Raw genomic sequence first — 216355 nt, 5'->3', positions numbered from 1 at the left:
GATATGAAAATCATAAGTAGCTGTTTATTCTTATTATTATGATATTGTCTGTAATATCTGCTGTGGCGTCACACAAGGTCAAATCTCCATGCTTTCTGGTTTCTGGATTGCACACTAAGTGGAATGGCAACTCTAAATTGGCCATAGTTGTCAATCTGTGAGTGAATGGTCTGAAACATGTATGTGTATGCATTAATGAGTAATTTAGAAAAGCAGTAAAAAAAATAACAAAAAAAACACAAAAAAAAAGTACAACAATCTTTCTGACCAAGAATACCCCTTGATAGAAGGAGTATGTGCTAATGGCAGAAGCCTCTTTCAGCAATAAAATGTTTCTTGTCTCAAAAATGGTTTGAGTTGCCAGTGAAATAACTTTTTTTGAGATAACCATGACGTGGACGACTGTGAACCTTCACAGATATAATGTGTCCAGCTGCACTCCAGATAGGGTGTCAAACATCTTACCAGAAATATCTTGCTTTGTAATACAATGGCTGAAGTAGTATTGGCTGTACTTCTGACAGTGAGCGGTTAATACGAAATTCAGCAAAGAAAATGGTGTTTGCAAACGAGGACAACTGACGCTGAGCACTGCACTAGACAACATCACCAGTAGGTGCCAGGCTCTCTTAACAAATACACCTCTTGATATGGGCACGCAGACGCTCATTCAAAGTGAGCTGAGTGAGACAGCAGCCACAAATAATGGCACAAGATAACAGCTGAATCTTTATTAGATCTGCATAGACTTACCAAATATTTGGTTAATATAACAAGTCCAAAAAAGCATATAAAACCATGAAAACACACCTTATTGCTGTTGGACTGCATAAACACTTGAAACATTCACACATAAAGTCCCAGCCTACCTTTTTAAAACTTGCCCAATTCAAATGAATACTACAGTCTTTTCAAATGTCTTTCAATGTGTTTCATTGCCTACTTCCATCAGACGGATTTGGCCAAAAAGTGGATTGATGGCTTGTGCGGAAAAAAAAAAAAAAAAAATTTCAATAATAAGTAACACTATTACAGACAGGGGCATGGCTTCGGTGATTGTGAGCACTGCTGTGAAGTATGGCATCAAGGGGTTAATACAAAAATATTTGGCACGTGTGTTTTTTTTTACTTGGTGGAATAAGAACAGTCATTGCATTTTTTAAATGCATTCTGGCAGCGGAGGTGGTGTTGTCCATAGAAGTGTGCTTAGCTTCGTAGGCCATTAGGGATGAGGGTTAGTGGGAGATCTTAAGGGACGGTGACATGGAAGGGGCTCCCTGGCACAGTGTCGTCTCCCCACTTCACGATGACCACATAGTTGCCCTTCTCTCGCACCGTGTAGGTTACGTTATAGAGGCGATTGCCCACATGCTTCACATACACCTCTTCACAAGGAGTCTTGGGGCCATGGACACCCACCATCAGCATGTTTGTGCCTAGAGAAGAAATGTTTAATACATTTTTCTTGAAATAGTAAGAGATCTAGAGTTCACATAAAAAAATTGGTACATTCTGGTTCAAGTTATGTCTTTTCATATTGGATAAGTATGAATGGAATCCTAGATGCAACTGGTTACTGGTTAGAAGGTCATCTTACCTGCTTTGCTACAGTCCACACTGAAGCTGTTTTTCTGTCCCACCATGGCTTTGGAGAGTCCTGGACCCCTGCACACCACCCTGCTGGCGTCCGACTCCAGCTTAATGGTGCTGGAAATGGAGCTGTAGGCTCCGGCCATCTTGGAAGTCTTGGTGACAGTCTCCACAAGCACTGAGGAGGTTTCATGAAGGCTGTGGCCCCCAGACAGACGTACACCTAACAGGCCAGAAACAGACATCCGTTACATAAGGACGGCACTCACAATTCATCTCTGTGTTGCATAACCCGAACATTGCCAAGGAAACCCCAACACGGAAGCACAAAGTGTGCAAGAGAGAAAGTCTTTTCTTAGCCAGAGTTGAGAGGTTACATAAGTAAAAAGAAGCACTTTTCCTGTTCTATTCTTATTCCCTAACCTGAGGGAAGCTTCATGGACTACATCTGGGAGAAGTTTTCTTCAGATGTGAAACTTTATATATTCTTATTAATTACTCATAGTCTCCGTGGTTAAAGATGTCATGCATTAGATAATTTCCCAAGCAGGAATTATGCAATAGATTATATTTTGCAGGGGACTGTGGGAATATGCTAAAACATAAGAAGTATTCACCTGTCACTTTTGCTTTGAAGGGGCTGCCCACAATGTGCTGCGGGCCTCCATATTTGACGGAGATTAGATAATTTCCAGGGGCCATGGGCGTGTATATGACTTTGTATCCTTCGGCGCACTCAATGCAGTCCATTTTCACCTTGGAAGGACCGTCAATGGTGACAGACAGGGCACCCGATCCGGCATTACAGGTGTTCACCACAAACTCAGAAGGTACGCCTGCAGGGAAGCCATCCAATCAATAATTACCCATTATACACCAGGGGGCAGTATGCCCAGCATCCCAGCTTTTGGAAGCCCTTCCCTATTCCTTCAGTAACAGAAGCAAATGCTAATTTAATATATTACATCAAAATCAAATCAATTCTTCTTTGGTTCAAGAAGCACAGAAGTTGACTTTTGAAGCACAATAATACACATACTCAGATGTAGCAGAAGCATCCGTGCCCTCCTTTGTGTCCCTCCTCCATTTCCCTTCTTATTTTCTTTGCTCAGCAGTGTACATCACAAATGTGGCAAAATGTATGTTCTGTTATAGTCTAATGAGGTCAATTTCCTACCTGTGCAGCCTCCCTCCAGCCCAGGTCCGTAGGCAGACACCATCCCTGGGTCTCCAGCCTGGTCCGGCTCCCCAACTCGCACATTGAAAGGGCTTCCAGGAATATGGCTGCCATTAAACTTCACATCAATGGAGTGGACACCATTCTCCCGTGGAATGAAACGGATTGCATTCTTGTCTGCAAAGACAAATTTCTTGCATGATTGCTGAACTCCTGCTTATGTGCACTGCACTTTAATGAATGAGTCACTTCTGACTTACCACTGTCCAGCTCAGTAATGTAGCATTCCTCGACACTGCCGGAGGGTGTGTGGACCTTAGCATCGATTATGCCTCTCGCACCGTTCTTCTGAACTGCGAATGAAGCCTCTTGGCTCACCTTCAGGTCCTTCTCCTACAAAATATGACACAAATCAAAGCTATTCACAAGCGTTTTCATGTGAACAAATGTCGGTTGCATTTGTGCTTAAGAATGTGGCAGCCAGCATGTGTGTGGGTGTGGGTGATGGGCTGTCAGGCTGCAAATTTTTTTAAATGGAGTGCAAGGCTGGAATTACAGTGCACGGAAATCCTTCAAGATTCCTGTGTTTTGTAGTAATTTGACTGAAAGTAATTTGGTATAAATGTATGAGGAGATGTGGTCTCTACATTCTAGCGGTCATGCTTCACGCCTAATGGAGGGAGAGTAGGAACAGGATGGGTTGGAGGTGTGGAATACAGATAGAAGGTTAAGGTTGTGGAGAGAGGAAGACAGAGAGCGAAACTTGTAATTTCTGTCCCACTGTGGAGCATGAGTAGACCCATCAGTCATGGGGATGGATGAGGACTAATGAGCTGGGCTCTGTGGAAGAGGGTCAGGCTAGTGGATCTCCACTGGCCAGAGAACCCTGGACACCTAATCCACCAACATCAACACCACCATATTTTGGCCTTTGGATGTCAGGTCTAGTTACAGGCCAAGGACAAATGGCATTAGGGCTGTTTGGCTGGCACTGGTATTACACACATGTCTAACGCTGAGAGAAAATAGTGATCAGTTAGTCGAGGAATTAAGTGTCAGCAGACCAACCTGGAGGCTTGTGACAGTCAGTCGACGTGCATCGTCAGACAGCGTGGCAATGGGGACAATGAAGGGGCTGTCTGGGATGTGCTCATTGTTAAACTTGATTGACACTTCGTAGTCGCCTGAGAGATTGGATATCAAAAAGCTGAGTTTAAAAAATGTAAATATAAAAATAAGGCACAGATATAAGCTTTGAACAAAATGAAGTGATGTACGTCGTGTAGTGCCAGTCTTTGCTCACCTGGTTCCTGGACCATGTAGGACACACCACAGGATCCATCTTTCCGGTCTTCAAAGGAGATCTCGGCCTTGCTGGGACCCTCCACTGCGATGGACAGACCCCCTGCACCTGCCTCTCGTGTCCAGATACTGAACTCGGCTGAAGTAAAGACAGGGAAACTGGTCAACAACTTGAGTTCAGGTTAATCCATGTACTTTTATATCAGACTCATGGCTGTCCTCTCACACTCTACACTACCATTCAAAAGTGTAGTCATTATTACTTCACAAATATCATGTCTTCTAACCCACTGTACAACAGTAGTGCATAATGCTATGGCAACATGAATGATTCTGATAACACATTCATCATCATTATTTAATCTGATGGTGATGTTGATATTAGCTGATCTTACTTGGCACTCCAGCCACTCCCCTCTGCAGTCCAGTGCCACCAGCTCGCACCTTATGAGCACCTCCCTCTCCCAGTGGCCCCACTGTAAACTGGAACGGGCTCCCAGGGACATGCTGACCCCGGTACTTGACATTGACAGTGTGAGGGCCCATCTCCTGTGGCACAAAGCGCACACTGTAGGTGCTGTCCCCTCCATCCACAATCTCAGCATCCACGGTCTTCCCACCCGGACTGGTGACCTGAGCAGTCATTGGCTGAGCACCCACATCTGCTGCAACTGTGGAAAAATCAGTTTCAGGGGAGATACGTTTCTGAATAATCTTTGTGATTTAGCTACAATAACATCTTCTCTCTGTTTCTCTCCTTCCACCATTGCTATTCTCAGTGCCATAGCTTGGCTGATGCAGCTTCATATTTTCCATCCACATTTGGCTGTAATAATCAGCTGTAAATTCCATCCGGGGCATGTAGCATGGGCAGAGATTAAAAATGTCAGGGGCTGGGCACAGGCTCAAATGTGCTATCCTGCCCTTCTCATGAGGAAAAACAAGCTGGCTATTTAAACTTCTACACAAGACCCACTGAACTTCATTTTCATAACTGGGAAAGACTCTTCTCTTTCCAATATATACTAATAATCTTTTTTGTCTTTAAATATAATAGCCAACAATTAACACTTGTCCCCCAATTCACAGTTGTCCTTTTCTTTAATCAGGTACACTTACTGCATAGTGAAAAAAAGGGATTTTGGAGGCAACAAGGTGGTGATAAAAACTTGTATGACACTGATTTGACTTTGTACCACTGCAAAATGTAGTTTTAAATGATTAATAAAATTTATCAGTGTTTTCACACTGCCAGCATCTTACCTTCCTGCCTGGTGGTCATGCTACCAAATCCCAGCCTCTCTCTGCCCAAGAAATCGCCAAATACGTCCCTGAATGGGTCTCCTCCCACCTGCGTGCTTTCCTCTACGCGGACCTCGCGCTTGGTCTCACCGCCACGCGTCTTGCTGAACTCCGTGCGCTCTGTTCGTGTGTAGGTGTGGCTGCTGCGGGTAAAAGTGCGTGTTAGGCGCTCCTGGGCTGATACCATTTGGAACCAGTTTCCTGAAAGGCAGGTGAAAAAAACATGAGGATAACAATGACTCTCATCACATTGCCAGGGCGAAACCTCTGATGAAGGCATTGATTATCAGTGTGTCCATCTTCTCACCGGGGATTTTCAGGTTGAGGTCGCAGGTGCTGCCAACACTGGCGATTGAGGGAGCCTGCCTCTTCCTGGTGATGCTCTCCTTCATCCTGCCCTCTCCTGTTACCTTCACTGTGAATGGGCTTCCTGCAGCAAATGGGACATTCTGATTTCATATACCAAATATGCTATACATATTAAACATATTACAGGATAACAGACCTGGGATGTGCTTGTCTGCAAACTTGATGTTGATTATATAGTTGCCTGGCTCAGTTGGACAGTATGTCACCTTGCATGTCCCATCCTCCACATCCTCACAGTTAATGTCAACCTTACTTGGACCCTCAATAGATAACCCCAGACCTCCATAGCCTTGGAACAGAAAGGTCAAATGTACCACACAGACATTTATTTAATCCCTTTTTTTTTAAGTGTTCCCTCGTCCCACCTGCATTCCTGGTGTCCACGAAGAACTCGGCAACCTCAAAGGTGTGAGCCTCCACCAGGCCCTTGCCGAAGGCCTTCACCCTGCTGGCTTCTCCAATCTCGGATGGACCCACCATGATCTTGAAGGGGCTGTTTGCCACATGTTTTCCACTCTTCATCACACTAACAACATGCTCACCCACCTCCTTAGGAGTAAAGGAGATACCTGTAAAGAGAGAGGCATGAAGAATCATTTCGCTCAATACTGCTCAATATTCTTCATCACTGTTGGATACTATCTCATATTGCTTTTCAAAGAATGGAAATGTCCCCATTAATGAATGTCCAGTGAGCTGCTTACCAATGTGGCGGTTGGGCAGCCTCTTCAGCAGGCAGGGCTCCTCTTTACCAGATGGTGCTCTGATGCTGGCTGTCAGGGAGCTCAGGTCCGTCTCTGTGATCTTCAGCGACACATCTGTCGCAGCACCAACATTCAGCTGTGATGTCCTGAGGGAGTCGTCACCTGCAGCACCATGGTCAAATATGAATCGCTTTTTCATTCACAAAGACATTTAGTTGGACATTTAGTAGGACATTTGCATGTGGTTCATGTTTTGAATGGTCCATGATGTTAACATATTAGTAGATATATTAGATAAATTTAAGGAAGGCAAGAGACTTGTTTCATGTTTAGCTTGAAATTCTGAAGCAAACGGCATATTTCTACAATATATAAAGTAAATCCAGTAGGATAGAATTGTCTCCAGTTGTGTGACAAGACAACTGTAGATAATATCCAGACCTTATTTTTTAATGTTAGACTCTATTTGTTATTTATGTATTTCCGCGCTCTTTGTCCCATATCCTCCATACCTGTGATCTTAGCAGTGAAGGGGCTGCCAGGAATGTGTTTGTTGTCAAACTTGACAATGACGTTGTAGTCCCCAGGAGCTGTGGGTAAGTAGGACACTGTACAGGTACCATCTTTGTTATCCTTGCAAGTGATTTCAGCCTTTGAAGGTCCTTCCACTGCCAAGGAAAGGCCACCTGAGGAAGAGAGTGGGTGAGGGGAGAGGTTTTTTTTTCATTTTGACTGAAAGCAATGACCGCTTAGTTAAAGCTACTGTACCTTCTCCAGCATTCTTGGTCACCACAGTGAAGGTGGCTGGTTTGTTCACCATGCCGTGGCACAGGCCAGGGCCGTAAGCCGTCACCTGACTGGTGTGCATAGCATCCACATAGAACTGCAGTGGACTTCCTGTGTGTGAAGGAAAAGCCATGTCAGAACGCAGGTGACACCTAAAATATTTCAATTGATGTTGAAGACATACCTGGTATATGATTGCCCTCGTATTTGATGTCCATCTCGTGAAGGCCCTTCTCAGTTGGAGCATACCTTACAGTCACTGTGCCATCTTTGTTGTCTCTGATTTGAGGCCGTGCCACCTTTCCAGAAGGCATACGAACTTCACCTATATAAAAAAGCCTCTGTTAGCCCGTCTAACCTGCGTTTTCAGATTTTTGGGTGTTCTGCTGTAAGAGACTGGCTCACCTGTGACCTCCCCCTGCTGCACAGTGAAGGGAATGACCAGGTTGAGAGGCCGGAACATGCCCTCTAATCCTTCAGGGGGCACAACAGGTTCTTTTGTAGCCTAACAGGGAAAAAATGTAGATATTTAATATTGTTTTCTGAATTCCTATTCTCATATTCGTACACACGCCTGGTACTCACAGTCACATGGAAAGGGCTGTTGGGGATGTGTTGTCCTCCAAAGCGAATGGTAATGACGTATTTGCCCGGCTCGGGCGCTGTGTAGTAGATGTCGAAGGTCCCATCTGGGTTCTCCACTACATCCATGTCCAGCTCTATGCCGGTGGGGGTCAGCACTGTGCATGTTACCTTGCCCTTCCCAGCAGCCTTAGCATCAACTGTTATGTTAGTTTCCTCAGCCGTTTGGATTTTGGGTCCCAGGCCTGCTGCTGCAAAACATGACAAATCTTAAACACGATATAGGGGACATTGTTCGGGGACATTACAAGAAGAGTAGCTACTTACCAACCCTGTGTCCTCCAATAGACACTAGGAAAATATACAATAAATGATTATCTGTCCAATAGGGTCCAAAGTAAAATCCCTTACTGGTTTTTAGACAAGAATAACTGGACAGACCTGTAAGCAGACACTGGCTGGCATCGCCTGTTGGCAGTGCGTGGATGCGGTAAGGGGAGTATGGGATCTCATCACCACCATATTTAATGGTAATTGTGTAGCGGCCAGTCATGTCAGGCAGGTAGGACACAGTGTAAGTCCCATCTCCATTGTCCTGGATGCTGGCCTTCTTGGGTTTGCCTTCGGGATCCTGCATGTGGTATAAAGGACTTATGGTCAAAAAGTCATAAAAAAGATCATGACCATGGTAGTGAGGTGAGAGGGACCAACCAGAATCTGAACAGTGAGAAGCCCCTCCCCAGCATCACAGGCATCAATTGTGAACTCCACAGGAAGACTGGCAGCCACACCAGCAGTGTCAAGACCAGGACCACTGGCACGAACTTTACTGGCATCATGTGCTGGGCCTGCATTAACCTTGAATGGGCTAAAACCAATGTAGAGAGAAGATCCAGTTGGACAATTGAAAATTCTTTAAAATTCATTTTAAAATGAATGGATTCCGAAATTCCAGTGTTCCAGCCAATTATCTAATTAATTACAGGCTAGAACCATATAAAAGAAAGTGAAGTGATTGCCATTGTGAAACACAGCACAGCACATGGTGAACACAACAAAATGTGTCCTCTTAATTTAATCCATCACCCTTGGCAAGCAGTGGCCAGCCATGAAAGGCGCCCGGGGAGCAGAGTGTCGGGACTTGAACCGGCAACATTTTTTATCATTACCATTAATATTTGATAAGTTGTAAATACAACTTATCAAATATAAAAAATATTACTGAAAGCAGTACAGCAGCGGAGCGAATCGGCACCTGCGTGGAACATCCTGGCCTCCATATCTGACAGACACTGAATAGGGTCCATCCTGAGCAGGTGTGTAGTTGACTGTGTGTGTTCCGTCACCATGGTTACTGACTTTTACTGGCTCAGCAGCGCCTGTTGGAGAATAAAAGATCAACAAAAAACAAAAGAAATGTGAATGGATAAAACCTTCCAGTTATATTGCAGTGCTCCAGTATATGATGGAATAATGTGCTTGTACCTGTTGGTCCGTAGACCTGCACCTCCAGGGCAGCCTGTCCTGCCTGCTTGCTGTCCACCGTGAATGTCTGTGGGACACGGGCTCTCACGCCAGGCCCCAGTCCAGGCCCAGAACATTTCACTTTGCTGGGGTCCACCACATCCCTCACAGACACACGAAATGGGCTGCCTGAAACGGAGAGAGATAAATCCTCAAAAAAATATAGTTTTTTTAGGGCCCTTTGACACCTCTGACCTTGACTCTGATTACTAGAGTTGTACCTGGAATCGGTAGACCACCATATGTTATGTTGACATCATAATCCCCAGGTGTGAAAGGGACATACTCCACGCTGCAGCTTCCGTCCTTGTTGTCTTTACAGGACATCTTCGACTCAGATGGACCCTCAATGGCCAAACCCAAGCCTCCAGTACCAGCACCTCTGAGAGTTAGATATGAACATAAAAACCAATAACCATAAAAACATGTAGGTAGATCCAAGATGTACAAAATGTAAAAGAGATTAAATAAATGCTTCTTTATTGTTCTGATGAATATTGGCAAACCTGGTCTCCACAGTAAAGCAGTTGGGCTTGTTGGTGATTCCGCTCTCCAGGCCCGGTCCATAGGCCCGTACACGTGTAGGGTCACAGCCTTCCACCACAGAGACCCGGAATGGGCTCAGGGGGACAGCAACATTGTCAAAAAGTACTTCAATTAGATGCACCCCTGGAATTAAAAAAATGTCATATCAATCTGAGAAGTAGGAGATACGTGTGTGTGTGTGTGTGTGTGTGTGTGTAGGTGTGTGTGTGTGTGTGTTTACAACGTTTGTGTACAGCAACTGTAATACTGTATATTAGCATCAAAGACAATTTCATTTATCCAGCAAGCTTAAGTAGATGTTTCACCATTCATCTAAAGATCTATGCAGTATTGAATAGGGTCCTGATTATCCACATCACTGTTGTTAGTACAGTCTTTGGTGTATTTAACTTTATTTCAAATTTTATCCCAAATTTTATCCCAGTCTATCAGAGATGAATAAAAGCCATATTCTCTTCAGCCTGCCACCATCATTGCTTAAACACCATATTTTCATTTCCAGTGGATCTGCTGGGCTCTGGCAAGACACTCACTCTCACACACACAAATCTGGGTTCAAGAGTCTATGTTCCCAACACACCTCCTATTTATAACCCCTAGCACACTCTATTTTACTCTCTCTCTCTCTCTCCCTAAAGCCCTGAAACCACTTCACCCAGTATTTATACCCACAACAGCACCTGTTCGTATTCCCTCCCTCATCTGGCTTAATATTTTTCAAAACTCACATTCAAATGTCCTCCAGATTTAATCTGTTCTTTTGTTTAAACAAAATATTAATTTTCACACAATTCACCTTCTTCAAATGCTGTGTACTCCACTCTGTAGGTCCCGTCGCCTTTATCTGTGATGTAGGCGTCCGTGCTGGTGCCTGAAGGGTTGATGATACAGACTTTGACATGGTTTCCTCCAGTCTTGTTCTGGACTCGGGCATCCACAATGAAGTGTGTGGTCACATCACGGAGGATGCCTGCATGAACAGGCAACAATGAGAAACATGGAAGTGACAGACTGAGATGACACCCTGACCACCCTGCAGTGACCCCTTACCTCTGGGTTCCACTCCAGGCCCATAAACTTTGACCCCACTAGTGTCCACAGCAGGCTCCACATGCACACGTATGGGGCATCTGGGCATGACATGGCCTCCATATTTAATGGTGATGGTGTGCACTCCTTGGAAGGGTGGCGTGTAGGTGACAGAAAAGGTGCCATCGTTGTTGTTCTGGATGCGCACCTCTGCCTTGGCACCTGTCTCAGAGACAATCTCCACAGTCAACTCGGCTTCTCCAGCTCGTGTGCAGTCCACTGTGAAGCTGGCCGCCTCTCCCGCCCTGGCTCTTTCCAGACCTGGCCCACTGGCCACCACCTTGCTTGGGTCCAGGGCAGGACGGACTTTGGCTTTGAAGGGGGACCCTGGGATGTGAGCATCACCAAAGAGGATGTTTATATTGTAGTCCCCAGGTTCAGTGGGTAGGTAAGAGACCGAGCAGGTGCCATCTCCATTGTCTTGGCATTCAATCTTGGCCTCGCATGGCCCTTCTACAGTCAGGCCCAGACCTCCTGCTCCAGCACCCTTGGTGTCGATTCCAAATGGGGCAGGTTTCCCCACAGTGCCACCCTGCAGACCTGGGCCATAAGCACGTACCTAAAGCAGCCAAATAGTTTATTTTCATACATTTATTTACAATACTTACTTACTTATTTACATACATTTATTAGAATCAAATACCTTTGTGGGGTCCGCAGGCATGATACCCTCCACAGAAAACGGACTCCCAGTAATTGGGTTACCATCGTATGTGATGTCCACCTTGTATGGACCTTCTTCAGGTGGAATATACTTCACAGAGTGTATGTCCTTGGCCTTGTCTGACTCTATCTTGCATGGAATTGGTCGTCCAGAAGGTGATGTCATTTTCACACCCACCTCTCCTTGTCCTCCAGCTCCTTTTGTGTTGACAATGAACTCCTGATCTTTGCCAACTTCCACCCCTGCAACACACACGCATAGGCAGCTCAATACCACAGTATGAGATCCTAATGAAGTGCCCAGGCATCAATATTTTCTTTCCCACCCCACGATATTGGGTCAGTTCAACTTTTCTGGGTTTCTATCATACTGCAATTGAATTATTTTGGGATAGGTTTAAGTGAACACAGAGTTCCAGTGATTGGACAGATAGAATCATCACAAAGTTACTAGATAAAGAGACTTTGACTGGTTCATTACTGCAGTGATTAATATGTATCAGTGGGTAACATGTACAGTGAAAACCTTGTCAGAAGACAAATTCCATTGAAAATACACCACAGACATCTCAAATGGTCACTCTGAATAACACAATAATACAGTAACTAACAAGGTGAAATGACTAAAAATGTTATTACTTAGTTAGGGTTGGGACTAATCTGCTTTGTGGAGAATGCTTCAATAGATCGGGCATGGACTACTGAGGCTGTTTCAAGATGATAATGCTGATAATAATTAAAGAATGAGATTCTCTAGGATGTGCTTGAGAAGACTATGGATGTGCTTGAGAAGACTACTTTCAACTGACAGAATAGCATATGTTTAGTGAGGTTGGTAGCTTACTACTCACGTTCATTAAGTCCCTGAACTTTAACCTTGCTGATGTCCAGTGGAGGAGCCACAGTGATACTGAATGGGCTTTTGGGAACAGGGTCTCCTCCATGTGTGACTGAGATGCTCAAGGCTCCCTTTACATGCAATTGAAGAAAGAAGAAAGTCACACCCTACTATGAAAAAAGAGGAGGAGCTAATATAACAGCACATGCTAAATCTCTTTACCTGATGAAGGGCTGTGTACTTCACAGTGTATGAGTAGTCATGGTTGTCAATAATCTCAAAGTCCTTTACGGCTTCCCCTTTGACTGTGGCAGTGAAGTGGACTTCAGGTTTGGCCTTGCCTGCTCCTTTGGTGTAGATGGTGAAGTGGGTTGGTGTGCCAGCCTCCACCCCTGAAAAAATATCAAATTAATATCATAGACTCTCTGTACACTGAGCTCCTGTACTTGTTTTGTGCTGCTGCTGGTGCTTTAAATGTGGTTCTTTTTCCAACTTAGTGCTTAGGCTTTGGTTAACCCTTCTCAGAGCTCAGGGGACACTCTGGTGCAGTGTGTAGTCAAGCACTCAGCACAAGTAGGGATAGCTGACATTGTACTGCAAGAATGGGGGAACAAGGTTTGGCCAAACCCCCCAAAACTGCAGCTCCATCTCGGCTTCTAGTACAGAGTAAAATTGAACATTTCACCACACCCTTTATTCAGACATTTGGCATACATGACAAGTACGTGACAGAGACAGTGTCTGTGCTTCATTATCCCTCCCACCTATGTCTGGATGTCCTTCTGAACACTTTTTGACCTCTGTTGCCTTATTTCAATTTCTCACCTGTCTTATTGAGTCCAGGACCTTCTGCTCGTACTTTGCCTGCATCATGGGATGGGTCAACTTTAACCTTGTATGGGCTGCTGGGTATTTCCTGAGCGGGTAAAAAAGATATAATGTGAACAAGAGGAGATTTAAAAAAGCAAGAAGGCAGTTTTTAATCACACACCAACAAAATAATATATTCTGGCATTTCACCTGATCAGCAAACAGTACAATGACAGTGTAGCGCCCCGGGCTGGGGGGGTTGTATTTGACAGTAAATGTGTCATTGTCATTCTTAATGATATCAAAGTCAATGTCTGCCTCTGTGGGTCCCACCACACCTGGTGCACACTTGATGCCAATGCTGATATCACCTGTAATAGGTACAAATACCTTATAAATTAAATGAAAATGACAAGGGTTAAAGATCTTCTACAGACGAAGCCATACCTTGACCTGCCTCACTGCAATCCACAGTGAAGTAGGTGGGCTCATTTGCTTTCAGACCATTTTTTTCTACTCCAGGCCCGTACACCTTTACCTTCTCTGGATGGCAGCCTTCACTCACCATCACCTATACAAACATAAAGTAATAATTGTGATTAATTACTTAAATGGATGGATGGATGGATGGAAGGATGGAGCCTTACCCTGAAGGGGCTGTTGGAAACGTTGACCTCACCCCATGTAACAATGATTGTGTGTTTGATTGGCTTGGTTGGGATATAAACACAGAAAAAGGTTCCATCACCCTTATCTGTAATCTGAATGTCAATAACGCACCCTTCTGCATCCTATAAATACACAAGACAGTGGTGTAAGATGAAGAAATCACCACAATAAGACAGTGTCAGGAGGCAGAATAGATAGGTCACCTGAGCATAAATCTTGAGTTTGCCATTTCCAGCTAGCTGGGCATCAATGGTGAATTCTGCAGGCTTGTTGATGATGCATCCAGTCGGTGCCAGACCTGGTCCATAGGCCTTAACCTGAAAAAAATTTCCATGAGATTAAATTTAGCAAGACAAGGCTGTGATGAAAAAGCCGAGAGGTTCACTGACCTTCTCAGGAAAGACATCATTGGCTGCAGGGAGAATGTGGGCAATAAAGGGGCTGTCCTTGATGTCCTCATCATCACAGATGACATGAACCGCATAGTGACCTGGCTCAGTGGGCCAGTAATGCACATCACAGGACCCGTCGCCTTTGTCCTCACACTCGATCTTAGCTTGCGATGGACCCTCGATGGAGAACCCTGGGTTAAATGGTCCTAAGTTATCCTTTGGTTCAGGATTTATTTACAGTGTCTACAGTCGTCATCCATGGGTTGTTGAGACTCACCTAGAGTCCCCACCTCGGTGCCGATGGCTTCCACCACAAAGTCAGCTGACTTGCCCACCATTCCTGTCTCCAGACCAGGACCCCATGCACGAACTTTCTGTGGTCCAGCTTCCAGACTAACCTCAACCTCAAACGGACTAAAACATGCCCAGTGTTGAGTTTTAGGTTATACAAAAATAATCTACTAAATAAGAGTAAAGAAACCTCTCTCACCTGCGTGGAATCGGTTGTCCTCCCCAAGAAATCGTGACAATATATTTTCCTGGCTGGAGAGGGTGATAGTCACATTCATACACACCATCTCCAATGTCCTTCACCTTGACGGACACATCTACCCCATCTGTCAACATACAAAGCTTGGATTCCGAGCCCTGCTCCAATGACAATTCCAATGACAGTGGCAGTTTATAAAAAAGTGAAATGACTTTTCTTACTTGGACCCTTGACAGAGACCGTTAGTTCACCAGTTCCGGCCCCCTTGGTGAAAACCTTGAAGTCGGCTACCTCCTTCACTCTCAACCCTTTTGGTTGCAGGCCCCGGCCAGTGGCTCTGCAGGCATTGACATTGCTGGCTAATCAACAAATGATAAGAAATATGCATGTGAGTCTGCTATGTTAAACAGCAATGGTGATGAAAATGTAAAAATGTCAAACAGAAAGGACAAAGCTTCAGAAACACCAAATAGCAACAATTTAACATCACAGCGCATTTATTACTGGCAACACATTGAATGCAGATGTCACATTCAATTCAGACCAAATGGAAATGGTTTTAATGGCAATGCAAATATAGGCAAAATCAAAAAAAATATATTCTCAATTTCGCTGTTGATATTGATGCAGCAAGCAAAAATGTACAACAGGAACTGAAACTCAGGCCTGAACTATCTGTTCTTTTCTCTCTCTCTTTTACACGCCCTCGCATGCTCTTTATCATGCTCTCCATCACACATTCTCACTCTCTACTTCTCACACCGTCCCTGTTCACCCTTTCCCAGACCAGCATGTCTCATCAAGCAGACAGAAGCAGGCCTAAGTGGGCACCCCCGAGATCTCTGGATGCCTGCAGCAGAACACACGAAGCGTATGGCAACAGAAAAGGGCGGCATGAGGCCTGGCTGGCATTGGCAGCGGCGGGATGAGAGCGGCAGGCCTCGCCCAGCAGCCTATACTAACTTGGTCGACTGGGTTTGGGTGGCACTTTGGGAGCACCCCTCTTTGCTTTGTCCACAGGGGGCGTGCGCACAGACTGTGGGATTATCTGCACCGGAGGCCCAGTGGGGTGAATACTACGTGGAGCTAAAAATGACAAACATGTGACAAGTGCACTTTGCAGAATAATACCCACAATGGCCTTTGGCATTGATTGGCAAAAGACCAAATGAAGCTCATAAGTTGAAACAGTGACATTTTAAAGTGTTTCACCTTCAGAGATCTGCACAGGAAATGGGCTCTTGGGAATGGGCTGTCCAGCAAATGTTACGTGTATGGTGTGGGATCCCTCCATTATGGGCTTGTAGGTGCAGCGGAACACACTGTCCCCTTTGTTCTCCAGCATCACCTCCACTGTGTCTTTTCTGCCCTGAGGGTCCACAATCACTATGCCAACATCTCCTTCGCCAGCACCTTTAAAATAATTAAGAAAAAGCAACATTGTTATGATATATTGGCAATAAATACAACAATATCATGATACTGCGGGTTCAAAAAAACTCTGTCCTTACCTGCAGTGTAAATGTCAAAGTAGGTGAGCTTTCCAGCCACGTTGCCTACTGGCTCCAGGCCAGGCCCACTGGCTTGCACCTTGTTGGGATTGCCCATTGCTTTAGCTACATTGACCATGAAGGGGCTTTTGTCGATGTCCTGTCCTGCAAAAAGCACTTTGACCTGGTGGAGACAGAAACTATGCTGTTGGCATTGTCCATTGTTAAAAATGAATACTGAACTGTACTGTAATACTAAGTACCTTATGAAGACCTGCAACGTTGGGTACATAACTAACAGAGTAGGTCCTGTTCTTATCATTGTTGGAAACAACCTTAGCCTGGAATAAACGAAGACAAAATTGTTTGTTACAGATATGCCGGAGATGTCACATCTGATAGAATAACAGGCACCACCCACCTCCTCGGTATGACCCTCTGGGTCCTCCACATACACAATGACTTCACCAAGTCCTGCTTCTAGTGTCTCCACAGTGAAAAATGTCGGCTTCAGCACCATATTGCCATGAGGCTCAATACCTGTGTTTACAAGAGTTAACATTGAGTTTTCTTTTCTTTTCTTATTTGCACAGGTTGTTTTAAAAGATCCATAACCTGGTCCATAAGCCTTGGCCTTCTTTGGGAAGAGCTGTCTTGTTTTCACGGGAGCCCCAGGCTTGAGCTTAGCTTTGGGAAACTGGGACAAGTAGGTCATGACAGAATGCTCATCAACGTTGGGGTCCACAATTTCTTCTGGGGCGATCACCTGAATGAAAGTCAATGCTGATGCATCAGTTGTATGCAACCCCAATTGTGTCAAATACAAATAAAAACAGAAATCTCATAAATGTTTTTCATTAAACATGGTTTAATGAAGAGCAAATCATTGTGTTATTGCAATTAGTGACAGAACGCTGCCTCAAATATGTCATTCCATTAGTATTTTTACAACTGCAATATGGATTTTATATTATTGTTGGATTTCCTGGAGTATGGCTCTATTGGATTCAAATGTATGAAGAGTGTTTTATTTTATTTTGGTTCTATATGTGACTTTAATCAGAATGAATTTGCACAAAGTACAGTCTTCTGTCACAACTGTCACATGTGTGTTGCGATGTAGCACAGATCCCTCCCACAGCTATATATAAGCTGAGGAGAGGACTGTGGCCTCATTAAGCCAAGGACAGGATTTACCATGATCCCTCACTCGCCCGCACGGGCAGTCAGCCGCATGCACACTCCCACTGTTCACAGCATACTGATGTTTATTTCATACAATTGCAAAGGTCTCAGAGAGGCATTTCACAGGCACCAATGAGCTGACTCCAGCACACTAAACCGACTCAGCTATAAACAGTCTGACAACTTCAGATGGGTGCAAATATTTAAGCTAGCATGATGTTGGGTTGAAAAGAACACATCTAACACCCAGACAGACGAGTGTGTAAGTGTAGCATACATATGTGATTCAAGCTGTACATCATCTTTCTAAAGTAAAGCTGACAAACGTCAGTGCCATTCTGTTTGTTTTACTTATAAATGTGAATTTTTACTCAGTCATTGTTTCTGTTGTGGCCTACCTGTGGGACACCTAGCCAGTCATCCGCCTGTTGCATAGCCTCTCTGGCGTTGTCCACTGGCTTGTTGGGGTCCCAGGTCGCCCAGTCAGGGCACAGACCTGCAGAGGAAGTTCAGACAGTAACCTCTTAGACGAAGAGGATTGATCCCGTTCCAAAAGCACTTTCAGACTCTCTTAAGCTTTCACCCTCGCCTCACCAAAACAAAAAAATCGGTTCATTAATCCATCTAATTCCACACTGGCACTTAGTCCCAAACAACATTACATATGGCAGACTACCAAGTAACACCAGAGGAATGAGCTCCGCTGTCTGACAAAGCACTCTGCTCCTTGGCTAAACAGCTTTGAGCAGCGAAGGTGATCTCATCTCCTAGGTGATTATGTGTTAATTGGATAGGCATGAATGACGCGCCTCGTCTCCCATGTTCATGGAGCTCAGAAGCCATCATCCTATAATTATATTATAATATTATACGTTTTGCCAATTTGTTTTAACTCAGTTAGAGTGAGGACTGGTCATCCACCCTTTTGACATGGGTTTTCCAACTCACCAAGACACCAAACCAAAGCTGAATTCGAGTTCTTGCACAGTGATGCACTGGTCTGGAGAAAGGGGTAGAGTGCTTTTAAAATACTCTCAGTGAGGATACTGGCCACTTCATCTGTTAGCAACGTTTCCACTGCTGTACAGGGACACCCCATACCCTGTATGGTCATGACTATGGAGGTCTGTCTGCAGCTGCTTAGCATCAGACGGTTTTAGGTAAACACAGGTCCATGCAACCCCCCATCTCGCACTTTACGGCTTGTCTTCTGATGAAATACTAGTGGTACTTTATCAATTTGGATTACATGTTCAGAAAAGATTCTCCCTCTAGACTCTATCTTGTACCATCCAGTAGAGTCTTTAACTGTTTTAGGCACTGATCTGACAGCATCTCCCCTGTTTAATCACGAGGAATCCACTCCAAATTTGGGGGAAGTGGCCATGAGGGAGAGCCTTTATTAGATAGCTGGACCTGAGAACTTTAGTCCCTACTGAATGGGTCACTCAGGCAGGAGCAGCTGTGTGAACTGCCTTGGGACTGACTGCTGAATATGTGCTCTGCACAGGTTAAGGGAACATTAAAGATTCAAGACTTGCTGAGAAGAAACCACTAGGACCCACCAGGGGCACAGTTGTCCACCAGAGCACCCAAGGCCTTGCCGTCCCTCCAGTCTTTGTTGAAATTGTTGATAGGCAGCTGAGGCACTTTATTCTGGATCCATCCCAGTAACCTCTGCTTGGGGGTCAGTTTCTTGGCATCTTCATCATCTTCATCATCCCACATAGGCATGGAGATGGAGTAGTGCAGAATGAGGGTCCAGATGAGACCCAGGATCAGTTTCAGGTTCCCGTCTACAATGGCCTTACTGTCTGTGGAATGAACAGAAAGCCAACATGATGTGGGTTATAGTTAAGTCAATGCACAGATATTGTCATATAAACTTATTACAGTCATTTAATTATGATTTTAAAAAAAAATGTTATTACTATGTTTATGATTTACATTTTAGGAACATAAAGATTTTTTTTTAAGTGAAGCGATTGTCATTGTGAGACAATGCAGCATGGCAATGCACACAACATCCTCTGCATCCTCAACCTATCACCTTAGTGAGCAGTGGGCAGTTGAAACAACTTTCAATTCAATATGAAATTCATTCAGTTCTGACACAGAGTTTTGATGTTTTTGACAGGCTGGTTGTTGGTTTTCTTAGATTGTATGTATGCAACTAAGAATTTATAATGTTAAGACTTTATCAATATTTAGTATTTTTGCCTTTGGAAGGCAGGGTAAATTTAAATCTGGGTGGTCCTCTTTACTCCTCCTCACACTGCCCACACTCTGCAGTGTCCTGGGACATTCCTCAGCCATGAATTCTTCCTTACAGCCGCCATGGAGTATTCCTACAAAACGGGAGCAGCCTTGGGCCTTCAGTCTCTTCCTCATAGCAACGGTGAGACATGAAATTTCTCCATCTGCTGCCACCAGCCATCACTGTCAGGAGTTTAATGAGCAGCCTCAGTATGAACACCACTGATTCTACACTCGTTTTAATGGTCTACATGAGAAAGAGTTCCTAATTCCATGAATATGCATTACCAGCCTCCCCTTCCTGATGAAGGAGCTACAGCGTACCACTAAATTATTTACAGCCCCTGAGTGACAATAGCGCCGACTGTACCGACACCTGCTTGTTCTTTATGAAGTATGCCATCTCTGTGTGGATTAGAAACGAGCCACATGATTTCTCTGAAACTTTTTCACTCTTTGGCACACATACACACTGCTCCAAACAGTAACAGATATTAATGCTGTTAAAGAGCAACACTAATTTTAGTGTTGGCTAAAGGCATAGCCTTAAATGTTGTGTCTTATTCATTTGCTGCGTTAATTATTGGAATTTGAATCTGAATTTAGTTTTAAAATTGTTTCTGGTTTCCCTGAGAGATCAGAGATCTGTGTCACTGAACAAACTGAGACTAAATTCTGTCTTATATCCCAAATAAACATTTCAAATCTTGTGTAGTGCATTCACACCTATGCTGAAGACTTAAAAACAAAAAGGGCCTTCTAGAAAGATCTGATCTGTCACCCGAGTTTTGTGTAGCTTAAAATGCCAACTGCCCTCCCCTGCTCTGATACATGTGGACATGGCTGCTGGCCAGAATGCTCTTGCCACTGGCTGGATATTTCTGACCTCTAGAGGGAAAAGATAAGGAGGTGTGGACTAAAGGAGAGGGAGAGATCATCACAGGGACACTGAATCTGGGCAGCCGTCATTTTGATCAAATATCACAGATCCCTATGAGCTCAGCTTGAGGCAATGATCTCATCTGGTTGACCTGCCACCCTGGCTTCTTCAACACTGTGTGAGAGTCCATGTGGGGAAGCGCGTGTTTGCTCTGTTTACCAGATCTGCTGTCTCCAGGGTTCTCCAAAATGTCACACCATCAGATAACAACAATTCAGTTTCAGCGAATGATCCAAAGATCCTGTCAAAAGTGATACACTGCCTGAACTCGAGTTCAGTTTCTGAAAATAAAGACATATTTTCCACCTGACCACCCATGATGTGTAATGACAGTACGATGACACCATGGGCTGGAACAAATGGCAGGACTGGCACTTTCCTTGGTTGAGAATGTAAAAATAAAAGTATCCCCTTTAACTCTCTCAAATTCACATACAGTGGTGGCCTAGCAGGTATGGAAGTGGACTTGTAACTGAAGGGGTTGTGGGATCAGATCCTGAATCGTCAAGGTGCCACTGAGGTCCCCTTGATCAAGGTACCGTCCCCACACCCTGGGCCCCTTTCATGGCTGCCCACTGCTCACTGAAGTCCTTAAACACAACCAATGGCTAAAATTAACCTGACTATTTCAAAATAAATCTTTATCTTTTGTAGATAAGCGCTTTGGACCAGTAAGTTATCACCACTCAGCTATTTTCAGCCTTGTTGGTACATTTGAGTTCATCAGACTCAGTATATCATGGTCTCACAAATCTATAGGCTTGAAAGTCGGTCTGGATAAGGGCGTCTGCCAAATGCCGTAAATGTAAATGTAAATGTATAGGCAACAAAGCATATTACATATCATGTATTGACTCGCAGAAGCCAGTTGGCTTGTTCGTTAGGTTTCCTGGAGAACATCACTCACCGATGGACACCAGCTTGATGCGCTCCCGGTCCAGGAACTCCAGCGCCACCGACACGTTCTCCAGCTTCATCTGTCTGAAGTTGGGCCTGGCGTGATGCTTTCTGTACATCTTCTTCTGGCTCAGCACCTCCAGGAGCCCGATGAGCTTGAGCCCGTCGCCCAGCTCTCTCTGTAGGTCACTGATGCTCTTGTTGATGCACTTCAGGTGCTCGTTGCACCACCTGGTGAAGGTGTTCTGCTGGATCTTCTTCCACGGCGCGTCCTCGGCCAGGTCCTTCTCCGTGGCGGGCATCTCGTCCTCCTCCTCGTCCCCGAAGTCCGTGCCCTGGTAGTACTGCGGCGGCGGCGGCGGCTGCGGCTGCGGCTCGTCCAGGTAGGCGCTGTTGCTCATTTTTATACCGCAACTCTTTTTTTCGGACGTACTTGCTAAAGAGGACACGTCTGTCACCGCCGGTGATGGATGGAATAATCCGCTTTTCGGTGTACAAGGCGGCCGGCACCCCCAACTTTTAATTGTCAGCGTCCCGTCGAATGTGGTCGCGGCTTCTTAATGGACAGCCTCGCGCTGAATGGAGCGACGGGCGCACGCGGAGTTTAAAAAGACCCCCGGTCCCCCGGGTCCACGTCAGAGCCAAGGATTCCCTGGAATTCCGGAGTGATGGGACACTTTCGGACCCCGGGGGATAACCGGGAAGCGCGCGATTGGCCGGTGACGTCCAGGAGCGTTCTGATTGGTCGGAGCAACAGTTGTGACACCGACTTTTATTTTTAGGCGCCCCTAATCGGGGTTCGGGATTGCGAGGAGACTGAACAATCGAGCCGAGAAAAGAAAGTGAGACACGCGTCATAATGTCATATAAAATCATTTATGACATGATAAAACCCTTCCATAACACAACATGTATTAAATGTACTGTTATCTGGGTAATAACGTGGGGCAACGGTCCTGTACAATATTATCCAGGTGGTTTTAATGTTGTGGGTAATATTTAAACCCTGTTTTATGCCTAAGAGTGAGGCATTACGTTTTTGGGGATGGCCATCTGTTATTCTCAAATGTTCACTTGGACTCAAGGGTGAACTGGTCAAAGGTCAAGGTCACTGATGGCTGCGAGGTGTGAGGCATGGTTTCCTGTTGAGAGAGACGGCCAAATCCTCTCAAAGGCTGCTTTAAAATGATCCATAACCGAAGAAAGGGGGTTCCTCACTGGAAAGTGTGCTCTGTCAGAATAATGATCTTTTACTTTCATGATGCTTATTTCATTTGTATAAACTGTGGCCACTAATGGGCTGGTTCATTTCTAGCTGTTTCTATTTGTAAAGGCACCTGTCACTGAGCATTAGACAACTGAGCCCCAATCAGCTGTTCTACTTTGTGTCAGTGTGCAGGCTGTCCCACTAAAGTTCCCAAATTTACATAAAAGCCATCCCTCTCATGCACGTGGGTATATATTTTGGGGTAGTTACACTCCCTCAGACTGACTCAGCAGGAGACATCTGATGTCATGACCATTACCTGATCTGAGCCTGGTCTGTAGCGAGCAGTTCATGACTTCATACATATGAGACAGACCATATTAATAATCTTTTCTGGTTCTGTGGCATCAGTTCAAACACACATTAATCCACTGAGTAGTTTCCTGGGGCAGTGAAATCTGTTTACAAAGATATATGCTTTACCATTATTCTTGATTCCTAAATCCATTTTTATCCAGTCTTCAGTTTGTCAGCCCAACAGCATTATCCACTGTACCATCATCACTTCAGATGCCTTAATGATGATTAATGTCCTCGGCCGGGAAATGTTCATGTAAAATGAATATGAGTGAGGCACTTTTACAACACACACCGCAAACAAGTTGTATGTTACGGCACATCCATGCAACACGATCTGAGGAATGTTCCATTCATCCACCTGACACCAAAACACATCTCTGGCCAGGAAAGACTTTATTCTTCAAAACAATGACAAAATATACTTTCCGCTTAACAAAAAAGCCACAAGGGTTCTCCTAAACAGCAAGGCTCCTAGGAAATGTGGAAAGCAGCAAGCTCTGAACTTAAAGTACTACAGCAGGAACACTCTGTAGTCTTAAAGGACATGCACCTCCAAGTAAGAGTTACTGTCAAACACAAATATTGCAGTCAGGAAACTAACTTTCAATAGTTTTATGGTGAAAAATCTAGTACAACACTCACTCAACCAACAGATGTAATGGAAAAATAACACTGTTCATATCATATTATTGTAAACATACATCGAATAAATATTTTGTATAATTCTATGTGCCTCCATTCTCATTGGTAGGAGCCTGAGCTAACTGGTCCTGTAGCCTGTCATCAATACAAGGTGCTGAAATTCACTGACCATCCCTGGCCACCCCAGGGTATCTCTGGTTTTGGTAGAAATACCAAGAAAGGATCAGACTTAAATGTAAACTGAGCATCTTAACAGATCAATCCAGCAGCCCGTATTTCTCATCAATCCAAGCTTGTCATTGTGACCTACAATAGATCCAGATGACCAAAGCCAACCTCTGATTCCATAGACCTCACGTGGAATATTGCTTTTCTCTTAGAGCTGCTGGCTCTATGCAAACGGCGCCGGTCTGAACAACACAAACAGCCCCACCAACTCTCACCTAACATGGGATATTAAAAAGCCATCAGGGTTACTTCTATTAAAACACTGAATCAACAAATATACACTCCTTTGTCAAAATATATCATATATCTAAAAGGTCCTCTCTGCTCAGTATGAATATGCTCCATTATATCAAATATATTTTAAGCAAGAATTAGATTTTTTTCCTCTCAGAATCTCATCACAGCACTAATATTTACAAGAGAACTCGGGAAAAACAGAAATCTTGGTACACCTAGTGTCTATTAAAGAAAGATGCTACTACGGGTTTAATTACAAGATGATCTGTGTGGTTGGTACATGGAACACATGCCATAATAAGCCTCAAGTTAGTTAGTGTTACAAAGCTGTTTCACAAACTGTTTTATGAATCCATACATTGCAGTTTAACAAGTTAGAGAATATACTGGCTAAAATCTTGGCTATTTCATAGTACTAGTGAGAGTGGAAGAAAAATAAAAAAAACACACAATACACCTGCCCATAGAGTAAATAGGCCACACAGGGGCAGAATTTAAACCATCCACATTCCTTGTACCTGGAATCCCGCGTAGCCCGGCACGTGAGCTATTGTGAGGAAAAAAACAAGCTGAGCCAGCCTGGGTGTGTGTGCATGTGTGTGTGAAATGCATTCAGGAGGAAAGAGCTCTCATACAAACACATTTTTATAATATGCAAAAGGCCTGGCCTTTTTCGTATAGGGGGTTGTCCCCCAGATTTTCGGAGTGCTTGTGAGGACACCCGAGGACGCTTGTTGAACAGTTGTCGTTTGTTTAAAGAGATGGCAACAGCTTTAATCCTGGTGGGGGTCTGGGCTGTGGCTGCTTCTAAATTTACAGAGCAGACGGGCTCTTTCACTCAGAGTCTGTAACTTGACCTATCAAAACCAATTCCTGACATTATCAATCACCATTTCAAAAAATGCTAGCAAATCCTCACATAAAAAGAACAATCTTCTAGAAAAAGTTTGGGACTATTGGAATCCCACTGGTCCTGTGACCTTGCAGCTGTCAGTGTGTTGGTCAAATTCCCTGCATTTCTTTTCAGATTACAAGGGGTCCATCTTCTGTGTCTGGCTCAGTGTGTGGCTAGAGGCTGAATGTGTCATAAGGCTCCACAGGGCCTCATGAGCCTTATGAGAATCGATCTGAATAACTATATTTACAAGGCTTTTAAGACTAAATTATTTAAAATGTTATTTTGTGACAACAAATCCAAAATCCCCTAAATCCAACCTCTATGACAGATTGGAAGTGAGCAGAATTTCAGCTGTTCCGGTTTTTGCCAGGACATTTGGCCCCAAAATACATCTAAATTCAGACACACACACACTCAGTAAAAACCATAACTCAAGTTGTCAGAGACAACTTAGGAATGGTTATCATGTTTTATGAAGAACAGGTTTTAAAATGCCGCATGATCTTGCATCATATGCTTTAAAAGTCGACAACGACTACTGGAGCACTGGGATGAAAAAGGCTGGCTCAGCCTGTTAGAATGTTTTCAGATGTCTGGTACCATCCTTATTAATAACAGATACATTATTTGTTAATCTTGTATTCATACTGTATGAATAATGATGCCTCATTTTAAAAGGCTCTCTTCCAATGTTTCATGGAAATTTGTCTTATTGCATTTGATACATTGACCCCCCCAACCCTCTAACTCTTCACCTGACACAATACTGACACAAAAAACTGACTTAAAATATACATTTGAAATTAAATAGTTCAATAAGTTAATATATAATAATTTATAAAACAGTAAATATAATTATAGATTGTAATACCTGAAAAAAGATAAAAAGAAACATCATACTTAAAGAAGAGTGGTGTTGAAGAAAGCAAGATTATTGAGGAGGAAGTGCTGTACAGAGGAGCATGAAATCCTAACTCCAGTTGATTGTAAGTGGGAGTGGCGAGAACATATTGATGTTCCCTTTTTCCATCAGTCCATCTTGGTGAAGAAAACTCACAGTTCTTATGTTTCCTGTTCCTACGATAATCCTATTGAGAGCATCCAGATGGATCCAGAACTATTCAAATGAAGCAATATTCTAGAAGAGAAGTGTCCATCCACTGTTACCACTGTCCTCCAGATGTTACTTTTGTCTAACTGCAAAAGACATGAGTACCATAGTTGTTGTCATGGCAATGGCCTAGGGCAGCTCCCCCTTACTCACATCCCTGGAAAAGGAGGAAATAATGGTCATGTTAGAAGGCTCATGGGGACACATTCATGAACCATTTGTAGCCAAATTATGTTAAATTCCTGGTAGTGACATGATCACTGAAAAATTTGATTACATATTTCATATTTTACATTACATTTATTAGGCTCAAGGTCACCTAAGCATCTGCTGCTGAATGACAGCTGGACCAGGGCTGGATTAAATATTTCAAGTAGACTGTTTGAGCATGAATGATTTTAAAGTCTTTATATTTTGCAATAGCCATAAATAAACACTAAATTCAAATCTGTGGATAATTACAACAATGCATGTGAGGTTGTGATACACCATGAGATCAGAACTGATCTGATCACAAGATCAATGCTCAAAAGTGCCAATATCTCATAGTACAACTCTCTTTTTATGTAGTATTGCTTATATATGATTAGTAAGTGAAGTCACACTGTACCTCCTGTCCTAAGATGACAGCTCAGACCACCAACACCAAAAAACAGCCACCATTATAATCATTCCTACAAAAGGGACAGAGAGAAGGGGGGTCTCAGATGACAGGGTAGAGATCTGGATGGGAAACATTGGGGATGGAAGGAGAAAATGGGAGATGGCAAAGGTCAAAAGTATAATAGATGCTGAACTTAAAAGATAAAACACACATACACACATACACATACTCATATATCAGATATGCTGAGGCATGAAATGAATATATGAAATGACTGTACAGAGGGGCTAGGGGAAAGTTCTATAACATTGACCAACAACTCCTGAACAGCGCCTGCTGCTCCACATCTGTAACCCCAAGACCTCCGGGTCTCCAGTCAAGCCCCCCTTCACCTGCAAGCCCTTCTCAGCCAACCGGTCCAACTCCTCCCTGCAGCGAAGCAGCTCCAGCTCCAGCTCCGCCCGCTCCTTCTGGCTAGTGTCATAGAGGATCTGCAGCTCCCGGAGTTCGTCCTTCAGTCCATCACACTGACACGGCAAGAGGAGGAGGGTAAGAAGCAAGAAGCAACGCTGCTGATGCATTTCTATTTATTATCTCTGAGCTGAAGAGTTGTTTTTATGGACTAGGCACAGGCCTTTGTGTGCTGCGGTGTTGATTGAAGTCTAGATTGAAGAAAACAACATGCACAGTGAAATGACTAGAAATATTAAAATAAAAAAACAATCATACAGCCAGAGTGTAGTTGTTCATGTTTCAATACCAGTTTCTTTGACATTTCCTTGCCACCATGGGTTATTTTCTGTCCTCCAGTACAACTAAATGTCTGAAAACAGTAATAATAACTGCAATATACATATAGTTAAATCCTGTGTTTATTAGATTTTTCATGTCATGGAAAAGCAGCATGGAGCACTTTTGACGCCATCCTAATGTACATTCAACCAAAATGCATGGGGAAATGTAATTTGTTGCTCTAATGAGTGCAAATTTGATGCCACAATAACGTTCGACATTAACATCAGTTCTTGGTTTCATGTGCAGCTGCCGACAGCCTCCTACTTCTCTCTGTACTTGTGAAGCCTTCTCCTCCGCCTGCTTCAGTTGGTCCCTCAGGGAAAAGATCTCTGCAAAGCCTCCAGTCCAGCTGGTAGGTGTAATTGGCTTCCCCTCGAAGGAGATGTTCTTCTGAATAGACACGTCCACCAGCCTGCAGTTGGAACCTGATTTCTGGTCCATGCTCATGTAACCACTGCCACTTTCCAACTCTGTGGATTCAGCAATGACCTGGTCCACCTCATCCTCCTGCTCCTCCTTTAGGGACAGATATATGCTCCCTGAGCTGCCTCTGCCACAGGAAAACATGAAGGTGGGTTATAATCCCATCACAGTCTAAGATCTAGCCACCCTCATGCACATTTCACATTTACAGTCAGTGTCAGCATTGTATCTGTTTTTTCCCTCACTGAAATCTGACTGTCCCACTTCTCACCTAATTCTCTCCGTCAAATTACCAGTGTGTGGACAGGAGTAACAAAGCTCCCATAACTCATCCACAATGAATATCTACATTTCACACTGTAGCCGCTGCAGGCAATTCAAAGAATAAAACCATCCACCTGCTTTACTTTATTATTAATAATTCAGTGTTGTTGGTACAGTGTGTGCTGTTCAGTGTGATGTCACATCAAACAGCAGAAGTGTCATTTAACAGGAAATCAAGGGCCCTGTTCCGGCAGGAGGAGAGGGACCAGGGACCTCACCCCATCCTGTGGAGCAGCTGCAGTCGTTCAGTAAGTCGCCTGTTGTCACCCTTCAGCATCTCACATTCCTCCCGCAGCATCTGGCATTCTTCTCTCAGATGGTCCAAGCCACCTGACCAAACGCAAGTGATGTTAAGTGTGCCATGTGCCCCACCCAAACAAGCTTATCCTAGTTATTAGTACCATATATGCTACTCTTATAAATCTTTTAGAACCATGGGTAATATAACATAATACAGTATGTGACATATTTCTTAGAAATGTATAAAACTAGTCTCAAATAATTTGCGTGTCATTGTCCTATTATATTGCATAATTTACAGTCTTATTGGATGGGGCTTAAAGATGCATATAAACACACACATAAAATAATATGATGCAGAGGAGATGTGGTTAGATCTAGAAGCATCACCATGTATAATGGGAGATGGCAAATAGAACATATTTTATTCATTTACTATCCTTTTCCTCTGCATGTTCTTGAAGGCTGCATTCATTATACAGGGTGGACCATTTATATGGATACACCTTAATAAAATGGGAATGGTTGGTGATATTAACGTCTGTTTGTGGCACATTAGTATATGTGAGGGGGCAAACTTTTCAAGATGGGTGGTGACCATAGTGGCCATTTTGAAGTCGGCCATTGGATCCAACTTTTGTTTTTTTCAATAGGAAGAGGGTCATGTGACACATCAAATTTATTGGTAATTTCACAAGAAAAACAATGGTGTGCTTATAACTTTATTCTTTCATGAGTTATTTACAAGTTTCTGACCACTTATAAAATGTGTTCAATGTCACTAACCATTCCTATTTTATTAAGGTCCATATCCATATAAATGGCCCACCCTGTATTTGCATTTATACTTGTATTAGCTTACTTTAGTGAAGAAGAGTGACACGTTTCAAAATTTTGACATTTAAACATGCACCCATCATGACAGACCTGTGCCCTGTTTCTTCCCCAAACATTTTCAGATAATTTTTTATTCTCCTCTCATTCTCAGAAACATTTTCTAGCACACACAGACACACACATATGCATTGCAGCTGGGTGTGCCTTCTTTATTAAAGCAAACCGTGATGAATGTGTTTGGCTGCAGGGCGCTAACTACTGTCAGCTACAGCCATCAGGCAAGATGACATGGATGTCAGGACCTGTAACAACAGTCTGGTAAAAACGACCCACGTTTGTATTAAGGAACCGGTCGAATGATATATTTAGGTTATACTAAGTGTGTTGTGTTCATCCAGCCCCCAGCAAAGTGACATAACATATATTTTTCTACACATGCTGGTGTCTAATTCAAACACACCTCTGAGAACTTCTGTCCTCATCTCATGTGACCTCCAGAGAGTAAGCATCATTATGATATATATATCAGAAATATATGCATTGATCCAAAATTGAAATTGAAATAAAATGTCTCGCATAAAGGACACATATGAAGCCATTTGCTTGATTTGAACAATGGAGGTCTCAGTTGTAAGTTACTGATATGGTTAGATGATTGGTTGGTACAGTGGTTCTGCTCACCCTCCCTGCGCTCCTCATCACGTCGCTGGCTCTTCATGGCAATCTCGGCGCGCAGGGTGGTGATCTCCAGCTCATACTCCTGCGCCGTGATGCTGAGGCGCTGAAGCTCCGCCCGCAAGCGGCACAGTTCCTCCTGCAGGCTGGCAATGTCATTCTCACGCTCGGCTGCTGCATCCTCTGCTGCCTGCTGTAGAAGCACTACTTCCTCCTGTGCCACCCGCAGCTCCTCCTGAGCCTCCAGCAGCTCGCCCTCCTTCTCCTCGTCCAGGTTGTCCAGTTCCTCCTGCACAGAGTGCAGCTGGGCTACAGAGGAAAATGAAGTGAACTTCATACATTTAAATGAAACAGAACAGAGTTCACCAGCGTTCTCCCTACAGTACATTTTTCGAAGACCCTTCATACCATGTTCTCGGAAGACCCACCTCTGTACATAAGAAAAGCTGCTGCCAGGTCCTGGAACAAAGGTCCTGGATCCTAATATGAATTGAAAGAATGTTTTGCATAAAGGCATCTGTTACCTTGCAGCTGCTGTATCTGTCGTGTGAATGCCTCTGCCTGGTGGGCACTGGCCAGGCGCTCATCCTCCAGCAGACCTGTTCAGTGGGGAAAATTAGAAGAACGGGAAGAGGATTGCATGAATAGACTCGATTTTACTATTTAAGTGGAGCAGTTATCACAACTTTACCAAGAGTGGGAATGACATGGACCAAACATTGACAGGGGCCAAATATACAGTAGTATTAATATAATATTGGTTCACAAGGCCCACGTTTTGTCCCTGATTATGTATTAATGTAGTTATTACAAGGTTATATGAAAAGTGAATATGGAATATATTATTCGTTTGTGTTATACAGTTATACATATTGTTATGGAGCATTGTATTTCATACAGCTCTATGTGGATTACAAAATTAATGTTTCAAAAAAATGAAACCAAACTTGTGACTCCTCCCTATGACATGGATTCTCTCTTGAACAGAATGGATTGCTTCCCTTCCCCAGGTTACACCTGTACAACAAGTTCAGTAGAAATTGGGCTGGCAGTTTTTGTTTTATTTTGTCCGAGACCGCACCTAAGACATAACTTCCTAGGTGGAGGTAGAAACGGTTGTGTTTGTAGGTAGGAGGTGGTGGCAGAGAGAGGGAGAACTGTCATTAGCACTTGTGTCAAATTACTCACTTTAATGACATGGCAATAGCCAAAATCCTGACAGAGTCTATCTAGTCGTGGTATATTGGCTTGGTCATTAGAGGTGCCATAATAAGAAATTAACCATCATGGGGTGACAAATCTTGACATATATCACCTAACTATGTCACCTTCACCTCTACCAAAAGGAGGAATTGTGGCTGTTTTATAAAAATGTATTTTCTCAGGGTGCCTATAAAAACTTTGATGGATATTTTGGATGGTCAAACCAGGCTATTGATGTAGGAATAAAGGGAGCATGATTTTCTTGATGGCCATCACTGTGGAGACCGGTTGAAAAGGGTGGGGTACCACAGGACAGCTGCAGTGGAGGGAGACCCGAGGAATCAGCTGAGCATGCTCGGTTTGGAACTGACACCTGTAAGTGACGTCTTTGTTAACCCCCCGCCTCAAATGAGTCTGGAAGCTTCCTTAGGAGTGCAGCTGTCCTGTGGCATGCCTCGCCACAGTGCTTAAATGCAAAGACACAGTGAGTCTTCCATTATCAGCAGAATTTAGTATCTGTGTTCATAGAAAAGTCTTCATTAACCAACAGTTACAAACAAATGGCCATAACATTGCAGAGTGACACAACAATAATTTGATTTCTATGGTTATATAATAGAATATTATGTAAACAAATATACCATTCCCCTGACTGCAGTAGTTAATTCTTGTTCTTGGTCTTGGCTTGGGTCCTCTTGGGTAATGTAAAATCTTTCAGTGAGTTGCCATGTTGGTTGTGATTTATTGCCCTGTCTCTGCCTGCTTGTCCACTGGCCATTGTTTGGTATCACCTCTGATCAGAGAGTGGTGATGTCCAAACGTGACGTGAACGTGAGTCCTCATTGATCAGAGAGAATTGTCACTGTCACCCATTATGCAGATATCCAGTTTTAACTCTGTAACTATTGCAAAATTCAAATACTATAATACCACATCATGTCAGCTGAAAAATCCCACTGCCACCAGAGGGCACCACCACCGGGGTCTTGTTTCCTGCTAACCACTTTATATTTCATTTCCTAACATTTGTTCCTTGCCTCTCGTTTTGCTTTTAACCCTTGTGCTTGCATTCTGTCTCAATCCTTGCAGCGTGACTGCAGCTTCTGGTTTCATTTTCTGACTATTTTCAGTTGTACTCTGTTTTACAACTTTTACAAATGGTTTTACAGATTTAAATGTTAAAATATGGCCTGTATTGTCCCTATGTGAGTGGCATTACTTTATTGGGGGGGGGGTCAAGATGGAACCAAGAAAAAATTATATATGACATTTGGAATAAGTACGTGGAATAAGTACGAGAAATCTGAGGAAAAGATGTGATTAAATTAGAGTTACTTACTGAAATACTCATGAATACTATTGCCGTTATGTTTAAGAATAGTATTGTAGTGGGAATCTTGGGAGTGGTATTTGTGTCAGCCAATCAGCACTCACTGTCTATTAAACTGTCTGTGAAGTTGGAGCTGGACTTTCTGTATCCTGCCACGGAAAGGGTCAAAGTCTGCTGTTATAAAGTAAAGGGACAGGTGACAGTATTTTCTAAAATATAAAGAAATTCACTCCAAATAAATAAAAATCTAAAATAATTTGCATATAGAGTTTCTGCACACACCACATTCAAAGTAAAAAAAACACAAGATGGAGGAAAGGTTTACTACATCAGTGATTATAAGATGAATATAGCATTTTAATGTTGAATGCTTCAGACCTGTAAGGTGTGTGAAGGGTGAATGGGTGCTGGTTTACTGGGACAGAGGTAAAAAGGATGGCAGAACCATAAAGTTCCTCACGTTATTCAGTACTCTTGAATGTTAAATATTTGATGTAGGTTTATAACTGTATGATCTTACAGTAAAATGCAGTCTGGTTTACAGAAATAATAAAAAATAATCAAATGTCATGCTAATTTCATACAGTAATTGAAATAGTTAAAATACTAATACATTTTAAATAGGGTAACAAAAACTTCCCAAAACTTACATTATCTGCATCAGATAATGTATATGCATTATCTGAAAATGCATTATCTTTTGTTTTTGTGGGGGAATTTCATATTTAGTACAGTTTAACACATTATTAGAACTTTGTGCTGGACACTCACCCTGCAGCTCCTGGAAGCACTCTTGGTGTTTCTGGGAGGCGTTGCGTGTCTCCTCCAGCTCCAGGAGCAGCTGCAGTACCTGGGCCCTCAGCTCCTCCAGCTCCTGCACCTCAGAAAGAGGCTCGTCCTCAACAGCCAGTTTCTCCTCCTTCACCTCCTTCTCCATGTGCTCCTCCTCTACTGCTCGCTCCTTGACTGTGATATCACTGCTCATGATGGGCTCGTCAGGCTTTGGATCACTGCTTTCATCTGAAAGAGAGCAAGAGCAAAGGAGATGGAAAAAAAACACCCACACACTTCTACAGCTCTTGCTCAGATGATGGTCAGACCATCCACTGTAAAAAAAAAAAAAGGTCAACTTCTTTCTCTTTTTGCACAAAAACCTCTGTCACTTCTGTGTCACTGGCAACAAACGGGCATCCCTCATGCTCATCTACTGCCACATCGAGCCAATCACTGCACCTCACCATCCTCACCAGCGCGTCCCACCGCCCCAACATGGCGCTTCAACGTGTGTTCAACAGTGCCATCTACTGACATCCGTATGTCCATTCTCTAAAATCTTCTCACCCATTTCAGTCACAGAATATAAATATTGCAAATCTTAGAAATGAAAAAACAAACATGAATTCATAAATTATATACACACTCAAGTACTCAACATTTCATGCATAAACATTAATGCTCAAATTATGTGAGGGTAGCAGAAGGGTGGAGTCGATTACATCACTGTGAACAGACTCAACAGTGAGCACGAGCCACAACACACACACACAGTCCACATGGATTCCAGAGTCCATTAAAGTCCAGAACAAGCAGCCATAGACGTGCATAAATGAAGACGCCCATTCATCTGAGGCCATAAGCTCAGATGTTTCACATTCTTTTACAACCCAAGACTGGGCCGATTCACTGCATTTCCAAGAAAGTGAGAGATGAAGAAAAGAGAGAGGGGAAAAGAGAAAATAAGGGAGAGAAAGTGACTGTTCCAGTGCAAGCATGCACACACACACACACTCACACAAACAGCATTACCCTGACAGGCAGAGAAAATGGCACAGGACAGACGGACTTAAATACAATACTTAGAGATGACAGGCTGACACGCAGAACCTTGCAGCCATTTGCAGCCATTTGCACCATGGCAACAGCAGCACTCAAACACTCCTGAAGTGCTCGCTCACATCATTACAAATTCCCTCCAGACTCATCAGCGCGGTTCTGAGCACACACGTCAGAGTGCTACTTACAGAAATATACCACCAACAAGACCTGCAACAGGTGTGGAGGTGGTGGAGCAGTGGGCTGTTCGGACAGACGAGTAAACAGCTGGTCATGCAGCCAAAATGGCTCCCTGATTGAGAGTAATGCTACAGAGACATGTGGGAGTGGGAGTGTTAAGATTATTATATCTCCTTCCTTCACCCATTATCTCTGTTCAGACTAATTGAATCCATGGATACATAATGTCACAGGTCATTATGGAAAGATCTCCTTTTCTCTTTTTTTTCAGATAGAGGAGCTGGCTCCACATTCACAGCAAACTAGGCTCACCAGTCTGGCATGATTGGACTGAATTGGTTAAATTTCATGAAAAGTTATGAAATTTATCATGATTGGTTGTCCATTTTTTTAAGGGTGAATGATTTCCAGATTTCTGTGAGTTTGGTAAAATCCTGCCACTTAATCTTTTGAATGTTCTCACATTTTCCAGCTGTCTTCCTTTTTTAAAAATTGCATGCATTGCTTTAGTTTGGAGTCAGGCCCAGACATTTACTCTTATAAAAATGGATTTCTCAGTTAAAACATCATCAAGTGTCACGCTGGAGACACCTGCTCACACAACAGAGTGATCTTCACATACGCTGAATACATGCATTAGTGGTAGCACAGCGTGCAGCAGCTCAGGAGGAGAAATATATGCAGCAAAAAGAGAAAGGAGCCAAAGTAGAGGTGGACCAAAGAAGAGGTGGAGCAGGCAGAAGAAAGAAACGTTGTTTTAACTTCAGATGTATTTGGGACTGTGTGACATGTACATGACTGACTTTTTGTGACTAGTGTTGGACACATGGCTTGTGACTCATAACATTAGTTGCTCTTACCTTTCCCATACCTGTATGAACGTTTTAGTCAGTAGTGAGACTAATTAAAGGTTTTTCATCTTCCCAAGAGTAGCTGTGAAATACATTTACATTAAATACATTACATTTACAGTATTTATCAGATGCCCTTATCCAGAGATCTTCTGATTCATTGGCAGTCTGTTACCCACTAGGAATTACCCCTCAAATTGTTCAGAAAGGGACGTTGTAAAAGTGTAAAACACACAAATAATATTGGTTAAAGTGTCAAAAATGTTCATAGTGTTCATTAATGTTCTCGGGTCTTGTTGTGGTGAAAAGGTTCAAGAACAGTTCATAGTGGAATTACAGACACAGTAACATGTGTGTGTTTACATATGGAAGAGTGTGTGTATGTGTCTGTGTAATGTGTTTGCACACATTTGTATGTGAGAATAATAATTTGTGTTCATGAGAATAGGTTTTTGTGAGTGCATTGTGGATGTGTGTAGCAGTGTGGGATGCATTATTCACGTTGCCCCCTCCTCAACGGCTTTGAAGCAGCCCTTCAGAAAGCAGCTACCTCCCCGTCTCCCCAAAAAGGAGCCGGAAGTCCTTCCTCCTGTCCCCTTTTATCCCTCTGGAAAGGAGAAAGGTGAAGTGCTCCTCTCTTTTCATTGCCATGGAGACCTCTGAGTGCAGGGTGACATGCTAATGAGGGTCTTGTGGTTTTGTCTCAGTACTCTGCCAAAGTTTGTGTCCTCGGTCCTGTCACACAGGTGGATGTGGCTGGTTGCCTCGGAGACAGGCCATGTTGTTGCGCTCCGATGTCTCTGTTCTCAGCAGCACTCATGTCAGTCAGAAACAAAGAGACACAAGCGAGCGATGGAGGAAAGGGACTCAGAGGGTCACAGAAGGTGGCGTCCCAATGGGATTTGAAAGGATTAGATACATTTTATCTGATAATTGACTTCATCAGTGGACCTCTAATGTTTAATGATGTAATAAAGATTTAATCATTTCAAAATACATTTTAAGAGGGTGTATATGTGTGATAAATTGAACAAGCTGTTCTCAAAGGAAAACACAGAAACTGGGCCAACAGAAACACAAGCTGCTGAAATCAATCCCATCAGACACATATTCAAGGGACTGTGTGTGTGTGTGTGTGTGTGTGTGCGTGTGTGTGTTTGTTTGTTTGAGACAACAGGCATCAAACAAGAACACACACTAAGGACCGTGGTCCAGGGATAATGTACATCTTCGACCTTCAAAGGGATGAAATTAAAAGAAACTCTGAAGAAGATGAGAGGGAGAGGGGGAAGAATAAAGAGGGAAAGGATTCAGAGAAAGCAAATGAAACTGTGTAAGTGTGCGTGTGGGTGTGTGTTAGTGTGTGTGTAACCAGTGCAGGTAACCCACACTGACGTGCCCTCAGGCTCCGGCAGGCCTTCCCATGGAGTGCAGTACGTGGGTGTTGAGTGTGTGTGGGTGCCAACATATTGGCAGGTACAATACCATGTACAACATGAGTGGGCGAGAGAGAGATGGGGAGAGAGAGAGATAGAGAGAGAGACAGAGATGGATGCTGGATGCATGGGGGCGTCTTGGTGAGGAGGTGGAGGAGAGGATCAGGAGAACAGGAGAAAATGATCCACCTGAAGAAATCTGCTCAACTGATCGAGCAAGAAAGTTGTTTTTATTTCACAAAAATATATTCCAGATTATGGGTCCAAGCAGCAGAACGCTGTTGATGGGGTTCTGATGTTTTTTTAGATTGTAAAACCCAATGGAGGGATGTCAGAAACGACACGTCCACCAACAGGTGGCTCTATAATAAGCACATGTAGGTATCTCAGGAAGTGTATGAATTAAAAAATGTTGCCTGGGAATGATGAATGCTGAATACTGTATTTGGCCACACCCATTTCCATCAGCCAGATTTTCAATGCCCTGGTCCACTGTCTTAGACCATATGTGGTTAGACGGGTAAAGATGGTCCCTGCATGGCTTCCACAACAACAACTGGGTGTGTACAGTTCCCAGGCTTGGTTTTAACAATTATGATTCTTTTAAAAAAAATTAAATGATCAACAACTCTGATAGCACAACAACACATGTGACCAAACATCTGATCTACAGCGTGCTCCTCAGCTCCATGGTGACCCTTCCCTTTCCACATGCAGATAAGATTGTCCTGTTCTGTCCCTCGTTGCTATAGAAGCTCTGTGACTGTCAGAGAAGGACGATGGAAGGAGGTGACGCTGTTTCTCCAGTTGTACACATCCAGCGCTTGTCCCCTTCCTCACAAGAATATTCATTCACGTCATAATCATAACTCCATTCCTGTCCAGGCACTTTTATTCCTGACGTTAGGTAAGAAATCAGCCCACTGCACACCCTCGGTATAATGACCGACTTCCTGTCACACATTTCTGTTCCATGACATTCCCTGTTAATGACATTACAGTCCAGAACACACTGTCTGTGGCTCCAGGATAATAAGATGAATAATTCCATACCAACAAAATACCAACCTCACACTCTTTACTGACGTAAATCAGCCAAACCACATGAAAAACCACAAAAAAACATGGTCAGCGGTGTTACCTGCTAACTGCTGCTCAGGGCTTTGGGAGCTCCATGGCAACAAGACGAAGTGGAGAGAGAGTTCCAGAGTCCGGAGGAGAAAGGGGGAGTCGAGGAGTGAGACGTTCACAGCACAGAAGGAAGGAAGCAAACAAATCTCACTGTTTCTCGTCCTCACACTCTTCTTTCTTTCCCTCCTCCCTCTCTCTCTCACTTGCTCGCTCACTCCGGCCACCTGCCCACCCCCTACTTCCTCCAGCCATGACCCTTCAAACTCATTTAGCTGTCAATCAACTCTCAAACTTTTATTTTTGCCTTCAATGGCTGGTAACAACAAGCACGAGTTCAACAACTACACACAGACACACACACAAACACTCACACACAGAGCAAAAAGCACTGACCTGTGGAGTCTGGCGTCTCTTCGATGAGTGGGGGGAGACGCAGCCCATCCATGGCCCCCCTCTATCTGCTGCCGAGAAGAGGGAGTAGGCGGAGGTTTGTGTGTGTGTGTGTAAGAGAGAAGGAATGGTGGTGGGGAGGTCAGGAGGTCCGCACGCCCACCTGAATAATGTAGACTAGAGAGGGTGCAGGAGAAAGACAGAGAGAGAAAAACACACTCACACACACACATACACCCCTGCAGTGGAGATCTGGCAATTACACACACACAGCACTGTGAGATCGGAGGGGTCCAAGGAGCCGGAGCCTCTGATCCTTCATTGAAAAGAGGAGGAGGAGAGAGAGAGAGAGAGAGAGAGATAAAGAAAAGGAGGGAGGGAGGGCGAGTGAGGGAGAGAGAGACAGAGAGAGAGACAGGAAGCTGAGCTGCTCCACTATGAACTAAATCTGAGTACCTACTGACGTGTTTGTGTTTTATTCGCTGTTTTTGTTCTCTCTTTAACACACACACACACACACACACACAGACACTTACACACAGATCCATACAGAGTGAGAATTTACCTCTAACGAGATCCAGAACAGCACAGCTCTGGCTCACATGTGGAGTAGCAGCAGCCATAATCATTTCCTCCCCATTGTTTCTGCACTCTGCCTCCTCCCCTCCAGCAGATGAACTCTTCCTCCCACTCGTCCTCTCATGCCGTTTCTACCTTCTCTCTGTTCCTGTCACACACAAAAGTGGAAAGGACACCAGGATACCATTAGAGAGAGATGTTGTGTGTGTGTAAGATGGGTGATGGGTTTGTTTGTGGAGCTCTGCTTTCCCATACTGGGCCAGGTGCAGCTCAGAGCTCCAGATGGGACCGTATGGAGCTTCCGCTTCAGGCCTTAAGCTTGCAGTACTGCAAGGCAGAGCCTGTGAGAGATGGCAAGAGATCAAATTAAATAAAAATGTGTGTGTGTGTGTTGTGTGTTGTAAAATGATGAAGAACGCAGCTGTGCTGGTCACATTTGCCAGAATAGACTACAAAACTGCAGGACTGCATCAGTTCTGCACACAGAGAGGAACTGAAAGAAAGTTACTGACCACAAAACCTTCAACCCAGACACATGCGCACATGCACACATGCACACATGCACACACACACACACACACACACACACACACATGATTATGAAGGAATGGGTGGCGATCAAAATGGGTGGATTTGGCCCAGAAGTTGATTGACAGCATGCCAGGGCGAATTGCAGAGGTCTTGACAAAAAAGCACCAACACTGCAAAAATGGACTCTGTGCATAAACTTGATTAAATTGTCAATAAAAGCATTTGAAACTTAAAGAATGTTTGTCATTATACTTTAATACACCACAGAAACAACTGACAAAAAGATATAAAAACACTGAAGCAGCAAACTTTGTGAAAACCATTATTAGTGTTTTGGCCATGACTGTACTTTTATTCAAGATTTCTAATTCATGAGTTAAGTCACCAAGGTATCTTATAAAACATGAGGAAAATATCCCCTTTACCAAAGATCAACTTTGTAATTCATTCTAATTATGATATAGAAAAGAAACATGAAGCAAGAAACATGAATAACCATAAAAATTGGGAACAGATGATTGTCAAGAATATGTCTAGAAAGATCCACACTAGGCCATACACACACACAGACACACACAAACATACACACTCAAGGCCCACAAACGATCACACAAACCCAACAACATAGCAGGAACTAAAATAGCTCATATTCACCCACATACTCACACTAAACACAGCCGATACTAAACCAGGCTACACTCGCAGGCACATGACTTAAACACACACATACAGCGCTACACAAAGGATTTAGTCTAAGGGATTTTTAAAGGTTTAATGCCTTGAAATAGTTCAGGAAGGAAATGTCTAAAAGTATAAGACCCACAAATAATCCAGCTACATCAGCAAATGCACTGATACAGTTTTCAAGACCGAACAAGAAGCTGTGGATGACTGCAGATGTATGTGAACTGGTCAAAGCTCAAGACTCAAGGTGACAAGGTGACCCAAAGATCAGCTGCAAATTGTGCACACAGGCAGAAAATACACAGCCAATTCCAGGACAGTGGTGATACACGGCACATGTGGCAGGGCATCCAGGCCGTCACAAACTACAGGACTAAAACCTATGCTGTGACGGTGACCCCTCCCTACCAGATGCACTGAAGAACTTCAGCGCACAATTCGACACACACAGAACAGCATGACTGTGAGGAAATACAACCTTCCTTCCAGTGATAAGGTGCTGTGTCTAACCACAGCACCACGTGCAGAGTTAACTCACAAAATGCTGCTGGACCAGACAACATGCTCAGAGATGCTCAGAGAATGTGCAGACCAGCTGGCAGATGTTCTTTTAACATCTCACTGAGCACCGCCGTTGTTCCAAAATGTTCCTTTAGTGTCTTCTCTCAATGACTGCCATCTCGTTGCATGTACACCCATCATGATAAAGTGCTTCGAGAGGTTGGTCATGAAACATATCAAGACCCTGCTGCCCTCCACCCTGGACCCACTGCAGTTCGCCTATTGTTCGAATGGGTTAAAAGCAGAAGACACATTTCATTGTGTGCACCATGTGCTATGCTGTGTATCACAATGATGATTACTTCACTCTAACCACATCATCAAGTTTGCCGATGACACAACTGTGGTTGGTCTCATCAGCAAGAATGATGAGTTAGCAGATAAGAAGATCCTTTATTAGTCCGACTTAGTGGGAAATTTACATTGTCACGGCAGGAAGTGGACAGTACAAAATATGGTTAGCAAAAAAAAAGCACAGACAATGTTGACTGTATAATATAAAAGTTCACTGTACAAATAATCAAATAAATAGCCCTAGAATATAAACAATAAAACAGTGAATGTGAGTTGTAAAAATAAAAAAGTTGGTTTATACATATGAGATGTACAGATTAGGTAGATATATACATATTGCACTGGAGATGGTGGCCCTCTGGATTAGCCTGTTTAGTCTCTTCCTGTCCCCAGCAGACATGCTCTTTTCCTGACAAGTTAGGCCTTATCAGGGCTCATAGTTTTGTAACTCAAAATCTATATAAACCAAATGAAAATTGCTGGTGTCTTCCTCTTGTAAGTCGCTTTGGATAAAAGCGTCTGCTAAGTAAAGTAAAGTAAAGATGCTTTCTCCCCAGCAGACCACACCATAAAGAGTCAAAAAAGGTCTTCAAGAGTGGGCCTTTCACACCAAAAGCCTCCTGAGCCTCACAGAAGCTACAGCCTGCTCCTGTAGAGGGCAACAGAGTTGTTTAGTCCAGTCCAGTTTATTGTTCAGATGGACACCAAGGTACCTGTGCCTCAATGTCCATACCCTGGATGTTAAGTGGTTCTAGTGGAGGTTATTTGTGCCTGCAGAAGTCTACCACCAGCTCCTTGGCTTTCCAGTGTTGATCTGGAGGTAGTTCTGCTGACACCAGTCCACAAAGTCCCTGGTCAGTTCTTTATATTCCTTATTATTTGTGATGAGGCCACCTATTGCAGAGTCATCAGAGAACCTCTGTAGGAAGCAGTTGGTGGAGTTGTAGGTGAAGTCTGCAGTGTAGATGGTGAAGAGGAACAGTGCCAGAACCGTTCCTTGTGGGGCCCCCGTACTGCAGACCACCCTGTCCGACACACATCCCTGAGTTCTTACATACTGTGGTCAGTTGGTAAGGTAATCCAGGAACCAAGTTGTGAGGTAATGATTCGCTCATGTGTGCTCCAGCATGTCCCTCAGGATTGTGGGTAGGATGGTGTTGAGGGCACTGGAGAAAACAAAGAACATGATTCTCACAGTGCTCCCAGCAGTCTCCAGGTGAGAGAGATAGCGATGTAGGAGGTGGACGATGGCATCATCCACTCCAGTGTCAGGCTGGTAGGCAAACTGAAGTGGGTCCAGTGATGAGCTCACCAAGGGCCGAAGCCCGAAGCCCGAAGCTGCTCCAAGGTCTTCATCAGGTGGGATGTAGCTGTTAAGGTCCTTGGGTCGTAGAGTCTTTGGCACAGGTACCACACCAGTTTACCAAATGTTTTCCAGAGCTCTGGAACTCTCCCCAGCCTCAGGCTCAGGTTGAAAATGTGCTCCATCACTGCACACAGTTGATCTGCGCAGGACCTGATGACCCTTGAGCTGATGTCATCTGGACCTGCTGCCTTTCTGACTTTTATCCTGCTTAGTTCCCTCCTGACCTGGATGGTTGAGACAGACAGACTGTGTGCTGTATATGTACTGGAGAGGAGAGGTGCGACAGTGCAACAAGAAGAGGTGCAACGACTGACAAACTGATGTAAGGTCAACAATCTATTTCTGAACATGGGCAAAATGAAGGAGATGATTGTTGACTTCAGGAGACAATGGAGGGACCAGTCACCACTGAACGTCACATTTACCACACACGCTGCATCAGGAAAGTCATGGAAAGCATGGAAAGCCCTCAAATGCACTTTTCACTGTCCTGCCATCTGGAAAAAGGTACCAGGCCCTCGGTACCTTTTTCGGGGCCTCACTGCCAGACTCTGCAACAGCTTCATCCCACAGGCCATCAGACACACTAAGGGACTTTCCACTCTGGACTGACACACATACTACCACTCGTTTATTGAGTAATATTATATCATAATTCACAATTCCATTTTGCACAGCAGTATTTGCAATATTTTACTTTCCACATATATTATTTTTCATTTCACTAGTTTATCTCTATCTGTCTAGCTGTTGTCTACAATTTATTCTTGCACTGCCTGTGTCCCCTGTTTGCACTTTATGTAGCCCAGTTTGACTGTATATAGCTGAAATGACAATAAAGTCAACTTCAAAAGTCTACAGATGAAGAAGAAAGTTGGTTTGCAGCTCTCATTCCCTACACACGTCATGTCACTGCTTCATGTCAGAAATTGACAAATGAGGTTTTGTTTGATTGCAGCTTAGATAAAGTGGTTTTGTTTTCACTGGTGATATTGGTGCATAAGTACTGAATATAAACTCACAAAGCAAATCTGAAAGTGTCCTGAGGTGGTGCCAACACGGATCTTGTTTTTTCAACATATGGGTTGTCATGACCTTTCACCACTGGACCTTTTGATCCTAGCCATTGCAGGGCACATCCTGTTTTGAAGCTGATCAGGCCCATTCATACAGTATGAGGATTTTCCCTGCATCCATCAAATCAATTTCATGAAATGACAGTTCACCCAATGACAGGAACCATGGCAACCAGATAAGATTTACTTCACCTGTTATTAATTTTACTACTAGTGCAAGGGGTGAAGCTCAGTTGTGGTGTGCTGCTTACACTACTCTGTCAGAGATGGTGGAGACAGATATGGGTTGTGAGGGAGGTTTTGGATGACAAGGCTCACGGTCCAGAATTTCACTGCAGCTGAGTGACAGAAATAATAAAACGGCGAGCGTTATGGTTATAAAGATAACAAGCCCTGTTTACTGTTTCTCTCAGATCATAATGAGGTGAAAATGAAACCTCCAAATACAGAGCAGCGCTTAACTTGAGGCGTTCCTGTGGCAATGAGCAGTTGCTAGGCAACCAAAGAGTAAAAATTGGGGCAGTTTGACACGAATTACTCCTCGTCACTAAACAAGAGGAAGCTTTTTTTACAATACTAGCAGAGCGCAAGCTGCTTAGAGCCCTGCTGCAGAGACCTATCAACAGGAAGTGGGTGCGCCTTGGGATGAAGTTCCAGAAATCCAGGGGCCGAGGGCAAGAGGTCAGCCCATTCCCAGCCCTCCTTTCAGCTGCTATACCTCCTGCCAATCCCCGTCATCCATGGTCACATGCCAATGGAGAGAGGGTAATAGAACTGGGAGAACGTTCTGAAGTTCTTATTTCTCTCCTCTTGGTCTTCTTTCTATGATTTGTGATGGACAAAACAAACTCCTCTCCACCCAGCAGGTTAAACTTAACACTCCATCATCCTCTCATTTCTGTGTGAAGATCTGCGCATCACAGGAGGCTTCAGCATGTCTCTGTGGGTTCATGAGAAGTCTGACAACAGCAACACACCGAATAATCAATTCCTGTGTCCCTCGGCCTGTCCTCTGCAGAGCTGGCAATGCCAGCCAGCAGACCCAGTCTATGCTGGCAGAGTGGGGGACCCAACGGCTCTGTTCCGTTGACAGCATTCCTGGGAACACGTCCCAGTCCTGCTATATAAAAAAAAAAAACAGCTGGCTCACATACGACTCACATAAGATGCAGCTTTAGCTTGCTGTTTTTATCAATATAGAATTCATCATCCGACACCCCCACCCCAACATTTCCAACATGTATGATTGTAAAATGTGTCCAAAGAAGATGTAACTTTGTAAAGATGTAAATTATTTTTGTTTACAATCTGCTGGCTGCTACTTACAAAATCACACTCTGAAGCACCATTCTGGCATATTACACTGATCATGGTTTTCAATTGCGGCTGAATGAAGTGCTTAGGAACAGGACATCTCACGTCTAAATATGCTTCTTTCAAGGCTTTATTGTCTCAACAGACATAAACAAGTATTAAAGTGTAAACTGATGTATAATTTCAATGCTGAAACTCGAGTTGTACTGTATTATATGACCACAGCACATCAGCACCAATAACTCATTCTCAATCAATATTACATTGATATAAATTGGCACACACTTCCTATACAATAGATCTTAAATGTAAAATGATTGCATGGGCATGTAGTTTAAAATGCTGCACCAGCGCCCTCTAGTGGTAAGAAGAGAGGTTGTACTGTACATAATGTACACACTTAGAATTAAGTACCCACACAGGCCTTTTTCTTGAAAAAGGAAGTTTTATTCTGCATTTTACCATCTGAGAAAATATGTACAAAAATACAACACAGATTTAATAAAAACCTGACAAAGACTCAATACTTTTCTAAGGCAAATGAATGACATGCATTTCCTCTCCGGGTTGGAAGGCTTTGGCAGGATTAGTGGAGTTAGGTTAGTGGAGCTGTATTTGATAGCAGTGTTTCGGTTGCTCTTACATTACAGAATCTCTAAAATGCATGGTTTAACATACAATGAAAATTCATTATCACGAGAGTAGGGATATGTTATCATATTTAAAAGCCACTCCCCAAGATAATATTCAATTGCAACGAAGTATTCAGAAATAACTTTTTTTCAGGGACAAACACACAGAACATATTTGGAATGAATCCCCCACAGCCCAAAGAAACTTTTTTAAAAGAAAAAAGCAGGAACATGGGTGGAGTCAGGCTCTATAATCTGTCAGATTTTTGTCCCCATGATCAGAATTAGGAAGTGTTAAAACACATGCACACAATACTCTCCATGTCAAAATTAAACCACATATTGCACTTTTGCTCGACTAATCTTCAAGAATGATGGACAAGGGACAGAGAGAAATGAGGGACAGTGGTGACAGAATCGTCAATCTAAAATGAAGACTTTCTTGTCCACCCTCATCATGGCACGGTCCACACGAGTGTCCAACCACCTGAAAGAAGGGTCTCAGCCAGGCAGAAGAAGGCGCACCAATAGAGACTGCAGCTGGTCCCAGTGCCTCCAACAGAATGCCAGCAGCAGCAGAGCCAGGGTGCTGAGCAGCACGTGCATCCGGCTGCGCAGCAGGGGCGCAGCGAACTTGGCTGCCGTGGAGACACATACCAGGATGACAGTGGCCAGGGCAAGCAGGATGTTGATGCAACGGCCAAGCAGCACTCGCGCATCGGTGCCGCCTTCCCTCTGCACCACCTGCTGCTGCTGCTGCTGCAGCTCCAGCTTGGCCAACCGAGTCTGACAGGTCTCCAGCGCCTCCTGGTTGACAGAAGGGAAAACAGCATCACATTTCCAATCCCAGACACTCGGCCCACAGCTCACATGCCCGGATGTGGATGTACCTGAAGGTCTCTTGTCCTCTCGTTAGCCTGGTAGGCCACTTTCTCCTCTATACTGGTCAGTTCCTGCTTCAGATTGACCAGCTCGTTTTGATGGAGTTCTGTGAGGTCATGCAACTGGTCCTCAAGCCTCTCATACCTTTGAGCCAGAGAGAGTGAGAATGTTGTCACGTTATAAACCCGAAAGGGACCAGGAGCCAGTTAGTTATAGACATACTCAAGGTTAGAGATCTGCTTATTGCCATCCTTTTAAAGATAGAACTTAAGATAGAACTTTTGGCTGGTGATTGAAAGAAAAAAATATTTAAGTGATGCCTGACAGGTACCCAAAAAGTCTCTAGGGTAATAAAAGCCCACAGCTATAACTATAAAAGTGGAACTAAATAACTAAAAAACACCCAGGAAATCTTTCTAAATGTGTTTCTATATGTATAGGAAGTAAGTAATCCAATTTAATTCATGTTTAACCAGAAAACCTCTGTCCCCATGTTGAGTCTTTTAGAAATGCCCTCTAAATAACATGATAAAAAATCTAGCAATTATGATGGCTGTAAATGACTGTTAATGATGAAATATCTGCATACATGTAGAGAGGAACTTTTTCAGCAACACTTAGTCTTGGGTTCTAAATGAATGCTGTGTTCATTGACCCAAGTCAGTCACTTTAAAAGCTTCATTCATTGTTAGAAAAGCATTAGTAGAGAAGTAGATCTTAGTAGAGCTGAAAGCAGTTACACTGATTAAAGAAGCAATACTGACAGTTTAACCCTAACACAGTACATCTTTGTTTAAATCTTTGATTATTTATTATTCTTTTTACAACATATTCTACACTCATTTCAAATGAGCGTAAAGTTTAGGACAAAGGTGTGTGACTATAAGATGCAGATCCTTTTTCATATCCATAATGGTAACATCTTGAGTCATTCCTGAGCGCTGCCGATGTTCCAAAAGTGCACAACACATGCCAGATAACTAGTGTCTATCAGACAACCTGAACAGATGAATCATGCCTTCAAACCATCAGTCACATGAAAGAGAAGAGAATCTCTGCTTACTTGTATTTCTCCTCTTGTAGTGTATGTGAGAGGATTTCATAGTCACCCTGGAAGTGGTTCTTGAGGGTCTCCATGACCTCAACAAGTTGAGTCTGTGAAGCCCTGATCTCCACGAGCTCATCCAGAAGCATCTCCAGTCGGTCAGGTGACTCGCCTGTGGCTGCCAGCAGGTTCCCATTGCTGTCAGCAGATGCTGAAGTCCCCGAGGAACACTCATCATCGCTGGGGACCTTGGACTTGTCCATCATTGTTGCACTGCCACTGAGGCCACGCCTCCCATTGCCATCTTGTTGAAAGTTTGGGGGCTCTTCCAGAGAGTTCTTGAGCTGGGTGATGTTGTCGGCGCTTCCAAACTTGTTGCGGATTAGATTGGCAAACTCGCGAGGCTTGAAGAAGGATGGCGGCGAAAGCGAGACACCCGGGCCGATGGTCTTGATCTTGTCCAGGGCAGCATGGCGCCCCGTCCCACTCATATCCTTCTGTAAGCCCTTTGCGCTTGCCCCAGGGCTGGTAGCAGCAGCCTCTTCTTTCAAAGTGCCAGACGGGGAGGCATTTATGGATGTGTTGGATGTGTTGTGTTTGGAAGAGCCATTATTGCTGCTGCTTTCGCCCTCTTTCAGTCGGCGGTGGTACTGCTCCAGTTTGCGCTGGAGCTGGGCGATGCTGTGCGCCGACTTCTGGTTCTTCTTCTCAAACACCTGACGGATGCGGGCAGCCTGCTGCTTGTCCGCGCTGTTGATGAGTTTGAGGAACTCGGCCACATTGTCATCGCTGGCCGTCTGCTCGATCTTCAGCTGTTCGGTCACCTTAAGGATCTTCTGTTGCAGCACGTCCAGGTTCAGACGGCTCTTCTGGCTGCTGGACTCGACGGAGGAGGTAGAGTGGAGGTCCAGGTTGGTATCTGAGCCACAGCAATGGTTTGGCACAGGAATGCTGAGGACATACCCCCTGTCGCTCGGGTCCATCTGCAAGAGAGAAATGGCAGATAAATGGCCTAGCTCACAAGTGACCAGACATTCTGACTGGACGAGAAGAATTCAAGGAGTGCCAATATGCAATATCAATATCAAACACATTTTCAGCATTTATCAGATTCCCTTATCCAGAGCGCCTTACAATCAGTAGTTACAGGGACAGTCCCCCCTGGAGCAACTTAAGGTTAAGTGTCTTTCTCAGGGACACAATGGTAGTAAGTGGGATTTGAACCTGGGTCCTCTGGTTTGTAGGCGAGTGTGTTACCCACTAGGCTACTACCACCCCACTGGCGCCATGGAAAAACACGGAAATCAACTCTGCAGTTGATTGTCATTAATTAGTTGTAATCACACAATTGCAACTGCTCATGACTAAGTGTGATTTATTCATTGCAAAATTTGTGATTAATTAGAGTGGTTATTGATGAAGCTTATCAGAAAATAAGTTGCTAGCACAGGACTTTTAGTGAAATCATAAGGAGAAATTAAGAAATACTCAGTCTATAATTTTAGTGGTAGATTTAGTTGAAAGGTGATGTACAGAACAATAACAGAAAAAGGCAGAAAAATATAAAAGACACCATCCATAGAAGCAATCAATCTTAAACTCTGCACCATGGCCAAGACCAAAGAGTTTTCCAGGGATGTCAGGGACAAGATTGTGGACCTACACAAGGCTGGAATGGGCTACAAAACCATAATCAAGCAGCTGGATGAGAAGATGACAATAAAAACAAAATAACAGCCAATCTCATTGGTCTGGAGCACCACACAAGATCTCACCTCGTAGAGTTTCAATAATGATGAGAACAGTGTGGAACCAGCGCAGAACTACTCAGGAGGAACTTATCAATGATCTCAAGGCAGCTCAGATCATATTCAACATGAAAACAGTTGGTAACACACTACTCCATGAAGGACTGACATCCTGTGGGTGTTTTGGGGGTGTTTTTCAGCCAAGGGAACAGGACAACAGCACCACATCAAAGGGAGGATGGATGGGGACATGTATTGTTTAATCTTGGGTGAGATCCTCTTTCCCTCAGCTGCAAAGAGGTTTGGGACAAAGTCCCTCCTGAGATACATGCAAACCTTGTGGCAACTACAAGAAACAACTGAACTCTGTGATAACTTATTTAATTCATAAAAATGTAAATGAATTTATAACAATTTTAAAATGCCTTTTTCTTTGTAAATTCCTTTTTGGTTATTGTTCTATAACTCACTATTTATACAACTCTGCCATATTGTAGACTGATCATCTCTTTGTAAGTGATCAAATAATTATTTCCCCCACTCTGCAAAAGGTACAGTAATTTCAGCAGTAATACAGTAATACAGACAGACTAAGGCCTAAAAGAGTGCAGTGCAGGACCTCTTGGGCAAGTTAGTGTTTTATAAAGGCTTCTCAAGGAAGCTCCGTCCAGGGAAGAAAAACATCCTGTTTTCGCTGTCGGCCATACTCCCTTCCTCTGCTGGTGCAGCACAATGATTGTCACATCCAGTTTGACACACCCAATGAAGCGCCGAAACCCTGCTGAAATATAACAGGTGCCACTAGAGCTCAGCCTTGCCATGTTGGTTGAAATAGCAGTGCAGAAAATGTTCTCTTGGTGAGATTCTTGTCTCGCGTAGAGGCGTTAATGTGGCCTGAGGTCATTGTGCGTTCATACCGCTGATATATTAGCAGATAAACATACACCATTTAATTCAGTGGGATTTCTCACACAAATTCATTGCACTGCCTCCACACTGACACGAAGGCAGAAAAATCCTGCATGAAGAAATGACTGAAGGAGAGTGTGTTACTGTGGCGTGGCTTCATTATGTTGAGAGCTGAGTGGAGTGCCTGCTGACAGCATTAGTGCTGCGGTTCATTTTCTGTCTATTATGAAAGGAAATGTATTTGGTACAAGAAGGTAGGGGCCTAGTGGGTAACACGCCCGCCTATGAAACAAGAAGACCACAAAGTCCAAGCTTCAAACCCCAGATTAATTGTGTCCCCGAGCAAGACACTTAACTCTGAGTGTCTCCAGGTGGACTGTTACTACTGACTGTAAATCACTCTGTATGAGGGTGTCTGATGAATGCTGTAAATATATAATGAGAATTTCACACTGAGAAAAATCTAAGGCAAAATGCAAACTGTGTGTGTTGTGTGTATGATAACAGACTGACATGAACCTGTCTGACTAAATGAAAAGAGACGTACATTGTAGGCAGTGTTCACTACACACTGTGGCTGTGCAATTTCATGTCACTCCTGTTTACAGGGCACATACCAAGATAGCTGACAGGCAAAAACTGCCGTGACTTTTTGTGACAGCATGCAGGATTGGCAACACTCCATTCAGGTCAGCTTTGGGGACTGAAAATCATCGAGACAAACCCATTTGACACTATATTATATTATTCCAACAGAAGCTCTGGACATTTTCTTTCCACTGCCTATCTGCAATGCATGAGTGAATCCATGAGTGAATGTGGCTGGGAACCTTAGAGGCATTACTAAACACCCCTGCTTGCCAATGTTTTGCTGGGTGAACACACCTTTGTGACAGACCGCGCAGCAGTTAGGAAAAGCTCTGTGCTCAGAGACTGGCTTGTGTGAGTCATAGTAAACAGCAGGATTTACGCAGGAACAGAGCAAACACAGCGCTTACAACCCAGTACTGCACAGTCATTAGAGGTCATCCAAATCTACTCAAGGTCATGGAACCAAAGTAACACCCTACTACACATTCAGTTCATCTCTTATCTTAAATAGCACAACAAGGAGCTTAAAGGTCCCATGACATGCGATTATTTAACATTAATATGAGTTAATACCCTGGCCTGTCTATGGTGCTGCAGTGGTTAGAAATTACAATAGGTCATTCTGCTTTGCCGTTCAGAGAGCAGCAGGTCAGACAGTCTGATCTGGAATTTGTCCCCTTATGTCGTCATAAAAGGAAAGGTTACCTCCCGTTTCTCATGCTTTGTCCGCCGACAGAATTTCCCACCCCTCCCTTAAAACATTATCTCCACCGATCGTCATGGCTTACAAATGTGCAAAGCATTGCAGTTGCTCGGTGATTGGATGTAAAAATGAATACAAATGTATTTTTTAGTTCCATCACAGGAGACCCTGAATAACCACCGGGATAATTTTATTTCCGAATAAACACAGACGCAATTTCTGTGAATGCAATTTCACTTCTTTAGGTCGCTCTCCTCCCACCTCTCTCCTCCTCATTAGCATTTACACACACCAAAATGGCGCCTCCCGGGAAATCTCAAAGTGGCTGTAATTTTTGTTAGTAAGTGGGGTTTGAACCTGGGTTTTCTGGTTCATAGACGAGTGTGTTACCACTAGGCTACTACCACCCTATTACTACCCTATTACACCACCCCCACACAATTACTACCCTATGTTATTACTAAAAATAATATTTTCATGTAAGAACTGCACAGTTTATTTGGGTGACAGTGGTGACGTTTCTGTGTGTGTTTTTGTTTTTTGCTTGCGCTTCTTACAATGCTCAGTTTCTGTTCAGTGTGTTATGAAAATGTACCTTAGAGTTTGGGATCTTGCCGTATGAGACGGGGTTCATAAAACGTCTCAGCATATTTTAGCTCTTGGCGGATGTTGAAAGTGCTTTTGAGAGGAAAGCCAAATCCAGAAAAAGCATCCAAAGACAAGGAATGTCAAAAGCCAGAATAACTGACTCCTCCAGGGGAAAAGAGGTGGGCCAACACACACACATACACACACACACACACACACACACACACACACACACACACACACACACAAACACACATATCTGTGCAGGATGTGACTTCAAAGAAGTACAGTACCTCAGATGATTAAAGGAATAAATGGTGACATGGAGAAACGAGTTAATTCCACCAGCACAGTTTCAGCTGCATGTCCATGTAGGCATTTTCAACACATGCACCACTCGACCCATCAGGAGGAGACCAAATGTGACTCATGGCCAGATTGCCACACAGTAGATACTGACTTCCTCCTGATGCAAGGTCTGACACACACACAGGAGTCCCTGTATCTACTGATTGTAAGTCACTCTGGATAAGGGTGTCTGGTAAATGCTGTAAATGTAAAATGTAGAGAAACAACAGGGCCATCATGCACCAGAGTTGACTTATTGAAACAAACTTCAGCTGGTCGGGGGGGGTGTTGCATGTGGCTGAGACTAAAAGTTCTCATGTTCCTATGTGGTGGCTGCAGCAGTCTACTTCCATCAGTTCAAGCTAACCAGAGCCCACATGAAGGATGAGGGAGAGAACAGATCTGTCTCCAAGACATAATCTCTATCCGTGTCCTCAATCCTAATTTAGCCTCTCATTTTAAAACACAAGCCACCCCGTACCCTCTAGAGAAAACCCAGCAGTGTTCTCCTTCCTAACTAGATGTAAGGCCTTTTCTGATCATCCTGTTCAAAGATCTGATAGAAGCTGGCTTGCTGTATCCCAGCTCAGAGCAAGGCCAAGGCGTCCACTCAGATTCTGACATCTGTGTTGTTTAAGGTCAGACACACAGATATGTCCACCATCTGTACATAGCCAGAGGTCGAGTGCAGACATGTTTACACACAAGCAGGACCTTAATCCACACCTCTCCACTCAACAACACAGAGCTGGAGTACTGATGAGTAGCTCTGTACACCCACGCTTCTCTTACCTCTGAGGGATGTGTCTAGGCAAGAACAGGCATTTGCTGGACAGAATTTGTCACGTTTTTACATTGTAAAAGTCTCCAGGGCAGACTGTGTCATATGTTTTCAATGGAAAAAGCAAACAGATTATCATCGGTCCCTTTTATTGGCAAAACTTTTTTTAAACAACTATTACTCTGTGTGGATTAAATGTACTTGGACTAAAGTCCTGAAGGTCCATTAGGTCCAATCAAAGTCACAGCAAAAGTCACATTTCACTTCTACCACAGACCGAAACAATACAAAGGGAACATCTGGCCGAAATGCAGGTTAATGAAGTCACTACGGTTACGGTTACATTAGCTTGCATAGTGATCAACACCAACCTGTGAATTTCACAGTTTTAGCACAGCTAAGGACACGACTTTTGTTTTTAGGTTTTCTGTACCTCAGGTCTTTGGTTTCCAATTCAGTGTTGCTCCTCAATAATCCCACTTCATGAAAAAAGCACGCACAGTACTGAGACCTGCTCTGATGGCAGAGTGCTGAAAGTGACCATCCGTGTTTGTCTGCTGAGACTGGGCCAGAACATGGCCCAGAAAAGAAAAATCCAAGCAGTAGATCTGGCTGAAGCAGCTGAACATACTTTGCTGATGAGTTTGAAATGACTGAAAGATTATTTCTGCATACAAAGATTGGGTCGAGCCAAAGTAAACTTTTATACTTTAGCCCCATACAGTATAAAAAGCTCGCTCCAATAGGAACAGGACATCATCTATAAGAAGCCCAAATGACCTTTAACAATAAGTCACACTGGCAGAGACACTGGTGAGAACCACAGGGAGATGTAGATATAAAAATGAAAGATCTTGCTACTGTTTCAAGATCAATACATGTGTCATTTCAAACCAGTTTTTTTTGTTTGTTCCGTACATTTAAGGCATTTGGCAGACGGCCTTATCCAGAGCGACTTACAACATGCTTTCAAGACAAGACAGAAACAGAGAAGAGTCTAGATGAACATCTGTCACGTCCATGCGGGCATGACGCGGCGGGTGAACGGAGAGGAGGACGAAGAGTGACGAGGAATGACAAGGAATGGAGGACGCTTTCACCTGACATCACGGAACAGGGGTTTAATTGTGAATCACAGGACAGGGGAGACATCCGAGACGTAGACACTGGTGAACACGGAACATAACTTCAAAGACCTGACAGCGGACGGAAACGAACAGGGCAGCTTTATACAATTAACACAGGTGAAAACGATTAGGGAACATTACACAGGACAACAATTAAACTCCGGCCCGGATCCTGATCCGGACCGGAGTAACCCCATTTCGGACCGGATTCTGACAACATCTTCCTTTTACCTTCAGAGATGGAGGGACTAGGCGAGCAGTACTGGAGGCTTGGAGTATACGAGGTGCAGTGCGAGGTGTAATAAGGGCTGTGAGGTAGGATGGGGCTACTCCATGTTTGGCTTTGTAGGCCAGCATCAGTATTTTGAATCTGATGCATGCAGCTACTGGGAGACAGTGGAGGGAACATAGCAGAGGGGTGGTGTCACTTCTCACCTGTAAATGTGTAATCACCAGTCACTTGCTCAGTAACATAGGGGTCAAATGATGTGTTTAATTATTAGATTATTTGCAACATTATCTTAAACTAAATAAAGTTTCAGACAGCCATATGTCTACAAATTAATGCATACAAATGAATACAACATGTACACAGAGTCAGGATTAAATAAATCATTTTAAAAACAGAGTTTGGGAATGCTTGCACAAATCTAGGCTGGTGTTCATAAATCTACTGCACAGCCAGTGTTAGCCACAAACACATTTTCTCAGATCTCTGTTGTGAACACCCACAGTAACAGGACAGCTTCATATGTAATCAGTCTCATCCTTGCCTTTACTTGCAAAGTGCTTCTTTTAATGGCTAAATGAAACATAACTATTCTCTGGGAAGTGACTGCTTCCTTTTTATTACTTTGACAATAATATTATAATGAACTGATAAGACTGAAACTAGAAAAGGGAAGTTCGTGAACAAACTCCGATTTTGGCTTGGAAAGCAGATTTTTTTTTTAAAATAAAAGGACAAAGAGATCAAAGAGATTTTTGGGGGACCGTGGTTTGTTAGGGGGGTGTGGCATCTCACAGAGGGTGTTGCTTGTTGACTGGCAAAGTCTGTTTGGCTATGCGCGATTTACTGAAGGCGTGTTGAAAGGGGCATGGTTTTCTTCAGGGCCGTGGTCTACATGTAGGTGGGACTCAGATGAAGGTGTGTACCAAGTCTTATGGAAATAGGATGAAATGTGAGGGACTGGGAATGGGTTAAAATTCTCATTATAAGTGAATGCGGAATAATTGGAGTGTGGGCGTGGCCTAGATAAACAAGATATTTAAGAATAAAGGGGAAGAATAAAAAAAGGGGGATATGGAGATGCGGGATATATTAAAGGTGGGGTTTCTTCCTTTAGAGGGGCGTGGCCTATTCATAGGAGGGACTTGCAATAGGGGCCTTGGGGCATACCCTGTTCGAATGGCAGAGACGGCAAGTGATAGTTGAAATTTCACATTATAAGAGAATGGGAACAAAGAGGGGATGAAAATGAGGAGTGTGGGCATGGCCTCGTCGTAGGAGGTACTAGAAAATGAAGTTGGCCTCAGATGAAGGTGTTTACCAAGTTTCATGTAAATGTGTTGAAATGAGAATGGGTTAAAGTTCCCATTATAAGTAAATGGGGAAAAAAGCGGATTAAAAGGAGGAGCGTGGGCCTGGCCATTAAGGAAAAAAAGGGGTTGAACGCAAAGAGGGGGTCATGAAGGTGATGGATATTGAGTTTCGGGTGTCTACCCTAAAAATTGTGGTTGTTAGAGCCCGTCAAAATGTGGTCCCATGTTAAGTCAATAGGAAAAAAGGCTGGGTGTGGCACGTGGGCAGAGTCACGTATTGCTTAGAAAAGCAAAAGCACACCCCAGAGCATGTACACATGTACACATACATGTGTAAAGTTTGGAGGTTGTACGATGAAAACTGCAGGAGGAGATATGTGGCAAAAAAGAAAAAAAGAGGAAGATTTTGGCCAAGTCAAAATAATAATAAATAAATAAATATGTCTGTGTCTGACTATTACCAAATAGCTTGAGAGTACAACAAATATTATAAACTTATGATGATTTTATAAACAAACGATGAGAAAGTGAGGTGATTGTCATTGTGATACACAGCACAGCACACGGTGCACACAAGGAAATGTGTCCTTTGCTTTTAACCCATCACCCTTGGTGAGTAGTGGGCAGCCATGACAGGTGCCCGGGGAGCAGTGTGTGGGGACGGTGCTTTGTCAGTGGCACCTCAGTGGCACTTTGAAAGATCGGCATTCGAACTGGCAACCTTCTGATTACGGGGCCGCTTTCTTAACTGCTAGGCCACCACTGCCGCACTTCACAATATATATTAATTAAATAATTCGTTTTGGGTAAAACAGTCATGAAAATTGGTAGAAACATCACATATAATACACAAGTGTTTTAAGATATGCATCAATACAAAACAACAACGCATGTCACAAAACATTCATATATTGATTACGGAACCACCTTGATCCGGGAATTCTGGATTGACAGACAGCCAGAGCCAACATTGGCACAAAAAAGAATTAGAGCCCCAATTTGTTCTTTATTCCATGTTTTCCATTAGAAATGTATTCATTCACCTAAAAACATTGTGATTATGGAGTGGATGGGGATAAAAAAACAAATTCAATATGAAAAAAAATCAAATTTTATCACTGTTTAACAAAGTGCTTGAGCATTTACTGTTTGCCTTTGTAAACCATTTACATTTAAATAATATATCCAATTCATGCAAAGAACTCTTTCACAATATTACAAATTCTGCCATTTGTAAAATAAAAGTGGTTCACATTTGAAAGGACCCTACAATTAGTTCACCCAATTCATGCAGTCTGGAGCAGTAGCTGTTATTTTTTTCTGAAATGCTGATGAGCAGTAAAATAATGATCAGACTTGATGAAACAACACATGGTTTCTATCCAGCTCTCCCATCAGCATGACTGAGCTTGATTAGCATCTGCACTTTGATTAGTCACTTAATTATGTGTACTAAGAATCAAAGGTCACCATATGATACAGATCATCAAGTATATGATTCAGATATTTGCCCATATTTCTATGTTGAGCACAGCCCTACTCTGCAACCTATGGAATTCAGTCCTGCCATCTTAACCTTCACATGAAGGACGCAACAATGTTAGTGAAGCCTCTTGACAGGAATTGCAGATAAACTTCTGGCAAGTCTGGTAAATCGGATAAATCAGGCGCATTTCAGACAGGCTGGCAGTATTGACTGCAACATGCGTAAACCTCTCCGCCTCGCTGCTTTACGACTCAGACACAGCAGCACAACAACTGCAGCCAAAACAAGCAGAAGAGTCAGAATTTAACCCAGCATGAGCCCACAGGGACCAACACATTCACAAGGGTGAACTGGCAACCTGGTTGAAACATACAAACATACCAGACTCAGAACTGACTAGAACTGGAACACATTTCCAAAACAGACTTATGACTTCATCAGCCACTCCGTCACTTCCTGAAGTGCGATGAAAAATGAGCAGTTAAATTCGATCCACCTGCTGCCACCAGGTCGAGTCACCAGTTTGAGTCACTGTGCTGCTATCAGAGCTCATTTATCAGTTCAGCACAGGTTAAAAAAGCAATCAGTGTATGCTAATGGAGTTGTTTCGTCTGGAAGATGCAGGTCATATATCAATCCCAACAGTCTGTTCTCATTTTCAGACCCTTCTCCAGCAACACATCTTCAATCTCTCGCATCTACTGCAGAACATATCGCTTTACTGCCACCTCCTTTTTCAGCCAAATCATGAAACCTTCTCAGGAAACACGAAAAACATTGGCAGCTCACAGATTGTGGCTCAGAAAACCACGATGAACAGGAATAAATTGCAATAATTCACAAAAAGTTTATGGCCACAATCAATAATTATTTTAATCTATGGCCATATATTATTTTATATTATTTGTTGTAAACAACTCCCCCTGTAGACAACCATGTCCTTGACCACCATCCCTGAGTCAATTAAGGAATTCTATTGAAATAAGGCAATAATTGAAAAAATGGATTGTCAGACTAACCCAAATGTACAGAATCCTGTTAGAATGCCAACCCATCTACTTATTCATTTCAAGAGAGCCAAAGAGTGTGATGATTCAGCCTAAATAACCTGTCAACAGTGTCATGTGTGCCACACAGGAGTCCTGTGTTCAGTAAGAACTCATATTGGGATTTCCAATATGACATCTGATGGCATCACTTGACTGGATTATGGCCTGATTGTCACAGAAAATGTATCTGATAAATGATACTGGATTAGACTCAGTCGTGTCACCATTACAGATTCTATCCGAATATCTGTGGACTAATTAAAAATAAATCGAGCTTTAAACAAGGCTGTGCTGCCAGAGCCTCGCCATTGACGTCACCCCGTTAGTATTTAATAACACTGTTGTTGGTACCTTGAATAGCGCGGTAATGCGGTGGTGCGCTGGCAGAATGATATTTCCTGTGATGAATTATGATGAAGACGCTTCCACAGTAACTCTGATCCGATATCGCAGCTTCTGCAAATGCAGACGACCTTTGCCCAGTCAAACATGGGTCACAGGCATCTGAGGAGCAGAACAGGTTTCCCTGGAAAAAGGTTCTTAATGATGGCGCATGCGCTTTCAGCACGCCTTGGAAGGACTTCTCTGGAAACCACCTGAAACCTGTCTGATGAGCCGAGGTTCCTCTCTGAGTCAGCTGCCAACATTGCAGCCCTCCAGTTATAACCGATGCATCGAAAGAAACAGAGACAAGCCTAACTCAGCCCTCAGGGCACGCCCTTGGTCTCCTCATGGAATCCGTGTCCCCCTGAAACCCATGTGTCCTCCTTACAGCCCTCACAAGAATGGAGGCTATTAGCATGCTGAGGGCGCTTGGTAGAGTGAAACCGGTTAGACTGGGTGCTGTAATTGCTGAGATAAATGTGAGATATGACGGGGGGGTCATCACTCAGCCTTGCAGTCCTGACATGCTGCTGTGTGACAAGATCAGTCATCATTTCAGCACAATGGCCTGAGAGAAGAGAACTTAAGTGAAGAACGTGTTTTGGTCCCTAATTATTTCCTGTGCACTTGGTTATATATGCACTTGTTTAATAATAAACTGCTTGCATAGGAAAAAAATGAAGTCACACAATTTCATATTTTATTAGACCGCTATTAGCCTCAATTATGGTAAGCATTCGCTGTGGCATTGTTTCGACAACCATCTGCAATGTTCCATGAGTTGCATTCATTTCTTGTAGAGATGATGGGACACTGTGCAAATTCTTTTCCAGCACATCATTCAGTAGATTCATGTAGTCATCTGACCTCATAGTGATGCTGAATCTCGACCTGACCAACTGCAGTAACCCCAGATTATAGCACCGCTCACACCAGCTTCTCCACAGTAAGGAACTGGCCATGATGGAAGTGAAGTGAAGTGATTGTCACATGTGATACACAGCAGCACAGCACACGGTGCACACAGTGAAATTTGTCCTGTGCATTTAACCAATCACCCTGAGTGAGCAGTGGGCAGCCATGACAGGTGCCCGGGGAGCAGTGTGTGGGGACGGCAGATCGGGATTCGAACCGGCAACCTTCTGATAACTGGGCCGCTTCCTTAACCGCTAGGCCACCACTGCCCCTGGCTGCATCACTTCATGCACTTCTCTTCTTACCCATCACTCGATCAGGTTAAATCTGGACCACATTAAACCACATAACCTTCTTCCACTGATCCAGAGTCCAATCTTCACATGGCACATGAGGTGGAAATGCTTGTACTCTCACTGGTGATCATAGCAGTGAGTTAATAAGACAGTTTGCACAGTTCTTTAACAATTTTAAGGGTAACAATCAACAATCAGTATAAGAAAATGTGGGATAAGAAAAGAAGCTCCTTACTGCATCAGTTCAGTTCATGTTACCTTCCGATATCGAAGTGGCTTAGATAGAAACAGATTATTTTTAAAGGGATTAAGTATAAACAGTAACAGTATTTTAATAGTATATTAAAATGTAGGCCCTAAAATGTTTATAGACAAAGGGCACATTATTGCATGCATAAAGACAACAATATTTTGCAGCAAAATAATTTTTAAGATGGATTTTGTCTTTTAGCTGTTGCAGCAGAACAGAAGTACAGGAAGGCACCCAGACCTGACAGAGCTGAGGAATGCAAGATATTAATAAAAACGGAAGCATATAAATCCAGTGAGGTGAGTTATCACCAAAGCTCTGGACAGCAAGGAACCTTCAGTCTGAAAGCCTTGATGAAATGCTCCTCTCCTCCTAAATCACTCCGCACATCGGCGCCTAAAAGATGGAAGTCTCCACGATGTGGATGCATCCCGTTTTAGAGTGTAAGCTAATTTGGGCACTTGGCATGGAACGGCCAGTAAAGAGGTGGACATTTTTATTAGGCCTGAAACCTGCAAGCTTGGCAGTTTTGGGAGACTTTCTACAAAGTTAATGAAAGTCAGAGGATGCTGCTCAAAATGTCTCCATATAGCTGCACACAGCAGGAATCGATACTTTGAAGCTACCAGCAAAGAATAATTTATCCCATCGGCCACTACGGACTGTACATTAAACAGAAACCATCCACGGTAAACATCATTTAGACCATTGTCGTTATCTTTTGTACAACTTTGCAGACATGCAACTTGTAAATTAAACTCTAAAAGGTTGTCATAAAAGGGAGTCAACAAGCAAGCAATAAGGGGGTTGAAGTTTATCCTGAAAACAGAAACTTGAACTTGTGCTGACAACAGCGCGTTGTATGAGCTACTCGAGTTCACATTACTGGAAGCGGGTCATTAACCAAATGCAGGCCATAAGTGTGAAGTCATGTGTTTCTGATTATAACACTAACACACACGCACACACACGCACAGAGACACAATGGGCAGTGTGAGCATTGACGATCATGGAGCCTGACACATCCCTGCCTCCTCTGCTCAGGGTCCAGACAAAGACAGAGAGCAGAGAGCTGAGAAAAAATGGAGAGCTTATAAAGAACAGCACCTTGCAGTCCTTCTGAACACATCTGCATAGATATATTGTAGTACTGATATTCCAATCAGACATTTACCTTCCATTTAACCCCTGGAATAATGGCTCTCGGAGACAAAAGGGAGCAAAATAAAATCATTGTCGCTCTCTTTGTCATAAATGGCATTGACCAAACACGGTCTTATTTGTTGAGAATGATGCACTGAACAAATGATGAGTGTGAACGTGAGTGGTGTGAACAAGTGCCCCACGCTGGACCACTGGCCTGCTCCAGGCGACACATGCACACACTCAAGAAATATCTGGAAAAGATCTACAGGGGCAAGATTCGGATGGTTTCCGTGCATGGAAAGATAAAAAGTCTATTTATTCAATCATGAATTTCCATTTGAACTAAACTAAAATTTGATACCTTGATCTATTTATTAGGATTAGAAATGCAATAGCATAACTGCCAGTATAAATGAGCACTTGAGCACAAAGGAGAACTCAGGGAGAAGTTACTTTTCATTCACAGATTCTGCTCATGAATAGCTTGACAATAAAAGTCCATAGCTTTCTGTACAGTGTCTGTCACTACAGCAGACACACATTGTCCAACACAGAGATCATGTCCATCACATGCCGAGACGGCTCACCTGGCCAGGACAGGCGGACGTGGCTCTGAAGTCCAGCACAGGCCGACAAGGCTCTCCTGTCCATCACAGGCCGACAAGGCTCTCCCGTCCAACACAGGCCGACACGGCTCTCCCGTCCAACACAGGCAGACAAGGCTCTCCTGTCCATCACAGGCTGACACGGCTCTCCCGTCCAACACAAGCAGACAAGGCTCTCCTGTCCATCACAGGCCGACAAGGCTCTCCTGTCCATCACAGGCCGACAAGGCTCTCCTGTCCATCACAGGCCGACAAGGCTCTCCTGTCCATCACAGGCCGACATGGCTCTCCCGTCCAACACAGGCCGACACGGCTCTCCCGTCCAACACAGGCCGACACGGCTCTCCCGTACAACACAGGCAGACAAGGCTCTCCCGTCCAACACAGGCAGACAAGGCTCTCCTGTCCATCACAGGCAGACAAGGCTCTCCTGTCCATCACAGGCAGACAAGGCTCTCCGTCCAACACAGGCCGACACGGCTCTCCTGTCCATCACAGGCCTACACGGCTCTCCTGTCCATCACAGGCCGACACGGCTCTCCTGTCCATCACAGGCAGACAAGGCTCTCCTGTCCATCACAGGCAGACACGGCTCACCTCCCCAGAACAGGCGGACGTGGCTCAGAAGTCCAGCACAGGCCAACAAGGGTTCTCTTGTCCAACATAGGCAGACACAGCTCTCCTGTCCATCACAGGCAGACAAGGCTCTCCCGTCCAACACAGGCAGACACAGCTCTCCTGTCCATCACAGGCCGACAAGGCTCTCCCGTCCAACACAGGCCGACACGGCTCTCCCGTCCATCACAGGCAGACATGGCTCTCCTGACCATCACAGGCAGACACAGCTCTCCTGTCCATCAGAGGCAGACGTGGTTCTGAAGTCCAGCACAGGCCGACACGGCTCTCCTCTCCAGCACAGGCCAACATGGCTCATGTCTCCGGCACAGGCCGACAAGGCTCTCCGTCCAACACAGGCCTACACGGCTCTCCTGTCCATCACAGGCAGACAAGGCTCTCCTGTCCATCACAGGCAGACAAGGCTCTCCTGTCCATCACAGGCAGACACGGCTCACCTCCCCAGAACAGGCGGACGTGGCTCAGAAGTCCAGCACAGGCCAACAAGGGTTCTCTTGTCCAACATAGGCAGACACAGCTCTCCTGTCCATCACAGGCAGACAAGGCTCTCCCGTCCAACACAGGCAGACACAGCTCTCCTGTCCAACACAGGCAGACACAGCTCTCCCGTCCAACACAGGCAGACACAGCTCTCCCGTCCAACACAGGCCGACACGGCTCTCCCGTCCATCACAGGCAGACATGGCTCTCCTGACCATCACAGGCAGACACAGCTCTCCTGTCCATCAGAGGCAGACGTGGTTCTGAAGTCCAGCACAGGCCGACACGGCTCTCCTCTCCAGCACAGGCCAACATGGCTCATGTCTCCGGCACAGGCTGACAAGGCTCTCCTGTCCATCACAGGCTGACATGGCTGTCTTCCCGAGATGCTCGTTCACACCCACACAGCTTGTCTAGGCAGCACTGAAAGTGCATTTGGTGCGTCACTTCCTCGGCTAAGTTTGACCTCATCGATCAAACACAAATGCAGTCAAGTTGGCAGGTAGATGTTCTGCACGTCTGTCAACCACTGTCCCTGTTGTCTGGAAAATAACATCTGGGAAGCAGAAGGTTGTCAGGAAAAAGAGAGGAGGAGAATAGATTTTTCCCAAAGAGACCACAGCAATACCTTACCTACCAGATGCTCAAATCCCAAATAACATATTCCTTAGCACAAGGAGACCTTGCAGCAATTCCCATAAGCTCCACTGCCAGGAATTGTGAGATACTTCCATTAGTTGGTTATTAAACATAGCTGATCATAAGCAACAGTCACGGTGACCTCCCAGATGTTTTAGAGTGGAATGATGCTTTCACAGCATGTTGCCTCTGGCCTGTTAGCAGGTTGTCCACCTCCATTTCAACACAGAAGCAGAACTACCACGAAGGAGAGACGTGATCGAGCAGCTGAACAGGTCAGAGCTACAGACGCTGTCACTAGAAAAACCAGAGCTTCTATGAGGTGCGAGCATCTCGTATGCCCATGTCCTTCACGTGACGTCAATAATACATTATGTGCATTATTACGAATTTCATTACCGAATGTCTGGTCTTCTAGGTGCAACCATAAAAGCAAAACTGCTAGTACAGATACATTCACAGAATTAAAAAATATGTTGACTTTGAATCGCATGGAACGCTGAAATTCCACGGTCCTTCATGTGGCGGAACCATGCAGTGTTACACAAAGACACTTGGTGGACTGAGCTTGCTTTGTCCCGGCATAGTTTTGTGGCTGTTGCCCGGTGTTATAAAAGCAACATGGTTTAGTGCCTGTAAAAATATGGCCTACATGTTATAGATAAGATTTTTGAGCTGGTTGGGAGGGCCTTACTGTCTGACAGGGATTTCCCGCTGCTTCCTGCCTGGACGCATTCCGTCCATGTGCTGCTAGATCTTTATTTTATTAATTACTCCATGCCTGAAGACTGCTGCTTTACAAGACGTCGGTTAGTAATGCAGCAAAAATGCGAGGAATGCGTAAAATGAACATAATGAAGAGACGCGTGGAAGAGTGACAGATCCATGTGACAACAGCAGCAACGGGCCAGGTGTCGCTGTGGTCCGGCACGTCCCCGCGACATTTACAGGAGAACAACGGAAACTGGGCGAATGGTAAGACGTTATATAATATAATCGCGCCTCACGTCGGGTCCGCAATAGACTGTCGCTCTACTGTCGAAATTCCGCGCGACGGTTTGAATGAACCGGTGACAACGGCGGCGACAGCGGCGACCGCCTCCCGGTACTCACCGTTCCGCTCGCGCCGCGCTGGTATGTCTCCACTTCGTACGAACTTCTCCCGTCGGCGCAGTCGGCGCCGGGCATAGTCCCCAGCCGCTACGGGGACTTCAGGACAACTTGTCTGCTACGTTGTATCACAGTCCATCTCGCGCGACTGTCCCCGCCGCCAACTCCGAGTCGCCAGACACAATGTGCGCGTTGGCCCCGCCCACCAAAGCCACAGCATGTGGGCGGGGTTAACTCTTCCAGATTTTCGGCAAGAAAACTGCTATTTTAAAATAACTTGTAGTTGAGGAAAACAGGTAGTTTCACTGCTTGAGGGCACTGTCAGCCTTACCTGAGAGCCAAAAAAATTCTGTAAGACCACACCCAAAGATCTTTACATGCCAAAACAGGTCAGACCAGAAGGTCAGAGGGGTCAACGACTGCCCTGAACCCGGGACTCAGTTTGTTTTCTCTGAAAACAACGGATATCTTTTTCAGGCCCTGAGAGGAGGATCACATGACCACCACAGCCCACACTGAAACAGCAAGACAGACACTGGGGGAAAGAGTGTTCCCCCAGGATTTCCGCATCTGTGTAGAATCAGATCACGAGTCTCTCAACCCAGCCAGACGTAAGTAGCCTGGTACAAGCTGTGCTGTGTGTCATCGTCATGCCCTTTTCTGCTAACTGTGAGAGAAGCTTGGGCTTTATTTCTCACATTTTGTGCTTCACTTACAGTGCGCAGAACCAGATGCAGCCACAACATAGAGCTCTTTGGCTGCAGTGTGTGTCAGGAGCTGACAAGTGAAGCTCCCATGTCCAAAGAATGCTTCCTTCAGGATAGAAAATATTTGATCTGTTGGATAGCACATACTGCGAGGGCTTGACTGCGAGAGGAGTCCACCTGAACTGCAAAACATGACAGGCTGAAACATGTCCAGGTGTAATATTGCATGAGTACAGAACACTTCTAGGTGAAAGGGTGCCTGTTACTATCTGCAGCTCACATATTTCTGGTCATGCTTGCTTCACATATGGGGAAACTCATTTTAGAAATCAGAAACATGTGCAAAACTTCACAATGGCGTATGCAAAGCTGTTCTGAAAATATCTGTCACGAAACTGACAATAAGATGCAAAGTGGACACCCGACTGTTACTGGCAATAATGTAAAAAGAGATGATTCCTCTATTATCAAAGACAAGTGTAAAATAGAGGTGGTGAAAGAAATGAAACTGTTTCACAAGAACCGATGTTGAAACAAGAGCCATAAAAACCCGTTTCTGCTTCCCGCTCAGTGCAAAGTATTGAGCAATTGAACCACTTAGCACTTGTGTCAGCATAATACAACTGACAATGGGCGACCTTGCTCTTGGTGGCGACTGTCAGATCATTAAGGACTGCTTTCTTCATGTGGCTGAATGGTCACTGAAAGCCCATAGTGCCCCATGGGACCTTACCCTAATGTTCAACATTGATTTATCCATTGACATGGCACAAATGACACCCTGATTAAAAGCTCATTACAGAACCTTTCAGATTTTTTATTGTAATTTGTTCTCTTCGTAGGACTGGCCTTGGTGTGAATGACATGTGTTAATAATTTATAGAGCCAGAGGCTTAATTCAATTCAATTCAAGTGGGGAATACGTTTTCTCCGAGGCATGATCCTGTCATTCCAGACACCCCTGAAATGGTGTTAAATCTGTGAAATAGCTCACATTTGGTAGCATTTGTCAGCTGTGAAGTGGCCAATCTCCAATCAAAGTTGTTTTCATTAGCTGCATCTACTTATCTGTGCTGTAATGAATCTGTAGATTCTGTACAGAAAAACTGTATTTACTGAGGAATTATCAGTTTTATTCTTTATATACCAAAAGTATTTGAATTTAGGTGTTCCAGTCAATTCCATGGTCGCGGGTGTATTAACAATGCCACCTGTGCAGCAAGTCAATTTGTGACTTTTCCTCAATACCAACTATTCCTCTTCAACTGTGGCATTATAACAAAGTGGAATCAATTGGGAAGCCAATTCAGCCAACTCTGCCACAAAGTTGTAGTAGGCCATGTAAAATTATAGATTGGGGTCAGCACATAGCAGAGTAGCACAGGGCCAACTTTGTGCCAAGGCAACAGCTACCTCAGACCTCAAAACTTTACGTGGCCAACAGATTAGCTCAAGACCATTGTGTATAGAGCTTAGTGGAAGCTCTACATCACCAATTGCAATGGAAAACGGCATGAAATACATCACTGGACTCTATAACAGTGGAGACATGTTAGGAGTAGTACTAGCCTAGTGGCTAAGACACTTACCATGAACCATAAGATCACAATGTCCTGGTTCAACCTCTTTAAAGTAAAAAAAAGCAAGCAACTTAATACTCAGTGTCTCGAGGGGGACTGTCTCTGTAACTATTGAATGTAAGGCGCTTTGGCTAATGGGCATCTGATAAATGCTATACATGTTCCCTGGAGTGACACATCTGCCAGTCCAATAGACAAATCTCGGTTTGGCAGAGTATTATGCCGTGGGACTGTTTTTTGGGGGTTGAGATTGGTGTTCCAGTGAAAGGCATTTTGGACTTTGTGGGAACGATTTAGGGATGGCCTCTTCCTGTTCCAAAGCAAGGTATGGACCTTGCTTTGGAACAGGAAGAGGCCATCCCTAAATCGATGAGCCTAAATGGATGAGCGAGTTGGGTGTGAAGAAATTTGGTTACCTGCCCAGAGCCCTGACCTTAACCCGGATTAATATGTTTGGGATGAATAAGAGCAGAGAGTACAACAAGACTTTCAAGAGGAATGGTCAAATATTCCCATAAAATCCCTATACCTCATCCGAAGCATTCCCAGAATGGCATGGTATGTCATTCAAATATACATATATAAAGTTAAAATATAAAATTAAAAATAATGCACCTTTTGGCAATATGGTGCATTATTGCATTCGGGATCACTCTACCTTTGATTGCGTACTCTAGGGCAAACTGGTGATTGATTTTACTTGGTTGAAGTTAGTTTGAATGGTTTGAAGTTCATTAATTTACTGCTGCTTGCTGTTTCATTGTATTGACCCCTACATGCTGATCTGTTCCCCTGACATATTTGTGGACTAGCTGAGCAAATGATCTGACCTTCTTGGGATCATGACTAAAACCCTCACTCCACAGAACACATTATGGATAAACAAGAGATTTTTTTTCCTTCTCGATCATCTGTGTCCTTTGAACGTTGTTGATGAATGATGTTCCTAAAATCATGGCTGATTATTAGGTCTACAATAATGAGTAATTGGCAGGTGAAGTCTACAAAAAAGAATCACAAAATGCTTTATAGTTAATCTGTGCATAATCCAATCCACTACTCTGTTCCCCAAAACATTTAAATTTGTCAAAAGACAAGTAAAAAGAGTACTGTCTCTCAGGATCCTCATTCCACACCCAGTGTACTGGGATAAACTCCAGCAGCTGGGACGGACTAAGTGGGAAAGGAGTATCAGGAATAGGTTCTCTGTGTTTGTTGTAGGGCTGGACGATATGGCTGAAAACTATCAATGTTTTAGTCAATAATTATGACCCATTTATATATACAGGGTGGGCCATAAATATGGATACACTTTAATAAAATGGGAATAGTTGGTGATATTAACGTCCTGTTTGTGGCACATTAGCATAAGTGAGGGGGCAATCTTTTCAAGACGGGTGGTGATCATAGTGGCCATTTTGAAGTTGGCCATCTTGGATCCAACTTATGTTTTTTCAATAGGAAGAGGGTCATGTGACAGCAAATTTATTGGTAATTTCACAAGAAAAAACAATGGTGTGCTTGGTTTTAACCTAACTTGTTATTTACAAGTTTCTGACCACTTACAAAACATATTCAATGTCACCAACCATTCCCATTTTAAGGTATATCAAATATAAATATAAATGGCCCACACTATATATATGTTTTTTTTTTTACACTTAACCTTCCTCTAATCATAATCCCCTAAGTTAAGACAAAATGTAAACCATGGCTACTTAATTGAATGTAAACATAAATCTAACAATGAACACTTAATTATCAAACATTTATTTAAAAAAAAAATAATAAAAAAGCCGCAGTAGAAAACCGGCACTCGAAACACATCACTCCCGTGTGGGGAGATGGAAAAGACAATCACCGAGGCTTCGGTAGCCCGAGTGGCTCATCTACAAGAGTTCAGTCCCTAGCAGCTCCTGCTACTTTGAGAAACCCCAAAAAATCCGCTACCACTTGGAGAAGCTACGGTGGGTTATTTCCCCCTTGGCTCGTTCTCTCGCTCAGCACTGTCCATCAGAGCACACAATGAGGTTAGGCAAGTGTTTAGGCACACATACAACCCTGTAAACGAGCATAGCAGAGTGCTACTACTCTGTTCTGCGTCGCACAGAACTGCGTGGTCCACGTCCCTTTTCTACCCGCACACATAGAGATAACCAATCGTACGACATATCCTATCTTACAGCAAGCAAGCAATCACTTAATTTGAATCAGACACACATGGCCTTGCTATCAGTAGCCTAGCAACCCATCGAATTAGCTAAATGCCGGGCTGCTCTGCAACCGATAGCCACGCTCACAACAATTACGTCATCACTGCGTGTCCAGGGCTGCACCTTTTAAAACTCAGGCGACAGACGCGGGAGGGGACGTTACCGAGGCGGATCAGAAGTGACACCGACCAAGAATAAAAAATAGAACGTTTTATCGAACAAATTTCGTTTTGACAGAAGGAAAATGTCCATTTCTACAACTCAAGAACCATTGGTTAATTTATTTTACTTTAATGAAGTTTTAAACAGAATTTATTCTCTCCCCATCGCACAGAAAAATGGAAAACCCATTTTATTATATTGTCTTTGTGTGGTGGATCATCTTGAAACCATATTGTGAGAGGAAAGGATATCAAGTCAGCCGTGCTTGCCAAATGGGTTGAAAATTCAAGCGCAAAACCAGTCTGGAAAAATGGGGGCACATCATTTCCTCTCTAGTCTTTATCTTGCTGATACGCACCAATCACAATTTGGAGTCCATCTGTGAATACTCCTTCAACTAAGGGGTGGTAGGGGTTTACAACAGCATTTAGGCACATGTCAATTTAACATCCACATGAATGTAGGAACCAAGGTTTCCAAACAGTACACTGTTGTCCTCCCATCTTGTCATTTTCCAGAGTCTATTCTGCTGATATCCCAGGTAAATTTAACAAGATAATCAATCTCATTCACTTTATAATATAAGAGCTAATTGGCATATGTTCAATATGAAAATAAAACAAGAACCTATTTTAAAGTATTGAACAAATATGTAATAAGTTGAATAAATTCAACTTTGTGATATATAATTTATACCAATCTAACCTAAATAGAAGAATTTTTGTGGGTTTCAAAAACTTCACTTCCCAGAATTCCCCAACTTAAGTCACATGACTGTCACAGCAGTCAAGATGGCTGCATTGACTGAGGAGCACTTTTCGTCTTTGCAGCTTTTGCTAAAGGTGTGTATTTCGTGTATAAAAGCCCGTCAGTCTATTTTTCGGTTGATTCCGGATTTCACATTTTTTGATCGACATTTGCAGCCTTTACTGTTCATATTTTAAATTTGTGGCCATGTTTTGTCGCCTCCAGGCTCCATCGAAAGACGCCGTGCGGCAGATGTGCGCGGACTCTTTCCCGTCCGGAGCGGCCGAATCGCAGCGGCTGGCCGACAGAACCTCGGGGACGTTAGATGTGTCCCATGCCGAGGCCAGACAGGTAAGGCTGGACTGGAAACGGACTGGATAGGCGTGTCCTTCGTCCCGCTCTGTGTGTGAAGCTCGTGTTTTCCAGCTGATCGCGGCCCTGCACGTCCTGTCGCGCTATGTGCTTTTTCACAACCTGACATCGCCCGAGCAGATCCTGGCCATCTTCCCCGAGAATTTTCATTCCAGCCTGAAGAACCTGATCACGAAGGTCCTGCTGGAGCACAGGTCTCACTTGCATTCCTGTCGATATTACACCTCGTGAGGGTGCATCTGCATCTAAATGACTTCATCTCTTCCCTTAGCCCGACTTGGAGAAGTTACGCTATTGCCAATCAGAGTAAGTATATCACAGAGAACACTGGCCACTGCCAGATCAGGGGGGTCAAACTTGTGGCCCGCCTTACTTTGGATAGATCTGTTGTTCGGGCCTGGCGATGTGACTCGGTTGAGAGGCACGGGCTGCAGATCCCATAATGCAGTGCGCACTTGCAGTTCTGACAAATTAAGTCCCAACCCACTGACTTCACAGAGCGAAGCCATTTGCTCCTACGTCGATGTGGGAAATGCTCCTGTACAGACTCAACAGCGGTTTCAAAATTGGCAAGGCAAATTAAGCGTTACATTATGGGATATGTAGATTGTGTGTTGGCCACAATTGTGGATCTGTATGCAGTGATCTCGCGGGATGTAAACCGAGGGCCGCGAGTTGACACACCTGCTTTATATAGATCTATTATTATGGTCCGGCCATATGAAATGCCTATAACACTCAATCTACAGATCCCATAATGCAGTACACAATTTGCTGCCAAACTGGGCACCCTACGCACTGAGTTCGTAGAAGTCCCTTAACCCAAGTTTTGGGACTTCCACATTCTAGTAGAGGTTACATGTTCCCTAAATGTTACAAATAGCTTCACCTTTTGTTTTTCATCTTGCAAAGCAATTTCAATTAAGTTTACAGGTAGTGTGATGCATCAGAATTAATTATTTTTTTTCTGCATTTGTGGACTGCAGTCTCTCTGCCTCGGCTGGTGGAAATTGACTGGAGGGTGGACATGAAGACTGCCTCAGATTCCGTTAATCGCATGGCCGTGCCAACCTGTTTGGTCCATATGAAGGTAGAGAGGTCTTCTTTATCGCTCTGCTATTCATATCCAGGGAAATCACACTGTTACTGAAAACATTAGCATCTAGGAATAGAACATGAATCAGAATCAGAAAACTTTATTAATGAATAATAATGAACATGACCACATTTGATGTTTCAACACTATGTACCAGGGTAGCAGAGTTTTGGGAAAGTCAAACTGAACATGGATTCCCCTGTAAATTTATGTTGTCCTGTCCACCAGTTTGTGGGAACTGGAAAGGTACTTCAGTTTTACATTGTCAGACAATTTTTGTGCATATTGCCTTCTGCAGAAATTGAAATGTCAGTTTGTTAAAGGGGATGAATGAGGAGTTGTTTTGCCTGTTGCACTGTGTATTATTTAACATAATGCTAGTGCTTCAGTATCCTGCAATATATTTGTGAACAAACTGGTCGGGGTAGACCTTGTAAATTTATCCTCATAGCTGATTCAAAAATATTTTGGTGGCTGTTAACCAGAATGGACTGGTGGCTCTAAGAAGCTGGGTAACTTTCTGTTTGTGATGTTCTGCTGTGCAGTTTATTATTTTGTCTACTTTGTTAAACGTGTGTTTTGGGCAGGTTCAGGACTCGCCGTGTGTGGGAGGCAGCGACCCACCATCCTCAGTCACTGTGGAGCTGAGCAGGGAGACCCTGGACACCATGCTGGACGGCCTGGGCCGCATCCGAGACCAGCTGTCTGCTGTCGCTGGCAAATAGACATTTTCTGAAGAACAGATTGCGCAGAAGAGACATATGCCTGGACATTTGGAAATCTGCCTCAGTCTTCCACATTAAAACCCTGTGCTACACACAGATTAATGGACCAATATATTTTTCTAATAATGTATTAAAAAAAGTTTGTCTTGGAGAGTCGAAAGGCGTTATGAAATGTTATGATTCATTAAGAAATGGTCTTATTTAAAAGAGCAGATACTATAATAATCAGGCTAATACTTTTGGTATGTTCAAGCATGGGTGTGAAATCTCAAGTCCCTTTAAGTACAGGTTAATGAACGAGATCTCATTTGATCTATACTCAGACCTTGCTTAATTACAATTATCAAGGTTGATTTGGTTGAGTACGTTAATGTCCATAGGGCATGATTTGCTTCATGATGGCCGGATTAGAGAAATCCCGTCCATGTCCAGTTCCACAGTGTGAACGCTGAAGTTCCCCACGCCCTGTAAAACAGACAAGACACTGCGTCAGAGCTGCTGAAATATTCTTCATCCACAACAGGAAGCTGTCATGCAGGCAAAGGTTATTATAGATTCATGTTCTAGTTTAGATTGGACTTCATTATGGACTATTTTGTCAAAAATATATTTATTATTAATCATGTCTAATACATTTCTAAAACTGTGGGTGTGTAAACATGCTTTACATATTGTCATTTGAAATTAATACAACTCCCGCATGGCGCCTTTACACACATCTGGATTTCATGTGACCAAAGTTGTTTAGTGGTGGGAAACTGAACTGGCCAACAAAAGTTCCTTTCATTGGTTTTCCCAGAAATCTTGTGTTCCCTATATGAACAATCTGGCTAATAAAAATATGTAGATAATGGATCTGTAGCCCCTTTTCATTAATGAAATGTTTGTTTGATTTGCAATTCTCAGCTGTCATCAGGTTATTTGTTTAAATTATTATGAGAGAGCTGCTGAGGAGGTGAAACGAAAGCAAGCAGTTGGCAATGATATTTTAAACTCAAATTTGTTTTCCCTCTTAGTCTAGCGCTTATGGCTGGGCTTTTAAAAAGCTAAACGAGAGCTCACAGGGTCATGGTTGGGTGGGATCCACTAGCCTACTGGGTAAGAAAGTGACTCATAACTGGAAGGTTGCAGGTTCAAATCCCGCACATCTGCTCACTACTCAGTAAGGGTGTAAGGGTTAAAGTTCATGGAAACTGCAGAGCATCTTTCAGCTGTCACCAGCTGTCTCCTTTATGTGAGACCCAGATGCATGAAAAAGATCCATTGACAATGTTTGTATGGGTTCATATTTTCCATTTGGTAACACAGTGTAAGTACATTATTGTATGTTGTCATAAGTTTAGTTTAGTTCCATATGGGATAGTAAATTATTATATCAAATGATTGCTATGAAAGCGTCAAGGATCTCTATAAGTAGAGATTTTGGGACCGTAATCCCCCACCTGGGTGCTGCGCAGGACATCTGTGACGATCTCCTGTTGGAGGGCGTCTCTGGTCAGGAGGAAGAGGAAGCCACCCCCGCCAGCTCCAGCCAGACTCTGGCCCAACACCAGAGGCTGCAGTGCGGCCATCATGCTCCTCACAGCCACCGGTTCACAACCTGGTGCCATCACCTTCTTCTGCTGCCAGTAGCAGTCCAGACAGGCACCCAGTTTGGAAAGATTGCCTGAGAGAAAGAATTTCACTTGCATCTTCATTCCCTGCAACATTCCCTCATCACCCAGTCTTTGCTGAGGTGAAGACAGCAATCATGCTGCTCAAAGAAGAATATTTTAGTTAATATTCTCTTCACAGTATTTTTGGGGTGGAGGATACAAATATTCAGGGTATAATGAGGACATTTACGGCATTTATCAGATAACCATATCCAGAGCAACTTACAATCAGTAGTAACAGGGACAACCCCCCTGGAGCAATTAGGGGTAATGCAATGTTAGTAAGTGGGATTTGAATCTGGCTCTTCTGTTTCATAAACGAGTATGTTATCCACTAGAGAGCTACCACCTCACATTATAACACAGATCCTAAACAGAAATTTTCAGTTAGTTAATGTAGTAGTACAAATATGTAAATAAAAATGTATGGTACGTTTCTGTGGATTGTAGAATTCTAATCAGTTGCATATATAAATATAAAATTGGATCTTATTCTGGTGTAAACTGTATTGACATAGGAATAACAGCTTAATCATCACCTTCCACACAAGCCTGTGCACACTCCTCGGTGTTTCTCACCAGTTGCTCTGTGTTCTGTACGATGGAGGGCAGACGACAGTACCAGCTCCGCACCACGTCCTGCATTTCAACACACAGCACAGAGAAAAACATGAACGCAAGCAGGTAGACATGGAAGCAGAAGGTGGTGAAGAAGTGAAGGAAGGTGGTACCTGCAGCAGGTTGCGGGCTAGTCGTGTTTTCCCAGTATAAACCAGGAGGAGGCGCTGCTGCAGGGAGGTGAGGAACTCCTCAGAGAGAGACAGTTGCTCCACCTCCACCCTCAGAGGCAGGCCGGCCCTGGACCGTGCCAGCTTCACACCTCCAACCAGACCTCCAACCTGGTCCTGCCAGCCTCCACCTAATGAGATGCATGAAGACACTGATACAAGGCTACACTATACACCAATAGGCACAACACTAATGCCAGTGGACTTAATACTGTGGAGGTCCACCTCATATTGACAAGTCAGCTTCTGAGGTATGGAATCCATTAGATCTCTGAAGATGTCCTGTGGCAATAACACATACAGCAGCTGATCCCCTAACTCGCAAAACACAGAAGGTCCATCAGACGTCTTCATCCACATGAAGCAGGGTCCACTGAGCAGAACATCACACTGCCCCTGCCAGCTCGTCTTCATCCTAATACTGCAACCTGCTGCATGTTTTCCACTCTTTGACCCCTGTTGGTAGCTATGAAGTTGAACCAGTGTTACCTGCTGTTTCAGAAAAAGTGTATCACAATGGGCCAGTGGTGGCGGCTCGGTATTTTAACCCACAACCTTACAGTTACGAGTCCGCTTCCTTACCCATTATACCAACATTACACTGAGGTCCCCTTTTTCAAGGTCACTTTCAAAACTATTAAGACAACTTGAATAAGTGTATCTCAAATGCCAAAGCTTCACTTCTGCTGTCTGTATGTCTGTCACCTTTTATGCCCAAACTGCTTTAACAGTACACTTTGTCTTTAACTGTGTGTCATGGTAAAAAAAGAACTTATATTTATAGATTCTTCTTGTTCATGTGGTTACCTGAGGGAAATAGAAATATTCTTGTGCAAAATATATTCAAGCACTCTAAATGATGCCTTTCAAGTCATGTATATTTGAAAAAAATATACTGATATTTCTCAGAACAGGAAACCATGCTATAATGAAACCTCTTTAGAGAGACATCTATTTTAATTGGTACATTTATATTTACAGCATTTGGGAGACACTTTTATCCAGAGTGACTTACATGCTTTAATATGTCCATCAAAGAAATTGCTCGTTTGGTTCACTAGGCCCGAGCTGTAAATACCATTAGATTAATAACACAAAAAAGAAAGTTGTTTTTTTTTATATAAAAGTATTTCCAAAAATGATTTTTTTACTAATTGGTACATTGGTAGTAATCTGTTCTGTTTATGATGATCAAGTTCAGAAAAGCAGCACAGATATTAATATTTTCTGTAGAGTAAAGCACAGGTTATGTGGCACAGTTAAATGAATTTTAATCAAAGTGAACAGAACGGTACTAAATATTCAAACTAATAATTAATTCATCCACTCATGTTGTGAGGCGCTCATAATATGCCCCTAATTATGAGGAGGGTTTTGTCCATCAAAGTTCCTCTTAGCCTTTATCGGAAAACTACAAGAAACAGTCATTAGCATTTCTATTTAGTGGACCAGCATGAAAATTTTTAAAAGATAAGTCCCACTCACCCTGCTTAAATAAAAAATGAATATAATGCTGGGAGCAAGTTTAAGATGGTCCAGCAAATATGGCCAGTTAAACTGTGAAAACACAGCTGGTCATATTGCTCAGGATATATGGAAATAGATTTTGATACTTCCTTTGGTGATACGTTATCAGTATACTGGTATACAGGAACAACATTCTCTTTCAAACACACGGAAATGCCCTCGGCATGACCAACCACAGAAGCCCCAATGACAGCTGGACACTACAACTGGTATATATATCAGTCACTGCAGCCCACCGTAAGCGGCTTACTGATGGCTGTGCACACTGCAAGGCCAGACTTCAGGTCACCATGGCCAGGCGTGACTACCCTTAGATATACATATTGGGCAGATATAATGGACAGAGACTCCTATTCTACCCCTTCTGTTTGCAGACAGGGAAATCACCTGATGACGATCACCTACTCCCACGGCCAGACTGGGCACTGACTGACCCACTCAGAAGTGAATAAACCTTCTAACCATGAAGCCATTAAGGGCTACTCCCTTTTGGCGGCATGAAGGAACTGCCTTGGTCATGTGGTCAATCTGTCATTGGTGCTTCTGCGGTTGGTCAAGGCCTTGGTGGCTCATCATCTCCACCAATCCAGGAAAGATTTCATCACAATAAGGGTTATTATTTATTCCACTGCTAACTTTAAATTGTCCACTGCTTCAGGGTGGAAAAGGTTTGGAATATGAAAAAAAAATCATAAAGTTCTGGAAAATTCATTGAAAACCATGTCACGTGCTACTGTGTGCATTGCTTCTCAATTCCAGCACCTCCGCAGCCACGTGTTTCCTTCTCAAAGTCATGCAAATTGAAGCCTGCGAGATATGCTTGAACCTGATTGGGGTCCATTTTACTCGGGCTCAGGCTTACGTGAACTTGTAGGAAGACACCGGAGGACAAGGTCGAATCCGGAGAGCCTGCCCTTATGTCATCATGAGGGAAAAGGTTACATCCCGTTTCTCATGCTTTGTCTGCCCAGAGAATTTCCCACCCCTCCCCTAAAAACAGAACTCCACCAACCGTCACGGCTTGAAAATGTGTGAAGTATTACAGTTGCTCAGTGATTGGATGTAAAAATGAGCACAAATATATTTTTTTTTCCGTCACACAAGACTCTATAAGCCCAGTGTTAAGTGTGTAAAATGGACACTATACAGGTGTTAAACACTGTGCAATTTTAATTTAACATTGAGGTCTGAAAAAAGATGGGTATACTGAAAAAAGACATTAATATACTTTTACTGTATTAAATCAATTGTGTATTACATATACCTGAAGATGGTTCAAAAAGTCTGTATAAAAGTATGTTATATATATATTTATATATAGTGCTCAGCATAAATGAGTACACGCCACTACATTTAGCGTGTGACCACCTCACGAAGGTGGTCACACGCTCGATCTTGTGTTGACCTTTGGTTTAAATATAGAAGATATAGTCACTCTTCCGCAATCTGAAATGGTCTCAGATCATTTCCTCATCGCTTTTAAAATATGTATCAAACACAACAAACTCAATCCCCCTCGTTATAGAGACAAACGGACAATTACATCAAGTACGGCACAGAGGTTTATTAATACCTTACCAGATTTATCAACGCTGATAAACTCACCGTCAGACCCCGCTGAACTTGACCAAGCGACCAAATGTCTAGAATTAACACTGCGTAGTACGTTATATATAGTCGCTCCCCTCAAAAGGAAGATAGTAAGAGATAAAAACTTAATTCCTTGGTATAATGATCACACGCGCTCGCTTAAGAAGACCGCCCGGAAATTAGAACGCAAATGGCGTCAAAGTAAATTAAACATATTCCGAATAGCTTGGAAGGAGAGCCTACTTAACTATAAGAAGGCTCTTAGCACGGCTCGATCAACGTATCTGTCCTCGTTAATAGACAAAAACAAAAATAATCCCGGCTTCCTGTTTAAAACTATAGCCAAACTAACCAGGAATAAGACAGAAATGGATGCGACCACTCAATATAATCATAGTAGCGATGATTTTATGAATTTCTTTAATACGAAAATTGTCGCAAATAGAGAGAAGATTAAAAGCACAACAAATAGCTCCGCCGATATTTCCATGGAAAATAATCTTCTAATAGACCACCGATTAGAACGATTCAACCCTATTAAAGAGCATGAATTAATCAAATTAATCTCATCATCAAATCAATGTACCTGCGCTTTGGATCCGATTCCAACAAGTTATAAATTCTATCCTCAAAATTGTTAATTCGTCGCTTAGCACCGGCCACGTACCAAGTTCGTTCAAGGTAGCAGTCATTAGACCCCTGATTAAAAAGCCGGATCTTGATCGCAGTCAGCTTTCAAATTATAGACCGATATCCAACCTTCCGTTCATATCAAAAATCTTAGAAAAAGTTGTAGCCCAGCAGCTGAGCACATATCTAGACTGTAACAATATCCACGAAGTATATCAATCAGGTTTTAGACCTCATCATAGCACTGAGACAGCGCTGGTTAAAGTGGTTAATGACCTGCTGTTGGCCTCTGATCAGGGACGCATCTCGCTGCTTGTCCTGCTTGATCTGAGTGCAGCGTTTGACACTATTGATCACGCTATTCTCCTTGCCAGGTTAGAGAATGTTATCGGGATTAAGGGAACAGCCCTTGAATGGTTCAGATCATATTTGACCAACCGATATCAGTTTGTGGACATCAATGGTGTTTCGTCTTCACATAGTAAAGTAGAGTTTGGTGTTCCACAAGGCTCTGTCCTAGGTCCGTTACTTTTTTCTCTATACATGTTACCTTTAGGCAACGTCATCCGCAAATACGGTATTAGCTTTCATTGCTACGCTGACGACACACAGCTGTATCTGTCAGCAATGCCAGATCAGAGGCAGCAGCTGAACAAAATAGAGAATTGTCTGAAGGACATTAGACAGTGGATGCTCACCAACTTTCTCCTGCTAAACCCTGACAAGACAGAAGCGCTCGTAATCGGGCCTCAAGCAGCCAGGCATAAACTGGCTGACTACACAATAACCCTGGATAGCCTTTGTATCTCACCGAGTATTGAAGTGAAGGATCTAGGTGTCATCATTGATGCAGGTCTCTCATTCAGTTCGCACGTAGATAATGTCACTAGAATAGCATTCTTTCACCTTAGAAATATTGCGAAAATAAGAAATATCATTTCAATGCATGATGCAGAAAAGTTGGTCCATGCATTTATTACATCAAGGTTAGATTACTGCAATGCATTATTGTCTGGATGCTCTAGTAGGTGCATGAGTAAACTCCAGCTAGTACAGAATGCTGCAGCCAGAGTTCTAACCAGAACCAGGAAATTTGACCACATCACCCCAGTCTTAAAATCACTGCACTGGTTACCCATCAAATTTAGGATTGACTACAAAATCCTACTTTTAACCTATAAAGCCCATCACTCATGTATTGCCCCGCAATACATGAGTGAACTTTTGGTTCCTTACGAACCGCCACGCCCCCTTCGATCAATGGGTGCGGGGTCACTACTGGTACCAAAAGTACAGAAGGTCACAGCTGGGAGCAGATCCTTCTCCTATAGAGCTCCGCAGTTGTGGAACGGCTTGCCTGTCAGTGTCCGGGATTCAGACACAGTCTCAGTGTTTAAATCCAATCTCAAAACCTATCTGTTTTCTCTGGCTTTTTGCTAAAGTCCTAGACCCTCATTTCACTTGATTTTGACGCAGTGTCAATTATAAAGTCCAGTTTATCACAGAGTCCCCCTGTTAGACACAGACAAAGTTAAATTCACCTGTTAGGCTGTCCTAGTTAGGGTACCGGGCCACTGTAGCACCAATATACCATTATAACCACAGATTTCAGTATCAGTCGTACAGTGCAACCGTCTGCCGCTGCTTCTGTTTGTTTTTCTCCGAGACACGGAATCAAGCACCCAGACTACTGGCAGACCCCAGTGAAGAGACAAGCAGATACATCCTGGTTCCTGACAACTGCTTTACAAGGACAAAACATAAAACAAACCAGAGGGTCACCACAGCCACCACCACCACTACAACTACAGCTTCAGGGATCTTCAAATGAACCAGTAACATCATTACGGACACGTAATCTAGACCATGACACTGAATACATCCTGGACTTCTCCAACCCTACAGCTGTAGGACTCATTATATCCAACCCTGCACTGACACCATTTGCAGGCTCACTCTACCCTGGAAGGGGGTCCCTCTCTGTATCACTCCTTCCCAAGGTTTCTTCCTTTCCTTTTTTCTCTCTCCTAGAGTTTTTTTGTGTGGAGTTTTTCCTTGTGTGCAGAAGGGTCAAGTGTGGGGGGTGTCAACTGTAGGGCCTGTCAAAGCCCATTGAGACATACTGTATGTGATTTTGGGCTATATAAGAAATAAATGTTGTTGTTGTTATTTAACCGAAAACCTTTTGTTTCTTTTCAGAATCAACATTTTCTATGAGATACCATACTACAAAATACTCCCACAAATGTGGGCCATTGATTGCAAACAGGCATTCAACCAAAGGCGAGTCTAATGAGAGGTGTCCAGCAGACAGATGACTATAAAAGGGCACATAAAATCCCTTCCCATTTCATGCTGTCAGCAATCGCTCCACATGGAAGAGAAATGTCACAAAATCTGAGAAAGGAAATCATTTCTTTACACAAAAATGTGAGGTCTACAAGAAGATCAGCAAAGCTCTACATATAAGTCAAAATAATGTAGCAAATGTGATCCCAAAATTTAAAGGCCATCCATGGAAGTTAACATCTCGACAAGAGCATCTTCTGGTGAGAAGGGTTGAAGGAAATCGCCATGCAAGCTCACTGCAGTTAGCTAAAGCAGTAGAAAGCCAAACTGGAGTGACCGTTTCCCGTGACATCATATGGCGCATACTGCAGGAGAATGGCATGCGTGGGTATCGTCCAAGAAGGAAGCCTCTCCTAAAGCCCATGCACAAAAAAGCATGCATAAGATTTGCTAGGGCCCATGCTGATAGAGATGAAGACTACTGGGACTCACAAAGACTACTGGGACAGACAAAGATAACTGTTTTTGGAACAAATGGTTTCAAAACTGTGTGGCGTCGTAAAGGTGAAGATTTCAAGAGAAATGTATGGTGTCTACAGTGAAACATGGTGGTGGCGGTGTCCTTATGTGGGGCTGCATGAGTGCTGCTGGTGTTGGGGAGCTGCATTTCGTTGATGGTATCATGAACTCCACAATGTACTGCTCTATACTGAAGGGGAAGATGGTGCAATCACTCCGTGAACTTGGTCGTTGTGCACTTTTCCAACACGATAATGAACCCAAACACACATCTAAAGCTACTGTTGCATTTCTAAAGAAGAACAGGGTGAATAGAACACCCAATAGAACACTTGTGGGGAATTCTGAAGCGGCAAGTTGAGCGTCACTGTCCATCCAGCATCCAGGCTCTAAAAGATGTTATTCTTGAAGAATGGAAAAAGATATGTAGCACCCTCTCAGGTGCACTGATATTATTTGTATTATTTTTGTTATTATCTGTACAGCAAGTGTATTTTCGTTTCATTATATGTTCATATAATATGTTATATCTTGTTTAAAGTGTATAATGGTATGCAGAGTTTATTTTGTGCTGTCCTATCATAGAGGGGGATAGAGAGCATGTGACAGGAAGAGCTGGGAGAGAGGAGACAGGAGACAACGTGGTGGCGGCGTTTTTTCTTAGTGTTATTTAATTAGTGAAGTTACACGCTTTTGGTTAAAAGAGCAAATGCATGCACATGCGTTTATGTTGTACTAGTTTGGGAGTTAAATATTTTTCATGCATAAAGGTGCATAGTGCATGGCGGAGGTTCGCTGACTTCTAGAAAAATAGCAATTGCTATAAAGGACAGAAGTGCACGTACTTCGGTGGGAACTCCAGCGCGACGCGGGACGGCCCGGTGCTGTGGAGGCGTTGGAACACGCGAGGAACGTTAATTCTACATTAGGAGCTGCAACGAAGAAAGGTTAATTTTGCAGACGGATCGTTGGTACAATACTGGAGGAAGTAGTGAGTAGACTCAACACACCAGTTTGAGCTCCACCAAGCGCGCCAACGATATTAAAAGGTACCTAGACGGTGAACATTTAAAACCCGGGTATTTTATTTTATTTGTGTTATTGTTTTAATGTTTATGTGGTGTGGGTTTTCCCCTGTATAATTGTTGGGAATGGAAATAAATGTTCAGTTGTAATATATAGTTCTATTGTACCCGTGATTTCATGTGTTGTGGTTTTATGGGAATTGAATTATAAATTAGTGCAAGGGAGGTGAATCGCATACAGCTATAGCCATTCCAACAGGCTAGCCTGAGCTCTTTGACACACTGCGAGATCATAACCCTAGACAGAAATTAAATGTGCTTTGTGACTTCCATTTAAACTCCTCCCTTGCATCATATATAGGTGAATCTGGTGGTGGGTTCTCTAAATTTTTGTCATTGTAAAAACAAGTTTAGTGGGAGTGTTACAGATAGATGTTACATTATTTCACCAAATTGTTTATACATACCTAGAAGACTCGTCATGAAAATCTCGTTGGTCATACAAAATACTAGATGCTTGCTTCAACCAATTTTAGTAAAACTGTAAGTTTGATATTATTAACCTCAATTTCATGTTATGGAGTTAAACAAGTGTTCAATAAAACCCAGCCTTGTGAAATTTCTGGAAATTGATCTTTTGTTCATTGAGTTACTGATTAAATGTGTACTTTTTAAAGGGGGTGTATTCATTTATGCTGAGCATTGTATATGTGTTCAGTATTGATCACAAGGGTTGACAACGTGGTCCTCTCATCCTCACCAGAGTCCAGTGTGATTGGATGTAAAAAAAAAAGAGCACAAATAATTTTTTTTTGTTCTATCACACAAGACTCTAAAGAACCAGTGGGTAAATTACTTTTTTTTTTTTTTTCTGGAAAAACACCAACACAACTTCCTGTCTTCACTAAACATTGTGGTTGGTGAAAGGTGTTGATCCACTCTCCTCCTTGTCCGCCTCTCTCCTCCTTGTTAACATTTAAAGCTACACACACTGAAACGTGTGTCTTGGGGAAATGTCACTGTGAACTGGCTAAAAGGGGCTGTAATTCTGCACCATGGCTGAATTTGGGAAAGAGACTTCAGATATATTATTAGGGGACTACTAACACCGATATAAAAAAAAGACTTTTTCCTCCAAATTTGTTCAGAAATTCCAGCGAACATATGATCTTCTTGTGTAAGAATCCTGCTGCTTACTTATGAATTGACTGGAAACCCTGTACACAATAAATGTACATCAACCACATCTAAAAGCAAATGGTACAGAAAAAGCATCACAGTGGAGTCATCAATTATCAATCACTTAATATCAGTGAACGCTAAAATAACGGCCCCCAATTATCGGTCAATCCCTAATAAAGTGAGAACTAAAATCCTACTCTAATGTAGTAGAAGTTGATACTGGGGTGTTACCTGTGGTGAGGACCTGCTCCAGATACAACACTGCGTGGATGAGGGAATCAGAGTCGTAGGTGCGACCGGTGCACTGATACACTGCAGCCAGAACGGCCCCAGCTAGTATACTGCTGGTGCCTACACACACACAAAATAGGAATTTTCATGTCTACATTGATCTCATTCTTAATTACATTTCTGCAGTCTCACTGATAACAGGATCAGGAAATTACGGACCCCACTGACAGGCAGAATATTTTCCTCACCCAGCCCAGAGCCGTGCGGCAGCAGTGACCAGCTGTGCAGCTCCATTCCTCCAGCCCAGCGCTGCAGCAGCTGCTCAGCCAGGGGCTGCTGGGAAGGGAAGGAGACCAGACCACTGCACACACACACAGCTTTCAGCAGGGCTCCTGCACACACACACACACACACACACACACACACACACACACACACGTCATCTTACCACATATACACAAATCTTAGAGGCCTTGAGACTAGATACAGCTGAACATAGTTACTGGTACCTGACATAAGAGTGGATCATATCCAAAATCATAAACAATTCGTTTTTGGATTAATAGCGGCACAGCTCCAGAAGGTAGTGAAACTAATTAAATATGATTAATCAGTATTCAGGATGGGACAAAAGTGTAAAACACCCCAATAATCCTGATTAAAAAGGAGAGAGTGTTAATAATGTAGATGTTGATATGTAGAGATGGTGGTAGAGGAACGGGGGGGTAATGTTGATACATTAATAAAAATGCTTGCAGCTCAGATAAATGGTGGATTTGTTTTCATTGTTTTGTATTGGTGATAACGAAGTGTTAGCCAGTCATGTTAGAGGTTACAATCATTAAATAAATAAATAAAAAGATGATCAAACCAGGTTTCTGGCATAATTTTGCTGGTCATCTGTGGCCATATTTCATACTTAATTCTGCAGTTAAGGTAAATTAAATAACCAGGTCATAGTTGCAGAGCTAAATGCAGGTTCATGCACCTAAACTACCTACCAGGAATGTTGTTAAGACTCTCAAATCCTCACACACCACATAGTCGATAACACATATCCTCACCGGGTGCATGGGGCTGACAGTGATCCTCCAGATCCTGCAGCGTTTCACAGACGGTCTCTGTAGAAACCCTGCAGTCTGGCCCTCTGCTGGAGCTGACCAACAGGAGGCGGGGCTCCCTGATGCGGCGTGCTCTAGCACCAATAGGGCGGCTTCCGTCCACCTTCACAGCAACGTTGACCACAGCACCACCACGCTCAAATGTGATGGGCGGCGTGTCACTCCAGCCCCCTGTGTGCGGGTGAATAATGCAGGTCACGGTTATTAAAGTGAAACTGAAGTGATTGTCACATGTGATACACAGCAGCACAGCACATGGTGCACACAGTGAAATTTGTCCTCTGCATTTAACCCATTACCCTGAGTGAACAGTGGGCAGCCATGACAGGCGCCCGGGGAGCAGTGTGTGGAGATGGTGCTTTGCTCAGTGCCACCTCAGTGGCACCATGGCGGATCGGGATTCAAACCGGCAACCTTCTGATTACGGGGCCGTTTCCTCAATCGCTAGGCAACCACTGCCCCCGCTAGGCCACCACTGCCCCTTAATGAGCACTAAACAGTTCAAACACAACTAGTAATGTGACACTTTGGCCTCACCTGACAGGTCTAACCTGGCTGGACACTCTACCTCTTGCCACGCCCCCATGGGGGGCATATCTCCTTGGCCAACAGAGGCAAACCTCTGTGCTGACATCACCGCCTGTCTTAGAAGCACCTGCCCCGCGCCCTCATAGTGTCTGGCAGCACGGACAAGCAGATCAGGCCTGAAGATACACACACACACCAGAAACATATTGTGACTGTACACAGTCTGGCTTGGTAATGCTGCTCATGGCTCAGGGCTTTCTGAAAACAGTAAAGTGAATCAGAGCATTTACTAACATTAACATTTATGACAATCAATTATTTTGCCATTAAAACCACATAATAGAAAAGTTGGAAAAGATGGAACATTTAGTAACAATTAAAGAACAATAAAAAAAGGTCTGTCACTAGCCATCTGAGCCTCTTTCCACATTGGGGCAGTGGTGGTTAAGGAAGCGGACCCATAATAAGAAGGTTCAAATCCTTGAATTGCCAAGGTGCTACTGAATTGGCACTGAGCAAAGCACCGTCACCACACACTGCTCCCTGGGTGCCTTTCATGGCTGCCCACTGCTCACCAAGGGTGAATGTTAAAAGCAGAGGACACAATTCATTGTGTGCACCATCTGCTGTGCTATGTTGTGTTTCACAATGACAATCACTTTCACATTGGGCCATGTCATAATGATAATGCTGATAAATGTACATATTTTTTGTAGTGTGATGGCTGGTTCCTGGAAAATGGCCTTAAATGTATGTTATTGTTTTAACAAAGTCTGTGACCTCCTGACCCCTCACCTGCTGAGCCAGCATTGTCTCTGATGAGCCAGGGCCTGGACAGCAGCGGGCAGGTCCCTCTGCTCCAGCAGGCTGAAGGCAGTGGCCCAGACAGGATTGGCAGCTGGGCCACTCCTCAGACCGCCACGCCCCTCTCCAGCCATGCAGCCCAGCACGTCTGCAATACAGGCCAAAGTACGTGCCGCAACGCCCAGGTTCTCACCACTGCCTGCTGCAACTGTGAGGACAGAAAACTGGGATTTAGATTTATAAAGTGATAATGAGAAATGATTGGTGCTACAAGCAAATAAATAAAGTAAAAATAAATAAAATTAATATATAAAATATACCATCAATGTGTCAAAATGAACTAGTAAAACACATAAATATATATACATATATATGGGGTTCAGTATTGATCACAAGGGCTGACAATGTGGTCCTCTCATCCTCACCAGAGTCCAGTGTGTTCAGGAGCGCCTCCTGCTGGCCACCCAGGACAGCAGCTCTGATGCTGGGTAAGAGGCTCTGGTCACTTTGGTCTCTCAAGGCGTCAGCTGCCTTTCTTCGTGCTGATCTGAAGAACAACTCCTCTCTCCAGCGGAGCTCCTCCTCCTGGTCGGTGAGTGACAGCACCTCCTTTAAGGAGAGTCGCCAGGACCCCCTCCAGCTCTCCAGTTCACCAGCGCCACCTAAGAGCCACCTAACCCCCTCCAGCCCCACCGCTCCACTGTAAGGCTGGAAGACTGGGAACAATCGGGCATCCAGGAGGGACAGAGCATCTCCACCATCAGAAACCGCCCCCCACAAGTCTTCAGGTCTACGGAGACAAAAAAAAAAGATATTGTAAATCTGTGCATCTTTAATAAATCTCAATTTCTCTGACATTATCTCTGACATATGTCAGAGCTGTTCACCTTTGCCTACCCCATTGTTTCCATTACTACTTCACAGCATTCAGCAAAGTCAGTAGACACAGGGTTTTTGCAGGTTGAAGGAAGCCAAATGTAAGACATTTTTAAACGGATACCTGGAAACCCTGTAGACAAAGCTGATGCACTGCTGTCTTTTTTCTTCAACAATTCACCTCAATCTGGGAGTCCCCTAAATTCTTCCAGACAACAACAGTCAATCAAAAACTAACTATGACAGATTACAGTGGCCAAAACCCCACCCATTTTTACTTTATTGCTCTTCGCTCAAACAGCTCCCTCCAGCTGTGGTTCAGGAACGTAGCCGATTTGTCATCAAGACGAGCCTGTACAGGACAGAGGTTTGACTGAGAAATGACCTAATTACATATTATCGATCCTGAGGATATTTTATCCTGTATCAGTCCATGTGGAGGAGAAGCCGTTTGTGATACATCACCTCTAGTCTGTCATGAGTCCCCAGCACTGTGAATACAGACAGCTTCAGTTTGCCCAACTGCACCCGGTGTCCCTGGATGATGATGTCACTGGTTGGTGGCAGCTGTGTGACAGGGGTGGACGAGGTGACATCCAAGCCCGACAACAAACAACTTGAATTCACATGGATTGGGCCCTGTGTTCAACGGGAAATGTTAATAACACGAAAATATTTGCAAAAGCAAAAGAAAACTGTTTGGATTTTGCAATAATTGGGGATATTCTGGAGGGGCAATATGAATAAATTCAGAATGACCGAATTAAAGCCCTGAGAATTACAGAGGACATCCCAACATGAGTATGACATGAAAATTACTGCACTTAACAATATAATTGTATTTTTTCCAAGTTTACTTACAATTAGCAGTTGTACTTAGGACCATGTGATATTTCAGTTTTTCTTTGTTAATAAATCTGCAAAATGTTTAACAACTCTGTGTTTTTCTGTCAATATGGAGTGCTGTGTGTACGTTAATGAGGGAAAAATTTTACTTAAATTATTTCAAAAAATGGCTGCAATATAACAGAGAGCGAGACATTTAAGGGGGTCTGAATACTTTCTGTAACCACTATATGAACAAAACTGCAAATAAAACAGAAGAGACTGTTTCCATTACAACCTTTGTTTATAAAATTATAAATTAAAGACTGACTTCTGGTTTTATTTTTTTAAAATGTTAATGTAACTTTAGTGATCAGAGCCTATATCTTCTGAAAATGTGGACTAACAAATAATCAACATTTGTATTGATATTTAATATTTTCCTGTTTTTTCCAAATAAAATTAAACACAAACACAGAGCTTCTCCTGACCTGAAGGTGGCAGTGTTGAACTACAGCTCCAGATGCTACATGAACGTCTCCCTCCAGAATGCAGTTTATCACTCTGCCTCCCGTGCTCACAGAGTCCCTTTTCTAGAACCAGAGAGGCACAAATTTCATCTATATGTTACCTGACGTGGTCAAATTTAATCCATTTGTTGAGTTGATTAAAGGTCTCCTTACATGAAAATTTCACTTTGTAAGATTATTTAACATTAATACGAGTTCCCCAATGGCCTATGGTCATGCAGTGGATAGAAATGGAGATAGGTGTAAAAAGTGCTTTGGTTCAGACTGTCGGATCTGGAATTTGGCATCTTATGGCACCTCATAAGGGGAAAGGTTACACAACTTCCTGTCTGCACCAAACATTGTGGTTGGTGAATGGTGTTGATGACATAATTTCCATGAATGCCGCTCACTTCTATAGTCCACTTTCCTTCTCGTCCCACCTCTCTCCCCCTCATTATCATTTAAAGCTACACACACCGAAAAGGGATGTCCTGGGGAAATCTCATTGTGGGACAGATTCAAAGTGGCTGTAATTCTGCACCAAGGCTGAATTAAAAAAAAGACTTCAGGTACAATATTAGGGGACCACTAAGACTGATATAAAATAATAATAATAAAAAAATAAAAATAATAATGTCAGGGAACCTTTAATACACCATAGTACCAAAAGTATTGGAACACCTGCCTTACAAACACATTCATTTTAATGACCAGGTTGAATTCTCAGCCCATACTCTTTAGTATGGACTTCCCGCACCCTATATAACTTCAACACTTCTGTGTTGAACAACTTTCCACAAGGTTTAAGTGTGTGTTTATTGGAATTTCTGACCATTCTTCAAGAAGAGCATCTGTGAGGTCAGGCACTGATGCTGGCCAAGAAGTTGTTGGAATTTTGAAAGGGTGTCACAATCCTTTTGGCAATATAGCAGGCTTTCTGTTGAAAACAGTCTTAAATAATGTGAATAATTCAATATAAATCTATTAGTCTTGCGATCTAAGTTAACCTGATTGCTTGACAATTCACTCGCACATTCACAATAAGATAGCACCATCTAATTGCGCTTCCTTCTATGACGTTGAATATGGATATAAAATAATACAAATGTAATACATTTACACCTACCTGAATGTGTGACAAAGTTTCTCTCTCAGACCCCATTTCAATCAGGCGACAAATGTGTTCCTTTCCAGAAAGCGTCATGTAGTCGTAGGAGCCGTCTGCAATGTAGACTACAGAAACAGACACAGGACTGGGTTAATAAACACATACACTTACAGGAGGCACTAAATGAGAGCTGCTGGGTTGCAGGCAGAACTTGGCACCCATGGTGAGCAGGGTTCCTCTCAAGGTCTTCCACAGCACAGCCCTGGCACTCCTCACTGCTGCCCCCTGAGGGCCAACTGGAGAACTGCAGCCTGGCCTCTCATCGCTCACAAACCGCGTCTCACTCAGATCCACGCACAAGCACATTAGGATGTCCAGGAAAAGTGAAATCTGCCAGGCAACAGATTTTCAGTAAATAAGACTGTAAAAGCCAGTAAAAGTGTGGTGCTCATCACTTTTTGCCAGAAAAACTGGAAAACTGAATGGAAACATAAACATCGAGCAGGGAGGTTTTGAGTGGAGTATCAGGTGACCCACCTGCAGGGCAGGGGCTCCTGAGTCCATGCCCAGGTAGGTGCAGCCATCCAGGGGAGGCATGACATGGGTCTGTAGCAGTCGCTCCGCCACACCCCGGCAGAAGAACACTGGTCCTGACACCTGCATCAACAACACATCAACATACAACCTGAAAACAGAAAGAGTAGCTTCAACAAGGAAAGTCATGTTTGCAGTGATACTGCACTTTTCAAATATGTTTTTAATATTTGTTTTGTATAAATCATATTCTGTATTTTAACCGAGATCTCATCATTATGCCAAGCTGTACCAGAGGAACTTTCCCATCGGGAAGGATAGCTTGCTGTATCCTGTCCTCTGACCCTCTGTAGATGATGTCACGCACTCTTCCCTGAGGACAGAAGTCAAGAGAGCAATTTCAGTCCGCTGTAAATCATCTCATCTAAATCTACCTCCCGAATAACCACTGCATCTCCCAGCATGCACCTGTCCATCTGCCAGGTAGACGCCATGGTTGGAGGCATACGAAACGTCACCAGGAAGTGCCAGCACTTGCACCCCAGAGAAGTTTTCCCATGACATCACTGAAAGACATGATGACATAAAGAGTGATGTGGGGTCTTCATACCAAAACCATGCCAGATTTATAGCTGGGAAATAAAACAATATAATATAGTTATTACAATAAGAACATTCACAACTACTGCATATGCATTGTGTAATTTTGCTTAAAATGCATCTTTAAAATAGTATTCTTCAAATCACTATATATATATATATATATGTGTGTGTGTGTGTGTGTGTGTGTGTGTGTGTGTGTGTGTGTATGTGTGTGTGTGTCACTATATAACTATAATACAATTCTTGCTCATCATTTTAAGAAATAATAATTGGGAAAATGAAAAGATTAAATGGGAACGCATGGGAGCAAATACGTTAAAAACAATGTCAGGGAACAGGATGTCCCTTTTACTTCTTTTCTTTGGGACAGTTCTTTTGTGTCATTCTCTAGAACTGATACATACTGGCTCCCTTACCAACTTTGGAGGGCAAAGTTAGAATCATGTCTGTGCTGCACACCCAGACTCCTGGCGGGGATCCTGGGCAGACCTACAGGGAAGTGGGAAGGCTGATTGGTCTTTGGTTGCTCATGAAGCACGAGTTAGATTCTCACCTCATGCCATTGTATGTATCTGGGACAAAAAAAGCTATTGCGCTACTAAAATCTATTGTTAAATGGAACTGGTCAAATCTACAAAAATTGTAGAAATGGGTTGACTGACGTCTGTGAAGCAGGAGCCATGAACTCACTAACCTGAGTAGACAAACAGTCCAGCAGGACGTCAAGGCAGCAAACGGGACCCTCAACCGCACTCTGCGTTCGAATGCGGGGCAGCGTGCAGAAAGCCCTGCCACAGCCGTCCCATGGAAAGTCCCTTCCCTAAATACACAAAAATCACATTAATTCCTCATTTGTCTCATCACTTTACTACTGTGTACCTGATCTGGACCTTCTTATTATTACTGTTGTTATTACTGTCTGTTTTACGAAGATCTGATGCATTCATTAAGAAACAATTGTTTGGTGCATTTAAATTATTAAACCTAAAGTACACAAAATATCCACACCAACACAAAATAAGTTTTATACTGTACTTACTGCACAATAGAATTGGTGTTTATGCATCATCATTTGATCAGTTTTACAGGACAACAAAAACAGAACAGTAACATGACAATCTGGCTTTTACTGATTCTAAATTCTAAACTCCAAATTCACCGCATTTAGAGCTTTTTGGGCTCATCAAGTTATACCATTTTAATGTCTCACATTCTGCTCTGGGTCTCAACCCTCATGTTAAGACTGTCATTAAGATCAAATAATTGGACCCTTATTACATTTCATATTAACAACACATACACTTCTTAATGTTTTTGGTGGTCTAGCAGGTAAGGAAGCGGACCCGTAATCGGAAGGTTGCCGGTTCAAATAATGAGCCACCAAGAGGTCACTGAGCACACACTGCTCCCCGGGCTAAGAGTGATGGTTAAAAGTAAAGGACACATTCCGTTGTGCTGCGGTGTTTTACAATGACAATCCAGCACCACAATGTTGCCATGTCTGCCCAAAACAATCAGATTTGGATTACGGGGGGGAAAACAATCAGATTTTACTAGTAGTAGTCGAGGTTTGCGATTTTTCTAAACACATAATTTCTAACACATCATACTAGTAGTCGAGGTTTAAGATTTTTCTAAACACATCATTTCTAAATTCTAGTGACGTCATCGGTATTTACAAGTAAACCCAAACCCTAATAAATGCCAGTTGATTGTTTCTCTCGAGATCTGGCAACCCCAAATGAATTCGTTCATGAGCATCTAGCGGTTCTCCCTCCAGTAAAAACACGTAAGATGAGTAGTTGTGTCCCGAGTTGTCGAGTCACGTACCGTATGAAGGATGAGAACCCGCGCATCGTCCAGCACGTCTGCGGTCACCACCTGCAAGAAGAGCGGGTTTCTTTACCGTGTACCCTGTATCGTGAGTCGGTCAGCACCTCGGACCGGCGACACCCACCGTGTGTCCACTCCGGGCGCTGAGGTGCTCCGCCGCGACCAGCAGCGCGTTCAGAGTGGCGCCGCCGCTACCGAGGCGCTCCTGCGGGTCACAAACCGTTAGCAGCAACGTGTCGGCGGCCAAACAGCCGCGCTGCCGCCTCGCCTCCAACTCTGCAAACGTCATTAATGCACAACTTATATGACATTTTCACGCATGCAATGAAACCTTTTACTGAGCGGCGTGCACCCCATAACAGAGTGAAGCACGAAAACGCGTCCTTCAACGGCAGGACAGAGTTTTAAACTCAGCAGTCACCTCTCTGGAATGCGTACACGCTGTCTTTGTGCTGACAGGTCAACACGATCGCGGTCCAGTTCAGCGGCCCGAGGCGACTCATGTTGAGATGCAAGAAGGACTGACGGAGACGAGCAGATCCTTCTTCGCGGAAGGGATGGAGGAGGTGGAACTTGACCCCTAAATAAGGCGACGGTTTAAGTCACAAAGCAAACCACTACGACATTTGCAGCTCAACGTGATCTCTTAATTTATGCTTTCTCACAGTTGACTGAGAACTTGACAAAACTACTTTCAGACTCAAATTATTAATTTAATCTTTAGATAAAAAATGCAATTGTTTCGCTTCGGACCGAAATCCCAGATGCACCACAAAAGCCCGAGGAACTGTGGGAAATGAAGTCTTTCAACGTGGTTTTTGCATGAGCTGTCATTTAGCATCCAAGTTCTTCTACTATTCATCCAAAATGACAACACTATTTCAGGTTTCTGATCAGTTATTCACGTGTCTTCGTGATTTATTCATAATTTATTGATTTACTCTTATTTATTGATTTGGTTATTTATTTAATTATGTCAACACATTTCTAATTTAAAACCTTAAGTCGCTGATTCAGGCTCGATGGCTACTTTATTAAGCAAAAATCCTGAACGGCATAAATGGAAAAATCTTACAACTATTCCATGATCAAGAATCGAACCACTAGACCACCAAGGACGTCTAACACATTGTTGATTTAAAAGCTTAGATTGTGTAAGATTACAAATTCAAGAACCTTTTCAAAATATGATGATCTTATGTACTGACATAGCAGCATATGAAAGGTGCATTACATTGTATTTTGCATTTAAGGTAAATGTGATGGCATTAGATAAATGATTGATTGGGTTGATGATTTGATTAGGACTGGTGTGAGTGGTTCATTTGCAGGTTTTTTTTTTTGGGTCATCACCCAGGTTCTTGATCTCTCGATCTAAGCACCACCCCCTAAATGTATATAAAGCACAATGTATCCCTGTCTTAGTTAGATCACTTTTTGATGACTGCAGTGCCAAGCAGCTAGTATCTGAATGAAGAGAAATTTCTGCTTCAAGATATCAAAAAATGTCTCCTGGTCTCTAAGGAGAAATTCACAACAGTTTCCAGGCTGCAGCGGTGAGAGCACCGAAGCCTAACCACTAGTCCACCAGGATGCTCATCATAGTCCTGATTTTAAACCTTAGGTCACTGGTTCAATTCTGGCTTGAAGGCATCTTTCCTAAGCAAAAGTCCTGAACAGAAAACATGGAAAAAACCCTGGCCGCACTGGTCAGAGACCCGAATCCTAGCCACTTGATCACCAGGGATGCTCAACATATTGCTGATTTAAAACCTTAAGTCGCTGGTTCAATTGTTGCTCAAAGGCCAATTGCATGAGAAAAAAAATCAACTAAATTCATTAAAAATCCCTCTCTAACCATGAATCGAACTCAGGCCGTGGTGGTGAGAGTGCCAAATCCTAACCAGTAGAACACCAGGGACATTCAATACATTGCTGATTTAAAAGCTTAGTTCACTAGTTCAATTCTGTCTTGAAGGCCTCCTTCCGAAGCAAAAATTCAGAAAAACCTCACATTCCTTCCCTGACCGGGAATCAACACCAGGCCGCAACCCTTAGACCACCAGGGATGCTTAACATGTTTCTGATTAAAAACTTAGATCACTGGTTCAGTTCTTCCTAAGCAAAAGTAAGCAAACACAGACCGATTTTAAAGCTTAGGTTAATAGTTCAATACTGTCTTGAAGGCCTTCTTGCTAAGCAACAGTCCTCAATAGCATAAAGGGAAAACATTTAAAACCTTTGCCTGACTGGGAATCGAACCTGGGCGTGGCGGTAAGAGCACAGAATCCTAACCACTAAAGCACAAAGGTGCTTGTGGGCCAGCAGCCTTTTGTGAGTTAACTCTGCAAAGAGTTTTCCTCACGTCCGCTGTGGTTAGACACAGCACCTGATACTGAAAGGAGGTTTGGATTTCCTTGCTGTCAATCATGTATAGAAATCATTCAGAGCATTTGGGGTCACTGTCACAGGCAGGGGTTTTAGTTAAGCTATGGCAGAATGTAGCGGCCAGAGCACCTAATCATAACCACTAGACCACCAGGGATGATCAACATGTTTCTGATTTAAAAGCTTAGGTCTCTGGTTCGATTCAGGCTCGAGGGCTATATTCCTAAGAAAGAAAATCCTGAAGGGCATAAAGGGAAAAATCTTACAACCCTCCCTGACTGGGAATCAAATCTGGGCTAAAGTAAAGTAAAGTGTAGTGATTGTCACATGTGATACACAGCAGCACAGCACATAGTGCACACAGTGAAATTTGTCCTCTGCATTTAACCCATCACCCTGAGTGAGCAGTGGGCAGCAATGACAGGTGCCCGGGGAGCAGTGTGTGGTGACGGTGCTTTGCTCAGTGGCACCTCAGAGGCACCTTGCCAGATCAGGATTTGAACCGGCAACCTTCTGATTACGGGGCCGCTTCCTTAACCGCTAGGCCGCTAGGCCAACACTAGGCAGTGAAAGCACAGAATCCTAACCACTAGACCAGCAGGGATGTTCAACACAATCCCTATTTAAAATCTTAGGTCAGTGGTTAAATATTGGCTCAAGGTCTCTTTCCTGAGCAAAAATCATAAATAGCATAAAGGGAATAATCTTACAAGCTTTCCCTGTCCAGAAATCAAACACGGGCCATGGCACCGAATCCTAAACATGACTCCAGCACGCATGTTAAACACATTGCTGTCCTAAGCAAAAGTCCTGAACAGCATACAATCTTATAAACCTCCCCTGACTAGGAGTCGAACCCAGGTCGTGGTGGTCAGAGTGCCTCATCCTAACCACTAGACCACCAGATATGCTCAACTTGTTACTGACTTGAAACCTTAGGTCACTGGTTCGAATAGGTTCAAAGTCTATTTCCTGAGCCAAAATAATTAAAATCACTCCTTAACCGGGAATTGAACCTAGACCGCGGTGGTGAGAGTGCTAAATCCTAATCACTAGACCTCCAAGGTTGCCCAATTCATTACTGATTTAAAACCTTAAGTCGCTGGTTCAAATCTTGCTCAAAGTTTAATTTTCTATGCAAAAATCCTGAATAGCATAAAGGGAAAAATCGTACAACCCTTGCCTGACTTGGATACGAACCCGGGTTGTGGCGGCGAGAGTACCAAATGCTAACCACTAGAACACCAGGGACGCTCAACTCATTCCTGAGTTAGAACCTTAGGTCGCTGGTTCAGTTCTTGCTCGAAGGTTTATTCCCTGAGCAAAAAATATCATTAAAATACCTCTCTAATACCTCATCATAACAAATACTGTAACATCTAGCTCCATAGTGTTCTCCGACACCTCACCCCAATCACCCCTTTGTATGCTTTTTCCACTTCTCCTTTTTCCTATTGCACCAATCACCTGCTTTTCTACTCACTTTATCTCAACACATTTGAACAGCACAACCATGAACGCTCATGTGTCACTACATCAAGTACACCTTTTTTGAGTTTCTCATGTGTTCTCAGCCTGCAATAACTCTGTAGGCAAAGGGGAGTAGCAATGGTGAGATGGTGGCAAAAGAGTTAATGGAAAAAACACACTTTTATGAGGAACCTGTGTGCATGATTAATACCACATTTGGAAATGTTAGGAAACACTTCAGCTGATCTCTTCCTTGACTGAGGGAAAACAAAAAGAGATATCGGGCTTAAGGAGAGAGCAGAGTTGGTGGGGGCAGGTGTGAGGCTAAGTGTTAGCTTATCATATACTGTATGCAAAAAGGATGCTAGGGACAAGGTTGATTCATGACGAGCTGAGTTGGCACGATACGTGTTGCACTAAGGACACAGATTTCCTTACTGATCTTGCTCGGGTGCGCTGTTTACTCGGGTTGGAGAGCCTTCTGGTGGACTTGGTACCCTCTTACAGTGAGACGCGTGGATCCATGTGACACTCTCTACGACCTTGACTGCAAGAGTTGTCAGCAGGATCTGGAAGGGTCCCATCCAGTGTTGATATTTTCACTTTGGTTTCACATGGCGCAGAACATCAGCAAGACGAACCAAAGCATCAGCCCACATAATACAGGAAGTCTTTGTGGCCTCACCGAGGTGGGGAAGAAGGCCATCAATAAAGGTGATCTTCAGATGGGCTTGCGGTTGTTGCTAGGCTAATCGTTGGGGCGAGTAAGGCCGCTGTTGTCATCAAAAACAACTTGTAGGCGAACCAGAAAATCTTCTGCTGGTTCCGTGGACAGCTGTATACATGTGCTGATTGGGGTGTGGGGCTGGTGATGGCCGGTGAAATGTTCACGTTGCTGGCCATACTGGGCAGGAGTCATATAAAGCAACAGGACCCAAGCCATCTCCTCCAGCCACCTGGACCATGGGGAGGGTGGTCACTGCGGGGTCATGGGGGTTGTAAACGGTGTCCGAATGTGTCTTGGAGGAGGAAAATGGATTCATCACATTTTTACCAGTCCAGAGAGTCCACTACCTGAACTGGGGCTGACAGTTGTTCTGATGATGGATGGCTCCTGTGGAGTTGGAACAGGGACTTCTTCTGACGGTAGTAGTACTGCAGCAGGCAATGGTTGTAAAGGAATTGGCTGTGGAAGCAACTGCTGTAGATCTGCATCTTCTTGTTCTGGTGGGGGCTGCAGGGTGGAGGGGCAGAGTCTAGACTCAGACAGGCCGAAGATCCCCTAGAATTCAAAGAAAACAAAGACACAGCAGCAGTAGCAGAAACAGTATCTGGTTTCGCAGCTTCAGTTTTTTCCCTCTTTTTTTCTTTCCCAACTTGTCTGTTCTTTCTTTCACCTTCCGCTTCCCATATTTTAAAACACTTCTCCATTTTGTCCATTCCTTGTACCACTTTACTCTTCACCTTCTTAACTCAATATTTCCCACTTTCTACCTTCTAAACCTTCCTTCAGCTTTTTTAGCTGAGCTTGACACCCACCTGCAGCAAAACCAAAATGTTCATACCAGTCAACCAAATACTACACACATCATCACGCCCAAAGTCTCAATTTTCAAATAAAATAAATAGGATATTGACTTTTCCCATTTCACTAGTCTTGTCACTCAGGCTCACAGGATATTTAAAACGTAGGTCTTTCTGTGTTTTTTTGTTTGTTTTGCAGAGCTTAACTTGGTCTTGCCTGGGACTCACAATTTTAATAACTGGTTTTGCTAAGTTGATCACAACATTGATCTTGCACTTGGCTCACAATTTTCCAGTTTTCCGTTTTCCCTTATTTTAATTTCCACGATCTCGACTCACAGCTTTAACAAACGCTGTTCTTGTCTCATGTGTCAGAGTAGTCTATTACACAAATGGGAAAATTACACTCCTTTCACATGACTGAATTCAGTTAACCACAGAATCAAGTAAATATGCAATTTTCATTTAGTAACCTTCTAAATTCTCCAGATTTAGAATTTAGCTCACCATGTCCTCAGATGAAGAAGTAGTTCCCGGTGTAGCCAGCCAAGAACACTGACCACAGTCTCCGTCACTCTGAACCCAAAGCGAGGTTTGGAGATGGATCTTTTTTTTTTTTAATCCAGGTGATCAGTCCCTCTGATCAGGTCTTGGCAGGCTTGACCGATCCCACTTTTGACACCAAATTATCATGGAAATTACTTCCATCACAGAGCGTCTGAGGAGCCACAATGAGAAACAGTCAAATGAATTTAGTCAGGCTTTATTTACATGCGCACATGGGAAGACTCGCTATAAGAATCTCCAGTGATGTGTATATATAGTCAGTGAAGCACTGATGTTTATCTTTGTGTCTGTGTGTCTCACACATTCCTTCAGAGATATAGCTGTCACACACAAAGATTTACGAATCATGTTTCACTGGCTCTGGATGAGAAACATTTAACGTTCACATTAAAACACTTTTCTTTCAAATTTCCCTCACAGAATGGCATTCTTTTCACCCTAAAAGCCACAAATATACTTTCTTCTCAAATGTCTATCACTGCTATTCTCATCTGGCTTATTTCCGAGTCAGCAGCTCACTGAAAGTGAAGTGATTGTTATTGTGATACCAGCACAGCAGACCAAAATGTGTTTTGCATTTAACTCTAACCTTTAGTGAGCAGTGGGCAGCCATGAAATGCTCCCGGGTTCGAACCAGCAATCTTCTGATTACGGGTCCGTTTCTTTACCTGCTGGGCCATCACACTTCAGACACTGAGATACAACCCATAACTGTCAGCAATCATGCATCTGTGTCATTAACTCTAATAAATAAGAATATCATTCCATCTAGTAAAAACTGGAAATTGAACACATCATTGCTGAAAGATGAAGATTTTATCATACATTAACACAAAAAGTGGACCTTTAATTTAGATTGTAAATACCTGCCTGGAACATCAGCATTTGTCCTCTGGGAAGCAGGCAAAGCTGTAATGAGAGGTAAAATAATTTCTTTCTCATTACATAAAAAGAAAACATATTTACTCAAGAATTAGAAGAAACCATTAAATCCTTAGAAGAAAATTACGTAATATTCCAGGATAAGAAAATACTGAATAACATCCATAAAGCAAAACTAGATCTAAATGATATTATCAATAGAAAAACTCAAATTATTTTGAACATGGTAGCAAATTGGGTCATTTTCTAGCCAACCAGTTAAAAATAAATAAAGAAAAAACAACTATATGCACGCTTATAGATTTAAATGGGGTCAGCTGACAATTTCCATCTGAATTCTAGACAATTCTGGATAATTCTGGCACCAACATTTTATAGATTGTTACAGGAAAGCAAATTTTTATGTACTTAACATGTACTTATGTACTTAACAAAAAGTGGAGACCTGGCCTCCACAGTCACCGGACCTGAACCCAATCCAGATGGTTTGGGGTGAGCTGGACCGCAGAGTAAAGGCAAAGGGGCCAACAAGTGCTAAACACCTCTGGGAACTCCTTCAAGACTGTTGGAAAACCATTTCAGGTGACGACCCCTTGAAGCTCATCGAGAAAATGCCAAGAGTGTGCAAAGCAGTAATCAGAGCAAAGAAACTAGAATATAAAACATGTTTTCACTTATTTCACCTTTTTTTGTTAAGTACAGAACTCCACATGTGTTCATTCATAGTTTTGATGCCTTCAGTGAGAATCTACCAATGTAAATGGTCGTGAAAATAAAGAAAACACATTAAATTAGAAGGTGTACAGGCCAAACTTTTAGCCTGTACTGTACCTCTGTGCATCTCTTCATCTTATAGAAAGACCTTGTGCTTCTGAAACTTAGGATTTGTCATAGGAACATAGCAAAGTTATCAGGACTGAACCATCCCTCATCCATCTAATTATAGTGTTATAGTGCTGACTTCGCAAAAAGATGACATTGACTCACCACCCTCACAGAAAGAGACCTCAGGTATCATGCACGTTATGCCTCTCCACATCCAACGATATCGCTTTTCTTTCCTTTCCTGCTGATAGCTGCTTTCTGATTCATTGCCTCTCCTCTCTTAACCTTAAGCCAGAGTTTGCATCAGGGTTCACAAAGTTTCTTGTTACACCATCCTGCTCATATAAATTTAAATGAGATATTTAGTTAAAGGTAAAGACCATCACACCATTGTACTACTTATCATAATTAGCTGTGAATGTGAGTGCGAATTAAACTGCATTACATGTATTTCTGTTTCCCCTGTTTATGGTTTTGTTTATGGTTTTCTGTTCAATAAAACTCCAAAAAGGCATTTCTTACGAGTTTCTCTGCATTTAAATAAGGCCACTGCACCACAGAAAATCTCATCAGCGAATTCTCATCGTGTGCTGTGCTGCTGTGTATCACATGTGACAATCACTTCACTTCACTTTATTGTGGTAAAGGCTGTTGTACAGTGCAGCGAAATCAAGCATGATCTCTGCAGCATTTCTTCTCTTCTCTCCTGACAGTTTCATCAATCCAACCTACAGAGAAGTCAGAATGACAGCGAGGGAATGAGTGCAAATGAAGTAGGTGCATTCAAACTCGATTCAAACTGTGCAAGGAACAATGTTTCCAGATTGCCAGCATGAATCAGCTGTAGATAGGTGAAATGTGTCAAAAGTACACTGAGCAAGGACGAGTTTACATAAACATACACAGACAAGAAATGAATAATACATTTATCCAAGTGCTCTTTATGATTTTCTCAAATATTCAAAATAATAATTTTTATTTGTCATGCTGCAGGAAGATTTCTTTACTTTTCAGGGCTGTGTTGACGAACTTGACCAAGCAGAACAGGGGTGTAAGTGACATGGAGGGGAACTGGGCTTACAATGAGCGGAGCAATATGAGAAGGAGAGCACTGAAGAACGTACAAAAACTTGTGGAATCATTAGAAAATGACCAGGATAACATAAATTATGACAGAAACGTGGAGGTAGGCTTAAATAATGAGGAATCAGGTTGGTGTGAAGAAATGCACACTGATAGTGAAGAAGAAAGTGAGCTTAGTCTAACTGTGGACGCAGAGCATAGGCTTGATGATTCTGATGAGATGGACATGAATTGCACAGATACATGCAGTGAGAGCACTTCTGATTTAAGGGCTTCTCTTGCAGACTGGGCCATTGAGTTTGGCATTTCCCTGATGGCTTTATCAGCCCTGCTCTCCATCCTGAAACTTCACCATCCCTTTCTGCCCAAAGATGGAAGAACATTGCTCAGAACAAAAACAACATACAAAATTGAGACTTTAGCAGGGGGAATATTTCACTATTTTGGAATATTGAATGCATTTCATAGGATTCTGGATAATGTGTGGTCTGCCAGATAGACACACCTTTAGACTACAGCTGAATTTTGACTGTCTTCCACTTTTTAAGAGCACAGGTACTCAGTTTTGGCCAATACTTGGCATGTTGCAGGGGTACAGTAAGAAACCAGTGGTGATTGACTCTAAACCTAATTCTTTGTCAGAATATTTGCAGTATCTGGTGAATGAATTAAACAAGCTGAGGAGTGGATTTGTTTTTAAAGGAAAGACATTCCTTTTGAATATCAGCTCTGTTGTGTGTGACACTCCAGCCCGAGCCTTTATCAGAGCTGTTAAATCACATACTGGACACCACGGTGCCATCAAACTGGTGTTCGAATAGGTAGCCAGATGACATTCCTTGAGGTCCATGCAAGGCGAAAAACTGACAAATGTTTTAGACAAGCCACTGATGAGGACCACCACCATGAACGCTCACCTTTTTCCAACCTTGATATTGACATGGTTGCCACCTTCCCTCATGATTACATGCACTTGTTGTGCTTAGGGGTAATGAGGCGTCTACTTGATTTGTGGTTTGGTCCTCCTGGCCCATTGTGTTGTCGAATATCATCTAACCAGGCATCTTTGGTTTCAGACAGACTACTTGCTTTGAAGGATTATATTCCATCAGAGTTTGCTAGAAGGCCACGTACACTGGCTGAAAGAAACAGATGGAAGGCAACTGAACTGCGCCCGTTTTTGTTGTATACTGGTCCTGTTGTACTGAAGGATGTGTTAAAGCCTCAAATTTATGACAATTTCATGCTTTTGTCTGTTGGTGTGTACACCAATTTAAAGTGTTGTCCATGGATGGTATATCTGTCAAAACTTCAAGAAGAGATTCATGCATCAAAATTAGGAATGAAGTGATTTTGGTAGAAAACTTTTTTATTGATGGAGGAATGGAATACATTGCAGGCAAAGAATACAGATGCAAGGAACCATTCTTTGTATATCCAGTTGATTCCAGAGAGTTCGGAATATACAAAGTCTCTAACCTGTCCAAGGATGTGAAGTATTTTCAGATGGAGGAAAGTGTACAAAAGTACATCAGATTGCCATACTATGATGACTTTGTTGGTGTGCCCCTGATACATTCAGACGAATGTCTGTACAGGAATAAGTGAGTCGATTTCTGAATTGATTAACTCACCTCAATTTGAATAGCATTGTGTTTAAATTCATGCTTTTGTTGAGAGTGTAGTAGCACCTTTTGGCACCAAATACAGTGTTAGGTCTCATATTGCTCCTGCTTCCTCCAGTTCTTTTTAAATAATAAATTACAGTAAGAAGAAAATGACCAAAAGTCTTTACATTTTATATAGGCAATGTATCACATTGTTATTTTTGAGAAAACAAATTAAGTCAAAGTGGTGCCATCGAAGTGGGTCAATGGAGAACAGTGTATGTGGCCACCAAACAAAGTGGATGTTGTTAAAGCAACAAAAAGCCAGGAAGAACCTGGAGCATGCTGGAAAACATATAAGGTCCGAGTTATATTCATATCAAGTAAGTACAATTGTGTGTGTTTTCTGGTAAGCGTTGAGACTAGTCTTTGGTAACTGTGTATATAGGCATAAGTAAACACAAACAAATGTAAATACAGTATTCCTGTGTAAAGAAGTATTAGTCACATTATTTAAATATAACCAGTTGTGAATTGTGCATGTGAATAACCCTAAATTAAGTACTTGTTATTTTGTAGATGATTATAATGATGCGAGGCTAAAGCTTCCAGAAGCTGTTGAACACACTGACCTTGGGACAGATGGGGAGGATTCTCCAATTAAACCCAAAATGAGAAGAATGTAAGTTATGTTGTATTTTTACATGCCTGAAATTATGTGCATTTTCAATTGTAATAACATCAAGTATGTAATTAGACCTAAGAACATCCTCTTCCCTGGTGAAGATGAAGATGAGATGACACATGTATTCAAACATGTAACCCCCTACTGTTAATTTGAATTTGATAAGAACTTATTCTACTTGGAAAAACACCAACAAAGGAATCCAATACAAATACGAAATACAAAAATACAAAACAAATAATATCTAATGCTAATCATGCTACTTGCAGAGTTCACTATAATCCTGAGCTGAACCAGACAGACCATACATCCCCCAACCCCAGCCAGCTGGACCGTGCATCCCCCAGCGTCAGCCAGCTGGACCGTGCGTCCCCCAGCCTCAGCCAGAGAGACCGTGCGTCCCCCAGCTTCCGCCAGAGAGACCGTGCGTCCCCCAGCCTCCGCCAGAAAGACCGTGCGTCCCCCAGCCTCCGCCAGAGAGACCGTGCGTCCCCCAGCCTCAGCCAGAGAGACCGTGCGTCCCCCAGCCTCCGCCAGAGAGACCGTGCGTCCCCCAGCCTCCGCCAGAGAGACCGTGCGTCCCCCAGCCTCAGCCAGAGAGACCGTGCGTCCCCCAGCCTCAGCCAGAGAGACCGTGCGTCCCCCAGCCTCAGCCAGAGAGACCGTGCGTCCCCCAGCCTCAGCCAGAGAGACCGTGCGTCCCCCAGCCTCAACCAGAGAGACCGAGCGTCCCCCAGCTTCCGCCAGAGAGACCATGCGTCCCCCAGCCTCAGCCAGAGACCACAAACCAGTCTTCATACATGTGAGTATTTTGTTGTATTCATAGGCTGTGCAGTTGAATGAATACTGAATAATTTTTGTAAGATCAGATGTTTAACTACTTTTCCATTACTTTTTCTTCCTAGCACTCCTGAGAAATATTCTCACAAATCAACTGATGATGATGGACCAAATGAAAATTATTTTCACTGAAGAAGACATAGGTCTTGAACCAAAACTGCTGCCATTAGCTGATCGCCAGTCTGTTGAAAACCTGGAGGGGCGGCTCAGAAATAGTCCCGACCTCAAAAACCAACTGGTAAGAACTGTTTCAACTTCAGGAGTCCGGATATTCTAGTGCTAGTCCTATTCTTTTAATAAGATCATTTGAACATACAGCAAAAATATAAAGTATAAAAAATAGTATTTTAACACAATGAAATGAAAAAAAACAATGAGAATGCTGTACATTAATTTACAACACTTTAGACAATGCAAACAGGACAGAGCTATTCTATGTCCACTGCTGGAGAGTTGGCTCTCAGTCCCCATCTGCCTCTCCTCCTTCTTCTCCTGGTCCTCGTGAATGATATCTTCCACATATTTTCTGTGATCAAGACATAAAACACACTGTGTGTGCGCGTGTGTGTGATAAATGCTGTAAATGTGTGCGTGTGTATGAATGTTCAGGAGTCTGATAGTTGTCTGGCAGTGAGTGCATGTGAGGGGTGTGTAGAGTCCTTCACAATGCTGCTTGCTTTTCGGACGTCCATTATGGACTCTGATGGGTGGTGGGAGACGTAATTTCACCCAGAAGTGAATGAGTGATGTCGGACAAATGGTAGCAAAATAATTATAGCTATATAAAATACCACAGTTTAGAAATGTAGAACCTAGCCTTTATTTTAATGAAGTTAGATTTGTCAGAAATATGTGTATGCTACTATCAACATCGGCTGAATTATAGTATTACGTCATTGCCTTCACTTCAGAGGCATGTCAGTCAGCTACAGAGATGAGCGAGGTTAAAATCTTTAAAATTAAAAGTATTTTCATTTGAAAAACTCTCGCGGGAAGAATTGTGCTGTGCTGTGATTGGCTGCTGGTTCATATAGTTCAAGCGTAAACAGAAATTAACACTCATATGTCGAATCCTTGCTGGTGAGACGTGTTGTTCGTGCGAGCTACTGCGGAGCATCTCAGCATCTTCAAACCTTCATCTCTTCTGGAAGATTTTCATCTACAGCATCTCAGCATCGACAAGCCTTCATCAATTCAGGAAGATATTCATCTACAGCGACTGGACGACCCATCTCAGCTACATTCAGGCCCATCCGGATTTACCCACGTCGCGGGGAATAATCAGGTGAGGAGAGAACATGTCCCGGCGTGTCTGCTAACTCTACATAAGGGCTTTTAAAAAGACAGAAATGTACTCAGAAAAGGTGAAAATGCTGCGTCATCAGTGCTAGTCAGTGTTGCTAGTTGTGGAGGTCTGGTGAGGGGGGGGGGCGAAGCTCCGGTGTAAAAGAAAAGAGGTCGGCAGATGCAGAAACCTGTCGGGTTCCACACTGATGCTTTATTTTGGCTTCAGGCACCAGCAGGTGCGTTACGAGCTGTATTCTCCACGAACACAGAAAACACTTTATCGCCACCTTGTGGCAGCGCCGCTTGCTGCAGTGACGGAATTATCGTGTTAAATACGATGTCGTGCAGCAGCGAAACACAAATCGGTCACGTTCGTGTCAAACTGTGCAGGCAGTATTTACTGTAGCCATTTTGAATTTTTACAAGTGATTGTTATTTTCCAAAAATGCGCGGGAAAAAACTCTAAGGGCGGGAAAGTGACGCAGTCACGCACCACGTGATCAGGTGCTAGGCTCTGATTGGCCCGTGATGGTTACACCCGCCTCCAACCTGTAAGACTAGAAGCAATTTATGTTGCTGTTGGTGATTTTATACTCACTGGTCTTCTAATAGTATCGTTGTGTTTAATTATATTATTTTATACATTTATATTATAAAGAGATAAACTCTTTATAGGGGAAAGGGGGTTTCAGGAAGGGGGAAAATATCTAGACAAAAAATACATCAAAATGATCATACTGGCAAGTAGAGATAGAGGTAGAGATTTACAGACAGTTACAAATTTTGTTCACTTTTGATAGACAGCAGACACATTTGAGCATTTTGAGCATAGTATTTTTTTTTCAATGACATGCATGTATGCATTTATAATCTCATAGTCAGATATTATGAGTGTTAAGGCTTTAACAATCAAACTTTTTTTCCCCCTGGATCAACATGTCATATCTTGGTGAAAGTCAGAAGTAGCAGAGGAATATGAAATTGGTCCAATCAGAAAGGGCTCTAATGAGATATTTTGGCATTTCAGAGAAGCAGCCGACCAAGATCAAGCCCACGGTGGAACAGACGCGGTCCACGATGGACGTGGTTCCAGAGACTCCACTTCCAGCTGCTTTTGGAGGATTCAGTTTCCTGAAGCACATTGGAAGAGGCTCATATGGAGATGTTTTTGAGGTAAATAAGAGCAGAACCTTGGCCATCATCTGCTAAATTGTGTGTCCTTGTGGCTGACTGGTTTTAAGGTCAGATGAGGATTTCTTGTGGAAGCTGGCAAAGATGCTGCAGTGTTTGTGGAGAGTGGACACTGGTGACAGGTGATGTGGAATTTCTTTGGACTTTTTTTTATTTTTTCTTTATTTCAGGCCAGAAACATCACTACTGGTGCATATTCTGCAGTGAAGGTGCAGAATATCGAGTCGCAGGATGACTTCACCCTTGTTCAGCAGGAAGTGGATATCTTGAAAGAGTGTGACCACAAGAACATTGTGGCAGTTCACACCAGCACCCTGAGGTAAGAAGGACCATTAACAGTGACATGAGAACTGCTGTCCCAGAGAATGGTGACTAAAGGCTTTTCTTTTCTTGTGTAGAGAGGAAAAGCTGTACATAGCAATGGAGTTCTGTGCAGGAGGTTCACTTCAGGATATCTATGAAGGTACCGAACTGGGTCACATGACATCTTTGTTAAGATGTGTGTAGATGGTGTGTTCACTGTGTTTGTTTTTAACAGAGACTGGACCCCTGTCAGAGCAGGAGATTGCTTTTGTGTGCAGAGAGACCCTCCAGGTAACCGCCCGCGCTCTCAGACACGTACACTCACACACACACACTGCTCATTTTCTAAGGACTTTGTTCTAACATGGTGTTTCTGTTTGCAGGCACTGCAGTATCTCCACAGGTCCAACATCATCCACAGGGACATCAAAGGTGGAAATATTCTGCTGACAGATAAGGGCGACGTGAAAATCAGTGAGGAACTCTCCAGAACGCCGTTCGCTCAGACTTATGTGTCTGACCTGTGATCTATGTCTCATCATAAATGTGTCTCTTCTCTTGTTGCAGCTGACTTTGGACTCGCTGCTAAAGTCTCCAACTCCACTGAGAGACAGAAGTCAGTGGTTGGGACGACACATTGGTAAGATCACTTTGTGTTTGTGTGTGTGTGTGTGTGTGTGTGTGTGTAGGAAGACTCTCCGTATTAGGTGTACTGTGTGGACATTTGATCATTTCTTCATATTTGAGGTCATGCAGAAGACTAACAGGAATATCTTTAGATTTACTCTGTGTGTGTTTGTGTGTACAGGATTGCTCCAGAGGTCTATGCTGCAGAACACAATGGTGGTTATGACCATTTGTGTGACATCTGGTCTCTGGGCATCACCGCTGTGGAGCTGGGAGAACCGGAGCACCCACTTTTTTATTTGGGTTCTATGAAGTAAATGAAAACCCTTTCTCACACACACACACACACACACACACACACACACACACACACACACACACACACACACACACACACACACACACACAGACACACACAGGGAGATATATGTAGAGGATGACTGTGTACTAATATATATGTATTTCTCTGTGTGTGTTTTCAGTTTCCCAGCATGTCTGTCCGACAGCAGCTTCCTGCCTCTGGAGCTGAAGGAGACGGGGAAATGGTGAGTCTGTCCTCTGTCCTTCATGAGAACTGATGAGCCTCATTGCAAACAAACACTGACAGTTTCTTTCTTCAGGTCTGACGATTACCAATGTTTCGTCAAGCTCTCCCTGACCGAGAACCCAGTGGAAAGGCCAGATTCAGAGACTCTGCTGTTGGTATGTAACACACACACACACACACACACACAGACATTTGGGGATATTTGTTTCCTTTTGTGAAACTGAAAGGGTTAATTTCTCAGAAAATCCATGCTGTCCTAATCAAATCCAGCCCTCCAGTAGCTGTGATCTTCACTACAAGGGATTTATATGATTCCTAATTTTTATGAATCCCCCACACACTTCTGACACTCCTCTGTTGTGTGTGTTCTTGTGTGTGCAGCATGCCTTTGTAACTCAGGACGGCTTGACACAGAGTCTCATGATGGAGCTGCTGCAGAACAAGAAGAAGCTGAAAGAACAGGCGGTCTTCTCAGACTCCATCCAGCTGTCATCTGCACAGCTCCATGAGGAGGATGATCTGGGATGGGAGGAGCCACCCAGATCTCCACAGCCCAACCTCTGGACCTTTCCAGCCGCTCCTGAGCCTCATGACCCTGCGGTCATTGAAGATCTAGGATGGGAAGAATCTACAGAGTTTTCCTGTTCTCCTCAAGACAGTCTGGATTGTGCAGATACTTATGAGCTGCAGGACTTGAATGAGGATGATCACCTGCAGTGGCTTGAGGATCCTCAGCTTCACCTACCATCAATGGAGCCATCTGGTGGTCCGGAGGAACCATCTCCAGATTATCCAGCAGCTTCTGTTTATACAGAGCGCCCCCGACCTCCAAAACGTCTTCTGCAGCGTCTGCGCCGGGGAGTGACCCGCTTCTTCAAATGCCTGCGAAGAAACCTGTGCTGCACTTGCTCTGCATCTCCATAGACGTGCCCAATGAACTCAGAATAGAGACCAACCTACTAGGTGAGCCTTAAAATATCTTCAGCAGTACAAATAACCATAAACAGACTCAAAACACACAGGGACTGTGCTTCAGTCTGTCAGTGGAAAAAAAATTCAGAGCTCTTAATTGTGACTGAAGGAGAAACACACTTATTTCCCTGTCCAGTTATATACACATAAGAGAGAGACATTTTTTATCTTTACGTCCTAGCATGCATCATAATTAATGTGAATATTTCAGAATCAGCAGAGATTTTAAAATAAATTACCGTTTTATCAAGATCTGTCACAGGTCCACACCCTGGCCAAGCTGCCCTTGACACCCAGGCCGCCTCTCCCCTACACCACAGCCAAGTTGTGCAAACAGAAGACCCCAGCCTGGAACATCACCGTTGTGACCAGCTTAGCGAGGGCAGGCATGAAGGCCACCAGGACTCAGCCGGACCAGACAACTGAGAGGTATGTGCATGCACTTCCCATGTACACGTGGGTTTTTCTCCGGGTACTCCGGTTTCCCACACTCAAAACACATTTGAAATATTTTTTCTAATATCAATTATTTGAAATCTGTCACATGTAATTATGTTAATTTGGCAGCTAAATTTAGTCAAACTACTGGTTGTTCTGTGAGCCAGTATGAATTGGCAAACCAAAACCAAAACCCTGGTGGTGTATTTTGGTAACACACTCACCTTCTCGGTGATTAAACCAGGTTCGAATCCTGGCCAGGGTGGAACCAAATGGTTTGCCCTCGACAAAAGGTTTTAAATTCCTTATTTGGGCCTGTCAATATGACAGACCATTTACTATTGTGCTAGGAAAACGTTTTTGACTCCTGAGGGTAACCGTTTAAGCTAGCGACCCGGGAGTCGAGGCGAGGCCTTTCCGAGTCTCACAATCTGACATGTGCATGTGTTGCTACCCCCAATAGGGGTCAGGAAAACCTGGAAAATTAGGAAAAAAGGCCATGTCTTGCATTTGTGATTGCCACACTAAGACCTTGAAACACACAAAAAACGGCCGAAGGCTTGACCTCTCCGCACAAAATGACATATTGGTTGCTTAGTTGGGACTACAGGTCACCAACAATTCGTGACCAAACATATAAAAGTTTTAGGTTGTGTGGCTTTTCATTCCACATGGTTTGACATATGGCTTAGCTCTGTGGAATTTGCAGTTCACGTGCAATTCCCCAAAAAGCGTTTTCAGAACGCGTTTATTATTCTAGTCCAAATTTTGACATTTTAAAAACTTTTTTTGTCCACATAATTAGACAAACAAACACATGTTTTATGTCATCTCGTAGATCTTGCCAAAACCGATGTGTTGACATATGACTTGTCTCTGTTTGATTTACAGACACGCAAAATTTTGAAGCACGCACACCGGCAAGCTATATATAAAAATTAGTAGGTTACTGTGTGAGCTGTGCTATTATTTTTATAAGCGATCGGAGTTGGCGTGGCCGAGCTATTAACACGACTTTATTAGGAAATCCGGCCACTTTATTAGGAACGCCTGGTCCTTCGGCCACTTTATTAGGAAAACTCGTTGAGCTAACATTCTAATTTTTTAACATGCTCCAAACGTCACCAAATTTAATGTGACGCATCTTGGCCAGGACCTGTTAGCATTTTCGATGTTAACATACTACTTTACTTTATTTAGCAGACGCTTTTATCCAAAGCGACTTACAAGAGGAAGACACCAGCAATTCTCGTTCGATTTCTTTAGAATATTGAGTTTACAAACTAGAGCCCTGATAAGGCTCTACTTGTTAGTGAAGAGCATGCTCAGAGATTGTTAGGTGCTAGATGAAGAAAAATTATAATGTGTATATATACATTTTTGTATTGTTTTGTGCAATGTGTAAGTGTTAGATTTGTTTGTAATAATTTTTGAACAAGAGGGTTTTCACCTGCTTCTTAAAAGTGGTGATAATCTCGGCTAGTCGTGTGGAGGAGGGGAGGTTGTTCCACCAGCCAGGGACAACAACGGAGAACAGAGATGATTGGAATCGGAGACCCCGTGAAGAAGGAGTTTTTAGTCTCCTTTCATTTGCTGATCTGAGAGAGCGTGCAGGAGTGTAGCTAGGTAGTAGTGTATTGATATAGGAGGGTGCAGTTCCATTTACAGCCCTGTAGGCAAGCATCAAGGATTTGAACTCAATGCGAGCAGCTACTGGGAGCCAGTGGAGGGAGGTAAGAAAATGTGTAACATGGGTGTATTTTGGCTGATTGAAGATGAGACGGGCTGCCATATTTTGGATCATCTGGAGTGGTTTTATGGTGACTGCAGAGGCTCCAGCCAGGAGAGAGTTACAATAGTCGAGTTTGGAGATGACCATTGCCTGGACGAGGAGCTGCGTAGCCTGTTAGCATACTAACATTAGCATGCTAACATGCTAATTTTTAAATCTTTTCCAAACATCACCAAATTTACTGTGACACATCTTGGCCACGCTCTGTTAACGTTTTCGATGTAAGCATGCTAACATGCTCATTTTTCAACATGCTCCAAACGTCACCAAATTTAACAGGACGCATCTTGACTACGCCCTGTTAGCATTTTTGACATTATCATGTTTACATTTACATTTAAGGCATTTGGCCTTATCCAGAGCAACTTACAACGTGCTTTCAAGTTACCATCGATGAAGTGATCAGTTCTAGTTCATTAGGACCCTCAACTATGAAAACAATCTTTTTATTCACTCTTGTTGTAGATTCTGTACATAAGTTAGACAATAAGAATGTTACAAGTTAATCTAAATATTCTCTAAAGAGGAAAGTCTTGAAAGTGCTCAGTGACTGAGCTGTTCTGACCTCAAGATGTAGTTCATTCCACCACCGAGGGGCCAAGACTGAGAAGAGTCTAGATGAATGTCTTCCTTTTACCTTTAGTGATGGGGGGACCAGGCGAGCAGTACTGGAGGCTCGAAGTATACGAGGTGCAGTGCGAGGTGTAATAAGGGCAAAAATGTTAGCATTAGCATGTTAACATGCTAATTTAGAAACATGTTCCAAACATCACCTAAAGTCATGTGACTGCCTGTTCCATTGGTTACTGACACCAGCTGTGGATGCCACACCCGCTGCTGCGACCAATGCCTGGACAGGCTCATCAAAATTTCTCTTGGAATTTTGGTTTCTGGTTTATTATTTATTATTATTTCAGACTTTTTTTTTCCGGCACGTATTGTTGTCATAAAGCGGGTCATACCGAAGCCAGCAAGCTATATATAAAAAATTTGTACTTTATTGTGTGAGGTGTGCTATTTGTTTTATAAGCGATCGTAGTGGGCGTGGCTGAGCTATTAACGCTCAAACAAGGTAATTTCCCCATTGAAATGCATTGAATGCTAATTTTAGCCCTGGTAGCATTTTTAAAATGGGGCCCCTTTTAAGTGGTACTGCTACAGTGACATTGCCAACAAAGGTGGCCCTACAAGGGGTACTGATACAGCAGCATCGCCAACAATGTAATTCAATGTAATCCAGCAGCTTCATTAGGATGCCTGCTCAATCATACACATTATTAAGACCACTTGGTCCTTTGGCCACATTATTAGGAACGCCCAGTCTTTCGACCACTTTATTAGGAACACCCGGTTCTTCAGCCACTTTATTAGGAACGCCTTGAGCTAACATGTTAATTTTTCAACATGCTCCAAACATCACCAAATTTAACGTGACGCATCTTGGCCATGCCCAGGTAGCATTTTTGACATTATCATGTTAGTATTAGCATGCTAACATGCTAGATTAGAATCATGTTCCAAAGTCATGTGACCACCTGTTCCATTGGCTACTGTAGTTGTACCGTCTTTTCTTACAGCTGACATCGGTTGTGCATGCCACACCCGCTGCTGCGACCAACACCCGGACAAGCCAAATCAAAATTTCTCTTGGATTTTTGGTTTCTAGTTATAAATATATTTTCTTTGCAGAATGAAAACTATTGTAGCTTTGTCAGCCAATAGGGCTGGCCTAATTAGCATAAGGGCCTGGGGTTAGTGAGGCAAGGTTTTACCCACCATTAGGGTGAGTGTTGGGGGATTTAGTGGGGTGTTGTCTGGTGGTTGAGAGTAACTGGAGCAGGCAGGGGGCGTGTGATGATCTTGGGTGAATGCCTCCTTTGTTTCCCTGCTGTTAACCTCTTGTGCTTGTGCTGGGGTGGTTGTAGCCTAGTGGGTAACACACTCGCCTATGAACCAGAAGACCCAGGTTCAAATCCCACTTGCTACAATTGTGTCCCTGAGCAAGACACTTAACCCTAAGTTGCTCTGGGGGGGGGACTGTACCCGTAACTACTGATTGTAAGTCGCTCTGGATAAGGGCGTCTGATAAATGGCGTAATTGTAAATTGCCTGGTCCAAAAGGTGGCAGCTGAATAAAGGCTTCTCTGAGCTACTCCGCTGTGTCCAGTGTCTCTTTTCCCCCATCATGGAGTCCGTCGCTACATTATGTTGATACCTTACCATTTCTAGGCTTGTAACAAAAAAAAAACCCAAATGTTTAATGGTGTTAAACATTGAAGTACTCCGATTGCAGGCATGCACGATCAGCACTCTTCCTACCCAGATGGGGATGTGGGAGACAATATGACTCAAATCAACCTAGTCTGTCCCTACATGAGTTCAATAAAATGAACATTTTGATTTTATTGTAAAAAAGGAAATGTCTAGTGCCGGTGGGTCTCTGGTTTGCAAGACGTGCAGACTGGGCAGGCAGCCATGTAGGTCCTGATGTTAGCCCTGATGGATGGCCACCTTAAGATCCGCCGAATGATTTCCAGCATGTGTTTCTGGCTCGGACAGGGTGGCTGCATTTGACATAAGCAGGAATAGTGGGTAGGGCTGCACGGTATAATGCAATATAAATTTGGCCAACGGGAGAGATTGTGATTATACTGGCCTACCACAGAAATATCCGCCCCTTGCGAAAATTACAAAGTCATGTCACTTGTGCAAAACCACGCCCCCTTGCAGCACAAGCCATTAGTTAGTGCACAGAGCGCACAGCAGGGTTTCTGCGGATCCTAAAAAAGTCCTAAGTGGGACTTTTAAAGGTTTTAAAAATGACGCAGTGGACTTAAAACCTTAAATCTAGAGTTTAAATGTCTTAAAAATACCGCAGATCCAATAAATAAAATAAAACAAGCATTCAATCTGTCAGTAATCCGCCAGTGATTGTGTGTGTTAGTGTCCAATCTGTACCTCTTGCCCGATTGGGTCCTAGCCTGTTTGGAGCCAGCCCCAAAAAAATAATTGTGATTTTAAAAAATCTCAAAACTGCATGATAAAATATAAAAAGCATAGTGTTTTTTAAATATTTTCTGACTATATATTTAATGTAAACTACAGCTGAATACAGAAAATCACTTGCATCATACAAAAATGTGGTATTTCGCTGACCTCATGGGTGTGACAGAACATCTACTTTCAGTAGAATTGCTCAGATATTGTTTTATCTGGTATATGGTTATGCTATATACTGGTGTATCTGTGATAAGTTTATTATACAACTTCCTGCTGCAGCGCCTTTGCTATGGACAAATAGAGTCCACATGGAAGAATGTGATAGTGTCTGTGTGGCCAAGGCCTGCTTTCAGCTGCACTGGAGCCAACGCTGACGCAAAAGCTGGTGCTCAAAGTGAATGTCCATGCTCTGAAACCATGCAATTTGGGCCAGCTAGAACAATTTGGAATGAAATGATGCGTCAAAATCTCTCGGGAGACCTGTGTCAAAATTCTAAAGAACTACTGTAAGGCCCATCATTGTCTTTTTAAAAAAAAGTTGTGCACAGAGCTCATATGTCCAAAGTCAAGCTATCGCGTCCTTTTCCAAATGTGGATCCCTGCTGTGATAAATGTGGAAGTGAGGATGCCTCGCTTATCTATATGTATTGGTCATGTCCTGGCCTTGAAAAATATTGGAGGGAGATATTTCAAACCCTTTCTTCAGTCCTCAAACAGCTTATACAACCAAATCCTTTGACTGTGCTTTTTGGCATCAGTGATGACTTAAAATTCCCTGACTTTTCCTGACCAAAAAGCAGAATTTCCATGTCTTCCTGTATAAGGAAATGTCCAATATAACGCTTGGGTGCTAAGCAGAGAAGGGCATTTAAAGAGGTTATAGAATTCAAAACTGCATTTGCGTCATTGTTGTTGATGTGTGTGATCCTGGATTTTCACAGTTGATGTGCACCTATGATGACAGACCTTTCTTATCTTTTAGTTTTAACAATATTTTTAATGATTTTAAACAGGGATATAACAGGGCAAACATGTAATGTTTCAATATACTGTAAATTATATATTTTATAGCCCCCTTATAAACCCTATAGCACCCCCCTCCCCTCCCTGACTCAAAGCCAGCTTTACATGCATAAGAAAGGCTAGATACCAGGCATTTAAAGAAAAAAAAAGGACTATGGAGCTGGAAGTTTTTTGGTCCTGCAAACAAAAGAAACACAAAAAATAAAAGAAAACAGACAAACAATTAAATAAGAACGGAATCAAACTATAAATGTATATGAAAAAAGCGGAGGAAGGGCCCCCACACCTGTTGAAATTTCAAGTCTGAATAACGGATTGAGTAGTGAATCTTCTCCAGGGACAAACAGGAAATAATATCTCTGAGCCACTGGGCGTGAGTGGGTGACGTGGAATCCTTCCACTTGAATAAAAGAGAACGCCTGGCCAGGAGTGTCACAAAAGATAACAAACGCTGTTTAGCTGGACACTTATCTTCCTCTTCAGTGATACCAAAAAGAGCGATCAGAGGGTCTGGTTCAAGGTTGCATTTCAGTATGTACGACAAGGTTTTAAAAACGTCCCTCCAGAATTTTTCCAAATTCGGGCATGTCCAATACAAAAAGAGACGCCTCTCCGCTTTTACATTTATCACAGCTAGGATCAATGTCTGGGTAGAAACGGGAGAGTTTAAGTTTGGAGAAATGAGCCCTGTGTACAACCCTAAACTGTAATAAAGAGTGGCGGGCACATAAGGAGGTTGAGTTGACAAGCAAGTATCATCTGAAAGTGACAAATTTAAATCTTTCTCCCAAGCAGTTTTAATTTTACACAAAGGGGTGTAACTCGAACCCATCAATCCACCATAAATAGTGGATATTAGGCCTTTTACGCAGTGGGATCAAACAGAGGAGATTATCTAGGATGTTTACAGCAGGCGCCTCAGGGAAATTTGGTATTAAAGAGCCAATGAAGTGTCTTACTTGCAGGTATCTGAAAAAATGAGAATTGGGTAGGTTAAACCTTTCAGAAAGCTGTTCAAACGATGCAAACCTATGGTCAACAAACAGATCTTTGCAAAGATCTGCCCTTATTGTACTATTCCTGAAACACTGAATCATGTAGAGAAGTTTGGAAGAGATGGTTAGAGACGATAGGACTGGACAGAGAGAAGTCCAGAAGACCGTTGTTCTTTCTGAACTGAGCCCATACTCTCAAGGTATGCCTAATAACTGAATTGTTGATTGGTTTAATTGAGGAGATGGATAGTGCAGATCCAAGGAGTGTAGAGACAGAGAGATTTTTGGAATAAAAACAGGTACAGTCTGGAAAAGATATAAAAATTTAGGAAGAGTACTCATTTTAACTGCATTAATACAGACATGGAGAGTGGTGACCATTGTCATTGACCAAGTCCTTTTTTGTTTGGCTCAACAACCTAATGAAATTTTCTTTAAAAAGGTGTTTATGTTTCCTTGTAATTGTAATACTGAGATAGGTAAACTGATTTTTCACTATTTTGAAAGGAAAATTGTGCATATCAGTTGTTAGTGCTATATTATTTAGCAGAAAGAGTTCACTTTTGTGCAAATTCAGCTTATATCCTGAAAAATAGCTAAATTCTTTGAGCAATGACAGCACAGGTGGCAGGGAGGAGATTGGATTTGATATAAAAAGTAGAAGGTCATCTTTATGTTCTTCTCCCTGCCTCCAAATCCCAGATATATCTCTACACCTGCAGAATGCAATTGCTAGTGGCCAGATTAAAGAGTAATGGGCTAAGAGGACACCCCTGGTGTCCCCGCAGAAGGCCGAATGGTTGAGACTGCTGAGACATTTGTCAATGGTTGAGACATTTGTCAGAACTGAGGCAATGGGGCTTAAATATAATAATTTATCCCAAGTGATAAAACTTGGGCCAAAATAGAACTTTTCTAAAACCCTAAATAAATACTCCCATTCCAAATTATAAAAAGCCTTTTCAGCATCCAAAGACAGGACACACTCAGGGATCCCCTCTGATGGTGTGTACAGGATATCCATAAGGCATCGAATGTTAAAATAAGAATAGCGATTTTTTCTTTTTTAGAGAGATTGGTCTATATGAAGAGCACTCTATATGAAGAGCACTCTTGAACTTCTGCCTAACGGTGAATGCGCCCCTACAGAAGTGGCCGCGCAATACATGCTGGTACTAATGGCACACTGTGTAAAGGTGAATCTTTGCTGCGCATCTGCACAACCTTACACTGACATTAAACTCCTCACAGAGTTGTAAATACTCCATCTAGGTTAAAACGGGTTTACTCTGATATACTGACCCTCCATTGTTTACAGTGTATGCAGTGTGTGGGTCATGCGCTTTCTGCTCTTGTGCAGGGTTTGTACCAGAAAACAGAAGCACTGTACGCTATGGGAGAGTTTGAGTTTGCGCTGGTTTATTACCACCGAGGATATAAACTGCGGCTTGAGCTGCATGAGTTCCGATGGGGCATTCAGAAGGCGCAAGAGGCCATTTACAACTGTGTGGGCAGTGAGTAAAACAGACTCCTTTCTAAATCTTTTAATACAGAACAAATTCAGCTTCTGTCTCTCTTCACATCAAATTTAGGCCCGTCTGGTGTCAAACTGGAAAAGAAAGGTGACCTCTCCTTCTTAAACGAACAAGTGAGTACAAGGAAAGAGAAACCATGCGGTGTATGCGGCAAAATGGAAGTTAAAAACTTTAAACGGTCACATTCATTTGGGACAAAGGAAAAAATCCATGAGCATTTTAACTATGAGTTACATTAAAATCTGAAACAATAAGGGCTGATACTTGTAATCAGTTCTATAGTACTGTTCTGTAGTACAGTAGTCTAGTATCACAGATATCGCTCTTTCAGATTCAACCCAGGATAGGCAGGATAGACATAGAGAGGGTGCAATTCTAGGAACAAACGTGATCCACTAATCTAGACTGTAAAGAACCTGGTAGTCCGAGGTGTGGTCCTGAGATTCAACGGTCATCATTACAGTTGTGGAGGACTGACCGTTTTCAATGACCTGTCACCATATAAGATGCTTTTTTTAATCAATGTCAGGTACAAAAGGAACAATCAAAAGCTATTCCTCCAGGGAAGAAAGTACAACAGCCACACAGACAGAAGACGCCTAGCACGGAGAGAACAAGCAGGCAGCTGCTGGGTGAGCTGTACAGTGACAAGGAGTACCTGGAGAAACTCCTCAAGAATCAGGGTGGGTCCACTGTCTGAAGATTTAGCTGTCTGAGGATATCATCATCATCATTTTTATTCATTTCTGTATGTGTGTGTGTGCATGTAAATGTGTAGATGTTGTAAAAAGAGCTCATCATGGGCTATGTCTCGTATCTGGACACATGTACCGAGTTCTGGCAGCAGCAGAGACCCATCTACGCACGTCAGCGGGAGAGGAAACTCCTCCAGCAGCTCTGGAGTCGCAGCTCTCCTCCCTCAGACCCCATGGACTACATCCTCAGCAGCTTCCAGGACATCGATGCAGGTAAAAATGTTTAGTCCAGGCTGAGACTGAATGCAGAGTAGTCCCAGACTCCCTCTAACGATCACTGTTAATCACTGCTGCAGCGAGTGGTCTGTTAATTCCCATGTATTCCCACTTTCATTTTCAGCATTAAGTGTAGGCAATGCCACTGGTAGCTTGAAGAAGGCTCGTGAAGTTCTGAAAAAAGTGCAGGGCTTTTCCGAAGGGGACTTGCCCCAAAAGAGTGAAGTGCTGGGCAGCATATATAGCTGCATAGGTAAGTCTGGAGGGAATCAAACATGTATTACAACATACATTTAACAATAAATACTGGTTTTTTTTTTTTTCTTTTTTAAATCAAGGCAACGCTTTAATGGATTTGGGACAGATGGATGAGGCTCTGGAGAACCACCAGAAAGACTTGGAACTGGCTGAACAATGGTGAGTGTGAATATGGTGTGGAATATTTAGTCATTAAAAAAAGCAATGCACCTTTTTTCTCAACTGTTAAATTAGAATGTGTGCCTTTGCGCCCTCTGCTGGCACAGTTTTGTCATGACTTGTTTAATAAAATCAGGCGCTGAGGTCATGACCTATATATAAACAGTAAAAGTTTGGACACACCTTCTCATTCAATGTGTTTTCTTTATTTTCATGACCATTTACATTGATAGATTCTCACTGAAGGCATGATTGAACTATGAATGAGTTATGTGTTTAGCACTTGTTGGCCCCTGATTTTACAGCTGAGACCAGTGAAGTGAAGTGATTGTCACATGTGATATACAGCAGCACAGCACACGGTGCACACAGTGAAATTTGTCCTCTGCATTTAACCCAGCACCCTGAGTGAGCAGTGGGCAGCCATGACAGGTGCCCGGGGAGCAGTGTGTGGGGACGGTGCTTTGCTCAGTGGCACCTCAGTGGCACCTTAGTGGATCGGCAACCTTCTGATTACGGGGCTGCTTCCTTAACCACTAGGCCACCACTGCCCCTAAATTAAGGTCCCACCGAGGTCCCACCAGCTCAGGAGGCCATGCCCGCTCCTCCAAAAACGCCCACTTACCCACTTTTGTATGTGTTTGAAAATATGTATTTTGTCAAATATGACCAGGGAATCAGTTTGTAGAAATTTCCAGTTCCACCCAGATGGAGATTTTTTAAAAATGCATTCGTTTGTGTGATTCTACTCATGTTGGCAATATTACGGCCACAAGATGGCAGCTCTGCAGCTCCAGATACTTCATGGTATTTAGAGGTCTAACTGCTGTGAATAATATAATCAATAAGAACAGTGTTTAGATTTTACAAACCATATTTAAGCATAAATTAAAAATGAAGAAACTAGGATGAATAATCGTCTGCTCAGCTGTGCACATAAAGTGTCAGGCAGTGTGTATAGACTGTTTGTATATATGCACATAAGAGAAATTGTGCTGTCTTTATTTACAGTCTAGTAACTTGGGATTTGTTCCTTCATTATTTTGGAAAAAAAAGCTTCACTCATCATAAGTTTTCTGGCCAGTAGGGGGAGATAGAGATCTATGATCTAAAGAGACCTACATAATATTGCAACCAAACTACAATTTTTTAAAATACAAAAATATGCATACCTTTAGAAATTTATCAACACCATCTACATCTACACTATAAAGCATGTTGATCATACGTGATGGTGCATATATATGGAGGTGACAAAACCTTAAAACAGCGTACACACACGTGTGTTTTAAGGTCAGGCCTGTCAAATGACACAAGGGTCCTAGTGAACTGTGGAAATGAGAAAATATGTGTGCCCTGTAATTAACTGTGAAAGGTTTGAAATTATCACAGGCAGTTGCTTCCTTTTAAGTTGCCTAGTTAACCTACGTTTCATTGCAACCTCTGTGGACACAGAGCTGGACTTCAGATTTAGCATGACCTTAAGAAAAGGAACAGATGGGTTTTAGCCAGACAGGCTAATACCCAAACCCCAACCCCAAAAATCAAGAAATCAATCCTTCTTGAGCTGTGTGGAAAGGGGAAAGCACACAAGTGGCCGAGGGAAGGAAGATTAAAAAAAAAAAAGGGTGTTAAAGGGCATGGGGTCTCCGGCATGTGACAGCTCCAGGGCACACTCCGCTCAGCCCTGCTGGGGTGGATTAGGGTGATTGGTTGTTGGACTCATACAACCATGCTCTAATCCCCCAGACGAGGAGGTCGCTGGATGTGTGGACAGCCTCCACGGCTCGGGCAGGATTGAATGGGCATGAGCTCCGGCATTACTGGCTGTGAACTGTGAACTGGGACGTACAGGTCTATGGCAGGTGTCCGGCCTTTGTCAGAAGTAAATCATTATGTCGGATGGAGGGGGGTCCCATGGCTGTAGGGTTAAGACCTTCATAGCCCTCAGCCAAGAAACACACATATCCAAAAAATAAAGGCACTTCATTTGCCCATTTAAACTGCCTTTTGCCTTCTGCATAATCACATAAACAATCTTCTCTTCTTCCTCAAAAACTGTTTCCTTCAAGAGATTGTTGTTAAGTCTTTACATCTTTACATCAGTATCCTCAACCGTATTTTAAGTAACTTAGAACTTAGACAGAACTTTGACACATATTTTGGAAATTATTTCATAACTGCATGCAACTGAATGACAAGTATATCACAATGAGATTTTCTATCATTCTGATGGACTTATTAACTTAATACATGGCATTGCATAATCAGAATCTGAAACTTGCATTCATCAGCATTCATAACTCTGTAACATGACCTCCTGAACTCCTTTATGCATACAGACAACAATTTGACCAAAAAAAGATTACATAAATGACAGTAATTGACCATACTGAAGCTTTTTCTACATTTCACTTTGTTAAGAATTGTGCTTTGAGAGCAAAATATTAACAGATTATTAACTGTTTATGTGACACACTGGATAGATATATAAGTGACAAGTTCCACTTAGAGTACTTTTATGATGCTTTAAATATATTAATGCATTTAATTAGTGACACAAATGTTCAATGATTTAATTTCATTTTTACTGAAAGAATTTCATACTAGAAATATATTAAATATGCTAGTGTTAAATGAACACTGTCCCATAATTAACACAGAGGTTAGTTAATTTACCTGAACTTTAACTGAACTGAACACACATTAAATGTAACACTAAATAGAGTTGAGAATTGTGACAAAAACGTGTTAAATAGTGTATTTTTTCAATAGTAACATCTGTAAGAATTTGTCTATAAAATGACCGGACACTATTCCATACCATCTTTATTTATAAAGCACTTTAACACAACAAAGGAGCTGACACGTTGTTTTGTGTATTTATTTCCTGCTCTCAGCCTGTCAGTCATGCTGTTAACCACCATCTTGGTGTGCCTTCTCTTGACACCAAGCCATCCCACCAGGAAATAACACCATCGACCACCAAGCATCCCCTCCATATCCACCCTGGCTAAAGTGAAGGTGTGAGTCCAACCAGTTCGTAATCACAGCTTAACTGGTTTCAGCCACCACATGATCAGAAGTGTTAGTGGAGGCTATGGATAGATTAACATGCCCAGAAAGTGTGGCTGCTAATCAGCCTGTCTCTGTGGTGACAGTGGAGTTCAGGGCGGATCATGAGAGCTTAACAATGAGAGCAGTCTGATTTCTCCATTTTGGAGATGTAGTTTAGTCTAGGCTCCCTAATAATCAGGTTTGTGTGGACCAGTTGATCACATCACACATTTTCAAAGATCCAAGGATGGAAACGCAAATGCAAGATCAAAACATGGGGAGCAGAGGAGAAGAAATGGGGTGATGGTGGTGGGGAATAGGGCAGAGGGGCGGGGCAGTGGGCTGCCTCCCCTGCTGAGTCTTTAATGAAGTGAAGCCATTTCCTCCATTGTGCTGCACAGCTGTTGTCCCAACAAAGCCAGATATTACCAGAGCCATTGTTCCTCAAAGTAATCATGCAGTGGCTGCTCTTTGCCACAGTGTTGGGGAATGATGCTCCACCCCTGCAAAACAAAACAATTCATAATCCCTGAACTTCACATAGATCACCAGTAAATTATTATTGGTTACTTTTACAAAGTAAACAAGCCATGTAAGTTACCCAAGGTAAAATAATATGTGTCCTTTTAAACTTAACAGTACAAAACTACTTCAAATCTACTTCATTCTTGTCATTAATAACTCTGATACTGATGTCTATTAATGTACAAAAGGAAAATAATTTCCATTAGGAAGAACCAAGTAGTAATAATTAATAATTTGACAAAAGGCAAAATTCTGTAACTTTTTTGTAAATTTAGTAAAAAGTAAATGGAACACAACTAAAGTATTCTTTATTTTATAATTACTTTTTTTATTTAGTATAATAATTTGTGGTTTCAGAAGAAAGACAGTAAGAAGAAATATGTATGTGTTTGTTTTTTAGATCCACACAGGGTCAGGAACTTGCTGTACAATTCTTAGTTTTGACCTTTTAAGTTATTATTCACTGTTTAGAAGGAATTTTACATTAACATTTACATTTATGGCATTTATCAGACGCCATTATCCAGAGCGACTTACAATCAGTAGTTACAGAAACAGTCCCCCCTGGAGCAACTCCTGGTTAAGTGTCTTGCTAAGGGACAAAATTGTAGTAAGCGGGATTTGAACCTGGATCTTCTGGTTCATAGGCGAGTGTGTTAACCACTAGGCTTCTACCACCCATCATGTAGTTGCATCATGTAGTGGAGTAAAAAAGATTTGGGACATGAAATGATTTGAAAATGTTAAACTTAAAGCCTCTCCTAATGGAAATATTTTATTTAGTATAAATAACTACGTACAGTAATCAATACTGTTTATTTCATTACTGGAGTGCCATGTTGCCTTGTTGTAAAAAGAAAATGGTTGCCCTGTGTAATGCGGTAATTTGTCAAACTGATGACCTTCATAATGACTTGCAGTGACAAGAGAGCTTGTTTTTACACCCACGTGTCAAATTTGGTCTGCCCTTTGTCCCTGCGTGTGGTGGTAATGGTCTTCCTTTGGTGGCTGGATGGCTGCGATTATGTGCATTTGTTTTCACGTTTCTCTCCATCACACCCTGTTGTTTGAGTGACCTCCTGTCATCCCACTTTTTCTGGGATGGCTTGTTCTAACTCAATCATCCTGACATCTGCTCCTCATTTGGAGAGGCCTCTGCTGTAGCACACCTGTTCCCAGTTAAATCTGGGTTTGCGGTACACACTGTCCCCAGTTCAACAACAAAGCAGAGACGGCCAGCCTCTGATCTTTTTCATCTTTTTGTGCTCTTTCCAACATGAGCTGCTGGTGTGATTAGTGTGCATTTAATACAAAGTATTCACATCCCTTCCCGTTTTCTACAATGCAAAAATACTTTTTGAAAAGATTGGCATTTTTTATTGCCAAAAGATTGTTATACTTATCCAGTGTTTGATAAGTATTTGCAGCCATGGCTTAACATTTTGTTGGAGCACCTGTGTGCAATCACAGCCTCAAGTCTTCTTGGGTATGCCTCTACTCTCCTATAAAGGCCTGGTCAGTGCATTAGCTATGGTTGACCTTCTGAGTGGTTTTCCCATCTCCACAAGGGAACACTGGAGCTCCCTTTTAGGGAGTGCTTTTCAGGACCTTTAGTGCTGCTGAAATTATTCACTTGAAGACTTGAATGTCTACAGATAATTCCTTGGACTTCACTGTTCTGCAATGATATACACTGTCTCCTGTGAGATCACATATAGACAATTGGTACATGTAACAGGGCGTAACGTAGCATAATGTGAAGGGGTGTGAATACTTTCTGGTGGCTCTGTATGATCAGCATGACACTACTCATGAAAATACCCATTAGAGGATGTGTAAGGTGCCATCATCGGCCACAAGGAAGTGGCACGGAGCTCTGAAACAGAGGTGTCAACCTGCAGGTGCAAGCCTCTTCCTGGGAAACAGGCTGACCATGGTGAAATTCATCCCTTAACAGCTACATACAGGCCTCATTATGGCTGAGGTATAATGTGACACTTGGTAACACTTACTAAAGACTTGCTAATGGTTTTGGTCCCAAAACAGCATCAAAGCACCATCAATAAACCTGAAATCAGGCCTTATTCAAAAACAGTACATCAGCGAATAAATACTGTTCTTTCATACAGGCATTTTTTGCTTGTGCCTTCTTCATTTTGGCTTTTTCAACATTTTGGTCTGTGTGAGTCCTTTGCTTCTGGGCACTGAGCTGCGAGGTGTCTTTTGTTCTCCTGCTGCCTCACACGGCAGCTGTTGTGTGATGTGGATAGGCCACCTCAGGACATGGTGTTAGCTAGTGGACTTTACAGTGGTGGGCACAGTGGTTTTATTGTGTAATCTGATATATATTCTTTCCATTTAGATCAATGATTTATTTACAACATTGATATTCTGAGTGGTATATCAGAATGTACTTGATTCTGTTTAATGAGTCTTTAGAAAGTGTTAACTTATCTTCAAATGTAATGGAAAAAACATGTAGCTGTTAAGTGGAGGGTTGAATTCCAACAGCCCTCCATGTTGAATCCCACTATGTTTCCCAGGAAAAGGCTTTCACCCAGGGTGTCTAAACTTACACTCCCATCCTGCAGGTTGACGCCTCTGTTTCAGGGCCGCATGTCACTTCCTCTGGCAGATCATGCTCCCTCACACATCCTCTCATGTCCCCTTTTCATGGGTAGTGTCTCTATCATTATATGTGGATCACTGATGTCCCTCTGTAATGTAACTGAACAGGCATGAACTGGAAACTGCAAAAGTTAGATTCACACACTAGTAACCAAGAAGACCTGCAGCTGCTTCCACCAGGGCGTCTGAACTTACACTCCCATCCTGCAGCTTGACACCTCTGTTTCAGAGCCTCGTGTCACTTCCCCTCCCTCACACATCCTATGAAATCAGTTGTGGGATTTGCCATCTTCATACTTTTTGCCTCATTGTTAATAAGGACCTGCTATTTCTTCTTTAAGTATCTTCACTCATTACCTGTGTAATTGTACCTGTTTGAACTGGTCATTTGTATAAAATACACTTGTAAACACCTTCAAACAGTTAGACACCAAGCTCCACCTGGACAAGACCAGAGAGCTGACTAAGGCATAAATAGAACTTATGTTTGGAGGGGAAAGAATGCTGAGTTACATCCCATAAAGCATGGGGGTGGAAACATTATGCTTTGGGGCTGCTTTTCTACAAAGGGGATAGGATCACTGATCTGTATGAAGGAAAATGTGAATGGGGCCAAGTATCATGGGATTTTAGGCAAAAACAGTGAGAGCATTGACGATGAAACATGGCTGGAGTGGCTACGTATCATTACAAGGTTCTGGAGTGGCCTAGTCAGTCTCCAGACCTTAATCCAATAGAGAATCTGTGCCCAGCAACAGCCCAAACATCACAGCGAGAAGAGAAGATCTGCATGGAAGAATGGGCCAAAATACCAGCTACAGTGGTAAAACTGGTAAAGACCTACAGGAAATGTTTGACCTCTGTCATTGCTGACCAAGGCTACATTAGAAAGTATTGAGGTGAATACAAAAAAGTATTTTCAGCACCAAAAATACATTCTTTAATAATCATACAATGCCATTTCCTGATTTATTTTTCTTTTTTTACATTCTGTCTCTCATATCTGAAAAAGCAAGGACCTCTCTCATCTTTTAAGTGGGACAACTTTGAAAGTTTTGAAAGTGACATGAAAGACACAACAAAAGATGCTCTGCTTTTAACCCATCACCCTTGGTGAGCAGTGGGCAGCCATGACAGGCACCCGGGGAGCAGTGTGTGGGGATTTGCTCATTGGCACCTCAATGGTACCTTGGCAGATCAGGATTCGAACAACCTTCTGATTACGGGGCAGCTTCAGTCTCAATCTGCTTTGAACTTTCTTAAGGACAAATAAGGTGCCCACCACAAACAGACCTTTCATGATTTACCCATGTCATCTTATTCATGATATGTTCTCAGGGTTATTTACATGGTGACATGTGTGGTGTCATCCTGCAGTAGAGGAGAGTGTGAACAAGGGGTCACTACTGGTCTGGATAACTTCCTTGTTTCTACAGTTGCATTATGTGGTGAGTGGGGGGTGAGGATATATCATGTGTTCAAAGGGGAGAGAGATTGAAAGGGCGGGGAATGGGTGGGGGTGGGTCACCTTGCATTTTTTATTTCCTCTCTGTTGGAGAGGTGGGGTTGTGGGGGAGTCACACTGTTCACCTGCTCTGAGTATTGATGAGTTGAGTCATATGTATTTTATTTTCATATGATAGTTTTACAATATGGGGCAAAGGATACATTTCCCCTACAAACTGACTCAGGCGCAATTGGGCAATCTATATTCCAGTTTCTGGACAATGTATATTCCAGTTTAGCACAATATACTAGCCCAAAATATAGTTTCATTATTTTTTTAATAAACTCATACAGATTACTGTGCTCTTCTGACACATCAATAAAATAGTTCAATTAATTAAAATTGAAATTAAGTGTACAATTTGGGATATATGATGACGTGTACATTTTTTTCAGATATTTCTTAATTTCTTGAAAGATAAGATCATTACACTTGTTTTTACTAGTACTAGAATGAATTTGGATTTAGCTATTTCCTTATGATAGCATAGGCAAGTAATGCTCTTTAGTTGGGGCTGGTTTCTCTTCAACAACAACAAGTTGGTGTTAAAGATATATTAAAAAGATTTTATACAGACTAACAGATGACCCCCCATTTATTACTTTTTAGCTATCCTGTTCTGATTAGTACATTAATCCGTATTTTTCATCCCACATATCTGATATCCTCCAGAGTGTCCTCCATTCATGAATTAAAAGTTTGAGTAATGAAGAGTGCTTGGGCCACCGGGCTACCAACGGGCTGCCACCAGCCCATTACTGAACTTTTTTTGCATTTGGATGCAAACAGGTAGAACAACTTCTTTTCCCCCAAGCTTTCATGTTCAATATACTCCTTCAGGCCAAGGTAATGAGTAGCCAGTGGCAATAAACCTTAGCATCTAGATCATTAGCCTGACTATTAGGAGTCGTTGTAATTGCGCATGTTGAACGTTTACAACCCTCTTAGGGTACTGCAGCGCATGAGTGTCACAGGCTAACTGTGATGAATTTGTGGGCATGTGACCAGGGGCGTCAGCTGGTACATACAGTAAGTTGGGCCACATCCCTGATTCCATACCACCAGTGAGCGGCATCTCCCCCACGGCATGCTGGGAGCCGGACAGCTGGTGGCCCTGGCAGCCCCGGCTGTGGGGTGGATGGGAAACCCCATGGACTCAGAGACTCAGGCAAGGGTTTGCATCTGCTGCCCCTCCTTTACTTCCTCCCTTCCTCCCCCCACCGCTCTCCTCCGTCAGCTGAGAACTGCAGGGGACAGCTGGTCAGTGTTGCTCTTGGTGGCCAGGGGGCGGTCGCTGACATCACCCGTTAGCACCCAGGTCACGGGGAACCCTTGTTCTCTCTTACCACACACACAGGGGTCCTGCCAGCAGTAAATCAGCAAGATTGGTGCCTGACCCATGCTGCCACTCAGGATGCTTCTGCACAGGTGGACACATGTCCTTTAAAGCACCAGCATGTCCACAAACTGTTTCTCAAATCAAAGATGAAAAATACCCCATCTACTCACATAGCTTCATTCACTAAAAATACAATGTATTGTGATATACTGAAACACCACCAACTACTCTGGGGAGTCTATGGACACTGATGCTATGAGGCTTTGATGGAGGCTTTTTAAATACAGGAGAGGACTAATAAATATTTAGCGTCTGCTAAATAAAGTAAAGAAAAGTAAAGTAAAGTGAAGCTTCTGCAACAGAAGTATGCAAATTGTGTTTGATGAATTGGACTCTTCATGACTGCTAATCATCTATATTTATATCTACACACACACACATACAAATATATGCATACATACATACATATATATAACTTTATATATACAGACACAGACTCACACATGTTGTAAATTCTATGCGCAGTATATGAAAAGTGATAAATTTTCAGTTTTGCCCTGCTTGATACATCTGTGAAGTGTTTGTTAACTGTTAATTGCCATACTTTGATCATGGAGCTGTGAAGAGCAGATTCCAGCCAATCAATCAGGGAGACCTACACAAGTACACATACTACTTTTACAGCCTGAGCGTTCCAGTCTGCTTATCCAGCCATCTCCATGGAAATGACATCCCGAGCCTCATTAAGTCTCCGGCTCAGCATGCTCAGCGAGGCTTGCAGCCAAAGGTGGCGTGTAAACTGTTGTAAAATGGAGAGCCAGGCTAATTGTGGCTCAGCGAAGACCTGGCGCCGGTCTTCAGTTGGACAAGACGGGGCTCTGGTGCTGGCTCGCGGCGAGGAGGAGAAAGGGAGGGCCATCGGGGTGAAGGGTGACTGGCCTTCCAGTCTCCAGGATGGAGAGAATGAAGCCTGTAGTTCTGAGCATGTGTCAAGATTCCGGACCCTTCAGGCGGAGCAGAAGAGGTTCTTGATGTGAAACATTCTGCACTGCTTAACATGCCTGAGCTGTAGGGTGTTGCAGCAGAGCCAGTATTCTCAACTGAGTGTGCCTTTGAGGTTTATACCCCATATTTTCAATGATTTTACACCTCCTTCCCACATGGGACATTTGTAAAAGCTCGCATGCACTTTTAAAATTAGACTTTACTCCTCCCTGCGGTAAAACAACTCAGCATGTAAAGCCAGCGGATTTTCCTGGAGTTCCCCATCTGCCCAGTAATGCATCTGCACTGTCGCCCATATAGTGTTTCGCCTAAGTGGCAGCAGTCCATCTGTTCAAGCGCAAAAGGTCGCGGATGTCTATTGATTCAGCATTGATTCATTAAATTACTTCATGTTAATGAGGTTAATTAACATTTTGTCTTCCTATTAGTGCAGGGCTAATTTTAGTTTATTGATTCATTTGGAGACATGAAGCGCAGACAGGCCGGGTTTATTTTGGCATAAAGAAACAATGGGGGTGACAGATGACTGGCATTACTGTTCCTACCAGGCTGCACTGCTGCCAGTCAGATAAAGGGCCGAGAATGAATGGTGTCAGTCAGGCGCAAAGTAGCGTCTGGATTTGCTTAAGTAGGAATCAATGAGACCATTTAATTGTTCCCATTCTATCGTTTTTTCTTTTGATTCTGAACTTTACATTGGGTGATTCTGCAATCTAATAATTTTATCTTCCAGTTTCATGCTGGGTGACCTTTCCAGTATCAAAAGATATATTTAGAATATAGAATGAGCTAAATAGCAATTATCATCAGATTGCAGTCTTATGACAGGAAAATACAAATGTCTGTGTATTATGCAAGGAACCCTGTAACCTGATCCCTAGTACCAGTAATTTAGCCTTAGGCTAAAGCAATTTCACTGTCTCTGACTGATGTCAGGGTGCACACAAAATGCCTATAATCTCAATTAATTGGTGTAAAATGTTCACATTGGCTCTTTCAGGTCAGAATTCAAGGCAGCAGTGGACAAAAAAATTGAAAATAATCTCAAATGCAATCAAGATGCAAGCCTGTCAGGAAAGACACATGAATAAGATGAATGTGTCTGGTCTTTCTCGACATGCTCCTTCTATCACCAGGTGACTTCATATTCTCCTGGCCTAAAGGACAGCTCCCGTGACTGTCTTACAGGAGTAGATACAGTCCTTTGCTTATCAACCCCCCACTGCTAAAGAAAACCAGCCACCTGATGGGGAGGTCTGTACAGTGGTGGGTACATGACAGTAAATAAACCTCATATGACAGCTCATGTGAAACCTGCACATATTTTTGCTTATCTCCTTACTGACTGACCTACTTGTTTAACACATTTTCTGAAGAAAGAATTTGAAACACCCTTGATCATACTGTTATTGTATTCACAATCTCATTATGGCAATTCAGCCAGACCTGCACAACCCATTAGCAACATGCTGCCTGATAGCAAAAGTCTACATGCTAGCAAGTACAGCGAAACCACCCCTGAGGCTTTGTTTTGATCACTCACAGGCCTCGCTTCACGTTTCACAAGCTGCATTTTTGGTTCATTGCTCTGGCATGTTTCCATGGTGCAGTACAGTGCAGTATACCATAGGGGGCAGTCTATGACAAAATCTATTTCCATAAAGCAACTTCAGCATTTTCCTCTATTCTTTGAGGCTTTTCTGACTCATAGCAAAACTCACCGAGGGGACCACCTCCACGCTCCTGTCAAAAGAATCACTTCTTTGTTGCCCTCCATTTCTGCTCATGTTGTGTGTGAATGTGGGCTCTGTACATGCCCAGTAACCCCCTTAACCCCCACCACTACCAGGCCCTCCACCCAGACACCCTCTGTCATTTGGAGCAGTTTAGTGGGAGCTGTGGGGGTAATGGAGGCAATTTCCTGGTGTGGTCTGGGTCCTGGTGGGCCATGTTTGGTCTGTGATTATTAGGATGACTACTGCGCCATTGTACCCCTGCTGCCTTGTTCTAAAACAAGAATCTATCTGTGTGTGGCTGTGTACTGCCTGTTTAGGTCTCAAGTGTAAATCCAAGACAAAGCTCTCAGTGTGTCGGTCTGTGTATGTGTCTGTGTCAGCTCAGACACACACAAAAATTCATCATGTCATTCATTTGGGGGCTTTATTTTACTTGCACCGCCTTTATGCACAGATGCGTGGTGATGCAGGTCAACTGTCATCCTGCAGGTGGCAGGAGAAGTACATCCCTCAGCCTGCCTCCCCACACTCTCCTCACCGTGGCAACAAGGAGATATTACCTTACTGAGATATTTTCCTGCTGTTCTTCTCAGCAACGCTAAGCTTGGATCCACATTTGGCCGTGTGCATTTGGCTGTCACACGACAGAATTTGTTTTTTTTGTACTTCCTGCATTGTAATGCACTACATTGTGTTGCTAGTTAAATATGGAAGCACTGGGTTTTTGTCCAGCCTTGGTTGTCTTGACTGTTGTCTTTGCAGTGTGTGTCATTCTCTGTGTCAGCAGAACAGCAGACTGTTTGTCCCTATCTGCATTTTCAACAGTTTCAACAGACATTTGCAATTGTCTTCAGTTGTGTTTGCTTGTGTAAAAAGCTTGTGTCATCTGTGTCTCAGTCACAGTCCCCCCTACTCCTTTCATGTGTCCCCCAGTCTGGACTGCTCACCAGTCTGTCTGCTGCAATCAGTTCAGAGTTATGCTCCTCTCCACCCTATCAGTTTAATGGCATTCCCCTCATCTCTCTGCCAGCAGCTACCTGATAACAACACCTCAGGTCCTGAGTGAGTGAGTGAATGAGTGAGAGTGAACACGTGAGAATCACAGCCAAACTCTGTCTAATCTCAGGTTAAAGGTTAAGAAGGCTGAGGTCTTACCCTGCCACTCAGCAGTCGCCGTAGATGCCTAATACTGTTACATTACAGCCATTAAGCTGTTGGCCTGAAATTCACGCATTGTCCCAAGTGCCACAGTCAGACTTGCTGCAAGGGCCAGGAACGAGTTCACTGAGACACAGATAAACAATTATTCATACATCATCCTCATGATATCTCATTTTGAAAGGTAAATATCAACAAGCAGTAACTATTGCAATCTTGGAGTTTCAAAGTTCCAGATCTGTAAACAGCAAAGAGGAAAATTAACACAGAAAGTTGTTTTACACTATAAACAATAAAATGAAAAGATCTATATATATTGAACACTGGGTGGAGCGCATATTTGACTAATATGCCAAAAAAAAAATGGTAAAGGTCAAACAGGTGAATCAGGAGAACATAATGAGGAGACCCCCTGAAATAATAATAAGAAATGCAATCCAATAGTGGCAACTAGTGGCAAACAGCCACATGAGCAGGGATGTGACGTAACCCCCTCCCACACTCCTTAAAACACCATTCCAGGAGAAGAGCAAGACCAACTAAGAGGCGAATGAGAGCAAAATAATGAAGAACCAGGCCATGGCGGGGCAGGTGGTGGCACGCACAGAGCCCCCCCATGAGGTCGGCATTGTCTGGGTCTCCTCTGATGGCCCTCTCTGCTCTGCTCTCAGATCTGCCCCTTTTTGTTTGAGGCCTCAGAGCTGGGTCCCCTAGCCCATAATGCACCCCCCAAAAAACCTTGGAGTGAGCACCACCCAGCCTAGAACAGGATAACCTGTAGGATCAGCCATCCTCAACCTCTTGGTGCATTGGGGCAGAGCTCGGGCAGGGTACCATAGAACCGGAGACCCTCCTCAATGCAGAAGTAAAGAGAAGACAGAAGAAGAAAGAGACAGACCTACAAAATGAAGGGAAAGAAAGAAGCAGTCTTTCCAACCCAGATGTGGTTCAGACCAGAAGAGTTAAGGTGCTGGCAACCCTGTTGGGAGAAGAACTAATACAGCAGGTGGAACCAGGTGATACCGAGGAGGAACTAGGGTTGAGACTGGAATCTCTGCTGCTACAGGAATCTCACAAAAATGGCAAAACCAAGGAAATGACGCAGAACCTGGCATGCCTGATGAAGCCGAAGTCATTATAGGAAGTTGGGAACAGGTGAGGAGCGGCCAGAAATAGGACTGAAGCTGGCTACCATGTTAGAACTGGAAAAACGGAACAATGTGGGACCAGGTGGTGTGGAGCTGGATTTTCACATAACCTGGCAACCCCACGAGAGCTAGAAGTTCTGGCTGAGGAAGGGGTGGAGATGATTGAGACTTCTGGCTGTGGGGCTAAGCCCTGCCCTGCCTTCTCCTCCTTTGTGGTGCTGGACTTGGTGGTTTAAGGGCCAGGTGACTTCGCTGTCAGACCAAATGACATAGGGGTTTCATCAGGACAGGACAATCATAAGGACAAAATCAACACTGCTGCAATCTGTACGTGAAACATAAAAGAAGTATAGCCTGTAGGGCAGGAATGTGACACCCTGTAGCATTTGTTTTTGGCTTTTATGTGTTTGTGTGGGTGGAACTGTTAAAAATTATATCAGTGAAGATGCTGAACAGCAAATTATTAATTAATTAGTATAGATAGAAAATAAGGAATTCATTTTAAAACTTAACATGTGCTTTTATTCTGTAATAATAAAAAGGAATGTGTGTGTGGCATCTCTTCTCATGAAGGAAACAGCAGGATCTGTCTTTGGTTCTCACCCCTACACGCCATTCCTGACTGGTCCCGAACATCCATGGCCAGATGTCTCGGTCTGAAAGCTGAGTGTGTGTCACTCATCTGCCCAACAGTTCTGAGAAGCTGATTGTGGCAGCGTCAGAGGGCTCAACCGCCTTCTTATCAGGGGGGATCACTCTGCTGTACAGCACTGAAACAGTCTCTATGAGTAACGATGACAGGAACACTGTGAACTCCATCTGCTGTTACGTTCTACCACTTCTCCAGCCTTTTTGGAGTGAGGGTGTGTGTGTGTGTGTGTGTGTGTGTGTGTGAGAGAGAGAGAGATAGAGAGAGAAAGACAGCCTCAGGTGGAGTGAATTGAAGCTGACAGGCAGTCAGAACTGCAGGGCACTGCGGACACAAAGCAGGAAAACAGTATCAAGACACATTTTCCAGTCATCATGACATGAGAGAACACAAGTGCTCGATTTACAAACTCCCTTCTTTCTCTCTCGCTCTGTCACACACACAAACACACACATACACACACACTCTGCTTACTCTAGCATTGGATAAAATTACAACAAAGCGCTCCAGTCTCATCCACTTGGACAATGAAAGCATGCATGCCGTCTCCTCTTCTGGAGACTGTGCGTATGCATGTTTATGGCGAGGATGTAAACCTGCCTGAGGGCACCTTGTTCATCCTGCCTTCCCAGCCCGCCCAGCACATGAACACCTGCAGACACACACACACTTTGGCATGTCTTCACATGTACCTCTGACCTCTGACCTTTCTCTGGCTACACCTGCAAATTGTTAATGGGTCAGTTGGTGTTGTCTGCAGGCACATAGCACTGTAAATATATATTTGCATTACACTGAATGTTTCTACATAATCTTCTTGAATCCACTGAAATGATGACGAAATAAAAAATAATTTATTATCAATTTATGAAATCCGCTAGTACTCTAATTGTTTAACAATTTTTGTAAGCGTGTGAGTGTGTGCATGTGTGGGTGGGTGAGTGTGTGAGTCAGACGGAGAGATTGTCACCACCACTCCCTTGGCTTTTGTTTCTGTCACTGCCCATTTCGGCACGGTCAGTAACCACATACTCTCCCCAAACACCCAATTCAGGCAAACCCTCCCTCTGACCGCAATCCACACGCAGGGTCCTCCCTCTTCTTCAGCATGACAGGAGTACTTTAAATGGACAGACAGACACACTTCACATATCAGTGAGCCTGTTGCCAGTATGATCACTCTGAACAGCCAAATAATGGTTTATCCAATGGTATTGGGTCAGAGGGGGGTAATTGCTAAGTGTGTAAAATGATTTATGAATGAATGTGAATGTGTATTGAAATGTTTTTAAACTGCACATTCATTTATTCTTTGATGAATGTACAATATGATTTGTTATTAAGTGTTTGTGTAAAGATAATTTTTTATTGTCTGTTAGATAAATGGTTTAGTCCAGGGTTATAAAGACTGGCCCAAGTTCATTCCCCTATTACAGAAATGAATTTGATTCATTGTGAAACACTGCAGCAGAGCACACAGTGACACAAAATGAAATGTGTCCTCCACATTGAACCCATCACCTTAGTGAGCAGTGAGCAGCCATGAAAGGCGCCTGGAGAGCAGTGTGTGGGAATGGAACCTTGATCAAGGGGAGCTTAGCGGCACGTAACTTCGGGTTATGAGTTTGCATCCTTACTCACTCGGCCACCACTGCTCTACCTCATCTCATTTCTTTACAGGAATGGTTGCATGTGGGTAAACCTTGGCATCTCTTTGAACAGATTTCTTATACCCTTGTGTGGTACTATTACACAGTATATGGTTTAATTCTGCATATAATGTATGCAACCTTTTTTTTTGTTTAGGTTTGTCAGCCGTTTGTGTTGTTGTACATTGGGCGCAATCATCTTGTCACCAGATCCTCTGTTGTCCACGAACAGACTTTTTTATTTTCTTCTTCCATTGTCTACCTCAAGACTCACAAAAGACACAAAAAGTTTGAGCAGTGGGGTACTCACTTTTTTGAAAATGTGTCTTTGTGAGCTGGAAATTTCCTTTGGTCATTTTGTGTGACAGCACTCATGAATGGCAAAACTCATACACGTATCCAAAGAACCTCCACCTTCTGTACATATGCCACAAGAAGTTAAATGAATTTATATAGTCATATTCACACACACACACACACACACACTAAAAAACATAAACATTTCAGCCTGCACACAAACCCCTTTGAGTGATTCATGTTAAATGAACACGTCCACTTCATGTCCGTTTGGTCGAAGGCGCTACTCTGTCCAGCACCTAAACACGTCCTATGGAGGACTTGTGAGGAAGTGATGTCATGTCATGGCAGGAGACTGAGTGTCGAGGAGCGGGTACAGGATGTGTGGCCCTTCACAAGCTCATGAGCTCAGAGTGGCGTCGCCGCAGCTGCCAACACAGGTGTGCAGAGAGCATGACAGCGAGAGGACACGCCCGGGCACGAATACAGACACGTGCTGATCCTGTCACTCAGCACCGACGATAATAACTACAATACCCAACATCAGTTTTTACTTTTTTCCTTTTATCAACTATTAATTATTCTCATCCCAGTCTAAAGAAATAACGAACTGATGTAAACTACAAGAAAACCAAAAGACAAAATATACACAATAAAATGAGGTATATTTCAGATTAATAAAGTTGAACAAATTAAACATAGTAATTGTGTTTGTGGGTGTCATGTGTGAGCAAGCAGTTCTGAGATTTAAGTATTTAGCTATTTATTCACCCATTTTTTTATTAAATGTATAATTTGAACCTCTATTGCTGTATTTTTATTTTATTTTATTATTATAAAAATGACATTAGTTCACAAAGTCTAACTGTATTCTTCTTTGTGTCATGACAGCCCTCCCGAATTCTTTTGCACACATGACATGAGTTCCTGATCAGGCCATGCCCCCGCATGATTCCTGGAACAGCACAATCGTTTCTGAGCCGCCGTTTCTGCCGTTTCTTCATTTAAGTAAAGTCTGATTGAGATCACTCTTGAGGTCACTCTATGTTGGTCATTGTGTGTGCTTCATTTTCATGTCTCTGTCATGGCCTCGGTATCGCCACCGGAGTGGAATGGTGTGTGAATGGTGTGTCTCACTGTTCCTCACTGTTCTCTCTTAATACGAAAGGCTGATCATATAAACTGGTCATTGTTTGTCCTAGTGAAACACCCAAGTAAAGTGATTAGTGGAACTTCTGTCTGCACCCTTATTTTGACACAACAGGATATTCTACTTATTTCTGTTCAGATCCGGCGCTTTAGTAATTAGCAGTTCTAATAATAAATGATGACGTTTACAGTGTGGCTTGGCAATATAAAAGTAGAGGATTCAGTGGAAAGGGACTTGATGAAACATCAGTCATTATACCACACACTCTATAAACATACACTCACAGAAACACACACACATATAGCCATCTCTCTCTATGTCACTATAATATCTACGTACTGTGCCAACCAATTCATCTCACACACTAACAAATATATTTCATAAACACAATATTTCTCATGAGTGAGACTGACGTGAAACCAGGTTCTCCACTCACACATTTTGTTTTAACGAGATAAACAACATTTAGCAGTACTGTTAGGTTACATCAGTGTGTGTGTGTGTGTGTGTGTGTGTGTACACAAGAGGTGTTTCCACCTAATGAAGCATGAGTCAAGCCAGACTTTGTGAGTCACATTTATACTCAGATGTTCTCACTCCCCAGCCAAGCTCACCTCCTCCACCCTTATCTCCCCAACAGAGAGGTTCCTCCAGCCGAGCTTCTTTCCTGCATCTTACGTCAGAATCTCATTAGTGCTGTTTCATGTAGATTTTTTGTGGGTGTGTTAACTTCTATAAATTGACAGACAGCAACTGTGTGTTTTTGCATGTGTGTGTGTGTGTGTTTTGTCCTCTGAGGGTGAGACACTTGACTCACGCTGTATCAGGAGGGCTCTGCGGTATGTTTGTGTGTGACGAGGTCTTTTCCCGCCAAAAAATCTCCCCCGGTGCCCATCCCCCACTCCCCACCCCTCCCCCACCACCCTTCTTCCCTACATTTTAGCCTCCCTGCTGACCTTTACTCCTGCCCTGTTGACTCAAGAAGCTGGAGACACACAGGGAGTTCCTCGTGCCTGCAGTGTGTACAGATTTACAGCCGGGGGCAAACAGAAACACACTCACAAAACGTACACCGACACACACAATTTATAAATCTTTATGAGGCAATACACGAAAAAAATCATTTTATGTATTGTCTTGTTTATAATCTGTATTTTGAAATTGTTTGACCAATAAAGCAAAATCTGCTTTGAAATATGTCATGTTTTTATGTGTAACTAACCAGGGTAAAACAGGTCTAACCTTAACAGCACCCCTCTACTAAATCTCAATAAAAGGTGACCAGAAAAATGTCCCCATTGACACACTTTTCTAATTAAAACATTCCCAGACAGATACACACACGCAAATAACAAATAACACACAAAAACATACACATAAGTAAACATGTTAGTACACAAGTACTCCTATTCACATTAGAACTCCAACCACAGACACACACATACACATGCATATGCAGTATGTATACACACACTTGCTTGACACACACACACACACACACACACACACACACACACACACACACTACTATCATATTTGCTTTTTCATTCAGATACTACACGAAATGGTTACGCAACACTGAGGCAAGCACTAGAGTTGGGTAACATTTTCACTGAGGTCACAGCCCTGAGCTTCTTCTGCACATTCATGAGTCACTGACACACACATCATCTCAACCAATCAGGCCACAGAGTGGAGTTTTCTTCCTTGCAGACCGGAGAAACTATAGATTCACGAGCACAAATAATAAATTATATGTCAACAAAGCCAGAAAGAGTCTGGTGTGCATCACTAATGGGACAGTATATACAATTTAAACATGTAACCAAACAACATGTGCACAACCTCAATTACTCTCAATTTCTATAAAATTCTATGGTTTGCAGTTTGGAGGTTTTGTAGATGTGCTAATCTTTTTAGGAGACATTTGTTTATTTATTTGTTTCTTATTAGTCTGAATTGACAAGAGCAACTACTTGGACTGAAAATGAAGCATTTGATGGTTAACTGAAACAAGAAACTGTGGTTATGAGACCCACCGCACCAACTAGAGTCATATGTGCAATCAGAAAAGCCGGCCTCCAGAGAAACAAGCCTCCAGAAAAATGAGCTTCCAGAAAACCAGGCATTTGTGTATAACTGCAAAGTTCACAATCTGTTTAAACTGTGTTTACATTTTACTCATGGATTTTATACATAATATAAAATGGCAATGAAATGACAGGCCAACTGCTCCAATTTCCCTTATTTTGAGGCTAATTTAGAGTCAGTGTCTGAACAGTAGAGATGAGGTATGTCTGTGTCATTTATTCATCTGGTAGCCCTGCCCCACAATGCAAGTTTCGCTGTGGGGTGAGACGCACATGCTTGACATTTTCAGAAATGTGAATTTTAATAAACCAAAAGAAATAAGGTGAGATGGCAAAAATACAAACAGAGCTGGAAAAAAAGCATAACGTGGAGACACTTTCACACTCCTCAATGCACAACCCTGTATGCTGCCCAGAGTCTCACATATAAAGGAACTTGACAGACTTAAGAAAGCCCTCGGGAACAGAGGGCTTTGTCAAAGAACCAAAACAAGTCCTGTTGCCGTTAGAATAATCTTTTTTTTATATTTATTTATGAAAACATATTTCACAGGTAATTTTTCACAACATATCTCAGAATACATATATTTAGATGCCTCTTCCTTCTCCTGACTACCTGCGTTTAATGTTCTAGACCACACCCCTTCACCATGTCTAGTCACACCCTTAAAAAGGAGCTCTCTGCATCAATCAAGTCACAATGCGCATGCACAATGGCTGACAAAATGAATTAAATTGTCTATTTTTGCACTCGTTTTGTCTATAGAAGGAAATGAAGTGAAGGTCAGTGAGTGCAGCAGAATAAGGCTGGACATTGCAGACATTTCAAATCTCCGCTCCCACTCGAGACAATAACAGGGTTGCTGTTGAATGAGCCCACTAAACCCAAAGTTTAGGCTTCTCTCCCATCGAGACTCAGATCTGTGTTTGCTAGTGGCACGGTGTGGTTGTGGTGGATGATGACATATACAGGAGTTTAGCAGGAAAAAAACACCGTGCCAGTGGCACTGCCCTTTATTTGACTTTATCCCCTGTATCCGCCTGGCACGGCATGATGAGATTCAAGCTATCCTCTGCCCATGACTGCCTTGTGCATGCATGTAAAAGATATCTCTCTTGTGTGTGTATGCAACACAGAAAACTCAGAAGGCAAGAGGAGAGAGGTGGGGGAGGGGAGTGCCCCATTCGGCCCAGCGAACAAAGGGCCATTGTCCTCTGAGCAAGAGCACATCAACAATGGCCTGATTGACAGGTGGCTCCGGGTGCTGTCTTGAGGCGGAGGGAGGGGGTTCTTTACGCCAGGTTCCGGTAAGGGCAGAGACTGCAACAAGCAGGAAAAAGTTTCTATTTTTTCTCTCTCTTCCTTTCTCTGTCAGTCCTTCATTCTCTTCCTCTTTCCTTCACTTTAATTCACTTTAGTTCCATATACAATAGACTAAAACAATACCACTTCTTCTTCTTTCGTTCTTTTGTTCTAATTTCACTCTGTCTCCACATTTTTCATTTTCAGTTTTTTGTCTGTGTTGGAATGAAGTCACCGGGATAAGCGGATCCCTGTCCTCAGCTGCCCTGCTCCTCGCTTCACTTTCACTGAATGAGCCTCTTGCCATATTCTGAATTGGTGGGAAGGATGAGTACTGTTGACAGAAACATGGTCTGGGATGCTCGCTGCATCTTACTTCAAAACTGCACATATTTCCTCCTCATGTTAACAGGAAATTTAAAAAAGACTGAATATGAGGTTTCAGATTTAGAAGGAAGTCATGTTGCATACAGGTTGACACAAATTTAAAATATGGATTTTAATACCCTGCCTCCTCACAAACATGTAAAACATATTTGTGCAGCTACTTTTTGGGTTGCTGTGTAAATGTAAGTGTAAATTCCATCTGCATCACTTGTTGGAATATCCTATGAAGTAGTAGCAGTTCTTGTTATAGGAAGTAGCCATCTGGGATCCTCCCTTGAGATCGAATTCCCTCCAATGTTGTTTTTCTGGATGCGTTCACATGGACAGTAAAAGCGGTGACGTGACATAAGCTGGCCATATGGCTGGTGGGGAATGAACCAACTAACTTTACCAGCCTCATTATTTCCATCTCCCGAGCTGCATCACTGCACGACCACGCTACGAACAAGGGAGAGTGGGACCAGAACAATGGTTGGGCAACATGAGTTGGCAACAGTGATGGCAGTAGGATCTGAAGGTGGGGAAGAATAATATTCATGGGTTTCCAAAATGTTTTCAAAATGTGGCAAGGACAAATCAATATGCAGCCATGTCAGTCAGGATCAAGAAGACGAGCATCAAAGAGGGTAAGCCAATGATAAGCAGGCGTCAAACAAGATGGCCACCGGATGTGGCCACGTCTGCTTCCGGGTTGTCGTCCCCATGGGTGTCCATGTGCCCCCTAGTAAAAGTGTAGTTACTGTCATTGTGATACACTGCAGCACAGCACACGGTACACACAACAAAATGTGTACTCTGCTTTTAACCCCAAGAATTCCCAGTTTTACTTTATAATAAATTAAATGATTGTTCTTTTGCTAAATACTTAACGATCCCACATACCCAAACACCAAACAAATATTAAAGGTTTAAAGAAAGAAAACATTTCAACATCATGATTCATCTTAAAAAAGAAATAAAATAAAAATGTATTTGCAGGTCTAAAAGCCAATGCTTGGTACAGCGTGTATTTGCCCAGTCAGTTTGGACCTAACCCTGAAACAGGAGCTTAATGAGTTCCCAACACATAAAGCCACAGTCATTGTCTGATTCTTTTAATGTTGACTGGCAGTTATTTTAAGTATGAGATATATCTGAGCAAGAGAAAGAGTGTGTGTTTATGATACTTTGTCTTTCTTATAAATGTAATAATTTATTTGCAAAGCACTTGGTTAGATTGCGAATGAAATCACCACAAAACAGACTGATAAAGAGTGTGTCTGTGTGGCTGTGCATGTGTGGAGAAAAGTCTACATTCTCCTTCCATCAAACTGCCTGTCTCTCTCCCGCTAATCGCATTTAGCTACAGTGTGTCCCTGCTAATGAGGGACATGAGGCGTGAGCCAAACATCAGAGAGAAAGAAAGGGCAGAGAGAAAAAAGAGAAATTGAGCATGAAAGAGAGCAAGAGGGAGAACAGAGGAGGTGGGGAAATCCCTTTGAGGATCCCCCTTTTTGCCTGTCTCTCTCTCTCTTTCAGCTCCTGCCCCAATGCCGGGCACAAAGCATGCATCCTTTCTGTGCCCAATCATGGTGAGCGTGGAAGAAAGTGCTGCAAGGGTCAAAGGTTGCACAGCAACCAGGCTCTTCTAGTCTGGGGCTCCACATGTCTCAGAAGTGGCCCTGTGAAGTGTGGAATGGTGGTCTGTGTTCGCAGCATGACCGCGGTGAGGACCTGTGGGGCAGCAGGTAGCCTGCCAAAGGACCCTTTGAAAAGGAGTTACTGGTCCTTGAAGGCAAATGGAAGGATGGGCGGCGATTCTGGTGGGTCCTTCGAAGTTCCACTATGCTGGTCTGAAGATAATTAATACTCTGTCAAAAAGCAGCTTTATGACTTTAAATGTTTTTTTTTTTAAACTTTGACATTTAATCAAATTTGGATAAACAATATGTTTCAATACAGAAGTGAGATGAACTAGTTGCATTAACTTGAACAAGCTGATGATTCTCATGAGATTTCAGCATGATATCGATCACGTCATTGCACGGCTGCACTCCTCTCACACTGACCACCTGTTTCTCTGCATTTACAAACTAAAAAAAGTTGGGATTCCTCCAGAGTGTTGAGGAAATGAAGTTCAAACTGAAGAGTGGTTCCTGATTTGGGCTGGCCAGGGTTGGCTATGGATCCATTCATCATACCCAGTTGATGCCCACTGTCAAACCACTCCCAAGACAAAGGATGAAGAACATGGGACACCTTGCTTCCTTTAACTACCCTCAACTTACTACTCTTCCCTTTTGACAGCCTTTTAAAATCCAAATGAACTTTTACCTGTTAATATAATGAATGAACATACTCCTTCTCAATTTGAAGAATGCAGTGTACAAAGGTCTGGAATTCTTGGACCACATGGTTTGAAGGCTGCAGGAAGCAAAACTTTCTTTTGCGGCATGCGTCCAATGATGTGTGGGACAGGTTGGACCACAAAGGGTTCATCGGATGAGACCTTCTCTGCTTGGGGAACAAAGGAGGCATCTGTTGGTTGCATCTGTGGGCTTCTGAGACAACCTTATTGGAGCACATACAATATATTCTCTGAAGCTCACAGAAACTGTTCACTGTCCATTTCCCCCCTCAGTACACGGGCTATGGGCTTCTTACAGATCATCACAGATCATGGTGGAGTGATGACATCAGCAGCCTAATCTGTGATGCTAATGCTTAGGACATGTGTAAATATGTAAAGTTCTGCCTCTCAGTTGCAGCCTTTCTGCGAGAGTACACGAGTGAGTGGGAAAGGGCAGTGTGTGAATTAGTCTAACTGTTTGTGCGTGTAAGGTGTGGGTGTCAGCAATGCCAGGTGGGCGGTGAGGGTGACCTTGTGACTGTAGTGAATGTGGACCCTCAGCCTCCAGTCTGGTCCTGCTGCAAGGTCCCTTTGTTTGGGCTCCGTGGCTGTGAATAGTGGGAAAATTCATTACTGTAGGACCTCGTTTGCATAAAGCCTGTTTTATGAGGTAGAAACCCGCAAGTATGTTCACATCATCATAATGTCATCATAAAGATATGTCTACAACTTGATTCAGGCCTGGAAACCGCTGAGGGCATGACCACATAAGGGCTGACGTGCCACAAGTGCCTTATCTGTACATAAAGATTTTATAGTTCACTTAACGTGATACTGTACTTTTAATTGCTTTATCATGATTTCTGGATGTTTGTGTTCATTATGTACTCACTCATTATCCATTACCACTGACTCCAGATCTGTGTTTTGTGGCTTTTGTGTCCCATCCCAGGGCTATGGGCTCAGGCAGGGACACACCCAGGGTCATCACAGGTAACATAAAACCACAATGTGCAAAAAATTATGCATTACTGTCATTTTACACTGATATTGACAGACATGCCGTAGTGAGCATAACATTGTTGAAAAATCCAAATCTAATGATAGATGACAAAGGAAACAGGCAAAGCATTGCGATTAGAGAAAAACATGAACAATCAACCAAAAAAAACAGCCAAACAAAAATGTTGAATAAATGTAGAAGTGTCATACCACAAACTGTCTGTAAATGTATTGACGTAAAGCTGCATCACCCAGGTTATGCACATCTACAGCAGATTGTTTTGAACTGGAACATAATAACAAAGGCATAATGTTTCATATGCTTTTTGAACAAGTTATGACGTTGTTTGGCTTATCTTTACATTATCTGATAATGGTTTTGTTAATGTTGTACTTTTAATGGCTTTATGAACCCCTTACTGCCAGTAATGTCCTGCTTGTTTTAATTTCACAGAACATTGTTCCTACACCCGTCATATTTGTGTTGTAGCATGTTCCTTGACAGAACAAAGGTTTTTTAAGCCCTTTTTTTCACTGTGACTAAGTGGTGCCAGACTGGTGAAGAAATGACTGGTGTCAGGATCCCAGTCCCTGGATCTTTAGCAGGATGAGACTCCGTAAAAGCCAGTGACCAGTATACTGTAATTATCTCGCCAGTGCCTGTGAGTCTCGAGGTTTTGCTGAGAGAGGAGAAGATTGCATGTTGGATGTTGGTTAACTGTTACAATGTGTGTGTATGAGTGTGTGTGATAGAGAGAGAGAGTTAGAGAGACTGTGTGCTCTCACTGCTGGGACATAATAAAGCCAATCTGGCGCTTGAAGGCTCTGCGGTGTCGGGTTTCGTGGCAAACAATGGAAGTGTCAGCTGAGTCAGCGCTTCTGCTCCCTCCAGCCAATCAGGGCTGTTCCTGCTGCCGCCGCTGTGCTCTGTCTCTCCTCCTCTCTCCCTCACTTTCTCCTCATCTCTGCCAGTGTGTACATTCTGGCCATGGGGGTGGGGAGGTTTTGTGTGTGTGTCATGTGTGGGACTTCTTGTAAAAGAAGTGTTAATCTGTAAATATCACAAGGCTGAACAATACCATTTAAAAGCCCCGATGACCTGACATTTTTACTCTGTGGAACATGAGCAGGAACCTGCCTGCCTGCATCTCTGCATATTCATGCAGGAACAGGAGCTAGTGTTTCTCTGGCATCCAGCCCTCCATTAAAAATATTACAAAATCTTTAAAAAGACCATTTGTTTAATCAATCCAGCCCTAACCATGTATTTAGTGCAGTAATGAAGAAGTTGGTCATTTCTGTGCTATGAATTATTTCATTTACTGCACTCCTTCATTTAAGAGCAATAATTATCAACATTAAAATAAAACATAATGAATGAAGGGTTTTGTTTATGAATTACATCACGCAAAGACATGATCTTTGTCAATTTACTCTCATTTTATGTGAGATGAATTAGTAAAATATGTTGTATCATAATTGGGACTTTAGAGACAGGTTTTGGTTACATAAGTTTGCTTTCTTCCCCCTACCCTACAAGCAGACGACAGGAGTCAGTGGGTGTTGGAGCACGTGAAGGTCACACACACGGGATAGTGACGTCAGTCACATGAGCTCATGTGGGCCCTGGGGGGGGGGATGCAGTTCACTCAGAGGCTACAACATGGAGAATGAAAGTATTTATTCATTTAATTTTACCAGCTTGTACTTTTAATTCCTTAAAAAAATGTTAGAGGTCAAACTTTCTTTTTTTCTTAATGACCGAATAAAAAAAAATTCACACATGTGCCTGGTTCACATTGGGAAATAGAGTCTACATTCCAGCAAACAGCATACCTCCACTGTTCCAACTCCTAAAATCAATAAACCATAAAGCAATGGCCCTGTAACAGCTGCCCCTTCCACTGACGCTCGCTTTACAGCAGGTGAAAAACCAGCAGGCTCTATTCTAGGAGCAGGTTAAAGGTCACCATATATCCATTCTCTATGTGCAAGGCACTTTTACAGCCTTTCTCTTTAGCGCTCAATCTCTCAGTCTGGGCTTGTATTTAGTTGAGAAACTTTTGCTTTGGTTTTGCATGTTTGGGGACATCTCCTCTACACTCTGCACTCTGAAAATCATCTTTTTGACCTGCAGCCCTCTGGCAGACGTTCTAGAAGCCTGCAGACCAGGACCACCCGACACATCTCCCTCTCGCCATCTCCCTCCTAAACAGCTGAAACTGTCACACTGCAAATGACCTTTAACATTGCACTGCACTTCATGTACATTCTTATGTTCACTCTATTCATAAGATTTAAATAGTTTATTATATGTTACTGTTCATTGTTCCTTTATACACACATATAGACCTATGTACATTTATACATATATTTATATTCAGTATATATATTTATAATCAGAAATTATCTGAAATGATGGAGGACGCATAGGCACAACGTCACAAATAGGGGGTTTAATACAAGACATCCAGTATCAATAAATTTACATTTACATTTACATTTATGGCATTTATCAGACACCCTTATCCAGAGCGACTTAAAATTAGTAGTTACAGGGGACAGTCCACCTGGAGCAACTTAAGGTTAAGTGTCCTGCTCAGGGACACAATGGTAGTAAGCGGGATTTGAATCTGGGTCTTCTGGTTCATAGGCGAGTGTGTTACCCACTAGGCTACTACCACCCTATATAATAAATAAGTAACATGTAACAATAACCCTACGGTGAACAGACTCGAACAGGGCAGCTTTATACAATCAGACACAGGTGAACACGATGAGGAGACATTACAAAGGACGAACATGAAACTCCGGTCCGCATCCCAGATCCAGAGTAACCCCTTCCAGACCGGATCATGACATGTATGTAATTTGGTGAGGGTGTGTGTGCATGCTTGTGCCTGAGTGTTGTCAGCTCCAGGACCAGAGAAAAAGGGAGACAGGCGGAGAGATAGTAGTTTGCCCTCCTGACCTTGTGGCCTCTGTCTCAGTGCTCTGAGTGTGTGTATGTGTGTAGTTTGTCTGGACCCCGCCCTCTTCCCCTGCCCAGCTGTGTGGACAAGCACACAAAGCAAGTTTATGTTTGGAGGCTCACTCCTTACTCTGTGGTTGTTTCTCCAGTGTGTAATATGATAATCTGGCATATTATTAACATAAATATGAATGTTTGCATCAGAGATCATCATGATCATACAGGAAATGCACAGGCTCCAAAGTTGCTTGTACATCACAGGCGGAGCCACCTGGCCAATACCCACAGTCCTCAACCAACACCTTCTCCCCTGTTTGATGTGGAGAGGCCAGACTGCTGTGCTAATGGGTCCTCAGTGTCAGTGACCCAGCCTGTTCAGAACCACAGGCCTTTGATCTTGCCACCACTGGGGTGTGAGCTGGTTTAAATGCAGCTGGACAGCTGTGGGGACAGCACGCTTTCACTCTGCCGAGTCCAGATGGGTCTCTACCCAGATGTGACACTTTGATGACCTGGGGTGGAAATATCTGTGCAGATGTGGCTTGTTTGCTGTGTCCACATGTTTAGCATGAACCAGGATCATTTTGTCACCTTTTTATCAACACTACATGCATGTCATAGGTCTCAGATCCTTTGTCAGTTTCTGCTGTGTTTACCCTGACTTGCCCTTTTTCTATAGGTACAAAACATAAATTAAAAAAGTTTGGGACAGTATAGAAAATGCAAAAAAAGAAATTTACTTTGACATGTATTTCATTGCAGACAATATGAACACAAAATATTTCATGTTTTGTCTTGTGAGCTTCATTTCATATGTAAATATGCATCCTTTCCTGTCATTCAAACCTGCAACACATTTCAAAACTAGGGCTAGTAAAATTGTTAAATAATGATGCGATTTTAAATAGTTGATGTCAAAAGGATATTGTAATTATGATTTGGTACAAAAGCAGCATCCAGGTCTAATCTTTTAGGAGCAAAGGTGGGTCAAGGATCAACAATTCAATTTCAATTATTCAAATATTTAGAAACAATGTTCCTCAAAGAAAGATAGGAGGATAATTCATTATTTCACCTTCAACAGTGCATAACATAATTAAAAGAATCCATGAATCTAGAGGAATTTCAATGCGTATATAGGACAAGGGCACAAGCCTAAGCTGAACAACCATGATCTGCAATCCCTCATGCAGCTTTGCATGGAGAATTGTCATTCATCTGTAAGCAATATCACCACATTGTCTCATGCCTACTTTGGCAAACCTTTGTCAAGCATCACAATACGTAGTTACTTCCAAAAAATGTCAGTTAAAACTGTACTGTGCCAATAGGAAGCCTTATGTTAACAGTGTCCAGAAGCTCTGTTGACTGCTCAGAGGCATTTGGGATGGACCACTACACAGTGGAAAAGTGTACTGTGAATCAGTATGAATCAGTATTTCAGGTTATGCACTGGACCAAAGAAGAAAAGGATCAGTCCAAAAGCCAGGATCTGTCAAGGTATGAGGTTGTGTCAGTGCCGTTGCATTTCTGTGATGACACCATTCATGCTAAAAGTACACAGAGATTTTGGAGCACAACATGTTGCCTTCAAGAAGGGACACCCATGCATATTTCAACAAGACAATGCAAATCACATTCTGCACATATTACAAAGTCCTGGCTGCAGAGGAAGAGGGTGCAAGTACTTGATTGGCCTGCCTTCAGGACTGACCTTTGAAGCTCAAAACGCAACAATGAAGACCCCGTACTGTTGCCGACCTTAAGACTTCTTTGTAGAAAGAATTGCTCAGAATTACACTTGAAACATAATGTGTCACTGTATTGCTTTCAATATAATACAGGTCAAAGATGAAAAAAGTGATATTTTTGTGCCAAAGAGATATTTTTGTGCCAATGTCAGTTTCACTAGTTATTTTTATGTTGGTCTGGATAGTGGTTGTAGTCACATCACAAAGGTAGCTGTCAGTCATTTTGTCAGCTGTCCTTTTTGTATCAGATACATGTGTCACTTCTTTAGCCAGGTGCTGGCATGGAGTCTCTAAAACATCCAAAAAAAGTTTGTTAAGAGCAGAATAGCCTAGATGGATTCTGAAATGACAAACTCTAGCTACATGTGCCACAAGTCAAGTGCTCCAAATTCAAATTTCATCAATGAATCCTCAGTGCACTCCACAAACATATCATCTACACTGTCCAGAACCCAGGATCTTTGACCTTGACACAGCTCTTATGAAGTCAATGTCATGAATGTAATGCCGAATTTCCAATAAATACATAAATCAGGTGTTGAGATCTGGTGACCTAAGATGAAGCATTAATTACATAACTTCATACTCATTAACCATTGAACTAGTTTGCTCCATCCAGATGTGCTCCTTTTCCTCCCTATGTGAGAGGGAGACATGTTTAATGTTCTCTCTCTCTGTTTAATATGGCTGGGCACACAGAGACAAGATGCTTGCCAACATGGTAGAGTGCCATGGTTCCACGCTGAGACCGGCAGGGTGGGGGAACAAAGAGTCCAGTCGGGGTGAGCGGGGCGTGGGCCAGCCAGACAAGGAAACAGGATGTGTGACCGAGAGTTTGCACAGGTGTGTGATGGGGGAAGAGAGGTGGTGGAACGTGTGTGTGTGTGTATAAAACTTTGAAGTTATGGGGTGTGCTTCCTACAAGTATTGTTGATCTTTCAAACTCAGTGCAGCTTGAATGTTTGTGAGCTGCTGACCAGGCTGCTATTGATAGGTGCCATAAAACTCAAGCAGGCCTTCAATGACTTGTGTTATTTAATGATGATGTCACTGGTGTGGTGGATGAAGGTCTTTTTGATGCTGTCTGCTGTGCTTACCTTTAATTTTTTTTACCTGTCAAAAAATCATAAAGGCCCACCTTGACGAACTGCCTAACATGTGATTGGTCAAAATTATCCCAATTGTCTAATCTGCAGTGGCTGAGAGAATCCAGGAATGTGAATCTTATTTTGAATCTTCGGTTTTGTCCTACAATGTAAAAAAAGGTGAATAAGGAATAACGTGAATAAGGAAAGATGTGTTTTTATTTTGTAGCTGTTGTCCCAAACAACATTTTCTGGTGACCAGCAAACACAATAAACATTTGAACCAGAGTGGCATCCAGCCGGTTGTTCTCGGTGGTGGGTGGGACAGCTGCTGTCAGACGTTTTTGTCTGGCTGGGTGTGTAACTGTGTTGGGGTTGGGACTGGCTGTGGTCAACTGTCCCCTTACATCATCACCAGCCAACTAATGAATCACTATCTGAGCGTTTTCAGATATTATGGCACCAGGTCTATCACACACACACACACACACACACACACACAAACAATGGTTGGAGGAAGACAACAAGGACTGTGGTGTCTCATTAAGGGATTGTGTATGTGTGTGTGTGTGGCTTATTAGACCACCCAGCAGCAGCACAACGTGTATATTTTTTCAGGAGGCGGCAGGGTGTGTGAGAGTGTGTGGGGGTGGGCAGGTGGACTGTCTTTGTGTTCCCCTGTTATCACCACAGACCAGCCTCCCGTATCCATTTGGAGCTCAGGAACAATAAACAACAACTGCAGAGCCCACTTAAAATTAGCATTGACACACACCTCCAAAGCACTTAATCATTGATAATTGCATTGATAAATGTCACGATTTATATGTGAATTGTTTCAAGGATGCATCATAATTTGTATATGAAAAATGTTTTGAATGAGTAATAAATGAGTGAAAAATTCGCATTTACACCACATGTATTGTTCTGTGAACTTCTTTTTCAGCCCATGGGGAGGTTATAGACAAGAACTGTGTGTCCCATTGTGCACGCGCCAGTGAGTGTGTGTACATTTGCATGTGTATATGCATAATATTGCTATACATGGTGCCCGGGCTCATTAAGCGGCCACCTGAAAGGCCAGTCTGACACACTATCTATGCAGTGCAAAGTGACAGCTGCTTTAGCTGTGTATAGGGGGTTCTTAACACTGTTTGAAATAAGGAATACACACTCCTAACCAAGAGAGGTATCCAAGGAAACAAACTCCTCCCCACTAACAACATAAACACACACACACACACACACGGGGAAGCAGGGTTTGGGTAGAGCAGCGCCGGGCCAGGCTTTGTGCCAGCGTGAGCAGCAGATGGTGACCCGGGGGGGTCATGGGATCCCGTTTCCCAACACTCCCAGTGCCGGATCACCCACACATACACATAAGCACATGCATGTATGCATAATAGCAGGTATGAAGATAAAGACGTACATAGTGAGGAGCAGCATGGCAAAGACCTTTCACAAACGTCACACACTCACACGCACAGAGAAGCAGATGGCCTTGTTCCCTTTCCCACCTCCAGCTCTTCTGACTGATGGCATTTCTCTCTGTTATCAGGAATCTAAAGCAGCATCTGAAGTTGATGGCATACACCCACTTCGTACTCTAGCCAGGAAGTTCTGAGAACATGACAGAGAGTGATATTTAATGGAGAGAAACTCCATTGCTGAGCTATGCCATAGCAACACGGTACAGAGCAAAACATGTTAAATATTTTTTATTTAATTAGAGCACATTTCCTTATAACATGAGCTCCTCTCTTTTGAGGTTGTGGTTAAAACTAATGATGTGCTTGTTCCTTGTCACACCATTCAGGTGGGACTGTCTTGTCACTCCAGAAAGCATGCATGATTTCTGCAATACCCTGCTGTAAAAACAGGCACAGGAAATGATATTCATTCATATTATAACTATATTCAATGCATTATTCTATTCTATTGCACAACAAGTCAATTTGAACAAGTACTCTCCAGCATGCTGACAAATCTGCACTAAACGTTGTCCACAATTTATATGGCATTCCTTTCAGAGACCGGAATGGAGATCCAAGACCTTCTCTGAGGTCATGAAGCAGTCATGCTCAAAAAGATTCAAGCTAAGATCAAGCAACTAAGGAACTGGCACTATTGTCCGCTAGTGAAAGGTCAAAAGCTTGCACAGAATTTACATAAATAAATGGAAAAAACAAATGTGATCTTGCACACGTGACGTATTGATGGGCACAGGTTAAAATCTTCCAAAATGAGAAAGTAACGTGCATGATAGTCAATCATGAGGCTCCTCCCATTTTAGCACTGGTTATATAATTAATGTAAGATTGTGTTCTGGGTGACAAAAATAATTACATACCAACAAAAAGGATACCAAGCAGTTATTTTTCTTTTATCTATTTACAGGTGCAAGTATGTAAAGCTTGTCACACATAGTGAGCAATGGGCAGCCATGAAAGGCACTAGGGGAGCAGTGTGTGTGAACCTACAAGCTTCCTATTAGGGGTCCACTCTCTCACCCGCTAAACCACCCCTGTTGATGTTGTTGTTGTATTTATTAAAAACAACCATAAATAATTCATATTCAAAATCGAAAAAGTATGTAAACACATGGAATTAATATCTAGTTACCCCCTCCCCACCCACACACAACACTACCAACACCACCATCGGCAGAAATAACCTCAGAACAGAAGTGCTACACATTCTTGCTAAAGATTATTCTAACTGTCATTTTGGAGCAGGTCTTGGGGAATTCGTAAGACATTTAACTGCTGTGTAACACCAATATCACACGGATGGCCGTGCTGCTGCACAGACCTTCGGCACGTCTGAGATTAGCCTAATCCCAGTCGTGCTGATATTCAACACAACTGTGAGATATAGCCCAAGCGTGATATGCAGCAGTAACAGGACCTCTTTTTTTAAATCTCCACCTTCCTCCCCTTCTCTCTTTCCCCCTCTGGCCTCTCTTATCATTCAGCGTCTCCTCGCAAATCAAAGATTTTTTTGCCTGCGCTCTCTCTCGCTCATATAGTATCAAACGTTACTCATCAAAGCAGGTGTTTCTCTCATGCTTCTTTGTTTTGGTCTTTACTAGCTGCACAAAAGCCATATGGTGGAGGCAGCAAACAGAGGGAGAAGCGATAGAGTGACAGGAACCGTCGCTCACGCTGTTGAAGACTGAGATTGAAAGAGGATACGGCACAGTGCAACAGAGAATAGAGGCTCCTTTGTGGGAGAAAAAGTACATAAAGGCTGCATGCTGCGCTGCCACATACCTATAGAGTGTCCTCCCATATTCACACACACACTTGTCTACATAAAGGTGCTTATTGCAGTAACAGAGAACAGATGGCCCACAATGGTCCATCTTTAAGAACTTTACATCACATTACTTTATGCAATGCAGGGTCAAACGGACATTTGAACTGATTAGGCTTGTTTGTCTGAACCCAGCCCTGCATCAGGTGAGCTTGGCAGATGCCATGAGCTTGCCATGTTATAAAAAGCTTGCTAAATGGAAAAATGATTGAAAAAAGCTTTAAACAACGATTGTGCAACTGAGAAAGAGGTGATGGATGGGGTATTTTAAAAAGTGGGGAAAGTTGTGGTGTGACAGAGCCGCTGCAGCATTTAGCCAGAGGCTGTGATGAGGAACTGGAGGAGAGTCCAGACACCACACCTCCTCACCTCATCATTCAAGCCCAACCCTGACAGACTGAAATTGGATCTGGCAACATGGGCTTCTCCCTCTTCTCCCTCTCTCTCCACCGCCCGCTTCTGGACACCAGCCAGGCCCCGGGGCAATTAGTTTAATGAGGTCTGACAACCAGTAGTCAGCCAGTCCCAACCTATACGCACACACATTACATATAACACATAGAAATATCACAAATGAATCACACTCTCACAATTATTTGTATGTGCATGTATATTCCACCCAGAGATAAGAAGTTATTAAGTCGAGGCTTTAAGATGTTAAAGTTTGGAGTGTGTAAAATGCAGAGTTAAACAGAGTCAGAGTCAAACCACACTGCCCCTGAACAGGTCAGCCAGAGAGGTCAGCAGGCCTCCTTTTTGTCTTTACATAATCTAGGACATAATCTGACACACGTTTTCTTTCCTACGGCAGTATTGGTTTTAATCAAACCTGAACAGTAACACCAGTAGAAAATTAAGAAAATTGCAGAAAACAATATTGCATGTGCAATACAGACTGAGAGATTGCATGTTTTGGTAAAATGGCCTGCACGCATGCATGTCATGTAGTGTGTGTGTGTGTGTGTGTGTATACTGTATATACCCTGGAAAACATTAGTCACAGTCAGACTATCTCTTCCAGCATCTCCGCACAGTGTTAGTGGCGTTGGAAATGAACTGAGACGTGTGTGCACTTTCATATAAACACTGCACTGGCATATCTCTCTCTCACACGCAGACACACAACCTCACTAATCCTATCTGCTTGTACCCACACTACAAACCTTCACCAACTTCTGCTTCCTTATAACCACAACTTTACACAAACTCTCAATCTCTTTAAAATGTGACACAGTAACACACCAAAACACATTATGAAAACTCCTAGCAACAAAACAATGCACAATCTCTCTTGTCCAGACAAACATGCATACAGACAAATCTGAAACCAGAACCAAATATTTGTTTCCTCTAACTACATCCTGTATACACACACATACACACACATTACACCCTGTTTTTACATGATTTACTTTCCATGTCAAACGCAGTGTAGTCCTAGATTATGTAAAGACAAAAAATAATATATCAAATATCTCCATGCACTTTGAGGTCACCAGTGTCCTGTGGCACTGAGAGTAAGGGACGAACCACTAATCTGTGCTGTGATGTCACTTCAGCATTGAAAGCTACACCTTTGTGTTTGTGTTTTTTTGGGTCAGCGTTGTTCCCTGTGGCTTTTGTCACTCATGCATCAGGCAGCCAGGAGCTGAAGAGGGATTTCCGCTCTGCTTTCATTTTTCCCACATCCAAGGCCTCGTATCCCTTACCTGGCCACTTTCCGGGGGCCTTTGTGCCGATGAGACCCAGGGTGACAGCCTCCTCCAACACACACACACCCTGTCCCCCTCTCAGGTTTCTGCCACGTCACTGTTTCCTGTGTAGTAATCTCAATCTGGAATTGGTGGTGACTGGATGGAGACAATGACACAATGTCCCCTCCTTACACCACCTCCACCTGCTCCATGTGGGGACAATGCTCCTGCCTTCCTCTCTGGGTTTTTTTGTGTTTATTTGGGGTGGAAAAAACATTGTTTCCGGACCCTGGCAGTAGAGGTGGCCACATAAAAGACCACGGATAAAGAGGACCCCTGTGTGTGTGTGTGTGTGTGTGTGTGTGTGTGTGTCTGTGTGTGTGTGTGTGTCTGTGTGTCTGTGTGTGTGTGTGTGTGTGTGTGTAAGTGTACTGGAATCATGTTGACCCAACTTAAGTATACAGATTTAATGTGCTAAACAAGTGACAATGACAGTAATTTAAAACATTTTTGTTTTTAAATTACTGTTAACACTGGTTTATTTAACCAACTTTGTGCAACTGGGTTGAATAATTCGATTTTACCCAAATAATAAACGGAATATATCAGTTTATATTCTATCAACAAAATATGATAAATGAATTAAAAGTAAATTATTAGTTACAGAACAATTGTACATATACTGATGAAGTTATTTATTAAGTAATTCATTTAAAGCAGACATAAAAAAACAGCTGTTGTGTGTGTGCATGAATGGTGACTGCCTCGCTCTATAATTAATTCTTTTTGAAGTCCACAGACACATCCTGATTTACGTGAACCTGCTGGGAGATGTCCTGGCCTGCAACACGTAGCCAACCCTAAATCCAGAGTCCAGACAGACAAAACAAGGAAACACAATGTTGCTAAATACTGAATTACATCACTACAAGGAAGTTACATTTTAAGCCAAGCTAAATGTTCCATAAGCCGTTAATGAATGAGTATTGGCACATTTTAAACCTTTTTTTTTGCTGTTTTTCAATCTTCTCTCCTGAGAACTGCAAACAACATAAAGAAGCAGCTAGCATCAATTCTCCCAGCTCATGAGGAGGAAGGTCAAGTGCCATCTTCTTAACCCAGACATGACCTTTGAACATTTCAACAACATTCTGCCAACTAATGGCGCTGTCTGGAGCCGCTGATATTTGTCACATCCTGTGGGCATGATGAACATCTTATGACCATAAATGGACATCAATAAATGCAAAGGGCAGTCATGTTCCTACTAGGGTTGTGTACAAGAAGAACAAAAAAAAAAAAGACCAGAAAAGTCCCACCATCTTATAATCTTCTGCTTATGTGTTCTTCATCTTTTAACAACTTGTTTCCAAGTGCACAGTGGAGTTACGGTTCTTCTCTCATTTAGGTGTTTAGGTGTTCTACACGGACCATTCCACAGAACACACACTTATGTGGAGTTCCTCTAAAATGTTTTTTGACACTCCACAGTTGTCCACAGTTGAGGCAGAGACCTAAATCTCTGCTATTGGAGGAAAATGCTTGTTTTTTTCTAGGTAGTGATATGATGAAGACAAATGAAAGCCTCTCACTTTCTCTGTCGCTCCCTCGCCTCCTTTACCGTCTAGTAAAAGAGACTCTGTGCTCCTTCGGCCGGGTGTTTTTCAGTTCTTCCTGAGTAACAGGGGTATTCTGATTAGACCCCTGGAGATAGCCACCCTCCATTCACCTGAGTTGGGAGCAATAACACGAGGTGTTTTCTTATTTACTAGGAGAGATGGAGATTGCAAGAAAGAAAGCAAGTGAGATAAAGAGGGAAGGAGAAGGGGAAATGAAAGAAAAAAAAAAGAAAAACCACCACCTCAGTGCATTAACCTGCTAATGGTTTGACTCTCTCGCCCCTTAGCTTTTGTTCACTGCTTGGATCGCTTTCCTCCAATTAGAGCTCAGAACAACAAGTGAACTGAATTCCCTTACACACCCACAGGAGCCCAAGTGGGACTGGGTGGCCACAGAGAGCGCCATTGTTCCAATGCATTAACCTGCGTGGCCTTGATCCGTGTAGCCTACAAATCAGAGCCACCATCAGCCCTGCCTGAAACGTTATGGTGCAATGCAACCGTGGCTTATCTAGAAAGTCGTTTGGGTATGAAATGGAAGGATAACTGGAACGTTTACATGTATGTTTACTAGCGGTGTTAGAAAATATTGATAAAGAAATGTATTGTGATATTTGACGTGGTAATAAATATCAAATATTGTTGATTTTGGCTACAATAAAAAAAAATTGTTGTGTTGTTACGGCTGAATTATTAATGTCATTTGATCCACACAGACTGATCACGGTAACTTATATCAGCACTGTTTTTACATCTTTGGTGAACTGAAGAATATCACAATATATACAGTATCTCAATATTTACATTTACAGCCCTTATCCAGAGCGACTTACAATCAGTAGTTACAGGGACAGTCCCCCTGGAGCAACTCCTGGTTAATTGTCTTGCTAAGGGACACAATGGTAGTAAGCGGGATTTGAACCTGGGTCTTCTAATTTATAGGCTACTACCACCCTATATATCAATATGTCATGATATAATCATATTGTGACCCATGTTTTGTGATTCATATGTTATCATGAGATCCTTCCCATTAGACACCCCTAATGTTTACATTGGTATCATTGCCAGATTCCAATTTTTTTTTTTCAACTGAGCATTTTGATTGGGTGAGAGGATTCCAATAATTATAGTTTACTAAATACATAACTAAATATTCCTGAATGATTTTTTGTGATCACAAAATGGACCATGAAGTCTCAGTTCCAAAATTGCACTATGATTGTCTGACAGGTTTTAATGTATATTTCTGCCTACCTGTCTGTTGACCAAGTTTTTTCTGTGGATTTACTGTTACAACTGTCATTCACAAGTATAACTGCACTGCTGCACTATATTTATGATTGCACATTAATTACACTGCACTGTACCACACATAAATTCACAATATGAATTAGTTTTTTCCTTTCAGGATGCTTTTTCCAGTCTGTCTCTGGTGGCTGTTGCTCATCTGTTCTCCACTCTGTGAACAACATTTCAACATTGCAATGCAGCACAGCCACACCCGTGGGGGGAGGGGGTTATGGCAAGTCCTAGTCAGAGACTCAGGTTACATGAGGGAAAGATGGGATGCTTGGATAAGACACAGAGTGTGAGAGAGAAAACATGAGCTGGCTATGCCTGATTGATCCAAACATGATTCACTTTCTCTAGAGGTTACAATTTGTAGGGGAATTAATGGCCAGCACAGCGTTGGCACCTAATTTTTCAGCCAAAGAGGCAGTTCTGAGACAATGCAAAAAAATTGTAACAAAGGGCTAACACTGCATCAGCCTAAAGGGAATAATAAAAAAGCTTCAGTGTGGATTTATAATCACATGTCTGGTGCAAAGCAAAGGGAGACACACACAAGTACATATGCTCTGATATCAGAGGCAAATGGAACACAACAAAAGTCACTCAGATCCTTACAATTGTCTGTGAAGATTCTCAGTCATCCAGGTGAATATGTCTGAAAGTTGAGTCATGGCAACTGGACTTTAAGGAAGAAAGAAAGTCCTTAAAGAAACAAAGTCCAGTTGCCATGACTCAACTTTCAGACCATTGAAAATATTTTAAGTTCAGATAAGTTCAATGTCAAGCAAAGTTTGACATGAGAAACCTGTCCTTTAAGGGAGCCATAGTGAAGTTCAGTTAGGTTCAGTCTCAGCGTCCATCACGTCCTCCCTTCCTGTGTAGCCTCACCTTGATTAGCATTAGCATTTTAATTACTTATGCTGGAGTTCGTCAGGCCAAACAGCAGGAGCGCCAGGTTGCATTCAAATCCAGTGTAAATGCTGTCAGAGAGCTTTTCTTCACAGAAAGCAGAGCTCAATTAGTTTGGGTCTGGACCTTGCTCTCTTACAGAACTCTTCTTTAATGGAATGAGAATGCCTTTTGTTTCCATGAGGGGGTCTACCGTGTCGTTGCGGCTGCCATTAATCCTTCTGGTAAATGAATTTGCGTAATCTGCAGTGTGTGGGCTTGGATGCCAAGTCCTGTTGCAACAGGTATGCACTCCAAAACCATGTCTCTGAATCACGGCTAAAGAGATTAAACTGGCAACAAGTCTGATGATTTCATAATTCATCCTGCAATCACAAGTCTTAACAGATCTGCCACTCTCTTGTCCGCCAGTTGCCTGTCACTCCCCCCCAAGGTGCCACACTAGATCATGTCTGTGGAAAACAGAGCGATGTTCTTGGCAGAGAAAGTGAGTGAGGGGTAGCGTGTGCCTCCCACAGCCTAAGGCCTGTTCCTTGTGGTATAACTCTTCAGTAGGCCACAGTGTGGCCTGCCACAGCAATAATATCCATTGTCACTCGTTATACCGGGCCTGATTTATATCTGCGCTGAACTGAAGTAAGGACAGGTTACAAGGATTAGGATCCACCAGTGTCCTAACATAGTAACGTGGATGAGAATGTCAGCATGCAGCAATAAGTCTTCTTATTAAACCTGTTTTTAAAGGTGTCAGCCCAATCATAAGAAACCAGATTGTTCCTCTCAGATTGTACATCTCACACCTGGTGAACAAAATACACACAAAGAATTCAAAATTGTGTTTTTTTACATGATGCTCAAGGGAGAGACAGTCATTATATTTACATGATGTTGCAAATAACAACTAATTATTGATGCAATTTGTTGCAATTGATGCAAGTTGCTCTGGATAAGGGCGTCTGCCAAATGCCGTAAATGTAAATGTAAATTCAAATTGTTTTCACAGATCATAGTATTGGAAGTTGAACTGCACTAAAGTCCCTCAGCACCAAATAAAACAGTCCTGTTTTGGGATAATGTACAAGTAATGTAAACTAATTTCCAAAAATGTACAGAGCAGTAAGGCTGACCAGTTCACAGCACCACATGTATTTGTAGCTAACTAAAATGTTTTTTTTTTGGACTATGATGTAATCCTAGGAAAAAGGTGACAGTCTTTGGTGTGTTCCATGGTATACATAATGCTGTGTTAATGTTTTGTACCCTTCTCATGACTGATATCTTTCAACTACAAAATCCATTTGATGCTTTGTAAGCTCTCTGTGAACCGTGGGTTTGGCTGTAGAAATGTCAAGTAAACGTCAACTGAGCAAATATCAAGAAAATCCTACTAGGACTGCAGCCTCTTTAATTGTTGGTAGGTGTGTGCCCAAGAACATCAAAAGGTGCTTCAACAAAGTATTCATTCAAAGGAGTGCACACTAATGCAAAAAAGAGTGCACACTCAGCTTTTTCCCCAGATTTGTGCAGGTTATAGGTCACATTAAACGAAATAAAAGTTTTGAAATGATTTATAATGGTCTCATTTATCGCATCACAAAACCTGCCATTTAAACAGAAGCGTGTAGAACAAATAGCACTTGCTCATTGTTCATTGCTCACAAGTCTTACAATATAAAATGACTTCCAGTGTACTATTCCAACTATCTACCACAGTTTACCCCTCATGGGGTAACATGGCTGTTGCACAAAAAGTCTGTGATGAAATTGCACAATTATTCTTATTATTCTTATTTAATATGAGGAAATACTTTTTTCATGTTTCACATTTCTGCATTGTTCATGCATCATGAAGAAAGAGAAACTGCTACTGAAAGTCCACTTTCGCTGGTGTTTGTGTGTGTATAAGAAATGATTGATAAAGAATTGTCCAGCCTCTTCCAGCTTTTGTTCCTCCACTCACCGGTTCAAATTCATTCCCATTCAAGTGTCCAACAGCTTGTGAGAGCCACTGAGGGATTTTTATGTATCTTTACATTCTTCTTACTCATCCAGTTCTGTGTTAATGTTGGTTGTTTTAAGCAGTCTCTTCTCAGTCTTCTGGCATGGCACAGAGACATTCTTTGCCTTCCATTTCTTTGCCTTTTTGATCTCCTGTTCTGTGTGTGTGACTGTATGTGTGTGCGTGTTTTACATTGTCTTCTCTTGCTCTAAAAATAAACTTTGCTTGGGACAAGTCATCACATTTATATTTCCCAGTGCATCTTTAATCTTATGTGTGTGTGTGTGTGTGTGTGTGTGTGTGTGTGTGTGACTTCATTTAAGCTATGTGTGCACTTCGCCATGCCATCAAATAGAAGATCTGCCACAGGCTTCTATGAAAGCGGCTGTGGTCAACATAACCATAAATCACCAGATTACAGGCGTCCATGTCTGACCAACGGAGAACCAGGGTTGAGCTCCAGACCTCCCCATCCCGCTTCATGTTACAGGCTTCCAGGTCTCTTCAGCACAACCTAGATATTAACAAAAGCCCCACCGGAGCAACCCAACGGCATAAATCATTAACCAGTCCTTCTCACAACCACGCTGCACAGTATCAGTATCACACATGCAATTACGATACACATGCACGTATATTGCCCATGCTGTTAATGAAAGACTCATGCCAGCAATTGCACCCACTTTGATTTTACAGCCCAAATTTTACAAATAGCTTTAATGGGCGCTGTTTGGGAGCCAAATCCCGTGTTTTGGACTTCTGTTTAACAAGAGTCTGATTCAAACCACATGTTGGCACCTCCTGTCTCGCCCTTACACACACTGTACAGTACAGTAGGTACACACCTCTGATCCAGGGCAGGGATGTGATTTATACTTCCTTAGCTGCCAAGACCTTCAGTGTCTGGCATCAGTGTTGAATTTCAGTTTGAATTCAAAACTTTATTGTCATTTTCAGTTCTTTGCTACATACTCCAAAATGTCGCCAGTCATTGGTCCTACTGTGATCAGGAATTTGAGAATCTGAAAAATGATGGGAGTGCAGCAGAATCATTGTTTACTGTACATATGTAAAAGGCAGTGAGTGAGATCAGACTTGTGGTGAGACAAAGACAGACCAAAGGAAGGATTGCCCCAAGTCTGCAGTCGCTGGTTTGACGCTGGAAGGAGCCGCACTCCCAGTCTGTAATTATGTCCCATTTGTGTGTGTGCTGGGGGGGGTCAAGTGTCTACCTAGACTTATTACGTGTGTCTGTGGGCGCCTTCACTGTGTTTGAATACGTTTTGGGTTTATCATGGTCTGTCAGAGTGTTTGTACAAATTTGCGGATGTGCTGATGTGTGAGCACTTTTGCATAACTAATGGTGATATTTTTCTACATCAGGAGAATTAACCAAAGATAAACAAGCAGGTGTGTATAAGCCAGTTTATAATTAAGATGGACACATACCCTCAACAGCTGAAGACACAGGACGGTGACTGTAAAAAACAGAAGAGACACAGAGACTGTAAAAAACACCCTGAGATGACAAGCCTGTTCTCACTCACATATTGAATAATCGTCTAAATACCTCAATGTATGCAGAATTTTGAGGTCATTCCCTGAAACTTAGACAATGTCAAAAAAGCATTTCACACACACACACACACACACACACACACACACACACACACACACTCACACATACACACATACACACACTTGGCTGCATTGCCAAGAGTTCTGCCCAGTCGGTGATCTGCCCTCGGTCCAAGAACTGCAGATTCAGCGTCTGTCGGTCTGTCTAGCCATGCCACGCTGGATTAATTATATATCTTTTTCTCAGGCAGAGGTCACATAATTGAGATAACTTCTGTCAAAGCTGGAGAGTGTGCCCCGACTGAGCGGGTGTGTGTGCTGCTATGCATAAACATTTGAATGATATGAGGCTGCATGAGTACAGGAACATGGTTTATATGTGTCCCCCAGCAGAACCCGTCCATTCAAGGTCAGTGATAGCACAGCCGGCTCCGTGGCGCTAGTTGCAAGGCACTCTGGGTAAAAGTGCTATCTCTTCCTACATCTGCTGGCTGAGGGGGAGGTGGAAGGAGGGCTGAAGGTTTCCCCCGCAGGCCCTGGCGAAGAGCCACTGCTCCCTTGCTCTCTTTCTGCTGGCTGGGAGCCCTGAACGCTGTGAGCTGGAACGCCGGGCTGAGGACGGGCGGAGCGGGAGGAGGTGGGGGCAGGGCAGTCCACCATGCCGTTCCCGACTGCCTGTCTACCTCTACCTGTTGCTCAGGGCATTTCTCTCTTCTGATTACACTCTTATTTGATTTGTACATCCCATCACAAGGATTTTAAAATGTCAGCTGCCAACAGTCCTTGTGTAGGGCGTTACAGCTTCCACTCCGATCCAAGGTTCAAAAGGCATAAAGATGAAACGAGTTTCATTTTTTAAAATACTGCATTTAAACTGTTGGTGGTTGATCAGCTAAACAAAAGTTTGAAGACCACAGTCCCCCCCAAAAAACTAAAAGTGTAAAAAAATTAACCCCACTGCTCATGTTGATCATGACAACGTTTTATTTTAGCTGGATTAGTGTGTTCCCATGAGGAGGTTGGAAGATGGCATCGTGGAGGACATCCACAATCTGAAAATGACATCCATTTCTGTTAGCATCCCGTGCCATCCATGCTCATACATTTTCTATTATTTCTATTTTCTACTATTTAAGTCAGGGGACCATACCGGATAGTCCAACAAAGCAACGTTACTCCGCTGGATGCCCTCTGCACCACCTGCAGCATCACTGTTCCGATGATTATTCATGACAAAGCCTCCTCCATCAATGGTGGGACCAAAGTCAGAATTGCCTATGCCATTAGGAGGTCATGACAATCAGTAGTGACAGGGACAGTGCCCCCCTGGAGCAACTCAGGGTTAAGTGTCTTGCTCAGTGACACAATGGTAGTAAGTGGGGTTTGAACCTCAGTCTTCTGGTTCATAGGCGAGTGTGTTACCCACTAGGCTACCTAGCGATATAAATGACTGACAAAAGTTGACTCGAAAGCCAGATTTTTGAACATATTCTGCCGTTTAAAAGCTAGGGTTAGCTTGTTAGAGTTTAATGCAGTTTTCTCTTTATTTATTTATTTGTTTGTTTGTTTGTTTGTTTGTTTATTTATTTATTTTGCTCGCGTTTCTTCTTTTTGAATCTCTACTTACAACCAACTAGTGTGAAATCTGAATAATTTCCCTGCATTTTTGTTCATATATATGAATATATGAAGCATTTGTACAGTTGCGGAGTTCTGAAGTGTCACACTAAATAAATATTAGGTCAAGCAATATTTAACTATCATCAAATATCAAGTTTATTGAGTTTATTGGTGTAACAATTACTTTTATTTACTTAGAAAATAAAATTTTTACTTGTGAAGAACTGAAATGATTGATGTTTCTCCACTTGTTTGCAATGTTTCACCTCCCTTTTCAGTCAGATGAATGGCAATCTGATGCTTAGCTACATATGCAGGTGTCTTTGCAAAGCCACCATATTGTTTTACAGGAACGAAATCCACTGTTTAGCCCATTCTCAAAAGGTTCTGGGTGTGGGCAGAAGGGACACGCCTTTGCAATATGACCCCGTTTGTCTCAGACAGTAAGTACTGGTGGAGATGAAACCCCTAGGAGTGTGTTTTTGTGTGAGGGACAGGGACCTGTTGCCTTTAGTAGAAAGCACAGGTGCGTTGTGGGTAAAGAGAGCGGTGTCATCTAGGTAGAGGCAGCTGCAAGCGGCTAAGAATGCACGAACAAATGCCAAACTGTGGCTGTCTTAAGCCTCGCTCTGCCTCAGGGTATTATTTGCTCCTCTTGGCTCAGTCTGACCCTCCATCTACAGTTGTCATGACACAAACACACAACAAGGCCAATTATACAAAGCAGTTAAAAAGGTTTGTGTAGTTAATGCCTCAAGATACACGCGATTTATTGTTAGTGACGTATAACTGTGCATTAAGCAACAGAATCAACAATCAGGTATGAAAGTGCAAGTGAAGTGATTGTCATTGTGAAACACTGCAGCACAGTGCACGGTGACACAATGAAATTTGTCCTCTGCTTTTAACCATCATTCTTGGTGAGCAGTGGGCGGCCATGACAGGCGCCAGGGGAGCAGTGCGTGGGGACGGTGCTTTGCTCAGTGGCACCTCAGTGGCTCGGCTCGGGATTCGGGCCTGCTTCCTTAACCGCTAGGCCACCACAGCCCTCAGTATGCACAACATTCTGAGGAGATTCATGTCTCTGTTCACCTCTGTCGTGTGTGAGAGCTTGAGAAGAATGCTGATAACCTGCAGCATCGCTTTGTCGCTGTGATTAGCTGGAATCTTCTTTGAAACAGGCGTCAGACATGATGAATAAATCATGTTCATCTGCTCTGACATTTGACATATTTCTTGTTGGTGTAGAAATGTCTCAAATCAGAGGAGTCACAACAATAGTTATATTGTCTCTGTCTCCCTCGTTCCATGTCTCAGGAACACTAATCCCAGCTTTGACCTCGGCAGGGCTGCCGTATATCTGGGGCTTAGGCAGCTTTGGCTGTTTGTGTTTCTGATTTGCAGAGTCAATAGTACTGAAGGAGGCTAGACGAGTTGAGGAAGGTGGGCCGGGGGGGGGTATGGTGACCAGGGAATGGGCGGAGTTAGGCCATTTTTTTAGGCCACAGTACAAGAAAACTTATTTTGTCCCATCATTGTCCAAAACATCATTCAAAAAGCTCACATCCGCATCCATTTGCCAGTGTAGCCGTCCAGAAATATGCCTGACTGAACTTTAACTGTCTACAACCCTTTGCCAACAATACCGATAACTGCACCTCTATGCCCTCGGGAGATAATATTAAAGCTACGCACATTAGCCACACTCCCCTGCCCATGGTGGAGGGCTGCAGGCAGGGTGTAGGTGATGAGGTTGTGGGTCAGTGAGCTTGGAGCTCCAAGGCTGCAGGCTCCACTGCTTCACTTTTATTAAACTCTGATGCTATCAAATCTGAGCACAGGCCACCTGGTTTGTGTGTGTGTGTGTGCAGTTAGCATGGTTTTAAAATACACATTCATTTACAGTTATAGCTGCAGTCACCAACTAATAATAAATGATATTATTAGCTAACATTTACAACATTTAATTCTATTTATGTAGGGTGCTTCATTCTGAAAAGATTCACCGGATAATGTGCCTCAATGCTCCGTCTGTGCCACTTATATTGGATATGGCAGGTCCAGCTCTACATTCCTATCTCAAAGATATAAGTAGAGTTAAACGTTTATTCCATTTGAACATTTCAAGTTTCAGCAATAAAAAATAAATGAAAGATGTATATGTGGTCAAATTAACATCATGCCGTCAACATAAAGAAGAGCTTTTAAAATGTGTAGTCTATATATCAGACCTGAAATACTTTATATTCATTTTATTAATTCATTTTTTACCATTCATGCATGTATATGTTATATTGCATTTAAGGAAGGAATGTGATTGTTTTTGCCATTGTGAAACACTGCATCACAGGACAATGTGACACAACGAAATGTATCCTCTGGATTTAACCATCAACCTGAGTGAGCAGTGGGCAGCCATGTAAGGCACCCGAGTAGCAGAGTGTGGGGACAATACCTTGATCAAGGGGACCTCAGTGGTAACTTTCAGTTATGAGTCTACTTCCTTATCTGCTAGGCCACCACTGCCACCAAATTTAATGTTGTAATTGTCATTGCAAGAGTGCTGCTTCTCGTTTTAGCCTAAATATTAGACAATTCCTGACTGCAATGATTCTGTGATATGGTGAAACTAAATCATACTGACTGGATAGAACGCAACATGTGAAAAGTAATTATGAATTGCTAGGGTTTATCTTACTGTTGTTACGGAGTCAGTTATAAGACATGGGATGCATGTATGATATTCCAGACTATTGTAAATATACAAAGACGTGTGTGTGGGAGAGCGAGTGAGGGTGTTGCATGTGCACTGCGACGGTAGCAGTATGGAGGGGCTGGGCCAGCTATTTTCCACCCTAATTAAAATAATTGAGGACCTGGTTGAGGTGGTCCCAGTCGCAGGTCTGGCCATCTGCCAGACGTCAGCTATTTTTTGCTGGATAGGAGCATGCTGCTAATAACACAGCAGTTAGTCATTTTCTTTAATTGCAGTGTACTGTGTGCCCCGTTGAACTGACACTGATGAGGATGGTGGTCCTTGTGGTGGCATCCGTGGCGACGGCTGCCGGTCACAGCCTCAGTCCTTGCTCAGCCAGGAAGTCATGGAGAGTGGTCAGTGGTGGAGGACAGAGTTGCTCTCAGAACAACCATTACCACGGAACTGTAGATGGCCTCGGCACAGTCGTCCAATGACTGCTCTTCATTATGTCACTTCTCCCGGGCAGTGGCAAGCTGTCGGATATTTTCACACTGGCTACGAGCTAAAATTACACTTTCCAAAATAAAAATGTAAACCCACTGCCCGCTGGACACACATCCTAAGCTAACAAGGTGTGCGTTCAGCACTGAGAGTTTATTTATTCCCCCACATGTAGTGGGACCAGAATAGCAATTGGTCAAGGGATGCTGTGTGTGTGTGTGTGTGTGTGTGTGTGTGTGTGTATGTGTATGAACATATGTGTGAGTTCCTGAAAGGGAAAAAGGGTTAAAAAAAAAAAAACGTCCTGTATGCCATCCAAACCCCTGACGCTCGGTGTGGTTAGCAGCACATCTATACTTAGCGTTCAGCATGGCACCCGCTGCTGTAATGGCTGCCCTCGAAGCCAGCCACTGCATCAGACAGGCGACGCCACTTCTGTCCTTCTCCCTGTCTCCTGATAGCTTCCATCAGCAACACTTTGTATTGTTTTTATAATCCTCCAAAAACGCTAAATTGCAGAGACCAATAAAAGTGACGATTAAGATTTTATGAGCATTTTGCATGCAGCTGCGTCATACTCCACAGTTCTAATGTCTTTCTACACCCAGTACACACATGTGCGCACATAATCAGTGAGCTGAATATTAATATTTTACCTTAACTTTATATATTATCTATTAAAAAGTTATGATGCTTATTGATTATGACTGGCTGCTGATTTATAATGGGTTTGTCTTGGTGTGTCAAACCTCAGAGGTGAAGGGCAGTTCACAGATGGTTTGGGTGGTGATGCTTTCTGGCCCCGCCCCATCTCCTGCATGAGGAACTTGTGTCTGTCAGTGTGTGTGTGTTTTCAGCTGTTATTTATCTGCTTTCTGGAGTTACCATGTGGCATGAAAAGGTTTAAACCATGTTATGTGTCAGTATTTTTGAGTCTTAAGGTTGTGTACGAGGGAAAGTGAGAAGAGAATTTGTGTTTCTGAATGGTTCCTCAACTCTAAAGAAATCAATGCATGACTGTAAGTGATGTGTTTGTGTATTTGTAAGTGTGTGTATACTCATGTTTGTGTGTGTAGCATTGACAGTCTCTCTTGATTTGAATGGTACACAATGTTCAGGGTCAACAGCGTGGCTGGTAATGATCCAGTGAGGGCTGTAAACGGTGGAAACTGGACGAGTTCCAGTCATCTGGACTGAGGTAACCTCTCCTGCTCTCTCTCTCTCTCTCTTTCTCTCTCTCACTCACTCTCTCTCTTTCTCCCTCTCTCTCTCTCCCTCTGTCTTTCTCTCTCTATGTCCCTCTCTCTCTCTCTCTCTCTCTCTCTCTGTACATGGGGCCGTAGCTACAAACAGACATGTGGTGAATCTTGATCCTAGTGGGGGGGTGGGCTGTCTTTTTTTTCAGGTAGATGAGATACTTCCTCATTTGTTTGTTTTGTGTCCCAGACTGAGGGATCTTTTCTCACTGTTGTCCCAGTGGTTTGGGACTGAGAGTTTTTCTTTTGTGGTGTTTGTTTTTGGGCCAAAATACTCAAGGCAAAGGATAGTACTACTCAATTTTCTGTCTGGTGTGGCAAAGTTGTCAATTTGGAAAACATGGAAAAGTAAAAGGATTGGCCAGGACACAACAGACTCACTGCTGTGTTTAAGGGGTTAGTGGCAGACACCTACTACAAATTGATGTAGAAACTGACTGTCTTTATGGACATTTGGGGGGTGCAAGGGGTTTTGTGCACGCTTAACAAGAATGATGAGCTCGTTTTGAGCTTTTGAAACTGGCTGCTTTACTGGACTGTGAGGGTGATCTATGTTTTTTTTTTGTTTTATGTTTGACTGATTCTACATTTTGCCTTTCTGAATAACTAATAAAGTTAAATTTCACTTTCCTCATTTCCCTCTCCCCAGTCCTCAAGGGATTGTCATGTGAGGTTGAACCCCAGAGGAAGTATACGGTCTGGGGGGTGATTAATATTTAATTTCTGACTGCTGCGTAAAGGAGAGTGTCCAGGACACAGTGAGGACACGACCAATCTTTCACACTCACACTGCTTTTATGATGCTATTTATTCATATTTTGTGTGGACCAGCTGTTGATGTCATGGTGGAGCAACAATGTGTTTCTTCTTAAACTGCTGTCAGGAAATACTAATATTTTTCATCTCTGTTCCAGCCACACCCTCACCTTTTATTTTTCATACATTTCTGAGCAGCTTGAACTAGTAAATATGCAATGCTTGTAGCTGCCATCAGAGTTAGTAATTTGGTTTGATACGTTCTTTTTGTGTGACGTTTCACTTGAGTTGATGTATTATTTGCATTTTTTGTATAATGTTAATTTGTTACCCGTATTGTGTTTCGTGGGGGAATTGTTTTTTTAGGAGCACACTTTTCATATGCATTAAGCAGAATGCGTGGGCTTTGCTGAAAGGCAAAGTGTAAATGAAGAGATCTTATGAAGAGAGGCTTCCTATTGTGCTCAGCTGACGCGGGGATGAAAATGAGTATGAGAAACTGAGATATTTCACTTGTAAAATTACCGGAAGTGGATGTGCGTTAGCGAATTGCAGTGTGCTAATCACTGTTATAATGTATGGATTTTGTGATTATAATTTTTCTTTGTGTTTGCTGATATAAATTTTTGTCTAGTTATCTTCAGTATTCTCACGGTATACTGAAATGCAATGAATACCTGTTAAAAAGGAACTGCTTCTGTCTGGTGATTAACTTGTATTCTAAGTACATAACTACAGTGCAGGAAATAATGATTTGATCCCTTCTGATTTTGTAAGTATGCCCACTAACAAAGAAATGATAAGTCAATGGTAGGTTTATTTATACAGAACAATTTTTTTTAAATTCTAAATTTCTGTACCTCTGTGCTACAAGGCTTTGTTAAAATTAAAGCAGTTATTCCCCACCAGCAAATAAACACAAGACCACACACACACTCACACACTCCTGTAGCACGAAACATGCAGAAGTCAAACCGTGATGGTGTCAGATGAAGGGTTAAAGGTCGTTTAATCTGCATAACTCTTTTGTCTTTTGAGGCCTTCAGAATTTAGGAGCTGTTGGTCTTACACACATGATAGCACATGTAAACACACACTCTTACACTTATGTGTGTCAGGAAGTATTCTTGGCTGAAATCACAAAAACTGGACATCGTTGGCCAGGACTGTATTGTCTGAGCTCATGAAAGCAGAGCGTTTTCAGCACTTCAGACCAGAATGCTTTCTGCTTTCTTTCCTTTTCCCTTTCTGCCAACTATGAGTGTGAATGTCTGCCTGAGTGGCTGTGAGGATTTTGTCTGTGCATAACTATGTGTGACCAAAAAAACCAATTTGGGCCTTTGAAGGAAATCACTCATTCTCTTTGTTTTCATTATAAATTTTGACCCTTTGAAACAAGCCACTCAGTCAGTGCCATGGAAGAGGAAAGTGATCCAATCGCACATGGATCTGGCTGAGATACTAGACCTTTGGGACTGTCATCCTCAACCATTAGTGTATCAGAGCATTTATTTCTGGGTTATGGAGTGAATCAAAATTCATTTACAGTTACACCATGTAGCAGACGCCCTTATCCAGAGTGACTTACAATTAGTAGTTACTGGGACAAGACACTCAGGGTTAAGCGTTTTGCACAGGTACACAATGTTAATAAGTGGTGTTTGTTCACAGGTCTTCTGGTTCATAGGCGAGTGTAAATTAGTTATGGTAAAAAAATAGCACATACAGTATGTCTCAATGGGCTTTCCCACACTTTAACCGTTTCTGCATACAAGGAAAAACTGATGGAGAAGGTGACAGAGTCAGTGAGAGAGGGGCGCCCTTCCAGGGTAGAGTGGGACAGGGTAGAGTAGGTGACAGAGCAGGCTTGGTGTCACGTCTGCGGGCTGACGGGGGAAGGAAGCGCAGAAACGGGACATCTGGATAAAGGGATTTATTAAGACCAGCAAAGGAAAAACTGGTGCCAGGTGCAATGATCAGGTACAAGAGAAACAGTGCAATAGTGTCAGGGATCCATCATAGCAGGGAAGAATGGACGCAATTGAACAGGGGGGTTTAATCACAACTTAACACAGCACAATGACATCTGCACAGAACAGGATAAATTACAACAACTTTATGAGGGCTAGACACAATGAGGATACATTTATATATGTGACAACAGGTAACACAATCAGGGAATCAGGAACTTGTACAAGGACTATTTAACGCAGAATGCAGAACCGAAGCACCACAAAAAGTCAGGCTAGCGGACAAAGAGCAAGGTTGCTATTAAATAGTTGAACATGATGCACTGGAGAATGGATCTGACTATGTTTGAAGGTGCTGGGAGTGAATGCGACCATGTTTTGTCCAACAAGTTTCACATTGCTGCTGTTTTGCCATGATATTTGCCGCATCTTTGAAATGAGCACAAAAATGACAATCCTTCCATTACCAGTATTTTTAATTTACCCCACCTCATCCAACAAGGAGCAACTACTGGATCAATAGAGTAACAAAATTGGGTTTAAAGTATTCCCATGCTGAACTCACTGCCAAAGTGGAGGTGAGTTGACTGCTGAAACGAGTGGGTCCAGGATATTCTTCTAGAACATTCTTGTTCATAGCCAGGCCTCACCTCTGAACTTACCCAGCATCCCTGCCTGTTCAGGTGTTGAAAAGCCTCCATCGCTCTAGTGAGCCCATGAGTGACCGGCTTGGCTGAGCTTTAAACAGCAAGAGGCTTTTGGAATTTTCATTAATATCAAAGGGTTTGGCCCTACTTGGGTGGTCCGTTTGAAAATGTGTGTGTGCTATATCAGTACGTGTGTGTGTTGCGTGTCCGTATATGTCTCTGTGTGTCTAAACTCTGCCTTGTGCCTGATGTTCAAGTCACTAAAATGTTTTTATTTTGGTGTGTGTGTGCATGTGTGTGCGCATGCGATCTTGGTTCAGCCCATTGGTTGATTTGGCACGGGTGGTGTGCTCAAACCCGCCCACTGGGCAGACACTAAACAGTTAACAGGTGCCCTCCGACCCAGAGAGAGAGAGAGACGCACGCGATCACCAAATTTTTGCGGTCCGTGCGTGAGGGGAGTGAACCTGCCTGGACGCTCACGCAGCTCGGCTGCTTTCACAAGGATTTTTCCATTGTTTTGGCCAAAGCCAAACTCGCTGCAGACTGGAGCCAGCTGTACGGGCCAGAAAAACAGGAGGAATGACGAGAAACAGGGAGAGAGAGCAAGAGAGGGGGAGGGCAGAAGAAGTGGAAGGGGAGGTTGGTCAGAAATCAGAGATATGGTGACTGGGTACTGCTGCACACTGACTGAGACGGCCGTATTTACACTGAGATCGATGTGGTAGGCTGGCCTTCATGCACTGTATTTTAACCGCATATTCTCTCACCGTATACATTTTGAAATAATACTCAGCAATCCACTGAGTAATGCAACTCTTGACTTGCTCCATCTGAACATCTGAAATGGCATCTCATTGTATTCTCATTGTATGTCACTTGCATCTAGTTTTTGGAATATGATTAGATGAAATTTTTGATGAAAAAAAGCAACTAGGTGCACCTCTCTCCCTTTGTTTTGATATAAATGTACTTCTGGTCAGAGTCACATATGAAATTGAACCTGAATTGAAAAACCGAGGATAGCAAGCAGGTGGGCAATAAAGCCAGGCCTGACAATAAAACCCAGAGCTTCCAGGATATGGTGGCATAGGACCTTACTCCATACAGCGGGCCTGCAGAAGGGCAGTGTGGGCGGGGTTCCCGTTACTCCCTTAGGCCTAGGTGGGGCTACAGAGGACTGAACAGAGGCTTTTCATCAGCAATGTCCACTAAAATACCCCTACGCACAGACGACACATACATGCAGCAAGCCACACTTCTACACACATAAACACAGAAACATACACAGTTACCAACATTCATCCACCTAAATACCTGCCGGAAAACACACACACACTTGTCTGGTCATGGACAGAATACACAGAGGGCCAAAAACAGCTGAGCACCAGTCCACATGTGCACACATCCATCTGCTATCATATTCTGACCAAATGACCTCACCAAATATACCTAATTTTGGTAAAAATGTCTAACATTTAAATTCTTTAATAAACAATCCATTTTTATTTTAGGGAAACTTTGCTATATCCACATTTTACACACATATTATCACCCCTCATCATGTGTGTGTGTGTGTGTGGGTGGTGGGTGGGTGGGTGTGTGTGATTAAGGGTCCAGATGGAGCCTGTTAATCAGTATCAGTCCTGTGATTGAGTCAGTGATGGACTTGTGGCTTTTATGTTTTAACAGAGAACCCATACATCATTTCATCAAAAACAAACTGATAAGCTACTCGCCGTTGTGAGTTACAGATAAACCACATCTGCAGCACAACTGTACCACCATACACTTTAATGTAACCCATATAACAACACAAATCACAAATAGGTCCCACAACACAACAGAAGAACCTTGTTCTCCCCAACCAGACACAGAACCCCCATTACACGCCGAACGCAGAGCTTTCTCTACAGAGCCAACGTCCTGCAGCCTAATAGCGGCACCGAGAGCCAAACTCTATTCATCATCTGGCTCCTTTGAATGAAGCAGCTGTCAGGTCTGCAAGGGCTCTCCTCGGCAAGTCACGGCAGCACTGGCTTATTTTCTCACATTTACATACAGGCTACACACAGGAGGCGCTGCATGCGCCTGTACATTTACAGCCACTGACACAGACACCGCATAATCAGCTTCTATTGTCTGTCCCTTGGTATAGATCCAAATGGATTTGGTTAAGGTTCACGCCTTGCGCCACAGAGGCAACTACAAGACCTCGGTGATAGAGGTCTGTCCCATTTATCTATGAGAGGATGTAGGGAGGCATGTTCTCTAGAAAAACATCTTTGGTTATAGAAGTAGAATTAATAGAGCGCTGGGATGAGTGTGTATGCAAGTGCACTCCATTTACCCTCATAACGTGCATGCACATGCTTGCATACACACACACACACACAGTACCAAGTTCTGCCAATATAATCGGTTACGCACCCTTCCCTTCACTGGAGGGTCTCCCCACCTCACTTTTCAACACTTCTTCATCTGCTCAATGGAGGCCGGGCACCTTGGCACTGTGTACAGTCACATACAGCAGAACAAATGTCTATTGTCCTCCCCATCACCACCAGCCAGAACTGGCAAAAACTGCCTGAGTCAAGACGAGTCGGGTCAGGCCTTTACTACCTGCCTACTCACTCGCTCCCTCTAGCACCATTTCTAATTCAGTGTAATGCTTTACTGACACAATATGCAGTTGCAAACTCAAGTTGCACACTTCAGTTCTTTGGTGCAGTGTGATCCACTAGCATGAAATGCTAATGCAAAGCAGTCAACAGGAGAACACAAATGCAACATAACAACTGAGAAAGGTTGAAGCACACAGGCTATGTTAACAAACACTGTCTGTGTAAGTGTGTGTGTGCATGTGTCTACATGCCAGTATCTGCAGGTTTGTGAAATTATGTGTTATATTGCTTATATCCAGAAAGGCATAAATGGAACAGGTATTTATTTCATGGCCAAAAACCCATGTGTCCAAAACAAATGGTCTAAAGGAACGAAGCTGTGTGTTTAAGTTTCTATGTGTGTTTGTGTGTTCAAAGATCAGCTTGGACCATATAAAAACATGTGTCTACATTGAGATTTAGCCTCAGTCCTGCAATCAGGTGATAAATGTCCTAGAGTTTGTGTGTGTCTGTCTGCATTTTTATCTTATGTATTTTAATGAGTACAGAAAATAAAGGTTTTGTGTTTGGTCACTGAGGTTAAGGGTAGGGTTTGGATAAGCCTTGTCACTTAGCAGTCATTAGGGTTAGATTTATAAAGTGTGTGTGTGTCTGTGTGTGTGCAAGTGTGTGTATGTGTTTGTGTGAGTGCGTGCAAATGTGATTGCTGACAGCTCACAGCTCTTACCTTCTGTCACTGCCCTCAACTCGTTGGTTTAGTGTTTAATCAGCCCCATTGATTTCTGCAGCTTTCCTGCCCCCAACCTACGCATCTGATGCAACCTCATGGCTCTATAATGAGCACAGTGTATGTGTGCGTGTGTGTGTGTGTTTGTGAGTGTGTGGGTGTGTGTGTCTTTGTTGTTAAATCTTCAACAGGTTTGCTTATTTACCAAGGAAATATATTTCATTTTATCAATCAAAAGAGCCAAAGATTAGCCATTAGGCTTCTTGAGGTTAAGTGCAGAACCTCAACTAAGAACTAAGAACTAATTCAAGGAAATGGCACAATACAGGTCCTATATAACAAATATACAGGTATATGTCTATCAATCTATTTGTATCAAGCAAATAAATTAAAGATTAAACATATAATGATAATTCTGAACAAAGCAACACTAATCCACAACATAAAGTACTAACACAGTTCTAAATCTAATCTGAAACTAAATCTGAAAAATATTTCAGAACCTTAAAAGAGTACAACACAGACTCCTTTCTGGGGCCTACTGTCTCTGAAGGTCTGAAATGAAAGCCATCACCTGATTAGGTTTTTGTTGATATGGACCAAGGGCCCTCTTGACATCTCTCCACATCCAGGAAGAGGAAGGTGGAGGAAGAAGAGTGGGAGGATATAGAACATTACACATGTAGCTGCATGCTGCTCCTGGACCCACCTTCAACCGGCAGGTTGGGTCTTTATCTACCCATCGCTGGATCCACACAGCCCACGTGCCAGACGCAAATGTCACTGAGGTTTCCTGTGTGTATAACAGATCGTGTTACGGCCTGGTGGGTAGGTAGAAGCGAAATGGCAGTTGCTTCAGCAACTTTGCTTCTGATAATCACTTCCTCCAGCTCTACCAGCGAGAAATAGCAAAAGGCAAAGTAACGGGTTCAAGTAACCGAAATTCAGATTTAGGGCTGTGCCTGGGTGAGCTCATAGTAAATCAAATCTAAATAAATTGTAAGATTGTATGTGACAGATTGTAACTGTGTTTGCATGTGTCAAATACCAGTATTGTTAAAGCTAGTTTTCTGACTGAGGAACAAAATTAACAGAATCACAAGAGAGCAAGGCAAAGGGATTGATGTTATACATGAGGTGAATGCTGAAGTGAACTGAAATAATTTTACAAACGATGATTACATGTTTGCAAACGTTACAGATATCTGGAATAGATCAGCCATTAAGACAGGAATACATTACCTACATTGATTTCGGGCAGTCAATATGAATCGTGTATGGTACCAGCATGGCTTGTTCTAAAGGTAAAGGTGCTCATTATAGACAAGAAAAAAGAAAATAATAGCTGCCTATGAACAATGAATGTTTGAATGAACTTCATTCACAAGACATCTAGTCCATGTCATTTCTGAATGATGACTGATGTACAGGAGACCATGAGACCATGATGTATTGCATAAAATAATTTCATGTGCCTTCAGGCCGACGCGGTACAATCGTATTTCGTGTAGTTCTATGAAGTTGAGTAGGTAGTGAATCAGGACAGTTTCAGTGTATAGTGTATTGTGCCCTTTTCCCATTTTCTTCAGCTCACAAGACATTTACTGGCCTGGTGCTTTACAGCCATAATTTAACCCTTTATTGTCTTGTAACCCAGCATGAGCAGATGTGTTTACATGGAATTTATTATCTGTCATTAACAACCTGTGAACACTGTTGTGAGTGTTACCAGGTCAGGCAGAGAACGCAGGTGGGAAGTGCAAGAGTTAGTATATGTACTGGGTCCAGATCATCTGTCTGCTTATTGGTCTGTCTGTCTGAGGTGGCGAGGAGTTGCAGTTGAGTAACACCCCTGAATGTGAAGGGGAGTTGACTTGTACAACACCTGTTCATTTATCCCATGCTGTCTTAGTATCATTAGCTGATCTTAGTATCATCAGAATTAACAACCAGTCTGGCTGTTGACATACTCGGTCAAACAGTTACGATTTTTCAGCAAACACCACTGATATCTACAGTACAGGCCAAAAGTTTGGACACACCTCCACAGTCCTGGCCTCCATGGTCACCAGACCTGAACCCAATTGAGATGGTTTGGGGTGAGCTGGACTGCAGAGTGAAGGCAAAGGGGCCAACAAGTGCTAAACATCTCTGGGAACACCTTCAAGACAGGTGGCAACCTCTTGAAGCTCATCGAGAGAATGCCAAGAGTGTGCAAAGCAGTAATCAGAGCAAAGGGTGGCTATTTTGAAGAGAGTAGAATATAAAACATATTTTCAGTTATTTCACCTTTTTTTGTTAAGTACATAACTCCACATGTGTTCATTCATAGTTTTGATGCCTTCAGTGAGAATCTACCAATTTAAATGGTCATGAAAATAAAGAAAACACATTGAATAAGAAGGTGTGTCCCAGCTTTTTTTTGATGATGCAACCTGCATCATCAAGGGGTAGGGCCCCAACTGCAGCAGCCATCATCAGTCCAGAGGTCAGCACGAAATCCCTTGGTCTGCACCCCTCTTCACATGCCTTGTTCCCAACCAAGCCTAACCCAGACACACGCCAAGTCAAGCCACGGCAATGCCCACGGCAAGTCAAGGCATGCCCATGCCAAGTCAAGCCACGTCCGTACCACGTCAAGCCACACCCACGCCAAGACAAGCCAAGTCCAGCCAAGCCACACTCACACAAGAGAGAACTGCACTGCAGAGCGTGCTATCCTAGCAGGAGCAAAGATTTTCACCAAGCTGGACCTTCATAACACTCATCACCTGGTCCAAATTCGGGATGGGAATGAGTGGAAGATGGACTTCATCACTCCTGCCAGCCACTATGAATAATGTGTGATGTTATTCAGCCTGTTTGGCAACCCTATAGTTTTATAAGCCTTTGTCCACAATGTCTTCAAAGATCTACTCAGTCTCTATGTCATTGTGTACCTCATCTTCTGGCCTGACCTTCCCCCTCATAATTATCATATTTGTTCCGTTCTACAGCATCTCCTGGAAAACAAACTCTACATAAAACTCAAAAAAAGCTTCTTCCATGTCACCCCACCACCTTCCTGGGATTCAGCATCAGCTCCCAAGGCATCACTATGGATCCGTCCAAGATAGACACAGTCACCTCATGGCTAGTTCCCTCCTCCATCCGGCAATAATGACAGTTCCTCTGGTTTGCAAATTTCAATAGAAGATTCATCCGGGATTTCAGCTGGGTGGCACAACCTCATCTCTCTGCTGGTAGTAGCCTAGTGGGTAACACACTCGCCTATGAACCAGAAGATCCAGGTTCAAATCCCACTTACTACCATTGTGTCCCTGAGCAAGACACTTAACCCTAAATTGCTTCAGGGGGGGACTGTCCCTGTAACTACTGATTGTAAGTCGCTCTGGATAAGGGCGTCTGATAAATGCTGTAAATGTAATAATGTCATAATCACTCTGTGTTATCCTCATTAAGCGTTCCTCATAAACTCTGACTATCACTTACAATACTTTACTGTAAATTTGAATCTTGCACTTTATGCAAGAGGCAGTGGTGGCCTAGCTGGGCAGTAGTGGCCTAGCGGGTAAGGAAGTGGATTCGTAATCAGAAGGTTGTGGGTTTGAATCCCAAACCGGCAATGTGACACTGAAGTGCCACCGAGCAAAGCACCGCCATTACACACTGCTCCCCTGGCGCCTTTCATGGCTGCTCACTAAGGGTGATGGATTTAAAGCATTTCGTTGTGTGTACCTTGTGCTGTGTTGCAGTGTATCACAATAACAATTCTTTCACTTCATGTACATTGTGTTGTTTTCTGTATAATCTAATATTGTGTATTGTCTTTAAGTACATTTACATTTTACATTTACATTTACAGCATTTATCAGACGCCCTTATCCAGAGCGACTTACAATCAGTATTACAGGGACAGTCTCCCTGGAGCAATTTAGGGTTAAGTGTCTTGCTCAGGGACACAGTGGTGGTTAGTGGGATTCGAACCCGGGTCTTCTGGTTCATATGCGAGTGTGTTACCCACTAGGCTACTACCACCCTAAGATCTTAATTGTATCTTGTTATGTTTATTTATTTATATTGTACATTATACAATATAATATTATTGTGACAATAATCCTTGTGTGTGATAACTGGACAAGAAGCCTGATTTTGATTCTAATTTATCTACAATTTATGCACAGTGTTAGAAAATGCTAAATATATATACACACACACACGCAACACTTAAACTGATCTGTGTGCTGTTTTACAATGGGACCAAGTTTGCTGAAAAACCTGAAATTTATGGGGATATTTTGCTGGTCCCCACATGGAAATATGGCATTGTGTGTGTGTGTGTGTGTGTGTGTGTGTGTGTGTGTGTGTGGTTGACAGTGGAGTTGTGCCAGAGGACCAGTCGAGGAGGGAGTGAAATACAGAGAGAGAGGGAGAGATAGAGCTGGGAATGCTGGATATCGATGTTTGTACTGGAGTCATTCCAACAGCCTCTTTTTTCCTAACTGGTGATGATAAATGGATACTGAGCAAGAGAGAGCATATGGCCAATATAGCCCCCAGCCCAACCCCGAACTACCTTCCCTTCATCTCTCAGCACACATTTAAACTTACATTGACTCTAATATACAAAAAATATCCCCCATAACTCATATTGGCATAATTTTTCCTTATTGCAATCGATTCTCAAGGCTCTGACATCATGCAATCGTATTTAACTCTTCTAGAGAGCCCATTTTGTGCCTTTTGGCTGACCTCCTTGTCTCAAGGTTAGTGTACTTATAAACAAAGACTGGTTCATTAGCACATTACTACCTTATGGACATTCTTTTTCTGTTGAAACAGCGTGGTTTGGATGTAACAGAGGTCAGTTTCAATGTCTCCAGTGGAAGATCAGCATGCCAATGTCAAAGACCTTGAGAACATTATATTGGTTACACCATCAAAAAAGAAAGAAAAAAACCTGTCATAGTCAGATCCCCCAGGTTTAGTGTCCACAGTCACAACCACTGAAGAGATGATCCACAGGGCTACAATGTGACAGACTCTTTGTGTTCTGACCGGACGGTCAAGACAACTTACCCACTGATTAATAATGATTTCCAGATGAAGATGTATTTCTAGAAATTAATAGGAAATTATTCTGGCAGAACTGCATTCAGTAAAACATGACTGGAATTCTAAAACATGGGATTTCAGTGTTTAGTTGTCTGTACTCGCACAGTAATGTTGGTACATTTGTAAGTATATGTGTGCATCCAATTCATAAATCCAGTTGATAAATGCAGCTAGTGTTTTTGTGTGTACGAACACAGGTTCCAGATGGGTTTGTCTGAGTTTGTCTGATTAAGCCTGGCCCGAATCAGAATGCCTCACCCACCCAACCCTAATATCCCTCACCACATCTGGACCCCTCTGGGGCCAATGGCACACAGTCTGGGCTTTGTGAGCACCAACCCCAGCCCCCAGACTGCAAGCAGCTCCCCAAACACTCCACGCTCTTAGTCTTCAAACACTCAGGTCACTGCCTGGTCCCTGCGAATAACACCTCTCTCTGTCCCTCTCTCTCTTACACCTCACACACATACACACTCACACACACATCTTTGAATATGCCTTCATACAGCATGAACAGTAGCTGAAGTGTCACACACCCATGTATCTTTCATGGTTCTGACCACAGACTGAGCCACTGCTGTGTTTCTAGTCAAACTTTCCAAACTTGGAAAAAACGTTAATAAAAAGCCAGGTGGAGCATCGCTTCAGAAACTGGTGCTTTGACTCTTCAAGTCAGAAAATTGCTGCTAATTAAACCACATCTGAAAAGAAGAAGTCACATCTGCAGCGTGGGTGGATAAAAGTCATGTGTTCAACATCGTTTCTTTAAAATATATGTGTTTTTTATTGGATACCATGGTGTGAGGTCTTAACAAATGATTAAAAATGGCTACTGTCACATCCCCTGGCATACTGTTATAACTATTACAACTAGTGTTATTCTTAGACACCATTTTTCTAAGCCGATGTGATATGCCTGGGGCTTGTTCACTGGTGTAATGTCAAAGAACCACATGGTAATGTGTATCTTGCTTTTTTTCACCCTATAAATATAATGTTAACATAATTAAAATGGGAGGAGCCAGAGGATTCACAGCGCTCACGCATGGTACTTCCTCATTCTGGATGATCTAAACTCACACCCATCAGTCACATGCACTAGCATAATAAAAGATCATGTTTCAATTTTGATTCATATACTTATTCATGTCAATCCTGAACATTTATTTGACCTTACTCTGCTTAGTTCCAATTCAAAAATAGTCTCCAGAGACAAGTCAAAGCTTCTTATGCTACACAAATTATTCATTAATAATAGTATTATGGTAGAGAAGAGAAGCTGCTTACTTACTACTGTCGCAAGCTACAAGCAGAGCTGCTGTAAATAGCGCAACTGGTTTCAGCACCTGACATGGCTGATTTTCACACCAAGATCTTTACAGACCGTTACAGACAATTAGTTTTCCCAATACATTAAATTGCAGTATTGTATAAGATAATAGTACTTGGCGAAGAGGCTCTTTAGCCATGTGACAACATCCCAAAGCAGTATGGGTCATTGGCAGGCATCTGGCTGTTTGAAATCTCTGTCCTTCATTTGATAAGGAGATCGCTGAAATTGCTGTTGACGGATGATTGTGCATCAATGCAACATGAATAAAATGGGAGCATTGTGATTTAACAAAATGTAATTTTCTTTACAGTGCATCCGGAATGTATTCACAGCGCATCCCTTTCCCCACATTTTGTTATTCCAAAATAGATTGAATTTTCTTTTTCCCTCAGAATTCTCACACAACACTCCATAATGACAATGTGAGTTTTTATTATTTTTTAATAAATTTGCCTCAAGTGAACCTCAAGTGAACTTTTTTCACATTGTAATTATGGGGTGTTGTGTGTAGAATTCTGAGAGGGAATATGATATCAATCAATTTTGGAATAGTTTACGAATGCAATGTAGTGCTTAACTTTCCTTCTCTGTTTCAGTCAAACAATACAGCCACTCCATTTTATAGCCAGTGCACATGTAAATTTACATACAATGGGCCTTTGAGAAAATGCCCTAATGCAGGCATATTTCCTGCTGATTTTATGGTGAGTGAGCACAATGCCGGTCACTGGCCTGTACAGAGAGGTGGTCTTCTGCCGTATATGGCAGAGATAAGGAGCTGGATGCATCTCTTTAAGAAGGAAATTGCCGAGGTGGAGAAATTGGACGTTACTAAGACTGAAAAGGAAGGAGTCTCTCCCTCACTGTATTTCACATATCCAGCACAGGGTAGAAAACTTTCCCCCATGGTCTCCACAGTTCCCCCTTGTCTGTGCCCTTCTCTGTTACCTGAGTCAAACTGACATACACAGCTTTGAGTTTATATCACTATGAGGACCTATATTACAAATATGGAGAACACACATTTTAATTGTCTCAATATTTTTTAAACCTTCACTTAAATCTCCCCTAGTACCTCAGTAACCCCACAATTACTGTCTTTACAGGATCAATATTCCACTGCTAAGATATTAATGCATGCCTACAGTGCAGTTTCTCACACTTACAAGCTCTGCAGGCTCCCACACACACGTGAATGGGAACCTGCCCAGACAAGCTTCTTGCACAAAGGCACAAGCACAAGTGACAAAAATGCCTGTGTCAGTCATAGTCAGTGACCACAATGACGTGTGCTGCAGCAATGACTTGCTGGTGAACTTTAGTCAGTTCTGCTCTCTGTGGTCTGACAAATACACACACACATTCACTCAGTGGTTGTGAGGTATTTTCAACTGATTTGGTTCCTTTCCTTCCAGTAGAGTTTCAGTTTCCCTTTAACTGGTCTTCAAGGGCATATGAATTGAGCCTCACTGTTTGGGTTTTATGATTTGGTCTCTTAATCCTTTAAATAAATAATTAATTTATAGGCAGATTGACTCCAAGCTGTGCATGGTGTCTCCATATGAGCCGTTGTAATACACCATGGGCCCAGAGGGATACAGAATAAGGCAGATGATTTTATTTTGCCATTTTGACAAAATGAGGGGCAGTAGATGACCTAGTAAGTAAGGAAGCAGACCAGGTTGCCAGTTCGAATCCCAAACCATCAAGGTGCCACTGAGGTGCCACTGAGCAAAGCATCGTCCCCACACACTGCTCCCTGGGTGTCATGGCTTCCCACTGCTCACTAAGGGTGATGGGTTAAAAGCAGAGGACACATTTAATTGTCTTTACCGTGTGCTATGCTGCAGTGTTTCACAATGACAATCACTTCACTTTTACTTCACTTTGAGTAAGGACTGTAAGGATAAAAATAACTTCTAAACAGCCATGCTTCTTGGCTCCTCCAAACAGTCGATCAGTGTCGGTGTTCTTGTTATGTACTCCAAAAGTGGTCAAAGGAACTAAGCAAGAATCATAGCCAGCCAAGGCTCATTGATGACCCATTTTGAAGAAAACGTTCTGAGAGACCTGTGATATTGGCACTATCATCATTTATTTGAACTTTTTATACAATGATATTGGAGACAGATGGAGACAGAGAAAGGGGGAGAAGTTATTTGAAGGCTAAAAGGATATTCAGTCATGTCTGGGCGTGTGCGGTTGCAGTCTACAAAGTTAAATCAAGTTTTATTATCCTTCGTGTTGCAACTGCATGTTATTATTCATTTTTTAACACGCATTAAAGCATTGAAATGGTACCATACATTTGTCATTGCTTTGGGATGTTCCCAAAGTTTACCTGGTGTTTTGTCATTCTTGTTCCTCATAACCAATTTTTTGCACCTGTATTTAGTCATAAATGCTTATGAGTGTTTCTAGTCTGTGTGCAAGCATTGTGTTCCTGTATTACGTCTTGTTATTAAACCCCTGTTTGAGTTTGAGTTGAGCGTGGTCTATAGCCTGATTCATGTTCCATAATATTCAGACATAATTTTCATATGCAGATATGTACAATTAGTTTATATACAATTTTTTTTTGCCATTTCTGATACCCCTTAATTGCTGACAATTCTGATACCCGTTCTGAAAAATCATAATGATAGTACGGAGGATGATCTATGTACGTTTTTATTTATTTCATTGCATCACAATTGCTTACAACACATGGATAGCCTTATACAAGCTTCTTATAATATGTTGCATTCATTTTATCTTTAATTTTATGTTTACAGAGGGTTCTCAAGCCCCTATTTTTGTCATGTTTTTACTGTGAGTATTGATATGTGTCTCCAGAATCTCCAGAATATTCGCAAGCTGTTGTTTTTAAATTAGAACATTTTGAAAGTCTCTGGTGTTTATTTTTTTCTTTTTATTGCCCCAAGAGAATAAAATAATGAGGGAACTATGACATCCACAAATACATCAATATATTTTCTGTGCTGTTGTCTAAGATCATTTTAACAGGTGGGCAATGATTGTTAAATCTTGGCCCTCACTAAGCCAGGGTTATACTATAGTAAAGTGGCCCATTCATGACAATTTCACTGCAAGAATTTCAAAGCAGTGAAACAAGAAAATAGCACCAACATCACCAAAAGCATTATCATCCTTAAACAAATATACATCATCATTTCTGTTTTGTCACAGAAGTCATGTGAGACCTTCTCTAAAATAAGCTGACAAGGTGTAAACTATATAATAATCATCATTAAGAGATGTTGAATGTCAAATTAAGAATTGATAAAAAATTATTTTTGGACATTCTGATAATAGTCTGGGAAATATGATACATGTGACCATCCAACAGAATTTGAAATGCCCAGTTTAGCATGGGTCTTGGACACACACACACACACATACACGCAATGGGTGTCACTTTAATTTATGCCCCTCATACCTTAGACTTTCATCCACCTGCTTGGCACGGCTCACGGCCCCATCTGATAGCGTTTTAACACCCTGCCAACACACAGACCACACACAGACAGACGTACGTGCTCACACACATCCCACAAACAATCATGCAGAGAAACACTGAAATTCACAAAAGCATAATGTATATCAGTGTGCATATGCATGATCACACCTACTGTGGTAACTAAAATACACACGTTTCCGTAAACACACTCAAACTACCCCCACTTCACACGTGTGTGCCACACTCCCGACCCTGGGAGGTGGTGCCGCTTCATCAGTCAGATCGCCAACAATCCCTGTAAAATATTACAGACCTCACACCACAGCAGTGTGTGTGCAATTAGGGCCGGGTTGGAAAAAGCATCACAAATGTGCAGCCTTATTTCTGTAGGTGCTTGGGGAAAAAGAGTTTTTATTAGCTGCTGCATGCACCAGATGCAGGAACATGTCAACACACACTTCTAATGCTCCCAAGCAAAATAGAACCTCACACACGCACAAAAAAAACCCACACCAAAACTTCCTTTAGCCCTGCGTGCATCTTCACCCGCCCATGTTTTCATGTCAGTGGAACACATGTTAATTTGACATTTTCTAATGTAAAATTGCTGAAAAAAGATCAATAAAAAAGAAAAGAAAACATATTTCGAGTGCATCTCTGAAAGCCTGCATTTGCAACTAACATGACTGAAGTTTCTAAAGGGGCGCGTCACCACATGAGGCAGTAAGGAGCTGTTTTATCTGGTCGTGGTGATGCTTCACCAGCCACTTGAACAATGACCATCATAAAAACAATCATGAATCAGTGCAATTTCACTTTCTTTCTTTCCAGAGAAATTTAGCGAAACACAGATCCAGCCGTACAGTGTTCAGAAGTGAGCTCAACTATTCCAGTTCAAACAAGGAAATGGAATTCAACAAAAGCAACAGGGAACTGAATTGTTGTTGAATTGGAGTTTCAGGAGGTTTAAATGAATTCAGTTATATTCTGACAAATCCCAGTTATTGTGGTTAATGATAAAATGTCCTGTCTTACATATGAATTGTATTCAGGAAATATACTGCATATGCTGGAATATAAATGATTACATTTATTTGAAATAAATGCATTCCGTGCATTCTCAATTCGATTCCTGAACAAACACAAGCCAACAGGGAAGTTGGAGCACCACACACATGATCCTTTCTTGGGTGTTATGACGCGAAGCAGGGCAGGAAATGGACACGGTCGGACAGGAAGGGGGTCCCTGATCAGGAGCGGAGCAGCTGGCGCCCCCTCCCTCCCAGTCCTTAGGGATTTCCTGCCCCCTGTTCACATTCCATCAGAGACAAGTCCTGACAGATAAGCAAGTCGTGCAGCACACGACCATCTGGGCCCAGACTCCGCCTGGATACAGCTGACAATGTCTGTGTGCGAGGTTGTCACGGCAACAGGTCCTTGATCCCACTTTCTCCCCTCGCTGGCAGACTAGCCTCGTCTGGGGCATTGTTGCCACGGGAGCCACACCACTTACCCCAGTTCTGACTTTGTGAGCCCCCCTACCCTAGGCCGCCTTTTAAAAATTTTCCTGCCCTCTTTTCTTTTTTTTGTCTCTTTTTTTTCATCCTTTGACAGTTTTGTCCAGTGGCCCCACAATCATTGTCAACAAATTTTGCCCCATTCTTCTGCAGCTGACGGTGGCTTCACAGGACACAGCATCTGTTGTAAAATGAGGGTGGGGTGGCTTAAGGAGGGGCAAGAGGAGGGGTTTTCCCTCAAAAAGGGGGGGCAAGTGCTACCCTGTGATTTTTCTTCCAATTCAAACCTCTTCCACCACTTTCCACTCTGGTTCCTCAGTGACTCAGGCCGTCTTTGTCACATGCACGTTTACACAGTCGCATGCAATTCGCCTGCATCGCGAACCGGCAAGTGCAAACAGCCACTCATCTCACCTCAACTCCTGTCACACACACAGACAAGCCCGGAGAGACATGTTGAGAGACCAGTTAACACCTCCGCATCTCGCTAAGACAACCACACAAAGTCGTGGCTTTCAGACCTCGGTGCGAGTCGCAGCTGCACGTTTGACTTCTTTTATGTGGTTTTCGTTTGTCTATTTACAGACGCACCCAGCCTGGCCCAGCGACGCACATGTGTTTGTTTGCGGGGCAGGTACAATTGGGGTGTCCACAGAGAGCTGGCTTTCAGGGCCCCTGTGCTGGTGTGTATTTGTGTCAGCGAGAGAGAAGCCTCCAACTCCACTGGCAGGGCCTGCCGCCCCCTGGGGCTCTGCGGTGGACCACTGGGTAGGGGTCTGTGGTCCATCCTGAAGGTGCAGATGAATGGGCCCTCAGACGACCCCAACCTGCTCCTCATCAATCCAGTGGCTGCCGCTCAGCTGCGCCAGCTGCCACTTTCATCCTCACCATCACAGTGATGCAGAGAGTTAATTATGTAATTAGCCATTCATAGACAGAGAGATAGAGAGATGGATGGATATCCCACGCTCCACTGAGAAGAACCATTTCTTCTTCAGTTCTACAGGGGCCTGTTTTATTCCTTGTCTATATACACCGTATTGGTCTGACTTTGTAATAAAGGATCAGCAGATTGAAGGCAGGCCCACGCTGCCACGGGCATGGGTGGGTGCCAAAGCCACCCTAATCCGTTTTTTTTTTTTTTTCAGAAGAAGGAACAAACAAGGTGATCTCTGCCAGCAGCAGTTTGGTGAGGTTAGCCAAGCGACATCCCCCCCTTTAACCCTTTAACACCTCGCTGTGAAAAGACCAGGAAGATGAATGGCGTTTTCTCTTTTTTTTTGCACATTTTAAAGGGACTCCCTCACCCCTCCTCAGCAGTGCACACCCAGCTCAAAATGCACGCCGCGAATAGCATTAGTGGTGAGTCAGTGCACCCCAATGAGTGAAGCCATCCCTGAAAACACGGCCCCCGACAGCAGCAGCCTCCCTCCCAGAGTTTTATGGGGGTAAAATGATTGAGGGAGGAGACACGAAAAAAACTCCAGCTGCTGAATAAAAGGCTGAAAGGAGGGAAGAGGAGCGGCAAGGAGATGGATGGGTGGACAGATAAAGAGATAGCAGCGGTTGGACAGAGCGCTAACGTCACTGCAAGATGGGATGTGAAGGGAAACAGGCTGCTCCTTCAGCAAAGACAAAAAGCAGGAGACAATGAGGGGAGATGGCCCGAAAGGACATTGCAGTCCAGGGGAGTGATGGAAGCGGCTCGTTCATCAACCTGGAATATTTCAGATATACTCAGTGGTATGTATCAGCAACGTATGCATAACTACACAAGGACACACGACCACTCTAGATGCACAATCGTGTACTATTTTACTCCTAAAGATGAGAAATAAACACTCACATTCCCTCACACACTGCCATATGCCACAATGAGAAATGATAAAACAGCAGACCTCTGATGATATGGGCCACTCGTTGTGAAAGCGGGGGTCAGGGCTTGTAATGGGTGGGTTTGCTTTGCCCCTGGGACCCTGACGAATGTTTACATGCAGAAGGTCCAGTCGGCCCTGAAAAGGCTGCCCATCTGGTAAGAGGGATGTGGGAGTCAGACAGGAATACCAGCAGCCTCCCGCAAGTCCACCTGTCCAGAAAGAAAAGACCATTCTAACAGTGCCTAAAGACGGAAATGGCTCAGGTCACATGTCATCTGAAAACCTTGCCGTAAGAACGCCCCACTCCCGCAACCCTGCTTCACTCAAAATGGAACCATGCATGGTACAGCCGAATTCTGGCTGTCAGTGGTTGTGTGTGTAGTAACCGATAAATGCAGAAGCAGTCATCGGCCGCTGGTGTCATGTTTTTACTTCTGTGACTTCTGATGTCACAGTGAGTTTGTTCCAACAGACGTTCTAATCGAATTTGGATATATTGATAGTATTCTAAAAAACATACATGCACATTCTTTCTGTTCCCTGAACCTTTTTCACTGCACATGGCACCCAGCAGGGTGCTGTTGGCAGTGTGGTGTGGGGCAGTGGTGGCCTAGTGGTTATGGAACCGGACTCATAATCGGAAGGTTGCTGGTTCAAATCCTGATCTGCCAAGGTGCGGGTCCCCACACTGTGTGCCCTGGGCGGACAGTGGCTGCGTGTAACTCTGGGCTCAGCTGATACCTGCACTCTTCACCTCGGTTTTGGCGGGAAGGGAGGCGCATTGTCATGCATGTGTGACGGGGCGGACCCTGCTGTCACTCAAGGAATTCCAGCGGCGATCTCATCATTCCAGACAAATAAGGCACCTCAGCGCCAGCGCTACTTCTTCTCTTTTTTAATTCCACCCGCGCACCCCGCTTTTCTCCTCGGGACTTTGGGGGATAATGATGCAAATGATATGCTGCCGTCTGCGATCTCCAGAATCCGATCAGCCGTGGTGGGTGCGGCCCCCCGACCGAGGGCAGGAGGAAGATATCTGAAAGGCTGCCACGAGTTCCGTGTCAGTCGGCCTTCTCCCGAGTGGGGCGTGGGGGGGCTTTTGTTGCGCGCACGCATGAATATTAAGCGGCGCCCACTTCTTTAGGCTAAAAAGCCCCCGCACCCCCCTCGCGTTCCCTTTCTGTCCTTTTCTTTTACTTTATTTTCCCCCCCGGTTGTAGCTGTTGGGAAATCCCGGCCACGCGTCGCGCCCCGGGCTTCTCCTGCAGGTGTCCGGGAATCTGGGTTCATGTCGAGAAAAGTATTATTTAAAGCGCAGGTCCAACACAAGCAAATTGCATTCGAATGTTCCCGTCCCCGTTTTCTCTTTTTCGGGGTGACGCGCATCTGCAGGTTGCAGGTCCGGAGAGAGAGAGAGAGAGAGAGACAATGCTGGATACTAAACGCACAGACGTGAGCTCAGTCGCCCATTCGTCACGGCCCGGGGAGGGGACTCGGGGGCGCGGGGAGTTTTAATTTGGTGACAAAGGCTCATTTGCAGGTCAATGCGATGGCACACTCGCCTCTCCTCTCACTCCAGCTCGCCTTTGTTCCCCGTCGCCTGCACCGATGCCAGATGGCCATGGAAAATGCTAATTCGCCCTGGCTGCTTTTCCCCCCGTCTTTCGGTTTAATTGCCGTCTTTGCAGATGGAGCTGTTGGTTGTAGTTTTGTTTTCAGATGCTATTTAGTGTGTGTGTGTGTGTGTGTGTGTATGTCCACGTGTATAGGATGGGTGTCTGGCAATCCACAAAACGATATACATCTATATACGTTTGTTTGTTTTTTACTTTAAAGGAGGAAATGCCTCTTTATAAAATTCGAGCCCATTTCTATCTCCAGGACACCACAGACCTGAGAATGTCAATCATATCAAACAAATCAGCAGTAAATTTGACATTACAACTTATCAAATGGGACATTGTTGTGCAAATGAAATGTGTTACATGTTTTAAAAAACACCTGGTGGAATCTATTCATCTCTTATGTGTGTGTGTTTTTATTAAAAGTTATTAAACATTATATAAGGCTCAATTAATATCATACATCCTGTATTTACAGATGTTAGAGATTAATTCATTTCAACGTTAGCACAGGGCTGTTTTTCTCTATTCTTTGTGGTGGATTAAACTGATATTTCCGCACACATCGAAGTAATGTCTGTTTTCCCCCTAATGACACAGTGAAGGAGCAAGGAGCTTCAAATCTTTCAAAACTGCAGCTGTCAATGAAATGTAGGGTTAATTTATACAAACAAAGGAAAAAAAGATCTGACCAAATATAAATATCTGCATAATCAAAGATGAATCATGATTTTCGTTTAATAAGCAGCTAAATCTGCAGCACCAGTTTGATCACTGGTTCCATGAAAAGCGGCCATGTTGGCTCTAAGGCCCACTGAGTGAAAAGAATCTTCCCACCTAACATCTGCCATCTTAAACATATAAACTAGAGTGAATGTGGAGTGTCATTTATCTGAAGACAGGATCCTAATTAGCTGGATATCGCCATAGTTTAATTATATTCCCCCCCCCCACCCTTTCGCATGCAGTAGAGGCGGAAAACAGAGTCGCCATTGTTCTTCCACGCAGGACACGATGTGTGTGAATTAATAGATCTTGGCTATGTCTACATGGATTTGCCATATGGCCACAAAGGAGCAAGAACGGAGCCGGGGGCGCGCTGTGAAATGAGAAGACGGCGACCGCGAGACGGTGTCACGTCACGTCACGGTGACGGACATGTCGCCACTGTACCGTACCCAGTCCTAAATGAACCGAATTAGTCCTCCACAAACGGCAGCAGGTAATGTAGAGCATTTTCCGTTCATCTCCCAGACGGGAAATGGGCTCGAGTAGGAAAGTCCGGCTGGAAGCTCGCAGGAGGTGCTTCCCGTGTCCCGTCCCCCACCCCGCGGACAATACGGCACCTGCTTTAAATCCCACGCAGCAGCACGCTCGACGTGTGAAGGCAGCAACGAACGAAATAATACGTGCGATAGCAAGCCATTGTAAGGATAAAAGGAAAATATTTATTTGCATCTTTTCTGAACAAAAGTCGAGGGCAGTAATACATAAAACGGCTCAGAAACGAAATGGACCCTTTTTTCAAGTGTGCTACAATGAAAAGCTACATCGCTGATTGAGAAACAGAAGGAAAGAAAACAACACCACAATAAAAACTTTGTATAAAAAAGTCGCCCTTTGGGTTGAACGATTCATTTGCAAATAAAACGAAACATAAATAAATTATAAATTAAAAAATAGTCTTTCAAAATATATATCTACAAAAACCCAGATATATTTAAACAGAAATAAAACATTTATATTGTCTTTTTTTTTTCCTCTTAAAGCTGTACACTTTTGGCCAGTGTAGACGATTATTAGGTAATTTCGGATTGCACAGTTGTTAAGCGGTTTAACACTGTCTGTAAGTGGCTGTATGCGACGCAGCCGTCTCTGCTACATTTGTCTGGATGCGAGTCCTTCAGCGAGCGGTGGCGCTCGGCCGTGCGGTCCTGAGAGGCGACGAGCCGCTCGGTCCGGTCCGGCCCGGTCCGGTCGCGCGCAGGTCCGGTCCGTCTCTCTTCGTCCCTTACAGACTCGGACGGCGGAAGAAAAAAATAAAAATAAAACCGTAGTGCAAATGCCTGGAATGGAAGGAGAGAAAAGAAGAACGTTAGAGTCAGCCCGAGTCAGACGTCACCAGCCGCTCCGGCCTTTCCCGCCACTGTGACGCACACACCCCTCCCCCAACCGGCCCACCTTCAGCGGATCCTCTTGCGCGGAGTTTGCTCCACCGGGATGGAGGTGGAGGAATGCGGGCCGAGCCCCTCGCTCGGCTTGCCGGCCGCCGTCCTCCTCCTTTTCACGTAGAAATCTGAAAGCGAGAGTGACAAAGACGCCCCGTTGAGTACACGGTGCGACACGACACGACCGATCGCGGCGAGCGGGAGGCGGACGCGGCTCGTACCCGTGATGCGCGTGGAGATCCTCTTCCTCCGCGCGCAGGTGGGCGCCGTGCGCGACGCGCCGCGTCCCGAGTTCATCCGATCCGCGCGGTTCTCCTGGTTGACGGTGCGCTCCTGGGCGACAGGTGCATCCTGGGCGGAACTACTCCTGTCGGCTCGGGTTCGTCCCGATTGCACGGATTCCCGGTAGAAGGCGGGCGAGCTGTCCGCGGCGCTCTCCTCCCACTCGTACTCCCCGGACAGCGGCGTGTCGGCCTCGAAGTTAAAGTTCCACCTCAGACGGTCCCGCTCCGCGATCTCGCGGAGTTTGGACTTCATGTCTCGGTTCAGCTCGTCGTGGTCCACGGGTCCGAAGAGGCTTCGGCACGCGCCGGTGCGCGCGTGGAACGGAAAGGTCCTGCGGGGAGCCTGCCGCTCGACCGGGCTACTGGAGAGCTGGACGCTGGACATGTTGCGACGGTCCTCCGAGTCTCACGCGCCGACGTTTAAATGTAACCGTGTCGCGCAAAGCTCGTATTTAAAGTCCCCTACGCCGCGAGGCTCGTCCGGCCACAGCGCTCTGCGCTCCCATTGGCTGGCGCCGAGCGCCCGCCTCCGCGGCCCGCCCCGCGCTTTGCGCGCGTGATTTGTGGTCGGGGTGAGAGGGGTGTGGGGTGATTGACATGCTGATGAGAGAGAGCGCCGTAGTAAAGTGCTGCGTTTTGCTTACTACGTGTTTTTGTTCCCCGCGCCGTGGCCCCGCCCCCTGTACGCTCACGTCCGATCGCGCTTTGATGTAGAAAGAGTAGCCGAGTCCAGGGAAACATTGTCGAGAAATGATTCATATTTAATTAGCATTAAAGTGCACTTTGTCAGTAGACATGATTTCTCTTATCGTTCTTTCTTTCTGAGGTTGCAACGAAGTTCAGAAGACAGAAGATCATGAAGGTCTATTGTACGATTATATTTCTTATTAATAATGAAAATGTACCGTTACATCCCACGATATTCATTCAGGGGGGGTTATTATTTGTTAAACTGTGATTTGTGTGTGTGTGTGTGTGTAAGGGAGAGAGTGAGACAGAGAAACACGGGACACGCCTTTACTTCCTCTACTAATGCAATAGCGCCTCCCTGTGAATAAATACTGTTATCTCCTGGTTGTGGCTTCTCCAGTCGCAAGTAAATCTCATATAGTGATGTTATTTTAGACAATAAATAATTATGCATACATGGCATGAACTCACTTCTTGTGCTGCAAACTTGAAAGTTTGTGGTCGTCATTTGACAATGTGCCAAATATTCTCCATACATGAAAGATCTGGACTGCAGGCCAAATCAGTGCCTGGAGTCTGCTCAGTTAAAGCCATGCTGTTGTAATAGCTGCAGTATGTGGTTTTTGCATTGTCCTGCTGAAGTAGAAATTGTCTGGAAGGCAGCATATTTCTAAAACACACAGGCTGCCCAAAAGGTATGAACATATGTAGCCCCATACCATCAGAGATTGGTCTCCCTGCTCTTTAACCCGGAGGACACAGCGTCATGATTGCCTACATGAATGTTATATTTGGACTTATCTGACCATAGAATACTTTTCCACTTTAAACAGTCACTTTTAAATAAGTCTTGGCCCAGAGGGCATGACAGTACTTCTGAACCATGTTCAAATATGGCTTCCCTTTTTGCATGATGGATCTTTAGTGATCCCGTGTTGTCTGAAGACCACAGCCATCCACTAAAGGTCTTCAGCCTTGACCCTTACACACAGAGATATCTCCAGTTTCTCTTTTGATGATGTTATGCATTGTAGATGATGATATTTGAGAAGCCTTTGCAATTTGACGTTGAGGAACATTCATATGCTGTCACATATTTGAGAAACTCTGTCCAAATACTCCTGACCATAGAGCAACAGATCTGAAGTCAGTCTGTCCTGAGATGGAGGGTTTCTTGGACCCGGATGATGATGGGGCATTTAAAACAGGTGGGGTCTTCACACAGCTCCAGGCATCAGATGAAGATTTAACTGCGAGTTTTAACTACAGGCTTTGCTGGTTTTACTATCTGCCTGTAGACTGGAATAAGATCTTTATTCTTTCAAAGTAACAATGGTCCAATGTATTCTTATCCATGGTGGGACAGTTGAATTTATGGCATTTATCATATACCCTTATCCACAGCAACTTACGACCAGTAGTACAGGGACAGCCCCCCTGGAGACACTCTGTACAGTATTTTTCTATCAGTATAAATGCAGATCAGCATATTGTATGCAGGTATGCTATTTTGATTAAGTTTCTAGAGCCACTTTACACATTTTAAACTACAGATAACACTTATACACATCCTTACACATTGTTGTGGTTGTTTTCTTTTACTCTGTACTTGAGAGACACCAAATTCCTTGCACATACTTGGCCAATAAACACAATTCTGATTTTGATTTACTATTCTGAATTCAATAATGACCTACATTTCTCAGCCTGTGGTTTGTGTATCCTTAGAGTATATGTAAATGTTATTTGCCCGTATAAGAGCGAGTTCAAGAAAAGAAATGAAAATTGTGCTTTTTGAGAATCAAATCATACTCAAAACTAATAAAAATAAAATCAGGAAAAAATGTGTTGATTCTGGGGAGCACACACAGCTAATTTACACATGCAATTTACTTCTTAATGTATTCTAGTTGTAATCAGGTTACTTTAAAAAATGTGATCATGTTAAGCTGATCACAGCTTCAAATGCAATCATTCAGAGAGTCATGTTTCCCCATAACCGTCTCCAAACTTGCCCTGACGTACCCTCATCCAATCCGTCCTGGTTGTCTCCACATCCAATGCTTTGACTTTTGCAGTGTTGCTATAAATTGCTTGGGCTATTGTTATCAGAAGTTTTATAATGCATTTGCTGAATGTACACTAGGACCAGAGGACCCACATGCACATGGAAAAGCATGAGACCATGGCTCGGAAGCATGAAAATTATCCTTCTGATCCTCCTCTTGAGTGGATTGGCTTTTGTTTTGCCATCACCCTAATTGGGTGGGAAATGGCTGCCATTCACAGCACTGATAATATCATTTATTTCTGTAAAACCATCCATGCTTGTGCTAAGTTATCACAACGATCCCATTTCTGTCATGTAGCTGCACCTTGAATTTTTTTGACTACTGCATGCTCTTATATTCTGAAATTAGACAGCATCTGAAATGTCTCAGGTTATTGTTTTAGCAATTTCTTAGCCAATGTTCATTTGTTTTCATGCATTTGGAACAGGAAAGTTTAATTTAACAATTTGCAATTAAATTACAATTAATTGACTAGGAACATCACCAGCCATATCCAGTACTATTCAGGAGTTTAGGCCCATTAAAAAAATGATTTACAAAAATAAAATAATCAGTCTGATTTTATTTATAGCATGCAGATAGCAGGACAAGGTGCTTCACAGTGTGGGGAAAAGTGTAATTGAAAACAAATACATTTATAAATATGTAAAACATTATACATTTATTTACAATAAATATGAATTGCAAAGTAATACATGCAAATAAAAATGGCAAAAGTGAATTAAAAATGCTATGATAAAGATGTTATTTTAAGCTAAAGACACTAAATGCTGCCCCCCATATTTTATTATACATACCTTAGACGTACATGTTAAAGAAATGTTTGAGCAGGTAACATTACTAATTACTGACATAAATCCAGTAATTAACACCTTAATATTATCTTGGTTAAACTGAGCAGTACTAAGCAACATGGGTCCCCTAATGGAGCCTTGTGGAACCCCATATGTACGTATGTAATATTAGTTTAGCGTCACCAAGGTCTCTTCCAGACAAATGCTGTGTTTGGCAACTCGATTTTTTCATCCATTTATGATAAGTGTTTTCTCAGTCCGATGGTGCAAAAGCCAGATTGAATTGAAGGTTTTAAGTTGGTCTTGAAGATATTTAGAAATATATTTACATATCTGGCATATTAGATGCCCTTATCCCGAGGTTACAATTTGTAGTTAGAGGGACGGACCCTTAAACTGAAATAAATGTATTGCTTATCATTTATATATAAGTAAGAAGTAGATGTGGAAGAACTAGATGATGAAGTGACATCTCAGCTGAAAAAAAGTGAAGTGAAGGTCACACGTGATACACAACAGCACAGCACACGGTGCACACAGTGAAATTTGTCCTCTGCATTTAACCCATCACCCTGAGTGAGCAGTGGGCAGCCATGACAGGCACCCGGGGAGCAGTGTGTTGGGACGGTGCTTTGCTCAGTGGCACCTCAGTGGCACCTTGGCAGATCGGGATTCGAACCGGCAACCTTCTGATTACAGGGCCACTTCCTTAACCGCTAGGCCACCATTCCAATGTTGTGGAATGACCATCATCTCAGAACGTCAAATCATAGACTATAGAAGTCAATGTTATTTAATAGCAAAAGTTCACAATCACTGTAGAACAAGAACTTATACAATTATAATTAAACAATAAAGAGACTGATCATAAAAAGGCTTCCATTGCCTAGGAAACAACAAGAGCAACGCAAAAGGTCATGTGATCAGACACCAGATAGACCATGTTCCAATGGGATGGGCACATAAGTGTACAATGAAAGCACAAAAAGTGAAAATCCCATCATGCTTAGCCCCTAAACATATAAGCTCTCTCTCTCTCTCCAACTGCAAAACTCTGCAGAGGTTCGTCCGGCGCTCTGAGAAGATCATTGAGGGCAAGCTTCCCTTCTTACAGGACATCTGTGCGGTAGATGCGGTGCAGGGAAAATCATCAAAGACCCCAGTCACCCCATTCTCAGACCAGCAGACTGCAGGACAGTTTCTTTAGACAGACCATTAGACTGTTCAGGTCTGACCACAAACCAGCACCACACTGACTGATAACCACACACGATATGTGAAAGAAAGTGAAGTGATTGTAATTGTGATGCACTGCAGCACAGCACACTCTAGCAAAGCACCGTCCCCACACACTGCTCCCCAGGTGCCTGCCATGGCTGCCTTCTGCTCAGCAAGGGTGATGGGTTAATATGGGTTTGAAAATGGAAAAGCAGAGGACACGTTTCGTTGTATGAACAGCACATTCTATAAATACAATATAAGACATATATAAGACAATATGATCCTTTTTATCTAATCTTTGTAGCTAATCATTGAAATCTCGTTGTATGCTGCTGTTTAGTTTTTCTTCTTGTGTTCTTCTGTGAAAAGGTTCACTTATTAGGGCCGAAATGAATTAGTTCTCTCCATGATAAAAACTTCATGAGCTTTTTAGCCTCTCCAGCCAACTGCAAACAAAGTACAACGGTGAACTGCGGGGAGTTTCCGGGTGAACTTCCTGGGCGGAGCTGTAACCTCAGACTTGTGGGCGGGGTTTGGGTTTGCGCGCGAACGTTCTCCCACGCTTTGTATTGGAGGGGGTTCCAGTGCTCATGCGAGTCTATGTGGGTCTATGGCAGGAGCGGCCAAACTACATATCCGGAACATTCGCCTTTTAATTCGGCTGATGATTGATATAGAGTTGCCGAAATAAAGTCATAATTATGACGGCATTCCACCAGGTGGCGCATTAAGCGCAGATGGAGCTGAAGATCTCTGGCCGAACCCGACAGGTTTATACACCGGCTTGTGCCGTAAATGAGCGGTCAGGTTATGCGTTCCGACTAGCGAGAAAGTTAAATGGTGTGAAAGACTCGAGCCAATGGCGATTATGTTTTGCTCGCACCGGCAACAAAAGCAACGTCTTGGATGTGGGACAACTTTGACCATAATGTTAATAAATGTATAAACGACATATTCTTGACAAAGTAAAATAGCTGTGTACATGCGCACATTTGAATAGTCCGTCGATAGTTCACTCAGTGCTGATTCTGGCTGGAATAAGGACTTGGTATGTGTACAAGCTGATAGCCGAAGTCAACAATACAACACGCCCACTTTTTACTTACTGACTAGCAGGAACGTGGCTGCTCTTACACCAGACAATGGAGACGGTGCCTAACCGCCCACCTACCCCCATATAACACACATCTCAACGTGCAACATTCAACTATCTACAGCCAATCCGCTCGTTTCCTTTTCTCCCGAAGTGAAGGCTAATCAGCAACACGGTTCCCACTAAAAGTGAATGCAAATTTTAACACTGTAAAGTCCTTTTTATGTTATGTGGCCCCTGATCTTAAAATGTTTGCTCACCTCTGATTTCTGCGCCCTAAAGGAACAGCAATTACGTCACTCGACCTGGTAAATGAGAGAGATTTAACACAGTACTCACGTCTGTATAATGTATAGCTCGTTTATTTGAGTTTTTCTAAAATTATTTTATGTGATGGGTGGTAGTAGCCTAGTGGGTAACACACACGCCTATGAACCAGAAGACCCAGGTTCAAACCCCACTTACTACCATTGTGTCCCCGAGCAAGACACTTAACCCTAAGTTGCTCCAGGGGGGACTGTACCTGTAACTACTGTAAATGTAAATCTTCTCCGTCATTAGAGACTGGTGGGGTGGCGCCCCAGCGCCCCCTATTGGCGGGACGTCACTGGTAGTTAAAGCGTGCCACTCGAACAAAATGGTCAGAAATTATACTGCCTGATACTGCCGTGGCTGGAGAGAAGGAAAGGAACAGTTGTTGATTATAGACACCCTGGTACGATGAGTCGTTTCGTATACATACGTGACGAAACAGAACGAATTTGCACATATCTACGCAGATATGACGCTTGCCACAAATCCCGGAATTTGCGCCGTTTGAGCGCAACCTTGTTGTTCAGCATTAGCGGAAGTGACGACATCCCGACGCCCAGCCAGCGGAGTAACGCTAACGAGTCGCTCACATGCGCAGCGCCGCCGAGAGAAGCGCGTTGGCCGGGTGAAGGGCAGCCCGTCTGGTCCGTGGTTGTAGATTGGCAGCCAGACCGCGCTCCGCCGTCTATGTATGTGCGTGTTTAGGTATGCGTGTGTATGTGAGGACGTCGGCGAATGTCACCCGTGGGAATAAAAGACTTTACGGGAGTTCGCGAGGCTCGGTGCGCTGCGATCCAGATGAGTTCTGGTTGTTTTAGCCTGGTACGGTTTGGCGTCGCGACTGGTTTGTAGCTGCGGAGTTCTGGATGAGTGTCCTGGCGATGGCTAAACCCGAGTCGAAGAGGAGCGGCTCCGCGGCGCTTCCGATGGGCGGCAGGTCCGGCGCAGCGGTGGAGGAACCGCTGATCAACGGCACAGCGGACAGCCAGAACCAGCACCAGGCGCCTGCCGGCAAGCCCAAACCCGCCAGACCACGTACCACCGAGTGCGAGGTGTTCGACGACGGGACCATCACATTCTTCTGGTGAGATGTTTCTCCTTCCCCTTCATCCAGGATCAGTAGGCCCTCCATATTCCTCCTTTGCAGCCTCCTGCTGCTTATGGGTAAACCAGGTTAAAGTTAATGCAGGTAGTGCATCCGGAGCATCCAGAGGGTCCAGCCTGACTGCATCCAGAGGGTCCAGCCTGACTGCATCCAGAGGGTCCAGCCTGACTGCATCCAGAGGGTCCAGCCTGACTGCATCCAGAGGGTCCAGCCTGACTGCATCCAGAGGGTCCAGCCTGACTGCATCCAGAGGGTCCAGCCTGACTGCATCCAGAGGGTCCAGCCTGACTGCATCCAGAGGGTCCAGCCTGACTGCATCCAGAGGGCCAGTCTGCCATCAGCAGAAAGGATGCTGGTTCTGTTCACCTTTCTGCTGACACGGGGTACCATTTAGTAGGCCAGCGCTGCAGTGACATTCATCGCCGTCTGTAATTGGGGCAGCACTACACCATGGTGCCCAGCTGCAGACTTCTCTATTTTAAACACAGTTTACTTTTAAAGTTGCATATATTCAGTACTATGGAAAGGTTCTAGTCATCTTTCCAATGGCATCTCTGAAATAGTCACTTCATAAACTGTCAAAGTGTAAAACTCACAAAAAAAAGTGCAGATTAAAAAGTGAAAGTATAAATAATGTTGATATGTAGAGATGGTGGTAGAAGAACTGGTTGTCGATCTCTCCCAACTCTGTAAATTAATGAATGATCTCCTACAGCTCAGAGAACAGAGCTGTGGAGACATTCTCGCTCTACGTGTGTGTGTGTGAGTGTGTGTGTGTGTTTTGGTCAGTGTCTTAATTGAAGCAGTCAATCGTTCATTTTTTGATTTGATCACATGTACTAACGACTCACTACTTCCATGTTCATGGAGGGTCTTGAGTTGTGTGTTCGGAGACTCTTGGCCTGCAGAAACCTGGCTGGAACCCTGACTGGTGGGGAGGAGGTGCGTCAGACAGGGCTGTCAGCCATACAGCCTGTTCCAGCTTAACAGGTCCTTTAGGGCAGGGCAGTAAACCTGGCAGGTTCTCGTCGTAGGAACCAGCCCAAGACCCCACCAGGGCGTCAGAAGATATGTTCAGATTCTATGGCATTCCTCCCTCCCTCCCGCTTGCTCTCTTGTTCTCTCCAACCCCCCTCGCTTTCTCTCTCTCTCTCTCGCTCTCTCTCTGACCTTCTGATTGGCCGAGGGGAGTCTGACTGTGTGTCACCTTTTTTGTGATTGTGCTATTGTGTACATTTATTGGTTACCTGCAGTGTAACCTGATAAGCTGCTTTCTGAGTGGCGTTGCTAAGCATCCAATGTTTGAATGAATGATTGAACTATTTCATGACATGCAGTTAATTTCAAGTTTTAATTTATTAAATCAATGTTAACCGATATACAAGTCACTGTGCAGTGGTGGTTATGTGTAGTATTTCTTCAAAAACAATATTTATTACTAGATCAACTATATTATGTAATTCATCTGTTCAACTGACCTGATGAGGGTTGAAATTATTAAACAAGATTCGTTGTTAACACAAATGAAACTTTTCTTTGCACAATCAGATTTTTCAGATCTACTTGTTACAGCATGACCTTTCATATTAGATTTGCAGTATATTGCCCAACCCTTATTGTCAGGATGTCATGGAGCAGCTCACTAGTTAACATCCGGTTAATAGTTCTAAAGAGAGCAATGTAGAAGTCTTGATTTAGTAAATTATGTTTTGCAGAGTCCCTCTCTTTTCTGAGGAATGCCGTTTGTCTTCATAGCTGTGAGCTTTGGGTTTATGTCCTCACACACCCACAGTAGCTCTGGTTTCTCACTCCTTGCGTCTCTGTGATCACTGCCTTTTCAGGGCAACTGTGGTTTCTGCATGTGGTGCTCACACAAGTGTCACCACCTAAAGCATCCATTTGGCATTTGGATATGAAGCTCATTTGGTGATTAATAGCTGGCTTCTTTGTGTTGATTTTAAGTTTTTGTGATTTAAAAGCAGATGTTCAGTGTTTTCAGTGTTGAGTTACTTTCATCTGGGTTTAACTACATAATCTCCACACAAAGCTTGTTATAACTTTTAATGTTTTGTATTTAATGTGCCATTCTCTGTGCAGGAGAGCCCACACCCTGACTGTGCTGTTCATTCTCACCTGTGCTCTCGTGTATGTCACCCTGCTGGAAGAGACTCCCCAGGACACCGCATACAACACAAAAAGGTCAGTGAATGTTTAATAACTTCATATGTGCTAGAACCTACCCATTAACATAACCTGTATAGACAAGCAAATATCATCTGTAGCAAATATCATCTTTTTCTTTCTCTGTCTATATGTTTAAAGTTATTTTTCTTCTTAAGAGGATTTGAGTTATGTTAGATGCTAGAACACATTCTCCAAAGTCTTCAGGTCACCTACCCATCATCACAAGCTTGTAGACTTTTGTTACCCCGTTTACATTATTATGACATACATGATATGTCATAATAATGTCATGAAGAGGGGAAAGATTACATTTCTGGCATTTGCCAGACGCCTTTATCCAGAGCGACTTTCAATCAGTAGTTACAGGGACAGTCACCAGGACCGATATAACTCATACTTCCAGTTCTCTGGAGTTATATCTGAAAGGTGAGTAGAAATGACCAGTGGCAGCACCTGTCAGTATTTTTAACTTTATTATCACTGCTCACCCTCCACAGGCCAGGCCTAAAGATCAAGGTTTCTTTTGGCGGATGGAAGCACCCATGTCCTGTGTAGCTGTTGGGAGCCTGTAGTCAGAGGAAGTGTGTGTGCGTGGGCAGAGCGGTGGCCAGAAATAGTTTCAGCATGTGGGTGTGGGAGACGTGCGGCATTGGTTATCTGTGAGCTAACCGGATTTGCTTTGGTCAGCGTGACCCGGCTCTGGATTAGCACGACCTGTGTCTGCTACATCACCTCCTCCAATCACAGGATTCCCACACGCTCTGCTCAGACTGGCTGAATACGTTTGTAGATACTCCCCTCTCAACTAGAAGACTAGAAAGTCTTATTATTGTGTCCCTAAGCAAGACACTTAACCCTGAGTGTCTCCAGTAAGTCGTTCTGGATATAATTTTTTTCCCCCCCTTCATGTCATTATGTCATATATGACATTATCATGTCTGTACATAAACAAGAGCCTTTCTGACACTTTCAGAATTCAGAATTATGACTCAAAACAGTACTCAACTGTTCACTGTTTTACCAATTTGACACATTTTAACATTAGTTTTATTTAATCGCAATCATTATATCACGCTTGAGACAAATGCTTGTGGGAACATCTTCTGAGTTTCTGTCAAGTCAATTATTTCCATACTTAATAAGAATTATACCACAAAATATTCTTATTAGTTATTGATATTTGCGTTCTTATTAGATTTTACTGGATTGATTTGTTATTCTGATTTAGTGGCCAATAACTGAAGGTTTTGTAAATGATAAGCCAAATAACAGATGATATCATTCTAATTTATTAATGTATGTAAAAGACATTGATTGCAAATTTATTCATTTCTAAGAAATAACAGTAAAATATATGTGGGCTATGTGTTTGGTTCAGTAAAGTTCTCTATTCAAAAATGGGTTTATTCGTGAGTGAGAAACGGACCCATTATGTTTAATATTAATGATGAATGCTATTTAATTGGTGTGCTTGTGTATTTCTTTCCCAGAGGCATCATTGCCAGCATCCTCGTTTTCCTCTGTTTTGGCGTGACTCAAGCCAAGGACGGGCCCTTTTCTCGACCACACCCAGGTAGGCACCGCCATGCACCGTGTAAAGAAGATGGAATCTCCTCTGTAATGGGGTATTGATTGATCTGCCGTTGTCTCCTAGCTGCAGCACAAGCTCAGGTTCATGGCCTAATAACAGGGACAGAAATCCATAACCTGGCGTTGATCACTCATGATCACAGGCACAGATTCAAAACTGGACCAGTGGTGTATACAGTATATAAGTTAACGTTTAATGAGTTTTTTTTGCTGTGCTTGTGGTGAAAACGTGGGAAATGTTGGGGTTGTAATGTTGGAAGGTCTGGTCCAGCTTGTGGAGCAGGTCTGTTGTGCCACATCACTGTTTTTCACCTCCTTCTAGTGCATGGACCATCTTTCCCTTTATTGTATGAAAACATGGGGGAAAAAACCCCATGAAAAACAAGGACGTCATTTTCATGACCCTTAGAAGAAAAGGGTTCGGCTGAGTGCCAGCCGCTCACGTCTGAATAAACCACACTACAGTTGTATCATGCCATTTAGATCTCAACATGTTTACCGTTCAGCTGCTGCTGTCTGAACCCCCCTTGTAGAAGAAAAAAAAAGCGTTTAATGAAATGTTCATCCTCCACTCCAGCTTTCAAGCAGACTTTCAAGTCTGTATAATTTGAGTTGGAACTGTTAACCTCTGGTTTTTGATTACTGAGTTAAATGCAAGGCTCTTTTCACAGCTTACTGGCGCTTCTGGCTCTGTGTGTCTGTGGTGTATGAGCTCTTCCTCATCTTCATCTTATTCCAGGTGAGTACCATGTTGAGTCACATGACAAAGTTCAGTTACTTGCTGGTGACCTGCAGTATAAACTCCAGTATATGAATAGTGGTAATTAATGACTAGAAGAAGACTAATTCAAATGCACACACACACACTCGCTCTTTCTTTGTCTTGTTCTGTAAAATCATTCATCACTTAAAAATCAGAAAAACCCACACGGCAGCGAACTCTTAACAAAAGGCCTAATGAGGGTTGTGCTGCTGAAGTATAATGATCAGGTAAGAGGGCATGGCACGAATTCATGTAAGCCCAGGGCCACACGTTGGATGATTAAGACGTAGAAGTATCATACTAGTTTGATCTGCCTTTCAGTATCCGATGTACCTCTAGTCTGATGTTACAATTAAAACATTTATGTTCATAACACAGTTGTGCCTGTCTGGGGAAAAATGCATTGCAAGGTCTGAAAACGAACAGTCCAATATAATAAAATCTTAGGTGTCGTGAGAAATGTAAATGCAAACTTTGTGGCAACTGCAACAAACAACAAAACATCTGACCTCTGTGGTTTTACCACCAAGTACAAAGGCATGTTTTGTAAAAGGGATCAAATACATATTTCCTTCATGAAAATGCTAATTAATAAATAACTCTTATGAAATGCATTTTTCTGATTTTGTTTTGTTATTGCTCTTTCTCTTATATTAATAATTCTACCATTGACTGATCTTTTCTTTGTTAGTGGGCAAGGGTGAAGGGTCTTGTTCAGATAGACACTGGTAGTTATTGGGGTTCAAACTGTGACTTTGTGGTCATCCAGGTTATTGGAGAGTTAAGGCTAATTCCATCACTCATGACCACAGATTACAAAAAAGAACCATGTCCAAAACCACAAGGGGACATTGTAAAAGCACTGCCAGCTGGTCTGAAGCGACGCTCTGACCTCTGACCAATTTTTGTGTTTATCTGGTGTGCCTTGCTTTGTCATCGGTCAGACGGTGCATGACGGGCGGCAATTCATGAAGTACATTGACCCCAAGCTGGGCGTGCCCCTCCCAGAGAGGGACTATGGTGGCAACTGTCTCATCTACGACCCAGGCAACGCAACTGACCCCTTCCACAATATCTGGGTAAGGCACCCCCCCCACGCACACACACCCCCCACACACACACACACACACACACACAGTCTCATGGAACAGATGAGATAAAAACAGACTGAACATCTTCAAATGTGAGTGAGTGAAGAGAGGGGTGCTACTGATTCCTCCGTCTCACCCCAACCTCCTTTTTCCCAGTTTTTGAAATCTGGGTGAAGAGACTCATGGGACTATAAGCTGTTCTCTTTTTTTTCTGTCCTCTTTAGCTCTATTTTTTCCTTTTCTTTTAGTGTGCTTGGCGGTGGAGTTATATTAAAATTGAGATCTGGTTGTGTTCAGGTTTCTTCATGACCTCCTTACAAAGCATTCATATTTATCTGAATTGTTATTTCTTCTCTTGGTGATAGTAATTCATTATTATTTCACAATGCATGTGTTTTCATTTTAAGCTGCAAAACAGTAAATTTTCCATACCATGAGATCATACTGTAAATCATAATACTTAATAACAGAATCCTCCCAACTAGTTACCTGCAATCATGGTACAGACTCTTCTGGTAACTTATCGCTCCTTCTCTGGCCTGGAACTTTCCACACTCACTATGTTGATGTCCACAGGACAAGATGGATGGCTTTGTCCCTGCCCATTTTCTTGGCTGGTATATTAAGGTATGGCTGTTAATAATTTTTTGGCTGTTAATAATCCTGTTATTGGTAGGGGTGGGACTTACAGAGTCACACAAGATCATGATGCTGAATATAGCAGTATCATTATCCTATGGGTTCATATGTGTGACTGAAGAGGAAACATTGTTGCAGATTAATGCTGTATGGTGTGTTTTTCCCGTCAATGTAAACCTGAACACATCAATATTAGCCATATATTCATGGCCATGTTGATTTACCTTTCCAGCACAACTCAGTTGTGGGGTGAGGGGTTGGGTACGTGGTGATCGCTTGGAATGAATTTTTATGATTGCAAACTTTAAAAACCTCTGTTATTACATTTTGAGTTCCGTTCTGTTTTTTTTTTTCTTTTTCTTTCGTATTGTCATAAAGAATTTGTGTTTTGTGCGTGTGTGTATTTGCCAGACACTAATGATCAGGGATTGGTGGATGTGCATGATCATCAGTGTGATGTTTGAGTTCCTGGAGTACAGCCTGGAGCACCAGCTGCCCAACTTCTCTGAGTGCTGGTGGGACCACGTATGTAACACACACACACACACACACACACACACACACACACACAATGGGTCACCTGTCCCCTGTTATGTCTATTATATTCATTTATATGCTCATTTAACACTCAATGGAGCCACACGGTTCCATTAGGTATCAGTTCTGTTCCAAGTACTCCTTATTCTCTCTCTCTTTCCCTTCCTCCCCCATTTTGTTGTTCCCAGTGGATAATGGATGTGCTGGTGTGCAACGGCTTGGGAATATACTGTGGGATGAAGACCCTGGGCTGGCTCTCCATGAAACCATACCAGTGGCAGGGCTTGTGGAACATCCCCACGTACAAGTGAGCGGCTCCACCCACCTACAACAACAACATTTATTTCTTATATAGCCCAAAATCACATACAGGATGTCTCAATGGGCTTTGACAAGCCTTACAGATGACACCCCCCACACTTGAGAGAAAAAGAGAGAAAAAGAAAGGAAGAAACCTTGGGAACGAGTGATACAGAGAGGGACCCCCTTCCAGGGTAGAGTGAGCCTGCAAGTGGTGTCAGTGCAGGGTTGGTGATTTGTCCAATAAGAGAAAAAGGTTTATAGTTGTAGAGGTGGAGAAGTCCAAAATGTAGTCCAGTGTCATGGTGTACATTACGTGTCCATTGTGATGCTACTTGTCCATTTCCCTGAAGCTTTAGTTGTTGTGGTGGTGGTGGCTGTGGTGACCCTCTGGTTCGTTTCATGTTAAGACATCATTTAGCAGTTGTCAGGAACAAGGATTTATTTGCTGGTCTCTTCACTGGAGTCTGCCTTTAGTCTGTGCGCTTGATTCAGTATCTCGGAGAAAACAAACAGAAGCAGCGGCAGACGGTGGCATTGTACGACTGATACTACAGTGATACGGTGCTACAGCGGCATGATACCCTAACTAGGTGGTAGTAGCCTAGTGGGTAAGACACTCGCCTGTGAACCAGAAGACCCGGGTTCAAATCCCACTTACTACCATTGTGTCCCTGAGCAAGACACTTAACCTTAAGTTGCTCCAGGGAGACTGTCCCTGTAATGCTGATTGTAAGTCGCTCTGGATAAGGGCGTCTGATAAATACTGTAAATGTAATGTAAATGTAACTAACCTTGTGGAACACCAAACTGGACTACTATATGAAGACGAATCACCATTGATGTCCACAGATTGGTCAGATATGATCTGAACAATAGAAGGAATCTGGGATTATTTTTGTTCTTGTCTATTAAAGAGGAGAGATGCTCTGTTGTTTGTTTAATGCTACAAAGTTTCGGTCAGGCACAGTACATCAAACCCCTGATCTGTAATAATTTCATTAACAATGTGCGTCTTAGGTGTGAGAGCTCTAATATTTAATAATCCTATTCTTATATCAGAGGTGCTGTTGGAATGTTCAGTAGGAATGATGGTAATAGGTAATACATTTCTCTGACCAGCCCGGGGAACAGACACAGTGTCAGCATATTTATGAGTTTATTATAAATCTTAATCGTTCTTGTAAGATCTCTTGTTTTAATAGAGCGAGGTAAAGATACAATGTCAATAGCGTACACGCTGGATGGCAGCTGTACGCAAATGCTCGGTTTAGCCAGTCTGTCTGCTGCCTGGTCTCGGCTCTGGCGAGCCAGGTTCATTTTTTGGTTCTAAGACTATGAGCCAGATTTTTAGACAACTGAGTGGCGCCCGCCAAGTTGGGGTGGATGCCGTCTCGCCCAAAAAGAAGTCCAGGAAGTCCTTGGAAGTAAAGCCAGCTTGTGCCAAACACACCAAACTGTACCTACTGTTATATCATCCTGAGTATTTGTAATGTCACAAAACTAAGGGTGTACTCGCACTAGGCAGTTTGAACCGTGCCCGAGTGCGTTTGAGCACCAAAGCGCGGTTCGTTTGACTAGTGTGAGTGCTCCGAGCCGTGCCCGGGCGCGGTTCTTTTAGCCGGCCCTGGCCCGGTTGGAAGAGGTGCGCCCGGGCGCGGTTCGTTTAGCCGGCCCTGGCCCTGTTGGAAGAGGTGCGCCCGGGCGCGGTTCGTTTAGCCGGACCTTGCCCGGTTGGAAGAGGTGCGCCCGGGCGCGGTTCGTTTAGCCGGCCCTGGCCCGGTTGGAAGAGGTGCGCCCGGGCGCGGTTCGTTTAGCCGGCCCTGGCCCGGTTGGAAGAGGTGCGCCCGGGCGCGGTTCGTTTAGCCGGCCCTGGCCCGGTTGGAATAGGTGCGCCCGGGCGCGGTTCGTTTAGCCGGCCCTGGCCCTGTTGGAAGAGGTGCGCCCGGGCGCGGTTCGTTTAGCCGGCCCTGGCCCGGTTGGAAGAGGTGCGCCCGGGCGCGGTTCGTTTAGCCGGCCCTGGCCCTGTTGGAAGAGGTGCGCCCGGGCGCGGTTCGTTTAGCCGGACCTTGCCCGGTTGGAAGAGGTGCGCCCGGGCGCGGTTCGTTTAGCCGGCCCTGGCCCTGTTGGAAGAGGTGCGCCCGGGCGCGGTTCGTTTAGCCGGCCCTGGCCCGGTTGGAAGAGGTGCGCCCGGGCGCGGTTCGTTTAGCCGGCCCTGGCCCGGTTGGAAGAGGTGCGCCCGGGCGCGGTTCGTTTAGCCGGACCTGGCCCTGTTGGAAGAGGTGCGCCCGGGCGCGGTTCGTTTAGCCGGACCTGGCCCGGTTGGAAGGGGATGAACGGTTGCACCTGTTAAATGGGGAAAAAAGCTCTGTGTGTGTTCTCTAGGGGGAAAATCAAGCGAATTGCCTTCCAGTTTACACCCTACAGCTGGGTGAAGTTTGAGTGGAAACCAGCCTCCAACCTGCGGCGCTGGCTGGCTGTGCTGGGCATCATTTTTATGGTAAGACTAATTCATGCATACACTTTGATCTATTTTGAGATGCATGGTGACCACTAAAATCTGTAATTATTATTTGAAAAACACAAGCCTTTCCAATTCCTCCAGTTGTCTTTCCATTCAATGTATTCCAGAATAAGAGCTTTTGTAGTCCACAAGAGGTTGGTGTATAAAACCTGTAAATTGACTTGATTATCTGACATCTGTGTCTGCATGTATTTTACACCTATTTTTATACCATTAGCAAAATGTAATTTTTTTTTTTATAGCAGTCGTTACTGGAACGAGCGAGAGATTAGTCAGATGCCTGTAACAATACTTTCCCTAACCTCACAATGTTATACTTTCCCAAACCTCAAAATGTTACCTACTACCTGTTCCATGAAATATTGATAAATGATTATTATTATATTTCATGATTAAGAAACAATTCTGACATCATGGTCTATAGAAACTTTGAGATATCTTTGCTTTTGCATCAGCTCACACCCAGAGCCACATTTTTCTATTTTTCTGTTTCCAGTTTCTTCTGGCGGAGCTGAATACGTTCTACCTGAAGTTTGTTTTGTGGATGCCGCCCGAACATTACCTGGTGCTCCTGCGTCTCGTCTTCTTTGTCAACGTTGGTGGGGTGGCCATGAGGGAGATCTATGACTTCATGGATGATCCGTAAGCATAGAACACCATGTGTTTTTATCTGTCTTTCTGTGGATGCGTTATGGCTAGATGCTATACCTAGAATTCATTGGGATGAGTTGCATCAGATTTTGGAAACATTTACTAGTCATTTACATTTATGGCATTTGGCAGACACCCTTATCCAGAGCGACTTACAACTGTCACTGGTTCAATTCTTCCCCTTATGCTATAGTAACAAAATTACTTCCCCCCCCACTAGGTTGCTTAATTTTGTTACCATAGCATAAGGGGAAAAATCTTACAACCCTTCCCTGGCCAGGAATCAAACACACGCTGTAGCGGTGAGAGCTCCAAATGCTAACCACTAGAGCACCAGGGATGCTCAGTCCTGACTAAAAGAATTCAGTCGCTGGTTCAATTCTTGCTCGAAGGCCTATTTCCTGATCCTTAACCAGGCAGTAGTGGTGAAGTGCAGAATCCTAACCACTACCAGGAATGCTTTCATGTTACCATGTTTTGGTGGTATTGAGTTTTAGATGATGGGCTGCCATCCAAGATGCAATGTCAGTTAGACATGCAGAGATTTTAGAAACTGCATGTACGTCTGAGGGAGGAAAAGTGAAGCTGAGTTGTGCGTCATTGGCATAGCAGTGGTAGGATAACCTATATGAGGAAATGACCTAAAGTGATCTTGTGTAGAGGGATCAAAAGAGAGGCCTAGTCCCTGTCAAAATGATTTGATTATGGAGAAGGTCAGTTGTTTTCATAATTCAATTCAAAAAGGTTAATCCTTTCAGCATGTGAAATCCTTTATCTTCTAAACATTTGAGATACTTGGATCATGACCCATAATCATCAACATTAAGAATATTTTACTCTACATGAACATAGAATATAGGAGGTTTATTTTCTATTGCCAGTTTATATAAAGATGATGCTTCTGTGTTTTGAGTTGTAATTGTTCTTATAGGAAGTTTCATAAGAAGCTCGGGCAGCAGGCGTGGATTGTGGCAGCCATCACCGTGACAGAGTTCCTGATTGTGGTGAAGTACGACCCGCACACAATCATGCTGCCCATTCCCTTCTTTGTGACACAGTGCTGGTTCCTTGGCATCGTCCTCATCCTCACCTGGACACTGTGGCGCTTTTTTATCCGGTGAGTCAGTTTCCCTGACCTCAGCCTGTTCCTTCTCTCACTTTTCTCACTACACACTTGCATCCTTCTGCTTTTGTCCCAAATATCAACCTTAACATAGGAGGGAGACTTAATTTCTTACTTTAATTTGACTGATGCTGCAGTACTTTCAGACTCCAAATTAGGGTTAGAAATATTTCAAATAAAAAAAGGAAACAGGAAGTTGGGATTAACTCCGTTCTGAATTAAGGATTTAATTGCGATAAAACTGCTGTCATTACTGCAGTGTATATTCAGCAACTGGTACCTGCATATCTCCGTGCCCTGCATATTACTGCCCAGTTTTGAAAAGGCACTGGCTATGGCAAGCAAGCAATAGATGTCCCCTGTAATGAAAAATTTACCTTGTGAGATTATTTAACATTAATGTGAGTTCTTTTAGCCTATGATCCTGCAGTGGCATAAAGACATCATGTGACTGTAAATGTGAAGAAAGTGTTTCCATTTCTAGTTTTGTGCAGTATGCATTTTTCAAACTGACAGAAATACCATACCACCTCATGCCAGTGTAAAACATGTTGTGCAATTTGAGTGTTGATAATGACTTTAAAAAGTGCCACCCCACGTCTTATCTGTTTTCTCCCACCCTCCACCCCCTGTGCATAGCGTCGGTGTGCAGTGAGGTAGGTGTTGGTCCCCATCGTCCTTGTTTTGTATTTTGTGCACTGCTGTGGGGGACATTGCCTTCACCTTTCCATGGGACACTTTCCTGCATGCGTGGGGTTTCAAGTGAAGATATTGTCACACCATGTGCACTGGTCACCATGGTGATGAAACACAGAATGTGTTTCTGTGTTTGTGGACCTCTTGACTCTTACAATTACGGCACTTATCAGATGCCCTTATCCAGAGCGACTTACAATCAGAAGTGACGGGAACAGTTCCCCTGGTATCTTGCCGCAATGGTAGTAAGTGGGGTTTGAACCTGGTTCTTCTGGTTCATAGCCAAGTGTGTTACCCACTAGGCTACTACCACTCTACCACGCTGTAACTCATACATGTGCAAACAGGTTAAAAGTTCAGCCTGTATAACTTCATAATTTTCTGAAATTGTGTGTGTGTGTGTGTGTGTGTGTGTGTGTGTGTGTGTGTGTACACGTACACAGAGACATCACGCTTCGTTACAAAGAGACCCGTCGTCGTAAACAGGAGGGCCTAGGGGAACGGACCAATGGAACCAGCAGCCAGGCAACCACCTCAGGACGCAGCAAACTGAATGGCAGTGGTGACTCCACCAGGCAGAGGAAGTCATGAGGGAGCTGGGAAGTGGGTGGAGCCACATATTGCACTGATATACTGATGGAGAGTGGGATGGAATGCTGACTGAGAAAATGAAAAAGAGGCTTGTAGAAATGCGTGTGTGTATGTGTGTGTGTGTAACAGAACAAATCAAATCATTCCAGTGATGGCTTCTCACTGTTAACACTTCACCAAACAGCATAAGCAGGTTTATTATGGTTGAGTTGGGCGTGGGGGTGTGTTTGGGTTAGGGAATTTGTGTTTCTGTAAAATTACCTCTTATTTTTCCACACAGGTGGGACGGAGTAATAATGTTTGTATGGGTGAATGTGTGTGAATTGTAAATTCTGTGTTTTCCAGCCTCAGGATCAATTCTTCAACTGGAGTAAGGAAGTAGTTGGATCAGATTAGAGTGTTACAGAGGGAGAGGGCATATCCCTATATATAACATCAGTGTCTGTTACACTCCTGGATCACAGGTTTCTTATGCACCTGATATATGGTTTGGGAAGGAGGGTGCATGTTCTTTAGCTGCTATGCAAATATGAGCTCAATAATATAATCAGATGGTCAGGGGTGAGATTTTTTTTTGAGTTTCATCACATTGAAATTGGAGCATTATACATGTTGAGTCATATATAAAGCCTATGGAAATGTTCCATGTAAAAAATCTCTGGCCGATGTGTATTGTTTCGGAGCAACACTCCATTGCCCTCATTCAAAATGTATTTTATCAACACTAGAATAAAAAGATGTGCTCTTGAGAACGATCCAGATATATTCTGTAGATTTGTTTTCAGAGCAGCAACAATATTGAAAGTCTATTTTTTTTTTACATAGTTCTTTTTGTTAGTTAAAGTTACTGATAAGCAAGACCTGCAGATATGAGGAGCTGAGCCCACATTTGTCAAGGCTTCCACACATTTTTCAGTGACATTCAGTAATCATACACTACGATTCTATCTTGGTGGAGGAAAATGAAAGTCTGGAATCCACTATACTGTTACTTGGTAACACAGCCAAGCCCTGCTGGGTTTTGCAGGGTTGCCAACAAAATTCCAGAAACTCTTTTACACAAGACAATCCAAGATATGGATCCATCTGTGTTTAAGCCATAATATTCCAATTCATTGATGCCATGAGCAACAGCAGTATTTTGTTCTTTCAATTCACTTGAACCACAAGCCATCATCATGCCAGCAGAAGTCCTCTTTTTCTTAACAGATGGGTGCTGATGTTGGAACTGAACTGGCCATCAAAATAAAGACTGAGAGATTGTGTTTTCGAAAGAGTAGATTTATTTTAGAAGACTTGGAATGTGGAGATCTCCCCCCAGCATGATCCCTCAGCCATTTGCAATGTGGAACACACAGGTCCATTGTAAATTGTGCACTCTAAAGCTGACTAGCGTGTCTAAATGTGTGAGTGCTTTCACTCTGCTGTGTTGGCTCTAGTTCTGTACAATAGTGAGTTCAAGTTATTGTCCCTGGGGAACTGTTGTCTAGAACATAGCTGAATTGTGCAAAATTGGCAGCGTCGGCTGGTCCAGTTAGTGCTTGATGCCATTCTGATCATCTTGTGAATGTATAGATATTTTTCAGAAGAGGGCCACATCTCCTCACATGCCAATTTTCATGTGTTGAAATATTCAGCAAGGGGCTTATTGTCTTCAATGTTTGCAGACGTTCATTTTTATGCACACTTCTCTTTTGTCCAATTAAAACACGGGTTCCAAAACATGTTCAAAGTTTCCTGCAGTGTCATGTTCAGTTTTTTCTTTTTTTTTTTTTGGTTGCAGCAGTCTCAGGTCCCTCTAGAGCGACAAACCATTGTCTGTTGCCTTGTTCTTGTTCTGTGGGTTGTTTGCAACATTGACGAATTGACGCTTTTAAACTCGCACGTCTGCATAGAGGTGTGTGACTTTACGTTCCCGCCACGCAGGAACATGTGCAGCTCCTCTCAAAACCAGAGCGCGAATCAAAGCTTTAGTATTTGTTCGATTCTTTGTGGATGGGTTAAAAAAACAGTACAACACATGATATTTTATTATGTTTTCAATAAAAAAAAATTTAAACAAATATATTGTCCAAAGTGTGTTATTGTCCAGTTATATTTGTGTGTTTGTGATTTCCACCCAGTTAGGCACATGTTCACGGTAATCACAGGGTTTAAATGTACAAGTTAAACAATACTGAACTTTTCTGCCATACAATGTGTCCCAATACAATTTGATATGATAAAAGTTTAGTTTTTGTAGCATTAACAGTTTCTATTTTTTTTCTTTCTCAGAATGTACCAATGTATATGATCTGGCCACTCCTAACATTCCTTCTGTTTCTCTGATGAATTTTTGTAAACAAATTTTCAACCTAATTTATTTTTCAGCCTCAGGATGGTCTATTTCAACCTCCTTTGAGAGCTCCTTTGAACACATGTTGTGCGTTAACATCAACAGCTTCCAAATGCAAATTCCACACCTGGAATCAGCTTCCAGACATTTTAATTGCTTAATTGACAACATGTTAAAGAGGGAAGAGCCCATGCAGCCTTTTTTTTTTTTTTTTGCAGCCAATTTGGATGTGAAAATTACAGCTGAGAGTCTACAGCTTTGATTATATAATTGTATCCTGAATATGTTTTTATAAAAAGCTAAAATAACAAAACTTGTCACTGTCCAAATATTTCTTCTCCCTTATTCTCCCTGCATGTTTAACCTACTGTAAGGTCTGGAATAGCTTCAGAACAACAATATTCACAAAATAGATAGAATTCATTTATTTTAGAACATTTTATACAAACCAACCTCCAAAGTTTGAAGTGGAACCAAAAAGAGATACTCAATTTTTTTTTTCTTATTTTAATGACAATAATGAATATTTTAGCTCTACCGCAAACATTTAGCTAGCACACAATCAAAACAGCTCAGAGGATCACAAGCACACAACTCCCAGCAATAACAGACATTTACACCACGCGCTGTCTCAGGAAAACAAAGAGCATCCTGAAGGACCCCAGCCATCCTGCACTGTGTAACGAATTAGCTCAAAAGGAAATATCTAGAATTAATTATAACTGGTTATAATTAATAATAAACATTTAGACTAGATTTTGGGATAAACTGTAGCAGAATTAATGTTACAATTACTTGATCTGTCCGTCCACGGAGCAGATAATATAATTATCTATCAATTCTGGGAACGATTATCCCCCCTTTTGCCAGGAAAGGTAGCTTTCCCACTCTGCGTGCTAGCAGTAATTTAGCATTTAGCTTAAAGGGTCAAACGTTCAGTGACTCCAGATGTGCGCAGCACACAGAAACAAACAATTGTGAATTTAAAGAATTTAATAAACACGGCTATAGCTAACATACAACAATTAGACAAACATATACATACAGGGTAAAGGAAAGTGATGAAAAGAGAATGGCAATATTACACATCAATTAACCACAGCCTAATG

At 43.1% G+C, this 216355-nt stretch overlaps 7 protein-coding genes, 1 long non-coding RNA gene and 1 pseudogene across 17 annotated transcripts; 4 read left to right on the top strand and 5 right to left on the bottom strand.

Annotated features, from left to right (window-relative positions):
• Positions 1–703: 703 nt before the first annotated feature.
• On the bottom strand, positions 704–22250 carry LOC114793532 (filamin-C-like). Of its 3 annotated transcripts, XM_028985415.1 has the most exons (48): positions 21612–22002; positions 19074–19322; positions 17907–18004; positions 16939–17089; positions 16745–16863; positions 16587–16664; positions 16345–16507; positions 16046–16246; positions 15797–15919; positions 15055–15192; positions 14834–14960; positions 14621–14757; positions 14341–14534; positions 14155–14268; positions 13930–14073; positions 13730–13853; positions 13493–13653; positions 13298–13388; positions 12695–12864; positions 12486–12603; positions 11615–11877; positions 10933–11530; positions 10679–10852; positions 9843–10005; positions 9558–9718; positions 9298–9465; positions 9068–9191; positions 8524–8680; positions 8254–8443; positions 8140–8163; positions 7816–8060; positions 7636–7735; positions 7415–7555; positions 7213–7341; positions 6957–7130; positions 6445–6606; positions 6106–6309; positions 5877–6029; positions 5679–5801; positions 5333–5572; positions 4465–4740; positions 4071–4208; positions 3836–3951; positions 3028–3160; positions 2768–2944; positions 2208–2426; positions 1598–1813; positions 704–1436 (listed from the first exon to the last, which is right to left on the bottom strand). In XM_028985415.1, exons 1-48 carry the CDS (start codon positions 22000–22002, stop codon positions 1249–1251), a joined length of 8247 nt encoding a protein of 2748 aa, XP_028841248.1. In that variant the 3' UTR covers positions 704–1248. The 3 variants fall into 3 exon arrangements, with proteins under 3 accessions (XP_028841248.1, XP_028841249.1, XP_028841250.1); XM_028985416.1 differs by lacking the exon at positions 15797–15919 and having other exon boundaries at positions 7816–8063; positions 21612–22250; XM_028985417.1 differs by lacking the exon at positions 15797–15919 and having other exon boundaries at positions 21612–22250.
• A 1294-nt stretch (positions 22251–23544) lies between these two features.
• ccdc136a (coiled-coil domain containing 136a) lies at positions 23545–39270 on the bottom strand. 3 transcript variants are annotated; one of them, XM_028987453.1, is made up of 10 exons: positions 39102–39270; positions 38540–38713; positions 33487–33735; positions 30707–30781; positions 30189–30491; positions 28649–28760; positions 27948–28233; positions 27281–27415; positions 26895–27007; positions 23545–26441 (listed from the first exon to the last, which is right to left on the bottom strand). In XM_028987453.1, the coding sequence occupies exons 2-9, from the start codon at positions 38589–38591 to the stop codon at positions 26903–26905; spliced, it is 1317 nt and encodes a 438-aa protein (XP_028843286.1). In that variant the 5' UTR covers positions 38592–38713; positions 39102–39270; the 3' UTR covers positions 23545–26441; positions 26895–26902. The 3 variants fall into 3 exon arrangements, with proteins under 3 accessions (XP_028843286.1, XP_028843288.1, XP_028843287.1); XM_028987455.1 differs by lacking the exon at positions 39102–39270 and having other exon boundaries at positions 26895–26958; positions 38540–39064; XM_028987454.1 differs by lacking the exons at positions 38540–38713; positions 39102–39270 and adding an exon at positions 38157–38521.
• Positions 39271–45366: 6096 nt separating this feature from the next.
• On the bottom strand, positions 45367–65208 carry LOC114794930 (transmembrane and coiled-coil domain protein 3-like). Its single transcript, XM_028987804.1, has 4 exons — positions 64837–65208; positions 47519–48483; positions 46464–46599; positions 45367–46380 (listed from the first exon to the last, which is right to left on the bottom strand). Exons 1-4 carry the CDS (start codon positions 64909–64911, stop codon positions 46075–46077), a joined length of 1482 nt encoding a protein of 493 aa, XP_028843637.1. The 5' UTR covers positions 64912–65208; the 3' UTR covers positions 45367–46074.
• Positions 64443–66344, top strand: LOC114794931 (uncharacterized). The gene is made up of 3 exons (XR_003750406.1): positions 64443–64698; positions 65311–65444; positions 65552–66344. It is a non-coding gene; the product is annotated as an uncharacterized LOC114794931 (long non-coding RNA).
• A 3926-nt stretch (positions 66345–70270) lies between these two features.
• On the top strand, positions 70271–73290 carry commd9 (COMM domain containing 9). The gene is made up of 6 exons (XM_028986194.1): positions 70271–70337; positions 70468–70593; positions 70669–70808; positions 70886–70920; positions 71601–71704; positions 72298–73290. Exons 1-6 carry the CDS (start codon positions 70287–70289, stop codon positions 72433–72435), a joined length of 594 nt encoding a protein of 197 aa, XP_028842027.1. The 5' UTR covers positions 70271–70286; the 3' UTR covers positions 72436–73290.
• On the bottom strand, positions 71795–98755 carry fcsk (fucose kinase). Of its 5 annotated transcripts, XM_028986189.1 has the most exons (25): positions 98505–98747; positions 96912–97755; positions 93037–93195; positions 92740–92891; positions 92613–92663; positions 91477–91602; positions 91199–91271; positions 90648–90745; positions 90472–90552; positions 90183–90302; positions 89864–90035; positions 89664–89770; positions 88517–88618; positions 87666–87839; positions 87479–87552; positions 86750–87114; positions 86316–86532; positions 85530–85696; positions 84936–85163; positions 84120–84263; positions 83872–83991; positions 74822–75009; positions 74630–74729; positions 73878–74101; positions 71795–72900 (listed from the first exon to the last, which is right to left on the bottom strand). In XM_028986189.1, the coding sequence occupies exons 3-25, from the start codon at positions 93116–93118 to the stop codon at positions 72829–72831; spliced, it is 3237 nt and encodes a 1078-aa protein (XP_028842022.1). In that variant the 5' UTR covers positions 93119–93195; positions 96912–97755; positions 98505–98747; the 3' UTR covers positions 71795–72828. The 5 variants fall into 5 exon arrangements, with proteins under 5 accessions (XP_028842022.1, XP_028842024.1, XP_028842026.1 ...); XM_028986190.1 differs by lacking the exon at positions 71795–72900 and having other exon boundaries at positions 73907–74101; positions 74670–74729; positions 98505–98751; XM_028986192.1 differs by lacking the exons at positions 71795–72900; positions 73878–74101; positions 74630–74729; positions 74822–75009 and adding an exon at positions 80974–81327 and having other exon boundaries at positions 98505–98755.
• Positions 98756–107290: 8535 nt separating this feature from the next.
• On the top strand, positions 107291–119588 carry LOC114793892 (uncharacterized; annotated as a pseudogene).
• Positions 119589–191908: 72320 nt separating this feature from the next.
• On the bottom strand, positions 191909–193423 carry cdkn1cb (cyclin dependent kinase inhibitor 1Cb). Its single transcript, XM_028987301.1, has 3 exons — positions 192873–193423; positions 192665–192779; positions 191909–192549 (listed from the first exon to the last, which is right to left on the bottom strand). The coding sequence occupies exons 1-2, from the start codon at positions 193318–193320 to the stop codon at positions 192667–192669; spliced, it is 561 nt and encodes a 186-aa protein (XP_028843134.1). The 5' UTR covers positions 193321–193423; the 3' UTR covers positions 191909–192549; positions 192665–192666.
• Positions 193424–199659: 6236 nt separating this feature from the next.
• Positions 199660–214974, top strand: ptdss2 (phosphatidylserine synthase 2). Of its 2 annotated transcripts, none has more exons than XM_028987428.1 (12): positions 199660–200201; positions 202320–202421; positions 203897–203979; positions 204668–204735; positions 205704–205838; positions 206427–206477; positions 206901–207014; positions 207215–207333; positions 209712–209826; positions 210347–210492; positions 211433–211618; positions 212764–214974. In XM_028987428.1, exons 1-12 carry the CDS (start codon positions 199984–199986, stop codon positions 212909–212911), a joined length of 1485 nt encoding a protein of 494 aa, XP_028843261.1. In that variant the 5' UTR covers positions 199660–199983; the 3' UTR covers positions 212912–214974. The 2 variants fall into 2 exon arrangements, with proteins under 2 accessions (XP_028843261.1, XP_028843262.1); XM_028987429.1 differs by lacking the exon at positions 199660–200201 and adding an exon at positions 200693–202148.
• Positions 214975–216355: the final 1381 nt, after the last annotated feature.

The sequence above is a fragment of the Denticeps clupeoides genome, chromosome 7 (genome assembly GCF_900700375.1).
Source record: "Denticeps clupeoides chromosome 7, fDenClu1.1, whole genome shotgun sequence".
Lineage (NCBI taxonomy): Eukaryota > Metazoa > Chordata > Actinopteri > Clupeiformes > Denticipitidae > Denticeps > Denticeps clupeoides.
Note: the sequence above shows the minus strand (reverse complement) of the source record. Positions and strands in the feature narration are given on the sequence as shown.

What these genes read in the sequence shown, in the direction of transcription:
- LOC114793532 (XM_028985415.1), bottom strand. Translation starts at nt 22,002, where the DNA reads ATGAGCAACAGCGCCTACCTGGACGAGCCGCAGCCGCAGCCGCCGCCG. An exon ending in GTACACAGCATTTGAAGAAG is followed by an intron (nt 10,006 to 10,678) that starts GTGAATTGTGTG and finishes TTTTAATTCCAG; the next exon opens with GGGTGCATCTAATTGAAGTA. An exon ending in GGCCAGGATGTTCCACGCAG is followed by an intron (nt 8,681 to 9,067) that starts GTGCCGATTCGC and finishes CATTGGTTTTAG; the next exon opens with CCCATTCAAGGTTAATGCAG.
- ccdc136a (XM_028987453.1), bottom strand. Translation starts at nt 38,591, where the DNA reads ATGGATGGGCTGCGTCTCCCCCCACTCATCGAAGAGACGCCAGACTCC. An exon ending in ACAGATACAGCAGCTGCAAG is followed by an intron (nt 30,492 to 30,706) that starts GTAACAGATGCC and finishes TTTCCTCTGTAG; the next exon opens with CCCAGCTGCACTCTGTGCAG. An exon ending in TGATGAGGAGCGCAGGGAGG is followed by an intron (nt 28,761 to 30,188) that starts GTGAGCAGAACC and finishes GCGTTTGGTCAG; the next exon opens with GTGGCTTGGACCATCTGAGA.
- LOC114794930 (XM_028987804.1), bottom strand. Translation starts at nt 64,911, where the DNA reads ATGCCCGGCGCCGACTGCGCCGACGGGAGAAGTTCGTACGAAGTGGAG. An exon ending in AGCGCGGCGCGAGCGGAACG is followed by an intron (nt 48,484 to 64,836) that starts GTGAGTACCGGG and finishes TCTCTCTTGCAG; the next exon opens with ATGGACCCGAGCGACAGGGG. An exon ending in CTACAAGAGGAGAAATACAA is followed by an intron (nt 46,600 to 47,518) that starts GTAAGCAGAGAT and finishes TCTGGCTCAAAG; the next exon opens with GTATGAGAGGCTTGAGGACC.
- commd9 (XM_028986194.1), top strand. Translation starts at nt 70,287, where the DNA reads ATGGCTGCATTGACTGAGGAGCACTTTTCGTCTTTGCAGCTTTTGCTA. An exon ending in CCCATGCCGAGGCCAGACAG is followed by an intron (nt 70,594 to 70,668) that starts GTAAGGCTGGAC and finishes CGTGTTTTCCAG; the next exon opens with CTGATCGCGGCCCTGCACGT. An exon ending in AAGGTCCTGCTGGAGCACAG is followed by an intron (nt 70,809 to 70,885) that starts GTCTCACTTGCA and finishes CTCTTCCCTTAG; the next exon opens with CCCGACTTGGAGAAGTTACG.
- fcsk (XM_028986189.1), bottom strand. Translation starts at nt 93,118, where the DNA reads ATGAGTCGCCTCGGGCCGCTGAACTGGACCGCGATCGTGTTGACCTGT. An exon ending in GCGCCCGGAGTGGACACACG is followed by an intron (nt 92,664 to 92,739) that starts GTGGGTGTCGCC and finishes CTCTTCTTGCAG; the next exon opens with GTGGTGACCGCAGACGTGCT. An exon ending in ATGTCCTGCGCAGCACCCAG is followed by an intron (nt 72,901 to 73,877) that starts GTGGGGGATTAC and finishes TCTGTTTTACAG; the next exon opens with GGCGTGGGGAACTTCAGCGT.
- cdkn1cb (XM_028987301.1), bottom strand. Translation starts at nt 193,320, where the DNA reads ATGTCCAGCGTCCAGCTCTCCAGTAGCCCGGTCGAGCGGCAGGCTCCC. An exon ending in GATCTCCACGCGCATCACGG is followed by an intron (nt 192,780 to 192,872) that starts GTACGAGCCGCG and finishes TCTCGCTTTCAG; the next exon opens with ATTTCTACGTGAAAAGGAGG.
- ptdss2 (XM_028987428.1), top strand. Translation starts at nt 199,984, where the DNA reads ATGAGTGTCCTGGCGATGGCTAAACCCGAGTCGAAGAGGAGCGGCTCC. An exon ending in CTGAGTGCTGGTGGGACCAC is followed by an intron (nt 207,015 to 207,214) that starts GTATGTAACACA and finishes TGTTGTTCCCAG; the next exon opens with TGGATAATGGATGTGCTGGT. An exon ending in TATGACTTCATGGATGATCC is followed by an intron (nt 210,493 to 211,432) that starts GTAAGCATAGAA and finishes TTGTTCTTATAG; the next exon opens with GAAGTTTCATAAGAAGCTCG.